This window comes from Desmodus rotundus, chromosome 9 (genome assembly GCF_022682495.2).
Source record: "Desmodus rotundus isolate HL8 chromosome 9, HLdesRot8A.1, whole genome shotgun sequence".
NCBI classification, from domain to species: domain Eukaryota; kingdom Metazoa; phylum Chordata; class Mammalia; order Chiroptera; family Phyllostomidae; genus Desmodus; species Desmodus rotundus.
In genome coordinates, this window is record NC_071395.1 from 25,814,575 (window position 1) to 26,067,093 (window position 252,519).

The 252,519-nt window shown below is 38.1% G+C and overlaps 5 protein-coding genes, 1 long non-coding RNA gene, 1 other non-coding gene and 1 pseudogene across 7 annotated transcripts; 2 read left to right on the plus strand and 6 right to left on the minus strand.

The window, feature by feature from the left end:
• Positions 1-1,430: 1,430 nt before the first annotated feature.
• On the plus strand, positions 1,431-13,212 carry PPID (peptidylprolyl isomerase D). The gene is made up of 10 exons (XM_053910400.2): positions 1,431-1,609; positions 2,881-3,021; positions 4,835-4,941; positions 6,801-6,989; positions 7,930-8,052; positions 8,204-8,310; positions 10,126-10,267; positions 11,945-12,031; positions 12,126-12,168; positions 12,943-13,212. Exons 1-10 carry the CDS (start codon positions 1,528-1,530, stop codon positions 13,029-13,031), a joined length of 1,110 nt encoding a protein of 369 aa, XP_053766375.1. The 5' UTR covers positions 1,431-1,527; the 3' UTR covers positions 13,032-13,212.
• Positions 13,213-13,676: 464 nt separating this feature from the next.
• On the minus strand, positions 13,677-38,429 carry ETFDH (electron transfer flavoprotein dehydrogenase). Its single transcript, XM_024568736.4, has 13 exons — positions 38,089-38,429; positions 32,668-32,808; positions 31,962-32,191; positions 30,608-30,689; positions 29,556-29,674; positions 26,569-26,646; positions 25,089-25,235; positions 23,779-23,919; positions 22,439-22,582; positions 19,579-19,747; positions 15,333-15,515; positions 14,863-15,084; positions 13,677-14,096 (listed from the first exon to the last, which is right to left on the minus strand). Exons 1-13 carry the CDS (start codon positions 38,120-38,122, stop codon positions 13,933-13,935), a joined length of 1,854 nt encoding a protein of 617 aa, XP_024424504.2. The 5' UTR covers positions 38,123-38,429; the 3' UTR covers positions 13,677-13,932.
• A 224-nt stretch (positions 38,430-38,653) lies between these two features.
• On the plus strand, positions 38,654-42,257 carry C9H4orf46 (chromosome 9 C4orf46 homolog). The gene is made up of 2 exons (XM_024568962.3): positions 38,654-38,948; positions 40,381-42,257. The coding sequence occupies exons 1-2, from the start codon at positions 38,763-38,765 to the stop codon at positions 40,534-40,536; spliced, it is 342 nt and encodes a 113-aa protein (XP_024424730.2). The 5' UTR covers positions 38,654-38,762; the 3' UTR covers positions 40,537-42,257.
• A 4,173-nt stretch (positions 42,258-46,430) lies between these two features.
• On the minus strand, positions 46,431-160,724 carry RXFP1 (relaxin family peptide receptor 1). The gene is made up of 19 exons (XM_053911205.1): positions 160,605-160,724; positions 121,642-121,708; positions 95,957-96,094; positions 84,273-84,371; positions 80,391-80,496; positions 75,784-75,855; positions 72,588-72,659; positions 69,161-69,232; positions 69,000-69,071; positions 68,363-68,437; positions 61,517-61,588; positions 59,584-59,655; positions 57,997-58,068; positions 54,486-54,557; positions 53,547-53,618; positions 51,583-51,812; positions 50,004-50,414; positions 49,079-49,297; positions 46,431-47,488 (listed from the first exon to the last, which is right to left on the minus strand). Exons 1-19 carry the CDS (start codon positions 160,722-160,724, stop codon positions 47,187-47,189), a joined length of 2,415 nt encoding a protein of 804 aa, XP_053767180.1. The 3' UTR covers positions 46,431-47,186.
• Positions 160,725-184,808: 24,084 nt separating this feature from the next.
• LOC139440269 (ADP-ribosylation factor-like protein 3 pseudogene) lies at positions 184,809-185,189 on the minus strand (annotated as a pseudogene).
• An 8,066-nt stretch (positions 185,190-193,255) lies between these two features.
• On the minus strand, positions 193,256-228,705 carry TMEM144 (transmembrane protein 144). Its single transcript, XM_024568633.3, has 12 exons — positions 228,473-228,705; positions 225,641-225,812; positions 223,277-223,399; positions 221,320-221,419; positions 219,406-219,486; positions 215,645-215,726; positions 213,705-213,781; positions 212,548-212,666; positions 209,362-209,481; positions 208,179-208,276; positions 204,024-204,077; positions 193,256-198,868 (listed from the first exon to the last, which is right to left on the minus strand). The coding sequence occupies exons 2-12, from the start codon at positions 225,747-225,749 to the stop codon at positions 198,785-198,787; spliced, it is 1,047 nt and encodes a 348-aa protein (XP_024424401.2). The 5' UTR covers positions 225,750-225,812; positions 228,473-228,705; the 3' UTR covers positions 193,256-198,784.
• LOC112312710 (U4 spliceosomal RNA) lies at positions 217,598-217,736 on the minus strand. Its single transcript, XR_011650434.1, has one exon. It is a non-coding gene; the product is annotated as a U4 spliceosomal RNA (small nuclear RNA).
• A 10,860-nt stretch (positions 228,706-239,565) lies between the features above and the next one.
• On the minus strand, positions 239,566-248,763 carry LOC123480610 (uncharacterized). The gene is made up of 3 exons (XR_006656692.2): positions 248,520-248,763; positions 244,462-244,579; positions 239,566-239,858 (listed from the first exon to the last, which is right to left on the minus strand). It is a non-coding gene; the product is annotated as an uncharacterized lncRNA (long non-coding RNA).
• Between the last annotated feature and the right edge of the window lie 3,756 nt (positions 248,764-252,519).

Consider the following 252,519-nt stretch of genomic DNA (forward strand, 5'->3'; position numbering starts at 1 on the left):
TTTATAATTATTACTTATACTTTTCTAGTATTTACAAGGTATCAGATACTAAAACATCTAAATTCATTTAATCCTTATAAAAACTTTAAGATACATATAATATCCTGATTTACATATGCAAAAACAGAGGCACAGAGGCTAAGTCCAAAGTCACAAGTTAGTATCTATAGAGATTGTATCAGAAACACAGAAGTCTGACGGTGGAGTAGAACTGTTTCACTGTGCTGCCTAGTTATCATGATGATATCATGATAATGGTTAGGGGATCATGGCATAAAAACAATTCTTTGAATAATAATCTAAAGGCTGCTTTTAAGATAGTAAAGCAAAATAAAAATGTTAATGTGAATTTATCATTTGATATTTGTGAGACCAGCCTGTAACCTGTAAATGAGACTGGGTCAGAGAAAAACTTATTTTGACTCCTGTTTATTAAGAGACACAGAGATTATGTGCTCAGCTATCCTTGATTTTCAGGAAACCACAACGAATAAACACAATGGAAATGAAGGACATCAACTCATAAGAAATTAACATTTTATATTAATTTTAATGTGCTGGATTTTGAAAGGATCAGCATGAAGAGCTAATAATCTCAAATTATACATGAAACAGACAAGGAAATGAAATTTGTTAACATTCTCTTATAAACATTTTCAAGGCCACTAGCATACTGTAACTCATTCATTCATTCAAAAATATTTATCGAGCACGTTATGTGCCAAACACTGTTAGAAGTGCTGGGGATAGAGCAATGAAAAGAACAAAAATTTTGTACTCATGTAGTTCAATTTTAACGAGAGGAGAAAGATGAAATAAACGAATAAACAATTGGAATATTACAAAATACTAAGGAACATACTACTTTTCTCCAAAATTAGGCTTTAAATAAGGGAAAGGGGGACTACAATGCAGTTTTATCAGGAATCAAAACTCTTCTGGACTCTCAGCTCCAGCTGTCTGGACCCTTTGGCTTAACCTCTATCACTTATACTGTTAACGTGAAGATCAAATTAAAACAAGGCAACAATAATGCGCAACTACTGATTAGCTACCACCAAGATGTGTCAAGCATTGTGTTCATTTACTTCTTTAATCCTTAAAACGAATTTCCGAGATAAGCATTTTCATTCCTACTTTCCAGACAAGCACACTGAGTACAGAGAAGCAGCCAAACACCAGTTAGAGGCTGAAATGGGATCCAAAGCTCTTCCACGCCACGATGGTAGGAAAAGCGATGAATCACAAGCAAGAGCAGAAAAATAACTGAGCCTGCAACTACAGTGAAACAGAAAAGAGGTAGAACAGGCGGGTACAAAACATAGAAACGGACGCGCCCCACCTCAAGCGCGTGGCAACGCCGCGGTAGGCGGTACCGGAAGTCTGGCTGCAGCTTCCGGGCCGCACGCCGGAAGTGGCTCGCCAGCGCCCCGCAAGGTCTTCGCTGGAAGAGTTGTTCTCGAATTTCAGCTAGCAGGCGGCCACGAGGTACTCCGAACCTGCTTCCAAGCGCGTCTGCAGGTCAAAATGTACCCATCCCCCAAAACCAAGCCCTCCAACCCCAGTAATCCCCGAGTCTTCTTTGACGTGGACATTGGAGGCGAGCGAGGTGAGCGGAGTCTGATACTCGGGAGAATGGCTCCGAGGAGGCTGGGCTTCCCGGGATTCGGGGAGCTCCGAGGGTGGGGTGCGTTCGGGTTGGGGGCTGCTCTTTGGAGTGGAGGGCATGGTCACCCAGATTGGACCATCTGATGAACACACCTAAGCATTTGGGGTTGGGTCGAGCCCAGCGACTTTGTAGAATGCCACCTATCGTGCAGAAGTTTCTGGAAATTTCTGGTTCGGGCATTGTGGCAGCTTTTACGTTTGTCTCTCCAGATTTGTTTTCACCTCCCCGCCACCGTGCACCATCGAGTTGGCATAAAATAAGATTATTTTATGTTTTCAGTGGGACATTTAGGAGACCATGGGATGTGCTTGTGCGTCAGTGGGGTCTAGCCACGCCTTCAGTTTTGCCACGGGAGCTATATCAGTAATTTTCATGTTATTTACAAATTAAAGCGACTTTTGCTTGTACCTTATTATTGGTTCTTAACTTAATGGTCCAGTCAGATTGGTGACTATTTTCTCTGTGTTGGCATCGGGAAAAAGAATACGATGTAAAGATGTGGTTGCCTAGGCTACGTTAGCCTCTTAAGCGCCCTAAACTCCTGGATTAGCATACTGCCTCGTAACTGAATTGCTCTTGTTCTGGAATATGTTAGAATTGCTGGCCAGGCAGTGTGTTTGAATGTTATACAAACGTACACATTAGGATTGAGGAACCCTGTGGATCGTTTGGTTACACACACACACACACACACACACTTTTAATGTGCATTTCAGTTTTGAAACCAGTGCCAGGTTTATTTTTACCTCCTTTAGGAGCTATCTAGGACGGGAACTTTACCAGCTTTTGTTTCCGAAGCCGCAGCAGGCAGGCTTCACAGAGCGCAAAGGCTACAGCTATCCTTAAAATTCAGCCAACCTGACCACACAAAGAATTGTTAATTTTTTTCCTTTTGGTTAGTTGGTGACTGAAAATGAGTACATGTTGAAGACATTACTCAGAATTTAGAACCATTTATACTTCATGGTGTCCCTTATATGGTGCTAATCTTTTGGCTACTGTATTTATTATCTATTGTAGGATGTAGAAAAATAATTGTTTCAGATTTAACTGGGTGCTTGGCATCTAACATTAGATAGACTCAATTTGAGTACTAGAAAAATGACAAAGAGAACTTGCAATCTTAGTGGCCATAATTTAACCAGTTGTCTTTTTTATCACTTGCTTATTTGATTGCTTGTTTTGCATACTGACACTATTTATTTTTTCAGTTGGTCGAATTGTCTTAGAATTGTTTGCGGATATTGTACCCAAAACTGCAGAAAATTTTCGTGCATTGTGTACAGGAGAAAAAGGCATTGGACCCACCACTGGGAAACCTCTCCATTTCAAAGGATGTCCATTCCATCGAAGTATGTAAATTTCCTGAAACTGATTATTTTTGTAGATGAGCGATTTTCAACCTTTCCATCTCATCAAGTACTAAAATTCCGTGGCACACTCCAAAATATATTTTTTCCCGATCTGTCAACAAATGCAGGGATAATTTGGATTCATTCACATTGGACGGCTATTGTTGTGTTGGCTGTCGTCATTAATTTGACAATCTAAGGGAAAAGAAGTCAATGCCCCTGACTAAGTAGTCAGGTATTCCGTGTTTTAAACGTTCTTGTGGCACAGTTTGAAAATTACTGTTAGAGATAATCAAATCCTGTCTTACAGGAGTTAAGGGGAAAAAACACAGTGAGGTGAAGATTAAAAATTACTATTGGTTTCCAAGAGGATGCTTGACACCTGAGCCAATAGCTCAGTTTCATTAAGGTTGGTCTGTGAAAGGCAGAATTAATTATAGAAGAGTACTAAGGTTGGTTTGTAGAGAAATGGACCACCCTAGCTTCAGCAGTCCTCTTAGATTAGATTGAGAAGAAAGGGAGTGACTATGATAAAAAAGCAGACCCTTGATAACTTAACTGCCTGGTGATAAAAAAGTTTTAACCTATTTCTTGGGCAGGATTGCTTGGGAAGACTTTAGACGATTTAAAGATTCAGTGTCTTGGATATGTGATTAAAAGATGCCATTTCACACAGCTTATCACACTTTCTAATCACACTTTTGTTTAGTGATTGTTTGATGCTTCCCCCAATAGATGGAAGGTTCCCTGAGTTCAGGAATTACGTCTTATTTTGTCCTCAGCATGTAGTATAGTGATTGAGCAGGTGCTCAATAAATATTTAATGAATAAACAAAAAAGCTAAACTATAATCATTTGAGTAGTTTCATTTAATGTGCTAATGAAGTATATGTGGCAAAGAGTAAACATAGCAGGCCCCGGACTGCCTGCCTTAGAAAGGTCTGCTCGCAAGGGCGGCCATTGGCTGAAACCTGGGAACTCAGAACTTGAACCGTTCCTGAAATCATAAAGGTGGTTTACTATACCTAGACTTGATTTCCTTTTGGGAGGCTGGAATTTGGTACCTGCTAGGCAGAGGGTGCCTATGTGATCATCCCCAGTGAAAACCTTGGCTGCTGAGTCTCTAGTGGGCTTTCCTGTGCGGAAACGTTGTACACGTGTTACTGCACTGTCTCTGCTGGGTGGAGAGTGTGAACTCTGACTGGTTCCGCGATGGTGAGAGCACAAGGAAGCAGGTGGATTCCTCTAGACTCTCCCTGTAACCTTTTCCTTTGTATCCTTACTGTGTTGCTGTAATATAACCAAATGCTGAGTCCATGAACTACGGGGAATCTCTGAAAATGGGGGTGCTCTTGGGAACCCATGACACCAAGAGATGATTTTTGCCAAGAAATACTTCCATTATGGTATAATAGATGTAGAAGTTGTTGGTCTTTATTTAGAACTAGTATGTGCCCAGCCATGCAGTTACAAGGATGAAAACCAGGTATACTTAGGGAGTTGTTTGCTGGAAGGGAGAGATCATTATGATTTATGTTAAAATGGAGGTAGAGTCAGGCTACTGAGGGAGAAGAATTAGGGGATCCAACTTTGGGACGCCAGTGACAACTGTACTGCAGTGGTGCCATCTGAACTAATATTCTGAGATTAGCAAGGTACCAGGCAGTAAAGGCAGTTTGGACTCAGATTGTAAAGTCTTGGAGACATGACTAGAGCATCGTGTTTTAGGAAATTGTCTTTATCATCACACATTCACTAGTTAATATTACTAAGTCCTCTCTTAGTTTCTAAAAGCTATTTTCCTGTTTTGTAGTTATTAAGAAATTTATGATTCAGGGTGGAGACTTCTCAAATCAGAACGGGACAGGTGGAGAAAGTATTTATGGTGAAAAGTTTGAAGATGAGAATTTCTATTATAAGGTAAAGTAGACAAAGTGCATGTTATGATAATAAAGGGTAATGAATATGTGCAGACACTTGTTGGGTTACGACACAATAAATGTCTCAAGTGGGCTTAGATTCTCTTTTTTAAAAGGCATATTTGTAAATATGCATCTTTGATATGGAAAACTTTCGTCCGGTACTTGAGTTAGCAGAAATGCTACAGCTATTCTAGTGTGATCCAAGTCTACACACTTCAGTAAAGCTAATGAGTTTTTAAGTGGCCACAATACGGCAAAATTGCTTCCAGGAAAAATGTTCTTATTATCAGAAGAATGGCAACTCGTGCATCTTTATGCTTGGATTTGAAGAGCAACAAAACCATTGCTAATACTCAGGATGTCAGGGGCTTTGCATACTAGAGGATATGGTTAATGTACAAACTCCTAAAGGACGTTAGTGGTGCCTGTGCCTTCTTATCTTCATTGCCCCAAGACGTAATCGGGTTATATTGCATCATTCAAGTTACAAGAATGGACACGTAAGTACAAAAGTAAAGTGATGTCTTTGGAAATGAGGAGTATGAACAAGGTAATCAGGATAAGTTGAAAAGAAAATCTCATTGATCTTATAAAGCAGTGTTCATTGACTGCAACTGTGTGTGTTTAATACTGTCACTGGCACCAAAGGGTTTGCAAAAATGAAAGGACTTGATGGCAAGGGATTTGTAAGTTTATTGGAAGACAATATTAAAACATGGGACAACAGGATAATACTTCTAATCCGAAAATAAATGCTAAATTGATGGACACTTTCTGTAGGCACTATGACAGAAAGGTAGGATTTATATGGTCAAAATCATTAGGGAAGACATGGAGGAAGAGTGGGTGTACGTAAGTTGGGCAGACTGGGCCTTGCAAGGTGGCTGAGATTTGGGGAAGGGAAACTAAAACAGGATGCCAGTGTGCAGGAGGGATGTGAGTGAGGAAAGACAAAGGCAGTAGGAGGCTGAGGAAATAAAGTTAATACTCCATTTACTTTCATGGGAAAAGTACCCAAATTTTGGAAGGAAAAAAGGCAAGCTAGCAGAAGGATGAAAACGAAGGCTACGTTGATGTACCGAAAGGAGGCCTGAGAGAGGACACAACACTCCTCCCTTCTGCAGTGCTGTAACCTTAAAGCCGAGGTAGATTAGGTTGGAGGGGCGAAAGGCCTGTTAGTGTTTGGCCCAGTAAGGAATAAACTTACAAACGTGAGGATAAGTGGAAAGATAAAATTGTCTCAACAGAACCTTTGGTACCAGGCTGGTGCCAGGAAGAACTTTGATTCCCATATGTACATATGCAGTAGTTTCTTTTGGGCGTTCTCTGAAGAAATGATTTACCTGGGATGAAAGCCATAGATTTTGGATTCTTTTGAAATTAGGGAAGTACCTAATTAAATGTTAAGTCTAAATTGAATAACCTGTCACTGTTCCCAGTTTATCAAAGTGTAAAGGAAGAATCATAATGTAGGCCCATAAAGTGGGAAGGCTGTTTTAGTGCTTCTCAGAAGAATAAAGCATCCACCATAAAATAAAAAGGCAAAGTCTAATTACTCTATTTCCTTAGTGCAGCATCTTCATCTTAAGGATGAAATATAAGCATTTTCTTAATATAGCCAGTTTAGAAGTACACCTTCCTCTGTTGTTTCTGTTACTGATTTCATAAGTTTTTTCAAGTTTAAAAAGCGATTAAGTAACCCTACATTTTATTAAAGGTTGCAGTTTGTACAAAGTAAAATTACACAGTGTTGTTTGATCTAAATGGTATTACAGTCTACCATAGTTTCACGTGAATGACCAGTTCAGACTGGAACCGCTAACCTTGGCTTTCGTCTAATGATTTGTATTCCTACAGCATGACCGGGAGGGTTTACTGAGCATGGCAAACGCAGGCAGCAACACAAATGGTTCTCAGTTCTTTATCACAACAGTTCCGACTCCTCATTTGGATGGGAAACATGTGGTATTTGGCCAATTAATTAAAGGAATGGGTGTGGCAAGAATTCTGGAAAATGTAGAAGTGAAAGGTGAAAAACCTGCCAAAGTAAGTACAAAGTTTATCTTAGTTGCTGATTTAAAGAAATGTAAGTAAAAGGACCCGATGAGGTTAGTATTTTTGGTATAGAAAATGTTAGTATTTAAGTATTTGGTATTTAAAAATGTTAGTATTTTTGGTATAGAAACCTGTATCTGCCACTTCTTCTTTTAAATTCCAGAAAAGGTTAGGGACTTAAAATTTTTTTTTTATAATTTTAATTTCAATCTCGGTGATTTAAGTCTCCCTATGTGGACTACTTAGGACAAGAGGACAGGAAACGAAGAATCTGTCTGGAATCCGGGATTTAATTGGTGGTTTGGCTTTGATCTTATTAAACTTTTCTTGGCCTGTGATTCCTCATCCTACATAAATTGAGGGTTTAGACTAGGTTATGTAACTTAAAGGTCCTTTTGTTCCAAATATTTGCAAATCAAAATGAAAATACTATTGCCCAGCCCGATTGGCAGGGTTGTGAGAATTGGAAGGTCAGGTACCTGCAGAAGATAGGCGGTTACTCAGTGTGTGGAGGAAACGGCACATCGAAAGTTATGCCCCACCTGAAGAAAATTACACAGAAAATAAGATTTCAACTTATTTTGTGTGTACTGAGATGCTGAATAGCAGTAAAGTGCTTTTTCAAAACAGCTGAAACAGTGACGTTGTTCTGTCACCTGGAATGTTTAGAAAGGGCATTCTTGTAATTGGAGCCGATACAGATGTGCCTCCCAAAATCAGCCTGTCGTTTCAGGAGGGACTTGGACCATCTTGCACATGACTTGAACCTGTGTACCTTTTAAACCCAGATTTTTTTTTTTAATTTTTATTGTTATTCAATTACAGTTGTATGCATTTTCTCCCCATCCCTCCACCCCACCCCAGCAGATTTTTTTTTTAATGTATCATTAATATAGTAGTGGACTTCTACAATTTAGGGTTATTTTTACAGTTGTGCGTTATTGCAGAATGCGGAGAACTGAAGGAAGGGGATGATTGGGGAATATTCCCAGAAGATGGCTCTGGTGACAGGCATCCAGATTTCCCCGAAGATGCAGATACAGATTTAAAAGATGTGAGTACTTTCAGTCAATCTTTAATATATCACTAAAAACATTTTGTACTAAAACTCTGAGATTTTTGTGTTAATCTGTGTTAAGTGATAGAAGCTAGCATTAAACCACATTACTCACTAAAACCCAACATGTTTGGATTCTTTTATACAGGTAGATAAAATATTATTAATAACGGAAGACTTAAAAAACATTGGAAATACTTTTTTCAAATCCCAGAACTGGGAGATGGCTATTAAAAAATACTCGAAGGTCTTAAGGTAATAAAGCATTTTTAATAAATTACTTTTAAGAACTTGTAAATTGAATTATAAACTGGAATTCAGGAGATGCTTCTGTATTTTTGGTAAATTACTTGCAAAGTTACCAGATGTGTCAAAATAACTGCATTTTTTTGTTTCCTCTAGCTTATTTTGAAAATTTTCCAAATACAGAAAAGTTGAAAGAATTGCACATGAATGATTGCTTGTGTACCTTAACCTACATTCAGTGGTTCACTCTTGCTGTATTAGTTTTTGCAGAATCAGTTTAGAAAGAAAGTTGCAGATACCATGGCACCTTACTCCTAAATATTTTAGCCATTATTTCCTAACATACGGACATTCTTCTACATAAACTTACTGCCATGAAAACACCCCCAAATACCATTGATACAATGTTATCTAATATGTAATCCACATCAAATTTCTCCAATTGTTTGTTTTTTTATTCCAGGTTTTTTTGTATCATTTGCTTTTATGACTCTAGTTTAATCTTTAATAGACCCTGTTTTACAAGTTTTTTTAGTCATTTGCAATATGGGGAGTCTTAGGTAGGATGTCCTAGAATACCACCTGTGTTTGATTGCTTCCTCAAGACTAGGGTAAGGAGAAATGTTTTGGCAAGAGGACTTAAGTAGGTGATGTGTATTTTCTGTGATGCCACATCTTGACGGCACATGTCAGTTTGGCCTAATTGGAGTTTCAGTTCTTGATTAAAGTGTTGTCATCCAGATGTCTGTGTTACAAAAGTGCCTTTATTCAGCTTCTTACCTTTCATCCAGTGGTTTTATATTACCGAAGATGCTTGCCTAAGTCAGTTATTACATTGATGGTTGCAGAACTGTGATTTTCTAATTTTATCACTCATTTTACAGTTATTAGCTGGCATTCTTCTGTTTGAAAGAGTCTCCCCTCTATCCCCGTTTTTAGCATCCTATAGACCTGGGGATTTTCTTTCCAGTTCAGGCTCTTACGCTATTACCATCATTCTTTTTGGACTTCAGAGGGTTCCAGGTTTTTCTAGTGGAAGCCCCTTTTTCTACATCCTTTTCACATGTTCCTTTAGACTGTGGTCACTTGGCTTACTTTCTGGCAGGAGATGTTCCAGGCTTATGTCATACTTAACCTGTTTCCAGATCTGGTATCAGCGGCCTCTCCAAGGAGCCCTGATTATTTTCAGTGGGGGATAGACTTTAGAAAACAAGTTCTGGGGACCAGGTACGCTCATTGTTTCCGAGCCCTTTTCAATGGACTGAGCTCTAGGAACTGTGTTAAATGACAACTCAAAAACACAGTTCTTCACCTTTCCCATTTTATATTCCTGGTCAGACAATGAGAACCTTACTTTTAACAGAGACCTGGTTTTTAAAAATAGAAAGTGTTAATAGTGTATAATTATCTTTAAATTTGGGCATTATTCTTAATTTGGCCTGTTGGAGCACTTTGGTAAAAAGGTTGGAACAAATAAAAAAGTATTGAGCCCTGGCCAGGCGGCTCAGTGGCTTGGAGCATCATCCGAACACCAAAAGGTTGCCAGTTTCATCCCCTATCAGGGCTCATGTCTAGGTTGTGGGTTTGATCCCTGGTCGGGGCCCTTATGGGAGGCAACCTATGGATGTTTCTCTCTATCCTTACAACCTCAGGTGAGAATAAAAAAAAAATAAAAAGCAATTAACGAAAAGATAGTGAATATTATCAATATCAGCATTTGATGAACTTTTTATATCAGAAATGGCATAACATTTTTTGGCATCATTGAAGCAGAGTAAGTCTCAAAGTAGCATTACATGTTACTTTTACTAATGTGTTCTCCAGATATGTGGAAGGTTCAAAGGCTGTAACTGAGGAAGTAGATAGATTGAAGCTGCAACCTGTAGCTTTAAGCTGCATGCTGAATATTGGTGCTTGCAAACTGAAGATGTCAAACTGGCAGGGAGCAATTGACAGTTGTTTGGAGGTAAGTCTGTGGATATTGAACTTTTTGACAGGGTTAGGTCGTTACTTAGAACTTCAAGGGAAGCAGTTTTATTTACATTTATATATCATGGCATAAGACCTAATGAGACTCTGTAAAACATGTTATTTTATCTCTAAATATTTTGATCATTCAGTTTTCCTCTCAATCCATTTACTTAGCGTATGTTGCTTAATATCTATGACAATACTTCTCCTTTTTTTTCCCTCAAAGCTCACTCATTTAACATGTTGAATACCTAGTATGTACTGGGCATTGGAAGACAAGGCTAGGAATGATGATGAATGTGGGTGTGGAGTCAGTCATGTATGTTTTTTTTTTTTTTGTTAGACCTCTGTCACTTACTAACTTTGTGATCTTGGGTAAGTTCCTAATTTTAGAAAGTCTTACATTGTTAATGGAAGTAATACCTGCCTCATGGGGTGGTTATGAGGACTTAAACATGTAAAGCATTTAGCACAGTATGGGGCCCTTGTTAAGCACCCAACAGGTATTTTAATTAAAAGACAAAACCATACCCTCAAGGAACATTTTATTTGGCTCTCTTTATGGAGACATCCAGGAATACTAACTGTAAAAGCTAGAAAGGTGCCAGAATTACTTTCCTTAAATAGAGCAATAATGACTCCCAGTTGTAGAGTTGAAAGTTTTCCAAACTAAACCATGAATTTAAAAGGCTACCTCCAGTAATTGTAATTGCACATTGAGCTATGTACATAGACCAGCGATGTCCAGAGCAAGTAGAAAAATGAGATCCTAATTTGGTGGGGTAGGTGGAGTAGGGGTAAGAATATATTTAGAAAGAAGCATACAGCAGAGGAAAAAACGTTATCAGAGGAAATGATTAGTCTTCAACAATATCCTACATCTCTTTTTGACCTTTTTAGGCAGATAATCACGTTTTTCAGTAAAATCTGAGTATTGACCTTTAAAAGATTAAGTAAACAAAATACATTATTTTTAAAATATTTGTTTCAGAGGAGAGATCTATTAGTTATTCATGCTCCTAAAAAAATAGCTTAGATTTCAAGTAAAAGAATGTGTACCGGTTTTAATTCAAAATGGCTTTATTAGGTAGGGCTGAATCAGGAAATAGAAACTACACAGTAATTCTGAACAGAGAAAGTTTAAAGCAAAAGAAAATATAAGAGGGAACTGGAATAATAAGGGATTGGCTAATAAAGAGAATTCTAAAGTTATGGGAATGGTAGATAATATACGCAAAATATAGGAGCTGTTGTTTCCCTTAGGCTGGGATGGAGCCTCTAGGAAGAAGCACCTCGGGAGATCCCTGAGACCCACACCTCCTTGGAGAGGGGATGGCTGTGGCTCACTGGGTGGCAGAGGTTTTCAGTGAGCACCACTTGTGGGATTCACTAGAGTGCTTGCAGCATTTGCCTATGGGGAGTTGCTGTATGCTATTGACCAAGCTGTGCTGGAACCTAATGAGAGGAGCATCCTGGAACCTGCAAGAGAAACGGCTTCCTCTTCCATGTCCATGTAGCTCCCTCTACTGACAAAACTGAACATTGTGCCAGCTGGCAGAGGACAGATTTATAGGGTCCAGCTCCACACACAGCAGAGAAGGCTTGATTTGCAACTGACAGGCAATAAATTGAAATCTAGCACATATATTTAATATTTGCTGTATTTTTGTAGGCTCTTGAAATAGACCCGTCAAATACCAAAGCACTGTACCGTAGAGCTCAAGGATGGCAAGGATTAAAAGAATACGACCAAGCATTGGTAAATTTTGTTCTCAATTTCAATTTTTAAAAAGACAACCATCTTCATAAATCATACACCTAATATTTCTTAACTTTTTTTTTTCCAATTAAAGGCTGATCTTAAGAAAGCTCAGGAGATAGCACCGAAAGATAAAGGTAAGTTGGCAGTTTTTGTAGTGAAAGTTTACTTCGTCCTTTAAGAATTTATCCTCATGAAACATTGAAACATTGTACCCTTTGCCACTTAGATGCAGATACTTTTATTTGTTCAATAGATGTTACAGAATGCCTGTCATTGGGCCAGGCACTGTCATACTGCATTGAACAAGTCAGGGTCCCTGTCCTCAGAGAGCTTACATTCTAGACCCTCTCCAGAGTACTGATTTTCACATACCTGAATACTCTCTGTTCTACTGCATCACTTGAGATTTAGTTTAGTTCTAGTCAGAAGTACAGTACTAAAAGAACATTGATGTTTAGGATAATTTCTGAAGCTGAATGTAACCATAACCTAAATATTCTAGCTAACAGATTTATGTTTTAGGAAAGCTTTGGGACACTGTCAAAAACGTTTGTCTTTCAATACACCAACTAATAATAGTGCTATTAGAACCAGATACTAAGATACATCTTTGGTTTCTTTAGTACTAAAGTAAGACAGAGGAGGCACTTAAGGGCCCTCTCTAATGAAGGAGGAAAAGGCAAATGTGTAGGTCAATTCACATTCTCTCAATTGACAGTCTTCTAAAATTAGGCTTTGTGATTTTTATATTTGTGATTACTTTCCCAGTGTAAAATATTCTGTTCATAGGGCAAGAAGAGTTTTATCAAGAGGGAATTAACCATCATACTAAAACATCACTTTGTTAGTTGACCTCATTTTTTGGATGTTTGAAAAATAACTCATGACATACTTGTTTTGTTTTGCAGCTATCCAGGCAGAATTGCTGAAAGTCAAACAAAAGATAAAGGTACAGAAAGAGAAAGAGAAGGCAGCATATGCAAAAATGTTTGCTTAATAAGGAATTTGGTTACACTTAAATATTACACATTGATGTATAAAGGCAGTAAGAAAATTGAAAGGTTTTTGTCTAATATATATGTTGTTTAATGTGTTTGCTTTGATAGTTCAGTTCCCATTGTTTACAGTTTAGAAATACTGGTATCTGTTCGCTCTTAATAAAAGTGTTACAAACTACAGTGAAGTCAATTCTTTTCATGGTTATCTACATTATTCACAAATAATAACGGTGTTCAACCTATTTTTAAACTAAAGAGTACATCTTTGTTGAATAAGCTTTTAAACAGACAAAAGCTTAAGTTTTTATATGATTTCCCTCAATTTTCTAATGTAGCGCTCTCTAAACTGCAGTTGGTTTGTGCTGTTTGGTGTTTGATACTTATGGGTAATACAGACACATATGTAATTGTTCAGGGGTCAGCAAGCTTTCTCTAAAGGGCCAGATTACTAAATTTTGGGGACCATGGTGTTCTGTAACAACTCATTTTTGCAGTTGTAGCCATTGATAACTTGTAAATCAATGGGCATGCCGTGCCTACATTCCAATAAAACTTAAGAAAAGTGGTGGGCTGGATGCCAACCTCTGGTCTACAATATGCATTTATTTTTATACTTGAAGAGTTGTATTTGATGAGTCCAAATGTACATTAAAGATCAACAGTTTATTCTGCTGTTGGTAGATGCCACATCACTTACAAAGTTTTACTTAAGATAAATATTCGTAATTTTTTATGGGACAATTTTTAGGTATAATATGAAATTTCTATTTCCCTGGTATTTTATGAACATTGTGATCAATAATATGCTGTAAGATATTTTGACACTTGTTAACTTCTCAACATTTTATAGTTACCTTACTATACATTTTAGAGAAAGTGGTTATCAGACTTGCCTGCAAATTACATTCCATTGTAAGCAGGTCCTCCACCACCTTCGGGTACCACCCAGTTAATATTCTGACTTGGATCTTTAATATCACACGTTTTACAATGCACACAGTTCTGAGCATTTATCTGTAACCGAGATCCATCACCTTGTTCCAAAGGTACAAATTCATAAACTCCTATAAGAAGAAATAAACAATATTGTGAAGTACCTTTTTTAACTTTAAAAATTCAAAAGTGGAAATTGGAGTCCAGGAAACAGTAACTATAGAAACTGGGAAGGTTCATTTTTTAAATGTTTATCCATAGAACATTATTACAAAGATCTTCACTGCTTCTGAGTTACAATTTTATACATATGTGTGTGTGTATAAACAAAATGTGCTACATGATGCTATAGCTGGAACGACAAAACAGATCCAGTCCTTACCCTCACCGGGTATAATGACAGAAATGATTAAAATACAGTCAAAAGACAGTGAAAGTCGTTGCCTTTAAGACTTTTGTAGTACTTCTCCACAGTGCACTAAATTTTACGTATCTGACTATTATTTTACTTTATCATTTGAGATCCAGTTACTGTTTTATAATTCTTGTTGAAAACTCAGCACTAAGAGAGTATTCATGGTGAACTTGAAGTTTGGGACCACTCGACTGGGGTGTGGCTATCAGTATTTAAGCGTCTGTACGCACATACTGTGGTGTTTGGAGTGAGCAGCCATGGCGAATGCAGCTGGTGCTCCGTAATCCTTATTTTGGTCCAGGGGTAGACAGGCAAGGGCTTTTTTTGAGAAGTACCTGCATTAGGCTTCACAAAAAATCCCTATTTTAACATTGCTAGAGTAAGAGCCATAAAACAGTATTTCCTAAGAAATGGGACTGTATTTCTCACATGTTTAAAGCAAATACTTGTATTTTAGGACTGACAGAAATCTCAGCACTGACCTGCAGGGCAGAATCGCTGCTCGGGTCCATCGTATATTGCCAAATTTCTATTGACAGGTACGCTGTCATCCTTTAAGGTTAAATGTGCTGGCTGATCATGTTCATGATTAGTACCACTCAGAGCCACAGATGACAAAAGATCAAAACTAATCTGCCCATCAGGTTTTGGGTATTCAATAGGGGTGCAGTCCTTGGCTGGCTTGAGCTGATCAGAGTCAGAACCTTCAAAAGTTTTGTGGAAAGATTTTAAATAAAAATACAACAATTTTAAAGTACTGAAAAGAACAGTAAAAACTTGAAAACATACCAAAGAAACAAAACTTTTATAGTAATGATTACTGTTGTCTTAAAGATACTGAATTGGTCATTAATAAAGCAAGTTTAAAACATTAAAAAAATTCACTAAATGCATCCCATTCATGAGTTTTTAATGATTATAGCATTCATATTCCCAAATATGTTGGAATTACCTTTATGTTTTAGAGTCCATGGCTCCATTCCTCTAAGTATCCAGTAGAAGATGCCAGTGTAAATCATCCCTCCATATACACCCAGGATTCCATGGCAGGAGGGTCTTATATTTCGAACACTATATAGCTCTTTCCACACCCATGATTTCTTCAAATTGTCTTCATACGCAGTTACATGAAGTCCTTTTATTAAAAACATGAAATATTAAATGTGAAGTTGGTTCAAGGAGTATAAAACACTTTATCAAGGTATTTTGCTACTGAAATACCTGATGAGTGAATCTTAAAAAAACAGGTCATCTAAGACCACACAAAGAATGTTTCATATATAAATGTTGGCATCTTCCAAAAAGATAACTTTTAATATATTTTGTTAACAAACAGGCATTTGGTTTCTCATAGTGGTCACATGGAAAATTAAGTTTCAAAATTTAGTGAACCAGAAAAAGAAGCATAAGAATTTATGCTACCTATAAAAGTAAAAAAAAAAAAAAAATCAATGAAACATATTGATCAACATATTATGGGTTGAACTGTGTCCCCCCAAAAAGATACTCTGTAGTCCTAAGCCCCCAGTATTTATGAATGGGTCAGAATAGCATTGTTGAAGATGCAATAGTTAAGATGAGGTCATACTGGAGTAGAATGGGCCCTGGACCCAATGACTGGTGTCCTTATGGGACACACATACACAGAAGACAGGTAAAGGTGGAGGCAGAGATTGGAGCTCATTCTGCCACAAACCAAGGAATGCCTGTGGCTTTCAGAAGCTGGGGAGAGGCAACAAGATTCATCCAGAGACTTACTGAGAGTATGGTCCTCCCAATACCTTAATTTCAAACTGCTTGCCTGCAGAACTCAAATTTATGTTGTTTTAAGTCGCCGAGTTTGTGGTGCTTTGTTGTGGCAGCCCTAGGAAATTATAACAATACCTAAAACTTGGTGCATGCATTTAATATTTAACGGGACAAAACTGTTCTTAATAACTTGTGAACTACATAGTGACTATACTCTTTCCAGTCATTGTTTACTGTTCTGGCTCCCCTTTCCTTCACCCAACCCCTAGATTAATCCCTAATCTGGTCTTCAGTGATCTACTTGCTCCAGTACTTCCTTTGTGTGGTACTACGTGTACACGATAAGGTGGTCCAAAAAGGAAAGATACTGGGCAGGAAAATCAGAAAAAGCATTCCACAACTCAACCATCACACTCCACCTTGACTTTTCTGTTCTACCTTATGTCCTTTCTCCCACACCCTAGGCCCCCTACCTACAAAGATATTTGAAGGCATAAATACGCCGGAAACTTCTAAATGGAGTAACATTTGTTAATCTGGGTAACTCCTCTCAGAGTTTTCCATCCAACAAGCAGAAGACAAAGTTGATAAATTACATAGTGTGCCAAAAGTAGAAAAAATTATAGAAAAAAAGGTGTGTGTGTGTGTGGTGGGGGGAGTGCTTTGTGTGTGTTGTGAGTCAGGTGGATCCCCTGTGAGAGTGGTGGTTGAGCAAAGATGAAGGGAGTGAGGGAGTTGGCCGTGAGCAAGGGCCATGAAAGGGAGCATGCTCGGCGTGTTCCAGGATGAGTGAGGATGCCTGTGTGCCCTGAATGCAAGTCGAAAGAGACGGAGTCGGGGTGAGGGAACTTTGGCTATTCCTCTGAGGAAAGTGGAGAACCATTAGAGGGTCTTGTTAGACACAGGGTTTACCGAGGTCTAGTGCTAGCTGTTCCTGTCTACTACAGCAGAAGGGTCACGTTCATATATGCCTGTGCTTGCCAGGCCTGCCAGGAAATAGTGTTGCTGGATTCCGCAGTTTCCACAGCTCTCCTGTTTCCAGACACGACCCTTCGGTATATTACATGTATGTAATGTAATGCAGTAAGTCCATCTGGAAATCACTTCTAAGTGGGTGGGGCACCACTGGCAGTATTTCACTTTTGATGTCAATAAACAGAACATTGCTATAAAAATCTGACTAATTATGAGACTAGGTCATTTAGTTTTCTTTGCACTGCACATATATTAATGCTTTGTGTAAAGGGACATATACTATATGTCTATCTTTTAGCACCAATTGAAATATACATTAATAACATCTCAAGACTTCTGGTCAAGATGGAGGCATAGGTAAACATGGCTTCCCTCATTGCACAACCACAGCAAAAATTACTACTAAACTACAAAACAACTATCACCCAGAATTGTCAGAAAATTGAGCTCTGTGAGGTCTGACAACAAAGGAATTAAAGAGGTCACATTCATCCAAACGGGCAGGAGGGGTGGAGACACAGAATGGGCATTCCCAAACCCATGTGTAGTGGATAAAAATCAGGAGGGATATCTCAGGAGCAAGGGATTCCAGCCCCACACCAGACCACCCAGCCCAGGGTTCAGGGAAGATAAGTCCCTGTAACTTCTGGCTGTAAAAACCAGTTGGGGGTAGAACGGTAGAAGAAACTGCTGGATTCTCAGGCATCTCCTCTTAAAGGGCCTGCAATGGACTAAGGACTTACCCAGACTCACTCCCTCTGGGCTCCATCACTGGGGCAGCTGGAAGAATACCAGTGGCACACAGGGAGAAACTGAAATTTCTGGCATCAGGGCAAGTGCTGAGGGACAGCTTCCTCCCAGACAAAACTCCAGAGGCCAGACCGTGGCCACAGACCCCTTTCTGAGCCCTTTACACACAGAGCCACAGAACAGAGACTCCATCAACCTGGTAAACACGGGCTGCCCTGCCCTGGTGATTACCTAAGGCTCTGCGACATCCAACTTACCAGTGCATTTTTTTTTTTACAATAGGCCATGCTACTAAGACAGGGAGTCAAAGCAGCTCTACCTAATACACAGAAACAAACAATGAGAGGCTACCAAATGAAAGAATAAAACTCCAGAAAAATAACTAAACAAAATGGAGATAAGCAATCCATCAGATGCAGAGTTCAAAACACTGGTTATTAGGATGCTCAAGGATATCCTAATGGGTACTCATTGGGTACTTCAACAGCATAAAAAAGACCCAGGCAGAAATGAAGGTTACACTAAGTGAAATAAAGAAAAATTTACAGGGAACCAAAAGTGGAGTAGATGAAGCCGAGAATCAAATCAATGATCTCTAACATAAGGAAGAAAAAACCATTCAATCAGAAGAGCAAGAAGACAAAAGAATTCCCCCAAAATGAGGATAGGCTAAGGAGCCTCTGGGAGAATTTCAAACATACCAACTTTCAAAACCTTGGGGTACCAGAAGGAGAAGAGAAAGCAAGAAACTGAAAACTTATTTGAGAAAATAATGAAAGAAAACTTCCCTACTTGGTGAAGGAAATAGACATACAAGTCCAGGAAGCCCAGAGTCCCAAACAAGATGGACACAAAGAGGACCACACCAAGACACATCATAATTAAAATGCCAAAGATTAAAGATAAAGAGAGAATCTTAAAAGCAACAAGAGAAGAGCAGCTAGTTACCTATGAAGGAGTTCCCATAAAACTTTCAGCTGATTTCTCAAAAGAAACTTCGCAGGCTAGAAGAGACTGGCAAGAAGTATTCAAAGTGATGAAAAAAGCAAGGACCTACAACCTAGATTACTCTATCCAGCAAAGCTATCAATTAGAATCAAAGTAGAGATAAAGTGCTTCCCAGACAAGGTAAAGCTAAAGGAGTTCATCACCAAGCCATTATTATATGACATGTTAAAGGGACTTATTTAAGAAAATGAAGATCAAAACTATGAACATTAAAATGTCAATAAATTTACAACTCTTAACAACTGAATCTGAAAAACGAACTAAAGCAAACTAGCAGAACAGGAACAGAATCAGGTATGGAGATCACCTGGAAGGTTATCAGCTGGGAGGGGGAAGGGAGAGAATGGGGGAAAAGGTGCAGGGATTAAGAAGTACAAATTGGTAGGTACAGAATAGACAGGGGGCTGTTAAGAACAGTATAGGAAATGGAGTAGCCAAAGGACTTACATGCATGACCCATGAGCAAGAACTAAGTGGGGGGTGGGGCGGATTGTCAGAAGGAATAGAGAGGTCCAGGTGGAGGGGGCAGAGGAGGAAAAATTGGAACAACTGTAATAGCATAATCAATAAAATATATGAAAAAAAAACCTCAAGATTTTTAACTGTATTTATTTTCATGTTCTAGCTATATACTGACTGTATGTTTAAGTAATTTCTTTTTAATGTCTCAATACAAAACCTGACAATTTTCTATAGTTTAAGTAGAAAGTACTTACCTATTGTCTTTGATTGTAGATTTTCATTAGTTAGTTGATTAAAAATAGATTCTGCTGCCAAAGCTCCACTTTTCATTGCTGTGTGGGTACCTTTGATCTTGGGAACGTTCATAAAACCAGGGCTACAACCAATTAGTAAGCCACCAGGAAAGGTGAGTTTTGGTATAGACTGAGGAAAGAAACATTTAGAGTGTATTGTTAGTCAAATTAAACATGCAAAATTGACCATTCCCAATTACAGCCTCTTAAATAAGTCTTCAAATGATGTAGGGAAACATTTTTGAAAAAATACAAGAAAATGGATATACTGAAAAAAAAAATCAGAGCAAGGGCAGTTTTTCCCCTCTTCTATGAATGAGGATTAGAACTCTTACTATTTTTGTATTAAGAACTTTTCCTTTTCCCTCCCCATCACGAACCTACATGAGGCAGATTTAAGACCAGAGGATCAACATATTTAAATAAAGTTTGTATGTATACTTACCATGTCATAGCAAAATATATTCTCTAAACCTAAATAACTATTACTCTAAATTGTGATTTGCTTTTACATGCATTCTGTGTAATGCATGATACAAAAAGGATGTTATCTTACATCTATATATGCTTTTTATTTTACTTCGATATCTAGGGATGGAAAACTTAGGTTCTAATCATGGCATCACTACAATTAGCTATTACCTTAAGTAACATTTTAATTAACATGAGATTAAGTTGAATTTCCAAAATAAATTTTAAAAGAGTTGTTTGGGCCTCAATATACATTTCTGATATAAAACCATGTAATAAAGGCTGGTGATTTTTTGTGTTAGCTAACAAAAGCCTATATATACCCCACAATGAGGCAGCCACATCAGAGGTTGTTTGCAAGGGACAATGTACTCTAATCTACAGTTTGTGAAGGAAGGAAGAGAGCCCTGCAGAGCTGCTCATTTCTCCTGCATTTTTTCTTCTCGAAGGGCTTCCTAAGGTAAGCTGTGGTCTTTGTTGAGAAAGTGGTAGGTGGCAGAAGTTTGGCTGATGGTGCTGAAAGTGACTCAGAGGAAAGGGGACTCACAGGGACACTACTGCCCTCAGCTGCAAGAGACATGGTGAGGAATCTGTGGCCACAACTCCTTTCAATAAGGAAATACTGTGAGAAAGAGGTGCTGAAAAGCTAAATGGGGCAGAAGAAAGCTGGTGAAAGAAGGATCAGGCTCCCAATTCTTTCACAATACACGTAGGGGATATATTTATGACTGTGGTTCCCAGACCACACTCAACGTCAGAACAGCCTAGATAAAAGCGCACGACATCAGGATCACTGAGTAGGCAGTATGGGTAAAGACTTCCTGGAATGCCTCTAGCTGAAAACAGGTAATGGTTAGGAACTTGAATAATGATGATGCTTTTCTCAAATAAGGCTGTGGCCTTGCTAACACTGTCTGATTCACCAATCAGAAGACAGGATGTGGACTGTTAGTACAAATTCTTCCAAACTGGTGCTTAAGTCCTAAGGATAAAAATTTCATGGCCCAGCGAAAATGTGTGTTTTTTAGTTCTGGGAGGACTGTAGCCTGTGTTACTGGCACTGGGCATTTTGTTCAGGAACTAGGGAATGAGGAAACGTTGCACTCAGAAATGTTGTGTTCTGGGACTACAAATAATTAAGAAACCTACCAGGAAAAGGTGAGTTATGGGTATAGACTGAAGAAAAAGAGAAATAAAAACCTATGTAATATTTGTTAGCTCAAAAAAAAAAAAAGTGAATGTTCCAAATTATTGCTTCTTATGGGTCTTCAAAACGTACTGAAAATAAGTTTCTGAATTGACTAATTATATCAGAAAATTTAAGTAAAAAAGGTGGGCATCTGTGTTCATCTCTTCCTGCTAATCTGAAAACCATTTGAGATGTTAAAGCACATAAAGCGAATGTTTTTAAATGAAAATCTGTATGTACCACTAATATACCAAAACTTTTATGCTATAAATTACAAAGAATAGAATTAGACTGATACTAGGTATTATGGATATCATTCAAAAGAGTTTAATGCGCTTTAATAGTTATGCAATTTAATCAATGTTTGTTGCAAACAAATTATTACACTAGAAACAAAGTCAACTACCTCACCCCCCAATTTTCTATTATCTATTGGTTATTTTTACAACAATTTTTTAAAAGATACCCAATTTCTAAAATAGTTCTAGATTCCTAGAATATTAGAGACAGAAGGGATTATCTTTACAAATGATCCCTTAAGGCCAGAGAAGTTAAGTAACTTGCTCCAAATCATTTGGTAAGAGTTTTAGATTTTTTAAAAGATCATCTTACTCATCTAATACTATTTTTTACAACCGTACCAACAGCTTTTATTACAGTTAGCTATCTAGGTCTTATTTCATTGTTCCAGTAGTTTATATTTAATACATGAATTGTATTTGATAAAATTTACTTTGAACATATACTAAAATCATACAAGTAAGAGTAAAAGCTTAACAGAGCTCACCTAAAAGGCATGGATGTTACTACGTAGTTGGGATGTATTAATTACCTTTGCTGAAAACTAAATTTGCCTTTGAGTTTCCTGGAAGCTAAGGAATAAAGGGAAAGATCTTGGGTCACATAGTTTTAATTTTCTGGTTAAAAACAAACAACAAAAAGCTGTGAATTTACCTCTAGAAATCAATATATTCTTAAAACTAATTTCATTGTGTAATTTATTTAACTACAGTGTGACACAGTCTTAAAAACACTAAGTGCTTTGCTTACTTACCTAAATTTTTTCCTATGAGATGATTTGCTATTCTTTATTTAAACTTGTAACATAATGTTATGTTAAATTTATAACACATAAACAAGGAACACAAACTTCAGAGTTACCTGAAAGCCACCTTCGTTGAGAGCCCTGGCTCCATATGCAATCCTTTTCCCACCTTCCAGTGTCGGCTGAACGCTGGGGTGGTGTTTCCACCTCTGGAACTCTCTAAATGGACTCAGGTACGGATTTTGATAGTCCAGACCAACCTTAAAGTTTTTATATTTAAATTTGATATACTTATGCAATTAGACATTTTTATTTCAAATTTTATCAAGCTAAAACTATGAGAAATTTTTTATCAGAAAACATGTATATTAAATTTCTTGTAATCAAAGTAGAGAAATATATCCAATAACTCAAATTTAATTAACAAAATAAAATTTGTTTCAAAAGGGTAAAACGAAAGGATACCTTGTGTTTACAATCAGAAAAACTTTTAAAATTTGGAACATATTAATAAATCACTGAGCTCTACATACCAAAGTCCACATTAGAAAAATATTTGTAGGTAAGTGTCTCTCACATTGTGTTTCTACAAAAGTTGTTGTAATTATTTATTATTCATTTATCAATACCAACTCTACAAATAAACGAACTATATGCAGTTCTACTGAAGCAAAAATGAAGAAACAGGATGTAATCACACTTAGAAAAAAAAGGACAAGAAATATTAGGTATTAGCATAGTGCTGAACTTAATAACCAAGCCTTTTTTGCTTTGAAAAGATTAAGTCACTTGAAAAACTACAAAAAGGTGATGTGCTAAATACTTGTCTGGATTTCAAAAAACACCAAAAACACATAAGTTTAACAGTGGTTAATATGTAGGCTTAATCATGACATTAAACAATAAAGCTGCCACCAATTCTAAGGTGCAGAAATTCATATTTTTTCCATTTCTTGTGATGTTCAAAATGTAATTTACTATAAAGATATAAGTGGCCAAAAAATTACAGGCTCAAAACCAGTGCTGATTAAATTTTCAGTGGCAGCATGCCACAGTGGAAATGAGCTTTGAAGTCGGGGAGGTTCAGGTGTGGAACTGCCTCTGTCATTTAGTGGGTGTACTTGGGAAAGTTGTTCAGCTTGTTTGGACTTCAGTTTTCTCATCAGTAAAATAAGGCTATCCTGAATTCACAGAATTTTTATAAGATTTAAAAGAGTCCTCACTGAAATATCTAGCACAGTGCCTAGCCTGCAGTGGCTACTGTTACTAAAGCTATGTGTGTGTAAGTAGACCAATGTCTAGAACAATTATAAACACTTTGTCTATTGAGAAAATTAGAATATAAGCTTTCAATAAAAAAAGTTTTACATTCTCCAGATTCAAACCCGTTGTTTCATAACAGTGATGACCTAGTGACTCTAACAGTAGAACTTTCCACAATGGGCACAGAACTTACCACAAAACCGAGAGCCACAAGAGGTTCCCCTTCATTTAAATGATAGAGGAAAGAGCCTCCGTAAGTGTGTCTGTCCAAGGGCCAGCCAACCGTGTGATCTACTCTCCCAGGTTTCCACTTCTTCTCATCAATAATCCATAGCTTAAAAACAAAAGTCCTAGAGTATTATTTAAATTTTTTATGTCACTACGATGTATAAAACTTGCTAAGTTTATGTCTTACTTATGAAAATTACAAGTAAAAAGTTATACAAAAGACACACAAAAAGGTACTTGAAATATCAAAGAATATTATACCAAACTGCAGCCTAATGAATCAGAGAGTAAAGAAAAAGGTCAGGAATGTTATGAACACTTTAAGACATTACTTGGATGTTTAAATCAGTAAGACTTTCATGCGATTATAGGACACACCACAGAAGAGATGAGGGAAACATCTGGGGAGTTGGTGATATTCCATGTCTTGATCTGGGTGGTGGTTACATGGGAGTGGTTTGCCTGATAAAAATTCACTGAACTGTACACTTAAGATCTAGGACCTTAAAGTACACTGTTATTCTTCAATGAAATACTTCACTCTTTCTTGCACAGTCCCCTCCTCAACGGAAGCAAATTATTTATCCTATTTTTACAATGGTAAGTTTTAAATTTTAAACGTTGTCTAAAAATCAGGTAATATTATGTGCAATCTACCAAAACAATTAAGTCCTTATTCATAATCTATTTAATCTAGTTACATATAGAATTTAAACCTTTCTGAGCTTTACTCTAAAAATAAAATCAAACAAAAGGATATAATGAAACTTTTACATTCTAATAAGCGTAAAGTTTGAAAAGGTATGTAGAGATTGGACAAATTGAGAAAATATACAACGCTTAACCTATCTAAATTTTAGGTTCCATGTCAATATATCGTAACTGAGTATATGTTTCATAAACTAAATTATCTTCACATTACAATTTTGAATAAAAAATTCTTGTATGATGTGCTCATCCTACAACCAGCACATGAATAACAGTGTATGAAAAAAAATCAATATTACAAATATTTTCAAGTTTAAGTCTTCTTTCAGAAATATCTGATCAACCAATTATAACATGTAGATATAATTTATATACTAATAAATTTTGGTTAGTATATATTTTCTAGCCCTTTGAAAACGATCTCAAATATTTTTAGTCATAATGAACATTTCAAGTCAATGGAAAGTAAAACTGTAAAACTAAATCAACATTATAATTACATTATAATACAAATGAATTTAAAGCTCTACCTTTCAACATTCAAATGACAAAAACAAACCAGGATACCTCCTTCAGTCCAATTCCATAGGTTTGGGGATCACAACTGGCCCTCAAATCAAACTTCTTATACAGCTGCTTGGCTAGATGTCCATGGCAACCCTCTGCAAAAATTGTAACTTTGGCATGTAGTTCTAGTCCTCTCTCAAATGTTGTCTAAAAAATAAAAATGTTGAACTGCAACATTAGACAATTTAAAAAGTATTCACATTCTGGTCAGTTTTGAATTGCACTGTAATTCAGGTGTAGAAAAGACAGTGAAAATATATTAGAAATAAAGCTAAGTACTGTTATGAGTGAAATCTAATTTAAGTTTAATAATGTATCTTGTGTGTTTGTTATATTTTTATTTTTTACTTCAAAAGTACTTGATTGAATAAGTTTCTAAGAATTGAAACAGCGAATAAAGCATGCATATGCTAAAAAAGATTATCTACAAATAAACAGAAAGTGAAAAATGAAAGGCCATTTCCCCCCTGTTCCTGATTTTCCGGTCTATTCATTTAAAGCAAAAAACACTATTAATGGCTTTGTTGTAAAATTTTCAGGTTAGAAAATTTCCATGAATAAAAAACAGAGTCTACTTATATCATCTAACACAATAGGATCTTACTAAATATATTCTTCAGCTACTTGCTATTTTACTTTAATTTTGCTTGTTCTCTATTCCTGAATGTATATAGTAAAACCGAAATGTTTTTTCTGAGGGGGGGAAAAGCTACAATTAAAGTCTTATTTCTCTCTTCTGCTCTCTGTATTTTGCATTTGTGTCTGGCATATGATAGGAACTCAGTAAAGTTACTGAATAAAGAAATACAGAATAATCAGAAAAGTCTCATGAAATATGTCTTTCCTGATATTTCTCTATTCACGTATTTTCATGTATTGTATGTGTGTATGAGTCATTCATTACATTACTTTTATGATTGTTTTCGTATTACATCATAAAGTGATTTGCCTAAGGCACTATATACCAAACAAAGCATTCATTTGTAATGCTTGAATAGATTCCCCTATTTTTTCAATCAATTCTCAATAGCTGCACATTTAGGTTGTTCCACTGTTTTGCTATTATAAGCACTGCTCAGATAAATATCCTTGGAGTTAAATAGTTTCAGTCTAAATAGTGAGAATTATTTCATTATAATTATTTTAATATCTTTGTGTGTGTTTCTTTCTTCTTTTCTGTACAGCTTCTGGTCCCTATCCCTCCCAACTCTCCTTAATTTAATATCTTCGGTTATTAGAGAATTTGAACATCTTTCATATGTTAAGTGGGAACTTCTGTTTTGTATGGTACAGTGATTATTCATGTCATACATGTACATACACGTATGAGTATTTTCCTGATGAGAGAAAAATTCCAAATTAATAATTATATTCTAACATATACTTAACACGCAGCTTGTAGGCAGACTAAATTATTAAGTTTAAATCAGTTTATTTAAATCTGTCAGTTTGTGAAGCACATAATTATTAAAACACTCACCTTCGGGGCGCCGTCCTTTTGTATCCCTACATCGTTAGTGGCAATCCCTTTCACACTGCCGTCTTCATGGAAAAGGATCTAAGATAAAAACATTTCCTTATCACCTTAGGATTCATAATAACTTTGCAAGTAAACAACAAATACCCTTAGATTTTTTAGAAAATGAACATGTTCTTTAGATTATAGACATACAGGCTTTAAAATACTCAGGCAAAAGGGAACTTGTTTCTGAGCTACCCACTTTTAGAGTATAAAATGGTTGGAAATCAAAGAAATGCCCCAACCGTGATTAGGAAGAAAATGGGGATGCTACTTAAGAGTCACTAAAACACCGGCAAGATTAAACGAAACCTGTGTGAAGAGTTCAGGTGTCACGAACATACGTACAGAACCTGAATTCAAAGCCTCTAACAAATGGAGACCATCAGTGTGGATGGGAAGAGAATGGTGTCAGGAAAGCCTCTGTCCCAAGTGACCTATGACCACCCCCAAAAATGAACCAGCATACAAAACGTAACAAGAAAACAGAGGTTGAAGACAGTCCAGAGGTGATTGAAGTTTATTTCTGAAGCAAGAAAAAAGGGAAAGAAAGTGGAAAAACAGGTCAAAAGTATACTTCTGAGGATGAGAAATGTTACTGTATTTGTCTCCTCTCTGGAGAAAAATGCTCTTTGGCTAGGAAAGTACAAAATGTACACTACAATGACCCAACAGAAAGTACAGGAGTAGAAAGGTACAACAAGGATTAACAGCAATGGATATGAAAAAAAAAAGGATATAAATGATTTATTTGATACTTTGAAAACAGAATGTACCTATGAACTAGAACTGAAGTCTGACTCAGAGCGTACCAACAAACTGCCATCATTAATCTACTGATAACGATTTCTAAGGAAATGAGGAAAAGAGGAGGTACAAGAGTGTGTAAGTAAGTGTGTGTGTACTCCAAAAGTGAAAATCACTGATTCTACAAACCACCTACTTATAGCTTTGACTCTGATCCCAAGATCATTTTAACCAGGAGAAATGTAAAGGCCCAGACTTGGGCCCAAAACACCACATGCATATGTATGGGTTGGGAATACAAATTAGTAGCAAGTATAATGCAGAAACCTAAGTGGTTTTTGTTTTATCTTTTTCAAACTTTTAAATTCTCACCTGAGGACATATTTTCACTGCTTTTTGAGAGAGAGAAACATTGATGCAAGAGAGACACATTGATCAGTTACCTCCCTTATGTGCCTGGACTGAGGATTGAACCCACAACCCAGGTATGTGCCCTGAGGATCGAACCTACAACCTTTCTTTCGGTTAAGGGATGGCGCTGCTACCAATTGAGTGACAATGGCCACAGCCCTAAGTGTTTTTATTTGACTTACATACTGTAAGGGTAAAAACAAATACAAAGTTATCTTAAATTTTCTCTGGTACTAAAATAAAAAAAACCTTCTCTTCCAATCAAGATTCTTTTAGCAAAGCCTTTAGAAAACTTAACTGTAAACTCTTTCACTGTCTGAGATATATGTGAATCTTTTTAAAAGCTAGATAAGATCCCTGCCAGATGTGCATCTCACAAATTCGTTTCTCGGGAGCCTAGGAGACATGTTTGCATGTGAATATCAAAGAGGATGGTGTTCTGTCTTCCTGTCTCTGTGGAAGTCTGAGATAGGTGCTTGGCTCCAGGTTGTAACTTCCTGCTTGTCCCAAGAAGTTTATTTTTCCTTTGGATACAGACAACATGTATGTAATAGATTGTATCTACGTGGCTATATAAAAGGATGAGATTTCTTTCTGTCTTGGCAATCTCCCTAGCAGGCTGCCAGTGACATGCACTGCAATCTTGGGTTAATACTTACTCAAGAATAAAACTGACGATTATGCTAAGGGAAATAAGCAGTCAGTGAAAGACAAATACCATATGATCCCACTTATAAGTGGTAATTTAATGAACAAAATAAATGAATGAGCAAAACAGAATCAGAGGCCTAAAAACATGGAAGAGACTGGCAGCTGTAAGAGAGGAGTGGGGAGGTGGGGACTGAATGAAAGAAGGGGAAGGGATTAGTCAAAGAACATATGTGCATTATCTGTGGACGTGGACAACAGTGTGGGGGTTACCTGTGGGAGTTGGGGCAGGCTGGGTGGAGGGGGGAGCAAAGGGAGAAAAAATTGGGACAAAAGTAAGAATATAAACAATAAAATATTTTAAAAAATAAAAAAATTCTTAACAACATAAAAAAGAATAAAATTGTTTTTATAATTTGTAGAGGTGACTTTTCTGAGTTGGCAGACTTTATTTTTAATAATTTCCTCAATAATACTTAGTGAAAATCAACAGTAGGCTATGGCTGCCAAAAGAGTTATTTTGAGTGAATTAACAGAAGGACATTTTCTTGAATGAAGATAATTGCCTTCCTCTACACTAGGCTTGAAGCAGAGTTTTCCTTCTGGGTGCCTCCTTATAGGTGATAAAAGGGAAATGCATTCAGAGGAGGGCAATTAGAATACTGAAGGAACTCAAACTATGTAACACAATGTCTGAAAGGACGGAGAATATTTAACTTGGGAAAGAAAAAAACACAAGATTAAAGGTAAGGAAGAAGAGAGAGCAGGGCATAATTATAAATGAAAGGTTTCTTTCCAATTGGAAGAGGGCATAGATTTGTTCTACATAAAACATTAAATAACTTTCTGATCAACGTAAGAGAGCATTACCAACAATTCATTACCAAATGAAAAGACAGAGATCTTTTCATCCCCAATGGAATTCAATCATAAGTTGGACCATCACTTGACATGGGTACAATATAAGGAATTAAGTATTCTGGGTTATGTAGATCTTTTTAAGATTCCTTCTAATCTTGCAATTCTAAAATCCTGTGGCCTTTCTAAAATATTTACTTCTTTACCTCATACCGTTCTTGGTTCATATTCAAAAGTAGAACAGATTACTTTCTATGATTAAAACTAAACAACACTATACAAACCTCAGCAGCAGCATAACCAGGGTATACTTCAACACCAAGGGCTTCTGCTTGCTCTCCCATCCAGCTTACCAAATGTCCCAAGCGTACAATGTAATTGCCATGATTATTCATTGGAAGACCTACAAACAAATGCTTAATTTATAAATCTGACTTTTTATTGATAAAGAATCTCAAAAACATAAGTACTTAATTTAAAGCATAAATTAATAACAAATCTCAGAAACATAAATACTTAATTAAAAAATTCATAAATACTTAAAAACATAAATACTTAATTCAAAAATTCTAATCAATGTATAATTTCTTTTTTTTTAAAGATTTTTATTTATTTAGTTTTAGACAGAGGGGAAGGGAGGGAGTAAGATAGGGAGAGAAACATCAATATGTGGTTGCCTCTTGAGCGATCCCCACCAGGGACCTGGCCCGCAACCCAGGCATGTGTCATGACTGGGAATCAAACTGGTGACCCTTTGGTTTGCAGGCCAGCACTCAATCCACTGAGCCACACCAGCCAGGACCAATGTATAATTTCTGAATAAATATACCCATTTTCTTATGGACACAATTTCAATTTATGTTCTATAATTTTGGTCTAGAGTTCTAATTATTAAATTAAAAACATTACAGCATTAAATCAAAAATTCCTAGTTGGGCCCTGGCCAGGTGGCTCAGTTGGTGGGAGCATCGCGTCCTGTGCACCAAAAGGTTGCAGGTTTGATCCCCCATCGGCGTGCATATAGGAAGCAGCTGATCCATGTTTCTCTCTTTCTCTCCCCCTTCCCCACACTATAAAGTCAATAAACATATTCTTGGGTGAGGAAAAAAAAGTTCCGAGTTGGTTTACAAGGCTATCTCAGTTTTTCTAGTGGAAGATTAAAGAACTGGATTCTAGTCCTGCTTTCCCATAAGCTAGCTATATAACTCTAGGTACGTCCTACAAACATCTGGGCTTCAGCTTTCTCATCTGTAAAAAGAAGGGATTTCACCAGATGAAATGTAGTTCCTTCCAGCTGTAGAATTCTATGATTCTATGATTATGTATCATATCTTACCTGGAAGAATTGGCACAGGAATTCTATATTTCTCTGTTAAAATCCCAAACCTATCTTCTGTTACAGGAGTGTTAAGTGGAGCCTAGAAACAAAATAAGAAAAGAAAAGGAGGTTCATATTTGTAAAGGTAAATACAAATTATTAAAAAAAATTGTATCAAAGAGTAAATTTTCAATTTTCTTTGGAAATATTAGACTGTAAATCCTTTCTTTGTCTCTTTGAAATGTATGGTAATCTTTTTAAAACCTAATAAGCCAGTTCTGCATCCCAGGAATGCCTTTTTTGGGGACTTTGGAGTTATCTTTGAAAAGTCAATGTCAAGGAGGATGGCTCCCTGTCTCCCCGTCTGCGGGAGTTTAGCTGAGGAGCACGCTCCAAGCTGTAACTTCCTGCTTGATGAAAAGAGAAGACAAGTTTTATTCTTCCCTTGGATAAGGATGGTTAACATGTATGTAATGAATTGTTTCTGCCTAGCTATATAGGGTTTTGCTGAAAAAAAATTTTCTTTCTATTAGAATTGATAGTATATCAATAATCATTTAATTATATCTAATATAATTAATTAGATATTAAAAAGAGAAAGTTAATTAGGCATAATTTAAGTATTTCAAGTTTAAAGGAGCTTGATATTTTAGAAAGAACAGCAGAGATAAAATTTTTGGAATTTACTCCATATGAAAAAAATACAGAAACATTTATACAATGTTTTACCTTTACAAAGTATAGTCACAGATACTAAATATTCTAATCTTAATGGTAGAATAGCTATAATATAACCCACCTTACATAAGAAAAAACTGAAATACATAGAGTGTAAAATTTTAACCAAGGTCACATAAATTACGAGAACAGTAAAACTGGCACTTAATTCTCTGCATATCATACCAGCGCCTTTTCTGCTTAGGTTATGGGTGACCATGATTTACTGCTTTAGAAAATTAGATTAGATTACCCTCCTTGGGTGTAGATATTGCAATGTCCCAGGAAATTTAGATAACATTTTATTAAGAACAGTGATATAAACACCTATGGAGAAAGTTAGGAAATAACCTTAAAACCAAAATGCTATATTTTATTTGGTACAAATATTCAAATATCTTCTCAAGATAATGCCTTCTTATAAATCCAGTATGTAAAAGCAACACATACAAGGCATTATATAAAAATGAGTTAATATCTTAAAATTATAACTACATTTGATATGATTTAATATATTTTTGTCCCTTATAAATAAAAAAATCAGTAATTATCCTTTAAAAGACAGAATTACATAAAAACATTTCTCATATTCCAGTAATTTAGAAATAGAGACACAATAAAAATTAGACTTTTCATGAAAAACAATTTTTCATACTCCTTTCTCCTTCCAGTCTGGGAACAGTTCTTCAAAAGCACGTGGGTCAAGGCAAGCCCCTGAGAGAGTATGAGCTCCTATTTGCGCAGCTTTCTCCACCAGACACACACGGACGTCCTTTTCATGTTTAGCAGCCAACTGCTTTAGCCGAACAGCAGCAGAGAGCCCTGCAGGGCCTGCACCAACTATTACTACATCTGCTTCTTCTGCAAACCTCTCCATGCTCACTCCTGGGAGGAAAAAACAAAATTTAAAAAAATACACAAAAGTCTGAGATGAATATGACCTGTTAAAATCACATGCTGGCTTATATACCCACTATGTGTTAGAACACCATTGATAGAAATTGCCCCTCTGCTTTGACTGAGAACTGCACTAGGTGTATCATTGTATTAGTTGGATGTTTCCAGTGCATGTCTTATTTTAGCTTCTATAAACCAACTTTTGACCTTGAGATTTATTACTGTATTACAAATTTAGCAAATATTTCTTCTTATAAATGTTAATATGTATTATAATAGATTTTATAAATCTATATTAGATGATTTTATACTATTATGAAAATTTTTCCCTTTGGAAAATGATATTATCTTTATAGATACTATCATCTTTATAGAAATACTATCTATATAGATACTATCATTTTCCCCTTATAAAATGGGAGTATCTGTAGAGTCTCAACAATTTTACACAAATTATGGCTTACCTTCCCATCGTTTGTCCTTATCCCGGGGATAAATGGTGTAGTGGGTAGTGATTCGAGGTACAACAGAGGTTGAAGCCCATCTTCTAGCATGCAGAGGTAGATAATGTTTCCTAATTTTTAAGGCATGAAAGCACTGATATGCTACACAAAAAATATGAAGATTATTATTATTTTTTAATTCATTTTCCTCAGAGTTGACTGAACAAATATTAAAAAAAAACCACAGACTGGGGATCAGAGCTGGTTTCAGATTAGTTGTCTGTTAATTAGCCCTAAGACCTAAACAAATCACTTAATGTGTTTCCTCATTAAAAGTGAAGAAGCACAGATGATCTCGAAGGTACCTTCATGACCTGAAATTGTATTACACAGGATGTCTTATATTTGGAAAGTTGTTTATGGTCTGATCATATCAAACCTGCAGACACTCAGTGAATAGTTAGGCCTACGCTGTAGAGTTGTTAGCTCCGACATGGACTGAAATAGACTATACTCTTTTCTTGATGAACAGTTCAGTTAGCTTTTTCTCATAAGGCAGTGTTTTCAAATTACAACATTTTAAAAGTATCTAATAAACTAATTTATTCAGTTTAGCTCATGTCAAGCTTAACTGATAAATAGGATGACCATATAATTTACAATTCAAACTAGATACTTTTGAGAGTAATAAGGGGTAGTATTAATGATTAAGTTGGGACGATACGGGCAAACTGAGTTTTAGGATCAACACTTCTTATTAGGTTGACACTCATATATGGCAATATTTTTTGAGACCATATGTAGGTATATATCTGTATCTATCTATCTAATCTGAGTTGGCAAATACAATTTTATGGAAATAAATAGAAGTGTGAAAAGATCGATCTGCAAGAATGTTCATTAAACTTCTGCTATCTTTAAACCTTCAACTCCATCTCCTTCCTCTCTTATCTGGGGCAGATACCCTAGCACATCAAACTTCATAAAAAGACAGAAGCGATTACTGCATGTAGGTGGGAACTGTCTCAATTTGTTGGCAACAACGTCTAACGCAATCTGCATTTGCGTCCACCCTGTGCTCACTCTCTCAGGTTATAATACAAGAGATGCCTTTTCTGCTCTCTTAGATTAATCCTGCCACTTGGATATGAAGGCTTATCCCTCCCATCTTCCTAGGGGCATTCTTCCCACCTGATACCCTCCCCTTGTTGGTGTTTCCAATTTCTGACTCCCTTCTCTGGCATACTTCTCCTCGATAATCCTTTCCATCATTAAAAAAAAAGGACAAAAACTCCTCCTTTGGAACTAGCCCTGAAAGATATAAAAACCTACATTTGGAACTAAATAATTAAAAGTCTGTTATGGGACAAGGAACAGAATAATCAAAGAAACAATAAAGAGTTTAGAAACAGGATAACATAAGCTTTTGGTGTATGGCAAAAATGTCATTTCAAATCAGGGAGAAGAGATGGTTACTCATTAAGTGGTGCAGACATAGGTAGAAAGTCATTTCAAAAAAAGCATATTTCTTTCCTTATATCAAAAATGAATTCCATTTGGCCAATGATTTTAACAGAGAAAGTCAAGGTATAAAAGATAATGGTGACATACTGACAAATTATTTGACTTCTCCTTCTTTTGAGTGTGGGCTACACTTAGTGACTCACTTCCAACTAGTGGAGTATGGGAAAAGAAGAATATTAACTTTACAGTGGAGAAATACGGCAGACACTTTAAACACGCGATGGAGTTTAATACTGCCAGCAATAAGACATACTGGTGTCACATGCTCCTGATATGGTTGGATGAGAAGGGCTCTTCACGTCTGTGGTATACTTCCACCAAATACATAACCTCAGTCTAATCATGAGAAATCATGGCAAACTCAGACTGAGAGTCATTCCACAAAATGCCGGGCCAGTCCATATGGAAAGTGTCAAGGCCAAGAGAGACAAGAAAAGATGAGAAACTGTCACACTGAAGTAGACTGAGGAGGAGACATGACAACTAGAAGCAATGTGGTGCCCTGGATTGGATCCTGGAACAGAAAAGGGAAATCTGAATAAAGTCTGCGGTTTAGTTAATAGGATTGTATCAATGTTAATTTCTTAGTTTTGATAATTACACTATAGTTATCTAAGAAGTTAATCTGAGCATGGGGTATATGGAAACTCTGTACTATCTTTTCAACTCCCCTGCAAATGTAAAATTATTTCAAAATAAAAAATGAAAAAATAAAGATTTGATACAAAGTTAACTCAAAAAGGATCAAAGGCCCAAATATAAGAGCTAAAACTATAAAACTTAAAAAAACACAGGGATGTAAATTTTTGTGACCTTACAACAATGGTTTCTTAGCTATGCTACCAAAAGCAGAATCAACAAGAGAGAAAATAAATAAGCTGTACTTCATCAAAACAAAAACTTTTTGTGCTTCAAAGGATACTACCAAGAAAGTAAAAAGATAACCTGTGAAATGGGAGAAAATATTTGCAAACCGTATATATGATGAAGAATTTATATCTAGCATATCTAAAGAACTCATTTCTAATAATAATAATAATAAACAATTAAATCAGCCAAAGATTCTAAATAGACATTGCTCCAAAGGAGATACATAAGTAGTCAATAAATACATGAAAAGATGTTCAACATCACTAACCATCAGGGAAATACAAATAAAAACCATAATAAGATACCACTTTATATCCACTCGGGTAGTTATAGTCAGTAAGGTAGACAGTAACAAGTGATAATGAGCATGTGGAAAAACTGGAAGCCTCACATACTGCTGGGAATGTTACATGGTCAGCCAGTTTGGAAAACAGCCTGGCAGTTCCTCAAAATGTGAAACACAGAGTTCCTATATGACTCACTCCTAAGTATATACCTAAAATAAATAAAAACACATGTCTACACAAAAACTTTATCCAAATGTTGATAGTTGCATTATTCATAAGTCAAAAAGTAAAAACAACTCAAATGTCCATCAGTGAGTTGATAAATAAAAAGTGATACATCCATACAATGGAGTATCATTCAGCAATAAAAAGAAATTAAGAGGTGATATATGCTACAACATGGATGAATCTTGAAGACATTATGCTAAGTGAGGGAAGCCAGCCACAAAAAAACATATACTATATGAGTCCATGCATATGAAATATCCAGAATAGACTCATTTACAGAGACAGGAAGTTGATTAGTTGTTGTACTGGAGGGGTTGGGAGGGACTGCTCATGGGTATGGAGTTTCCATTCCGGGTGATGAAAATGTTCTAAAATGGACTGTGGTAGTGGTCACACAACTCTGTGAATACACTAAAAGCCACTGAATTGCACACTTTAGATGGTGTGAACTGTATGATATGTAATATATCTCAATAAAACCATTATAAAAAAGAACATTTGGAGTCACATACAAAAGATTATAGGGAAACCACTGGTAATTTTTTTAGAGTCTTAGATTTGGAAAGGTTATGGTAAAAATTTCAAAAATCATTAAATCATTTAACTAAAAATTTAAAACATCTATATGATCAAAAATGGTATAAACATAAATGTCTTGCTTAGTTGTCTATATGCTATCAATAGATAGTACAGTCCTTAAGTATTTGTCTTTTCCTTGTTGTGGGATAAATCCCAGTCTTGGCCTATACTTACAGGTGTAAATACTTGTTGATTGAATATCAGACCGTCCTTTTTACACTTTCCTTCATTAGCATACTCATTTATCATTCACTCACGGTATTACAAAATAGGTTAATGCTTTTTTTTTTAACTGTCATTCTCTGTGTAAAGGCAAGCTGAGTTATAAATCAGAAGCATTAAAAGGCGAACATGAGGGAAAGAAAAGATAATTCATAGAATGGAAGAAAATATCTGCAAAGCACATAGCTGATAAAGGGCTGGCATCCAAAATATACAAAGAACTCATAAAATTAAAAAAGAAAACAACTGAAAAAATGGGCAAAAGATCTGTACTGACAACTCACCAAAGAAATACAGATCTACAGACAGAAAATAAGCATAGGAAAAAACACTGAACATCTTATGTTATCAAGGGGTAAAAAAAAAATTCATGACTTTTACTCCTTTTCTGAAAACAAATCTGATATATCACTTTAAAGATGTGTACACTTAAGACACCTTGGCTGAATTTTGCTAGAGAAGTGAAGTCAAAAGTCCACGGAACTCATAACATCACCCTGTCAAAGTCGCACTGAGTGCATTTTCACCCTTCTCAGTCTCCAGCAGTACTGACACTAGGCTATGAAAATGGCAATGGTTTAAGCATCCAAAGAAACTGGAAATGGCAATTTTGGTGGAATTTTGTTAGCACTTGGCTCAGGAATTACTTCAGCTAAATTAGGCAGTAGGACAGACAGCATCTGACTACTTTGATATTCCCCCCAAATATATATATATATGTGTGTATATAGATAGATAGATAGATAGGTGATACATCTACACATTAGGTGCTGTAATACATGCAGGAGAAACAGGAACTTTAAACAGAATGCTACTTATCTAATGTATGATGGCCAAATTTGACAAAGTCCACTTTAATGAAATTTACATAAGAACGTCCTTGAACTTGCAATACATATATATACTTATTACATAACCAAAAATTAACTTAATAAACTAAGATAAAATTAAACCAGTTGTAAGAGAATTCAAGATTCTGTTGTGAAATTTTTATAATTTAATTTTTCTTTGTTTTTAAGTAAAACAAAAGTAACCACCATCCACACCGTCCAACTGTATCATTTTTTTTTTTTTTTTTTAACGTGAAAGGAGAGGTAATATGGTATTTTCACGAGTCATCGTGATGGTTCTAGGAGCACCCATAACACGATAAGCTGCTAGAGTTAATGTTAGACAATGTAGAAAAATTCCTGGCTCTAGATATAATTTTGTGACTTAGAATATGAATGTTAATCATGATGTGACAAATGAGACTTCAAACAAAATATGAATGTTAATCATGATGTGACAGATCAGACTTCAGTTCTTGAAAATAGTCTAGGATGGAGACAAAGACGCAACTCAGGTCAAGACGAAGGGGAAAAGCCTGTGCAAATATTTCATCTATTTCCAATAATGCAACAGATAACACCCGAGCTTTGGGATAGGGTCAGGACCAGAATTTGGGAAGATTCAGATCAGGAGTACTCAGAGGGGCCATGTTGATAAGTTTCCTCCGCTCATGACCTTTACCCTAGTTGTCAATTCTTCGGGTTCGGACAACAGCAGGAAGAACCCAGGTCCACCACCTGGCGCAGACAGCGTGACCTTTGCCCTAGTTTAGCCTGCGAAAGCCGACCAAAGGAAGCTTGGGAGGAGAGAGGTGACTACTGTCCCCAGGTGTGACCCTGTCCATTCTTCCCTAACCACTCGACCTTTCTCCACTTATTCCCTTCCCAAAATTCCCTCTCACCCGGGCAGGACAGCTTGGCTAGCGGCAGCAACATGTTCACTGTAATCAGGACTCTTGTCGGACACAGCGGAAGGAGGACTGCCAGTGGCTCGCTGCAGGCGCTGGACCTCTAGGCCTCAGGGGGCGCCATTACCTGCCGGGAAACACCAACCCCCTGCTGAAGTTTGTCTCTCCGCTCCGCGGACGGCTTTAATTTCTCGGCGTTCCCGCCTCTTTCTCGTTCTGCGCCGGCGCCACGCATGACGCAATGGCCAGCCGAGTCTTCCAGGCCCAGTATTCAAAAAGGAATAGAAAAGGGACTCCAAGTTCCAGCGTGGCCCGCGGCTTCAGGCTGTCAATTGAGTCTGCGCTTTGGTCTCAGAGGTCCCACAGTTCAACGCGCAGCGACGCGTTCAGCATCCTGGAAGTCGTAGTCTTCTGTAAGAGTCTTCTAAGTCTGTACGGGGCTTTGCGCAGGAGCAGTGAGCTGCCCTGCGAAGGGTGAATTTACTCAAATCTGATTGGCTGTCCCGAAGAAATTCACCGTCTGTGCGGTATCGGTAAACACTCACAGGGAGACTGGGCGGGGTTTCGGGTGGGAGGAGGCGGGGCCTCTGGATTAAGAGCGCGGGCGGTTGGAAGACAGTTGGTGTCGGTTCTGCCAAGTTCGGGTTCGGCAGTCTCTGCCCTTCTCCATGGCAGATAATGAAGATGTGCGGGTTTCTTCGCAGTCCCCGCCGCCTTCCTTCTCTCCCTCGTCTTCAGACCCCTCTTCCACATCGTCCCCCGGCGTCCCAGTGAGTTTGGACTGGCCTGTTCCGAGCGTGGGTAGCGGCCGAACCGTGGACCCGCTGGAGGAAGTGGAGTTGCAGATCGGAGACGTGAGTGTCGCCCTACAGGTCCCGGGGCCGGGTCCCCACTGGCGCCTGTTGAAAGACGGACCGCGGCGGGGCCAGGGAGGGAGGGACTGGGAATCCTTACACCCAGCCTGGAGCATCTTTTCCTTCTGCCCCCTGAGGATTCTGCCTTTAGATTTAGTGTTGAGGAATGAGGGGGTTTTCCTCCACCCGCCCCCTGACTCAGTCTTTTTGCTTCTCCTTCTGGTTTCAATCATCCCTGTAACCCGAAACCGCGCAGCTCTGCTGCAAGGATTTGTGCTGCCTCTGTCCGCCCTGTTATCTTCCCTTCTTGCTGTCTGTGGGCGCTTGGGATCAGGCTGTGATTTTTCTCTCCGTGGGACTTAAGAGCTCGCTGTTCTAGTTGGCCACCTGCCCAGAGCCAGCTGACAATGCTAATGTCTATCTCAGGCTTTCTTTTCGCTGGACCGAGTTTGGAGGGGTTAGTCCCCGCCCCTGTAGCCCAGATTGCTTTCTTTAACGGTTTAGACAAAGATCCCTCCCTGTGATTGCTAGAATGCATGGTCCCTTGGTTTCTGCTGAATCTCGAATTTCCAGAAAATAACACGCGCACGCGCGCGCACACAAGCTGCAACCCTAACACTGACACCATCAGAGGAGGCGGGGGTGGAGGGGCGCAGTTTCAGTATTTAAAGACCCTTGAGTGGGTCAAGTGAATGAAGTATTTAGGGTGTAATCTTCCTGGGAGAACTTTGTGGAGTAAATTGGAAACTGGGGAATGAAGTCGATCATCTCATGGATCAAATATTTGTTTTTTTCAAAAATGTACAAAGTGCTGATACAGCTATTTTTGCTGAACAAGACTGGTTTCAAGTGAACATGTAGAATGAGTGCACATGTGTTATCTGGGAACGGTGTTATTTTATATTGTAGAAGAAAACATTTAATTCAAGAAGTGACTTTCCCCCCAAAAGTTCGGTATTTTCTGCATGTGTTTCGATTATGTTGACTTGTTTGTCAGCTAAGAGTATCTGTTCTTCCATCTATACATTTTAATGGTCTAAAGGGTTCACAGGTAAAAAGACTGAACAATGTCCTTGTTACCCAAATATCAGGAAGAGTTATTTATGGGGAAGTCCTTCAGATACTTCTGGTACTTAGTGTCAAGGGGTCCATGTCACCTTGTTGAGCCAAAAGAGATCCAGTGTATTTTCAAATAAAAAAAAATACTAACTTGTCGTGTCTCATACATAATGGGTATTTTTCTAGCTTACTTCACGTGAAAGAATTTTTTAGTTTCCCCGAAAAAACTGGTGTTTCAGTTTGCAGATTTTCTTACTTTTAAAGAAAACAAATTCAGCATTGGAGTTAAGGTTTTAAGTTATTTTTAGACTATAAAATAAGATGAGGATTTAATGAGTAAACTTCTATTGTTTGACTTTTTTTAAAATTTCAGGCAGCATTTTCATTAACCAAACTTCTCGAAGCCACATCTGCAGTATCAGCTCAAGTGGAAGAGCTTGCCTTCAAATGTACAGAAAATGCACGTTTCCTTAAAAGATGGCGGGACCTCTTGAAAGAAGGCTATGATTCTTTGAAGCCTGACAACTGATTTGGCTGTGAAATAACTCCTGCTTCCTCATTTATGATATTTGCACATGTACCATAGGTATAGTAAAATCTCCAGTAGTTCTGTGTATTCAAAATGAAATTTTTCTTGGTTTTATTTACTTTTTTGAAAGCAGATTACTGATGTTGTTTTTGATGCTGGCTATTATTTGTTTACCTTAAATACAGTCTGTCTAAACTTTTCTAGAATCTTTTTATGAAAGGTAATTTCATCAGTAGATAATAATACCACAGTGTTCCTAATAGCAAACTAGGCAGAACATTATTCTATTTGATTTGCAAGAAGATGTCAAGAATGAGCGAGTTTGAAGTTGAGCTTCATTTTATGGACCAAGGAAGATAACTTTTTACAATGTTAGATCCAGCTCCATTAGGCTCAGTTCTCTAGAACCAATCACTATATCTTACTTCCATATCCCCAGCACCTAGAACAGTGTAACATAATCACTCTAAGTTAGTTGGATAAAAGAGTTGACAACATAATTAAAATCTATTTTTTCTTCCTGTTTTTTAGTAAGAAGGTTATAATTGTTTCTCCAAAAAATATTTGAGTCAAATATTTACCGGGATTTGAACTTTAACTGATGACAGCTTTTTAAAATGTATAAGAAGTATTTTTTGCCCTTCTATGATGCTTTTTAAAAAGGCTTTTTCCCTCAGAAAATACAGGCAGGTACAGAAAGGATGCATATTTTTTCCCTTTTTATTTCTAAGGTTAACTGCTTCTACAGATAATATTTCTTGCATTCCATGTTGTTAGGTCTTTGATTTCTCTCTGTAAAGTGCCTTATCACAATTATGGCTCTGTACTGTTGTTTTTGGAGCTTTGTAAGTAATAATTCTAAATTCTAAACATAATAATTTTAAAGAAGTTACTTTCTTTTTAATGCAAAAATTTAAATGATGTCATTATTTTCATATTTGACTTTATTGACAATGCTGTTTTACCTGTTCTGTATGTTATGTTACTTTCTGTCTCTAGTGGTTTGTGTCATGTGTCAATGATTAAGCCAATTAATTTTCTACTATATAACTCTGGACATCTTTGATATAGCATCTTAATTCTTTGTAGATATGGAGATGGGTACAGAACTATATTGTAAAGCTCCACAATGGGGCTATGAAAGGGGACAAATGGATGGGCAAAGAGTAGTTTTGTGTAGTATATTAGGTCTTAGTTCTTGATTAATTTTTTAAGTTAAAGATAACACATATAGCCTAGGCTGATGTGGCTTGGTGGATTGAGTGCCACCCTGAGAACCGAAAAGTCGCTTGTCCAATTCCCAGTCAGGGCACATGCCTGGGTTGTGGGCCATGTCCCCAGCTGGGTCATGAAGAAGCAACTGATCAATGTATCTCTTGCACATTGATATTTCTCAACCTTTCTTTCCCCTTCCCTTCCCCTCTCTCTAAAAGTAAATAAATAAAGTCTTAAAAAAGAAAGATAACATATAGTATGTACCTGTACCACAGAGTTGCATATTTTGATATTAGAAAAATATTTTTCTAATGTGTCATGAAAATTGAAATTTTAAAATGTACAAAAATAAACTTGTTAAAAGCAAATTTTATTTCCATTTCTTTGGGTCCATTACTCTAAAATGTTTTATTGAAGTATTTCAACCATAACAGGATAGGTGAGTGATTTAAAGGACACCAATGCATTTCTACTATACAGATTTAAAAAATGTGTGGTTGTCTCTCATGCACCCCATACTGGGGACCTGGCCCAGAACCCAGGCATGTGCCCTGACTGGGAATTGAACTGCTGCCTTTGGTTCACAGGCCTGTGCTCAATCCACTGAGCTACACCAGCCAGGGCTTCTTTTATAAGCTTTTTAAAAATTATAAGCCTAATTAGTTAGAGCATTGATTATTACAAGCAGAATTGTAAGCTTTTTAAAAATTAAAAGTCTAGTTAGAGAATTGAATATTACAAGCAGAATTGTAGCTTTTTGCCCTGGCTGGTGTGCTCAGTGGACTGAGTGCTGGCCTGTGAACCAGAGGACTGCGGGTGCTATTCCCAGTCAGGGCACATGCCTGGGTTCCAGGCCAGGTCCCTGGTGGGGGGCATGTGGAAGGCAACCAAAAGATGTTTCTTTTTCTCTTCCTTCCCTCTCTCTAAAAATAAATAAAACCTTAAGAAAATAGCTTTCTACTCCTGGCTGGTGTAGCTCAGTGGATTGAGTGCAGGCTGTGAACCAAAGGGTTGCCAGTTCAATTCCCAATCAGGGCACATGCCTGGGTAGTGGGCCAGGTCCCCAGTGGGGGACGTGCAAGAGGTAACCACACATTGATGTTTCTCTCCCTCTCTCCTTCCCTTCCCCTTTCTTTAAAAAGTGAATAAACAAAATTTCAAAAAAAAAAAAAGAAAGTAGCTTTCTAGAGAACCAAGATGGCGGCGTAGGTAGACACACTGCGCCTCCTCGCACAACCAGAACTGACAGAGAATCGAACAGCAAGGGGGACCAACACCAAGGAAACAGAAAGTGATCATTCATCCAGACTGGTAGGAGGGGCGGAGATGGCACTGGGGTGGAGAGGACTCGCGTGGCTGTGGCGGGACTGAGACTGGCGGAGTGTGGGACAAATGGCGCAGGCAGTCCGAGCACTAGCAGACCCTGCGGCCCCACATTTGCACAGATAAACCCAGAGGGCCGGACTCAGAGTGGTGGAGAGTGGGGCAGGCAGAGTGGCGGATAGCACATTGCGGCACCACATTCACCCACAGATAAACCGGACGAACGGCGGGCAGAGAAGCAGACCGCTGCGCAACCCAGGGCTCCAGCTCCGGGAAATAAAGCCTCAAACCTCTGATTGAAAGCGCCTCTGGGGGTTGGGGCGGCAGGAGAGACTCCCAGCCTCACAGGAGAGGTTGTTGGAGAGACCCACAGGGGCCTAGAGTGTGCACAGGCCCACTTACTTGGGAACCAGCACCAGAGGGGCCCAGTTTGATTGTGGGTAGCGGAGTGAAAGACTGAAATCCGGAGGAGAGTGAAGCGGGCGCCATTGCTCCCTCTCGGCCCCGCCCCCACGTACAGCATCACAGCGCAGGGACCAGCATTACCCCGCCCCGGTGAACACCTAAGGCTCCGCCCCTTAAAGTAACAGACGCGCCAAGACAGACAAACAAAAAAAATGGCCCAAATGACAGAACACTTCAAAGCTCCAGAAAAAATACAACTAAGCGACGAAGAGATAGCCAACCTATCGGATGCACAGTTCAAAGCACTGGTTATCAATATGCTCACAGACTTGGTTGAATCTATTCGAAAAACAGATGAAAAAATGAAGCCTATGCTAACAGAAACAAAGGAAAATGTACAGGGAACCAATAGTGATGAGAAGGAAACTGGGACTCAAATCAATGGTATGGACCAGAAGGAAGAAACAAACATTCAACCAGAAAAGAATGAAGAAACAAGAACTTGGAAAAATGAGGAGAGGCTTAGGAACCTCCAGGACACCTTGAAACGTTCCCACATCCGAATTATAGGGGTGCCAGAAGGAGAAGAGGAAGAACAAAAAATTGAAAACTTATTTGAACAAATAATGGAGAACTTCCCCAATCTGGCAAAGGAAATAGACTTCCGGGAAGTCCAGGAAGCTCAGAGAGTCCCAAAGAAGCTGGACCCAAGGAGGAACACAACAAGACACATCATAATTACATTACCCAAGATTAAACGCAAGGACCTACGTCCAAGATTACTATATCCAGCAAAGCTATCATTTAGAATGGAAGGGAGGATAAAGTGCTTCTCAGATAAGGTCAAGTTGAAAAGGCTCATCATCACCAAGCCCTTATTATATGAAATGTTAAAGGGAGTTACCTAAGAAAAAGATCAAAAATAGGAACAGTAAAAATGACACCAAACTCACAGTTATTAACGACCACACATAAAACAAAAACGAGAGCAAACTAGGCAAACAACTAGAACATGAGGGTTGTCAATAAGGGAGTGGGAGGGGGAGAGGGGGGTAAAGGTACAGAGAATAAGTAGCATAGATGATAGGTGGAAAATAGACAGGGGGAGGGTAAAAATAGTGTAGGAAATGTAGAAGCCAAAGAACTTACAAGTATGACCCATGGACATGAACTATGGGGGGGGAATGTGGGAGGGAGGGGGGTGGGCAGGATGGAGTGGAGTGGGGGGGGAAATGGGACAACTGTAATAGCATAATCAATAAATATATTAAAAAAAAAAAAAAAAAAAGAAAGTAGCTTTCTATTCTGATTTTTATTGAAAGTATATCACATTTCTTGTGTAGAAGACTAATTGGAACCATTCCAAGTAGGAACAGCAAGGACTCAAAGCAATCCATATTTTTAATAGGATTATATTGCGAGTAATTTATTTTCAAAAGAAATCTATACAATTATATAGTCGATAAATATTTTTTGATTCCATTGTTTTTACGTTTTGAACATTGGTGCATTTAAAACCACTTGAAAACATTTTGTTTTTTAAAGTTTTCAAATTATGAAAGCATGAAATTCCTGTAGCTCAGAGACCAGAAGAATAACTAGCAAAAAAGTATGATCTGTTTGTGCAAAAGAGAAGGTAAATCCATCTCTTGATAACAACTGTTTTCTCTTTAGAGCAAACGTGTATAAAGACCTTTCCTTCCTGAAGTTCAATTCCTGACTGTGTGCTTCTAGCTCTTCTTTTTCCTTGTAACTGCTTTATTGAGATACAATTTCTGTGCCATAAAATTCATCAGTCTGAAGTGTATGGCTTTTATTATAATTGCAGAGTTGTTTATACATCACCATCTAACAATTTTAGAACTTTTTCTTTTGCCCAAAAAGATACTTTCCACTTCCTAGGCATCACCCTTCCAACCTTCTCTCCCCCAGCAAACTCTAATATTCCTGTCTCTGTGAATTTGCTTAAACTAGGGATTTCATGCAAGGAGAATCTTACAGTGTTTGTCCTTTGTTTTCTGGTTTATTTCACATTCGTCATGTAGCATGGGTCAGCATCTAATTCCCTTTTATGGCTGAATAATATTCCATTGTATGTATATGCTAAATTTTATCTATTTATCAGTTGATAGGCACTTGGGTTACCTCCATCTTTTGGCTACTGTGAATATTGCCGCAATGAGTGTTTCCATGCAAGTGTCTGTCTGAGGCCTATTTTCAACTCCTGGGTTCATGCCCAGTCCTGAAATAGCTGGATCACATTGTAATTCTGTGATAAGCTTTGGAGGAACCACTAACCTGTTTTCTACAGTGGCTGCATCATTTCACCTTCAAACCAGCAATGTGGAAGGGGTTTCAATCTCCATATCCTTGCCAACATGTTATTTTTTAAGTTACAGCCCTCTTAGTAAGTGTGATGTGTTATCTCGGTGTGGTTTTGATTCGCATTTTCCTAGTTCTTTGTGATGTTGAGCAACTTTTCATGTGCTTATTGGCCATTTGTATATCTTTGGAGAAATGTCCAAGTCCTTCGCCCATTTTTTAATTGGGCTTCTTGCCTTTTTTGTTGAGTGGTAGGAGTTCTGTAAAGAAGCCCTCTCAAATATGATTTCTAAGTATTTTCTTTCATTCTGTAGGTACTTTTTCCCACTTTTTTTTGATAATGACCTATGATACATGAAAGTTTTTCATTTAGATGAAATTTATTTTTTCCTTTTGTTTCTTATGCTTTTATTGTCTGTCATATCTAAGGATCAGTGGCTAAGTCCAGGGTCTTGAAGACTTGGCCATGTTTTCTTCTAAGAGTTTTATGTCTTATATTTAGGTTGTTAATTTATGCTGAGTTAATTTTTACATACACTATAAGGTAGGGGTCAAACTTCATTCTTTTACATGTGACTTGCCCCAGCATCGTGTGCTGAAAAGACTGTTTTTTCTTCATTTGATTGTCTTGGCATTTTGTTGAAAATTAATTGACTGTAAATGTGAAGGTTTTGTTTTTGGACTCTCAAATTCTGTTCCATTGATCCAAATGTCTATCCTCATCCTAGCTTTTCTGATTCATTCCTTACTATCACTTTCACTCTCCTTTTCCAACCCCAGATGATGTTCTCAAAGAAAAAAGAAGACTGGGCAGGAAGTAGCAGAGAAATGCTGTTTTGAGTTTATATTGAGTTCATAGCAATAAATACATTATATTGGCTCTCAAGTATATGAAGACTTGAGACAGTTAAGATGAATTCTTAAAACAGAGTATCTGTATTTTGCAAACAATCAGACATTTTCTCTGACGCTTTTATAGAGTGTTCCAAAACCTTAACCCCTTATTTCAAACTGTCCGTGATTCTTATGTTTGCTGACACGCATAGCAGACAAAGCTCTATTTGAACCCAAGAGCCACAGATGAACTTTGTATATTTTGTAAACACAGTTTAACATCGAACATTGAGAATGTTCTATACTACTTCCAGGAGTTTACCGCAGTGCCATGCACATAGAGGGTACTCAAGAAGTGCAAAAGGAATGAATGAACCTTTCTGAAGTGGACTTCTCTTAAATTTCCTATGCAAAATATGTGCTCGTGTATACACATTATCAATATAATTTATTTCCCTAATTTATTTTAGCCATTAATAGAAATTATTAATTTTGTGGCATTCATTTTAGGCTAATCCATTTTGAAGCACCCTAATGGAGTTCAGAGTCAGCTATGAACAGGAATTGAGTCTGGTTGACTGAGAAATTAGTGACAATTCATAGGAGTCTCTGAAAAGGGCTGGCTTCATTAACTTAGGTGGCATGTCCTGCAGTGGCCACATTTCTACCCAGATGAATGATGGAGCATATGTTTTCCGACTTCTTTTCCTGCCAATAGATCTTCTTTGTCTGTAGTTATTCCAAAACTGGTGGATCATTTCTTTGAATGGTCTTGTGGTCAGAGTGTAGAGAATTGGGTTCAAAGCACTGTTGATAGGCAAAATAAAAATCACTACCCAAGAGGTTATAGTACCTGGAAGGGAAAAATGAAACAGATTTCGTATTTATGGATGTTTGCAAGTTATAGAAACCCCTTTTCCTTGTTTCTACCCCAGCTCCCTTTGGAGGCTTTATTTTCTTCCATTTGATGTCACATAATTAAATACTAAGTCATGTGTCTTTCCAGGGTGCCAGTATTCGAGAGGAGTGCTGGTGCTGCAGAAAATCAGGGTGTGTTGCTAAATAGCTTTTCTAGAATACATCAGAAAAGTATTCCCTCAGGTGGAAATATTTTCCCTCGAGTGATTACATATTATTATAATATAATTCCATTTTAGGAATAACTGTGGTTTAGTATTAAATCATACCTTTGAAATGTTTTAATTACTAGATAGCACATATAGTATTGTTCAGGATGTATACTTTAATAAATTTCTTCTCAACTATTTATTTTTAAAACATAGGTATGTATTTTTAGGCTTTTCACTAGCTTTAATATTTATTTCAATAAAAACATCTTTGACTAACCTTATCTTAGAAAATCACCATAGTATGTATGCAACTACTCAGATTTTTATTAAAATTTAATTAATGCTATCTTCATTGCTTATAAAATGTAAGATACTATCACCACCAACCATGGGATACGACAAAATTAAAAATGTATGCTTATAAATTTTTAAAGCTATGAATGCATACTGCACTACACATACAATTAACAGGATTTTGCATGTTTCTAAAATTGTGGTAAAGTACATGTAACAAAATTTACCACTTTAATCAGTCTTAAGTGTATTAAGTACATCTGACACATTGTGCAGCCATCACCACCACACATCTCCAGAACCTTCTCATCTTGACAGAATGAAACTCCACACCTAATAACTCCCTATTCCCTTTTCCTTCCAACCCTTAACCACACCATTTACAGCCTCTGTCTCTGTGAATTCGCCTCCTCTAGTTACTCCTAGAAGTGGAATCATACAATATTTATCCTCTCGTGACTGGCTTATTTCACTTAGCATGTTTTCGAGGTCCATCCATGTTGTGGCATGTATCGGAATTTCCTTCCTTATAAGTCCGAATGATCGTACATTTTGTGTGTGTGACACATTTTGTTCATCCTTTCCTCCGTGGATGAAGCCTGGGTTTTTTGCACCTTTTGGCTATTGTGAATGATGCTGCTATGAACGCAGGTGTATGAATGTCTGAGTTTCTGTGTTTTCTTCTATCATCTCACATACTCTGGGCCAATGTTCTTTGAATTGCTGTGTATGTCAGGAGGAAAAATTTCTTACCTTCTGAAATAAATAATTATTTAATAATCATTTTGACCTAGGTTCCTTGCGGTCATCTTAAGCATGGGATTACCAGAATTTCAACACATTGAGTGTAATTTACTTGCGTCATTGTTCCTTGTTCCAATAGTAGTTACGGTTTTAGGCATTTATGGAAAGAACCGAACAGCTTCCAGTACGCATTTTATTGATGAAGGGAACCTGAAGTACATATGACTTACAATTCTTGAAACGAGTTAGTGTTAAGGATCTTAACTTTCTTTCTTAGAGGAACACTGTAGAAACGGATACATTATTTCTTTATGGAAAGAAGAAAAAAGTTGTACCTGGTATTTCTACCTGAAGCAATGAAAGGAATTTCAGTACAAAAATGGGTATCCAGCATAATGCATCAGTAAACACAATAAAGAAAAACCGTTTGGCAAGGGTCATCTCTTTTTTAACTTGCTTCCCTATTTCAGTTGCTCTTATGGTGCTTTGATGAATGCTGTAAAACATGCCTCCATAGGAAAAAACTATGATGATAAATGCCGCCAAGTTAATACCTATTTAGAACACAAAGGTTATTACTAATGTATATAAACATTCTTTCACAACAATCAAACAAACATACCCTTAGCCGACATTATTAAAGCAAAGATACAAAAACCATGACATGGTTTTTGTTCATAAGAATTAGTAGGGTACACAGAAATCATGAATTTTTAAAAATTTGAAGTATTGTTTAAGTAAAGAGGAATGATGACATGTTTAATCTTCAAATGGCATATTAATGAGATCATAGTGATTCAGTGAATATTCTTGGGTCTAATAAATTAATCTTTCTAGTATTTTAAAAAATAATTTAATTATATTGTTATATTTTGAAAAAAAATTTATAAGAGAAAACACTTGTATGTCTACTCAAGCCAAAGACTTGTCTGGCTAGTTTGGATTTGTTCATATTATAAAGGCAAAGACTTAAAATATATTTTTCTTAGTGTTACTAGGGTGAATGCATGAAATACAAGTGTTTAGTGTCTTGTCTTTTTTTTTTTTAAGGTGTATCCTGTTGGAATTTATATGATAAAAGGAAGTTTTTTTCCAAAATCTTTTAGGGGATTCTGATAGAATTCATCCCCAATGTCAATGAGAAAAACTGGCTAGAAGGCCTGAAATAAAAATTTGTAAACATTATAAGGTAAACTGAGGTCCATGTTGGGATTTATTGTAACATTTGTATGAAAGCGCTCATAATACAGAATTTCTTACCAAGAAAAATTGCCACGGAGTAAATCTGCGCTCCAATACTTTCTGTATCTTCTGAATGAAGAGGAAAACATACTCCATTGGTGCCATAGTAGTTTTTGAAAAATTCCTTATTGCTCAATGGAACAAAAGCCACTATAATCCCAATAATCCAAATGAGAATCAGCACTGTAATTGTTCTGCATTTTCTAGGTCTTAAATATCTAAAAGGATACACGATATATATATATTTTTCCAGTGTTAGAAATGTTAAAAGTAATACTGATACTTCTGTAGACAGAATGGCCAAAGACCCCGTGAGCTGACAATGAAAACTCTCTGTCCACAGTTGTGCATGCTTGTTGTATTCTCCACGAAACTTTAGGTCAAAGGCTCCAATCACAAGTAAATATATTCCCATTAGGCAGTCGGCACCTATAGGGATCAGTAAATTTCACAAGTTTAGAGAAATAAATAGGTATAATGGAATTTTCAACAAGATTATCAATTAACTATCAAGATATTATCGATTGATTTATTGATTAATTGATTAATCACCAATAAGAATGGTTGATTGGTTATTGATTTATTGATTATTGATGAAATATCAATCGTCAATTTATTGATATGTGCCAATAATTAACATTTGGGTACATATAATTTGTATACATATATCTAATGTTTTAGCAAAAATAACCAAGTTTCTTCTGTCTTGGGGGGGCTACTTTTTATTCTAAGAATTCATTTATGGGTAAGGACTTCATCAACTCTCTGATAACCACCCTTACAGAGTCCGTTACAGCTAAAAAGTAATCATTTCTCTGTTTTCCATAAACACATAAGTTTGTAAGAGAAGGGATCTTGCCTCTTTTGTTTTTGTTCTAGCCCATCACCTAGAAGTGTTGAATAAATGAATAAAATGCAATTATGTTGAGCATTGTATTAGGGACCAAGATGGTGATGTTATTATTTGGTTCACCTCTCCCACTGAAATTCTCTCGGCTTAACAAGCTAAAGATATCACCCAAAATCTCGGAGAAAATGATTCAGAAGTTGCTGTAATAGAGCACTAATTTAGAAGACATGAATCATGTGACATGCTTTGCAGTCAGTATAATTTTAGGGGTCTTAAATTATTTATGCAGAGCTGTCCTAAGAAAGCTTGTTCTCTCTGATGCTCAGTTGTCATTTTTACATCTTTGTCTCCTTTTAGGCTCTCCCATTCCCCACATCAGCTGTGGATGTAAAAATGTGACCAAGAAGGGTTTTACTCATAGTGAAAGGTTTTACAGCTTTAATAATATATTATGCCTGCAGAGGAGGAAACTTGAATGAATAAGACACTCTCTTTATGAGACAAAAGTAATGAATGAGAGCTTCATTAATCTGTGTAAGGTGATTGAGTTTGCTTGTTTTAAAACTTATTTTCTTTCTCATCACTAAAGTAATTTTATTCTAATTGAAGTGAATGTGAAAGCAACATATAAGCAAAAAGGAGAACATTAAAAAATCTCCTAATTCTGCCCTTGTTTACTTATTTTCTAATAACTATGCTTTTGTATATTTTGAAACTACAATTCCTCTTCAGTCCGGAAATACTCACAGCAGAGAGAGATGATTGACAGGGCATGCAGCTTGTTCTCAGACCGGATCCAAGGTCGCATACAAATGACAAAGATGTTTCCCAAGCATGTAAGTATAGACACGACCCAGACGAACACTCTCTGAATGATGCTTGCCAAGAGGTTCTCCAGAGACGAGATTCCATCAGTGTTCGGTTTACAGCTGCGAACGTGTGGCGCGTATCCACAGTACTGGAATTTCTTAAAATATCTGACGTGCAAAGAGAAGGTAAAAATAAGGTTCTGAATTAATTCAGTCTCACTATCCATTAATATTTATTTTCTACATTTTCTCAGTAGAAAGAAAATGTCTTAATATGATACTCAGAGGAATGTAAAACATTAAGAATACTGAAGCTTTAAACCTAAGTTTAATTCTCAATAACTTGTCTTTATTCTACAAGAACATGTGGGTGAGAACGGCAAATAGGCGTAATGAATATCCAAGTCTTACACACATCTCAGACTATAAACTGTTGGCATGTGATCAGGGACTCCATCAAGGAAAGCTTTATTTGTGTGTGTGTGTGTTCAGTGTAAATGCACTGTTACATGGCTCCTGTTGTTGCTACAACTGATCTTGCTTTCTAACCCTCAGTGGAAGAGAGAGTTAGGTGCGTTCTGCTCTGTGTTTCCATGGCTTTTCTATTACAGGAGTTATGTGCTACTTGCCAGCATGCCTATCTCACACTCGATTTTGGTACATATTCATTGACTGAGTTCTTTCATCAATAGAAAGACCTCCCTTGTTGATAAAAACATTACCTGGATAACCAGGAGTTATTACTGTGTTACCACCAACACCAACACTATTTGGTAAGCATCTTCTAGGTTTCAAGAACAAATTCTGTAACTCCATGAGGTAGGTATTAGTATCACCAGGAGGAGATGAATCTAATGGAAGCACATTATTTGCTAGGAAATTTTCTAATAAATGCAGACATTGGGATGCAATGATATCTTTTTGTCTCTAAAGCCATGTACACCGGCAAAAATATAAATGATCTTTACAGTATAAAGAGTTGCAGTAACACAGGACGAAAGCTTGATAGTTACAGGGAGTTGTTTAACTCTTGCTGCCTGTATCCCCAGAACCGCCATAGTTTCTGCTTAATTCAGGTCTATTCTTTGAGTCATCGTTTCTTGGGTTTTGTGAGCTGCACCATTTTCTTCCAATACACTCTGGTTTGCTTATGTTAGTCAAAGTGTTTTATGTTGTGTGTAACCAATGAAACTTTTACAGACATTGTATCTGAAGAATTATGAAAAACGGAAAGTGTCCTATGCTAGATTTAAAACGTAAGCAAGATTATAGAGTGGTGGTGGCCTCCATGACAATTTCTAAGTTACTGAGAATTCATTGTCCTGGCAAGGTAATCATTTTAATTCCTGTTACAAGGCTGCATTCGATTAAAGGAAGTGTTTCTAAAGCGTGTAATGAATGGTACAATGAGACACTCTGTTTGAATAAAAGATTTTCTTAAGTTTACCATTGTATCCACACATACTTAATTCAGTCACACCTTGACATTGTGGGCAATTTTAGCTTCCTTCATGTACAGCAGTTGTGTATTTGTGATCACTCGGTGTTGCTTATGTAAATCCCCACTTCTTCGTTTGGTAGCACTCTGAGTGTGCTCACTGGGCGAACATCCATATTTATGAGTGGTGTCAGAGCCGAGGAGAACTTACCAAGACTGAGTGGGTTCCCTCCACACTCCAGGTCTCTGACATTCAGAAGTCGCCTTTGATTTTATCAAACCATGAAAAACTAAATGTCACCCTGTTCAATTATTAACACTTAAGAGTTAATTATGTTTAGGCAAATTAGTCACTAGAAAATGTTAATAGATTGGATGCATTGGGTGTGGATGTATTAGCACAATACATGTGGAAACATAAACGATGAAAATCAAGGTGAAGAACAAGAAAAACATCTGCTTACATGTGAGAGAGATTCATAAGAGGTCTGAACATCCTTTGTTGGATATTTGAAATTTCAATTCCTTCTAGGCTGCTAAAAATATCAAATTAATTATCAAAATTACATGTTATACAGGGTATAATAAAATGAGTTTTTGTGAAGGACAATTTAATAAAATGCTGTTAGTTATCATATACTCTGAACCAAACATTCATACTCAGCCTATCCTCGGCCCTTTCCCAACCCCTTTTCAATTCTGTTAGTCATACACATTTTTCCCTATCTGTCTCCCTCATCTGAAGTTTTTGGATGCTCATAGATCATGGCATAATGCTTTTTGCATAATAACTACTCAATAAGTGTTTGTGGAATAAATGAACAAGCATTATCTTTTAGACAATATTAAAATAGAAGAGGAGTATTACATTTTTGAAAATTTTCTAATAACTTTTAAGTAATAGTTTTTTTCTAATAAAATGCCATTTTACTGAGGGAACACAAATTAACTGAAGCAAAGCTTATCTTTTAAGGCACTTCTCAGATCCTAACAATATTTTTTTGTGGTGCAAGTAATGATTTATATTATCCACAATATTCTATCTTGTAATAGAGATGGATATATAAATTCCCAGAAATCCAGTGCCAGTGGAGAAATGTGTATGCAAAGATGCCTTCAGAGGATGGAAGCAACCCACCCAATATAAGCTCAGGGTGATTATAGAAAAATACAAAATGATTCATCATTATCTAATTTTTAGTTTACAAATACATAAGATAAAGCTAATAGTTACCTGTTTATAGTCCAACAAACACTCATCTTACATGTTTTTGTGGAGCTTAACTAATATCCAGGGAATAAAGCTGATTTAAAAGATTCTATCAATATTTTAGATAATTTATTAGCTATTAGTATACAAATAACAATTTCATCATAAAACATCCCCGTAAGCATCTACTTACAGAGACTTGAGATTGACAAGAGAATCAAATTGGTTTGCTTGAAGTTTCTGGATTGGGTTATAGGAAAGATTCCTGTTTTATTTAAAAAAGGCAGCAATAAGTCATTTCTAGAAACTGCTTGAATAGAGAGAAAGTATATCTGTTGACTTTGGGTCACTTTTAAACATAAACAGTAAAAGCACAGTAATAGCACATGCCTCTTAGGAGACATTAAACTTTTACATAAATTAATGGAAATAACACACTTAGAATAGTCACTGGCTTTTAGTAAGTACTCTATGTGTGCATGTGAGTGTGAGAGAGAGAGAGAGAAAAGGAGGAGAGAGTGAGTGAGCGCTAAGACATAAGCATGTAGGTGCAGTTGTCAAGAGAGAAACCACACCTACTTCACATTTTGCTTAGGATCAGGTGTGATATGAATAATAGAAAAATATCATCTTATTTAGTCAAAATTTGAATGAATGGAGTTATATTGAACATTTTTTGACATAAAGTATACGTCAGTGGTATATTGTACCAGCAATTTGTGAGGCACAAAGTGAAAAGTAAAAGGCTCTGGCTAGAAACAAAAAGGTAGATCAGAGTGATAGTACAGCCGAATTTAAATGTGGGAAACTTCAGAATCTTTGTAAAACAACACCTTGAAACGAGAAAAATTGATTAAAGGGAGCTTCTCAGGGCAAGTTCTCTTTTTAAGAAATTTTTTCTAGATTAGACCATTAGTTACGTGGGGGGGGGGGATGCTGCTGGGGGTTGGTGATTACAGAAAGAGGGGACGAATGACAATGAAGAATGAGTCCTATAAAAGAAACAAAAGTGAACTCAACAGTTTAGGAATAGAGGACACTATCTTAACATAATGAAGGCCATATATGAAAGCCCCAGTCATCATTATCCTCAGGGGTGAAAGGTTGAAAGCATTTTCTCTAAAAACAGTGAGACAAGGATGTTCGCTTTTACCACTTCTATTCAACACAGTGCTGTAAGTCCTAGCTAGAGCAATTAGGCAAGACGAAGAAATAAAAGGCATCCAAATTGGAAAGAGAAAAGTAAAATCTCTGTTCACAGATGGCATGATCTTATGTGTAGAAAACCCTAAAGATTTCACACCTACACATATGCACACACATGAACTGTTATAACTAATAAACAAATTCAGCAAAATTTCTGAATATAAAATCAATGCACAAAAATCAAATACATTTCTATATAGTAACAATGAACAATGCAGAAATGAAATTATGAAAACAATTCCATTTGTAATAGTATCAAAAGGATAAAATACTTAGAAAAAACTTAACATAGCTCATGAAAGACTTATACTTTGAAAACAAGATATTGCTGAAAGAAATTAAGGAGAACACCAATAAATTCTGTGCTGATGAATTGGAAGACTTAATATTGTTAAGATGTCACTACTACCCAAAGTAATCTACAGATTCAGTGGAATTTCTAGCAAAATACCAATGTATATTGCAGAAATAGAAAAATTAATCCTAAAATTCATGTAAAATCTCAAGGGAGCCTGAATAGCTAGAATAATCTTGAAAAAGAACCAAGTTGGAGGTCTCATACTTCCTAATTTCAAAACTTACTGCAAAGGTACAGTAAACAAACCATGTGGTATTGTCATAAAGGTGGATATATAGGGGTGGGCAAAAGAAGGTTTACAGTTGTAATACAAATGAGTAATACAATAATTAACAAATAATAATAAGAGAATAAACTGTGTTTGGCATGCTCACAACTGTAAACCTACTTTTGCCCACCTCTGTATAGACAATGGAGTAGAATAGATTGCCTAGAAATAAAGTCTTCTGTACATAGTCAAATGATTTTCAACAAGGACGCTAAGACTGTCTAAAGGGGAAAGGGAAGTCTTTTCAACACATGGTGCTGGGAAAACTAGATAGATATCCAAATGCAAAAGAAAAAAAAAAAAAGAACTTTCTTTAACCAGTGTGCCACAAGATTTTTTAAAACCTACAATACCTGACTATTTAGTCAGGGGCACTGACCTCTTTTCCCTTAGATTGTCAATTAAACAAATGACAACAGCCAACACAACAATGGCTGTTCAGTGTGAATAAATCAAAATTATACCTAATTTTTGTCAGATCAGCAAAAGATATATTTTTTTGGTGTGCTACAGAATTTTAGCAATTAGTTTATATATGTGATGAGATGAAAATGGTTGACAATTGTTGGCTTACATCATTTACAAAATTAACTCAAAATGGATCAGAGACCTAAATATAAAAGCTAAAACTATAAACTATTACAAGAATATCTTTGGGAAAACACTCATGATATTGGGTTAGGCAATGATTTCTTGCATACGACACCAAAGCACAGGCAACGAAAGAAGAGATGAAAAAACTGGACTACATCTAAATTAAAAACTTTTGAGCATCAAAGGGTGCTACCAACTGAGTGAAAAAGCAAGCTACAGAATGGGAGCAAATATCTGCATACTGTATATGAAGAGAGTTTAATATGTAAAATATATAAAGAACTACTACAACTCAACAACAACAAAAACAATTAAAAATGAATAAAAGACTTGAATAAATGTTCTCCAAAAAAGATAAACAAATGAATAAGCAAATTAAAAGATAATATCATTAAGCATTAAGGAAAAGCAAACCAAAACCACAATGAGCTACCATTTCATATCCATTAGTTTAGTTATAATCAACAAAATAGAAAATAAAAAGTATTGTTGAAGTTGTGGAGAAATCGGAACCATTGTACACTGCTAGTGAGAATGGAAAATGGTGTAGCTGTTACGGAAAACTATGGAGTTTCCTCAAAAAATTAAAAATAGAATTACCATGTAATCCAACAACTCTACTTCTGAGGTTATATACAGAAAAGAATTGAGAGCGAGGTCTTGACTTGAAATTTGTACACCCATAGCAGCATAAATCACAACAGCTAAAAGATGGAAACAATCTAAATGTCCATCAATGGAAAAATGGATAAACACATGGTATATACACACGGTAGATTATTATTGTAAAAAATAATCTGAAATCATTAATTAAAAGTGAAATAAAATAATTAATGAACTGATATTATTATTTACAATAATAATATTCAGACATTCTGACACATGCTACAACATAGATGGATTTTGAAAACATTCTGCTAAGTGAAATAAGCCAGTTACGAAAGGACAAATATTGTACGATTCCACCCACGTGAGGTCACTAGGGTGGTCAAATTAGTAGAGGCAGTACATAGAGTGGTGGATGTTGGTGTGTGTGTGTGGGGGGTGATGGGCAAGTACTGTTTAACCGGTGTGGAGTTTCAGTGTGGGAAGATAAAAAAGTTCTAGAGAGAGATGATGGTGATGGCTGCACAATAACGTAAATGTAGTTAATGCCACTAAACTATACACTTAAAAATAGTTAAAACAGTAACTTTTATCTTGTACACATTGTCATCACAATTTAAAACAGAAAAGAAATTAGAAATAAAGAAGTGACAAAATCAATATCGGTCTTACAATTTTGAGAGCTCCTTCAGATTCTTAAATAAATGTGGTGGAAAACTTTCGATCTTATTATTTCCTAAATCCCTAGGGAAATAATTGCAAAAGTTATGTTATTTCCTTGAGACTTTATTTATTGTTCTAGAATTGACTAGTAAACCATTAGACCACTTTTAACAATGCTATTGAGTTATACTAATTACAAGAGGTCTGAAAGTTTTAAAAAAGGGAGTGAAATGGGAAAAGATAAAAATATTTTATCTCATTTCATCACTCCCTCAGAGACAAATACGTGATGGTATTTGACCTGGTCCTAATAAGTACAGTTTTGTAATTCAATTAATGTATGTGTTGTGCCTCTTCTTTTTCCTTCCTTCTTACCCTCCTTCCTTCTTTCCATGTTAGAGTAGCAATACAGTTTGGAGCTTTAATTTTAAATTTTGCTTGGGTTTATTATGATTTTGAAAGTGAAGTGGATTTTCAAGAGCACGTCTCTTTCACAGTTGATACACACTGGATCCTGTATACTCCTTCGGCAGGATATAGGTGTTCTCTCCTCTGTTCTCCCATATACTACCAGTGCACACTTCTTTCGTAGTGCATATAGCATGTATAATACTTGCAGCATATGTAACATTGTACTAAAACTGTTTCTACATATGTGCTCCTCTTCTGAAAGATGTGAGTTCTTTGAGTACAAGAACTGCACTTGTTCATCTTGGGTTATCTGGTGTCTAGCTTAATTTTCAAGTAGCTCTTCTTTTTTAAAAATTTATTAATGTATAGTTGGCATACAATATTGTATTACTTTCAGGTGTACAACACATTGAGGCCAGCTATTCTTTCTACCCTCAATTAGAAGACTACTAATAAAATGAATCTGCCTGCTTTATATTTAAGCAAAAGTGGTGACACAATTCCAGGTCCTTGTGTGGGAAGCCAAGTAAAATATGGGTCATATTAGTGGGGCAATGTGGAAAACAGATTTAGAGTAGTCCACTAGAATATTAAAACCCCATACATCATGTTCCACAGTCTCAGGTGGGAGTGCTGGCTATCAGAGCAAATTCTGACATACAGTTCTTACATCATAAATCATGTAATGGGATACTGTTGGCCTAGATCCTAAGTGACATATAAAAGGACCACTTAATTTATCTCTCTCTTTCATTATTGTAGGTTGGGATGTTACCCACAGCAGTGTCCAATTTCCCCATGAATCAAAGATTATCCTTTGGTTTCAGAATCAGCCAAGTAAAGTCTTTTTATTTTAATGACCTTTGAGTCCTAACTCTTTAGGAAATTTAAAAACAAATTTGCTGTCCCTCTAGCAGTAGAGTAGAGTGGTATAGGATGTATTTTATTTATTAAATTTACCCTAACTTTTTTCTTTCTCTGCATGTATGTTTCCTTTACCTCACTTTCCTCAAATATCTATCTTACATTTTTCTTTAATGCACATTTCGATGAGCTATCAGAATTCCTTCATGGAAAGAAAAGAGATAATAAATACTTCTTAATGTATAAAAACATATAAGTGTAACAAATATGAATTAAAACAGTAGAAAGAAAAGTTTCATCAATATGTTTAATCAAACTTACAATTCATCTAGGTTGTGGAGGGGTGCAAAAATGTTTTCCTTAAGATAATTAATTTTGTTTTTTCTCATTACCCTGAAAGTAAAAAGAAACATACATTATAGCTTCTTCAGGGAGCTGATAAATGAGTTATTAGGAGATTAACAGTCTGCAAAACCAAAAGCAATTATACAAAAATCTTAAATTTCCAAATCTATTCATAATGATAAAAATAAAACATTCAAACTTTAAAGTGAAATAGGGAAGAACTTTGCAAGGGAAATAGTGAAAATCTCAGCTCTTGAGAACAGACTAAATATCATACGACCTAGAGCACAGGGAGCCTCTTCAGTACATGTAGCATGTCTGCCCAACAAAATACCCGCTGCACGATGTCACTCATATGCATTGGGTAGTGGATGTAACTTAGGGTGCAGTCGTCTAAGGAAGTCTAATCTAAGCTGGACCAAGTTAGATCTCTAGTGTGGAATGTGGGATGACTGTAACTCTTGACAGTTCGTTTCTACACGGATCTCATGTGTATGAGCTAACAAAGGACTAACTCACAGACAAGTCAAAGGATTTCCAGTTCTTTAAACACTGGGTGACATGCCTGGAAATTGGCCTCATCCTATCCTTTAGTATTTATTTCCTCCCAGCACTTGAAACCATTACCACCTCCTCCCATTATCTCTGGACCAGAAAAGCACAAGCACTGGCCAAGAGGAAACTCATAAATAATTTCTTCATGCAGAGGTTTCTTGAAAAACAAACACAAGTAGAATGAAAGAGAAGTTCTAAGGTTTTTTTTTTTTTTTTTTTGATATATATTTGGTGTATATTCTTTAGGTGAATTTGGTTTCCTTTGGGAAATGGACATGGACTGTTTTGCATGATTGACATGGAACATCCTGCCTCTGAAGACTGCTGACTTCACTATAGAAGCGGTCAAATAGTTCAGTGCCTTGGATCCATTGTAATGGGAGGCATAACTAGAGAAAAATTATTGCTGTTTCAGTTGCTGCTATTCCATTGCCTATGTACAGGGCCCTGTGTGTTCTAGTATGATGGTTTTCAAACTTTTCTATGGTAACCTATAGTAAAAAAAGCATTTTACTTAGGGACATAAAATACAACCAAATAATCCAAGATTCTTGAAACAATACATTTAATGACCTGAATTGTACTCTGATATTTTTATTCAATTCAATTCAACTCAACTTTATTTTTAAGGAAATAATGGTAAGGACATACTGCATTGTTTTCATCACTCACTGTGAGTTGCGACTCACAGTTTGGAAAGAAACACTGTCCTGGAAAAGTAAACTGAAAATTAGGCAGTTTAAATAAACTGAAAATAATATAAAATGTATTTTTTTATTAAAGGAAGCTCCAGAACCCTTTACGTTCATGGAAGAGGAATGTGATTTTAAAATAGGCCAGAGAGGCATAAAGATAAATAATAACATTCTAAGCTTTGTCCTGGTGTTCACAATTACACACTCAGGGGGTTGAATATTCTGCAGTGCTCTTTAAAAATTTTGATTGTAATTAATTTTGTGCCCACAGTCTTTACAGTAATAATGTATGAAGAGCAAATGTTCTTATAGATTAAGACTTAAACTTAGTGTTTTTCTCAAAGTGAGGTCCAAGGACAGATTCTAGGTGGTCTATGAGAATTTCTTTCCGTTTAAACGGGTAATCCTTACGTGTGAGAAAAACAGACCTCAAACACATACTGCCTTTGTGCTGATTTATGTGTATTGTGACTGCGGTTACCCTTAATTTGAACTTGAGTAATTCTGCCCCCGTGCTCCAGTTTCAAAAAACTTCAAGTTGAGAGAGAACATTTGCCATAATTACCATGCATGTTTATGCTAGCTTCCGTTCACATGAGTGATTCATTTTATTTGTAAAGAGATATAACATTTCTTGAAAAGGATAAAACATTACTTACAAAACAGTTAAATTACTGCAGGACATAAAAGTCATATTTCTTAAATTGTGGATATGGTTGCCTTCAAAGTCCCTGAAACATAAAAGTAAAAGATAATAAAGCTAAATTGCAATCACAGGCAGAAATGAGTTGGTTGACAATTATTTGCTTTCTAATAAAATCTTTTTTCAGATGCTGTTTATTTCACATCGATCCTTACATGTAGCCACTTACATAATAGCTAAAATTATGTTTATACAGGTTTAATGTTTCTTTTTCTGTGTTAATAGTAACAGTGGTTTGAGTCATCACACCTGTATCACGTATTCATATGGGCACATGCGTTATCTGAGAAATGTGGAGAAAAGAAATCAAATTGAAAATTTTTGTCATGGTGAGCGCTATTAACAGAGATTTATTCGTCGACTGTATTAATCATCTGTGCAGAGTTACCGATGGCATTGCTCTGTGTGGTGTGACCTTATTTTGCTGGAGCCTGCCGAAGCTGCTGCTGCCAAAACAATATTTAGCCTTTATCTGCCTTGTCTAGGCACTTCCAGAAAAAATTGTCAGTAGCCTTTACCACTGCTTGCTTGTAAATAACCTTGCTTGCTTTCTTATATCGCCTCACAGGCCAGTCCACAGGGAGACCCGAAGGCTCCCTTTGGCCATCCACGCCCAGTTCAAGGAGCTGCATATACCAGGGGGACTCTAAAAAACCCAGAATTTACTTAGAAAAATTACGTATTCATTCTTATATGTTTAAAGTTCAGCCAACTTCAAAGCACTCACCATTTGATGCGATACACCTATAGAAACATTTTTTCCACTGCTCAAAACAGTTTTTAAACTTGTCAATTTTGATGTCTTTTAATGCTTCTGCCATTTTTTTGTTTCACTCTTCCACCTCGGCAAAATGCTTCCCTTCGAGGACGTTTTTCATCCAGGGAAACAACAAAAAAAATGTTGCTTGGGGCAAGATCGAGTAGGGAGGGTGGGGCATGGGGTCATGCCATTTTCTGTCAAAAACTGCTGAACACTCCTCATGGTGTGGGCAGGTGTGCTCATAAGTCCCTATTCATGAAATGGGCAAATGCATTGAAAGAGCCTTAAAAAAAATTCCCTGAAGCCAAATGCAGCATCTCACAACAATACCAGCTGCTATACTGACACAGATGGGTTCCTAGAACACACACCTAGCGGTGGAAGCCTGTGCTAGAAGGGGTCCACCCTCCAGAACATAATTATGAGTTTTTGAACTCTCCTGTTATGTGACTCTGTCGCCAACAGGAGTCTGGTCTGAGCAGCAAAATTTGTCAAGAAGTTTGTGCTTTATCATTCTCTTCTAGTTATCATGAAGGTATTCTTTTCTTTGCCCCTCTTTTATTGTTAGGTTTATGGTGAAAATTTGTAGAACAGAGTTAGCTGAGGTTAGGGATACATTTTCACAAGTAAATGCTGGTCCTTAAATCTACTCAGTGTATACCAACCCTTAGTTTAGTGGTCACCATATAACATAGAGCTGTAGGAATAATTGCGGCTCAAATACATCAGCTAAAGTGTGACACGGCTACTAAAATCTGTAAGGGAAATATGGAGAGCAGTAAAAGAAGGGCCGATACTCTGCTGCTTAGGCTACATCTGAGAGTCAGGTTTATTTTGGGCACCTCAATGAAAAATAGACATTGACAAGTCAAAGTACATCTGGCAGGTCTGGGTGCAGGGGGTCTAGAGATCCACTCGATTGGAGAAAAGGGTGTATTTATAGCAGAGAAGAACAAAACCAGAGAGATATGTCTGAAGTCAGGCTATGGAATACATCACAGCGTTTTTCTATGTTGCAAAGTTAGACTTACTGGTTAAAGGACATAAAACGTTTTAAATTTAAGCTCACAATCTATGGTCCAGAGAAGAAGATTCTCGTCACTATAGATTTTTAGCAGAGGCAACATACCATAACTCAAGGATTCTGTAGAAAGGATTTCTGTGCTACATAGAATATTGTATTAAAATCTCGAATCTTGAGTCGAGAACATTCTTTTAAAGAAAATTTTCTATTATTCTATTAAATTTGAAACTAAGCCCTTGCTGTTTTCGGTCATTAGTTTTCGCCGAGGGTTTTGTTTCTCTGACAGTGTATGTCAGTGACCGAGACCGCCAGTTTCCTTTTCCTATTTTACTGCTGTTACCATCAATCCACCACCAGGTGGTGATGCTCTCTTAAGCCTCACAAAATACCCTTAGGTGATCTTTTCTTGCTAGTTCCTCATGAAGCTTTTTTTTTTTTTCCTATTAAGCTAGTGTTTATATTTAAGTTAGTATTATATTTATTAACTTGAAAAATTAGTAGTAGATACACATAAAGGCATAAACTAGGGACTTTTGATTACATTGTTAGTTTTATTTAAGTTTATTTTAGCCTTGAGTTGTAAGCTCGCTCTTTCTTCCTAAAATGAGAGGTGTTAGTCCTTGATGTGCAGGGATCTGGTTTGCAGCATATGTATTAACTGAGACATACAAATCTGCTTCTTGCTTCCCAGCTCCCAGCTCTTAAAGAGCTGAAAAGGGTGTTGGTTTGTTTGTTTACTTCATGTCTAGACCAATTTTGCAACTTGTGAGCCTCTGAATCTAACCATTTTCTTTTTCTCTTTATACATGGCAGAGCTTGCCAAAAACAAAAATTTGGTTCTTAAACCTATAGAACAATGATAACAAAACAAAAACACCAATAATCTTGCCTATTCCTTTTCAACTTTCTCTCTTATCCCCTAGTGGCATTCTAACCATACAAATCTCCTTAACCGCCAGTTCCTCCCAATCTTTTAAACGTTTCTGGCTCCTATTTCACAGAAAAAATCAAGGTGATCAAGGAGGGAAAAGCCCTTGACTTTCTGCCCGACATCTATAGACTTACCTGTGAATGCACCTGGTCTCCTTCTAGTCTCAGATGGCCCTTCTCCTGCTTTAGGCTAATCCCTCCATCTGTTTCCTTGAGTTTGGTTTGTGTATGTGTATGTCCTAAAATATATGGTCAATTTTGGTGAATGTTCTTTGGGCATTCTTAGTTTCCAGTCTTATCTCTATTAGGGTTAGGTGCAGATACATAGAACAGAGACCCAATTATAACAACACAACTACATAAGGAATTTTTTTCAAGGAAAAATCCACCTAGAATTAGGCAGTCCAGGGCAGTGTGGTAGTTTGACAAAGTTGTGAGAAGCTCAGATCTTTCACATTCACCGTTCACATGTCCTAGTTTCATGGGCCCAGATAATGCTAAAGCTCAGCCACAACACCCCTTTGTTCTGGATAAGGAAGGAAGAGAAGGGCCTGCCTTTTCTTTCTAAGGAGATGCCCCAGAAGTGCCACCCTGTACTTCTTCAACCTCATTAGTTAGAGCTTAGTCACATGGCTGGATCGAGATGTAGGGAAGTTTCGGAAGGTAGTGTTTTAGCAGGGCACATTGTGGTCCCAAATAAATCAGTTCTGTTATTGAGAAGGGACACCACAGTTTGATATATATCAGTTAGGGGTAACTTATTAAGTATGTTATTTAGTTCTCCATATCCTTTTATAGTTTTACTTGGACTATTATCTCCTACTGCTTATGTAGCTATATTTTTGTTTTGGTTGTTATGTGAATCTATTTGGGGCATATATACTCATAACATAATATCATTTATTACATGATAATATTAGAAATTGCAAACAATCACACTTAAGTATCCTTGTTAGTATAGTTTAATGCAAATTGGCCAGAAATCTACTTAGATAAAAAATATGATGCCTGCTCTGTTTTTGGTTGCATCTACATGCACACTTGATCAGGCTCTTGGTTTTAATATTTCTTAATCACTCAGTTATATTTGTATTTTCTTTTTGTAAATAGTGGTAGGTTGGGTTTTTTTATGAGTCAATTAGAAAACCTGTTTTTCTTTTAATAGTTTAAGTTTAGACCACCTATTAGACATTATTGATAATGTCTAATATATCTGATCTTCGTCTGCTATTTGAAAACATGGTTAAAAACATCCCACAAATGGTTTGATTTAAAAAATATACATTTCTTCTAAATTAGAAAGATTTGCATATTTTATTGATTACCAGAATAATTAAAACTTTACCCAATACACTGTATTTTCTCATTCTTGGAGAATAACAATACTTATTAATTTACTATTATAAAAATGATGAAATTAGTATATACTACCTTCCTTTATGTTCTTCTACATCTCTTCCACCATATGATTTAGATAAATTATATGTTTTTAATTAATGTTCATCTTAGAAATGTCAAATATCCATACATTGGTGGGTTTGTTGGTTTTAAATGTCAATGTCTTGACTGCTAGTTATTTTTCTTTATAGTTCTATGGTTTTTACTTTTTCATTTTGAAACTGCCTACTCATTTAAAATTATTATATCTTCTTGCTGAATTGACCCTTTTATCTTTATGTGATATCCCTCTTTATTCCTGGTGATAGTCCTTGTTCTGAAGTCTTATTTTTTTCCAATATTAACCTAGCCACTTCAGCGTTTTAAAAAACTAGTGTGACATTTCTTATCTTTATTTTACAGTATGTAATATCTCAATTTTCTCTTGTTGCTTTAAGGCTGTTTTTTTTTTTTTAAATCTTTGGCTTTCAGCATTTTGAGTATAATTTATCTAGGTTTTTCCCTACTTCTGTTTGGGTGTTCCTGAGATTCTGAGGTTTCTGGTTTGTTATATTATATTAATTTTGGAAAATTCTTGGCCATTATCTTTTCAGATATTTCTTCTATTCTCCTTCTCTCCTTTTTCTGTGACTTTGCACATTTTTCAGGCGATTTTACATCATCCTGCAACTTTTGGATTCTCTGTCCATTTTTATTTTACTCTCTTTCCTCTTTTAGATTCAAATTGAAAGCTTTCTATTGGCCCATCTTCAAGGTCCTAGATTCTCTCTTCAGCTGTGTCCAGTCTGCTGCTAACCCTGCAGAAGTAATTATTTGATTCTCTTCAATAGCTTCCATCTCTTTGTCCCAGGTGTTCATGGATCTTGCCCACCTTTTTCACTATATCATTTAACTATTAGTTATAATTATTTCAGTTTCCCTGTTTGGAGGTTGTAACATCTGAGTTATTTCTGAGTCTGGTAACGTAACGGGATGACGCTCAAAACAGCTTAGCTATGTGGCCAGGGTGTCAAGTTCTTTATATTAGCTTCCTCTACCCATATATAAACTTGCGTAGTCTTATCTCATATTGAAAGTTTACTTTATCCTCTTGATCTTCAGTTTACCTTTGACTATTGCCCATCTGTTCATATACTTATTTACTACTTGTTTCTTCCTTTTTAAATTTTTCTACTTTTATTGTAGTTTTTTAAAATCACTTTGAAGGAACTCTACTAAAGGTTTTAATCTGTTTTCTGTCATATATTTCACAAGCATATTATCCTGGGCTATCATATTTTTTATTTTATATGTATTTTTCTACTAAATCAGAGTTATATATATATTTTTTGGCCAATATATCTATCAGACTTTCTAGTTCATACTTGCTAAATAAAAGTTCATGGGCAAGGTAAAGATATTGTAATTTGTTTTCAAAGAAATAAAGCAAAAATTATTATTACCAGCATTAAAGTTGGGATAACAGTTACTACTAGGACTACATATGGAATGAATTGTTTTAAGTAAATAAAACTTAAAGATGGTAATTTTAGTAATAAAATTTTAAAAAGTCCACTTCTTTAGCAATAAATCTTAATCATTTTTATATGAAATGTATATACGGCTGCCTTTTTAAAAGCGAGGAGAAAATTTATTATTATATGTGCATAATAGCTCCCACATTTGTTTCTGGTCTCAATGAATGCATTTTTAATTCTAATTTGCTTGTGTAAATATTAATTTTGCTTTATGACTAAATTTGGATTACTGAGTAACTATGAATGTACTCATCTGGACCAAAATTTAATTACAACAGAGGGTATATAACTTAATTTGCTATTTCCTTAATGGCGTCGACTCGTCATCAGTGAGGATACTGTGACAATACCAAGATGCCCTCTGTACTAAATAATGATTTCTGGGGTGTTGGCCTTCCTCCAATAGTTCCAAACTAGGATTTTTTAAATCATTATGTCTGGTTTTTATAGCGTTTCTCACTCCTGTCTTATTATCAGGTTGATAGTTGTCCCTTCTTACAACAATCAGTGTTTCTTACCCTAATTTCCTCCACTACTTTTACCTGGCATTTTAAATCTACTGTGTGCTTAAACATTTTGAGAATTTCCTACACAATTAGAAACAGAGGTAGTTTTCATAGGACAGTGCCTATGCCATTTACTGGTCGAACGTTTTAATAGTTATTTAGTTTATTTATTTCTTCATTTGCCTGTTTTTTAAATCGTCAGATGTATGGGGTAATTGATTTCTGAATAGGTGGTGTGATACTTAACTACCATAAGCAAAGCTATTCTGTAACAAATTCCATGGAACATACATATTCTATTATGATTAGATTTCAAAAATAAATTGTATCATATTCTCATTATGCAGAATTTAGGAACTTCAGTCTTTTCATACCAAATTAATAGGTGAACAGGTCAAAATGGGGGTGAGATGCTGTATAGACACCATGACATTCCTTCTGTCTTCTTTCTGCTTCCAAGTTTGTTTTTTTTTTTTTTGAGATATTTTATTCTGGTGAGAGTTTAGAGGAGTTAGTTTAGATAATGGGGATGTTTAATAACAAAGTCATGCTAAAGTAATTAGAGAAAATGTGATATAATATTAACAACATATCATTTTATAAAATAAAATATCCAAAAGAACTGAGTAAAACTAGAAAAGTTAGTTGGAAAGATACAGCAACTTACAGCCAATTCAGTCTCGGCATGTGCTGACAAAGAGGTTTATCAGGCAGATGGGTGAGGACGTTATTCATCAGCTCCCTGGAAAGAAAAGAAATTTAAAAGGTGACATTTTCTTAGTTCTTTTTTTTAACCTAAGTCAAACATGGTATTATCATTATTCTTATGAAACCATCGAAGTCTATTAATTATCTTTAATTTTTTCTGTGGTGTATTTAAGTGCTTGTTAGTGATAAAATTCGACAAATATCTCTCATACAGAGGAAGCAGTAATATTAGTCACTGAACAAAAGCTTGTGCCTTTCAATAACGGGCAGAGAAAAGGAGGTGATTTTAAACAAATGGTATTTTCCTTTAAAAAAAGACTTATATAGGGTAGTAATGGTGTGCTTAAGAATATTTTAATAAAATATCACCATGAGGCTGTATTCAGTTTCGATGGGCTGATATTGTAGAAGACAGAAAATCTAATAAAAATTGTTAGAACCACAAAATAATCTCATAAACTATAATTAATAAGTGGATTTTAGTTGAAAAGCCTTTCAGTGTTTTAACAATTCCAAATTTAATACTGTTAAACTTAAAGCAGTAATTTTTTTTCAGGTCTTTTAATTAAAATATTCGCTTTAATTTTAGTACTTACAAGAACATAAGAGAATTTAGTCCAGAAAATGTTAGTGGGGAAACTCGACTAAGGCGATTATCCTCAATTACCCTGCCAGCCAGAAGAAAAACATTGATTCACTTATATATATTTAGAACATAGAAACTAATACTATAAAATGCCCAATAAATGAAACATACAGCCATTCTAGTTTGTGGAGATCTTCAAAAATACCTGGCTTCAAGAAGGTTATTCTGTTATGACTAAGAAACCTGAAAAAGGAGAAATGACCACAATAAATTTGATATTCCTGATATCTTACAATAAGGAAATGAAAAACAATAATCATCCACTTTCAATTTTCTTATACACTCTTCTCATCACGCTACTGTCCTGCCTTTGGATCCCTAAAAGTTCTTTATCATTTATGTTTTTATGTCTTGTTTTTAATTCTCTCATAATCAGCCAATAAATCAATCAGTCACGTATCCATTCATCTGTTCATTTATTCATCAGATTGTTCTGGGCACCTACTCTATGGCATCATGTTAGGTATGCCATTTGCTTCTTTGAAGGGCTTGAGTCTAAAATGAAGACAGCATGTAAACAGGTTATTACAGCAAAGGGGAGAAGAGAGGAGTGTACGATGTGTGGCTGCTCTGACATTGCGGGGAGAAAGCTTCTGGCTTTGCTGGGGTGGGGGCTGCAGAGCATGAAAGAGTGAGGAAACAGGAAGGCTTTACTGAAGGAGGAACAACCGGGAAGCGTCTTGGATGAAGACTTGTCATTTACAAAACCGAGAATGGACAGGAGTTACTGCAGGCAGAGGAGATGGAGAATGACAAGTTAAGGGATCACAAGGTAATTCAGTGTGGCCTCGCCATAGGCCTGTGAGAAACAAGAGCTGAACCTGGGAGGAGGCAAGGGCCTCTGTTTTGGACAGAAGACATTGTATGCTTTGTTAAAGAGTTTGACCCCACCCTACCTACCCAACTTCTCCCTGTTTTACAGAGTAACCCCCCTCTCTTCATTGTTGATGTTCTCCTCTTGCCGTGTTTCTTTCTAGCTCAATTTCTTTAGTGCAGCAATTCACTGCTCTGAATGTGCTGCCAGGCAGGGCGATTCCTAGCTCTTTCTTCTTTATAGTGCAACCTTAAGCAAGCAATTAACTTCTGAAAGACTCCGTTTCTCCGACTCCCAAATGGAGATACTATTAGTTCCTACTTTTCGGGTTGGTGCAACATTTGAGGCAACGCATGTCATCGGCACTGGCAAGTCATACATATTCAGTACAATATTATTTGTTATTATACAATACAACGATGTTCTGATTCATGCCTCCCACTTCAATTTCTTTCCCCTTCCTTTTCTTCTCTGCCTATGATTCATGTACAAGTATTCACATCTCACTTGCACTTACCCACGGACCACACTGATTTTTCTCTTTTCGCTACTCTGACAGATCTTAAATTGACATCCTGTAAAAGTTTCTCCTGTCAGGAATCTCCCCTTCCCTCACCAAGTCTGATTTTCCTTAGGGGTAGTAAGGGATAATGCCCCATATTAGAACCACTTCCTTCCCTCCCTTGCAAACCTGGGGCCTCAGGTGGGCACAGGAGGAGGTAAAGAACAGCTTCTACACTTCCCTGGAATACCTCAGGGGGCTCCCTTAACAGTCAGCCGAGACCCCCCAGGTAAAGACATTTGATCCGCCCATGCACGTAGTGTTCATCTGCTTAGCCCAGTCCTCTTCAGAGCCATTCCTCACTGCTCTGGACCCCAAATGGTCACTCCACTCACTGAATCCTACTAGCAGTATTGGTCTGAACTACACAGGTTTAGGACTTCATTAAGTAACGACTTTTATCGTTTTTGTGTTGTTGGGTGTAGGTTGGTATTGTTTGTCCACCCAAGACTACGAGCTTCTGGAGAGCGAGAGGTGCGCCTCTCCCCAGTGAGCACAATGCTGTGCCTGGACGCAGATGTATGAGCTGCTGGAAGGAAGCTTGTCTGACTCACATTTCTATGCCTCCCCCACATGCTGTGTAGCCGAAGTACTTGTGCACCATCAGGATTGATGAATGCTTATGGATGAACGAAGACCAGGTATCTAATGATTATCTGTGAAAAACTAGAAGTCCGTGACATCTTTAGTACCAAACAATATTCCACTTCTATGGAAAGCAACCAGGGAAAGAGATGGAGAGTAAATTAATTTATTCTCCAGGCCTGTATCTCCACATTCATGGAACATTAAACCAAGAAGCTGCTGTTTAGTAAGTTTGAAATGGTCATAATGGGGTTGGAGAGAAAGATAGTGATGAGCCTGATGAGAATGAGTCCAATATTGACTTTGGCTAATTTGTTAAGTCATAAAAGAGCAGGGATGGGATCGAAGGGAAGAGAACATGGCTAAATGTGATTACAGTTAACGCTTTGAGTCTCCAGTGGCTTCTTTAACTTGGCTTGTAAAATGATTAGGTAGCCTTCAGTCCCAAACTCTAATGACTCAAGCTAGGAATCTGCCTGGAAAGAGCTTCTTGGGTTTGGACAGAAAGCAAGGGGACAGAAATGGAAATGCGGGGAGTGGTTTATTCATGTGGGGATGTCAGGTTCAGCAGCTGGGTAAAACTCAATGAAATGGAACTTTGAGAAAGCCTAGTTTTAAAAGCTTTGCTTTTAACCGTGAGATACCAGTTCATACCCATTAGGATAGTGGCTATAAAAGAACTGACCCAAACACCAACAAAAACCCAGAAACAAACCAAAATGATAACGAGTTGGAGGAATTGAAATCCTTGTGCTTTGCTGGTGGGAATGTCAATGATGCAGATGCTGTGGAAAACCGTGTGGAAGTTCCACTTCTGGGTATGGGTTCAATGGAGTTGAAAGCAAGGACTCAAACAGATATTTGTGTACCCATGTTCACGGCAGCATTATTCACAATAGACAAAAAGTGGCAACACCCCAAATGCCTATTGATGGTTGAGTGGATGGTGGTGAAGGTTGCAAAACAGTGTGAATGTAGTTAATGCCACCGAACTGTACCACTTAAAGTGGTTAAAGAGGTACATTTTATGTTAGTGTATTGATCACAATTTTACAAAAAAGCTTTACTCTTTTAACTTTACAGTGCCTTTTTATATATTCATAAAGGCAGGATTAGTAGAAAAAAAATAACTGGGGAAGTCTTTGGGTTTTTACCTTCATAGATTTTAATTATCCTCAGGTTTTCTTGTTTTGATTAAGTTCATTCAATCATTATTCCTGTCACCATGACTAACGTGTGATGCACAGATAGTCTTTATTATGTGCCAGGCATGGTGTGGCTCATTCTTCCAACAAACGTTCTTGTTTATTCCTCACAACAACCCTGAGGTGAGTACTGTCATAATTTGTATGGAACTGATGCTCAGAAAGGAAAATAAATTGCTCAAGTTCACACACCTAAGTGGGCGATGAAGTCAGGCCTTGCAAACCCGTGTGACTCGGAATCCCCTGCTCTTAGCCACACCACCTCAGCTCTGGGAGCACCCCCTGCACTGCTGTGGGCAGGAGAGCGGGAGTGGCGTGGGAGGGGCCAGGCTGACGCACCACTGTGGGAGGGGCAAACCAATTGATACTTACAGTTTAGTAAGGTTGTACAGTCCTCTGAAAGAATAGGTGGATATCGATCTGATCTTATTGTTTTGCAGGCACCTGTGAAAATGATTGTTAAAAGGAAAACATAATGAAACAGACTTTCAGTTTTGCAGGGTGGAGAGAGTTCTGTGGCTGGTTGGTGGGGACAGTAACACAATGATGGGAATGTACTTAATGCCTCTGAATGTACACTTAACAGTGGTTCAGATGGCACATTTAGGTCACGTTTTTTTTGCCACAATTAAAATTTTTAAAAAGTAAAATTGGTAGACATAATGAAATGATGTTGTGAAGCTGGCTGCCATGTAATTTTGTTTTGCTATTAAATGCATGCGTGATTAGCCCAGTTTTTATTTAGAAATGCTAGTTATAAAGGTAAACGGGTAATGGCTAAAATTTAATATTTGAATTTCCCGTGAATAAAACTTTAATGCACAGTAAGGCACTCACTAATAAAACAGGCCCAGAAGTCACACTTCTTTTCTTTTCTTTTTCTGTTTTTTTTTTAAAGCATTTTCTGCTAGAATTCTTCAGACTTGTCGGTGTTCAACATGGTGCTGGCAGAAGCGCAAGTGTGTGACATTGTCAGGGCCCCCAAACATATTTCATGTTAATCACAAAAATTCCAAGCAAGTCATCTTTAATTTTGTTAATTTGACACCCAAAGAAAGTCTTGTCCCCTAAAATTGTTGGAGAAACTTATGAGGCATATACATGACAAAGAAAAAATGAAAATGAAAAGAATCAGGTCTAGAAGAATATACATTAGATAGGATTATCGAGACAAGAATGTAGGCTTGCATATTTAACTAAAGTCGCACTGGAAATTTGGCCCTGAGTCAGCTGGAGGTCAAAGGAAATAGGTGCCAGAGCACAAGCAATTGCACCATATTCACCCAGTGAAGCTTTGCACGTCCATGGCTCCAGGTGACGGGGAGTGACCAAGTAAGGGCTCCGAGCCTGATTTCTTGCTCTGAGCACTGGTCACGATTATCCTTTAGGGTATTCTGAGTTTATACAGGAGAGAGGACCCCCCCAAAAATCAGAATTATCCTCTGGAGGGCAGGCCCCTTGTAATACAGGCTTTGCCCAGTAGGTGAGTGTTCTAGAAACCCATCTGTGTCAGTGTGCTAGCTGGCATTGTTGTGAGAGGCTGCACTCAGCTTCAGTGAATTTATTTTTGAAGACTATTTTAGAGCATGTGCCCATTTCATGATGGGTGATTTAGGAGCAAACCTGCCCATAGCGCACTGAGTGTTCAGCAGTTTCTGACAAAAAACGGCATCACCCCGTGCCCCATTCTCCCTTTTCACCCAATTTCACCCCGGTGACTCTTTTTTGTTTCCCTGGATGAAAAAAGTCCCCAAAGGGAAATGTTTTGCCAATGTGGAAGAGGTGAAACAAAAATCAGCTGAAGCACTAAAAGGCATCAAAATCAATGAGTTCAAAAACTGTTTTGAGCAGTGGAAGCATCGTCTGGATAGGTGATTGCATCAAATGGAGAGTACTTTGAAGACAACTGAAGTTTAAACATGTAAGAATAAATACACAAATTTTTAATAAATAAATTCTGTTTCGTTGGGTCCCCCATGGAATATATTTAAATTTATAAATTTTAGGAACAATAAGGGAGAAACCAATATGAATGTACTCTCAGTTAACTAGAAATTTTGACTAAAAGAGATTCCCTATTTCTCCAACATACAAGAAAACCTACCTTTCATTGTAAAATGTTATTACTAAATTTATCATGCATTCAGCAATTTCACAGAACATATTGTGGCCCAATCACATAGTAGGTAATCCATTTTTCTCACTAATACGTAGAAAGACTTTAACATGCGTTTATTTATTTGTCTCTAAGTACTGTAATGAGCAAGCAATAGACTGTATTTCTTGGGGGCTGAGCCAAGCTACACATCTAATAACCAATTTTTTTAAATTAGGCCATTTTGATCTTTTATTACTTGGAAAACATTGGCTATTCACACATTAATGTGCACTGTTTAAAAATCCTAAACTATTGTGTTATTTAAACTTGAGTTTTGATATTTAAGTTTGAAGTTCTAACTTCTTTTAAACATGCGGACATAAGGTGGTGCTGCAGATCAGAAAAATTCTCCACATGACAGAAACCAGAAGAGGGAGTAAGGAAGTACCATCTTGAAGTTTTTCTATCAGGCGTAATTTGGTAAAGCTCTTTCCTATAAATATCCACAGTAAAATTCCAGAAAGTCATTTTTATTGAAACTTTCATTTTCAAATATGAAATATACTTTCTGCAGATTATCTAGGTTTTAAGAACATTTCATTGAAATGGATTAATTTTGCTTCTGATTCTGCTTTATTTCTATGTTATTTTAAAGAAAAATGTACTGATATATCTTTATGTACTAGGTTTCTCTCATGTAAAACCCAAAGTAAAAGCAATACAGGTTTGAAAATGAAACTAGAAATTCTGAGGTGATTTCTAGATAGTGTGATTTAGGCGCCAAATACTTAAACCCAATGGTTCAAGCAAATGACAATAGGGTTGAGTTACATGTTGACCTCAATAATAGGTAAACATCACCTGGGCCACTATGGGTTTTGAAAGTACATACATCACCTGCACTAAGTCCACCTATACGAAAGAGAAACTAGCATGTCTGGTACTACCTGAGGCCAAATGAAACTCAATCTGCAAGGCAGATGTGAAGATGGAATTAAGTCCCTGAGCAACATGCTCAGTGGTTTCATGGTTTGGTCTAGAGCATCTTAGGTCTAGACTGAGACTGCAAACCAACGTGAGAAAACTCTTCTCTACCTAATCTTGACTGCAGATCTGGTAGAAGTTCTTCACATCTTTCTTTAAGATGTGTACTAAGGTGATCCGTTGTGAAACAGTGCCGAGAGTACAACCTTCTGATGATCCTTGTTTTGGCAGAGTGTGGCAGGAACACTTATAGCACACACTCTCTCGTTTTTTGGGGGATAGGTATCTAAGATTTTTCTAGAATGACTTCTAGAACTACTTTTTAAAAAAGTTACCTGGTGGTCTACATGTAACAGCTAAATAAGTCCCCAAAGAAGAACTAGATTTAAGCAGTGGTACAGTGTTGGTGTCCATACAAGTGGGAAGAAATAGATACGCTAAAACATGTTAATTAATTTTAATACCAGGAATTAAATTTTTTCTTACAGTCTCCGAAGATCATGGTACTTCTTGAAGCCATTAGGAGGAAGTTTTTTAATTAAGTTCTTCTGAAGTGACCTGAAATGAAGGTACATTTTGAATTCTTACTTGAAGTTTTTTTTCTTTATCTTTAAACTACAGGAGGGAAAATTACAAACTTTACTTCAACAGCAGCTTTCAGGAAATGTTTTGTTTCATGACGTTATGTTCATATGCGTGGTATCATTTAAACTAGGTCTAACCGTGATTTTGTATTCATTAAAGATATTCTCTTAAATTAGTTTACGGCACTGTAATTCTGACAAAAACCTTAAAAATAATTCAACTGAGAAAATAATCTGTAGTTATGTTCTTTTCTACTTATATTTAACAAATGTTAGGAAGCATCTCATTTTTTTGAGTGACAATAAAAATAGTGTTTCTGTTTAAAACACATTTAAGAACACAACTTTATATTCTTTAACATTTTATAGCTCAGTTTCCACTATCTTTACTTCCTTTTAAAATTAGTTATAAAGGAAACTGTCAGTTGGGACAAAGAATTGAACCATCTTTATTCAATGAATATACATTTTAATCTAATAAATTATATAGAAAGATTTTCTTTTATATCACAACTTGAAAAGCAGCTTGACACAGACCGGGTCCACCTAATTGTGGTTGTACTGAAAAGTACTTAAACCTTTAATTTTTTTTTAAACAGTGTAATGTAGTAGTAACAAAAGAAAACAAGCAAAAAATCCTGAAATTTTTGCAGCTGGGATCCTTTGCATGAATCATACATAATCTTTCCATGTCGACCTCTTCCTTTAATTGTAAAAGAATGGATTTAGACTAGATTACCTGTCATTGTATAATGCTATTATTAGCAGTAACATTATATAAGATGATGGGACAGATGCTCATTGATAAACTGTCTGGAGGTTGACGGCTGTGGGATGGACACTTGGACACACGGGTGGACATGAAAGACTCAGGTGAAGACAGTGCAATACAATGGGCGCTGACAACGTTGTGAGGTTGTTTTGGACCAGTGTTGCCTAAACTTGGTAATGAGTGCTTCTGAAAGAAAAACAATTTCTCAGACTCCCTAGGACACAGTTTTGGAACCTAACCTGAGAAACACTGCTCTAGATTCTAGAAGACCATGCATTTTCCACACGGGTATTAATGTTCGAAGGGAGTAAAAATTGGTTTGTAGGGAATGAAAAAAATGTTTTACTTTTTTAGTGGATAAAAACCAGGTATACATAAACAGAAATATAGTACATATATAGTATTAAAATTTCACGGAGGGAACACATAGGGAAAATGCTTAAAAAGGCTTTGAGGGGGGACAATATTTGAGAAAAGTGTTAAACACTGTTCCAGATTAATCATACCAGTCACTTAATAATTTTTTTAAATGAATAAATACTAAAAGTTGATAAAATCACTCTTAGCTGCTGGTGAAACAGATTAGGACCCCAATCCCAATATTATAAGAAGAATGTTTGAGACCCTAAAAGAGACACAAGTGAGGTCCTGTGAGAGACCCCGAGAGCAGGAGGTGAATTTGCACCTGAGTGGCAGAGTCAGTCTAGAGGGAAGGAAGGTCCATCTAAGATCTCTTAAGTAATTTGAGGTTTTAGCCCTGGCTGGTGTGGCTCAGTGGATTTGAGTGCCAGACTGTGAACCACAGGGTCCCTGGTTCTGTTCCCATTCAGGGCATATGCCTGGGTTGCAGGCTAGGTCCCCAGTGGGAGGGTGCTTGAGAGGCAACCATACACTGATGTTTAAAAAAAAAGAAAAAGAAATTTGAGGTTTTATTAATTGTGATTTATAGGTGTTTTCTCTATGATTTATAGGTTTTTTTCTCTAAATGATGCCAAATATTTTCACTAATATCACTCTCTATATTTTCACAGTGCCCCATGAAATGGAAAAAGGTAGGTGTTACTATTCACACTTAATAGAACAAACAAATATACTTTTTAACATAATAGATCCTTTTATTTTAAAATTTAGTATTCCAAGTTTGAGAAGAGTCACACAAAGTGAAGTGTGTGAGGGACTGAGAGAAACTGCTGGTTTTACTATTACTGTCAAAGCTAGCTCCAGTTTTTATAAAGAAAGCTCTTATTATTGGATTATGCAGTTTTGATGATTACATTCCATAATCTTAAAGTCAGCCTTCATACAAAGTTAATGTTTAGCAAGTTAGAACAATGTATAAATAACCATGTTTATCTGTTGTCTCTTTTGTTCATTAGCATTTATGTGAAACATCTTCAAAAATGCCAACTTCTGTAAGTACTATTTGGGTTATTGGGTTCTTTAATGCCACTTTTATGTGATTCAGTCCACTTCTGGCATTTCCCGATAATAGTTCCAACTCAAAATATGGAATGAGCCCAGTAATAAAATTTGACATTTTCTCCTCTAATGTATTTGCTCTGAAGCCTAGAGCCCCTTTTCTCTGTGGAAGTGAACCAGCACTGGGATAAGACGTGATGATGAGTCACTCTCCTGCAGAGGACAGTAGAAAGGGACTACTTGCATCAAGCTGCTCAACCCAAAGTGCAAGAAAATACTTTTCTTTTAAAACACAAAATAAAATAAAGTGGCACAGACATAAACTCCTGGGGTTCTTTCTCATCTCCAAATTCCTGTTGGGAATTTCCACCGAGGGACCTGTTCAGCTCAAATTGAAAGAAACATCTGAAATTGGAGCCCTAATCTTCCCCACGCACTGTCACCGTCTCTCCCCCTCGTTGGAGCACTTCATTACTCAGAGTAGCAGCCTGGCAGTCGTCTGGGACCCCTCCTTCTCCCCGTCTTTCTGTGGCCAACCACTCATGACCCCAGCTTTTTTCCTTGTACCAAAGGTTGGAAACTGGTGGCTAACTTGTCTGCACACATCTCTTCATGTGTGTATGTATGACTGGATGTACATATGTACATATATGTGTATGTATGTACGCATGTATGGAGCCAGAAGAGTGCTTGTTTAGTTGAATCAGAAAGCCTTTAGGTGAGACAAGCACTTTGTAGTTAGTCATTGCCTTACCCTCCCCCATTCCCCAGCTCTCTTCTGTTTCTCCTTACAAGGGTTAGTCAAAGTGTTTAAGAATGAAATGGAATTTTATTCGTTGAGAAATAAAAAATGAGATTGGTAGCATCAAGGTATTCTTTGGTTTGGATTTTCTGGTAATTTTAGTAAACAGTATGGGTAATAATTTTTTTCTTTGACAATAGAATGAAATCATCATATATTTTTACACCCAGCAGTTCCAGCCAGAATTTTCAGGGGTGTCCAACCTGTGACCTGTGGGCTGCATGCAGCCTAGGATGGCTGTGAATGTGGCCCACTACAAAATTGTACATTTACTTAAAACATCATGAGATTTTTTTTATGATTACAACGTCATAATGTATTTAATATGTGGCCCAAGACAACTCTTCTTCTTCCAGTGTGGCCCAGAGATGCCAAAAGTTTGGACACCCCTGAATGGCAACTCTCCATGGGTCCTCAGATTATTTTGGGGGGGATTTCTATTATTTTTTCTAGTAAGTCTAATTGCTATAAAAAGAGCTTTGGTGAGTGGAGGGTAGGATAGAATTATTCTCAGGTTAGGTGGGAATGCTGCCTTTGGCAAAGCGCTATGGCTTACCCTGCCCGATGCTCTCTGCTAGGGATCAGCTTGGACAAACTCTGCAGGTGACTGTCCATGGAGGAAGTCCCCAGACTCTGTTAATTGGGAGGCACCAATATCCCCCCAGCTACCCCCCACCCCTCATACACACCAAGCATATGAGTTTCTGGGTTATGTGAAAAGGCAGGGCTTGCCAACATTTATATATTTAAGAATTACTCCTATTTTGTCCTCATATGCCCAAAAGTTAGAGCCAAAAGTCACTAAAGTATCGGGATGAAAACAAAGAACCTCAGCAAAAATATTAGATTAAAATATCTATTTTTCACTGATTTCCTTTGAAAGTTTCAGTCCAATGTATGTATTTGTGTTGCTGAAGTTTGCTGAATTCAAATTAGTACTGGATCAACAAGGCACTAATGATGAGGATTTTTTTTTCATATATAAGTTTGAGTTACTTAGACAAGAAAACAATATCCACATCTCCAAGTCAAAGGTGATGCAGAATAGTTAGATTTTAAATGTGAAATTCTGGGAATAGTTTATCTAATTTATTTCACTTGGTTTTATTTTTGTTTATACATAAGTGTATATTAAAATTATGTTCAATAAAGTCTAAAAGATCTCTTTCAATATGTGTCAAGTAAAAACTCAATAACATATGAAAGCTTTACATAATAGTTTAATTGGCAGCTTTTTTACTCAGTAGCTCATACAATTGATGGAATCTTTTGTTTAGATGAAATACGGTGATGCTGCTTCACAGTATTATTATGAGGGACTAAATAAGAATATACGGAATAATTTAGACTGGGGGAAGCATTTAACAAATGCAAAAGAAATATCACAATCAACCACAGAACCATGATATACTCTTTGAATACAAATGCATTATTAATAATGGCAAGGCCTTCATTATGATACAGTTTTACAGGTGTTACTCTGGCTGTCAGGCTGAAGCCATTCTTTTCTACTTACATTGAAGTCACATTTGAAGACACTGATGGAACAGCTCGTAATTTGGTCTCATCACAGTCAAGCTCTAAACCTTGGCAAACACATTGCGTGGGCACAGAACCGACCACTAAATGAAGAAGGGGTAGTAGGGCATGAGGACAGTGAGGGACCAGGAAGAGGAGGGTAATGAAAAGAAAGAAATAAAGAGCTGTGAAAATTATTTAGTACAAAAGTACATCCTGCCTTATCTAAGCTATTTGGGCAGTGCTTTAAATTAAGGTTCTAAAGTTTGCTTTTAATTTACCATTCAAATGGTGCAAACATTAAGATATGAAAATATACAGATTTAAATAGCAGACTGTAATTTTCCATCTATTGCAAATGAATGAAGTCATTTGCTCCTACTCACCTTGGGAGAGAAGCTATGTGTGAGGGTCATATGATAGGATGTGATGGGCTTCCATGTCCATATTGAAGCTGCTACTTAAGAAGAAAGTATTTACTGATAGCATAATGAAACCTTTAAGGGAGAACTAAATCATTTTTAACTATCATGAAAGGGGAGAACTAAACACTGAGCTACAGTGCTAGTAGATTTTTTTTTTCTGAAAAATTCAGGAGTTTTTCACAGGATTTTTAAGTGATCTTTTGGCTTTTGTAAGGATGTAAGATACCTAAAACTTAATTTATGGGAGTGAACTTTTTTTTTTTACATAAAGCTATTCTATTCGTATTAATGGGTGTGGAAAGCGGGAGAATGGGATATATGCCTTTGGCCATTATGTGGGGCTAGACGCTGGAGTGATAGTCTTAAAGATGTGATCCATTATTTCTATCGTCTCTGAGAGACTTGCAATGATGTGTTCACACAGCTAAACAGTAAAATGGGATTAGTATTAGGCACAATAAATATAGTCTGATTCCTGCCTGGATGAGGAATACATGATTACTGAGGGCGATTAGGAGTGCTTCCCCTCCACATTTACTTTGAAGCCCTGAACTGCCCAGCAGAGATCACAGGCCCAGATGTCTAGAGAGAGCAGGCAAAGCAGGTGTGGGCTGTGTCTGGATGTCCCAGTGGAACAGCTTCCTTCTTCTCATTGTTGCCATATTAGGATAGGACCATGTATAGTTAAGTCAACTAACTTCTCCAAAGATGCCAGAAATACAATGTTTTTTCTATAATTACCTATTTTAAAAATGATAAAAGCTAACAACATTTAAAAAGATCATAGGGCAAACAAAGCTTTTTATGGGCCTTTCCTGCTTGCAGGATCCCAATTTTGACTGTTACAGTAAAGCTTCCAGAGCATAGAAATGTGTCTTCCTGGCAAAGCAGAGATGCCCGTGACAAAGCTGGTGGATGACCGCTCGTGAGCACAACTGACTGCAGCCTCTGAAGTAGTAATGTCTCTCTTCTGCTCAGATACGGGACGACAGGTGTTCTTCCTCTTCTTCCAAATAACTCTGCAGACATTTTTACAAGATCACGAGAGATCAAGATAATAACTTAGGTTTTGTGTTTTTTGTAAACAGAGTCTCCGCCAAGAACTTTTAAACAGTTTTATAGCGGTAAGTCACTCTTTTGGTTATGGACCTCTGAAAACTGATTCTGACTCTCTACATAAAAGCCATTCTAACGTGGGTGTGTTTATGTTGTGTGGAAGGAATGGCGAGGGTTTGGCAGGAAGACGGGGGTCCTGAGAGAGTAAGAAGGGCAGTGAGACTAGTGTTAATTCCAGTGTGTTTTTCTATTTATCGAAGGAGAGTTAAGGTAATCCATACATGTTGATTACAGGGTTACCTATAACAGGGGAAAAACCTAAATATCCAACAACAAAAGAATCATTAAATAAATTCTGTCAACTTAAAAATATGTTATAGTGTATTTTTAAAACATTTGTAATAGTAATATATATGTTTATAATAATATAAGCATAGTGTATACTTTTAGATTATGCTAACATGCCAATTGAAAACATGATAAAAATGATTTATACAGGAGATTTTAACTATGTTAAGATAAAAAAGGATGAGTAATGCACCAGCTGCTAGTTAATGAATTATGGTTGAGTAAAGAATTCTTTTCAAATCTCTGTACATTCCAATTCCTCCAATTTAAACTTTATTAATATATTAGTTATTGGTAAACGTATTTTCCATGACACTGACCTTGAGAGGTGACTTTATAAATGTGATGTCCTCAAATTCCTTCATTCAGGCAAAAAATGATTATGGCCATCCTCAGCTTAATTTCCAATAAATCCTTATAATAATCTGATTCAGATAAGGTGGCACAATAGGAACCTTAATTCAAGTATCACTCCCAAATTTACACTACACTTTCTATACCATTTTGCATTGCTTTTGAGTTTCAACAAGATATTTAGTTATTACCATTTTCCCTTGAATTGTCTTTTCAAAAACTAGTTAAAAATTATAGATTTGTTCTTTACTAAATACCAATACAAATTACCTCTGTATTTTTGATACATCATTTATTGTGTAGCTCTATTCCTGTTGTATAATTATATTTGTGACAAATTTCCCTCAGAATTCAGGATCAAGCAAAAATTTATTTCTCTTGCTTAATGATCTGCTTTCCTCCCATTTGTTTATTTTACTTTACAAACCAGACTCAGAAAGTTATGTAGTTCACTTGCCCCCCTTCTTTGACCTACTGACTACAAAATTCAGAACCAAGCTTTAGATGCAGCTACCGAAGTTTCCTCCGTGAGGATTTCCTTATTTTTCTTTGCCATTTCCTTTCCCATTCACCATGGAGTTTTTGTCTTTTATGTTATGTTAATGGTTTAAGTCTGTGAGTAGCCATATTTTTATTGTGAACTGACTAAAATCCTTTTGGGAATAAGCTGAGACACAAAAAGATTCCATTACAATTTAAGAAGGGAAAAGTATACGGAAAAAAACAAAAAGAAAAGAAAAACTATGTTTTGAGATAACGTGGCTTCATCTATTAACTTTTTTCATTACATTAGCAGTTAAATTATACCTGTTAATGTTTTTCTTTCCCTACAGCTTTTAGCTTTTCAATGATCAAGTAACTGGTCTTCACATTCGGGGAAACAACACGAGCCTGAGACAACTACTGAGTAACCTGGGAGACTTGCAGAATTGTTAGTGGTTTTTGTTAATCGCATCTGAGTAGTAAAGACGAAGATATTGAAAATAAAAACAAAAGGTATAATTTATAATCTGTGGTAGAAAATAAGGGAAACAGTGTAAAGGATTCTCCCACCTCGACCCCACTTTTTAACTAAGGTTCGAAAAGCTAGGATGAAAATTATTGTATAATTCCAAGGATGAAAATTATTGTGTAATTCCAAGGCACCAATTTAAATTTGCACAATTTATTAGAATACACTAAATTTATTTAAAAGATCTTCCTGATCTAAAATATTATCAAATTAATCCTCAAATTTATACCCTCCCTTATCACTCCAGTGTTTTTGCAAGTTCTTGATATACCACTAAACATAGCAGGTTATAATTAATGTCTTTTTATTGTAGCTCTAAAGAACAGTTTCGACCTCAGGAGATTTTTCACTTACAAGGCTTAAAATCCAAACAACTTTTATGCTCTTCTATTTTCACAGTTTCCTTTACATCAGAGTTTATAGTGATTGTAAAAAGAGGACATATAAAAGGGCAACTCGACTGACAGGGTTTTTGTTTACAACAATACCTAGCATGATTGATTACATTTACACGAAGATCCCTGAGCTATTTTCAAATAAGATTCTCAAATTAAGACTGCATGTCTAATGGAGTTTGCAACAGGAAATCTCTAACTTTTTTTTTAAATGTTGGATCCAACTTTTAAGACATGGTGTCTTCTTATGAACTCATGGAAAAGGAGACTCCACCCCTCTGATTACTTACAGCATTTCGGTGTTTCTAGCTCAAAGAGATATGGAAAGGCCGTTCTGTTGTAAGTGAGAAAGTGCTCCCCAAATAGCAAAGGCCATCCACTGTCATCTCCTAAAATAAAAACCAGAGAGCAGAAAAGTTCAAGAAACCAGAAATATTCCAGTGTGTTCGAAAAATAGGTTCTCACTTTAAAACAAAATGAGAGATTCTGTTGTCTGACAGCTGTCGTAGGGGAGGGGGAAGGTGAGGACTGGATGAAAGAAGGTGAAGGGATTAGCAAAAGAACTTACGTGCGTAACCACAGACAGACAACAGGGTGGCCATGGCCAGAGAGAAGGAGGGCAGGGGCTGGGTGGGGGTGGGCAAAGGGGGGTAAAAATAAGTGAGTGATTCTCAAATTTAGTGAGATAAACATTATCTGGGAGCTTGTTTCAAGTGTGAATTTCTGGCCTCGCTTCTACAGATCCTGATTTTATATGTCTGAGATGGGTCTCCCAACAGGCACTCTTGGTGATACTTTGGCAAGTAGTGTTTGGACCACACTTTAAGAAACAGTACTTTACTGAAACCTAACACATTGTTCTTGGCATATGTATTATGATTCCCTCTGTCTTTATATATATATTTTATCCTTACTGGATGCCTTTTTTTTTTTTCATTGCTTTTTTAGAGAAAGAGGAAGGGAGAGAGGAAGGAAGAGAGAGAATCATCAATGAGAGCGAGAAGCATCTAGTGGATGCTTCCTGTAAGTGCCTGGACTAGGGATGAACTGCAGCCTGGGTATGAGTCCTAACAATTGAAACTTTTGGTTACAGGAGATGCTCCAATCAACTGAGCAACACCAGCCAGGGCTCTCGTCTTCAATATTAAAACTGATGTTGGAGATATAGTAACATGGATAGAAGGTCAAGATAGTTATATTAAAAAAGAAAGAAAGTGGGCCTTGTTGACTCCTACTCTTCTAGCCCTTTTGAAAATTTTGTAATTATTTAATTTCTGGTTCACATACCTAATGTGGGTTCTGTCTTTTACATTAAACCCTGATAGGTACAGATACTGGCTAAATTAGTCAATTAAAATAAGGTTTAAATGTGACTGGGCATTTAGTTAACATGGGGAGCTCGAGTGGACTCTCATGAATGAGAACAAAGTGGTGCATTTTTTCTGAACCTACGAGTTTCAGTGCAGTTTAGTGTTGTGGTCTCACTGCAGGAATGTTGGTGACACTTTTCAGCTTGTTTCTGCTTTGCCCACAAGTGTTCTGGAGATAGAGTTAAGAGACTTCCAAAGCGTTCTGTTCTACTGGGCTCCAGAATCATCTATGTGTTTCCTTGGCTGTGGTTCAGCTGAGTTGAGTTTTTGGCAAGTTTTTACTTTTAAAAACTTGGTTCATATGTTTAGATATAAAAAAGAAAAATTCTGTGAGATTTAAATTTTCCCATTTTAACAGAGAGAATGAATATTAGTGCTTAGCACTGACAGAACCAATATTTAGCAAGTACCTACTCTACTGTACGGGGTACTTTACTTTATCCTTACAATTACTCTATTTGGTCAATGTTGTCATCTGCATTTACAGATGAAAAAACTGATTCTAAAAAGTTTAAGTGATTCACTAAGACACAGAATTATTTAAAATAACTAAAGAATTAAAACAATTATATTTTTAAAATATTTTTCTAGGCCAAAGAAAATTAATCAGTTTATATTCTACTTGTAGAAGTCCAATTTTTATGTGACATCAGGTTTAAACATTTAATTCTTGCTACTTGTTTTCTATTTTTCTGTTGTCTGTTGCATTTCCATTATTGAGGCTCTTCCATGGGAACTATGTGAATTATACAAAATTTGTAAATAACCAACAGGTAGTTATTCACTGGAATTTAAATTCATTATTATTGTTACTGAAAATCATTAAGGTACTACTAAAACCCAATTTAAAAAATAAATTAATTCTCATATTAATGTTATAAATTTTTGTATATTGATAAATGTTATAAATAAAATATGTGAGTCAGATAAATCATTTGGCTCTGGCTATGTTTGGGTATGTGGAGGCATTGATTATAAATGATTTTTTGGTGTGTACACAGAGTAAGGCTGAAAAGCGGGCTTGCAGGCATACGGAGGCCTTCACCTTGCAGGCTGTTGGTGCCTGTGGCACTTTGTGGGAGAAGGAGATGCACACACGTGTTCATGTTCACGTTCTGACACACCTACGTAGACCTCAGAAAACAGGCGGGAATGAGGTGAGGTGACAGCATCCCAGAACACAGGGCTCTTTCGCTGGGTGGCGCTGCACTGCTGCTGTGAAATTCATGGGACGAGGAGGCCGGGTGACTGGCACGAGATGCTGATTTTTCTCGCACTCTGGTTATTTATTTATTTACTTATTTGTGTTATCCTCACCCAAGGACATGCTTATGATTTTAGAGAGAGGAGGAGGGAGGAGGAAGAGAGAGAAGAAGAGAAACACTGATGTGAGACAGAGACATGGATTGGTCCTGCAACCCAGGCATGTGCCCTGACCGGGAATCCAACCCTTGACTTTTCCATTGGCCGGACAGCCCCCAACCAACAGAGCCACACCAGTCAGGAGGGATTCTCAGTCCGTTTTCTTTTGAAGCAGGCCCTGGATCTAACTGAAATTTACAAATAAACGATTTCAATTCGTTGCATTTTTTAAAACCATTAACAGATACTGTAATGCTTAAAATCATGGGCTTTGTGCTCTTTCCTAATCCTTTGTCTCCTGCCATCAACTCTCTTGCCCTTCTTCTATTTTAAGGGTTTTGCTCTGTGTGGTATTCATCGAAACACATTAGTCCAACAAATCCAAATGAGGTATTTATTTGTGTTGCTTTTCTTCTCTCTCTTTCTTAATCCTCCTGCTTTGTTCTTCTTTTGTACCTCATTGTATCTCCTCCCACCCCCACACAGTTGTAAAGAAAGAGGGAAAGAGAACAGAGGTGATGTCAGAAAGGAAGTGGGGAATTGTAGAATGCAGAAAAAGACAGGACAAACCTGCTTATGTTTCCCCTCGTCATAGCATATATTATGTGTGGACAGCAACATCTCAAACAAGTTTTTAGTTGTTAGGTTTTACCTTCCCCTCTGCCTTTCCAAAGCCTTTTCCTTCTCCCACAAGAAGCCAGGAATAGAGAACACAGGACATGTAACCAAAATGACAAAGTTGGAAAATTATCATTTTTAAAAAACAGCTTTTGGTATTTATATGTGTGTCTATATTTTAAATCCTGTATCCTATTTTAAGAATGTATTGGGCAATGAGCAGAATGGTTTTTCACACTTTAGCAATTATCCTACTGAAATTTGATTCCTGATTTTTTTTTTTTGAGACAACATAGGTCAGTATAAAGAGCGCTGTACTAAGAGCATATTGTTAGATTTGCTTTCCACAGCATTGTTACAAAATGTATACATTCACTAAACAAGATCTTTTTAGCTAAAAATGAATGTAATATTGCCATGAATAAAAATTAATGACATAAATAAAAAAATCTGCTCTTGCATACTACGTGAACTCAATAGATATTTATGTATTGAGTGAATGAATGAATGGATGGATGGATGAATGATGAAGCTCTGTCCTCAAAGATACTTAGAGAAAACCCAGTTTCCCTTCTGCTACAATAACATTTGGGAACCTAAGGTACTTATCAAAAACACAGGTTTTCCGGCTCTGGTACCAGAGATTCTGATTTACTTGGTGAATATGGGGCCCTGAGCATCTCTTTTCCATAAGCGCCCTTCGTGAGTCTTAGTACCAGTTTTGGAGGAACTGCATTGTGAGATTCATCCCATCAGTGTTCTTACATTGCAGGGGAGGACAGCTAGCACTAGTAATGGAAAAGCCTGTCAACCCGACGGAGCATATTTCTTTACTTTAGCAGAGTTAACAATTGGGTGGGCCAAAACACTCAAATACGATTAATGCAAGTGGCCCCATTAGATTAATGGAATTTAAGGGCACTTTGCTTATAGCTCTCTTATTACACTGATTGTAATTGTTTTACACTATGCTTATTTATATATGTACTTTATTTCCTTATGAGAATATGGTTGGAAAAAACTTCTTAACCTATGTATTTTTTATATGCCTCAGTGACTACTAAGGTGCTTTTCATATAGTTAAAATGTGGCTATTACTAGTTCTCATGAGGTGTATAAAGTATATAAACTATAAAACATTATTACTCCAAGTATTAGTTATAGTTTAACTTTTATTTTTTAAAAAAAGGGCTAGACCCACCAATTTGAATTCTGGACTATGCCTCTCCCTCTCCCAAGTTCTCAGATTCCCGTAGCATTGTCATGGGGGGGAAAGGCAGGTTTTAAGGGACGAGGTCTGGATGGACATTGTGGGAAAAAGTCCAAGTTTGCTGAATGCACTAATTTGTCATGGTTCTGGATTAGGCTGTTCTCAGATAGTTCCCCAGGATTCTCCTTAAGAAGAGAGCTCTGCAGTGAAATATATTTGAGAAATACTGCATTTTATCTCCCCACTTGGAATTAATAATACATGCTCGTATGATGAAAGGAGAACTCAGGCAGTATAGAAATATCTTTGATTTTGTTCAACAACTTTAATAAGATTCCATAGTTTGGAAAGTGTCTGCTTTTGCATTTGCACGAGAGTATGTCTAGATCAGCAGTTTTCCAAGTGTAGGTCCAGGACCAGCAGCATCAGCATTTCCTGCGAATTTCAAAGAAAAACAGTCTCTTGGGCTCTCCACTAGAGGCACTGAATCAGAAATTCTGAAAATGGGACTTGGCAACGGTATTTTAACAAGCCCTCCAGCTGATGCGATGCCCCTTGAAGTTTGAAAACCATTGCTCTAGACTAATTAATCAACTTTCTAGGTATTCTGAATTGGGTGATAAAATTGTTTGCATTGGGAAGTGAAGCATTTCATAACTTTTTTTCTTTTAAAGATTTTTATTTATTTATTTTTAGAGAGAGGGGAAAGAAAGGAGAGAAGAATGTGTGGTTGCTTCTCTCATGCCCCCTACTGGTGACCTGGTCTGCAACCCAGGCATGTGCCCTAACTGGGAATCAAACTAGCGACACTTTGGTTCACAGTCTGGCATTCAGTCCACTGAGCCACACCAGCCAGAGCTCATCTCCTAACTTTAACAGGTGTGATATTCACCTGCAGTGTTTATTAAAGTGCAGATTTCTGGACTCCACTCCTACCTACTATATCAGTGGTTCTGAGGATGGGGCTCAGGACTCCGCACCTTTCACCAGCCCCCAGGGAACCCTGCTGCCCCTTGTGCTCAGAGCAAGCCATCCCCCAGGCTCCTGTAAATATGTATAAGCCACTCCCACATTCCCTTACATAGATTTTGATAACCAAAAGTTGAGGGACTTGTGACTGTGTTGGAGAGGGGGACAGAACAAAGGAGGGTGGGATGATACTGTGTGTTAAATGGTCTCTTTTACTTAAATAAAGACATAAATCCTATTGGTTATAAAGTACTCATATACATGCTTAGAAATGTATGTATGAACAGCTGGTTAATCTCCAAAGTTCAGGTTTATGCAAAGCAGAGCATTCCTGATTCTAAGATATTTATTCTCAGCACTCATTCTTGGGGCACAGTGGAACATCTTTTTCTCAGAAAGTAATGATCCCCAGAGGCGAGGTGCCCTGGGCCATTAGAATAAACCTCCAGATGCAGCCTGACCGGGCAGAGCAATTCATCAGACCAGCTGTGTGAAATGTCCTTGAATTGGAATGACAACAGCAGTTGCTGGCCAGAGTGTATTTGCCTCTTTTGGGGCTTTCAGCAACTTTGGAAACAACTCTTTGAAGAAATTAAGGGGTGCGACATTATCCTGAGCAATTTTCAAGAAAATTGAGGCAAGTGTCCTGAGATGGAATATCTTTATGGAGTTAACCCAAACGTCATTTAAGCATCATAGGATAAACAGATAAACATATCTGAGGTCGAAACATGGCTTATGTTATAGAAAAGTCAAGGGTTCAGTTACTTAGGTATTTCCAAAGTTAGTTTGAGAATAATAAATAGAAAACCAATCATTTTTCAACATATAATGCATGGTTGTGTACTAACACACATATTTATGGCCCATGTCACATTTCCTCCTGTGTTTTTTAACCTTAAAAAAGACAAACCACCACATTTAATGGGCTTTTCTAATGAGAATGTCTGAATTCTACACCAGACTGCCTGGCATTGCCATCACTCTTCCACTGTATAAAAAGCTGTATTTAGGACATGAAGGAATATTTAGTCTTCCAGAATTTCCAATGCAGGCCCAATTAAAAACTAAAAGCTTCCTTGAATACACTTCAAACATTCTTATAATTCCATTAAATATATACATATATATAACCATCACACTTATAAATATAAATACTGTTTATCTAATCTTGATAGCTTAGTAAGTGTGAATCCAGGGACAGGAAAGTATTTTGGGGTATTAAAGTTTTTCTTTCCTTGAATTCCTTGCACTCTTTGCCCTTCTTCCTACAGTAGGCAGCTAACGTCTTCCACTTTAGTTACTTTGGGGAATGGATGATGTAGAAGTTTGCAGATAACAAAGGGTCAAATTCTTAGTATGTGATTGTCAAAGGCCTATGTTTGGGCATTGATGACAGACTTGGAAAAACAAAAAAGGAAAGTGTGCTTTGCTATTCCTAAGCTGGACAAGAGATGTGGACCAGGGAGGGAGAGCGGATGGGTCTTCTTTCCCTTCCTTTTCCCTGGGATGAATTTGGGTAAAACCAGAAATTCTTACCTCATTACCTCTACAAGACCCTATTTTCATATAAGGTCACATTCTGAGGTCCTGGGTGGACATTAACGTTTAGCGAATATAACCTACTATACCATCCAAAATGTATTAGGAGAAGTTTCCATTTCCCCTGTGGATTATAGAAACACAAACATGGACACAGAGCAACCAAGGCCTTCTTCCTTTTCCTGTAGACAAGACTGCCAAAGTGCCGAGCAGGTGAGGGATGTGCAAAGAGAGCCTACAGAGCTGAGGCACCGGAGCTCGCATCTTTACGGTGGAGTAAGTAACACGACCTGCCACCAGCCCGAGAATGAGGTGGGCGTGTTCTACTGCAACAGGGAACCCTTTTTGTACAGCCATCTTGTTATAATGTAGAAGGAGGAATGCTAGCAAATTTTAATCTGGAAATGCAAAGACTTCCTTTTAAACATAAATTCAGGTATAGCGAATACATTCCACAGCATTTGATGCTACATTAATAATTTATTTTTACTACTAAGTTAGCACTCAGTTTAAAATGGACATAAATGATTCCTGAATGAGAGTCCTCACCTTTCTCTAATCAGGTTCCTTTGCTATTTACTCAGATGTGTTCCCCGAAGTATCTGAAAAAGGAAAAGGTCCCTCTTTTTTTGATTTGTCCTTGTCTCACCAAACACTGCTCTAAGGACTCTGAGACGTGTTTTTGGCCTCTACTCTGCATCTGTGACAGTTCTGAGCAGAGATGAAAAATCAATTAGTGACATGACAAAAACATGAAAGTTACATGGGAAGTATTCACATATCAAATGGTATAACTTAGGGGAAATTTGTACACTTCCACATTGACGTTTATCAGTCATGATCAAAGTTATTACAAAAATGGTGCAATCGACTTTGACATATATATGTCTATATATACATAATTTGTATTACCCACATATTTTAGAAAGAAAGGGATGCCTGTGAATTTAGCTGAAAACTTTTAAATCTATTGTTTTTGCTTACATTGTATTCATGAAAAAGTTCATTGATTTGATGTCTTATGCTTTTTGAAATGACAATTTTTTACATTCAGTAAAGTGTTTTGTTATAATGAAATTATGGGTTTTCTAAGAAAAGTAGAAGCTTAATACTAAAAGTACTTGTTTAAGATGCCTGTGATAATAAAAAAGTAACGGTTCTTTAAAAATATAATTAGTTTATATTATCGTTCAATATATGGGGAGTCAATTTAATTATTTGATGGTGTTTCACTTTTTAAAAATTTCCTGCAATTTTATTAGCATTATTTCCTTTGACTTATTTCTCCATTTTAATGAATATTATTGGTGTCAATGTTTAAATACTTTAAGAGAATAAAGGACAGCTTTTTGAGGCTATGTTTTAAGATGTATTTTAAAAGATTCATTTAAAGAAAAAGTCTTCCTATCCATTAAGAAAAGATTTTTTTGATTTGACAATATACCATTAAGTTATAAGTGATCACTCTAAAAGTGATTTTAGCTGTGTTTTTTAAATTTATATGTCAAGATATTGCATTTTATGGGATTGTAACTATATTTAATGCTGCTTGTTCAAATAAGCCTGAGGTTTCCATAATCTGAAAAGAACTACCTTTCTGACAATTTAATTAGCATTAAGCAGAATTTAAATATGGATGTCTTAAAAACGAACAGCCTGGAGAACATAAATTACCCAAATACTATAAAATAAAGGAGAAAACCTCACAACTGGTGAAGAAAATTAAAGTAATAAGAAACAAGAAGAAATAACTACATCTCATAATTTTTAGTCACTTGGACTCTACAGACGGTGGTGACCTTCTGCCCGTCTTCCTGCGAAGTTCCAGCAGACTCCTGCTCGGAGAACAGCGGCAGCATGCCAACTGGTCGTCTTGGAGATTTTGAGTGGAGTTCAATTTTTTTTTTTTTTTTGTATTTTCAGTTGCCTATAACTAGCAGAGTGTCTATTTTTCTTATAGAGACTAAAACATTTTAGATAATTGATAATAATTTAGTTGGTAAGTTAAAATGCTTGTATATCATCTTGAAAATGTGATTCAACCCCTGGCTGGTGTGGCTTAGTGGATTGAGCACCAGCCTGCGAACCAAAATGTCACTGGTTCGATTCCCAGTCAGGGCGTATGCCCAGGTTGCAGACCAGGTTGGGAGTATACGAGAGGCAGCCAATAGATGTTTCTCTTGCACATTAGCATTTCTCTTCCTTTCTTTAAGAAAAAAAATAAATTAAAACACGATTCTAGTTTATTTCTGCTATTGGTACCATTTCACATCCTGATTTTCTGCTCACTTGGGTTTAGGTCGGTGGTTCTCAGAATCCACTGTGCATCGGGATGACAGGAAGATCTCACTGAAACATCGCTGAGCCACCAGCAGAGTTTCTGATTCAGTGGGTCTCTCGGCAGCAGGAGGGGTCCATCTTACTTCTGGAAACAGGTCTGGCCTTGAGACTTGCCTCAGTAAGGATTGTGGTGGAAGTGCCCTGTGGCTTCAAAAGGCCTTGCAGACTTCCACTGCACTCCTGGGTGCCGTGTGTCTACCATGAGAACAAGCCCGGCTTAACCTGCTGGAAGACCAGAGCTCAGTCTCAGCCCAGGTCTCAGGTACGATGACAAAGCTGATATGCAGAAAACTATGTGGCTCATCTCAGACAAACCAGGCCTGAGCTGCTGACCCAGAGAACTGCTGGCTAAGTAAGTGGTTACTAGTTCTTAACTCACTAAGTTTGTGATATAGTTATAGCTGACTCACACACAAGCTAACACCTACTGAGTGAGCACTAATTATATGTCAGACACTCTGCTAAACATCGTAAGTACATTAGATCGTATTGAGATCGTATTGAATCCTCTTAACAACCCATGAATACAAATACTCGTATTATCCCCATTTTGCATGAAGAAAACAGCCGTGTTTACCCTCCTCATAGGAAGAATTTATGCTCAGGCCTTGCACACCTGATCATTACACTCCAACGCCCTCCTGCCTTCTGTATTGGGAATTTGCTGGTCCGTGAACCCTGAACAATTTATATAACTTTAAAGGATACAACTTTATGGATTGTTACTTTTGTTACTTGGTCTCTTTAAATTTAACACTAAGGTAAGAGTTTCTAAATGTTTTCCATGGAGAAACTACTTGGGAGGTGAATTTGCTGCTCACACCAGGTTCCCATTCCTGCCTCTTGCCAACATTTCAATGGGGGATTAGGGAGGACTCTCTGATCACACCCCCTCTCTGAATTGCTAGCAGGCTGAGGGGGAAGTGGCTGGTAGGGAGCAGAACACTTTGACCTTAGTTAACAATTTTTTTGTGTGTAGCATTCAGTTATTTTAACGGGATGATGAATCTACACATATATTTAAAGAACACATCGACAGGCATTTAAATCAAAGGCATTTGTAGTTTAGGCTCAACAGTTTAGTTGCTTCTCTTGAGTTCCTGCCATCACCCAGAGACAGTGTTCCAAGAAGTTTCATATCTTCAAGGCGGTGCATTAAAAAGTCTGTAACACTTGAAGGGGTGGCAACGGCAAGGCTTCAGTGTAACAGTAACTTATGCAGCATTTAAAATTGTCTCACATGTCTTTGTCTTCCAAAAATAGGACCTTATTTTTTCATGAGTAAGAAATCTCTTAATTTACATTAGAAACCAAAGCTCATATTTTCCCTCTGACTCAGATCTAGCCAATTCAAGTTCTTTTCTAAATTTGTGTTTTTGAGGCTTCATTTGAAAAAATCCCAACCGACAGCCTACTTTTCCCAAATATAATAATTGGCGAAAAGCTTTATAGGGTCATAAATATGGTTGTTAGTTAAACAGTAGGTAAGCTGGACTTAGTGTTTTTCCTTTTTTAAGAGGTCTAATTTGTTCCTTCATCACTGCAGTAAGCAAGAGATAAGACTGAGCCCTAGTAGAAACACTTAAATAGTATCTGCTGTACGCATGCGCTCTTCCAGTCCTTGACGTTTAATCTTCCCAGATTTTTTAGCGTAGGTACAATTTTTGAACCCTTTCACCACACGAGGAAACTGAGGCAAAGAGAGGGTAAAGAACATTCTCAAGTACACGTAATTGGTTATTGTTGTATTTGGGTTCACACCAGGCAGTCTGGTCCAGAGCCCTTCTTCTCAATTTCGGTACCATTCTCCCTCTATGACATTGACTGGCTTTCACATTAAAAATTCACTATGTCCCTGGCTGGCGTGTGTCAGTTCATGGGATGTCATACTGCAAACCAAAGTGTTGCGGGTTCAATTCCCGGTCACGCACATGCCTAGGTTGTGGGTTAGGTCCCTGGTTGGGGCGTGTATGAAAGGCAACCGATTGATGTCTCTCTCTCTGTCACATTGCTGTTTCTCTCCCTCTCTTTCTCCCTCCCTTCCCCACTCTCTAAAATCAATAAACATGCCAAAGGTGAGAAAATAAATAAATAAATAAATAAATAAATAGTTTACTACCTATTACAAAGTAGTAGTGATTTACAATCACTACTTTCCTGAAATATTGGCTGTGATACCAACACATAGAAAAGAGCAGGTATTTTAAGGTAACAAAATAAATGTTAAGATTTCCTTAGTGACATATACAGGGTCTGGCAGAAGTAATGCCTGCATGAGTGTGATCGGTAGGCTAATAATATGGGTGTAATATTTTATAGTTTTTATTTGAACATTTCACTTAAAATGTCATATGGTGTGCTTGAGTGTGATATTGTCATGGTACAGAATTGCACACTTATGATTTGGTAATAAAAAGAGGCGTTACTTCTGCCGGACCCGGTATTTTTGTACTTCAGGGTTGCTTTCCCTTTTCCCATTTCTGTTTGTTACACGAGGTCTCAGTGACCACACCATCAGTCCTTTTCCTCCTGGTTCTTGCTGGGACTGCAGCGCCTCACTCACCGCAGTTGTCCTCATCGGCCCTGTTCCCGCAGTCATCCACGCCATTGCAATGCAGATGCTGAGGCAGGCACTTGGTGACGTTCCCACAGGTAAAATGGCCCAGGGAGCACTGGACATCCTGTCCACTCCCATAAGCAACTGAGATGAGGAAAGGGGAGAAAAGGTTAGTATGAAGGCATTGCAAAAGGGGGGCCCCCAATATTTTATAACTACTTGGTCTTCCCTTCCTGGCATGCACCTCCATAGGGTCATCTCACCTTGCCTGTGAGCCTGACAGCAACAGTTTTCCAAGACCTTCCACTCCAATGACACGTTCTGTGCCACGACCTCAGAAGATGCCAGGGTTCCCCTCCCTCGGTCTTTTCACTTGCTGTTTCCCACCTGGAATGCCCTTCCCATCTGTCTTTTTCTATGAAAACCCTACCTATAGTTTACAGTTTAGCTCAGTCCCCCTCTTCTCTTCAAAATTGTTTAGCCAATCATTTTCAAATCAGGACTTTATTGCATTCTTACTGCTAGCTCAGAATCAAGGCTGGTCTGGGGCCAGAGGAGGAGAAAGACATTAGGGATGTCAGGGACGCACACGCCAGGTGCTCACTCACACACTGGAGAGTTCCTGAGTGTGACGCCCTTTGCACACAGCGTGGAATGAAACCAGGAGAGGCCCTGCTCTTTTGCGATTGGCTGCTTTCACTGAGCAGCGTATATCGAAGGTTCCTCCATTTCTTTCACGGCTTAGTAGCTCACTTGTTTTTAGAGTGGAAAAATAATCCATTGTCTGAATGTACCATAGTTTATTTATCTATTTACCTACGGAGGGACATCTTGGTTGTGTCCAAGTTTTGGCAGTTATGAATAAAGCCGCTGTAAACATCCTTGTGAAGGTTTTTAGTTGGACGGAAGTTAATCACGCCCTTTAAAAATTATACATTTTCAAAGCTCACTGTAGACTCCAGTATAATTCTGTTGCTTATTCTCCTTACCAAGTTTGTGCATCTTTGACAGTTTCTACAATAATTGTTCATTATAAAGAAATAAAAGCAGAATAGTTTGAACAGAAAATAATGCTTCTTATGTAAAAATGTATTTGTGGTCTACCATTAACTCATGAAAAGAATAAAAGTGTCTGTTTCCTTTGTAAGGTACAATGGGACATTTTAATAATGGGGCAAACAGCATTCTTATAGGGAAGCAATTTATGGCAGATTTTGACTGTTCTTAGTTGTTTTATAGTGCATAATTTAATGAGGGAAATAGTGAAATCTATATAATAATGAGTTGTGTTGTAAATAGTTTTCTCACATGTGCAATTATTTTAAAATTATTTTTCAATAATTTTTCAACAAATTGACCAAAACAAAGTCAAAACGAAGAATTTTTATATCACAGGATGTCACTGGTAGAACATTGTACATTTCAGAGACCTCAAGTATAAATAAATTGATCTGCATTGAGACTGACTTTTTCATATATTCATTAAGATATAAAGATATAAATTATTGGGAAAATTCTTTGATGAATTGTCAACATTCAGCCACATTTACTGTTTTAATTAGACATTACTGCCTGAGTTATCATGTTGGCGTTTTGAAAATTTTTCTCTGAGTAATTTCCTTTCATGTACATTATGTTTTATGACCTGTCTTTTAAATTTATATTTAGGAGCAGGTATAGCCTTCAATGTGTCATGAAAGCAGTCCTATTTTCACAGCATTATGATTCAACAAGTGTTGACGAAATCTTAAATAGTAAGTGATACTATAATTTAAATAGTAAGTGATTAAATTAAATAGTAAGTGATACTATAATAAGTGATACTAGTATCACTATATAGTGATACTATAAAAATCACTATAAGTGATTTTAAATAATTTTTTAATTTTCTGATGATCTCAAACTTACAAAGAAGATGTATAAAGAATGTTTTCCCCTTCACTCATTATGAAAAGGAATTTAGTTTATTCAACTTGAGTTAAATATCAATAAAGTAAAAAGTGAAGGTGATCGTTTTTATTTTATAAGATTTATAAATAGAATAATGTTTGTAAATTGAAGTCAAAGGCTTCCGAAAACAAGGTTGTTGAATTTGCTATAATGAATTGGTGTTAATGTAAAACCCAAATATGGTAGAGATAGTTGCTTTGCTGATTCAATAGTAATTTCCAAACTCTGCTCTCTTGCTACCCTCCCGTTATAGAGGTTGAAAAAACAAACTACATTCTTTCCTAACTCCCTTGCTTCTGGGTGGCTAAGATGCACATTTCTGGCTATGCCACGTGGATTGTAGCCTGCTGAGGGTGTGTTAGCTTTCCTGATACAAAAGATCGATGGAGCTTTGTACATAAATATTTGTCTTCATCCTGAATACACAAATTCTGCTGAGGCTAATATTACTGCAGCTATAATATTACACTCATAACTACTAGTTTGAAATTTTTGTATTCATCAGCTTGACCTCATTATTCTTATTAATTTCTAGAGTAAATATATTTTATTTTATTTTTATTTAAAAAAAATTTAAGGGATAGTTCTTTTCTTTTTCAAAGATTTTATTCATTTATTTTCAGAGAGGGGGAGGGAGAGAGAGAGAGGGAGAGAAACATCAATGTGTGGTTGCCTCTTACACACCCCTCACTGGGGTCCTGGCCCACAACTCAGACATGTGACCTAGACTGGGAATTGAACCAGTGACCCTTTGGTTCGCAGGCCAGCACTCAATCCACTGAGCCACACCAGCTAGGGCTTATAAAGTGTATTAAGAAGTTTTAAAATCACTGATCACTTAGTTTGCTTCTTCAGTTACATTCATATATCTTTGGCCTTTCTATACTTCAAAACTCATTTTTCTTTCCCAGGTAAGGTCAACTTAAAGGAGTTCATCATCACCATGCCCTTATTATATGAAATGTTAAAGGGACTTATCTAAGAAAAGGAAGAAGATCAGAAATATGAACACTAAAATGACAACAAACTCACAACTATCAACAACTGAACCTAAAACTAAAACAAAAACAAAAATAAACTAAGCAAACAAGTAGAACAGGAACAGAATCACAGAAATAGAGATCATATGGAGGATTATCAGCAGGGAGGTGAGGGGAGAGAAAGGGAGAAAAGGTACAGGGACTAAGAAGCATAAATGGTAGGTAGAAAATAGACAGGGGGAGGTTAAGAATAGTATAGGAAATTTAGAAGACAAAGAACTTATATGTATGACCCACGGATGTGAACTAAGGGGGAGGATGGGGGTGGGAGGGGGGTCCAGGGCAGAGGGGAATAAAGGGGGAAAAATGGGACAACTATAATAGCATAATCAATGAAATATATTTTAAAAAATGTTAAAAAAACAACTCATTTTTCTATACGTGCCCCAAAGCAGCCTACTGTAGAATTCACAAAAATTCAAAATTTCTCGAAGTTTAAAAATTTATGCCTAGTTTGATGATAAAATGTATTTTATACCCTTTCTGAGATTTTGATATTTCTCAGGGGTAAATATATACCTTGCTTAAGATGACATATGTTTTGTGGCTCCCTACTAATGAACAACATTTGGTCCAGCTCTATATTTTTATAGTTATTAAAAAGTAACAACATTTTTCCAAATATAAATGTATATGAAAATATGCTACGGAAAGCCATACATACCTTACTCCACCCATTTTGCAATTCTGATATACTACTGCTCACTGAGAACCTCCCGCTAGCTGGTTCTATGCAGTTTGGCTCTATGTGATGGGGGTTCAGTGGTTTCTGGATGTGAGGCTTATTGGAGGAAGCGATACTTTTTAATCTCTGTGTATGTTCCTCTTGGGTGTGTGTGTGTGTGTGTTTTGTAATTGCAAACACAAATAGCAAGCATTAAATAAAAGGATGAGGATAGCAGCAGGAAGAAAATGGCTTCATTTGAATCACTTTTTGTTTATTTTTAAATTAAATTTTTTTAGTCCTAAAGGCGGGAGCATAAGGAGTGAACAGATGAGAGAAACGTTTGAGAAAGTTGGATTTAGTGCAGACATTGCTAGGCTTGTGTCACGGGGAAATCGGGGAGCTTAGAAGTAGATGCATGTCTAAATACAGTTTAAAGGCTTTCTGACCACAGCGAATGAAACATTAAATATATCTGAATGTCTTTATGCACTGGGAATGAAAAAGTCTCTGAGATGAGGAAATTAATAATTTAAACAAACAAACAATCCAATTAAAAAATGGGCAGAAGACCTGAATAGACACATCTTCAAAGAAGACATACAGATGGTCAATAGACACATGAAAAAGATGCTCAATGTGAATAATCATCAGAGAAATGTGAATTAAAATCACAAGATATCACCTCACTGCTGTCAGAATGGCTATCATCAACAAATCAACACATAACAAGCATCGATGAGGATGTGGAGGAAAGGGAGCCCTTGGGCAGTGTTGCTGCAGGTTGGTGCAGCCGCTATGGCAAATATTATGAAGATTCCTCAAAAAATGAAAAACGGAACTGACTTATGACCCAGGAGTTCCACTTCTGGGCATTTACTTGAAGAAACACCAAACGTGAATTTGAAAGACTATATGCACCCTTATGTTCATTGCAGCATTATTTACAATAGCTAAAACTTGTTAACAACCCAAATGCTCATCAATGGATGAGTGGATAAAAAAGCTGTGGAAGATGTATACAATGGAATATTACTCAGCCGTGAACAAGAAAGAAACCTTACCATTTATGAGAGCATGGATGGACCTAGAGGATATTACGATAAGTCAGTCAGAGAAAGACAAATACCATATGATTTCACTGATCTGTGGCATCTAAAGAACAGAATAAACAAACAAAATTAAAATAGTCTCATAGATACAGAGAACAGATTGATAGTTGCCAGAGGGGAGGGGTTGGGGGGCTGGGTGAAAAAGGTGAAGGGATTAAGAGGTAACATGATAGTCATGGACGGGGATGTAAAGTACAGCAAAGGGAATATAATCGATAATACTATAATAACTATGCCTGGTGCCAGGTGGGTACTGGAAGTATTGTGGGGGAACATTTTGTAAAGTATATGATTGCTTAAACACTATCCTGTGTCCCTGAAACTAACTCAAAACTATATTGAATGTAAACTCTAACTGAAAAAATATATATAATTTCAACTGAGACTTGGTAGCAACACAGACTCAGAACTGAATTAAAACCCTTAGCAGAGCTGTAGGGATGTGGCAGATGGTTAATGATGGTGACAACATGTCAGTGATGGGGCGTGTGGCCCTATTAGCATGGTGTGAGCTAACACTTAATGTTGATATAAATGCTTCTTGCTTTTTGTGGTACTTGAAATTAAATTGTTGTGATTACAATTTTTAAATCGAATATTCTCATCTCATACAAACATCATTCATGACTTGAGAAATGTATTAATTAATTTTTAAAAAAAGAGCCCTAACTGAAAACTTGCTCCAATGCACAAGAACTCAAATAAATATTACAGTCATATCTGAAGCAACTTGGAAAAAGATACTTAATAATTTTAATGGCAACAGCAGCAACATTTTTGATGAACCACTTAAATCTCTTCCTTCTCCTGAAAAGCCTTTGAGATTACATGGATGGAAAAACAGAGGGGCAGTCACGTATGCTGACTGTCACGTGAGACACAAGTAGTGAGTGATTATCAGTGACTCTCTTTTTTCCTGCCAGAGAATGAGTTATTGTCATTCTCCTATGACTGAAAAAATGTGTATGTGTTCTGTATGTGCTTCAGAGGGTCTGTGTGAGCTGCAGTACCCAGAGAAGGAGAAAGCGGTCCAGACTTTGGGCATTTATTGTAGCTTTCTTCGACTTAATGGGGTCTAGTGTAACTCAAGGGCCAAAGACATAGAGCAAGTACAGTGAAGTTTCTTTTATAATGTGGTTTTGAGGAAAGTGCACCATTTTCCATTATAGGAAGGTGATTATACGTGGCTGGCTATCATTTTGAGGGGAGACATGATCTGACCTGGATTACATCCAAATCTTGAATCCTTCTCTGAGAAATAAAATCTAAAGGGTTTCAGTAAACATTTCTTAGAAGCTAAATTCCTAGTGATTTATCATTAATGAAATAAATCTTATCTTTTATTGTTGACAGATCTTGACAGAAATGCACAAACACTTATAACTGTGCCCAGGGAATGCATGAAAAGACCCACTCAGTGAAACGATAAACCTTGTTCTGTAACAACATTAATGCTCAAATGGAAAGTTTCAGCACGATTGCTCTGAAATCACTGCAGTCACTGGATTAAAGGCAGTTCTGCCCACTCGAATTTAAAAGAAAGTAGGTGAGTACATTTAATTAAAATGTTTATAGTATTTCTGCACAGCTACGGCTTGTGGAAGCACTAAGAGTTTCACTGGATTCTGTAACTTATTTCCAGTGTTTTTACATTCTATGGAAAATGTGTGATATTCTTATTTTCTTAGATAATGACCCATGTCATCAAAAATATAGAGGTAGTTTACTAAAATGTCTTGTTAGGAAGAAACATAAGCCAACCAAACAGAAAAAAAAAAAACCCAGACAAAAAGACAAACATTTCCTACATTCTTTTAAATATAATTTCTATCTTAAGTAATGACTATCAATAACTATTTCAGATATCTGAAATAAAAACAAATAAAAATATCAGTTGTAAGAGAGGAATGTTAAATCATATGGTATAATTTGATTACATAATTTAAATCACATGGAACTATATAGTTATATGTATATGTAGGTCAATAATTTGAAACACGAGGTAGATATACATCTATACATTCTACACAGGTTAGTCTACACAGTTAAGTCCACATAGTCTACACAGTTAAATCTATACAGTTAATGTACACAGTTAAGTCTACACAGTTAGTCTACACAGTTAAGTCTACACAGGTTAGTCTTATTTATATAAAATAAAGGGTTATACAATATTTGTATTTATAAAGTTCTGATATATGAACAAGAAACTGTTAACAGTGGTGATCTTTGGGAAGTAGAATCAATAATGTCAAGAGAAAAGAGAGATATTACTCTGTAGTTTATGTCCTTAGGAAAATGTGGTCTTTTAAAAAAAAGTGTGTATATGTGTAATAATAAAAAATAATCTGAAGTTATTTATAATTCTCAAATGTGTGAAAGTTTGATTTCTTAGCTATAAATATAAAAAAACCCTGTATTCTTGGTTAGTTTTCTTTTGACCTGTTGAAACAAGATAGGATGAGGTCAGTAGCTCTAAATCAGGATAAATTTGCAACCCAGGGGACATTTGGCAGAATCTAGAGACATCTTCTATTGTCACAACTTTGGGGATGCTACTGGCATCTAATAGGTAGAGTCTAGGGATGCTGCTGAACATCCCACAATGCTCAGGATAGCTCCTCAACACAAAGATTTATCCGTCCTAAAATGTCAACAGTGCCACGTTGGAGAGACCCAGGGCTAAGGCACTGGTGAAGAATCCATACTGGCAGGCTGCTAACCCAGGAGCTTACTTGGGGAACAGGCAATCACTGACTTCAGTAGCTATTTATCACTTAGTGGAGATTTTCAAATGGATTTCAAAAGATTTTACAAGTTAATAGACATCACCGGAGGGACCAGTGCAGCTGCGGAATCTCTTGAAGGTTGTGACTGTTGTTGGTTTTGACAAGTCACTTGGGAAGAAGTTTACGTTTTGTAACGTCCACTGATGCCAGGGAGGATGTTTGTGTTATTTACAAGGAATAATTTCTTAGCCACAAGGATTATTAAACAATGTTTGGGTTACTAAGACAATCTCTGGAGGTTTCAAAACGTTGGGTAGAAAATTTAAGTACATTTTGCCAAAAGGAATAAGAAACAGAATATTTTCAGATGCTTAAACTAGTTCCTTGAGTCTATGAATAACATAAGCAGATATTTAAAATAAGCTATCATTAAAGTTCAATAAACGATCATCATTTAAATAAGCTATCATTGCAGACTTTAAGTTTGAAATTTTGAGATGTGTGTGTTCTGTATAAACAAAATACCTTGAAAAAAATTCAATCATCTATACCTCAATAAAGTTGCAAAAAGGAGCAGAGAAATTCAATTGTCCTGGAAAAATCCAGATACTCAATATCTCTTCATAATGCTGCTTCAGTCATTTCTCATTTTCAAGCCTCTGTCACGCTCTTTCTCATAACTTTCAGTATCAGCTCCAGATAAATCAGATTCTGCGTGCATCCGGAGTCATGCCTTTCTTACCGTCTGTCCCCATCCAGTCTGACACACAGAGCTGACCCAGGGACAGGCCTGCGTGCCACCCCCACCTGTGCCAGGTGGAGTGCTGCCTCCTACCGATAAAATGGCAGGGGCGGGGAAAGAGTGGTTTCCCTATTTACCTGCCCACATCCTATGCGTTTTGCAGGATTAGGTATCACCTCCTCCTGAAAGCTTCTATTTCATCTTCAGACTGAAATACACGCCTCTTTTCTGTTTTTAGAGCATCCTGTGCTAATATTTTAGCCCCTTGTTGCACTGTGTTGTAATTCTGTCCACATGGGTCACTTCAGTCAGCTTTCTGAGGGCAGAGGCCGTGCCTCAGATCATGCTTGTGTCGCTTGTGTTTAGCATGGCAGTTTAGGGGGGCAGTACCCATTTCTGACTAATGAATGAGAAGTAAAGACACGTGCTGGATTGAATTGAATAGAAACGGACTGATTGTTTATTAGTGCTCTCTACTCATTGTTACCAGCTTAACAGTCCATGCCATATTCCACTCATATTCTCCCTATATCATTAGCCTAGGAAAACATAAGGACATGCTTGTTACAAATGACTTCCCATGGAAATCAGGCCAAAAGATCTACAAAAACTGGGCAGAACACGTTAAAAATTTTAGCAAGTTATATCTTTCCATTAAATTTGATCTGATTTTTTAAAACCTCTTGACTCATTTATGGATGCCTGATACGTTAGTGGGGTAACATTTGAAGATAATGGCTGAAGTTTTTCTTTCCCTAAATTTGTTTTGTTGCCCTTCACTCATTTATTCAGTGATATTCACTGCTTCATAGGGAGGATTTATAGCTGAGAACCAAGCAATATATTATCACTCGAGTTACTTTATAAACTTTTCTCTGAAGCAGTATTGAAAGCCCAGGTTTCCATGGCAAGAACAAAGCTTTTGGGGAGATAATGTTTCTTTTTCTTTCAGCTCAAAAAGGTTGACTTACCTGGAGGTCTTAGAAGATAGAGTTTATATATAAATCACAGATTGAGAAAAATGCATGTGTGATGGTTAATTTGTTTTGAGTTTTCAATATTTATTTATTTATGTATTATAGTTTTATAGTTTTATAATTTATAGTTTTTTTATAGTTTTTCTCCACAATTCTTCACCAGCTGTCACTCCAGCTATCATTCATTCACCCTCCTCTGTGGTCTCAGTACTCTGATTACCACTTCTAATTCACTATTTGAATCTGCTGTAGTTAAAAATGCAGACACTCACACATGTTAGATGCCTGTGTGAAGAGTGAGCAAATAAGCTATGAATGAGGGCCTGTCTGGGTTTTCAAGAATCCGAGTTTTGAAGTTCTAGGCTAAGTAATATCCAGTTGGGTGAGATGCCATATATATTGCTTAGGGCTTAATATTCTGCCATAATAAACATTCAAACACTTATTTAGTAAGTGTATACATTTCCTAACACATAAAGTAGTATAGTAGCAATTTCTATTTTTTCTATTTCTACATTTCTAGAATATATCTCAAACTATGACAAAATTCTTTTCTTGACTCTGCAACGATCCCAGTTTACGCCTGCTCCCCGATGTGACAGCAGTCGTTTTTATTGATTACACTAGTAGCGCAGTCACGACATCAAGGTCCAGAATCAAGGGCAGTTGTATTTCTCTGTAACAGCTCTTCCGATCGGCATCTCATTTCCATCCCTACTGTCTCAGTGGTGATTTCAATCTGTATTATCTCATGTCTGGGCAATAAATTTTCAGCGGCTTCCTTTTGATTAGACTTTAGACTTCCAGTCAAAGCATCCCCAAGTGACCACAACCTACTTTTTTAAACCTAAGACTCCATGACATTAATCTTTCACTCCACTCAGTTCATTTTTTTCTTTCAGGTTTTTGACATTCACTCTATTTTAGGCACTAGGCGAAGCACTTTATACGCCTTATTTTATTTCATGTCCATGACTCCGTTAAGTAATTACTAATATTATCATGATTTTACAGTTAGAAGGTGTAAGTTACTTGGGGGTTACAGAGCTAGTAAGTGGCAGAACTGAGATACAGACTCAGGTTGTCTGATTCTAGAACATCTGTTCTTTACCATGGCGCCTCCACTAGTCCCCCCGTACTGATCTGCTTATGAGTCCCTGGAAAATCTTTTGTACTTTTGCTTCTCCTTTTTAAGGCTTATGACAGTGTCCCTGCACCCCTTCTTTTTCATCTAAGTATTCCCTTTCATAATCAAGCTCAATTCTACAGGTGAACCGACGTCTTCTTCTGTTCTGGGTAATCCGTCCCTTTTGAAATTTCTGAGTGTGAGGATAAGATGCTGCTTTGTTGGGGCACTTACATTTGTGTTGCCCTGAGTGTTTCAAGATATTTCCTTGCAAGGTCAAAGATAAACACGATGCATCTAAATAGACATTTTCCTATTGTTTCTTGATGAATGTATTGGAGACAGCAGCTTTAAAAATTCAGATGCATGGTTCACATGGAGCATTGATTTCCAATGAAGACAGCGGTTTATTACCCTAGCTTTTCCTTCCTTAATATTGAGAAAGTAAATTTTTAAAATGAAAAAGGGGTAGATACAATTCTCTCATTATTTTCTTCTTTAGAGAAGGAAGTTTCCAGAAGTAAACAACTGAATAGATGAAGCCTCATGGAGAACTTGATGTTTAAATGCCCAAGGTATGGGCAGGAGGGACCGAACAGAACAGAGTGAAATCATATGTACCATGTATTCTGAGTGGCAGATACTGTGACACTGATTCAGTTGAGTTATGTTCTATTCTCAGGTATGCCTGTAAGTTGATGGGCAAATTTGGGCAAGTTACTTCATCTTCCTGGATTTCAGATTTCTTCACATGTCCAAGAAGGAGATAGTACCAGTTAATGTAATATTATTTGGTTCTAGGTGGGAGATGAAGTGTTAACAAGCAAAGTTCATTTTTAAGGGGAGGTACAGGAAGAGAAAGAAGATCAGTGAAGAAAAATTGAGAAGAAATATAGAATGGAATTGAGAAGGAGGGAATGAATAGATTTAACTAGTAACTGGAAGAGTCAGAGAAACTCTTAGTTGACTACCCATTACCCATTTTCCCCTTTCCCTGTAACAATGGGATCCCCGTTTTGTCCGTGGTGACAATGTGCTCAGCAGCGGAAGGTGAGATGACTGACCTCAAAAATAATGGCATTCCTGTTTCACACCTGCCCTGCTGTCTTGGCAGTTATGCTTGTGGGACCAAGTTCTGACCAATGAGGCCTAAGAAGTAGAAGTCTTCTTAGAAGAATTTCTGGAAAAGCTATTGCTCTCCTGGTAAAAAGGGAGAGATGAAGCTTCGTGCCACTTTTCCCTTTCTTCCTGCTTTGACTGTGGACTTCATCTCTGGGGCTAACGGTAGCCATCTTTCCACGCACTGGGAGGCAAGTGTTTAATGTAATCACCAGTGCACAAAGGATGGTGGAGTGGGGGGACAGAAAGAGCCTAGGACCTCCACGGCATGGCTGAATGGCTGCTCCAAGACCAGCAAGCATTTGCTCTGGCCTATGTTTATATGAGCACAATAAATTCTTGTGTTTTTGGTGCATTTGGGTAAGTCTTTCTCTTTGGTGCATCTAGAATGCATTTCTGATACAGAGGGGATTGATGAAAATAGCAATCCAGACTCTATGCTGGAGGGAATCATGAGAACTGTGAGTGTATGTAGGTGAGGGGACCCTGAAAATGACCACCAATGGGTTGAGGCAAGGTGTGGGTTGAGGCTTGAGGCTTCAGAAATGACTGAGAGTTGACAGATAAACGTGATGTCTTTGAAGACTGGTTGAGAACAATTAAAAGAATGAGAGATGTGAAAACAGGAGGTCCTGTGAGTCATAATTTTAAAGAAAAATTGATGCAAATGTAAAGATCATCCTCCAAAACAGCACGTAGTTGGTATATTTCTGTGACAACATTTCTAACAGTCTTGTGTTCACAAAAACTGTACTTTCAGATATATAAAAAAAGAGTAGTCAGATCAGACAGGCCCAAATTGAGAAATGTCCTACAGAACAAATGCCCCACATTCTTCAAAACTCAACGTCATTGCCTTCAGATTAAAGGAGACTACATAGCTGTGGCTGCCGAATGCAAGGTGTGATCCTGGAGTGGAGCCTAGATTAGAAAAAAAATTTTTCTATAAAGGTTATAATTAGCACAAATTGATGAAATAAGAATATAGACTTTATAGTAGGTAGTCTTGTTTTATCAATGTTAAATTTCCTGAATTTAGTAATTGTATGGGGGCTTACAGAATGTAATTCTTAGGATGTACAGGCTGAAGTATTTAGGAGTGAAGGGGCATAATGTTTGCAACCCACTCTTACACCATTCACAAAGAAAAATATGTATGTATGTATGTATGTATGTGTGTATGTATGTTTGGTGAGAGATAGAAAACAGATGTGGGAAAATGTTAACAATGGGTGTCTCCAGTTGAAAAATATATGGGTCTTTATTGTACTAGTTTTGTAAAGTTTTTGTAGGTTTAAAATTTTTTCAAAGTAAAATTTTTAAATTTGGAAAATATTTTAATATTTTAACTTGTAGTTGAAACAGTTTATAAAGTTTCTAGGTTTAAAAACTGTTATTATTTGAAAAATGTTTCACTTCCCTTTGCCTGGCCTTTGGGTTTCTACCCACACAGTTTTTGAGCAAATCTGAAATTACCTGGACACCATATACATGTGTGTGTGTGATGTACGGGTGCATTAAGCTTTCTGAATAGCACTGGTGTGAGACACAAAGAATTTTAATGCCAGGAATATAATTTATATGATATACTATTCCTTATCATCTCTGTGTTTCTGACTTGGAGTTTATGATTTTTCTACCCTGTTTTTAACACAAAGAAAAATTTCAAAGGCATTTACAGGCTGTGGGGGTTGAATAGATTTTATTGATATAGATGTTTATGATGTGTAGTGAGGAGGATATTAACTTTTCTGGGGGAAATGCAATGAGCAGGATTCTGCATGTCATTAAGAGGCAGCTCAGAGCAGGTCTGCAGCCTACAGGTTAAGTGGACACTGTTCCCATGGTAGCTATTATTTTGTGAATAACATTTATGATGGGCTTAACTTTAATGCTTTTCCATACAACTACTTATTATTCAGTAAAATCAGAGCAGCTTATTTGAATCTGAATGCTGATATCCTGCTTTTGCCTTTTCTTGAAATTTCTACAGCTTCAGACAATGGAAGTCCCCAAGGTTTGCTCCCCACACCTGTCCTGCACATTCACAGACCAGCTCCGTGTGGCTGCCATCCGGCAGGAAGAGTTGCTCTTAGAACTGCCATTGTGGCCTCTGTGCAGTTTTGTAACTTCTCATTTTCCTCTTCTAGAACATAGGGATTAATATATTTCTCTCCCAGGTTTTTCAGTATGATTAGATAAAGCTAATGGGAGGCCCCTCATTGCCTTTCATGGAAGTCCCATGTACCAAATGGGAATTTCTATTCTTTCTAAGTCCATAGGTCTTACCTTCTGAGTTATTTCTATTTGTGCTAAAATATATATTTAATAGAACCTATACTATTCAATCAGTCATCAATTCATGAAATGGTAAGCACTATGGGCAAAATATTGACTGAGCTGCCAAGAGTCACATGTGGTCGACTTTGAGGCTGGGACCCTCTCTGATACCAAGTAGGTATTGCTTGCTTATGTCTTTCTTTTCTTATAATGTCTATTGGGAACAATACTCTTCTTAATGTTTTCTAGAGCGCCCTCATTCTCAAACCTTTCATGATTGAGTTCTAATGAATACAAGCCACCTGTGGGTGCTTAGCTTGTGTTGCTGATTCCCTTGCTTCCTTTGCTGTCCGCACTGCCATCTCAAATTAAAAGTGAAGCCTGTGAGGGGAACTGGTTGCTAATTGGGTCACCAGGTTAAGCAGTGAGGAAGGATTCATCTTCTCTTCTTCGGTCCTCCTCTGTTATCGTGGTTGCCAGCGGGGCTGACTTTGAGAGGCTGTCTGCTCACCTGCCCATCTGCACCCAGCTCACTAGACAAATAAACAGGTTGGAAGCTCGCCTGTGGCAGCACCATTTCTCTACAATTGAATCCTTAAGCAGAGAAGCCATAGATTCTATGACCGTTTCTCTATATTTTTTCTACTTTAAAGGGAAATTCCTTTAGCTGCTCTCTGACCCTTACAATTCTGTTTGCATTCTCTCATCTTCTAGGTACAAAGGATTTTCTTTCTCTCTGCCCTTCACCTCCCTCCTGTGATCCATCAGCAAAGGCTGGAGATTTTATCTCCACAACTACCCCAAGTGTGTCCACCTCTCATCTCTGCTTCTTTCCCCCATAGTGTCAGCCGCTGTCCTTTTCCTAGCTGCATTTGTCTCTCACTTGGACCTTCTGCTTTCATTCTTGCCCCTTGGCAACCTGTTCTCTATACAGCATCCAGAGGGAGCTTTGAAAAATGTTAGATCACAAAAATGTCCTCTTTCAGACCTTCGACTTTTATCCTATTGTCCTTAGAATAAAATAAACTCTTCATCCTCACCTTTCAATTGGATGAGCCCCTCCTTCCTACTCTCTGATTTGGTTTCTTTCCACTTAGTTTGAGCCACATCGACTGTGCTCTCAGTGGGCTAAGTTGGTCTCATGTTAGGGCCTTTGAATGAGCTGTTCCACTGACCTGGATGGCTGGATTGTTCTTCCCCCGAGGCCATGGCTGGTTATTCCTCCTTATACAGGTCTCTCTCCCTTAGACTGCTTGGGATCACTCTACCTAAAGCCCCTCCACGCTCCTTGCTAGTTACTCTCTTATTACGCCATTCTTTTTTTTCTCTTCTTCACAATACTTCTTTTACTGCCTGAGACATTTTATTTGTTAGTTTGCACTTTTGTTATTTGACTGTTGCCACTAGAGTGTAAACTCCTATAGGCAAGGATCTTTATGTTTTGTCTACCATTGACTTCTGATGCCTGTGTTGGTTCTACACATATTGTAGGAACTAAAAAAAAAGTTGATGCAAAGGAGGATGAATAATTGTTTATGTATTTGAAACATGTAGAACAGTATTTTTATACGGTGGTGCTGTGAAGGTCTCTTTAATGGGTGTGGTATGTGGCCCTTCTCCTTAGGCCATGGTGGCAGCTAATTAGGGACCAATTTCTATAAATATCAACCAAAGGCATCTTGTGCCTAATCCTAGCTTAGTCAGCTACCAACTATTTGTTTCCTCAAAGGACATGAGCTTTATATCATTCTGTGCAAAACCTCCATTCCAATTACTTATTTTCTATAGTCCGAAGTACATTCTTGAGTGTGGCTTACAAAGCCATCATGATTTAGTTCCAATGAACATCTCTAACTTTATCTCCAATCACCTGCTTCAGCTCTACTCCCTGAGCTTCTCATTATTTCCTTAACCTGCCAGGCCCTTTACGTCTCTGTAGCCTTGCCCACACTTGACCTGTTCCCACAATACCTTCTTCTCTTTCCCTGGGAAGAAATAAGTGGTGGATCTGAATTCAGTTTAACTTGTTTGGGTAGTTTGCTGATCTGTAAATGGATATAAGAAAACTTAAATTATACAATGGGAGATAATATACATAATTCTGTATCATGATTTGGTGTTTGTATGGTGAATGGAAAGAAGTTAGACCTGAGTGTTAGATGAACCTGAGTTCAAGTTCTGATCAAGCACTTACATTCCTGTGGTCTTGGCAAATTCCCACATCTGACACTTAGTTCCTCATCCTGACAAATGAGGATACCTTACTCTTCAGGGTCTATAGCAATATAAGTAATTTATGTTAATAATCAAAATATGGTAACTGTGGAATAGCACATTTTATGTATCTAAGGATACAGAATAAAGCATATTATAATATATACTAAAAATCTGTAGCGATCCCCCCAGGATAAATTTAACAGTAGTATAGGTTTCTGGGGGCTAACTAGTGGAGACTGTGATAGTGCAGCTTCTAGGGAGAATGAGTGCATCATGTCATACTATTTATCACAAACTTTTATTTTGTTTTTACTTTCCATCAGAAAGGATTTATGGAAGAAAGTTAATAGGTAAACACAATGATCTGGTTTTTTCCACAAATATAAAGTCACTTTTATATTTGGATGTTTTTGTCTATAATGTTGTAATTAGTGCTAGTTAGAACAATAGGAAAAGAAAGCATGTAGTAAAATGTAGGGGAGAGAAATTAAAACTAAAAATAACACAAAAAGTGTTTTTAAGTAGAATAAGAGGAATCAGTTTGGGCAACAGAATGGAAGAGTGGGAGGAAATACATGATTTTGAGTCATGATATTTGAGTTAGAATCCGTACTGGGTGGGCACATTTTTGTATCTTAAAAAATTAAGATATTACTTTGATAAAGTGAATAATGTTATCCACCATTACATAAGTTTTAAAAATTCTTATTTTCCTGTAGAAGACTTTTGAAAGTGAGGGCAAATAGGTATATTCACTTGTGTCCACTTACGGGGAAATGCAGCCAAATATTTACTATCTAACATTTTGCAAATTCTCAAGTTCATATTTTACTAGGGCATTTCATTATTGTTATTATTTCAAATTACTTTTATATAATTCTTGCTTCATATTTATAATTCTTGCCTACGAATGCTCTGAGGGGGAGCAGCATATACCACCCCAAAATGTGCCACTTAGGCAAGTGGATGGTTTGGGGTTGAAAGCATTAAAACCCAGCAGACTCAGAAAAAGCATTCTGTCTCTCCTTCAACTAACTAAAAGAATTTAGTTAGGGGGCCTGTAGCAGGAAAAGAGCTACTATCAGAGATAACTTTTTATATCAGAAGGACCTGCATGGCAGGGCAAACATCTGTTTCACAAACATTTGGTCTTCTCATCTTCCTCCCTTTTGAAGAAGCACCACCCCCCTACCTGTGCTCCTTAGGTCAGGACGGTCTACAAGCCTTAATTACCTGATGGCTGGTCGGGGGGGGGGGGGGGGGTGAGGGAGATGTTTCATGTCTTTGGGGCTCCTGTACATATGAGATTTGTTTTTTTTCCTGTTAATCTGTCTTATGTCAATTTAATTATTAGACCAGAACCTAGAAGGGAAGAAAGGAAGAGTTTCCTGCCCCTGCAGGTTCATGCTTTTATCATATACCCACATATGCTTCCTTCTTGGTTATTCCTTTTCACCCTCCACCACCGCAACCAGGCAATTAGGTTGTACTTCACTGCCCAGGGAAGGTGGAGCATAAAAGACCCCTTCTAGAAAAGTCAAGTTCTTGCCTGAGTTCCAAAGCTTAGAAGCCATGGTTTGCAACCGTAAAAACAAAAACAAAAACAGGTGCTTGAGAGAGAAGATGTTTTCTTCCTATTTATTTTTTGAATTCTACCATCTTAGCTTTGAATATAAAAAGCCAAATACTAAAGGACACAGAGAATTGAGTCTTTCCATGACCTGTAGAGAGGTTTAAGCGCTGACCTTGGTAAGAGTTAAAGGTGAGAATGAACTATTCTGTCCCTTTGGAATCTCAAACCCCTAGGGGAAGGGAGGGGGTAAAAGTCACCAGGCAAGTTTAGGGGATTTCCCACATAGAGTGATTCTTATCTCCAATTCTAACACACAGCCTGAGGAAAGGGCAAGTCGCTAGCAGCACAGTGCCCTGTCTGATGGGAGGGGGTTGGGGAGCTGTGGTGGAAGGGTAAGCTAGAGAGCGGGTCTGAGTCAGCCCCAAATCTCCCTTGACTCCCGACGGATGAGGAAGGATATTTGGGGAAGGACATTTGAGGGTGTCCTATGCTTTCCCGAGAAGGCTGGCTCTGGGCAGTCAATATAAAGCAGTGTTGTTTGGGTGAGAAGCGCCTGGATTAGCTGGCCCTGGTCCTGGAGAATATGGATGTGTCTGCATGCTTTGGTAGGTGCTGATGCCAGCACCTGGTGGAATGAGGGAACTCTCACAAGAAACTGATGAAATTACTGTAAATGTTCATCTCTCTTCCTACCCTCCACCTTGACGTCTCAGAAGCTGCCCCTGAACCTAGATTCTGTTGGGCAGAAGGGGAAGAGAGTGGAATGGGTAAGAGTTCTTAAATTGATTTAGATTGTATTTTTTTTTTTAAAGCACCTGATTTTTTAAGCCTAGCTACTTTGAATTAGCAAATTTAAATGCCTGTTATTTTATGGAGGAGTCATGAGCTCTGAGTTAAGTCATACAAACATAAAATTTAATTTCTGTACACCTGAGATTTGTTTCCTAAAAATATAAAACCATTTTACTGTATACTATACCTGGTTTTCATCTACTTAATTTAATGATGGGGCAAACCTACTGAAGTGTGTGTAATAGTTCATAGCATTTCCCTCCACCCTCAAATTTCATGACAGAAATGTGGGCATTGCCTTTCAGACTTCCTCTCGGAAATCCTCTCCCACTCTGCTCTTTGATGAAAGAAATAAAAAGATAAAAACTGAGAGGTGAATTCTCCTGACAAAATCAGTGAGAATAGAACACAAACTTTGTGCCCAACAAGGCCGTGCAGCAGAGGGGCGTGTGGAGTCCAAAGTGCGTCAGCAGTGGGGGCTGCGTGATGGGGAAACAGGGGGCAGACAGGGTGACCACACAGCCCTGGGTCACAGAGAGAGATCTTGTGTGTGGCAAGTGTCAGAGGCTCTTGGGGACTGGAGAATGACAGAGAGGAGGAGAAGGCATGGAGCTTTAATAAGACTTGTGTAGATCAGTTATAATGGGCTATTATTTAAATCTTTTCAGAGGCATGAGCACTTTCTAGAGGAGTTTCTTTAAGTGTGAACCCCTTCTGGGACTGGATCGCATATACTGGCTTTGTAAGGGTTACACTAACATCATCACCGACACTGTATGTCTTCATTGGTCCCTTACCCTGCCTCTAGATTGTGGGCCGCTGGTGAGCTCACTGAAGTTTTCTGTTATCTCTGAAGCCTCGTTCTCTGTCAGCAAACATCAATTTTACTCAACACCAGTCAGCACAATTCTTTCTTTGATTCCTCCATACCACACTGCCTTGGTAAGTTCCATTCTTCTTGGTCAGTACCACATTCATTCTTCCTTCTTCATGTATCTATTTAGGCGTTCATTATAATTCTGTCACAGGCAAAATGTTGAGGGGATATAATAATGCTAAAGTGTTTGGCTTTGATCTATCTGTTCACATTTTAATTTAATAATTATACCAGTGTCTATTCATATCTAACCATCTTAGATTGTGAAAACCTGGAGGGAAGGGAATAAATCTATTTAATTTTTTTGTGCAGCTCCTCCTAGGTAATGACTATAACAGACCATAAAGATAATATTGAACCTGACATATATACTTGCATAGAAACTTTGAAAAAAAAAATGCCTAAGACTTAGCAGCACTACAAAAAGATTTGTATAGTTTTTTTTTCTTCATTAAAACTGATTTGATGGACACATGATTTGCAACATTATTTCAGGTCAACACTGGGGGTAAATGCTCAATTGCTGAGAAAAGTTATTGAATATCAACAAACAAACATAATCCTTCTTTCCAGGGAGCATAACTTGTGCTGTGAGCTAAAAGATCAGGGGGAAGGACTGCAATCAGAGGAGCAGAAAGAAACATCTAAATTTGCTTTAGCCAGACCAGCCACCTCTCTTGATCTCCACACAGAGGAGGTTAAATGGAGGTTAAGAAAACTTACCAGAAAGTTTGACTGATCACGTCCCCTTGTCTAAGTTTGAAATGTGTAAGAAAGCAGAAACATTTATAAACCAAGAAGCAGTTTTTGCAGTTTCCAACAAAGCAGGCACAATTAGGAATGTAAAAATGACAAGTCTTCTGGGCTATTGAAAATGAGTCAAACATTTCTAGCCTGCTCCAGGAAAAACCTATTAAAGTATCAAATGGCTGCAATGAGCAGAGGAATATGAGAGAAGAGGATGAAAAAAAGAGATAAGAATCAGAGGTTTTGTGAGTGAACATAACAGCAGCCTGAGTTGTGTTCTGTCTCAAGAAGCCAGTGCCTCATGCAGCTGGGAACTTAATCAGTTATTTTCATTAACTTATACTTGCAATATGGGGCCTGGATAAGAGCTTCCAAAAAAGCTTTATGGGATGGCTTATCTGATTTCTCTCAGTAGATCCAGGCACATACATTTATAGATTGTCTTCAAAATTTATCAATTCATTTGCATATCTTAACATGCAGCATTTCAATTTCTGTAAAGTAAGATTTAAATGGCCACAGCTACAGACACATGCAGGGTCATAATTTCCTTATTCTGTGAGGATCTGATGTTGGAACCATCTTACTAGATACTACAAAAATTAGCCAAAAGGTCTAGGATCCAGGGAACCACACAATGGGTGCGTAAGTGTGATCTGCATGTAGCATGCTTAATAGGCAACTATCCTCTATGAAAGCCCCAATTCATGAGGAGGTGAATATTGGGGACAAGAGGTAGGTAGAAGTAAGAATGCTGGTTGCAGGCTTTGGGACCAGGAGAGGAGAGTTTCTCTTTGGGTGCATTTTGTCAGGAGGTATAGTGAGACTAAGGGATGGGAGAGAGTGAGTGCTGGGGAGAAAGAGAAACTGGTTGATTAGAGTTGGAAGTCAATATCTGGGCCACTGGAGGTCCGGGAAGGATGTTCTCCTGGGAAAAGGAAAGGAGGCCTCACTTGGGACTGAACCGTCTGTGTGGGAGGGATGGAAAGGAGGGGAACTAAGCACAAAGCAGGATTAAAGCTTGAAGGAGGCGGGACAGTGGTCAGGGAGACTTTATAATGTCCACAAACCGACTTCATTTCAATGCCTGGAACAGAAGAGCAAAGAGAGTCTTATCTCACATGACAAATAAGAAATCAGGCTGGCGTCGTAATGGATAGTTTACTACCAGTGTGGGATTCATTCACTACCAAATCAGGAATTGTTAATACCTTGGCTTTACCCAGCAGCACAGATACCTTGCATTGCTTCTCTGAGCGTCCTGTCCATCCCCTTGAAGTTGGAAAACATGTTCATCCACCTGAGGAAACTGTGTGTGTGCTGAGGTGGGGAGAGCGGGAGGCGGGGAAAGAGCAAGTTTAGGGTGACTCTATTCCTTGTGAACAGTCTCAGCTGGGCCTCACCTCTGGCACCAGCCTCAGCATAGGCAGAGAGATGACGTGGTATTCTTTTTTGGGGGGAGGAATGGTTTGTGGATGAGGTTAAGTACCTAGGTATTTGGTGCCCAAGGTATTTTGGGGGTACCAAGAGAAAAGAAAGTATTTGTCTTGAAACTAGAAGCAGAGAGTTTCTGAGAGTCTACACATTACTCCTGAAAAATTGGCAAAGTTCATTCCACCGTCGCTTCATGGCATGCGATGGAAAGGGCTGTATCTTTAAAGATGGTTTAGTTGTCTGGGCAACAGCAAAGGAGCCTGGGCAGGTGAGGGAGAGGGACGGGAGAGAGTGAAACATCCACTGGGCCTTAGTCTACTTTGAGAGGTTTAAAAGCCCCTTTCATTGAAGTTCCTCTGGGCCTGACTGTAAGCACGGACTTGGGAAGGTGTAAGCAGAAACCCTTCCTCCCCGGACTGTTCTGTCCTGGATTGTGAGGATGAGATAAATGTGACCTACCAGGCACGTGGGAAGGGATTATACCAGTTTGGTGTGCTGGCAAAGCCTTTATCTTTGAGCCTAGGATTTTGGTAGGTAATATATTTATTTTTATAACCTCATTCTAGGTCCTTTCTATTTTAAGATGATGTTTTACCCTTCTGATATTTCCTGCCCTTCCCATCCTACATATGAAATGTGGAGACCACTTTTAAACGCGAGTAAAGGAGAGTAGAGCTGCAAATGAAAGGGAACCCAGGTAACCACCTCGTTTCTTCTCTGTACAAATAATGGCACTCCACTCTATAAGCTTCAAGTTTTCTCTGGACTCAGGAAAGTCTAATTTTGTGAAACCTAAATTTAAAAAGTGCTTGCTAGAAGATATGTCAGTGCCAGGACTGAAGGCAAAGACCAGGCGGTCTTGTGAGTATCCACTTGGAATCCAAGAGTGAGGACCTCATCAGCTGGGTCAGCCCTGCGCATAATGCTAAAGTGGACAGAGTTAGTATTTGAGCTCCTTCCTTTTCCTGTTTCCTCACTTGTTACTTTCCTATCCAAGGTGTTCATTGAAATGATTGTTTTTGCTTAATGGTACTATTTAATAATAAGTAAAGCAATTGCTGATAAGGATTTATGATATAACTCTTCCTGGGGAATGTTTTGTAACTTTTAACTTTGCAGTAATTCCAGACTACCAAAAAGTTGCAAAAATAGTGGAGAGGTTCCATATACCCTTTACCCAGCTTTTCCTAATGGAAACCTTACACAACCATGGTACATTTTCAAAACTAGGAAGTTAGTATTGGCATAATACAGCTAACTAGACTACAGACAGAGGAAGTTTTTTAAAATTCTGACCCAAGGATATATTTATTGATTCGAAAGAGACAGGAAGGGAGACAGAGAAAGAAACATCGATGTGAGAGAGAAACATTGATCAGCTGCCTCTTGCCCACACCCCGACTGGGGATTGAACCAGCAACCTAGGTATGTGCCCTGCCCAGGGATCGAAACCACAAACTTTTGGTGCATGAGATGACCCTCCAAACAGCTGAGTCACCCAGCCAGGGAGAGGAATTTTTTAAGAACGAATATTCCTCCAGGTTAAAAGGAAACCGTTTCTGATCTTACAGCGTCCCTCTCTGGTACGCCTGCCTCACTATTTGGTAATCCTAGATTTACTCCTGTCTGCCACTCTGCCCCTTCAGAGCAGGACGCACGCCATAGTCGCCCCTAAGTCCTATTGCTTGTCAGACTAACTGGAATGCCATGAGTATCTTTGGTTAAAAGGGCAACTAATAATTGCTTAAGTCTATTATGCACGGTATGTGTTTAAAGTCCTTTTATACACATTACTTCTACTGAGTATTTTCATGGTCTAGAGGAAAAAGCATAGACTTTGAAAGCATTCAGATCCTGGCATTTATTAGCTTGAGTCTTATGACAAGTTACTGAATGTCCTTGAACTTGCTTTCCTTCTGTGCTTATTGTATCTGCATCATAGCGCTGCTTTGAAGATTCAGGGAGGTAATTTATGTAATAAAAAAAGCAAACATGGGGATCTGGGAGGAAGATAGGGCAAAAGATTTTGTTGCTATTTTACAAAATAAGGCTCAGAGTGGATAAGTCATTGTCCAAAATCATAGAGCTAGTACATGATACTGCTGCTAAGCATCTTAGGTCAGCTGTCTTCCATGACAACTGTTCCCAGGCAACAGGAACGTGAGTTAACAAACAGTTACAAAAACAACAACCACCATGGGGCTACAGAGATTTAAGACTTTGTCCCCATGTCACGGTTGACTTCTGCCGTTTGTATAGGAAATCCTCTCTTAGGTGGGGTTGGGTAAACTAAAAGGTGAGTCATGCGTGTGGGTTACTATTTTGGGGGTCCCTGTCAAATGCCCCTCCATGCCACCCACCCAGCTGACACCAATAGAGCCAGGAGTCTTTCTTGCCAGCTCAGAATCAGCTGTTTATGTACTCATGCTCTGTACAAGGCATAGAAGGAAGGCTTAGAAGGGCTTGGAGCTCTCAACTATTCACATTGCAAAAAAAATCTTATTTATTTGTTTATTTTTAAGATTTTATTTAGTTATTTTTAGAGAGACGGAAAGAAAGGGAGAAAGAGAGGGAGAGAAACATCAATAGGTTGCTTTTCTCATTGGTTGCTTCTTGTACACGCTGTAACTGGGGATTGAACCCACAACCCAGGCATGTTCTCTGAACTTGGAATCGAACCTGCCACCTTTCATTTTGTGGGACAATGCCCAACCAATTGAACCACACTGGTCTTCGGGGATTAGAAAAACATTTCAAATCACAAGTACTTAAATTAAAAAAAGTTGGAGGGCTTTGACGTTATCATCACCATCATTATTAACTATTTTCTATTTCTGGTCATAAAAATAATTTTTACTAACAAAAGAGAACATGTAAGCCTGGAACTTTTTTACTTACCTGAAATGACTGGTAGCTCATTAGCCTAAGTTGCTTCTTAAACTTCCCTGAACATATTTTACATACATAACCTTGAATTTCTCATGCTGGTATGCCTATTTTGGAAGCATTCCTTTGGTTTATGTGATGTATTCATTTTATTGAAATGGAATAGGAGATGACAGAATATGTTATTGATTTATGAGAATGTTGGTGGCAAATCACAAAGACTCTGATAGCTTAAACACTGGGTTTATAATTAGAAACATTCAGTTTCTGTGGGGGGCTTCCAATTTGATCCCTCTTTCCTCAGTCACAAAATGGGAATGCCTGTAGTCAATATTAGAGGTGGAGAAAGATAGGAAAGAGAGTGTTTCTCTGGAATTCTGAGTAACTTTTTATTTGGATGCTCCCACCTTTGGCCATTAAAGTGAGAGGCACTAGAGGTCAGGAAGAGACAGAGAGAGACAGGATAAAAAGCCATTTGGTGTAGCACATGCCGTCAGAATTGGGAGAGTTTAGAATGAAATGTCCTCTGAGCTATTCCTCAATAGAATAGCTCATGTAAACAAACTTTTAAGAGATAGGGGAATAGAAACATGCTTATGAATTCTAAGTTTGTTAAACTGTAGCCATTTCTAGCATCATGAGGTATTAAAGCTACCCAGAAAGTTTTCTTTCTTGATTCACTTTGACTTTATCATCATTTATTACCCAAGAAACAAAAGCATTTTATTTCTATTTACATAATATAATATAACTAGGTTTTACTGAAGAATGACTCTTTCTTTGATTAAAAATATTCTGAAAAATAAACTATGGCACATACAGAGAAAGCAAAAATTGTCAATATACCAAAGGTAAAATGTCCATTGGGGCTCCTTGCATGTCTGAGTTTTTCATTGCTTTGTGCTTTCCCTTATTTTTCTTTTCAGGAGAAGTGAGAAACCTTGCAAATTAAAAAAGGAGTTTTAAGATTCTATACCCTCCCGGGGAGGCACACCTATGCAAGTCACAAAGGACTAGGGCACCAAGCATTACAATTACACAAAAACTGGAAAAAAATGTAAAGATTGCCCAGGATATTTCAGTGGGCATATTCTTTGAACCAAATATCTTTAAAGACTACTCCTCTTGAAATATTATTAAATTACTTATAAAATCCTCGTTAATATCAGTTAAACAAATTGGTTGTTATGAAGCATAGATTTATATAGCATGTTAATCCTGCCTGACTATTGACTCTGACAATATTTTCCAGTTTATAATAGAAATATCAGAAATGTATTAAGCATAATAATTCTGAAGCAAATTACAGTTTTGTCAGAAAAAGCGTTTTTATCTTAAAGGCATCAATGTCAGTAATGAACACCTGTACTTGTGATAATTTCATAAAGTACTAAGGTATAAGAAAGTAAATACTGAGCATACTTACAATATTTTCCAAAAATCAAGAGGTAGAAGAAGACAGGACCAGATGTCATCTCTTTCTTTCTGAGCAACTGATCAAGAAAAGTGGACACAATTTAATCTTAGTTTCTGCGCTGCTCTCATACAGCTCACAGTGGTAGTGTGCTATTTCTGTCTGCAATCTTAGCAGCTATAAAGCAGTCCTCTCTCCTTTCTTTCTCATTTCCTCTCCCTCTCGCCTTTTCTTTCTTCTCTTCTCCCTCCCTCTCTCTCACAGAATCTCTCTTCTTCCCACCCTCTTTCTCTAAAAGTCCTAATATCCTTCTTACCCCCGCCCCCTCCAGCCCGTACAACACACACACCCATCTGAACACAACGCTGAACAAGAAGGAAAAGTTTCACACAGGACATACAGGCTCTTCTTGACACTAAACATCTTGTTTCTATGTCCTGCGACGTCTACAAATGAGGGTGTGTTCAGACACTGACAAATGTTGGAAGTAATCAAAGTCACGCTACTGGAAAGAAATTGAGCTAGAGATATATTACAAACAAAAAATATATTTTTTCCCTCTATGACTTGAGACTAGAAAAAGAACAGAACAAAAAAAAACACGGCAAAATGTCTTTGTGAAATTAACTATAAGGCAAGAATTAAAGTGTAACTACATCAATGTTTTATGGTCTGTCTGAGTTTAGGCATTTGAATGATAAGATATTGTTTGAATAAATACAAGGGAATAAAAAGCAAATCTTAATTTTCTTGAGCTCATGAATTTTACCACTGTGCAGACCATGACCTGTCACTGGTTGAGAAGGAAAGCCTTACTGCTTTCAATCATAGTCTATTACTTTGGAGTTGTTAGTTGCTTACTCTTGGCTGAGCTTTGGCTTTCTGGAGTGAAATAGCCATCCAGCCACGTACCTGTGACCATCAGCGTAATGCATACTGAATGTCTGGCGTAGGACCTAGCATATAACAGGTGATTACTAAATGGCAGCCTTTCTATGATGATGATTTTTATTATTTTTCTCAGTGGGTAAAAGAGCATGCAGATGCAAACAGCATTTCCATGAAATGCATTTTCTTTTAACTAGGGTACATCATTCTTATTTTGAGAAATTTGTGAGGTTAATGGCTTCTCACCACTCTACATGTAGGATCTATTTAAAATACATGTCCTTATATCATTGATTTCAACATAAGAAGCCTATTTCTAAATGGTGGCTGAAAGGTTATATTAACACCGCTTTTCTTTTTTCCTGTGGAAGTAATTAATAGCGTGAAAAGAGAAATGATATAGAGGAATCTTCCCAAGTTCTTATTCATTTATCAGTAGATTTATCTCATGAAGATGCCATTCTTTTGGCAGAAATGTTTATGGTTAGCTGAATTTGAATGCTCATTTGATGTTTATAACAAGCATTCATTAAGTATTTTTATAATAATACTTGAAATGTTTTGAGTGGCTACTTTTTATTTATTTTAGAAATAGGGTTTCCTGGAAGGACACCTGTGGGACATGTTAAGGATGATATCTGAAGGGAAATGATTAAGAAGTTTCTCAGTAGCAAAGCTGAAAAACTTGCTTTGTGAATTTTATGTCATAAAGCAAACTATTGCTACAGAGTTTTAAAAGTAACCCTAATGCTATTTTGTTAGTTTTGAACATTTTTCCTGAACTGGTATCACAGATATATACAATTAGTGGACAAGTAGACAGGAAGTACTGTTTAACAATATCCGAAATCTGTCTGGAAAAAGTCCAGCCATTGTTAATATAACAAGAATGGTTTGCATGACATTGATGTAACCTGGCAGCCAAGGAGAGTGGACTGGAGTGTACATGTGTGAACAATGACAACTTGACTGTACTAGTCAGTGGGGGTGGTAGACACCAGTTGGGTGAGCATGTGTACTGTGTGGCACCCACATTCAAAATGACTGAGCGAGTAGAGCAATAAATCTGCATCAAATGGTGTGTTAAGGTTGAATATTCCTCTGGGGAAACTGGATGATTCAAAAGGCTGTAGCTCTGGTAGCTCGTGACTGGCAGCTTTATCACAGCAATGTGCCCTCTCATTCATCATGTCCTTGTGTAGAGATTTTTGGCAAAATATCAAATTACCCAGGTGACTCAGTTAGGCACCCTGTGACTTCTGGCTTTTCCCAAGACTAAAATCACATTTTAGGGAAGAGATTTCAGGCTGTTGATGAGATTCAGGAAAATATGATGGGGCACCTGATGGCAATTGGGAGAACTGCATGTGGTCCCAAGGTGCCTACTCTGAAGGGGACTGAGGCGTCATTGTTCTATGTACAATGTTTCTTATATCTTGTATCTTGTTCAATAAATATCTCTATTTTTCATAGCGCATGGTTGGATAATTTCTGAACGTGAAATTATTTTTAATCTCAAATTGTCAGTGCAAAACTTCAAAATAATTTCTCATTTCACTAAGACCAAATTAGATTTGCTAAAATATTTGTTTATTTAAAGAACAATTTTAGACTTTTTCTTAAGGATACCACTTCTTCCTTATTTTCAGCAAATACAGTCAACCTGGAATATTATTTTTATATAGGTATATTGGTGGAAGAAACCAAGGAGTGAATATAGAGTACTCCTACCTCAAGGAAGGGAGAAAGGGAGAGAAACATCAATGTGTGGTTGCCTCTTGCACGCCCCCTACTGGAGATCTGGTCTGCAACCCAGGCATGTGCCCTGACTGGGAATCAAACCAGCAACTCTTTGATTTGCAGGCCAGCACTCAATCCACTGAGCCACACCAGCCAGAGCAGACAAGAAGGTTTTTTAATAAATGATTTTTATTTTAAAATTATAGTTGACATACAATATTGCATTAGTTTCAGATGTACAACACAGTGATTAGACATTTATATATTAATAACTTCTGAAGTGACCATCCTGATAAATCAAGCACCTACCTGACACCAAAAACTGTTGTAAGAAAATTGTGTTGATTGTGAGGTGCGATCCTTTGCATTGCAGGATATTTAGCAGCACCGCTGGCCCCTACCCACTAGATGTCAATAGCACTCCCTAGTTGCGGTGATTGAAAAAATGTCTCCAGATTTTGGTAAATGACCCCTGGGGGGCAAACTTACTCCTGATTGAGAACAATGGCATTCTAACAAAAGACTTCCCAGAACAAGGTTAAAGTATTGATTTTTAACAAATAAGTAAAATAGAATCCTCCTAAGCCCTAACTGGGAAGCTCAGTTGGATGAAGCATCATCCCTATATTCCAAGGTTGCAGGTTTGATCCCCAGTCAAGTCACAAACAAGTGTCAACCTATGAGTGCATGATGGGTAGAATAATAAGTTAATTTTTTTTATCTCTTTCCCTTCCTCTGTCTCTAAAATCGACTAAAAAAAAAGAGTTAATTCTTCTCACCTAAAATTTGAATTAAAGTGTTTTCTCATTTTCTGGTCCTGCAGTTTAAAGACATATATTAAAGAGTTTAAAACACAAACAGATGCAGAAAACTGTAACTGAACAGCAATAAAAAAATGTTTAATAATAAAAAAATTAAAAAAAACCCAGATGGTACATGTTTCCAGCCTTCTCTCCCTCCTCACATTGTTCAATTGTAAACTTGCACTCTGGGCCTGATAGAATCTGTGATGTCATTGCTTCTGTTTGGCTGAGTACCTTGGGATTCCTACCCTAGATTTGGTGCTGACTCTGGCTAATAGAGCTCGACACCTTTTCTTATCTTGGAACCTCTTTTAAAAAACCTTGTTGAGGCTCTCTGAATAACAACAAAACCTTGTATTTGAAAATTATTTCTTCAGATAATCTAGTGAGTCAAGCCAGACAAGCATTAATAACCAGTCTGCACTATCTAGATTCAAGTTTGTAATCTTGTGATTTTTCCTTCCCACTACCACTGAAACACACTACTATGTTCTTCAGTATCATATTTTAAAATTAGATAATGGCACTTAAGGGCTCATGTTCATGCTTCTGAACCTACTTGCTACCATCATTTTCAACAGTAGACATAGCTGTTTTATTATATGTTTGTTTGTTTACAGACCTGGGAAAATCTCAGCAAAAGAGGTTGGTAAAACCTTTGTCAGAGTCTCATGATGTAGAGATATACATAAATTAAACTAGTTCATAAATTAAGAATCAGGGCAATTTAAGAGCTAAAATGCAGGCTGTCAAATGATTCATCCTATGGATTCATTTCTAATTGGCAGCTGTCAGTCAGGCAACAGTCTGGAGATACTCATCATCTCTAAGTCACACCAGGTGACGATGTTGGTTGTCTCAATTTAGCACTAATTAAACAATTCTTAAGTGAAATGACTCCTTGGGAATATCAAGAAAATATGCAACTAGAACATAGCAATAAATAAGTACAGGTATTTCATAAGCAATTTTATATAAAATCTAAACAATTTCATCCTAGGTAGATGTGATCAGAAGCTATTATATTATTTTTAGCAGAAAATCACCATTAAATGGTCAACCGAGTCCCTTGGGGATTCATATGTTGCCTTTGAGGGGTATAACAGAGAAAACAGAATTGTGATTCTCTGCAAAATTCATGGTGTGAAGATGAAGACAGGGTTAACAAGCTTAATTCTACTTATATGTCTGTCTGTCTGTCTGTCTATCTATCTATCTATCTATCTATCTATCTATCATCTATCTCTCTAATCATGTTATGCAGTAAAACCAGTTGACTGTATTTGTTAAGTGCAAGCTATAAGCTTAGTATTATTAACTTCGCTGTACTTAGTTTTCTCACACTACTGTAATGGAACACATTCAAGTTTCAGGCTCACCCTATGTAGATTGAGTCTACCTAGTTCCAGGCTGGCACTCTACAAAGAGTAATATAGTCAGTAGATGGAACAAGTGGATGGGATCTGGAAACTAAATTTGCTGCTGCGTGTCTGTCAACCTGTGAGCTCTCTGAGGGGCCATCTTCCCTCCTTCTTTCCCCACAAGCTGCATGCTCAGTCACTACAGTTAGGCCTCAGCTCCTTCAGATTGCACTTCAGCTCCCCTGCTGCACTAGCAGCCTTGCCTCCCCAGCCCACTGGCCTATGATTTAATGTGCTAGTCACTCCATGGGGTCAACCCTACAGGAGATTTAGTGCTCTTAACCTTAGCCTCACAAACCTAGTGTTCTCCCCTTAGGCACTATGGATCTGCTGATGATGCCTCCACACAGCTCACTTGAGACCACCTGATTTATGCAAGGGACATCTACATATTGGAAGGAAGAATAAACTAGAAAAGTAAATGTGTCTTTTTCTGGTAGTACCAGTAGACAATGGGGAGTTCCAGTCCCAGTTTTGCCACTGATTACACATGCAAGCTCTGATAAGTCACTTACACATTCCAGTCCTCAGCTGCCTCATTGTAAAACAAATAGTTGATCTTCCAGACGCATTATAACTCTATCATTGTATGAAATATAATACTCTGCTTCAAAGTAATTTAAAAATTAGTATGGAGAGAGAATGGATGCATATGAATTACTTAAACGAACTCTCTCAGTGAATACAAATCCATGCCGTGAACAAAATGTAGTAAAAGAGATAGGAGAGGCCATCGAAGAGACGGGTATAGAATACTGGGCTGGGATCCACCACGGGAGGTATTTTTAGGGAAGAAAATCTGTGTGGAGAGTGTGAAAGACAGAGGAGGTCATGGATTGACAGAGAGTAACAGAAACAACGTGGCACAAGTGAGTGCCAAAGGTAAGCACGTGCCCTAGCAGGTCGGGAATAGCGTAGGCCAGGAAATAAAAATCAATGGTAATGGAGAGCGATGGGATCATCAGTTGTTGGGGAATGTCAGACATTAGCTTGATTAGTTTTTATAAAATTGATAATAATTTCTGAGCGATGAGTTGATATAATCAAAAGGACGCTAATGCAAAAAGCCCCATCTCATGACCACGTGCTGTACAAGATGAGAAAGAGCAGAGACTGGGGAGAGGAGGAGTTGTGTAACCGCTATAAGTCAGCGATAGGGGTCTGGTATTACTACAAAGGCTTGCCAGCACCAGCCATTGCCAGAGGAACAGGATCTTAATCATGGCTAATCATGAACACACTTCGACTTTAATACAGGGATGCCTAAAAGAAAGACAATGCAAGCCACACAGGCAATTTAAACTTTTCTAGTGGCCACATTTAAAAATTAAAAAGAAACAGGCAAGATTAATTTTAAGAATACATTTTACTTAATATACCCGAAATCTAAAAATTATTAATGAGATATCTAATCCTTTACTGTCCTTGCAATCTGGCATGTATAATATTTTGCCCATGCGCAGCGCATCTCAGTTCGGACCTAGCCACATTTCAAGTGCCCGGTAGCCAGAATACGCGACAGTGCAGCTGGAGAATGGTGCGAGAGGCTTCTTTAAGATCCTGTCAGGTTGCATTTTACTATACTGAAATCGATAATAGGAGAGGAAACATATAAAGATTTATAGTTCTTTAGTAATTTTTAGATCTGTTGATCAAACAAAAGGGATTCTTTCATAATTAAGTAGGATTTTAATGAACAACAATGGTCACAACATGAGGTTACCAAACTCAATTTTGTTGAGTAAAAAAATGCCACTCATGCAGGAAAAAGGTAACGTGGCCAACTGCACACTGGCTCTTAAAGATGCTATTTGCAGCTATGCACATGCTGTCTGCTCATACCTCATGGACTCACTTCAACGTGGTAAGGGAAGTGCAAACCACCCCCTGGCTGGAAGGAGGGGAGCAGAACTATGTTGATGAACAGCTCTAGTGACAACTTCAATGTGCCTTTCTGATCACCTGTAGGAATAACATGCTACTATCTTTTCCAAGGGAGACATTTCAGAAGTTATATCTCTTACTATGACAATCCACTTCCCATTTTTGCATTAGTCAGGACTCACTGGGGTGCTAGTGACAGAAATCCGGCACAGCTGAGGTCAAGTCTCTCGGTCCCTTTGTTTTGGTCTCTGTCCCAGTTTCTGTCTCTCTCTGCCGTTCTATTTTGTTTCTCCTTCTCTGCTTTATTACTTTAGGCAGACTGTCTCTATATGGTTGACATAATGGCTGTTATTAATCTCTGGTTCTTATCTTTTCACTTCCATGACACTCAAAGCAAGGAAACATCTCCTAGTCTAATTAAAGAACTATTGGTGCAGGTGTCTGATTTCACGTTACACATTTGGCCCTGAACTAAGCATTGTGCCTAGGGGAACAGGGTCTAATAATTATCTGAGACTAGATTATGTATTTGTCATGATGATTAGAAGTTCATACAGGATACATTGTCAGCAAACGGAGAAGGGGCAGGATTGGTAAGATAGTCAGTCCACAGTCTATCACAATCCAGAAGTTCACTGTGACAGTAAGTACAAAAGGAAATAGTAGCAAGGCTGAAAATGCCTAGGCGATGCACAGCACTGGTGAGCATTTGTAGGAGGAGAATGGGGTAGTGAACAGGGGTGAGACTGAGGAAAGGACAGATTGGCAAAGGGAGAGACAGCTGGTGACTAAATGGATCATTAACTAATGGAAGTTGAATGAGAATATTGTTGGGCTTCATACATTGGTGTACAGTGAACTTATGAAAAGCATGAAAAGTAATTGCTATTATCACAATAGACAAAATAAATGCAGATATTAAAAAGCAAAAATACAGGGTCTGGCACAAATAATGCCTCTTTATTATTACAAAATCTTTTATTACAAAATCATCAGCATGGAATTCTGTAACATAGCAATATCACACTCAAGCACACCCTATAGCATTTTAGGTGAAATGTTCAAATTAAAACTCTAAGTTACTACATCCATATTATTACCCTCCCAACCACACTGCAGCAGGCCTTACTTCTGCCAGACCCTGCATAATCACGAAATTATTGTTTTGCCATGTGGGGACAGATCGATTTTGTCATGTTACTCCCCTGCTGGTGGGATAACACTCTTCAGCCTGTGCTATGGAAAAGAGAAGGTGTTGGAACAAGAAATCCTAGTTGTGAAAACAAAAATATGTTTCTGTCTCTCACTTAATCTTCTTTTCGAAATGCTAGACTCCAAACCTGAGTTCCTGGGATTTCTAAATCGTGTCCCCAAATTACTGGCTATTGCTTATGTTAGCATTTGATGAAATGGCTATGGGAAATTTCTCATCTATTATATTTCCCACAGACTCATCAAACATAATTGGGTCCGGGGATAAAAATCTTAATGAAGGCAGATTCAGGCATCTCCTCATTCCCATCATGTTTATTGGTTGCTATTCCCCTTTTGAAAAGTGAAGCTGGGTTTTCTCTACAACTCGTCAATCTGTAAACATGCCATACAGTTGTATATTTTAAGGGGTCAACTACCTTGCCAGATTTGCTATTCGGGGACAAGTAATCTGTGTGGGATATTGTGAGGCATGTGTAAGTGTTGGAATCAAGGAGAGGTGGAGGGGGGGCGCTAGAGAAACTTCAGCTTCAGTCGTGACACAAATGGGCAAATTATGGAATTAAGCCACGCAGAATCATGGGAATTCAAACTGGAAACACCAAAAATCAAACAGGCACTTAACAAAAGCTTAGCAGATTATTGGGCACTAACTACCAATCAATAAAAAGAAACAAAGGGCAGGTGGGAAGAGGATGAGGCTCTGGAAGTGTATCCTAAACCAGCCAACCCAGAGGGCTGGACCTGCTAACTCTGAGACTGTTATTATGGGACACCTTAGACTTCAGTACCTGACACCTGCTGATTTCCTGGAAAAGGGAAGCCTGGAAAAGTAGGAATTCATTAAAGTATTATAAAGATTCAGGTTGGAAAGGTAATGAATCTGGGTGCATTGTGTCAAATTATTCAATTAATACCAAACTTTATCTACTTGCATATTCTTGATGATGGTGATGATTGGATTCAACTTCTTTTTCCCTCCAGGATCAGTAGAGATTAAGTCCAGTGATTTACTTATCTCTGTTCATTTTGCCCAAATTAACTTTGTAAATTACTTTAGAATTTACACTTTATAGGCCCTCTACTTCATAATAGTAATTTATGTCCATTTGAAAGGCTGAGAAAATTGGTGTTCTCAGCCTCATTGAAATGAGTTTCTGAGTAGGGTTGTTAAGTCCATGCTTAATTATTAAATAACACAATACAAAAAAGCAATTAAAAGTCCTGAAAAGTAGGCCTCTCTGAAGGTATCCCTGTCATTTACAAAATTCTCTCTACCGGAACTAGTCAATGCATAGCAAAGAAGTTAGTTTCAGAGAACTGAAGAGTAAACAACATATTTTGTTAATTTTTCAAAGTGCTTCAAATAAACATAAAAATATATAGGGTCTGAAGTTAATTAAAATTAAGTTTTTAGGAACATATATTGAATAATTTGAAGTTTCAAATCTTTTATGAATGAAAAATATTTCCTTTGGACATTAATTTCCATGGTAAGGTTTAGGAAACTAATGTGGGCACTGGTTTATTACAAGAGCTGATCTCGCATATTCTATGTGTGTACATTTACAACACTAAAGTAAATTTACTTTTCTTTTGAATGATATTTCTTATTATTGATGAAATAATAATAAATGGTGTGAACTGGAAATTTAAACAATATGGCTTAGGTTTTTTTTTACTTTCATGAATACTTTAATGTGATGATCTCTATTATTTTCTATCCTAGTCTATTGTAGTTCTTTAAAAATATTATAATTAATTTTTATTGAGTTTTGGGGGCTGACACTGGTTAATAAAACCACACAGGTTTCACGTGCACAGCTCTACAGCTCATCATCTGCATCCTGCATCATGCGCCCACCGCCCAAAGTCATGTGTCTTTCCATCACCGTTCGTCCCTGCTTTGTCCTCTTCTGCCTCTCTTCACTCTCCTTTCCCTCTGGCCATCACCATACTGTGGTCGGTGTCTATGTCTGTACGTGTGCTGTAAAATATGGCCTAGTTTTAATGAGAGGTACGAATATTGGTAGCAAACAATGCCCATATAATAATGTACAATTTAGAAAAATTTAACTTTATATGTAGTAAGAGTTTGCTTTGCAACTTTTAGGAAATCTATACATATATGTGAAGTCAATTTTAATTTAGTTGTGTTTTAAAGGTAATACAGTTCTTCAGTTTTGTGTTATTCTGAAATGGGAGACATATTTTTTGGAACACCATGTACAAATTAAAATAAAATAAATAGCTGTGCTGAAACTTCTAACTATAAAGGCAATATATATATTTACATATTTACATATTTTTGATGATTGGAAAAATGGGTATTTATAATATTATTACTTATTGACTTTCTTTTAAGAAATACTGTGAGGTCATGATAAGAAAATTTTAGAGTCCGAAGTATGGATGCTTTAATTTTCTTTAGTAGTATTTTAAAAGTTAGTTTTTGTAACAGCTTTTGTTTCCTATTGGACCTATATGGCAATCTGTTACAGTGGCTGTTATCGTGTAGGCTTGGGAACTGGTTAGAAACACAAATTCTTAGGCTCCAGCCCCATGTACTGAAGCAGAAACTTGGGTGTGGAGCCCAGAAATCGATTGTTTAACAAGACTTCCAGGATCTGACACATGCCAGTGTGAGAACAGCTGGTCTAGAACAGGTGAGGTGAGGTTTGCGTCACCTGACACATGAAAAACAACGAGTAGTTTGTTCTCAGGTACAGGTCCTGCTCTTTCTTTGAGTGGTAACACGAGTTGCTAAAGAATACCCATCGTACTGATCATTAGACAAAAACAAGGAGACTTTCTTTCCTTGTGGCTTTTCAGGCTGGCAGATGGAAAACAAATCCCAGGAATAATCAAGAGCACTGCAGGAAAAAGAATGTTTATTTAACTTCTAGAAAAATGAATTTTTGAAAGTACTTAAAAATTGTCCCTGGATCATGTGCCAGGTGCTTAAAAGAAATGAAGGTGGTCTACAGTGAAATAAAAACTATTTCATCTTTTTTAACTATTTATTTTGAGGAAACATGTCTTAGAAATCTGTAATAAAATTTAAGAATGTTAAATGTCTTTTTAAAATGTCACATAGGGAACAATGGGGTAAACATGTATATATACAAGAGACCAGCTTTACACTTCTTTTTTTTTGTGGGAATAAGAAAATCTTGTATGTTTTGAAGCCCAGTGATTTTAGGAAGTTGTGCCAGGAGACTGAAAGCCAAGCTGTATTGGTGGAATCAAACCGGGGCCTGTTGTTTCTTTTGTTCTAAGTTAAACACCTGTTCTTAGGTCACCTTGACATTTTAATGCAGTGAAGCAAACGTAATTGGGATCTCATAGATTTTTATAGTTAGGAATATTGAATAGTTAGGAGTAAAGACTATTGCCAAATGTCATATTGCATCCTGTTGAAATATTTACTGAACTAATTTACATAAGCTAATTTACTTTATTAAAAAAATACACAACAGTTCTTAAAGAATCTTCAGGTTAATATATGGCTTCTCCCACAGAACTCAGGAATTGGTTGCACAAATAGGTGGTATTTACCAGATGAACAGATACTTGATTAGAGTCAAATGATGTAGATAAGTTTATTTGTACCATTTGAGTATCTAGTGTACGAGGTTTGTTTTTGCTGAGTTCTGAACTTTAGATACCTACCTACACTATTTAAAAGAGGTTTCAGAATTTTGCTGTTGAAAGAAATTGCATGACTTGGGATTCCAGTTGAAACTGACTGGCTTGAAAAGGTCGGAACAAATAGACAAAGTAAGCGTGTCACACCTGTAATTGAGGACGTGTGGTGCTGGCAGCTGGAGAAGAATCCTTCCCATTCCAACCAGAACTTGCTTCTCAAGTGACAATGGCTCCAGAGAAACACCCAGGGCTTAGGTAGGGGCCCTGTCCTACCCTTTCTTACCTCTGTGACTTGCATATACTGCTAACCATTGACCCTGAAAATCATGGTAGAAGGAAAGAGGAAAGTAGGATGGCTCATACTCCTTTTCTTTTCAGCCCTTCCTTAGTTTTCATTAAGACTAAGGTAGTGGGTATTGGTGGAATGTGCTGTATCGAGAAATGAAATTGAAAAGAAGTTAACTTAGCTTTGTGCAGTATTTTCACTGTTCTGCTAAGTACTAATTAGTGTACAAGCTACAAAATGCAAATCATCTAATTTTGGTGATTTTGCATAGGAGTTAAATGTTCTTACATTTGCATTTAAAACAAGCATTATGCAATATAAAGATGGATATCCAAAAGTAATGTTAATAATTAAAAATTTTAATTTTCTTTAGTTAGAACAATGTTAGCAAATGGAAAACACTGTGGCAGGGGGTGGACAGAATGGGGGGGGGGAGAGAGAGAGAGACAGAGAGACAGAGAGACAGAGAGACAGAGAAACAGAGAGAGAGAGAGAGAGATACCATGGAAGAAAGGAAAGGCCTTTATATGCATACCTTTAATGGCCCCTTTCCCCTGCTTTTTTAAAAAAGGAGTCTTGCATTTTCATTTTGCACCGAGCCTTGTAATTTATGCAGCGGGTCCTGTGCCTGTATCAACATTAAACTATGCACAGGTGTCAAATTTTCTTTTTCCTTTATTCTCTCTCATAAGTCTGCACCTGAATGAGGGCATGGAAGCCACCTTGAAAATACTGCTGTCCTCCATGGTGTACATTTAAGATGAATCTTTTTAAAAATGCATCAGTTTATGAGCTATTTGACTGCACAGACCATCATCTATCTATGCTGCTTAATACCAATTCTCTCCTTATGGCAGATCAATGTAGTATTTGTTACTGTCCATCTCTAATGTTGCTATCTATGCCTGATGGAGGAAGCAAAATACATGGTCCGAGGTGGGATTTCTTCTTGTCTTACAGTTTATTTACAGCAAGTATGAGGATGACTTCGATAGGAAAACTAAGGAAACATGCTTATAATTCAATAATGTAATTTTCTACAGTTCTGAGAAATAATATCTTTTATTGGAGATGAGTGTGTGGCATTATGCTATAGTTGTTGGAATGGGTTTCTATGTTGTTTAATGACTTTCCGGTTATTGTAACTCAAATTGGCTAGAAAGCAGACTTTATTCTTGCTCAGTGAACATTTATAGCCTAAATGCCTTAGGACATTATGTTCTACAACATTTGGCTTCTAAGACACACCTTTGGAATTGTCCAGTTTGGTTGGCTTTTGGCAGTTTTTCACACGTGCTGCATTTATTCCTATCCTGCATTATAGGTTATAGAATAAAATAAAAGGTGTATATCACCTAAATAAGAATTATTTTTACTAGTGAAAAATAAAACTGACTAGAGAGTATAAATTGTAGTGACTAATTAGTCCTTTTAGTTACTTTATTATTTATTTAACTGCTTTATTTTTCTCTTCATTTTTATCTGTATTCTATGATGGCACTCTGCTTGTATTATTATTTGTCTTGTTAGAAAATAAATGAAAATATATTTGCTCACATGTTCATTATTTAGTCGATCAAAAATGCTTATGAACCACCTGAATCTAATCTACCTTTCAACCAAAGAAAGGTAAAAATTAAATAAAAAAATGCAGATGTTCTCTAATAACAGTCAGTCAAATGAGTCCTCAGTAACCATATTGTGTTTCTTATATTCCAGGCACTGGAGACTCAGGGCTGCTGGCTACAGGGAGCTTGCTCTTCAGTGGTGCAGATGAGCAATACACGTGTGTCGAGGTAAGTGGTCAGAGAAGGCCCCGCTGAGGGCGGACCTTGGAGCTGAACCCTCAGTGACAGGACGTGCGTTCTCGTACTTGAAACCTTTCCGTTTCTTGGAACCAGCCCTGCATCCTGCTGCTTCTCTGACTCACTGGCCTCCAGCTCCTTCTGGGCTCCTCATTCTCTTTATGTGTATGAACATTATATTTTTCAAGGCATGCTTTGAAATGCCATCATTTCTCAACCTAGACCTCTGGTTCTATAGCTTTTTGGGTACTACTTTTCTGAGAATTCAAAGAAAGATGGAGACATTGTTCCCAGATAAAATGAACACACTCACAAAATCTTATACTTTTAGGGGATTAAAAGAACCCACTGAAGACTTCTCATGGAACTACAGGGGTGCATGGACCCCAAGTTGAAGACCCCTCCCTTACCTGCTCTTCCTGCCCAATTTCAACCACTCTTATGCCCCTATGGCATTAGCCACACCAAGAACTCTGAGATCTGCATTCTCTGCTTAAGCTTCAACTCTGTGTATCTGACTGCCTTCTGGACATTTCCACCGCATGTCCCCAGGTCACCCTGGTTCAATATGTTCCGCAGGGAAGTAACCCACTCCCCCATTTATAACCATTTCTCCGTACCTTTCCACCTTCTGCCACCTCCCACACGCCGTCTTGGTGTACAGCGACAGCAGTCACTAAGCTATGCATCAACCACCCTTTCCTTTTCTAAGAAGTGCCACATTGGCCATTTTTTCCTCATTCCCAGTGCCACAGCTGCTCTGTAATGCTACTCCCATGGCCTTTATTTATGCCTTTTTATTTCTCCCTTGGATATTTTCAGAGTGGAATGACATAGAAATCTTGAAGAATGTGGCAAATGTTTGGCCAAACCATTCAGAAAAATGGTGAATTTGCTGATTCTGGACTACCAAGTAGCACTAGGGAGGCCAGTCAGTTCTCATTAAGAAGAAATTTCCTCCCTCTTTCCTGACACAAATCCCTCATGAAAATGCAAGGGTTAAAAGGTTACTGATGAATAATATTTTTTGCCTAACCCAAGGACAGTTATTTTCTCATTGTTTTTTCATTGACCAGTTAAACAGGTTCACATCCTTTAATTTCCACATATTTTCATCTGTATTTTTGAATCCTTTCGAGATTTTCTTCATTCATATTAATGTTTAATTTAGAACTGGATGTTGGATCCTGGTCAATTCAACAATTATATATACTTTGTCCTAAAAAAATTGGTTACCTTATGGTAGAACATGGTAAAGAAATGTTGATTATATTTACAGTGATATACTTAGGCAAAGCAATTTAAGGCCATACAATACAGAATGTGTAATAAAAATGATAAAAAAATATGATCAAGCTTCAACATGTCTGTCATTGAGATGGGGTGGAAAAAAATGAGCCCAATCATGGACTATTGATTAATGGTTGACTATAAGCAGATCAGCGAATTTTGGCTTCAGGGAGGTCTTAATGGGAAATTATTGTGGCAGTTTAAAGAATGGCTGCTGAGGAGATTCCCTTCCTGTGTTCCTTCCACCTGTGATTTTACCTCCAGCTGTGCTCTGAGAGCCCCCTTAGGAAGGAGCTGAGTTCTGTGTTTTTCCCCCAAGTGGGATGAAATCTCGGCTCCTACCTTTCACTTCCACAGGGAGCAGTTCTGGTCTCCTTTGTTTTATATTCTTGTTTTTTTTTTCTGTAAGATTACATTTCAACACAGGGTTCTAGGGAAGAAAAAGAAGGAAAATCATTGTTATGGATAATGAATAAAGTTACTCTCTACATAAAATATTCCTTTGGATTGTTTGGATTTTCTATCAGAAGTCAGAATGTTAAAATTTTATCGTGAACTGCATTATTTATGTCTGCTATATGAATATATGATGAGCTGTGTTGGCAGTTCTAAGGTTTACAAGATTTTACTGTCTGGGTCTCAAGTGAAAATTTTCTTTCATTTTTCCAATTGTAAATATGTAGAATTATTGACTAGCTGTGAAAGAAAGCCCAAGGTGATGTCTGGGCCACCTTTCTGATTTTGGTGGGTAAGTTATAATCATTAACATTGTATAGATGTCATATCCAAGGCTCAAAAAAGTGACTTGTTCAAGACATGGTATGACAATGAGTGCCAGTGAAAATTAGATCTTTTGTGTAAATTTGTATAAATTTTGCATTAAATATGCTTGAGTGTTCACATCTTGAACACTTTGCTGACTACAATCCAGCAAAAATATTTTAAAAAAATCAGTGGATTAAATTTGTACAATTTCAACATGGAAATAATATATTACTTAATTGGCATTGATTTTTAAATTTCTTTAATGAATATTTTTCTTTTCTCTTTTGGTAATAGAAGCTGGTGCCCTTAGCCACATAAAAGAAGCTTATATACTCTCTTACTTCAGGGAGACATTGGATGTCGATCTTGCATCTTCCGTTTTTTCTAGTGCCGCTTGCTGACCTCCTGATTAAATCTTCATTGCCCTTCTGAAGCTTGTCCTGCTAGCTTCCCCCCTCTGTTGCTGTCATTTACCTCTCTTCCAGTTACTTCCTCTCTTTCATAAAAGATGAACGAACCAGCTAATTGTCTTCCTCTCTACCCTAAGCTACCATTATCGTGGGTGACTCCAGGTCCACATGAGCAACCCATACCATTTTCTAGAAGTTTCTTGACTTTTCACCTCCACTGACCTTCCTTTCCACTTCACTTTAGCAGGCCTTCTGTGGATATATTGGAGACATGACTAAGAATTGTTCCACCTCTAACTGAAAAAGAAACATCCCACTTCAGACCAGTCTACCAATCCTAAATAGCTTACGGACATGGTCCTAGTCTATAGTAGTCAACCTTATGGAAAATTTGTATCTGTAACAGCTAGCTATGTACATAAGATTCATGTTCTCCCTTGATTCAGAGTTTTTGTTAGGAGTGGCTGCTCAGCCAAGTTATTATATTTCTTAGCTTATCTTGCATTTGGGGGGGTTGTCACTAATTCTTGCCAAGAATCTGAGTTTAAGCAATGTGTGGTACTGTATTTTTCAGACTATAAGATGCACTTCTACCCCCCAAATTTGGGAGGAAAATGGGAGTGCATCTTATAGTCTGAAGTATCCTTACCTGGCTCACTACAGGATTTCTGCTTTAAAGGATGTTATTAAATATTTTACCACATTTTTTGCTTCAAATTTTTTTCCCTATTTTCCTCCTCTAAAACCTAGGTGCATCTTATGGTCCAAAAAATATGGTAATTCTAAGTCTAGGTGGTTAGAAGCAAATATACTTTCTCCAGTTTGTTGGCTGAATATCATGCCCAGGGGTGACCTTGGAAAGCATATGTGGAAGACATTAGGTCATCTGTTAACTTATGTCCCTGAATGTTGGAGCAGAACCCCTCTCTCTCCTAATCAAGAACACTCAAATGGGTGAATTACTGGATTAAACCACTGGAATAGGGTTTTTGTTACAGAGCTGGTATTGCTCTGATTATTATTAATAAATGAATACCTATACCTTTCATATTCCCCAGACAACCCTCTTGACTTTTTTCTCTATTCAATTCATATTCCTTGGTTAACACTTTCTTGTTAATCTTGAATGAGGTAAAACTTTGTCCTAATCTCCCTCCTGGTGGGAAAAGTAAAAAACTTGGGTAAGTCTAACTGGGAACCATTTTATTGATGCGTCTGCTACTCTGTGCTGCTGGAGAATATCACGTAACTATACAGAGTTGTACTGATACAAAGTCATGGTATCCAACCTCACATGGATACTCAGTGTTCCTCAATTATTTTTATTTTCCCATTCACCTTGCTCTCAAATTCTCCGTAGTGGTTATTTCAAACATCCACCCTGAAGTCATCCTTCGGCCCACTTCTATTGGCCTTCGTAACCCTCTAAACCTTTGAGCAGCACTGACTGTGTTGACCCCTTCCCTCTCTCATCGCACCTTTCCCTCAGATTCTGTGACACCCACGACCCCAGTCTCTCTGTTTCAAAGTCCCTCCGAGGATTTCTCTTTTTCCAACTATTCCTTGAAAGGTGGTGTTCCTTCAGATTCTATACAAGGCTCTTCTTAATGTAATACAATCCTCATCTCTTCCCATGGATAAAATCTTGTTGCAGATGTACATGACTCCCAAAATTATATCTTCAAGTCCTGTACTCCTCTTAGAGCTTCAGAGACTTATTTCCAAAAGCCAGCTAAACATGTACATTTCTATACCCACAGCACCTAAAAGCCAATCATGTCCTGAAATGAGAACATTGCCTCCTGTGCCAGACTGACTCGTCTGTGAAATATTGGAAATGGAACCATCTCCCACCTACTACCTCTGCTGGAGATTGGTTATTTGGTTCCTCCTTCCTTTTTTCAAGTTGTCAGTTTCATATCCTAACATTATGTTGACTATCAATTTCTGTTTACCCCACTGTCCCTTGTTGTTGAAAGTACCTCATCCATTGTGTGCATTACTGTGATAGCCTCCAAGTTGGTCCCTGCCTGCAGTCTTGGGTGGGTGTTCTTAAATGTTAATTTTTTCATATCACCCTCTTGCTTAAAGTTCTTTAAGGTGGTATGACCCCAAATAGTCAAAAAAATCTTGAGAAAGAAGAACAAAAGCTTGAGTTGTTGTGCTTCCTAATTTCAAATTATGTTATAAAACTACAATAATTAAAACACTATGATACTGGCACTAAAACAGACACAAAGATCAATGGAACAGAACAGAGAGCTCAGAAACAAACCCATGCACATGTGGTCAATTAATTTATGACAAAGGAAACAAGAATGTACAATGGAGAAAGGACAGTCTCTTCAATAAATGGTACTGAGACAACTGGACAGCCACATGCAAAAGAAGTAAACTGGACCACTATCTTACACCACACATGAAAACAAACTCAAAATGAATGAAAAACTTGCATGTAAGCTCTGAAACAATAAAACTTATTGAAGAAAAATAAACAATGAGCTCCTTGACATTGGTTTTGGTAATAATTTTTTGGATTTGACCACAGAATTAAAGGCAACAGAAGCAAAAATAAACAAGTGAAACCATATTGAACTACAAAGGTTCTGCCCAGCAAAGGAAACCATCAACCAAATAAAAAGGCTACCTACTGAATGGGAGAAAATATTTGCAAATTATATATCTGATAAGGGGTTAATATCTGAAATATATAAAGAACTCATACAACTCAACAGGAAAAAGAAACCCCAAACACTCCCATTAATAAATGGTTAAAAGATCTGAATAGACACTTTTTTCCAAAGACATACTCATGGCCAAGAGGTCCCTACTGAAAAGGTTACTCAGCATTGCTAATCATCAGGAAATGCAAATCAAAGCCAGAATGAGATATCTCCTCACATCTATTAGAATGGTTATGAAGAAGATAGGAGATAAATAAGTGTTGGCAATGATGTGGAGAATAGGAAGCCCTTGTGCACTGTTGATGGGAACGTAAATTGGTACATCCACTACAGAAAACAGTATGGAGGTTCTTAAAAAATTAGAAATATAACTACCCTGTGGTCCATAAGTCCACTTCTGGTTATTTATCTGAAGAAAATGAAAACACTAACTTAAAAATATATATGCACCCAATGTTCATTGCAGCATTATTTACAATAGTCAAGATATGAAAGCAACATGTATCCATTGATGAGTGAATGGATAAAGAAAATATAATATATTTATACAATGGAATATTATTTAGACATAAAAAGTTGGAAATCTTGCCACTTGGATACCATGATTGAAATTTGAGTGCATTGTGCTAAAGAAATAAGTCATAGAAAGACAAATACTGTATGATTTCACTTACATGTGAATCTAACACAAAACAAGACAAACCACACACAAACGCCAAGCTCATAGATAAAGAGAACAGATGGGTGGCTGCCATAGGTGGGGGCAGGGGTGGGTGGAATGGGTGGAGGGGGTTAAAAGGTATAAAATTCCAGTTATAAAATAAATAAGCCATGGGGATGCAAGGTACAGCATGTTGACTATAGTTAATAATACTATGCTATATGCTTGAAAGTTGCTAAGAGACTAAACCTTAAAATATCACAAGAAAAAATTTTATAACTATGTATGGTGACAGATATTAACCAGTCTTACTGTGGTAATTATGTTGAAATATACACAAATATCAAATCATTATTTTGTACACCTAAAACAAATGTTACTTGTCAATTATGTCTCCATTTAAAAATCTTGAATGATTATTGCTTTAACAATAAAACAGCAGTAATTAAACACCAATGCACTGATATTATAAGGCTAAAAACCCAAGTATACACATTTGTTGACCCATTTTTAGCTGATGCCATCATCTGAATTATTCCAACAGTTTCCCAATTAGTCTCTCTGAGTCTCTTTATTTCTGCCTGGGACACATTTCCATCTCCACTTGCTCTATCTGATATTTATTTATCTTTTAGGCAGTTTTCCTTTAGGCAGATAGGAAAGAACCCTGTGTATGAGGTTAGATACTCTTGCTAACAATATTTCCACATTACCTCAAGCTTCTTTACATGTAACAGTATCTCAGTTTGTAGTGTAATTTTCCTCTGTTAGCCTGTTCTATTGGATGATTAAAATTGTGTCCATCTTACACAATATTATGTTTCTTGTGCTTTGCACAACGTCTGGAACATAGCAGAGACTTAAGCCACGTTTTTCAGTGTTGAACAAATGAATGAATGTTGTGTTTAGTATTCCTTTGGAAGGTCTCTTCCCATTTTGATCTTTTTTAGTGTCTGAATATCCAATTAGGTTAATCATATGCCAAGAAACAGCTCTTGACTAAAAATACATGTCTCACTCAGTTATCAAACCCATTTTCTTGAATTTCCCTCATGAATGGGATTTCTTCTTTCATTGCCTGCAAAAGCATTTCTCACTTTCAAGTTTATTTTACTTTCTACTTATCAGGACAATGAATATGTATCACTTGCTGTTCTCTGGGGCCTTCTGGTTTCTCAGTACTCTTTTGTAATAATTAAATCATTTTTAAAATCTATGAAGATAAGCTTTCGATTAGAAATGTAGTAAAGGGTTCTATCTACAAAGGCAAAATACAATTGAATAGAGGAAAAACCCTGGAAATACACTGGAAAGATTAAGATTTATTATATATTATGCATATAATAAACCTTTAAAACTTTGAGTTATTATCTTAAATATATTTTAAGTATCCACCATTTGAATTCTAAAATTAGAAACGGCCTCCACCATGAGTTTAATGCACCGAATGACAAATATGTGATGGCGTGGTGGCCACATTACTTAACAATACTTTATATGGGTAAGAGAAGTTATATCCTGGTGCACTCTGAAAACTATTTCGTTCAGAGTGGGAATATGGGCAATCGACACAGTATATAAAGTCACTTTTTACTAAATCAAATATGTGGAAACTAGATGGGGTCAGGGTATGCCACCCTAAAATATGCTACTATGGTATAAGGCCTATTTTGAGCTGAAGGCAATTAAGAATCAACAGATGTGGGAATAGATGTCTTTCCTCCCCTCTTCTGCCTAAAAGCAGGACATAAATTTCCCTTTGTGGAGGTGTCCCTTTCTCCTGTATGAGAAAGTGGAGAGCAAGCCTTGTCACCGGAGATGGACAGTTGGCAACAGGGTGAGTCTGAATAAACAAACCTTACCAAAATAACCCTCATCTTTACTAGTTACCTCATACATTTCCTGTTCACTTTGCTGCAATTTATTGTCACTCAAAGTTTTAATCTTCTTTCTTTTGTTAAAATGGTATATAAATCCCTGAGTTTAAGCACTTATTTAAGTTTCATTTATTTTCTGGGAATTCTTATGCATGTAAAATATTGATAAAATGTGTATTGCTTTTCTTCTGTTAATCTGTCTTTTTTCTCTGCAGTTAAATCTGCAGGCCCCCAGGCAGTGAACCTGAGAACAACACTGCTTAGAAGCAACTACTTAGTGAGGCTTATTTCTGGTTAGTTTCTGATTTATTCAGAGGGCCCTCAATATGAATTTTTCACAATGGAAAAAAATCTTGTAACATGTAAGTGGGTTTTCAGACCCCTTAATAGTTGGGGAAGTTTGGAATCAAGGACATGGGAGGGATTCACTTTGGATAAGGATAGAAAGACAAAGAATACATAATTATATGTAAGAGGTGCAGAATATGACAATTGATGGAACTTCCATGGAATGAGCCTTGGTTTTACAATGAAGTAGGAGGCAAAGAAAGGCCTTTGGTTAGATTGGAGTCTTTTATCCTCAGTGTTTATCACTGCACCTGGATATTACAGATTAAATTGCCTCCCTCTCCTCTTACCCAAATCCATATGTTGAAGTCCTAATCCCCAATACCGCAGAATGTAACTTTGTAGATGGGGTCTTCGTAGACATAATTAGCTAAGATGCGGACATACTGCAGTAGGTCTGTCCTCATCTTAACTAATTACATCAATCTGATTGGTGTCTTCGTAAAAAGGGAGAAATTTGTACACAAACACACACAGAAAGAAGACAATGTGAAGAAACCTAGGGAAAAGATGGTCATCTATAAGCCAAAGACAGGTGTCTAGAACAGACCCTTCCTTCATGGCCTTCTGAAGGAATCAACTCTACTGAGACCTGGATTTTGGACTTCCAGCATTTACAAGCATGACAAAATAAATTTCTGTTTTTTTTAAACTACTCAGTCTGGGGCACATTACCATGGTGACTCTAGCAAGCAAATATATTGGCCATGATAGCAGGAAGTCAATGGGTGGTAAATTGAGTAGGCGAGTGAATAAATAAATGCATAAGAGGAGAGATGATTCTCAGGTTGAAGAGAACAGGAGAGATTTCAATTAGTTTTTAGGTTATCCTGAAGATCAAAATTGTACTCCAAGTTCTGTTGATGATGTGGAGAAAATTGTAAATTCAAAATTCAGATGAAGACAACTAGAAAGGAGGAAATAAATTAATGGCTTGTAAATAATGAGATGGAGCAAGGTGAGAATAAATACTTTTTCCTATCCCACTGAATTCAAGGGGAATTGGAAAAAGTGAAAGTTTAACACAGTGAGGAGCTGGGGATGTGGTATAAAAAATACTCATTGTCTTTCCTGTACTAGATCACATCTTCATTAATATGTCATTGAAGTACTCCAGAGATCGCTTTTAGGCTACTAGCGTCCACAAAGCATGAGGGTGTCAAGCCAGGTGCCCAAAGATGTACATCCACACTAATGTTTCCTACTTTGATAATTGATAATTTTGGTATTCTGTTTGAATAAGCCCTTTGAATATTTTTTTATTATCTACCTTGATAAAATTGTGAGTGATTTCAGATGTCCTTCCCATCTCCTTAAGTACTTTGAACACAAGGTGATCTGCTGTAGAAACCAAGAGGGAAACACAAATGCTTTCTAGGTAATAAATGTCAAAATTTAGCCATTAAGTTGCAACGATGTGGTTTATAGGCAACATCTATAAAAGTGAATAACAGATGATGACAAGCACCGTGTTTGTTATTGAAATAGTAGAATATTAAGAAATGACATTAGGTTATAAATGTAATTTATGGTATTTACATTTTGGTCTCTATAGTGAAATATTTACAAGATAGAGTTGGAGGGACAGAAGAGTGGCTGCCATGGATAGGAAGTTGCCGAAAGGATCCTCTGGTCGTTGCACAGTCTCAGGGACGTCAACGGACCTGCAGCATGTTGTTAGCAGAGCTTTGGAGAGACCCCAGGCTAGATTCTTCACGACCTGGAGGTGTTGCCCTTTACTGGGCTTGGGTCCTTCCCATTGGAAAGGCTTCCTGTTTCTCATTTCTGTTTTTCACTGCAATGTTATAGAGCTACTTAAACAAAATTCTCTCTTGAAGTCACACAATTGACTTCCATCCAGAAGGATCATACAGAAAATGTGTGTTAGTGGCTACTTTCATGGTGGACTAATTAGTTGGGGAAGTAGGTAAACTATAAGAAAATTTTAGAGTTAATATCCCATTTTCTCATGTTGGTACAGGTAATTAAGTGATTTTCCTGCCTTGGGTGTTACTTATCCTATTTCCTCTTCTGTAGAGCTTGGAGAGCTACCAAACTGCATCTTTTAACATAGGGTATAGGGGAAAATATGCTACATTTTGGTGCTAGTCAAGATTCTTCATGTGTGTGTGTGTGTGTATAGAAAATATATATGTATTATTATGTTATATATAAATAGAGAAAATATATATGTATTTATATTTATAAACATATACATAAATATAAATATGTATTTATATTTATAAACATACATACATATATATACATATATATAAAGAAGTTTATTATAAGGTATTGGCTCAAGTGATTTGGGGAGCTGAGAAGTCACATGACTTGCCATCTGCAAGCTGGAGACCCAAGAAAGCTTGTGTAGTTCAAAGGCCTGAGAGCTTGGAGGCTGATGGTGTAGATTTCAAACTGCATTGGAGGCCCGAGAACCAGGCGTGCCAATGTTCCAGATCAATCAGTCAGACAGAGAGTAGATTCAATCTTCCTCTACCTTTTTGTTCTCTTTGGGCCCTCAGAAAAATGGTCAATGCTCACCCACATTGGGGAGAGCCATCTGCTTTACACAGTTCACCAATTCAAATGTCAATCTTTTCTGGAAACACCTTCACAGACACTCCAGAAATAATGTTTACCCAGCTCTCTGGGCATCTCTTGGCCCAGTCAAGTTGACACAGAAAATTAACCATCACAACTACCCAACCCATGATGTTGCCTTCTTTCTAGAACTGGATTTCAGTTCCATGTTGCTGTTCAACCAGTCACTAGGTCATGTTGTGTAGTTAACTTTTTATAGCTTTCCTAACCTAACCATGTCCTGCTTTGTAGCCTCTTGTCCTGGAGTAGATTTATGTTTATTTTTCACTACTATCTCCCCTTCTAGGTAGGGTTATGGCACTTATTTTAGCCTGTCCCATGAATCTCTTAGGTAAGGTCGTTTTGTCACTCCCTAAGGACTTACCAAACTGTTAGACACACAGCAGACATTGTGGACATTGCAGAAATATAGAGTGTGAAGAAATATAAAGTGTTTGCATAATTAATTTCCAGAACTCAGATTGTATTCAAAGTTTGACAATCACATCGAGGTCGCCCAGGAAGTTTGCAGATCAGTGGGTACCCTCCCAGCCTACCTACAAATGCCTGGGGTAGTCAGGTCATTTGAGAACCAAAGGGAACCTGGTGAGAAACAAATAAAATGCTTTTAAATATTAGTTTATTCTTCATGTTTATTATTTTAGCTAAGATTTGTTGAGCACTTACTACCATATTTTGCTGTGTATAATGTGCACCCGTGTATAAGGCACACCCACGTTTTTGGCCCAAACTTTCAGGAAAAAAATTTTTCATTTTAATTTTTTAATTCAATTATTTATTTATTTATATTTAGAAACAAACCTGATTATCATATTCCATGGTATTATTTTGCATATGGATATCACTATTGTTTTCTAGAGTTACACTTTTAATGCATAAGCACAAATAAAACAATTCTGTGTATATATATATACACAGAATTAGTACTACCCATGTATAATGCACATCCTTATTTTTCCCTCAAAAATTTGGGTAAAAAAGTATGCAGTATACACAGAAAAATATGGTACATGCTAAACACCAGGGCAAAGTCTTTATGTTTAACAGTCATTATGGGGAAGGTATTATTATCTATTTTTCAAATATGGAAATGAAGGCTTAGAGTATTAAGCAACTTGCTCAAAGTCATGGAGCTTACTTGGCCTTTGAATGAACAGAATTTGAACCTAGATCTGTCTAAATTTTCAGCACATCGTGACGACCAGGAAGATAGCCTTTGTTACTAAGTCATGTTTGAGAAATGCTGGCCCCAGCCGCTGCCCGAGAGCAAACACCTTAGCGGCCTTGCTCAGAGGGTTGTCAGTACTACCTCTGACAACTCAGCCCCTTCTCCAGCTTGTTCTTGAGCATTTACTGAACTCTGCCTCACATTCTCAGGCATGTATTTCCTAAAAACACTTCCAGGTTTTGGTTGGCTGTCCTTGTACTATGTTCCCTGCAAAGGTGTAATTCCAGTTGATTTGAAGGAGTGATTTTTGCCTGAACACCCCTGCTACATAAGAATAAAGGGATGTCTCAAGTTCCCTTATGCAATTACTGTGTAACGTACCCTGACTCCTGGCCTCACAAAGGGTATAAACTTACATGACCCTGGTTATTACTCCCAGGGCGATTTTAGGGTTTATGTGTGCATGTGTGTGTGTGTGCATACACACTGGGAGAACAAAGATAAAACAGGATAAATCATTGTTAACCTTAAGATCTCTTCATTTTCTTTAGTAATTGCACAACAGTCACATGTGAAATTAATTACAGAGGGTCACACTGAATACAGCACCAGTTAAAATGCTTTGGGTTTATGTTATTTGTTAAAAGACTGAGCATGGGGAGAAATTCAATTTTTGTAATTTCCAAAAGGAGTCCAATAACTATGTTAAATCACTCACTATATGTCAAGTATCTTTTTAGTCTCATGAAATGATTCTCTCTGAAAAATGCACATCGCGTTTTGTTTACAAAGATCTCTAGTGCATTTTGTTTTTTTGCCTTTTCTACTGCACTCAGCAAATTGGTTGTTACCCAGACCTCTCATATGTGCTGTATTATTTGACCATCTGTTGTTTTTCCCTCTAGGTTTTATTTATTTACTATTTTTAAAGTTGTCCATCAGTAAGTTGCCCATTTGATAATTTCAGAGATATCTTGTTTGCATGTGAAGTAATGTCAGTCTTTTTGATGCCAGATACCAGCTAAATTGTTTAGGATCAAGAGTTTCAGCTACACATATTTGCCTATTTTTATATAGTATTGTCGGGATTTGCTTTTCACAGTCTTAAAATATATCTCTGTAGTAAATAAGGAGGGAACCATGACATTACTCTAGAAACTCCAATTTGAGGCTAGTATTGTCACAAAACTAAGCAGTCCCTTTTCCCTACAAAATCCATTTCTAATAAATGAATTCAATAAAGTAGCAGGATACAGTTGCATTTATATACATCAAAAATAAACTATCAGAAAGGGAAACTAAGAAAACAATCCTATTTACAATTGCATAAAAAATAGTTTAGAAGGTATTTAACCAAGGATGTAAAAGCCCTGCACTCAGAAAATTATAAGACATTAGAGAATGAAATTGAAGAAGCTACAAATAATTGGAAGCATATACCATGTCCATAGATAGGGAGGATTAACATCATTAAAATGTCCATGCTACCCAAAGCAATCTATAGATTCAATGCAATTCCTATCAAGATACCAATGGTGTATTTCAAAGAACTAGAACAATATTGCAAAAATTTATATGGAACCACAAAATATCCACAGTAGCCACAGCAATGCTGAGAAAGAAGAACAAAGTTGAGGAATCATGCTACCTGATATTAAACTATACTAAATGGTAGTAACCAAAACAGCCTGGTACTGGCGTAAAAACAGACACATAGCTCAATGGACCAGAATAGAGAGCCCAGAAATAAACCCACATCTTTATGGTCAATTAATATTTGACAAAGGAGGCAAGAACATACAATGGGATAAAGATAGTCTATTCAATAAATGACATTGGAAAAATCAGACAGATAGGGACAAAACATGGAACTAGACCACCTTCTTATCCCCCACACAAGAATACATTTAAAATGGATTAAAGACTTAAATGCTAGATGCAAAATCATTAAAAATTCTAGAAGAAAACATAGACTGTAAAAACTCAGACATTTCTCATAGCTATATTTTTCTGCTATATCTGCTTGGGCAAGGGAAACAAAAGAAAAAATAAACAAATGGGACTACATCAAACTAACAAGTGCTTGTACAGCAAAAGAAACCACCATCAAAATGAAAAGGCAACCCACTGAATGGGAGAACATATTAACCAATAATACATCTGATAAGGGGTTAATATCCAAATTTTATAATGAACTTGTGAAACTCAACACCCCCCCCAAACACAATCCAATTAAAAAATGGGCAAAGGACCCAAATAGCAACTTCTCCAAAGAGGAGATACAGGTGGCCAATACACATGTGAAATGATGCTCAATGTCACAAATCATCTGTTAAATTCAAGTTCAAATCACAATGAGATATCACCTCACACCTGCCAGAATGGCTATCATTAATAAATCAACAAAGGGACTGTGAAAGGGACCCAGTCTACGGTGTCAGGATATAGGTGGGGTGACACAAGCAGTTGTATGTCCTCTTGGGTGTGCTTTACCTTTCGAACAAGCAGTTCTGGGTAAGACTCAAGGCGACACGGTGGGAAGGTGTTGACACTGGGTTCAGCTCTGTTATTTTAGGGGCGTTTTGCATTTTTCTCATTTCAGTGTAACCACTGGTACCTAAGACCTTTAAACAAATCCTGGCTCCTTCAGGTGTACATCGATCCTTCTCCTAAGCCGTTTGATGTAATCATTTCTCTTCAGGACTAACTGCTTTGAGTAGTCTTATCTGTATAAATAGACATGGTCACTAACCCTTATCCTTGTTGTCTAATGTTTTTTGACTCTTGGAACAAGCCCAAATTCCTGGACAAGTCCAACATAATACTTAATACATTTTATTCTAATGTCTCCACTTTGCTAATTTTCTGGCAGGATACATTTAAATTTCAGCTAGAATTAATGTCAGACACAAGCAATATGCATATCCAACTGAAGTTTGCAGATAAATTTCCATCATTTTTCTCTTTGAAAATTCCTGCCTTCTCTCTACTCCTTCCCCTGAAGTTAGGAAGTAACTGTGTTCTGTGTAAAATATTAGTTTACGTTGCTATTGTATGACTTTAAACCAAATCTAGTTTCAGCCTTTTACTCTCTGTGTAAGATTACAAAAGTTGTATTACATTTTTTTAAAGTTTTCCAAGTTCTATTCAGATAAGACACATTTTCCTTTGTCATGGGCTAATGAAGCCAAGTTTCCCATTTGGTTTGTGAATTTTATTTAAGATTGTATTAAGAGGAACATACAAACAAATCTCTTAATTTTGTTACTGACCCAGAAAATAAAATGATCTTGTTAATTTATAAAAAAAAAACCCTTTGGGGACTGTTTCTACAAAATAAGAAGCTTTGCTGCTTCAAAGAAATAATAAACTGTCTCCCAGTAAGCTGCAAACGTGCATAAACAAATCTCGTGAGGAATCCTCTTGGCAGGGTTCAGTCATATTTTTTCTCTAGACAATTTTCTTTTATTTCCACATGACAAACTTGCATTCCAGTGAAGCTGAACAAATGCTTGAGGTGGAATGAATTGAGGGAACCCCTGGGCGCACAGCTCTTCTCTGCCTTCCCTTGAGACCTCACAGCTGCACGAAAATATCCCTCAATGGCTTACTTGTTATGTGAGGACACCCCATGGACGTCCAAGCCCAATTATAGGAACCACACGTCTTAGAACTGATTCACTGCAGACAAGGGCAACTGAATCTCTTACAAACAAATGCTGGTTAGAATGGCCTTCCAACTTCGTTTCTGAGGAAGCATACTTCACTTCCCTCTCCTTCCTGCAATCTGCTCCCCAGACACTGCCTTGGTGACCGTGTGCCAAAAAGCCACTTCACCAGTGGGCAGATATTTTTTCTGCCGAAGTCTTCAGATGTTTTCAGATAAAATGATTTGTTGCCATTAAATTTATGAGTCTGACTTGTCCAAGGAACATATCTTAGATACAGAGAACCAGGTTTCTTACCAGAAGCATTTACGTAGTTAAATGCATTTAGATATGGTTTCTGAAGAAGGGTTTTACAATGAGGCAGCACTAGCCAGCTCCGGCTCCAACTGGGCCCCAGCCTCGTGCACTGTCCTCCAGCTGCCCCCTCCTCACTGGGTAAAGAGTCTCAGTTCTCCTCCCTCCCCCACTTCTGTACCCTCTCCAGGTTCCCCAGGAACAAGGAATTCCCTGTGCAAATGCATGGGTGTGTTTTAAAGTCCCAAGTCTGCTTTTGACAAATGCTCAGACATCTTCCCCAAATGGGTCACTATGGCCCAACTGAATTCTGATTGTTCACCCTTGCGGCTACAGGGCCAAGAGGCACTGCTGGCGCCGTGTGATCAGGGCCTGGAGAGATGAACTGACCCTCCCAGATGTGGTACCAAGTGGATTTGGGTGGTGGTGGGTGGGAGCTGTGGAGGCAAATGGACCTTGGACTGCATTCTTCCTGGTCTGTAAATGATAGGGGAGGGTCTTGGGTGGGGAAGGAAGAAGTCATGAAAAACTGAAAATTATATGTTTTTTCCCTAAGACAGTTTATATACAATATATAAAGGATATGAATAGGACTGAGTTTAAATAAAAAAGTACAGTGAGAAGACGGCAAGTCAACTGTCAAAGACAAGGGGTCTTTAAATTATACATACTAAGTCTGCTCTGATACCTGCTCCTTTCACCTGTGTCCCTTTCTCCAAGGCCTTGGAGACTCTACCCAGAGAACGTTCTGTCTACCCTAGGTGGGGTCAGGGAGAGCAGGAGGCATGCTGAAGGGCTATTTCTAGATGAAGGTCACCATCCAGTGGAGCAGAAGTGAGACTGGCCATTAACAGTGTTGGGAAGCAGTGTGGAATTAGCCAAAGACAGCAAGGGTTCCTTGTCCATCAACTGGGAGGGAACAAAAAGGGCTTTACCAGGGCTCATTTTCATCTTCCTGCTAGGAATCAAGGTTGGCGGCCTTTGTAGTACCAGGTAACTGAGTTTACCCTCTTGCTTGTACCACAAAAACCGGACAAAATACATAAAACAATGGTTTATCAAGACAGGAGACATCAAATGACCAAGGACAGGAGTCCCTGAGAGAGAAGAAACGAATGAGGTGAGCCCTACAATTGCCCCGCATACTGCCCGAGAGTTTGAGGGCCATGGCAGAGGGAGGAAGAACCTGGGTGGAAGTTGATGGTGCCTGAGTTGAGGAGATGGAGCTGAGAAATTGGGTAGGCTAAGGTGGCAAAAGTTCATATGGCATGATGCTAAGTGAGATAGGTCAGACAGAGAAAGACAAATACTGTGTACAATGTCACCTATATGTGAAATGAAGTGTTTTTAAAAAGCCAAACTCATAAAAGCAGAAAGTAGACTGGTGGTTGCCAGGGGGTGAAGAATGGGGGAACTGGGGAGATGTGCTTCAGGGCACACACTTGCACCCAGTAGATAAGTCCATAGATAAGTTCCTGTGCTCTAATGCACAGCATCATGAGCATACTTAACAATACTGATTATAACTTCAAAATTGTAAGAGATTAGATCTGAATTGTTCCTACCACTAAAGAAAGTGATAATGATGTGACGTGATAGAGGCGTTAGCTAAATGCTACGATGGTAACCATATTGCAGTTATATAAATGTATTAAATTAACATGTTGTACACCTTAAACTCACACAATGTTATGTGACTATTACATCACAACAAAAAATGTTTTTAGGGCAGAACACTCAAGAGGAGGGAGCTTCAGAGACCTTCGGTGATCTGCTAAGGACCCCCTGGAGTTCCCGCTGAGTGTGGGTCTCTGTGGTATGTGAGGGAATTACTGAGGCCAAGGAGGAAAGGAACACTGAAGATGTTCAGAAGGAACAATCCCCAGATAGTCCAAGTCCCACTTTACAAAGACAGACCTACCCAGACTGAATACAAAAATCAGCGTGGTTGGAATGTAAAATGGCCCTTGACAGGACAATTAAACACTTTAATATTAAATCAAAGCTTATTTGTCTTAATTTTTTTAAAAAGTTACTTTAAATATGTAATGAAAACTGGCTCCTGACCACTGGAAATGTTTCTATAGTTTATAAAACTTGTATCAAAATTATCTGTTTCAATTATTTCTGTATCCTCACAAAATTAATCACATGTGAGCATTAAGTGTTTTTTTTCCTAAATTTCTTCAACTGTCATCCAAAATTGTAGGTGAATAAAATATATGCTACAAAAAAATTCTTCACATGATATGATGCCATGAAACTTAAGCGTTTCCATGGCATGCAGGTCATTTCCACTGGTGAAAGGCCTGGTGACTTTTCGGTAGGGGCTGAATGAAAAATGATTCGTGAAATTTTTCTGGATTCTATGCTTAGTTTGCTAGATGCATGTTAGTTCATGAAATGAATTTAATATGCAGATAAGCCAGGGCATGAAACATTAGTTGAACGTTTGCCATAAGCCAGGTACTTTTCTAAAATTTTCACAATTCAATGATGCAGGTACTATTATTCTCATGCACATTTTTACCCTTGAGGACACTGAAGCCCAGAGAGGGTAGGAATTAATCGAAGGTGCTCAGTAAGTGGCCCAGCACACAGTCTCAGGCTTTCTCATTAGAAAGGCCATTATTCAGACTACCCGGTTTTATCACGTGGTGGGGTATTTTTGTTTTATTCTTTCATGGAAATGAGAAACGTATACACTTCTTATATTTGAATTGAAATTATTTGTCAACCAGTATGACAAGTGAATTCTGAATTAATCTCTTAGATTAGGGTTCCTCTTGCCCTCTTCGCTGCGTGCGAAGTTTGAAAATGCACTAGACTCGTGTGCTTCAGCAAAGGAGCCAGGAGAATGTGACCATTTCTTTTTAGTTAGAGCTACATAAATTATTCCAGAATTGTTTTTTCATCTTCTGACATATTTTTAAATGTCTGTGGATTCCACCAAAGTAATATACCTTTCTTTCTGTAACAATGCACACATTTGTTTCAATATACTCACGAACTTTTACTGATAATAAAAGTATGAATAGGGCAGTTTAAGTCAGCGTGGGCTGCCATCATAAAATACTGTATCCTGTGTGGCTTAAACAGCAGAAATTTTTCTCAGAGTCAGGAGGCTAGAGGCTCAAGGTCAATTTGCCATCACAATCAGTTTCTGGTAAGGACTCTTCCCGGCTTGCAGATGGCTGCCTTTTCTCCATGTCCTCACGTGGCAGGGCTTGGGGGTGGAGAGATAGAGAATGCAAGCTCTCTGATGTCTCTTCTTATCAGGGCACTAATCCCCTCATGAAGACCCCATTCTTGTGACCTCATCTAAACCTGATAGTCTCTCATGGGTCTCATCTCTAAATTGCATCACACTGGGGATTAAGGCTGCAACATATAAATCATGGGCGAATCCAATTCAGTCCACAGCAAGTGACTGACTGCATTACTTCCTTAGGGTTGCCTTTTTGTGGAAAATAACTTCAATTCAAAGACTTTTGCCATCTTAAGAGGAATATGAACATCAAATAAATTTCATTATTTCTTAAATTTTTGAAAAGATGGTTTTGCTCCTCCATTGTTATTTCAGTGAAAAAAATTTCCCTGTAGTCTAGTGCCAGTAACCACAGTGGGCTGGAGGCACAAACATTTAGAGGAGGCCTGTCTTAGTATTAAATTTGTTTTTATGTAAAGTTTTATCATTTGAATCCTTTTTGATTTTATCATGTATAGCACATCACACAACAAGATATGCATCTCCAAGAACAATGGGTCTCAGCAGTTCCTTTTGACAAAGCCACCTGGATAAATGTCATGTGGCAATGTGACTTTACAAAAAGGAATAAATATATCAAAAACGATGCGGGGCCTGAAAGTAAAGTCACATTGGGAAGGACCGTCTGGGAGTGGAGGACAGAGTCATCAGAGGGTGGGAGTGTGCACAGTAAATGGTAAAGTTAGCGATGACAACTGGTGTGTTAAATATGTCCTTAAAACTCATCCTTAGTTATTGGCTGGCCTCATCTCAAAAACCTTCTGCAGGTTTTCCTTGTAATGACTTGGAAACTGTTCTGGAACCTACCTCCAAACGACTAAAAAATCTTTACTGTGGTAGGATGGAAAATTTAAGGCATAAATTTCAGGTTGATTTTAAGATCTATTGCAAGAGTAACAGAATGTGGAATATGGCTTTCCTGTCATCTCATAATTGTGGATGAAACCCAGAGCTGAAGACACAAGGCACTGAGTATTCCTAAGCCATTAGTAGCTGCCAGGGCTCGTAACGTGGCATTTGTGCCCACCTCCACCACCAGTCACCATTTCTCTCCCACCCCAAACACCCTGTTTCCTCTTGTTGTCCAAAAACTTGAGGGAAGAATATTCACAATTTATGGCTGGAGGTTCTTCCCTCACTTTCCTTTGGAGGAGACGACAGTGGTACTTTTACATCCATGGAGCCAAGTCAACTTACATAACATCCTCATGGAGATTGGGGCTGTCTCAGAAAAGGGCAGAATGACACCCCTGTCTCTGGTTATTTGCTTAATGCAGAATCTGGAGACTTATTCTGCCACTAAAAGCACACTTTGGAAGGGTATCAGAATATGTCACTCCAAAACATGCCACTTTGGCAAAAGGATTACTTTGATCTAAAGCAAATCAACAGATTTTAGAATAAACAGATGTTGGGAGAACTTTCTGCCCTCTCCTTCTCTGCCTAGGAACGGGGCATAAATTTCCCTTTGGTTCCCACCCCCAACCAGGGTGAGAAGAACAATTCTCGTCACTGCAGAGGGAGAGTGGACACCAAGATGAGTTCCCATAAATAGAGCTTACTAAAGAGCCCTTATTTTCCATTGGTTCCTCCATATATCTGTCAATCATTTTCTCACAAATTTATCATCTCTTGAAGTTTAAAACCATTTCCTCCATGAGCCTAACTACTTCTTCAAGTTTCACTACTCTTCTGTGAACTCCTGTTATGTAAATACTAATAAAAATTGGATGTCTTTTCTCCTGTTAAATCTGTCTTTTGTTAGCCCCCAGGTAGTTAATCTAAGCGGGTCGAAGAAAAGTTTTTCCTCCCTGAGGATTTTCTTTTTAGTTGTCCCTCATTATGGGAAAGAAAGGGAAGTACTTGACTGCGTCTCCTGATGTTTGAAGAGGAGATTAATGTCCAGAGGAGATTATCTGGACAGTAATACCATTATTTTCTCGGTGCCCACCGCAGGCAAACCGGCCACTTGCTATACCAAAGCCACACAGCTGTGCTCCAGAGCCTCAGGGGATTTCTCTAGATGGAGGGGGGGGTGTCAAACTCATTTTCACTGGGGGCCACATCAGCCTCTCAGTTGCCTTCAAAGGGCTGGATGTAATTTTAGGACTGTATAAATGTGGGTTAACTAGGGGTGAAGAGCTCGGGACACTGCCTCTGGGTAGAAACAAGGTGCTGGGCTAGATAAAACAAGGTGAAGGGCCGGATTTGGCCCACGGGCCTTGTGTTTGCCACCTGTGCTCTATATCAACGGCTCTTACAAGGGGGTATTTTTGTCTCCCAGAGGATTTTTGGCAACATCTGAAGATATTTGTGATTATCATACTGTACATGTGTGTAAGGTACTACTGCCAAATAGTTGCTAGAGGCCAGGGATGCTGCCAACCATTCTAAATTGCACAGGACAACTCCCCCCAACAAAGGAGCATCTGGTCCCAAACGTCAGTGGTGCTAGGTTGAGAAACTGCTCTGGACTCTCTCTTGCTCTCCTATCTGAATCTACTTCGTCTCTTTTGGCATTGCTATTTTCTGTCCCATGTCCTTTTCTTGCTTTCTCTTTCTGTCTCCCTCCTTCAGATTGCTACTTCAGGGACTGTCGATATTGGCTTGATTATAGCTTCGAAAGATTTGGGTGCTTCTGGCCGTGTGTAATAGAGTTGGTAGCTCCAGTGCACTGGAATAAGTAGGCAATTTATCACACATAGCCGTGATTCTATAGGTAAGGCAGGAATGATATGATCAGAGGTGAGGTAAGATGTGTTTACCCTGTGACAAACTCTGCTTTTCCCTTGTGCATTGCCAACTTGGCCCTTAGGCTGGCTTCTTTCATGGTTGCAAGATACAATCAGCAGCAAAAGGGGCATTCCCTTCATGACTCATATCAAGTAGGGAAAAAGAGAAAACTCTCCTTTTCCCAAATGATGGGATATGTCCTTTCCTTCATTCTGATTAGGCTTGATACACACCCAAACCTGGATCAAGAATATTTGAAGTGGAATGCCATGCCCAGATTGGCTTACTGTTCAGAATCTATCGCTAGAACTCAGCATAGGGCAGGCAACTAAAATAAGGGTGAGGAAAGGGGAAAGACAAGAATGGATGTTGGACAGGTCACCAACTAAACCCACCATACCCCTGCTTACTATCTCGAAGACATTTCTCTGTTCCATTCCTTGCAGCCAATGGGCCAGTCTCATCCTTCCCTCCCTGTTTTTATTCCTAGCTTCTGGAATCATAACTGAGACATCTCATCTCATTTTTTAATAAGCCCAGATGAAATCACTGGGAATGAAATTAATATGAAATTCTCAGAGGATGAGAAACTTGAAATAGGCCTTGAAGCATGTCAAAGATTTAGATGGGCAGTTTTCTTTTCCATGCAACAGTTTATGAAACAAAATGATTAGAAAGAGGAGAACTGTTTTGGTTTTTTTTTGAAAGAATTATAGCACAGTACATAAAATACTTTTAGGAAAAAAGATTTTTATTTTCTTTTATAAGTCAGGGCAACAGATTTATTGTAAAAAATAACCTAATTTTTTAATAGTTGTACCAAATCCAGTCAATTCTGCGAAGAACATTTTATGGTGCTATAGCCTGTTTTACAATCAATCATGTGACCCAAACACAACCCCCATGTGGCCTGTCTTGAAGAGAACTTGAACTTCCAAGAGTGGAAATCTGACAAGGTGCCAAGAAAGTAGAGAAAAAGCTGTATTTTAAAAGCACAGTCTTTTTTTCAGTTGCCGATTTTAATTTTACTAATGTAATTAGGTTAGCTTCCATTTGACTTCTGCTTCTAGAGGCTAATCTTTTAAAAATATATAAATGACACTCAATGATATATCCCTGAGGCATTATGACTTACACCAAGTTGCTCTAATCTATGAACTTTTGAAAGGTGACAGACAAACACTGCCGGGCGAAGTCTTCAATTTTATCACTTTGGCTAGACAGACCGCAGTTCAGCTCCTGAGTATAGGTAATGGATGCATCTCACTCCCGGAAGTGTGAATTCTGCAAAGAATTTCCTGTTATTATTACGTTAAGCATAACTTTGGTCTTTCATGTGTTCATATGCATTTTTATATATTACATGAAGTAGAAATCCACTGACAATGCAAAACCTACAGCGCATATCAATACTTTTTGTCCTTTTTTAAAATCCCTATTCTTCATTTTATTTTGCCATTGGTTATTACTTACATCAGAAGGTGGGCAAAGACAAAAGGTTAAACCAAAATGACCCTACTTGTCTCTTTCATACTGCTCTGCTAAATTATACATTTCTCTAAGCTGAAATATTTGTGAAAAATGAAATTTTGGGATTTACTTTAGATTAGATCTTAATTTTTTTCATTGCAACAAAATATGAGTTTCAGAATTTGAAAAGTAGACATTGGACTGCCATGATTATATAACTGTACATTTATAGTTACAGTCAACTAAAATTATTTGAAGAATATTTTCATAAGAAAGGAAAAATGTAAACATCTACCTTAATTTTATTTTTGTAAAAATACTCAAATAATTACTAAATTATTTTTATATAGTTCTTAATAAACACCAGTTAGGAACATGATATATTATATACACACACATATGAGTGTGTTTATATGTACACACAGACATATAATTTAGTTTTTAGGAAGCCAAGTGTTATGAATCGTGGGTTTTCTTAAAATACCATAAAACTTAACTTTAAGAGGAAAAATTACTGAACAAACTAGAAATCATTGTACTTTTGGCACAAGGGTTCCTGCTTCTGAAAAGACAAAATCAAGGGAAGTTATTTAAACAAAATAGCAAAACCTCACATAGTTTCTGGGGCGCTAGCTGCAATGAAGCCATATTTTATGGATAAAGTCAGGTCCCTTTTCCTGCTACCAAAAGAAATTCAAGAACTGAGACACTTTTTACAAGGTCCCATGAAAGAGATTAAAAAAATCTGCATGTGTCAGGTGTACATTTTTATTATATTCAATCATAGGTGTTTGTTTCTCTCTAACTGTTTTACCGGGTCAGCCAAGCATATTGGATACACTAAAAACAAAAGCAAAGAAATAGCAACAAAAGCCCATGCAATAAAAGAGACAAGAAGATAGATTCCCTGCTGGAGGAGGCATTGGCTTAATCTGTTTGTACTGCGGTGGCAAAACCCCACACAGCGAGGGCCTCAAACAACACACGTTTATTTGTTGTAGTCCCGGAGGGTGGAAGCTCCCAGATCAAGCCTTGCTGAGTGGTGAGCACTCCCTTCCTGGTTCGTAGCTGGCCGTCTTCTCCCAGTGCCCTTACAGGTGGAAGGAGCAAGGAGCCCTCTGCGGTCTCTTCCAGGAGGGCACTGATCCCCTTCATGAGGATCCACCCTCAGGACCTAACCGCCTCCCAGAGGCCTCACCTCCAGGTACATCACATAGAGCTTCAGACCTGATGGGACAGAGACACTCAGTCCACAGCGGCATGTTTTCCGACCTGGCACAGGGAAGGGCCAGGCGGAGATAAAAATATCCTCCCAGGCTCTCTCTGTCTTTGTATCGGGACTTAACCCCCCAAACCGCATCCGGACAACAGAGCCAAGTGTCTACAGCGATGTCGGCGAAGCTTGTGTGGGAAACGTAAGACGCTGGTGCACGGGCCCTTCACCCAGTTACTGGAATATGTCTTATGTGGGGTGGGGTCTGGGGATCCATATTTAAAAACATCCCCCTAGGTGATCTAGTGCTCAGTCCTATCAGGCCCCTGGTCTGGAGCTGGGGAGATAATGCAATGAAGGCCCAGCCAGGAGTGACTGGTGCGGAGCCTTAGACAAGGAGGCAGAGAGGAAACGTGGACCGAGCGGGCAGGTGTGCTGGGAGGCAGCCAGCCAGGCAGCTCTGACCAGTCCCCCCAGCAGCCGACCCCCATGCTTGACTGAGTCATGAAGGCCTGTGATCTCTTACTGGGTAGTAGGAGTTACGTAGAAAACATAAAATTGCTAGATCTTTAAAAAGGGATGAGAGCACATTGATTTATTTAAAATGTACTTCACTATTATGACGTACAACATCAGTTCTGGATTATTTTTTTGTAGATAATACAGTATTGTTTCCCTAAGTGTCAACACTTTAAAAGGAATGCATGTTCACCCTTATAATAAAGGTTTACATTGAAAATGGGCATGTCCCTTGGCCTATCCTGCTCTGTTCTTCATTTCAGGTGTCCAAAGGCAGCCGTTTTTAATTCCTTTAGCGGTTTCTTGCAGTGCTTACGTCCACATTTCTCAATGACGTGTGCCTACGGTTGCTTTCGTTGACCAGTTTTACGCTTCTCTTCGGCTTCCAGTTCTGGTAGATGAGATTCGGCCATGCGAGCACAGCCCTGCTGCCCATCCCGACGTAGCCAGCAAATGTGCATCAGCACATTTTTACTCCCACTGCTCAGGGCTCAGCTCCTCAGCTGGGGTGCCATCGGGACCCCAGGCGCTCAGGGGGCTGGTCAGGACCGACTGCAGCACCTGCCTCTCAGGAATCCATCAACAACCCCCTTTCCCACACCCACAGGGGCCGATAAGAGACAAGCAGCTTATTCTCATAAGCACTTAAGACAGAAAATGTTTAAATAAACACCATCTACTGTCTAATGGAACTATTAAATACTGTTTTAAAAGATACTTTCCTCAAGCATTTCATTTTTGAATACCTGCCCCCCCCCCATTCTGAAGGGGTCTACCTTCTATGCCTCAGAAAGGATTTACTGTTCTTGCCATCAGCCTCCAATTGCTCCAAGATGCCCACTACCCTTCCGCTTGGGGCCACCTGCAGTGACTCCTAGGAGAACATCTGACACAGCACAGAAGAGGAAAACAGAAACCCAAGTTTCATTCATCGTTGGACATCTTATCATAACCGTACACAACTTTCCTGGGTGACTACGAAAACAGAACCCTTTATTTAAAGCTGTGGGTTCAGCGGGTTTGATTAAAAACTAGTCTCATTGCTTTATAGAAATGCCTCTACATGCTTTCCACACAGGTTATGTACATGCAGATTAACAGTTAACTAAGGTGCTCAAATAAACAATTCAGTGCATTTGGCATTAAGAAATGGGAATGTTTTATTTTAGGATCTCTAGAGTGATAAGCTTGATTTTTTTTTCTCTTCTTGCACTAGAGATGCCTCCTCCTGTTCTCTTCCAGAACATTTTCTTCTTTAGTAATATAAGGCTATGTGTCATATTCTGGGTATGAGGCCTCAGGCTTTCCTTAGGAATATAGCCAACAGCACTTGGGCTCTACAGAGTGGCCACCTAAACCAAGAGGAATAGCAAAAAGACACAGAGACAACACAAAGCATGTACGAACTTTTAACGTGAGCTTAACTGGTAAATAACATGGAGCTCACCCACAAAGAGATCAAGCACAAAATCACGAAGACAGAGTGGGTCCTGGTGGTTTGAGGGGTGTCCAGCTGATCCCTGTTACTTCAGGGTAGCATCACTGTGGGTCAGTTCTCCACCAGTTCACCTCACTTCTTATTGTGGAAGTATAGAAAATACGGTTGGAGCCGAGGGAAACAAAGCAGTTCTGGGAGCCAAGCTGGATAGTTTAATCATCATGAGTCTTTTGGTAAATCAGTCTAATGTCTTCGGTTTGGAGAAAAGGGAGGGAGGGAGTGGGTGTGGGTTTGTGTGTCCTCCTTGTGGTTTACGACAGTTTGTGTTGGGAGGCAAGCGTGCCTGGAAAGGGTGCTGGTGGATATTTTCTTTTACCTGCTTGCCGGGTGCTGGCAGTCACGTAACTGAGGCAGATTAGGGGTGTGCATGCTGCAAAGTCAAGATTCCCTTGTGAGTCTCCGCAGGCTCCTGAGAGCTAGTGAGCTTCCACCAGAAGGAAGGTGTCTACCTGTGCATGTGTGTGCATGAGGTGTAACGCTAGTCCAGTGCTGTTGCACAGAACTTTCTTCGATGATGCAAATTTGCTGTATCTGCACTGTCCAGTGCACTAGCTACTGACCATACTGTGGCTACTGAACACTTGAAAAGTGGGGAGTATGAGCAAAAATCAATACTTTAATTTTTTAATAGCCACATATGAACAGTGGCTACTGTATTGGATATGGTGCCTCTTATCAATTTAAGCACAAATTCTGGGTATCTGACCTTCCCATGGTTCCTACTTGAGAAATAGCCCCTTGCGGTTAAGGGATGTACTTGGGATGCAAATGTGTCTTTACCTGGGATGGGGGAGCACATGCCCTTGGTGGAGTTATGTTTACTATTCTTTAGTGCCAGTTGTGAAAAAAAGTAGGAATAATTAAGGTGTCCCACCAGCCACATGATGATTAGGTAGAGAAGAGGTGACAAGCACCATCCTGGGATGTACTGGTCACTTTTTTTGAGGGTAACTAGTTGGTGACATACTCAAACCTAGAATAGAAATTTCAGAGGGGAGGGAAAACTATGTGTGCGGATTCCAGGACCCCCAAATAAACTTCAGTTTGTCGAACTCTGAATTTCTCAAACTTCACTGGCTCCCGAACTCGTCCCTGTGTGCACACGTGGGACAGCTACCAGCAGTCACGAAGAAGATGGCGCTCCGTGGGAAGACTGCTCCGCAAAACGCCTGGCGCCTGCTGTAGATCATGCTCCCAGTCACGCATTAGTGAATTTTCCTGCTTCTTTCCTTTGTGCCTTCTTCCTTTCTATGTAGTTGGGACTATGTCAAGAGCATCCTGGGGCCTTGGTGAGCAGGTTGTTGCCATAGGAGTTAGGGTATTGCTCATACCACTCACTTGTGACTTCAGCATCTGTTGGAGCCCCGTCTAATGTGTATGCCCTCTCTACTTGGGGATGAGTGGCTGCTGGGAGTACCCAGTGTCGTGGCTCAGGGAGTCACACAGCATCTGGTTTCACGATGGACATCTCAGGTAACTTGGTGTCTTAATACCAGCTGGTTTTTGAAGGTCAAGTGTCTAATGCTAATTCATTTCACTTAAAAACTAAATGGGAAAAGGGCAAGTGATGCTTTTTAAACACACATCACCAAGGATGCCTGCAAAGTCAATTTCTCCATTTTGTAACCACTTATTATTTCACAGCATATTTAGCTAAATGGAGCATAGCTTTTCATATTCAGCTTTTCTATTAACATGCACTGTACCTTCCTATTAGTCTGTGCACTTAGTTTATCTTCATACATGCAGAGTGGTTTCTTTTCCACACTTGCTCAGCTAGGCAAGATGAGGGACTATAATTATAGAGAAATGTATCCTTGTTAGAGTCTACACGTGCTTACCATATTTTTTCATTGTTGTTGTTCAGAGAATAATAACGACTACAAAATAAGTCAAATTTACTTCTGCCAATTTTTAAATTAAATTTCACAGACCATGCTGGGCTAAAGAAATGTGAAAATGAATTCAGTCTCTTGTTAACAGAATGCAGCTTATCCCTAAAATAAAAATAAATTTATTAAATTGGAGAAATTTTAGTATAAGGAAAATATATTTTTTGTTTAGTTAAAGTTGAGATTATAGCAGAATGCTTACATATTTTTATATCCCATTTTACTTATTGCCAGGACTCCCAGAACAGATTAAACATTTGTTTTTCCTTTTTTATTCCTTTCTGGTTCCAACTCCACCTCTGTGCAGATTCAGATGTCTTTTATTCTTTTAAGTTGTCTTTTTTACTTTGTTTCTTACATATTCTTAAGATGTCAATATCATAGATAAGAATTCATGCTTGTCATAACAACTATAAAATATTTTTGGATTGCCTTATTACCAGAGATCCTATTTTTGATTTACTACCAACCTTGAACCTAGACGCATTGTGATTTAGAATTTTTCTGAAAAGTTAATCTAAATATGTTTTATCTTGTGTTATTTTATGGGATTTTAGGCATGTAAATTGACCAAGTAACATAAAATATTAATATTCTTTATGAAAATGTAAAATAATGTGTGTTATCTATAGCATATAAAAAACGAGTAATTTCAACGCTAGTCTAGCAAGTGACTTGCAAATTGTGTTTACCCTACTGCCACATGGTGGCGCCACTACAGTTGATAGATAGAAATGCCCATCATTACGTCATCATTCTGGGAACAGTTTTTGTTTATGGGAACTGGGACTTTGTTCTGGGGACTGTGGTTCCTGCAGGGCAGCTATTTAACACTCACTGTTATCATAATTTAAAATATTCTTAGATCACATAACAAAACAAACAAATATTTAAGTTTGCTTAATACTACTCTTATTGCTGAAAACAAGCCTTAAACTCAGTCTGACGGCTATCAGAGGAGAGGGGAGGACCAAATGAAAGAAGGTGAAGGGATTAGCCCAAGAACAAATATACGTAACCCACAGACACAGACAGCACTGTGGGGATGGACTGAGGGCGAGGCAGGGGCTGGGTGGAAGTGGGCAAAGGGGAGTGTAAGGGGGCCAACTGTAATAGTGTCAACAATAGAAATAAAATTTAAAAAATCAGTAATTTTGGAATGGAAGACAGAAGTGATGATGAAATGCTGTGAGGAACTTCTCATAATTGCCATTATATACTATTCATGCTTTTGGAGAACTCTGAAAAATATCAGATAATATTGTAAAAATTTAAATCAGATATTAAAGCAAAAAAAAAGCACATGTTTGCTATAAATTATTCATTCTAAGTAGGCATTTCTCACCATATTCTCAAATTGGGAAATGAGGCCTGAATTATCAAAGTTTTGAAATATGCCAAGTCTTAAGCATTTGGTGCTTGTATAAAATGCTACTTTCCAATACTAAGAGAGTTTTATTTTTAGTTAAAACTAAGGGAATTGCTTTAAATGTGGAAATTTGGGGATAGGACAGTGAGGAGGGAAAAATGATAGTTTGATCACATCAGTACCATATTCTTCTGCCTTCATGACTATTCTGAGTTTTTATTTTTCCATTTCTAATATTCATGCTGATTTAAAAAACAATTGATTCATAGAATAGGTCAGTGGATAAAAGTAAGAGAGAGCAACTGAAGAAAAGAAGTAAGAAAACTACCAACCCGGAGTGCTTTTGCATTGGAGAGAGAGATAGAGAATCTTGAAGAAACTAATAAGATAGATCTCCCTACATTTTTTTCATCCTTTTAACTTTCCACTCTAGGCCCTAACTATTCCTTTAGCATACCTCTTTACAACCTAAGCCCACATCTAGCAAGATTTTAAATGTCAATCTCCCTAAGTACATTTTTTACTGGCATGCTTCTTTGTGGATATTTTAACTATCAAAGATGGCAAGCATTTTCTCTCAAAGTATTCTAGACCAGGGGTGTCAAACTCATTTTCACCAGGGGCCACACCAGCCTTGTGGTTGCCTGCAAAGGGCCGAATGTAATTTCAACTCCTTAACAGGTAAGGAATAGTTACATTTATACAGTCCTAAAATTATTTCGGCCCTTTGAAGGCAACCGTGAGGCTGATGTGGCCCCTGGTGAAAATGAGTTTGACACCCCTGTTCTGGACCATATTCATTAGGGACTTACACCTAGGTCCTGTCTGACTACTGTAGTACTTGCAGAACATATGTATAGGATCACTAATAAATTTCTGGAGGTGATTAATAAACACGACAATTTCATTTCCTGGATAACAATATGCTCTATGAATGGTAAAGGACTGTTGAAATAAATGATCGCTCATATGCTAGATATCCTTGGAGAGCTGATTTAATTTAATTCTTCAACGGGATTTCTTGGAGATATTTTCTATAAACATCTCTCATTTAATATTATTACATTGTTTAATTTGGGTTCTGCCCAAGAGATAAACCCTTAGGGGAAACCCAAACTAATGAAGTGGGAAAGAGAAAAAGGGAAGAAAGAAAAGCCAAAAAAAGTGTGTTAATGCGTGAGCTGTTGCTGGGTTCAACTTGAGTTCAACCCTGTGGGGACACATTGGGAAACTGAAGGGAACACCCCTGGGCCTGTCCCTCCAGAGGACAGGAAGGTTGGGTGTTTGTCCACCCACTCTCAGCCTCTGTTTGTTTGAAGATGGCCCTTGTGGTCTTAACTCTTCAGCACCTGTACTTCCCAGTCCTGTAGAATCAAACAAAACAAAACAAAAGAATACAAAAGCCTTCAAGCATAGAGGAGAGACATAGCTTTCAGGTGGGAAGTTGGCTTGCCTAGTGCTCTGTACCTCAGCTTCTGGTGCACTCAGGTGAGCTGAAGGAAGGGGGAATCACCTGCTAATATGGAGTAAACAAAAAAGGTTAAAGCCTTGATGGTAAGTGGAGTTTGTTCTCATGCACATCCCCTTGGTAGATTTTGTTTTGGATGGATTGCTTCCCCAGTCAGCTTCGCCTCAAGTGCATGTATGATTTCCCAAGGCAATTATCTCAATATTTTCTACGTGTTCAGTCTTAGAATTCCTCTCCAAGAGAAGAGTTTCCAAAATATATGCAACATCAGGTCCCAAGGATAAACAACAGGAAGAGTTATTAGTACAATGACAACAGGGTGAATTTGTAAAGAATCTTCCAGGAAAAGATGGGTGACCGAGTCAGTTTTATGAAGTCAACAGCTCCTTTAGACATGCAAGTATGTGCAAAATGGAATCTTTCAGGATGTTTATTTTTAACATCCAATTACTAAAGATTGACTAAGTTTTTATTTTATCTGTTATGTGACAATTTAACAAATCAAAATGTGTATTGGTAGGGAAAGAGCAGAATATGGCTGTGAATAGAAATTGTTGTCTTTATTACCTTAATGCAATGCCATCTTTATCCAGAAAAGACTTTTCTTGAGCCTGATTTGTTTAATGGAAGAGTAACCTTTGTGAAATCATTTGGCTACTAAATACCTGGAGTTATTTATTATGGATAACAATAGAAATTGACTTTTCACATATTTTTATTTTCCTTCCCATTGAAACGAAAATAAAAGTGCGTTCTTGACTATCTTCTCTGGTATAAGGAATAATCGGTGGAGACAGTCAAAAAATTTTCTCTCATATTTAATCCATCTTTATAGCAGGGCCCTAAAACAACTTGTAACACCAAGCCTAGAACTGTTTTTTCCCCCCATGGTGCATTATTGCTGATGCTGTTACTTGGCCAGACTACTTGCCTGTTTTCTTCTATGACTAACTCATATATATATGTGTGTGTGATGTGCATGTATGTATATATACATACACCTTTATGTAAACAATTGCCAGTTTAAATTAATTAAACTGGTTTTTAACACATTATCATCAATTTAATAAGATGAATGCTGCATCAAGACTAACCCCTTGCTAACCTCTACTTGATCTATATGATTTTATCTCACCTGTCCAATACCAATCACCACTACCCCTCCCCTATGTGTTAATAAGAGTCTGGCCATTCTCTTTTCAGACTTTCCACATAACAGGCTTATCTCTTCTTTTCTTTGCCTTCTATCATTCTGCTTCTAAAATCTAGAAGCTCTCTTACCTTCAGTAAGATAGCTAAAACTAATGGAAGGAAAACAATAAAATTTAAGAGCAAAACCTTTAAAATTCCAACAACAGGAAGACAGAATGAAATTCTTTATAAATTTAGGCTTATTTTCCAAATTTGCTTAACAGCTTGTTCTTGTCTATTTAGTTCTGCTTTTTATTATGAAATCTTGGTTAAAATATATAGCAGCATATTTCTTTAAAATATTTCAGATAATTTGCTCTTCAGGCATATATTTTAACCCTAACTTTAATCCTTCTGGTCAGCAAGTGATGAGAAGCATTTGACAACCCTATAGTATTTTTTCTATTTGATTCTTAATTCAGAACTCACAGCTTAAGTTTTTGTAGTAAATTTTAAAATATTTTGATGTAAACATTTCCAACATCCTCTCTTGTCTACTAGTAAAAAGTAATACCATAGCTTAATGCCTTAAGTTTTACTTTTTTTCATTTCTCTTATTAGATGGTTATTCCTACTAAGCTGTTTAAAAAATTAACTTTTACAGATATATTATTTCTATACAGATGAGAGAAAGGAATCAGTGATCCATTTTAAGACAATTTATTTTAGGAAAGAAAAACACCATAGTCTGAATCACTTAAAATATGCATAAACCTGCTACATGTATAGTTTCGGAGTGAGGGAAGAGAAACAAGAATTAATAATGTTTGTTCCAGGTATTGAATGCACAGTGCAGCACTGGAGAAATAGGTTCACTTCTATGATTCATGAATATTGGGTATGCAAAATAGAACAGTCTGATAATATATACCTACTGAGTCATTTATTCACGAAGTAGAAACTATATGGGGGGCTAGAGGGAAAGGAATGGGCGAGAACGTGACTATTGGTTTTCAGAATACATAAAAGGAGAATTAATAATAAAATTTATACAAAGGAAGGCTCACTTTATACCTGCCTCTCCAGAGAAAGAGAAATTAAGATAGAAAATGAAACAAGATCAAAATGGAATTAAAAATGTAGACCTATTGAGAAACTTTGCCAAAGACCAAAGGAATATTGATTTAGAATTTGCCAAGATCATCTAAGTAGATGCTATCTAATCAGTAGCAAGTTGTATACAATTCTAACTGGCATCGCTGTTAACATGACTTCGCAGGGCTATTGTACATTGCATTCTTCTATTTAAAGTTGAAGATAAGGCTTCATTTCTCTCCTTATAGGTTTATATCAGTTTAGTCCAACAAAGGGTGACAGAATTAATGTAGGGTTCCGAGTACTGCAGTGACATTAGAAACACAAAACTTTGCTGGGGGAAATCAAGGAAGCCCGAATAAATGGGAAGATGTATCATATTCAAGGGTTAGAGAGTCATCATTGTTAAGATATCAGTACCCACCCCAACCTCAAATGACATATTGATTCCAGGCAATTTTCATCAAAATCCCAGCAGACATTTTTGTAGAAATCAACAAGCTAATTCTAAAACTTGTATTGCAATGCAAAGGACTAGAATAGGTCACACCATGTTGGAAAGAATAATAAAGTTGGAAGTCATACACTCACTGACTTCAAGACTTGTTATAAATCTATAGTAATTGATACATTGTAGTAATGGTATAAAAACAGATGAAGAAAAATGTCAATGGAACATAATAAAGAATCTATCTATCTATCTATCTATCTATCTATCTATCTATCTATCGAACTATCTACATTTGAGTTTTGACAAAGGTGCCAAGGCAATTTCAGGGGAGAAAAGTCTTTTCAACAAATGGTGTTGGAACAATGGGATATTCATGTACAAGTGAATAAACTTTGATTCGTAGGTACAATATACAAAAATTAACAGAAAATGGATTGTAGACCTAAATACAAAACCTAAACCTTTGACATTTTTTGAAGAAAATTTTATGATCTTGGATTTCCTAAATATGACATCAAGTATGGTGACTACATATTTTTCTTTTTGATACCCACCAAAAGCACCATCCATAAAAGAACAAATTGATAAATTGGATTTAATTTAAAGCAAGAACTTTTGCTATTCAAAAAACACTGTTAAGAGAATAAAAAATGAGCCACAGACTGGAAAAAATATTTGTAACACACATATCTAATAAAGTACTTCCACCAAGAATATATAAAAATGCTTAACAAGAATACAAGCACTTGAATACAAATAGTAACAAGATTTAATAGACACATCACCTAAGATTTATGGATGGCAAGTCAGCATATGAGAAGATGCTTAATATCATGTACATTAAAACCACATTGAAATATTTGTTGTATTTGTCCCACAAGAAAAAGTATACCTGTTACAAGAGCAATACCCTCAGGGAAGCCCCAAAGCCATTGGCTTCCCACTAAGTACTTATGGCTCACTCCTTTCCTGCCCAGCATTCTCTTAGAACAGCAAAGCTAAGTCATAGTGTCACACTCAGATTTGCTGTGGCATCTCAATCTGCAGACCCAGTATTCTCTAATTTAAACATAACAGACCAAAAATGAGAAATGGAATGTCAGTAAGGATGCTCTAAAATAATTAGCTTGAAAGATTGGAAGGACAAATCCAATGTGAAGGTTTTGGGCATTCTAGCCAAAGGAGAAGGAGCCCCAGGCTGACATTTATGGATGATTAATATCCTTAAATATTAGCAGGGTCCCTGAGTGAAAACAAACACAGCACCACTCAATACTGAACTAATCTGTTGTGGAGATAAGCCGGGTTAGCTCACATTATGCTCATGGTGAAGTAGTTTCTTTACTTTTATGATGGGTAGATCGCTGCTGTCTTCCAGGGGGCGATGCTGACTCTCCCCTAGCCTTCTGACATATTATGATTTAGGGTGAGGTGCAAGAGAGTATGTATGTACAGAATACTAGAGAAGAATCAAAGAGAAAAATAAAGAAGAGAGAGAGATTAATAACACACAGACAACAACTCAGTTAAAACCGCTGGTCTGTGTAATAGACTGACTCAGTAGGTTCTTAAAGCAGCTTGCAAAGGGTCCCCAAAAGAATAATCTGGTAATCTAGAAAGAGGATACATAAATTTCCCCACACATGTATGTTTTGCTTTATTTAAAAAAATGTTTTCATTTGCTCCTTGTTGTTTTTATTTTGACCTATTTGCAGTAAGAAATTATAATACTTCAAATATTTATGTTCTGTAATATTCTTAACCTAGTTAGAAACTGGTCTTGCAGAAACTAAGAAGAGGGGAGAAGAGAAAAAAAATGAACATAAAGCAATAAAGTTAAAGTTGTTTCACAGGGGTGGTGGAAAGGAGGGGAAGAAAAAGTTAATACGTTTGATAGAACCTAAAGCAATAAATTTAATGGTGGTAGAAATCACTGGGACTTTTTGGCTCAAGGGTAGCTGATGATCTCAATATTTTCAGCCCCATTAAGATCTTATGCTTGATTTTAATTTAGTTAATTGAACCTGATTTATATTTTATCAAACAGCATTTTCCCTTTACAAGGGAAAATGTGCACAATGAGCACAGCGGGAATAATCCAGTTAAACATGGAGCCTCAGCGATTTCTAGACCCTCAGCTCCCCGCTCCTCAGGCGAGCTCCGGAAGCTCTTTGCACAGCCGGTAAGATTCACCTTTTCATGCTTGAATCGAAAGACTGCGGTAAGAAGCAGGTTTCCCTTTGATGGTTTTCCTAAAGAATGGAAATCAAATCCCTGGTCATGGTGACCGTGCACCGACAGTTACGCACACCTTGCTCTCTGTTTCACAACAACGGGGTGGGGACGATAAAAACTGAGCTGGGTAATGTGTTTTGTGTTGAATGAACAGTCCGTTTTTATGTGGCCCACATCCTGCCACGAATGCAAGCATTCTAGAATGAGGGCTAATTTTTTGCTGTGAGGCAAATGGAGAAAAAATACTTTCCAAGACCTGTGGTCAGCGTGAAGCCCTGCAGATCTGAAGCTGCCTTTTGTTTGCTGACAAAAAGCAAAGACCATTCTCGTCCTCACATTTTCTAATAGAGCCCCTCGTGCCCCTCATCTACTTCACTGCGCAGCACGCAACTCTTCAGAAAAACTAAAGCCTAAAAGAGTTGTAAATCCATTTAAATTTTTACACTCAATTAAATCAAGCTATTACTAAGTATCGGGGCCCAGTCCTTGGCTCCAAATACCATCCATAGCGGGCACAACATCTCTGCTTAGGTGCCTAATGGACACTTTAAAACTAGCATATCCAAAAGGGTCTCTCAATTTCACCCCTCAAGTTCCTCTTCCAATGTTTCCCACTTACATTTGTGCCAGCCTATCCATTTGGATGCTTAAACCACAAGCCTTCAATCAATGTTGACTCCACTTTCTTTCTTCTCGAGTCAAAGTCAATCCAGGAACAAAACCGAGCCTTGGGAACATCTCGAATCTGAGCACTTTTTACTACTTGTGGTGCTGTATTCCAGTTGTGTCCCCCTTATGAATTATTGCAGTAATTTAACTGGTTTCTCTACTTGCATCTTGGATCCCCCAGTCTCTTCATCCAGCAGCCCGGGTCATACTCGCTGCTTAAAGCCTGCAAGGCCTCCCATCCGTCCCCAGGAGACTACAGGGTGCTGTGAAATGTGACCTGCAACAGCCTCTGGTCTTATTTCTCCATCTCTTTGCTCCTCTGCACCAGCTGCTTCCAGAACACACTAAGCATGTTTCTGCTAAGGTCCATGGCACTTGCTGTTTCCTCTGCCTGGAAACTTCTCCCAGATATATAACGACATGGATTGCTGCCTCACATCTTTGAAATCTCTGCTCAAATGTTATTTTGTCACAGAGCCCTCCCCAAACACTTGATATAAAATGTCAACTTCTCCTCACTTTATCTCCCACAAACATGCTGCTTGATTTTCAACAGAGCATTTACCACCTGACATGATTTTAAACCTGTTTGTTGTCTGCCTCCCTTTTCCAGGATGGAAGATAACCGAGCCGGAAGCAGCGTCTTTACTTTGGTCACCCATCTTTCCATATGCAATGTGTTGGAGCCTAAATCACTCATCTGCTTGATCAGCAGCAGTGGTCTTGGGTTCAACTAGCCACACATACCCGTGGAACCCAATGAGCCATTGTGCCAGCAGATTCATTCAGGTTTGCCAGACACAGGGGGAGCCGGTGAGCAGACAGCATCAAGTGCGCCACCAGCAGGAGTCTCCTCCAGCTCTCCTGGTGACAGCACAGGTCAGGGCAAGAGGCCCCATTGAGAGGTGCAGGCACCACCCTTCCTTAGAAGGTCCACGCCCATGATATTGGTCGTAGTTGTCCCACGAGAAAGCCACAAGAGACAGGACACTCATTACGAGAGCAATGCCCTCAAGGAAGCCGCAGAGCCACGAGATAGTTACGGTTTCCTCCTGTCCTCCCAGGCATCACTTTTGTCACAATGTTGACTAGGCACATAGCTGGCATTTCACACTTTCAGGCTGACAGTGTTAGTTGGTTAACCCAAGGTGATTTTACCATGGAAAGGGAGAAAGGCTTATTTAAAAAATTTTTAATGCCGTGATGCATAACAGGCACCCAACATGCATTTGCTGAATGAATGAATGAATCAATGAATTAATGGGCATGATGCCAGAGGAAACTTGAAGACATGCTCAATAAAATTAAAAGCCAAACTACATCCTGAAAAAAAATGTGCAAAACAGATATCCAACAAAGGACTTACATCTGGAATATATAAACTTCTACAACTCAATAATAAGGGGTCAAAAAAAAATCCCAGTTAAAAAAATCAGTAACAGATTTGAACAAATACTTAATGAAAGTGGATATACAAATGACAAATAAGCACATAAAAAGACTGTTAGTCATGCAAGTTTAAACTACAATGAGATAATTCCACACACTCATTAAAAGAGCAAAATTTGCAAAGCCCGATAATTCCAAGTTTTGTCAAGTACTGTGTAAAGAAACTAGAACACTCACATACTGCTGATAGGAGCGCAAAATAGTACAGCCACTCTGCAATACATTTTGGCAGTTTCTAATAAAATTAAAGATATACCATATGATCCAATAAACTTACTCCCAGTATTTCCTTAAGAATATAAAAATACTTGTCCATACAAACACTTATGTGCAAATTTTCAGAGCAGCTTTTTATATAATATTCTTAGTAGCTTCAAACTAAAAACTACCCAGTGTCTACCCACTGGTAACCGGATGAACAAACGTGATGAATCCATACAATGGAATATTGCTCAGCAATGAAGAGAAACAAACTATGGGTGGAGTTTAACAACCTGCATAAATCTCAGAAATACTATGCTATGTGAAAGAAGCCAGACGAGATAAGGCTACATACTCTATTATTTCATTTTTATGACATTTTGGAAAAGGTGCCATTGTAGTGATGGATTGGAGAGCAGATTAATAGCTGGCAGGATTCTGGGATGGTGAGAGGGGGCTGATATGAAGAAGCTCCAGGGAACTCTCTACGGTGATAGAAATTCATTATATATTCATTTACTACTATAAAGCAGACTCTAAGAAAGTATGGGAGAAAAGATGATAAAAAAGCATGTTTCCTTGGGAGGTTATAACTTATGTATCAAATAATATAAAGTAAACTGTAGTAAACTTTATATAAATTCTTTAACATTCTGGTCATAGGAATTTTGCTATAATGAATAGCTTTGTCCAATAATTGTTTTCACTGTTTACTGTTCAACTAATTTTCATTCACTTAAGATATGGACTTTCGTATGGTATAAAGAACGAGAATCTGGATTATTTTCTCTTCAGTTTTCTGAAGATCAAAAGATAGCCTAATTACTTCAAAGAGGAAACACTCATTTTTCCCCATGCATTATGAACTAAGGAATGTACTCTCACACAATTCTCCTTAATTTTTAAATATTTCTGAGTACACTTTATGTTACTTGTTAGTCCTAAAGGTGTATAAGTAATTTTAATCTAGTGATTCATACTTTAGAAAGGGAGGCATCAAAATATGCATTCAACAGTCACAGTGGAACTAAGATTTTCCCCATCCATAAATTTTAATTGTATTTAATTTATTCTTCCTGACATCTGGTTTCTCAGAAAGGAGATGCAATAAAAAGTTTTATTTTTTCCATCTTGAGCATATTGTTGCCTTACTTGTAATCAAATATTTACGGTACAATAATATAGTAAAAGAAAGGTGTCAGAAATGGGGGAGAGGCTTTGTCAGGTATAAGCATTTGCACTGATAACTATGTACTCTGTACACTAAGTATGCCAGTTTGCCTCAGAGAAAAGTAAAATTCAATGTATAGTAAAAACACATTTTAAATTTTTGTCTAAATGATCACCTACTTCTTAATTACTAAATCTAGAAGTGTACTCTTAATCAAACTCCATAAAAAATTTTAAAATTATTGAAGAATACCATAATAGAGAAAAGTACACCAGTCACATGTACATACGGTGGATGAATTTTCGTAAACTAACTGTACTTGTAACCAGCACTAAGATCAAGACACATTACAGTACTGGGACCCAGAGATGCCTTCTAAACCCCACCCCAATCACTATCCCCCTCCAGGAGGAAATCACTTTCCTGACTTCTTGCAATGTAGATTGGTTTGGCCTGGTTTTGAACTTTATACAAATGGAATCACCTGGTATGCATTCTTTTGTAAACAGCCTTTTCCATTCAGTATTATGTTTTTAATATTCATTCTGTGTGCCGCTGTAGTTTGCTTCTTTTTATTGCGCTTATAGTCCACTATGGAAAAAGAGCACAATTTATTTCTTCATTCTGCTGTTGACAGCCATTTGAGTAGTTTTGAGTAGTTTTTTCTTTTGTACAATAACAGCACCACTAAGAACATTCTTTTCTATGTCTTTTGGTAAAAATGTGCATGAAGTACTGTTGGGTGTGCATAGAATTGCTAGGTCACACGGTAGGTATGTGTTCCGTTTCAGCAAATCCACCAGAGTTCTCCAAGTGACTGTATCAATTTGCATTCCTAGCAACAGTGTATAAGAATTCTGGTTGCTCTATAGCCTGCTAATTGTTACTTCTGCCTAAAAAATGTAGACATTCTAGTAGATGAGCTTTACTGGATTGTGGTTTTAATGTGTACGTTTCAGATTTCTAATAAATTTGAGTACATATTTTATGTGTTTATTGGCCATTTGGGCCAATCCTTATCCACGAAATACAAGTCCATTTTTTTTGTTCATTTTATTTTGGGGTTGATTTCCTTATCTTCTTTTTCTAACACTGATTTTAGGAGTTCTGAATAGGAGTCTTTTGTTGTATATACGTACTAAAATATCTGATCCTTTCCGTTAGATTTTATGTATCAAAGAATTCTCAGAAAATTCCATTTCTCACATGTAAGAATACCACTCCATGGTTAGACAGCTCCTTACTTAACAGCTAGTAGTTTAGCTCTGACATTACAGTACAACAGCGCCCATGAACAAACGCTCTGTAGGCAAATGTGTGTGGCTAGGTTTGTCCTGTAGCTGGGCCAGGTTTAGTCAATAGAACAAGGCCAGATAAGGGGAAAGATAAAATCTCAGCTATTTCCGGATACATTCACTACACATGGACCAAATTCTCCAGTTATAATTCTTTCTCTCTTCTAGGGAAAACACACCAGGACCTGGACTGTTGGATTGTATTAAAAAGAAACAAACAAGTAATATACTTTAAATATAAGGCCCAGAAAAGTTGAAAGGAAAAGGATGGAAAATTATTCCATGCAAACACCCACAAAAAGAAAGCTTGCACAACTATACTAATAACAGACAAGGTAGACTTCGAGGCAAAAATTATTACTAAAAATAAAGAGGGGCATTTCAAAGGGCAAAAGGCACAATCCACCAGGACATATAACACTCCTAGATTTGTATGCATAGTCTCCAAACATGTGAAACAAAACTGACCTACCTCAGTATGTTGTAACTGATACAACATACAAAGTAACCAACAGACATACAGAAATCTAGGGCAACTGTTGAACTTTACTGTATGTGGATACAACACGTTGCTAGGACATAGCACTCTCCACCTGTGTTGTACACACTCTATTCACTTTCAAATGGAACACTTAGTAATCATACATGTCTCTGGACTGTAAAGGAAGTCACAACTTTTCCAAGTGTTAAATCAAAGTATATTCTCTGATCACAGTGGAATTAAGTTAGAAATGAATGACAAAAATATAATGAGAAATCCCTAAATAATCAGAAAATGTGTAATGCATTTCTTTTTTTCCCTTTAGAAACCGTTTTTACCCATCACATTTATTTCTATTTTCTGTTTAAGAAGAACAGTTTAAGACCACTCAGTGGCTGTTCCTACCCGTTAGCTGTGCACCAGGCTTCAGCGGCGCTGCCTACTCGTTTCCAGGGGGAACTGCTGACCAGGCCCCAGGGCACCCGTGTACCTGCAGACCAGTCTGCAACCCCCGGTTGAACAGCAGTACGTTTGCAATCCGGAGACAATTCCTCCTGGGTCACGGCCTTTCAGCAGGGCCCACCCTTCCTTTCCAGTTCCTCCAGGACCTCCGCAGTGGGGAGGAGGCGTTACTTTCCATGCGCGTTCCTGCGAGATCGTGGCGTGCGTGAGCGGAACTTCCGGGGCTGCAGCCACGGCTCAGCCCCACTGAGCGAGCTCCCTTGCTGTTGCAAGGCCTGGCCCTGTCCGGGTAGCACAGAGGAGAGCCTGTGTTAACGCAGAGCAATGATAGGCAGGTTAACATAAGATGCCTCTGTGGGAGGCTGCGGTGTGCCTGGGATCCCTGACCACGCATGTCGCAGTGTCTAGCGGCTGCCGGGACTGGTTAGAGGCGGTTCCAGGGGTGAAGTGACCACCAACCGCAGTGGCTCCCGTGGGGCCAGCAAACTTCACACAGCTCGCTGGCTAGCCTTCCTGACGGATGTGACGCTGACATCAGCCAGGTGTTCAAGAGCAATGATGGCAGGAGCTGCCAGCAGAGGTGGCTCCCAGGTTCTCTTGGACTTGGGAGATAGATGCTATCACTTCTCCTTTTGTGAATATACTGTTCCATTTGACAGTCAAGGTCACCGCCACTGAAGTGGGTTTTTCTGCAAGGAATTAGAGAGTGTTACCGTTTTAGTTAGGAAGAAAACCCAGAACAATGTCATATGAACTTCTCTCTGGGAAGAGAAGAAAAAGAAGTATTACATCTCTAAATATCCCATGTGTCAAAGGTGGAATCATAAATGAAATCATAAAAGTGAAAAATATTTCAAAATAAACAATAATAAAAATGTGACATCAAAACTTGTGAAATTCAGCCAAAGCAGTGGTCAGAGGGAAATTTATAATGTTAAATGCATATATCAAAAGAAAAAGAAGTTTCAAATTGTATTATGTAGGCGGCCATTACAAAAATTAGAAAAAACCCCCAGCAAATTAAACTCAAAGAACTAAAAGAAGGAAATATATTAAGAATAGAAATTAGTGAAACTGTAAACAAATATGTACCAGAGAAGATCAGTACCGCTAATACGGATAAATAAGTAGCAAAGCTAATCAAGAAGAAAGATGAACTTTCTAGTTTCATCTCTTGCCACTTTCTCTGTTGAATTTAATGTTCATCTCTACAAACCAACCTATATTTCTGAATTCACCAGGTGCTGCCGCACTCCTGTGCCTTTAGGAAGGCTCTTCTCTGCCAAGAACTCCCTCTCTCTGTGAGCATCCTGCCTACCTGGCAGTGCCCTATCGATGCTTCAAGTCTCAATCCAAGTACCATCTTCTGTGTGCAGCTGGTTGTTAGCGTTATTTCCTTTACACCAATTATCATATTTACCCAACATTCAACACATGTTTATTGGGCAGAGACTGTGTGCCTCACAGCATTTTAGATACTAGGGAGAGAGAATTACATAAAAATATCAGAAGTGCCTGCTTTTGAGGAGATGAATTATACTGCAATTGTTAATTTGCCCTCTGTCTCCCCAGTTGTCAGTATAAAATGAGAGGGGGGCGTTGGTCTTAATTATCTTTGTATCTTCTGCCCCAAGCACGGGTCCAGCCTGTAGCAGGAACCGAACAACTATTTATGACTAATCAATCACCTTACACTAGTTTCCAACGGATACATTGAATCAGGGAGAAATGTAGTCAGTGTCAGGGGACAGATTCCTTTTCAAAGTTGTTTCAAGTTTTCCTTTGAACATGAACATAATGAACAATCCAATGACCTTGTGCCCTAAAGCGATCTCTGCAGGGTATTTTTTCTCTGCACTTATATTATTTTATCTCCTCTCCTGAGGCATTCTGGTATCATGATGCTATTTCTAGGAAGAAGTGTAACTTCTAAGCAGAGACAATCCCAGGAAAATTGTGAGGGAAGGCTCTGACATTATGATAACAGATGATCATTTATATCTGAGAGTATGTGAATATATGAAAGTGTATTACCTTTTCCACTGAATTTATGGTGATTCTAGTGGACAAAGGAAAAGCTGGGATTCTAAGAGAATGCTAAATAATGAGATATATTCTTGATAATTAGAATTCTCCCTACCTCCCTGGGACCATAAAAGATAAATGCTTATGTGCATATTCTCCTATTTGTTTTAGTGGTCTCCCCTGGCAAATTCAAACATGAGCTGGTGGCTGGTGGCACTTAAAAATAAGGTACTGAGAAAGCATGCCCCGTCCCAGCTCCAAAACACCCAGACACACTGACACGTAGATTGGAGGTTTGGATGGAGCCGGCATGCGGCCCTGTGAGGGAGAGGCTGGGCCCTGGTGGTGAAAATGGTTACTGTGATGCCCTCCTTCTAGGAGCACACGCACAGGTTTGAGTTGCTGCAATGATTCCAGATATCTTCAGAGTTGCTTGACGGAGAGTCTCTCCTTGAACAAAGCTACTGTGGGTTTTATTGTTTTGACATTTTAGGCTGTAATGGTTTTGTTCAGGGCGGACTCACCCAGAGGAAATGGCCGTGAAATCCTCTCAGTTCTTTTCCTTACTGATGTAGTTTTAGTCTGTTCAATCCACTGAACTGCAGCTTATAAAAAAACAAAACATTATAGAGCTCCTGCCACGTAAAACAAAAGCTATTAAAATCCTACCTGTGGAGTTTCTGATACAGCTTTATTTTCTTTCTCTGTTAGAAATATGTTTTTTTTTATTCTTTGGGCTCTCTCTGTCTTATTAGAAACAGGCACACCGATTTCAAAGATGGAAAAGTACATAAAAATGTGTCTTGATTCACCTGGTGCCACAATCTCATAGTCGTTACATGGAGAGGATCATTTCGGTGTCCTGTGACCTTAAAAAGCATTGTAAATCACCGTTTAATTCAGTCGTGTACTGACCAACACACACGTACATTGAGCATCCAAGATGTGTGTGCTAGACTCTCTCTCAGTTAGCTTCTGGATATTCAGCAGGAAACAAAATAGTCCCTTTCATGCTCTCTTGGAGCTCACAGGGAGAAGGCAGATGGATGTAAGAGACACAAAAACAAAGCCTCTCAATAAACAAACCCACGTTATGGTAAATGCTATGAACAAGATAAAAAGTGAAAGGATTATAGTTGATTCTCATTTGTGTTGGGATCATATAAATGCAATCGAGGAGCCTTCACTTAAAACCCCCAAGTGACCTTCTGTCACATTTAAGATCAAGTTCAAAGTGCTTCCTGACATGTACCAAGCCCTGGGTGGTTTTGTCTCCCACCTGTCCAGACTCCGTCTGCAGCCCCTTCCTCCCTCCCTCATGTCCTTTATTCACACGGTCTTCTTGCTCTCGCTCACTCTTCCAAGCTTCGTTCTGCCTCAGGGCCCGTGCTCTCGTGCTCGCCTTGCTTGGAGTTCTCTTCCCCGATTTTCTCAGGACTGGCTTCTTGATGGTCAGACCTCAGCACAATAGAACGTCTGCAGAAAGTCTTTCCCGGATTATCTGATTTAAATAGCCCCTCACTTCTACCTATCTTTTCACCATTGCATTCCCTGCTTGATCTTCTTCAGTGATCTCAGAGCTATTTGACATTCCCGGGTAGGATGTGAGGGTTCCTTCACTCACTGGCTTTTTTGCATCTCTCTCACTGGAAGGGAGGTTGCATGTGACCCAGAGTGAGACCGTGGCCCTGACCCCAGAACGCAGAACATGGCTGGGTGTGTGAAAGTTTTTATTTCTCTGTCTAGCACCAAACCAGTGTCAACATGCTAAGTGTAGCCCAGCCCAACCCAGGGCTTTCTTGAGGTTTACCATCCAGCTTGAATCAATAACCATGTAGGAGATTGAGCTCTGATTGGTATCTATTGAGTATTTCTTGGCCAATCACATACACATGTTTCAAGAAGATAAAAATCAAGTAGAGTTACAAGACAGTTAAATCCCCTTAGAGGGCCAAAATCTCCAAAATAATCAACAGAATTATACCTTGGTTGAGACATATATTCAAATTGTTTTTCAAAGAGAACACATATTTTCACTCTAAAACACCTGCAAATGGCCCATTTTCAAGTTCTAGTGTATTATTCCCAGAATAGAGAAAGGAGTGAAATAAAAGCTTAACCTTAAAATACAGGATGCTACTTTATTAAAAAATTCCTGGTGTTCAACTCTCAATTAGGCCAAAGTTCTTCTTCTGAAAAGTTACTTCATTTCTCATGTAATGGTTGATATTAAAAGGAACAACAACAAAACGATGATGCATTTTAATTCCAAAGGCATTTGTGTTAGTGGTGGTTTCCTTAATATCATATAAAAGACGCCAACGTACTTTCGCTAACATTTCTCTGGAATGTCAGCACACCTGCATTGGCCCTGCAACTCACTGAAATCAAAACAAAGGGACCAGTTTTGGAGTAGTAATCTCCAGTTCTCTCTTACACCTTTACTGTTCTACCTGAGCCTGGCATTGCATTGTTAGAAGATCGAATGAGAGAGAGTGAGTTAACCTCTACAAATGAAAACAACAGTATCAAAATCACGTCAGAACAGGAAATGAAGGAGGCGGGTGAACATGTAACTTGCTGCACATGTGTGACTAACTGCTAGGAGGGACTTTTGGGTCTATGAAGGTTCAAACTCACTGGCTCTCCCCTGTTTTTAAAGGGGAACTAGAAATGCTCATTTGATGTCAGGTGGAGGAAGAGCTCCCTGGGTCCCTGTGCTGAGTCTTCTGCACCACAGGGAAGTCTGCCCAGCCGGCAGCATGCCAGGGCAGGCCAGTGGCCCCTGCACAGACCCCGCCCCCTTACTGGTTGCACGGTGTGGCTGCCGGCTTTGTCTTGGTCAGTTGTCATCTTAGGGCAGACGAGGCTCCGGCTGAAGCACTCTGGCATGAGCTCACTTTTGTGTTGACGGGGGAGCAGGTAGAGGCGGCTACAAGGTGAAGTTTTGAAGCAGGACAAAGTGCTGAACGGATTCCCCATGTGGCAAATGTATTTGCACACGATTAGGAATTTCAACAACTGGGCTTCATCTCATTAACTTTTTGTTTATCAAAGACCTTGGTTATATAATGAAAAGAAATACTTTTTTCTTACCACGCGATAGTGTGACATCTGCATTCTACTTGCAAATGTGTTTGACATAGACAGATATTTGATTCTTCTTCCAAAATAAGATTTTCCCAGTTACAGCCGGGAGAGAATTCAGGGGAGATAAGGTGTAAGGACGATCTCTCTCCTGTTTCTCCATGTAGCACCCATCTCCTATCTGTGAACTGACTGGTGAAATCATCTGAAGAAAGAGTCTTATTACTAACAGCTGTGGTTCACCAAATTCCAGAGGGATGCTGACACTGTCTTTTTCTTCTTCAGCGCACGTATGGAAGACAACATGTCATTGACATAATACTTTTAGTTGCTATGACAGCTGAAGCAGATACGGGAAGTCGTTCTCGAGTTTCAATACATAAAAATTACAAATAGAACAACCCCTCCTCAAACCCTTAAATATATACTTGAGCTCCAAAGAAAGTGGAGTCATCAGGTAAATTAACATAAACTCAGGTCAGTGAATTAGACGCAGCCTGAAGGCCTGACTAGGACCCTGGTCTGCAGAGGCTGGAGCTGGACGCCCCTGCTGACCAAGACAAAAATTCACACAACGTCAGTGCTAGATTGGCAAAACGCACAGGGCTCTGGGAAGAAGAAAACTCAAAATTGCCTGTAGCATTGTCTGACGACCCAGAGGACATTGGATGCCCTTGGAAAATAGGCTTCTCCCCCATATATGGCTGAAAATGACTAATGGGCAGAAACAAGAGACATGAACGGGAGTCAGAGAGTGCAGTCATAGGAGAGTTTGCATGCATATTGTAGACATACACAAAAGAAAAAGCAGCTTCAAAAACTAACCCCAAAAGAATAATATTAATAAAACTTGTAGAAACTGATATTTCAAAAATGCAACTAAAAGAGTAAACAACATAATCTTTGAATTGAAAAATAATGATTTGAAAGTTTGATGAAAAAACAATAAAATTGAACATAGAGATAAAGATATGAAAAATATAAAAGAGCTGCTAAGTTCTATAGGGGATAAATTTAAAACTCCATCGACCTATGCTGATAAAATTCCAGGGAAAAAAAGAATAAGAGAACAGGGCAAAGGGTAATATTAAAAAAAATAATGGGTCAGAACTTCCTAGAATTGAAGGCAGTTCTCAGGTTGAGGGAGCACACCGAGATCCCTTAAGAAAGAGAAAAATAAATTATGGCCAGAAAAACCACAGCAAAATTGCAGAATATCAAATAAGAAGAGAAAAACTTAGCTCACCAGAGAGAAACGTCAGATGAGTTATGAAGGAGGGGTGATTCGATTGGCAACAGATTTCTTAGTGGCTGCAATCGAAGCTACAGAAGAGTGAAATAATAGTTTCCATGTTCTAATGTAAATCGTCATCAACCTAGAATTCTGTAACAGCCAAACTATAACCTGAGAAGGAAGGCGGAATTAAAATGTTTCCTAGGGGTAAGTTGGATTATTTTAGGCATCAGCCTGCTTTTGGTACTAACGTTCTTATATGGAAGATCAAGTATTGGGAGAGAGATCCTGAATAGCAAGAGTGGACTGATGGATTTGGTGGACTGATGTTGATCATCTATTGCTGCCTCCTTTTTGTCTGCCTCCCAGAAAGAGGCTGAAGGACCACAAGACTGTATTTCCTAGGTTCCTTACAGTTAGATTCCAGCAGCGATTTAGGCTCAATCGGATGCACTCACACGGCATTTGAGTTGCTGTTTTTGCCAATTCCGTTGGCAAGCAGAACGGTGCACATTTTGTCCCCTCTCTGAAGTCTTCGCAGAGTCCCCAAGGGGCCATGAGCTACCTTTGTGTCCATATCGAGAAGAGTGTGGAAGGCATCTGCTTTTTGGGTGCAGATTGGAGCAGTTGGTTTGGATGTTGAGAAAATAGTAGCCGCAGGATTACAGGGATTTCTGTTTGTGACGTCTTCTTGCGTGTGGTGACAGATTGTAGCTGTGAAAAGAGGGTTCTGCAGAGTGACTTCTTGAGTGCCATAGAGGCAGCAACTCCTAGTAGAGCAGAATGAGTCCCGCTCTGAAGCGTGGCCGTGCGTGTGCCGCACTGCCTCATGCAGGGCCAGATCCTCGGCCAGATCCTCTTTTTTTTAAAAAAAAAATATATATATGATTTCAACCTTTTTTTTTCTTGGAGAAAATACTGTAAATCCTTTATTTGAAAAATGAAACTGAACCTCAGAGATCAGTGAAATCAACAGCTAGAATGGAGGTTCTTTTAAAAATGTGTTGTTGCCTTTCTTCAAACAGCTGTGGCTATATACACAGATGGAAACACATTTGGTCAGAAAGCAGCCAATCAGTGTTTCTCAGGACAGAATTCAGCTCCTGAAGCTCCTGCATCTCCATTTGCCTAACTTTTATTTCTTCTGTGTGGTGACATTTTGCAGACCCATGTCCTGCCGTCCTGAGCCCCGTCTCCTTGGAGGGCTAGCAGGGCTGGATCTGCCAGGAGCGGCCACCGGTGGGTGTGCAGGTTCACTCCTTCTGGCAATTTCAGAGGCCGGCGCTGCCGAGAGCACATCTTGCTTATTAGCAAAGATGCCTGTGCACTGGAGCACAACTTAGCTTTTCTTCCTCCAATAATTCTGCTAGTTCCCGGCCCATCTCTTCAAATCTTTTTCTGTCTGCTCTGTCGATTACATGTATAAGAATATCAGTGTTTTCCAAATAATTCCTCCACTGTGGTCCGATTTTCCTCTGTCTGCCAATGCCCCACACATTCAGTTTAAAACCTTGTGATTGTACACTTTTGGTGTTAAAACCCTGTGTCGGTGTGATGTGGCTGACGTCTTCAGGTGCCAGCTGCTTCCAAAGAGGAGAATTGTCAGCCTTGTCCAAGGCCAGGGGAAGGAGCCACGCCTCCTGGTTTGGAGCACTTTTCAATTTACGAAAGATTGAGAGTAAGCCCATCCCCTCCTCTTCACTTACTCTGAAATAGTTTACATGCCTGAGTTTAAAACCAGAATAAATTTAGCATCTATGTGACCCAGCAAATACAAGGCAATTTGAATGTAAGAGAATGTTCCATATTCCCATGCAAAGATGCCCAGAATTTTTTCTAATTTTTAAAAATATTTTTAGTTACAGTTTACATTCAGCATTATTTTGTATTAGTTTCAGGTGTGCAGCATAGTGGTTAGAAATCATATACTTTACAAAGTGTTCCCTCTGATATTTCCAGTATCTACCTGGCACCCTACATAATTATTATAATGTTATTGATTATGTTTTCTATGCTGTACTTTACCAGAGCCTCTTTATTTGACTGACATATCCACTACCTAAACTTTTTTCAAAGAAATTAAAATTTTTCTCAAAAATTATTATACTTTTACCATTTTAGGAAATCACAGTGGTAACTCATTGCTATTGTTTATTCTAATTCATTGAATTACACAAATGTAACTGAATAGCCTTTAGCTTAGATATTTGACTTTATATCTCAAGAAAAACAAATTGCTCAATTCTTAAACTTAAGATCTCACCCTAGTTTAGCCAAATCTATCTTGTCCTGTCTTTTTATAAGTATCAGTGAAGTGTCATCTTTGGAAAGAAAAATTTCCCCCAAGTTTCAAACACATAAACCCCTAATCCTTCCAAGGCATTTTCTTAATGATCCATAAGGAAACTACCTTTCATAATACTGTTAGGAGAATTCTGTTAGCGGACCAATTCCAGGAGAACTTGTCCCTTTCTCAGGAAATTCTCAGGAGTATATTTGGGACACTTGGTGCAGTAATGCACTACTTTTTTTTTAAGGTAATGAAATGAGCAAGCAAAAAAGTGATTTGACCTGGTACACAGTTAAGTATTAGGGCAGCAGGGAGACACTGCTTGGCTCAGATTACCACTTAGCTGCTGAGACACACTGTTGCTTCTCGTGTAGGCACAAGGTGTAGTTGTTTCCCGTAATAGCTGATACAGTGCCCTTCCCAGAGTAAGGAGACAACACTTGTGCTTTCTCTCTAATGCAGAGGAATGTTCAGGAGCAACACTCATCTCTAGGTCAATGTGGTTGACCGTTTATGTTTGGGGCTTTATTTCATTTTATGCCAGGAATGCAGTAATGTGAAAATAAAAAAAAATATTTGTGGTATCTGGCTTCATCTTTGTATTTTAATCACTTTTTAAAGCCATTGCCTTTTTTGTGTATGGATAAGGTTGCAGAGTGTGCTGTGCACACAGATTCCTCTAAAAGCTGGACATTCTCTTAGACTGTAAGAATTTTAACATATGGAAATAAATTAGGTATCTTTAATATATTTGTGAAACCTAATTAAATTCCTGTCTAACTTGGTACAGTGTTTTGACATCTTTCTCCTCCTTGATTAAATTAAAGCTATTTTAAAAATAAACCTAAAAAAAAAAACCCCAAGGAGAATGGAAATAGTGAGTTTGTACAATGGCTACAAACTCACTATTTTTATAAAAATAGATTTATAAAGTGCTTTATCATTTAAAAGTTATCTTAAAATATAGTAATAAAGCCATCTGGGTTATATGATAGAATATAAAAAATTTCACCAAAATATTTATGTTTGCTGTTACAATTACTCCAAGTAAATACTGCATTGAACACCATAAGAGTCCTTTTTTCCCTGAAAAACCACACCACCCCCAGCACTGCCACGGCCAAGGTAACAGAATACAGCCCTCTTCTTTGCTGCTTCCACTGCACCAGAAGAACCTGGAAGCAAAATATACTGTACACTACCTTCCTCGAGCTGCTGGTTCCTGTAAATACCAGGTTGCTTGTTTTTGTGGATTGTGTTTCATAAATCTTCAGGATCTGTGGAACAAGAATTGACTTTCTTTTTTATTTTATTTTTTTATTGTTGATACTATTACAGATATCCCCCATTTCCTCCCCTTTGCGGTCCTTCAGCCAGCCCCTGCCTCGCCCCCCCAGCCCCCCGCCTCCCCCCCCCCCCCCCCCCCCCCCCGCTCCCGTTGCCTTCACCACACTGCTGTCTGTGCCCATGGGCTGTGCATGCATGCTCTTTGGCTAATCTCTTCCAGTCCCCTGAAGGATTATTTCACATGGAATCCTCAACCTGCAATATATTTCTTTAAATTCTACTCTAGAATAAAAACGTAACTATCCTTCCCTTAAAAACAGGCCACAAACACCATACCAAAGGGAAGGCCTTAAATGTTTCAGTTTTATGAAATTTGTGACATTCAATCTTTTTAAATTAAAATAGTTTATTTTCATAGCACCTGTCGAAGCTGTGAAAGGTATAAATTTACGGTGACTGTGGTACTGGCCCCAGGTAGGTTTACCGATTAGCCTTCAGTGACAGTTTTGTGAGTCCTGGTCTTGCCATTAGGAAGTTGGGCTCTGACTCCAGCTGTACTAACAATAGTTAATTATGAAGCTGGACACCGAATCCCTTTGAACTGCAGTTTCCTAACTGCGGGATGAGAGGTTCAGACTAGACTAGATTATCTCCAAAACTGCTTCTTGCTCTGTTAGTCTCATCTTCTTACTTCACAGCGGCAGCCAACTGTAATGCATGAGTCTGCATTGGGCACATTCCTACTTCCCGTTCTTTCTTCCATATAAACTCCATGGTCCCAAACTTCCCTGGTTTTCCTTGATGCCTCTATTCCTTCTCTATCACATTTGCACACCTTCCCCCGCCCTCCCCCGCCCTCTAAATCTTGATATTTCCCACAATTCATGCTGTTATTCTTCGGTTTCACTTTTTATATACTCTCCTTTTGTGGTCTCATAAGCTTCAGGCCTCCTCTAACTTTAGAAGTGTTTATCTGACTGCACTTCTTAGTTATGGCAGCCTGAGTCAGTATGGACAAAATGAATTTACCACCTTCCACTCTTAATTTCCTCCCATTTGTTAATGTCCCCGTCATTCACTGGCCATGCCTGCATTTAGCTTAGCGCCCCTCTTCATTCACCATTCCCACCCAATCTACTCTTGACAGTTGTCCTTTTTTCCTGCCCTCTTGCAGGATCCCTCAAATAAATCCCCCCCTCCTTCTGCTCCCCTTGGCCAGGGTCTTGCTCTAGCAGGCAATTCTGCCCATCTCTCCCTTGGGTTTGAAAACCTTCCTTGACTTCTCATGGACTACAGTGTGGTGCTGTGTGTAGCCTGTAGAACCTTCGTGATATTCTAAAATCTTGGTGGATGTCCCCAGAGGACATTATGCTGTATTTAAAGACCCAAGAAGAGTTATGACATCTCATTTTCAAGCTTCTTATCATAATGCACAAAAACCGCTTCAATAAATTTTAATGAATAAAAAGAATGTAGATGACATTAGTTATATGAAAATAGAAATTATAAAAATAAGATTTAAAAAATGTAACCATCTGGAAATTTTAAAATGTATCTTAAATTATCCTTGTGTAAAATATGATATTTAAACTGAGACTGACAAATATCTAGATAATGAAAATAAAAATTCTAGACATCAAAACTTATGTGACTGATCTAAAACCATGTTCACAGAAAAATTAATAGACCTAGTCACTTCTACCACTAAAAGACATAGAATAAAATATTTAATTAAGCACTTAATCATATTCAAAATAAAGAGGATTACAGCGATTGAAGTAAATGTGAAAGTTAGATGGATAATAGAGTTGACAAATAGAACCGAAAGCTGGTGCTGCAAAATAACAACAGTAACAAGATAGAAAACCACACAGCAACATGGCCATACTACTGAAACCACCTGCAAAGTTACAGTAGGAAGAGTCGGTATTTGAAAGATGCCATTTGTCCCGGGATTAAATGTACAAATTCAGGTGCTGGCCAATGCAAATACCAACAGATGTGCTGTTGCTGCGGTTTGTTTATTTGCTTGGACCTCGATAGACTCATTCTGAATTCATCCTGAAATGCAAACGTAAGAATCGGAATAACCTAAACTAGAAGACTAACAATGGTGAACAAGCTAAACAATTTTGAGATAGATAAGACATAGTAATTACAGCTCTATGGTCCTACCACAACAATATAATTCCATGATTCTGAGACGGAGTTGAGGACCCGTTGAACTTTGGCATATATTAACAACATGTCAGAACACCGAAGAAAAGCAGAATTATTCAACAACTGCTGCTGAAATAATTTATGAGGTGTTTGGAAAACTAACCTAGCTAAATCTTCATCCCTTACTCTAAAATTGAGTGCATATGGAGTAAAAATTCAAATATAAAACATAAAAACAAAAGTGCTAGAAAAAATCATACAGATTAAAAAATAATTATCTTGAGAATGTGACCAAAATCTATCTGTTAAAATGGAGTGTTTAATACCTGTTGTAAGAATTAAATGTATGGTAGCCATCAACAGAAACAAAATAAAGAGTAAACTAGGAAAAATATTTAGCAATAATTATACCACAGGCAAAGGGCTTAATTCCTTTAGTATACAAAGGAATCCTACAGTTTATAATTTTAAGTCCCAAAACTTTCTAGAATAATTGTGAAGAGTGATCAAGAAGGTCACAAGAAAGTCAATATGAGGAGTCAATATACATAGAAATAATCTATCAATTCTGCCCAAAAATTAATGCAAATTTAGATGCACTTAGATGCTTAGACGTTATTTTAATCGCATAACATGGGGAAATAATTAAGACACTGATAAAAATCATTTTGGCAACTGTATGGAAAATTTGACAGCAGGGTTACAATTTAGTTACAACATTTTCCAGAGCATTATGGCAGTATCTTTCAAAATTTAAAATGTGTATCTCGTGATACAATAATTCTACTATGGATAGGCCTGGTAAACATATACATATAAGTTCACAAAATGTATGTGTAAAGATATTCATGGCACCATTTTCTTTTAGTAACAAATACCAGAAATCTCTAAGCCTGTGTGTGCATGTGTGTGTAAGACAGAAAGAAATTAGGATTGGAAGAACAAGAGAATGAATGAGCCACGGTACTATTTAATGTAATTTGCTCCTCTGCCTTTTGAACAAGTAAACTGCATAAGAATGGACCCTTTTGGCCTTGCTGGATTGCACAGAGAATTTTCTGAGTTCACCTGAGTGAATAGTAAGCCAGTCATTCAGCTGGGGCTGCAGAATCAGTAAAATCACACAAACGCCAAGGAAAGTTGTATTTTTTTGTTTTGATTTATGATCTTGAAACACCTTTTTAGGGGGAGAAATCCATCCCACAAAGCATTGAAGTGAAGCAGTGATCAGGCATTTAGAATTTTTGCAACAACCAAGGAAAAGAGGTCCATGTTTATGTAAAAAGGTACAGTGTAGAGGGAGCCTGGACAAATCCCCTCTGCAAAAAGTGTCCAACACCAAGGTGCCTTCAATCCTGCCCCATAATAAAATGCACAAATATTTACTGGAACATTTTGTGAGATTTAGTTTTATATACATCTCCTTACCACACATTTAAGAAATATATCACATTCCCATATTAAAGTTGACGGCCTTATGATGAAGACAACCTGTATATGTGATTCTGAGTTTCAGATCTGAGGTCCTCCATAGGAAGCATCACGAGATGGTACACTTGAAGGAACAGAATTCTAGAGGGCTTTTGTTGTGTCCATAAAGAGAAAGGAGGAAGATTTTGGACAGTATCTTAGCTGACAATTGGAGCGTTTTGGACATGCCCAACTTTCCTAGCTCCATGGAATCTGGTAATTTCCACCAGGCATTTCAGGGCTGCTTCAGGCTCATCTGCTGCCTCACTTTATGCCAGACATTTACCTTCGGAACTAAACTGCGGACCCACTCTCCTCGGGCCGGTCTACGAGTCATGGGGAAACCCATGTGAATCCATATTCAGAGTGCTGCAAATGATTACTTAACAGCCTATTGGGAAACATTTTAGCCTCTTGGTTGCAAAAAAGGTCTTCAAAAGTAACAGGGCAAATAGTTCTAGGTCTCTGTGACCTAAACTGTCGAATGAAGTCGAAGAATTATTAGAGTGTCTTCGAGCAACCTGAGGCCACTCAGCCTAATGATTTAGTAATGGAGTCTCTGTCACTGGGCTAGAGAAACATGGGGCTTCTAGCTTAGTACTTATTCAGTGACATTCACTAATGTTGGTAGTGCTGGCTGTCAGACTTCTTCTGTGTCCCGCATGTTCTAAGGCAACTGTTTAAATGACTCAAAAAATAGATTTATTTTGTAATGTGTTCAACTTTTAGAAAATTAAATGATAAGGTCCAAACAATAAAGTAAAAAGGTAATGAAAACCCAGTAACTGAAAAACAGACATCACACTGAGCATTCACTGGTACCTATGAGGTATAAGATAAATAGTGATTTTCTTTCCTATTTCAGACTTTAAAAATCCATAACTGACAAAGGATAGTCATTTCAGAGGAAAATGCAAAGGGGAAAAGAAGAGGAACCCGCAATTTTTTTTAATTACATTTTTTTAACATGAAGACAATTACAATTAAACCTATACTGACCTCTGGTGGTCAAATTTAAAAATGTATTTATACAAGAGAATTAAGGGGGTAAGGCAACCAAATGTCTTACTTTGTGTGACTGTTAATGAGTAGTAGTTCATTGCATTTTATGAATATACCACAATTTGCTTATCTTTTCCCCTGTTCATGAACATGGGATTATTTCTGGTTTTCAGCTACTATGGACAATTTTGTACAAGGCTTTCTATGGGTGTATGCGTTCATTCCTTTTAGGTATATTCCGTGGAGCTGTTACAAAGTGATCCAGGAATGGGGTTAAGTGATCATGCCTTTTTATGAACAAAGTTGAAAACTTCCCCAATTCCTTTTTCTATTTATAATAAACATTTTTATTATAGCCTCAGACACATAAAACAATCTCCAAAAATAGCACAGTTGACCCTTGAATGACAGGGGCCCACTTACACACCTCTGCTTTTTCAGTCAGTGCCTGCACTGGTTTTGATCTGAGGTTGGGACTACATGAATGCACAGGGCTGACTGTGTGCCTCCACCCAGGGGTGTGCAACCCGCAGCCCAGGATGGCCGTGAATGAGGCCCAACACAAAATCGTAAATTTACTTACGTTTTTTTTTTTTTGCTCATCAGTTTTCGTTAGTGTTCATGTGTTTAATGCGTGGTCGAAGACAACTCCTCTTCTTTCAGTGTGTCCCAGAGATGCCAAAAGGTTGGACACCCCATCATTTCATATGGAGACCTGAGCATTCACAGAGTTTGGTATCCACAGGGGGTCCTAGAGTCAATCAATCCCCCACAAATACAGAATGACAAGTAACTGTGTAGTTAGGTTTTGGGGAGTTAGATTTTTGACTGTGTATGACCTCAAACCCCTGCATTGTTTAAGGGTCACTGTATTACCAAATCGTGTAACCAAGAGTTTAAACTCAAAATCTTTCTATGGTTGAAGAACGAAATATCATAAAATAAATGACTTACTGTGTGTGGGATGGCTAAGTTTACGTGTCAAATTGCCTGGGCCACCTTGCATGCAGATACCCGGTTACACATTATTTTGGGTGTGTCTGTGAGGGTGTTCCTGGAGGAGATTAACATTTGAATAGGTAGACTGAGTAAAACAGTAGCCTTCCCCAATGTGGGTGGGCCCCACCTAATCCCCTGAAGGCCTGAAGGGAAGGAAAAGGCTGAGTAGGAGAGAATTCACTCTCTCTCTGCCTGTCTGTGAGTTGGACAAGGGTCTTTTCCGGCCCTCGCAGGACCTGGACTTGGACTAAAACTTGGAGCATCGGCTCTCCTGGTTCTTGGGCCTTCGAACTCAGACTGGAATTCCTACCATCAACCTTTCTGCTCCTCAGGCTTTTGGACTCAGGCTACAACTACCCCATGGCGCTCTCCCAGGTCTCCAGCCGGCCAGCTGCAGACCTTGGGACTTCTTAGCCTCCACAGTCACGTGAGTCAATGATCTATAATAAATCTCTCTATAAATATATAAATATAAAGGTCACTCCAACATCGATATAAATAAATGACAAGGAAGTCACAGCACACATACTAAAATTCTGTGTTTTATTTTATTTTTCACTTTTCTCAGGATCTTTAAAAAGAGAGAAGTATAATCCTTTTCCAGAGAGACAGTTTGTCTTTATTATGGGAAAAAATGACATCAGTTCCCCAGTGAGGACTTCAGCAGCTAGAAAGCAGCTGAATTCACTCTGATGTCCTCTGTTTGCTAGAAGAATCTTACTGTCAATAACAAGACAGTTCAAAAATGCTATGAATTTTCTTACCTAATTTGTCAGACCTTTTCCTACATAGAGATGCCTTCCTGGAATGCTTTACAGAACATTCCAGGTGTTCAGTTCTTTTCCTCCTTAAAACAAAAATCAGAGGACACACTGTAGTTTATTCAGAGAGGAAGAGAAGTAAGCCTCACCCCATGTTCTCTAAGGATGAAACGCTCAATTCTGTTCCGGCAAGAAAGCTACTTTCTAAAACCTTCACAACATGCACTTTCTACTTGTGTTGCTCCGTGCTTTCACCACATCTTTATCTTAGCAGCAGCACTGCCAACGCTAATGGTCGTGGGGGGCATGCATGGATCTTACTCTGCTCCGTGTCTCAAATGCACAGGGAATTAGAAATGCCTGTATTTGTTTCCTAGGGATGTCACAGTAAGTTACACAAATTTGATGGCTTACAACAGAAAGTTATTTTCTCACAGTGACGCAGCAAAGAGCCTGAAATGAGCAGCGTTGGTTCTTTCTGGAGGGTCTGAGGGAGAGTCCCTTTCCGAGCCTGGCTCCTAGGTCACAGTGGCTTACAGCAATCCTTGGCCTTGACTTGTAGTTACAGTGCTCAGGTCTCTGCCTCTGTTTTCCTGTGGCCCTCTTCTCTGCGTCTCTGAGCGTGTCAACTGTCCCTCTCCTTTCTCTTGTAAGGAAAGCGGTCATAGGATTTAGAGATCATCTTTCACCCAGGATGGTCGCATCTTGAGATCGTTAATTTAATTCTATCCATAAGGACCCAAATAAAGACACATCCACAGGAACTGGAAATGAGGACTTGAACATATTTCTTAGGGGCTATATTCAGTTGATTATAAAACCCAATTATTTTTTGAGGTTTCTGTTCATGAAAATGTGACAAACGTTAGAATTAAAATGTAACAATGCTAATCAGAGGACTTGTGCTTTTGAAACAGTCAGTTCTGCCACATTAGAGAAAGTAAACATGGGTAGAATATATGAAACACTGGTGTGCAGGCAGGCCAGCACTGTGATCTCTGGTGGAGTGAAAAGAAGTGAGTGGAGCAGGACAATTTTCCGTTTTATTGCCCGGATACAGTTTGCAGGCCTGCAGTGCAGGAAGGGAGAACATAAACAGAACCAGAACCCAGCAGTTTTCCTTAGCTGAACAGACAGATGAAGTAAATTTAGGGAAGTTCAGGCAGGTAGAATGCACAGTACAAAATACCAAAGTGGAGGAAGAGAGGCAGATACAACGGGTTTCTGAAATGTTTAGTGGACTCGTTATCAGCACACGTGTGGGAGAAAAATACGGAGACTGGGCAAAGAACCTTGGGAAAGGAAAGGAGCAGGTGGGGGAAAATAATCCCCCACACGACCTGGGGTTTGGAGGATTTCATATTCCTCTAGGTCAATTGAACAACAACAAACACCTCATTTTATAAAGGCACCTGAGTAGTACTCAGAAGGTACTAATTATACATATATTAGATGGCTTGAATTCACGGCATGAATTTGTACTAGACTAAAGATTGCGATGATTCTACCTAACAAAGCTTAAGAGCAAGCCTCGAAAGCCTCAAACACTTTGCAAGTAGCAAGTAACTCTACTGGCTCCTAGAACAACACTCAGAAATACACACAGAAGAAAATTGGGCATTCAACAGCATAAAATTCACTATATTTGGTATCCAAACAAAAATAATTCGGTATACAAAGAAACAAGGAAATCAACTTATAGTGAGAAAAATCAATGTATAGAAACTCACCCAGATATGACATAGAATAGACAATGACATTAACACAGTAATCATAAGTACACTCCATATGTTCAAGAATGTAGAAGAAAGCATGCACATATTAAGAAGAGACATGGAAGACATAAAAGTGACCCAAACAAAACTTTCAGTGATGAACATGTCTAATATAAAAAGTGTACAGAATGGTATTAATAGTAGATTTGGCACTGAAGAAGGAAAGTGAACTTGCAGACAAAACATAGACACCACTGAAAATGAAACAGAGACCAGAACTGAATAAATGAACAGAGAATCTACAAGATGTAGGAAAAATTAAAGCAGTCTAATATATGTATAACAGAGTTCCAGAAGAAGGGGAAGGGGGTGGAAAATAAGAGCATGTTAAGGAACTAAATGAAACAGAATAAATAATGTAGAAGAGCACAAATCAATAAATAAAAGAAAAACACAGTGGAGGAAACAAGGAAACCTAGAGCTAGTTTGTAGAATAGATCAACAAAACTGATAGACTTTTAGCTACAATGTTCAGACAAAGAAAGAGAAGAACAAATCACCTATGTCAGAAGTGAGAAAGTGGCCATCACTACAAATTCTGCAGGTATGAAAGAGAGAATAAAGAAATATTATAAACAAGGTTAAGCCAAAAATTTCTACAATGTACACAACCTTAGCAGATTCCCTGAATGACATAAATTAAGAAAGCTCATTCAGCCCTGGCTGGTGTGGCTCAGTGGACTGAGTGTAGGCCTGTGAACCAAAGGGTTGCTGGTTCGATTCCCAGTTGGGCACATGCCTGGGTTGTGGGTGGGTCCCCAGTGGGGGGCACGTGAGAGGCAACCACACATTGATGTTTCTCTTCCTCTTTCTCCTTCCCTTCTCCTCTCTCTAAAAATAAAAAAATAAAATCTTAAAAAAAAAGATAGTTCATTCAAAAAGAAACAGATAACCTGAATCACTTTGTTTAAAAAAAAAAAAAAATTGAGGCTTACATAGCTTCAGTTTTGAATTCTACCAAACATTTAAGGAAGAATAATATCAAGTTTTAGGAAACTTTTTGGAGCCAGTACTACCCTGATATTATAATCCAATATCACTTATGAAATCAAAAGCAAAATTTTTTAGTTAAATTTTAGGAAATTAAATCTAACAATACAGGCTAATTATATATTATAACCAAGTGGAAAGAAACCATTTAATATTTTATGTGTGATTCAGTGAATTCCTAAGGACCAGTTTTTAAAGAATCAATGGCTGATTAATTTTGGACTGTAACTTTCAGATATTCTTCAAAGTATATGAAACAAAAGTCTGTTTTTTTAAAAAAAATTACATGCCATGTGCTGTGCTAGCTTCTTGAGATATCAAGATGAATAAAACACCTGCTCTCAAGGAGCTCACAATAAATTTAATTGTCACATGCATATAAAGCCAATATAATTCTCAAATAAGTTTGGAAGAGAGGCAATATAGCCTTTTCTGTTGGAAAAAATTATTTGAGGTGAGTTTTATAAATCAACATTTATGGAACATGTGAAAGACAGATTTATAAACTTTTTAATTATGTAAGGTATGAATGAGTTAGAAACAGTGTTTATAAGTACCTTGTTGGTTAAGAGAAATGAAAAAATGCAGGTGGCACCTCAGGAAGACCTATGAGGTGTCAGTACTTCGGAAAACCACGCGGAATGCTTTAGGAAATTAGGTTCTGATTTACAGCCCACTGTCTCGTCTTTCTCTCCAGCTCATTCCCAGCGATTTATTTCATTAGGTCTTGGAAAAATCTCCATTTAGAAATTGGAATGTTTGTTTGTTTTCATGGGTCCTTCTCAAGATGAACTGTGTTAGAGATTTTATTACTGGAGAAGGAGTAATTATTCTGCAGGGTCTGAAGTAACAACAGCCCTGGCCACTGACCTCTTGGAGATGTTTCAACATGTGCAAGTTAGGTCGTCTGAGCCAAAAGAGAGAGTATGATCCACAGCTATTATTATTTTGTCCCCCAAAATTCCATGTAAAAGATTGGTTGTAAGTATTTCATTTTTTCTCTTAAAAATTCTTCATAAAATTAAATGGATATAGAAATAAGAGGACATTTGATATCTCAAGGGAAATGCTGTATTAATTTCTTAAAACTCATTAGGAACTAGAGATGTGTGTTCTGATAGGAGAAAATTCCCATAATGAGGACGAGAGCCTCATTGGGCTACTACTTCCCTCTGCAAGGTATCACCATCTCTGTGCACAGAGGCAGAAAGCCAAGCCACAGAAAGTTAAAATAAACACAAGAATTTAATCATATTAGACAAGGGAAAATAAAACCTCAACACTTCAAAAGAGACAGACATTAACTTCCTAAGGTAAGCAAAAAGCAGAGGTTTGGCAATTGCCTGTTCAGACAGACTTCCCCGAGGAATCTGATACCCAGACTCAGAAACTTGGCCGAAGCCAGCTAAGTACAATGAAGCGGAGGGGGGATGTAAACCCCACAGGTTACCTCCACAGTGCATGCACTTCAGCAGAATGCTGTGCTGTCTCTCCTGCACAGTGAAGTGATGCACTGTCGGGGGTGGGGGGGTGGGGTGAAACCCACACTGCACCAGGGGTCATATTATTTTGGAAGTTTGGGAACCATTGTGATGAACATTGTACTAGCGGTTCCAAGTCAGTTTTCTTAAAGAAATAAAAGCAGCATGTCCGTCATTTTCCATTGCTTAGTAGAAACCACCAGTGAAAGCAGGAAGAAAACCTCAGGTTAAAAGAAAGATTTTAGAAAAATTTTTTTCCAGGAAGTACATACACATATCTCCAAAAGAGTGTTTGGTCTCTTTGAGCTCTCTCTGATAAGCTACAACCTCATTTTCAGTAACGTCAGAATTTCTCCCATATTCGGAATAGTACATACATAGTGTATGTGTGTATATGTACTTGCACATTATGTATAGTTATTATACTCTCGGCGGTGAGAAATTTTCATTCTGTGAAGATGAATTTTTATCTGGAGATAATAAAGAGCATTTTGAGCTAAGTAAGATGGGTGATGTAGAGTGGGGCGATATTAATTTGAAGTAAAAATAAGTTTGGGCTAAAAATAATGAAATGGCCTTTTTAACATTCAGCTACCAATGCTGACATTTACTTTTTCTAGCAAAGGATGCAGGTATCTTTGGAATCTAATTCCATTGTGAGCTAACTCTTCTTCCCTCACCCCTGCCACCCCCACCTCTCTCTGCCTCTGTTCTGCTGCCCTTTGTTAAAGAGTATAATATCCTGGAGATTTGGACACACGCAGAATTCTTTCTGTATGAACTCTGCACTGTTTTCTAGACCGTGCAACACTATAAAGACACATCGCGGTGAAAGAAGCACCCTTAGATGCAATGCTGTAAGAATGGAGACATTTTAGTCACCCTGTACTTGACTGAAAATCAGTTTTCCTTCATTCTCACGTTTGTGGGAACTATAATTTACGCACTCCAAGATGAGATGAGATCCATTGGCTGTATGAAAATGAGCTCTGCTCTCAGAATAATGTGACTGGTGTCCAGTAGAGGCGTTGCCTTAACCACTGCTGCCACCTGCTGCTCATGTGATTCTTAGATTTTAGAAAAAGCAGTGCATAATGCTCCCGTCAAGATGATGCAAAATGCAAATACCATTAATAGGTAGTTTTGCTGACCCTGAATAATAAAAAAAGAATAACTGTAATTAAAAACTTCTAAATCAAACATGCAAAAAGGACATACTCTCGAGATTACCAGGGACCTTACTAATCATCTTTTATATATATATTTCTCTATTATATATATGTAATATATATATACATATATATGTATATATATATTTTATATATATACATGCTATTTCTCTAATATATATACACATACACACACACACACATGCTATTTCTCTAAGTAGTCATCCAGATTCCTTTGAAAACCTACAAGAGCTCTACCAATTCACCCATTCAGTAAACACAGGTGGGCTCCTACTGTGCATCAATGTGTGTTGGGGTTAAAATATACACAAGTGAGGACACACTGTGCCCTTATTCAGCTAATCATATAGTATGGGAGTCGATAGTTGATAAAATAATCACAGAAAAGAATGTTACAAGTGAGAGGGGTGCTAGTAAACAAGTAATTCCGAGTGTATTATAAAAGAATCTTAACAAGGTGGTTTGGAGGGTGGGAAGTTGAGCTCTGATTATGAGCATCAATGAACTGGGTGGGGCAAGAGGGCAGCACGTGCAAATCTCTGTTGTGAGAGAAAGCAGGATACTTCCAGGAGAGGAAAGAAGGTCAGTGTGACTACAGCAATGAGAGGTAGGTAGAGCAAGGTGAGTTTGGTTGGAAGGCAGGGATCTAATAGGGTATGCTCTGCTTTGGGGTTTTATGTTTCCAAGCAATGGAAAGACTTTAAAGGAACAGACACAGCTAGAAGTGAAAAGACTGGATTTGCATTTGAAGAAGCCACACTTTTTGACAGTGGTGAAGAGATTGGAGGGGACCAGATGTGCGGATGGAGACCAATAAGAAGGTGACACAGGCCTCCTGGGGAGAGATGAACGATTCAGATAAATAAATAGGGTTCAGTCTGCAGGGTGAGGAAGAAAACAGAGACAAGGTCGGGCTTGCCCAGCTGTGTAGGGCACCCTGGCACAGAGATGGGAAACTGAGAACCGCTTTCCAGTGGGGACAGTCCATCTTTAAAGAAACAAAGAATATCTCCCTGTATTAACTAAAAATATTTTATTTCCTTCAAGTTCTATCTCTAGGGGTACAGACAGATCAATTTCTAATCTCTTGTGTGTCCTACAAGAAAAACTCTTAAACGTGGAAAAAGAACTGTCTCATATCCCTGAAGCATCTTTTTCCTGGTCAATATTTTAGCTCCTTTGACCATTTTCTCATGCAGAACCATCTCAAGCTCCCTCATTCTTCTGGCTGTTTCTCTCTGAGTGACTGATTGCCAGGTTGTCTTGTCCCCAATAGGGAACTAGACATTGAACATCACAATGTAAGAGAGGATTAGCTCCTCTCTAATTTTAGATATATGATCTAAAATTACATTGAGATCTCCTGACAGTCAAATTATATAATATTATTATTAGCTCTTATCAAGGTTAAGATCTCTTAGTCTAACTTACTGCCAGTTAATAAGTAGCCCATACACAATACAGTGCATATTTCCTTTTTCCAACTTAATAAAAAAATTGGGTTAGAGTGGATTAATTTGTCTTTTTGATGACCAGAGAGAGGTCTTTGTAAATTGGGTTGGAGTCAGTTGTGCTGTCGGACTCAACGTGAGCATCGACACTGTCCGAAGTCACTGTAATACAAGTTGTACAAGTGAAGGACAGCACCAGGAGGCCTTGCCGAGTACAGACCAACCCACACTCACACTCGAGTCCTGCATTAAAGCACTAAGGTTCTCTGACATCTTTTTCTCAGTTGTAAAGCAGTACCTTTACCTAGATACAAGTACTGAAGCAGAATAGGCACTCAATAAATACTGTTCAAAGAATGAATACACTCAGGTGATTGCTAAATGTACTGTAAATGAGACAATTGATGTGATTACTTAAAAAAGAAAAAACAGTGTATGGGGCCTCAATTCTCAGCATTTTACAGCCTAGTTATGTGAATATTTTGGTAAGCTCTCTGTTTAATTGTCTATATAGACAGAAGAATAGTGTTCTCAGGGAATAAAATATATATTTTTTCCCTTTAAGGTTAAGAATCTGCCTAAATTGCCTAGTCTCCTAGGGAAAAAAAATTTGTTTTATTTGGGTAATAGTTTTCCATGGTCAAAGATGAATGTTAGCTCTTAGAAGGATCACACTTACATTCTCCTCAAAGCAAAAAGGTTTTAACTTGGATCTCTGAAACAGCTATTGAGATAAAAAACCAACCCATTCTTCATCTGGGGGTAGCTACTGACCCCAAAATTGTTGCGGTAATAATCCCATGCATGCATTAGGGTTACTGTAGACACACTGGCTAAAAAAAAGTATTGCTAAAAATATAGTGAATACCTGGCTTAACATAGCTAAACATTAAATTCTAAAACAAACTTCCGAAAGAGGAGCAGACACAAAAGATATGAAAGACTATATCAGGTGTGCAAAGCACCCAAGTGGAGCACTGGTGGCATCAAAACTAAGTAAAATCATTAAATTCTTTCACTCAAAAGTGCTCGGGTCTCTGATTCAGCCCTTACTGCTGTAGGTCGTAGGGTTTCAACTATGTGTCCTCAGGGATTGCTCCCAGACAAAACTGATAAGGACTGGAAGTCATAATGTTTTGCTTTTGTTTTACCTAGGGTTTTGTGTAGTTCCTAAGAAAAATACATTTTTAAATTCTGATAGGATCCTGGACTCAGTGTTTAGCTGATACGTTTTTCTTAAACTCATTGGCACGGGAAGTATTTATAACTGCCTTTAGCTTAGTTGTCAAGAGGCAGTTAGGCACCCGCCCTGAATGGTAAGTGTCACTGGACACCCTTTTGGCTTTGTTTGTAGACAGATGAGATGCGTAAGGTTTTTGGACTTTAGGAAGGTAAACAAAACTCACTCTCTGCTTTCAGCTTGGCCCTCCCTCTCTCTGTTTTTACATACCACACTTTAACACTCATTCCTAAATTCCAGAAGCAATTCCATTGGGATTTTATAGGAATCTCAATGACTATACCTGGAGAGAACTGCTTAGTAACAATAGCGAGTTTTCCCATCAGGCATATGGTGCGTCTTCCCATTTGTTCTGATTTCCTTTTATGTCCTTTTGTAAACTTTTGTAATAAAATAAAAGGTTTTATAAATCTAGCATACTTCTTGTTAGTATAGTATATTATATTTTTATATAATTTTTATAAAAATATAAAAACTTCATATATTTTTATAATCACCGTAGGTATTAATAGTATCTATTTTCTACTTTGTAACTGATAATTAGTGGCATGTTAGAAAGATATTGATTTTGTATTTATGCTATATATAAGCACCTTAGTAAATGATCTTATTGGATCATAAGATTTTCAGCTGATTTTCTTAAAATTTTAAAGAATATAACATAACATTGAGATGACAATGATCTCATTTCCTTTTTATATCTTTTCCTCTTATTCTTAATTTTATCTTACCACACTGGATAGGATCTCCAGAAATACTGAATAATGGCAACGATGGAAAAGTCTTTAACTTCCAGCTAATGAGAACCCTTTATATCAGTTTTGTTGAGGAATAATTGATAGAGAACTCTAGTGCTGTCACCTTAGTTATGTATTTGTTATTGTTTTTCATAGAAATCTTGTACCTGCAGCTTCCTCCTATTTATAGCTTTGCTAAGAGGTTATTTTCTTACTTAAACACTGGTTTTTATTTTTAGTGAATGCCTTTTGAATATATATTATCACATAGTTTCCCCCTGTTTAATATTATAATAAATTAGATTAATTAATTTGCATATCATCAACTACCCTTGCATTCCTGAATTAAGCCCTACTTGGTCATGGCTTATCATTCTTACAAGTTCCTCCTCTGTTTGGTCTGTCTTTTTCAAGATATCTTTTAAAAAAACTCTTTTTGAATGTCTTTTAGTATCTTTTTAGAGGACTCTGAGGATTTAACACTAATCTTAATGGTTAGAGGTTTCCTCTCTTAAGGGAGTTCTTACATCTAGAAAAAAGGATTTTTAATTCAGTATCATTATTACTGTAGTAGTAAGCAAAATAATTTTTAAATGCTTAAAATAAATCTATTCTTAGTTTGTGCTTCTTTACCCCTTAATTGCAACTAAGCTCTGATCATTAACTTGTGATTTCCTAAGGCTTCAGAATGTTATACTGACTAATAATTGTTAAATAGAAATCATTATCCTTTTAAGGCAGATGAAATATTTGCAAAGAGATTTAGAGTGTGTTAGGGGGATAGAATTATTTTTGTGGAAAGCAACCCTAACTAATATGAATGAGAAGCATAAAAGTAACTTATGAGTCTATAAATTTTTAAAGTTGTCTTGTGTATTTAAAAAATATTAAGATCATGGTCCAAGTATCTTCTAAACCTGTTTATTTCATCTGAGAATCCTACTCATATTGTCAAATTATGCCTTTCTAAGTCAAAATATGTCATTTAGAATGAATGAAATGATTTCTTAAATCTAAAATTGAATGATCATTTTAAGGATTAGCCAGGGACATAGTTCGCTTCATGGTTCCCAGGGATTAGCAACATCAGATCTTCTTAGAACCAGGAATTATTTGCTATTACAGCTGCATTTTAAGACAGAAAATATTATGCCTGTGATGCCTTGAGAGAGTGTCAAAGACACTGGAGAAGGGAGAGGTGTGAGTAACTGGTTGTCCTGTAAAGATGCTGGTTTGATATGGAGGCCACTGGGAGGCAGAAGAACCCACAGAAACATCTCTCCCCAAATTCCATTTGCCTCCAGGATATTTTAATTTTGGGAATAAAAAATCTTTTATTTGTTGATCTACCATGTTTTATACAAAATAAAATTTCCCTGTATAATAATTTATTGGATTATTTAACCAAATCTCTCATGGAAATACAAGGTCAGCTAGGGTTGCTTTCCCCCTGGGGGCTGGGGTGGAGAGAATCATGTTTTATAATAATTATCATATTTTTATTATTTTCTTTACTAGTTAGGGATGAAAAAACATTTTCACCATCTGACCTGTCACCTCTATTCCTGAGTTTTCTGCACTGGGTCCAGTGGTTACATGCAGTTCTCAGAAAATAACACAGACAGTATCAAACCCCCTTCGTACATGGGCCTACACCTGCTTTACGACTCTGCCCTTTCTTGTACTTACCTGTATCTCCTTAAACATGAAGATACCCCACATTGCAGCTACAAATCCTGGGCCCTTGAAAAAAAAGAACTTTAATTAAATCAGTTATTTTTCTGTGGCTGTACTCTGAATTGGAGAGCTGCACTGATACTTTAACCGCATAACTTTCTATTGTAAAAGCAATATAACAATATTGTCAGGGAAATAATCTCGACCCTAACTTAACATTAAATGAACCTAAGTAACATTAGGGAAAATATGGAGGCTTTTATTTACATTTTTTATGGTTCTCTTTATTATTCTGATGATGCTATATTTAGTGCTATAGAATGCTTTTTTAATGTGTTCTATTTACAATAAAATATTTTCATAAGTAGTTTGTTTTTTCTAGTGAACTAGTTACTTATGATACTGGAAATAGGATTAATAGGAAAAAGTGCCTGAAGAAATTTATAACTTTTTCTGGGATGAGATAATCTTATAATTGAAGAAATTTTAGTATGTTCTTTTGTAGCTGACAAATAATGTGCATATGGAAGCAGCATGTATTTTAAAATTAAAAAAAGATGATACTACTTCACAGTGATCAACTATATCTGACCTTAAACTCTAATAAATGTTCAAACTAGTACTATGGGAATAGAGAAAAACCATGTAAGGAAAGATAAATAATGGGTCATGAACAGGACATAAGGACTGAAATAAAATAATATAAAGGACATGAGAAGAAAGGAGATGGGGAAAAAAGGATGATGGCGCAATTTGAAAACTTAAGCTATTGAAGTTTTACTGTTATTTTTTTAGCTGAGAAGGAAAAAAATAGGAATTTGAAATAGTCACGGTTTTTGTAGAGAAGGTGTATTGCATTAGCATTTTTATGATTCCTTTTGAAGCCTGCACAAACCCTGGAAGCTTTAAACAAACAGCTCCAGTATGTTTTTCCCTCCCCCGCTTCTCCAACTGTCTACACGCCTGGGTCAGCAAAGTCGGACTCCACTCCTGCCACGCAGGCAAAGTAATAAAAATACAGTGCTCTCCATCTGTCAGCATCTGGAAAAGTCTCCTTCAAAAGAGCAGGAGAAATAGGTCAAAGGAACCGTCTGTTATCAATGATGTAAGGTCCTAAGCCTCAAAATCCAAACCAGACAAAAAGCATCTGGGTCCATACTGACTTTGGACAGGATGGGAGAAAACAACAGACCAGGGGATATAATATTAATGTGTTGTGCCATTTGCTTAAAAATTTTATCCTCTTCAATCAGGAAATTCATTTCCCTTCAGAGTACTTGGTAGAAGATAATACCAAAAGGGTATCATTGACCTTTGAGACGTTTTGGCTGATGATTTTCTAAATATTTGCTGAGACAGCGCCTAAAGGTTATTGCGATGAGTAATGTGGTCATAGGAAGTGGTACTTTGCTGAGTGGTATTATAAGTGAAAGTGTGTGCAGGCTCTTTGATTTAGGCAAAGGAGAGCCAAAGAGGAAGGGCATCCTAGGTAAGAGATACACTTGTTTTGACAATTGGAATTGTATATTTTCCTTTTGTAAATTTATACAAATTGCATTTGTAAATCAGTCTGTGAAAACAAGGTGACCCTGAGCCATCTTTAAGGGTGGATTCAGCTTTTAGACTTACAGGGAAGACTTGGAGCAGAGGTAACAAGTCCTTCCTCATGCTCTGTGGGTTTTTTTTTTTCTTTGTTTCTTCTTCTTCTTTTTTTTTTTTTTGCTTTTTAAGTCAGTGTTATTTGCCAATAAACAATACAAATGCGATATCAAGGAACTCATAATCTACTCACCAATAGATAAGTAACAGTGGAAATATATGTACCTGGGAAAAACAGAGCTACTGGGATTAAAAAAATGTGCTTTTTGGAAAAAATAAGAATGACCATATTTATAATTATTAAAGCTGGTGATGGGTATATTTGAAATTTTCCATTAGAAAATATTAAATCTGTTCTGCTAGGAAAATAAAATTAAAAAGAATGTAAGATCTTTGAGGGTAGAGACTGAATCTTTTCTGCATGTTGATAAGGTAGACAACCTGACATAGAGCAACAGAAAAGTAAGCCAAGAAAGAACATAGTGGCAGTAAGGACCTATTGCTCATCTCCCAGCAATACCTGTCCCTCCCAGGTAATAATCCTCAAGCACCAGGAAGCTGTACCTGCTGGGTGGGATGACTGTGCTTAGATCCAGCGGTTGGAGAATAATCCTTTTGACAGGCAAGTCTCCAAAGGCCCCTCCTATTGACCCCTCTGCCCACATTCTTAGCTCAGCAGTTTATTTCCATTGAATGAGGTTTCGATGTTTTGCTGTAAGTCTTTCCCAAAATTTTGATATAAGAAACAGTGGTTGGAAAACTATCTCTCTGTCTACTGTAAAATTTTTTTTGTAAAAAATATTTATTTATTGTTGTTCAATGTCCCTTATAAAAGGCCCCATATATAAATTCTGTTTAAAATTTAATGCTAGAAAATAATTGTCTTTTATGAGAAAATAATATATTGTCAGTCAAAAATAATTAGCTACCCCATTGGATTACCCCCTTTTACATGTGCAAAACAATTTTTAATCACGTAACTATTTACTTTTTGTGCTATTTGCTTTCTTTCTCATTTTTACTATAGTCTTGATGTTCTGTGTTTATATTTCTATTTTCCTTGTGTGACTTGATTGCATCTGAATATTTTATATAAAATCATTTCAAACCCTTTTTGGAGAACCCAGTGTTGTTCAAGAATATAACATTTGTATCCTACTTGAGGAGAATATCATACTGTATACTTCTGTATGCAAATAGACTTTTAAGCATTTAACTGGAAAGCTTTATACCCCATTGTCCATTATATTGCCCTGTGTTATGTGGTTACTTCTAGCATTAAATAACCCCGGAATGATGAGAAACAAACTCCTCTGTGGGAAAAATTTGGGTCCTTTGCCATTCCAGCGATGAGGACTTAAACCTAAAAAAATCCCTTTAACATGCTTGATTTCAGTAACATTTTCCCCTAGTGGAGATTAAACATGTCAAAATGTGAGTTCTTTATATTAAAAAAAACTAATTTATTTGAATTTAGTTGTTCTTTAAAGCTACCTATTTTATGAACACAATAAAACTGTCAAAAATATACTGTTTGAAACCCAGAATTTATATTAAAATTTATTTTTCAAACTTTAATGCAATATGTTTTAGATTAGATAATATGGTTTTTAAAAACCCATTTTCTAGGTTTGCACAGATGGTTTGATAAAATGTTTCAGGCAAATTTTGTTTATGATGATGATTTAAGAAGCAAGGGATACAGGTGAACAACTGGTCAGCAATTGTACATACCTATAGTAGACATAAGAGCCCAACATTAAAACAATTCATTCCTGGGTGTCTATGTCAGCTTGTTACCATCATGAACCTGGAACAAACTCTCAGCGGGATTCTTTACTGATGGCAAAATGGAGCACTGTGCACTGGAAACCCTGCCTTGAGATTTCCACTGGCTTTCTCACTCCGACAGGGCTGGTAGCGATAGCCTCAATTTTCTCATCTTCAAAATGGGGACAATCCTATTGATACTTGCCCTGCCTATGTCAAAAGAATTTTTTTTGTTTTTCTGTTACCTATGTGCTACATAATTGGCACCTAAAAAAACAGCCTGATGAAGCATATTGTATTATGTATGCCACAATAAATGGCATTATACAGAGACAATACTTCGCTTTAGCACTTTCTGAAAGCCCTCCTTAAAAATATTGAAGTTCCATGTGAAGAGGAGTAGGAAGTACTTTCTGTCTCACAGGTTGTTAGGTCATTCAAGGGTGATAATATAAACAAGAGCATTTTTATATTTATAAACCATCATATAGAGATGAATATTGTTATAAATAGCAAGTTGCAATACATCTAAAATGACACTAGGTAAAATGACCAAACAAACACTGCAAGGATATCAAAGATGAAGAAACCTAAAATGAAGTTAGCAATGTTCTCTTGGCAACCAAGGACATGAGATAAGAAGGCATCTTTCAGTTTATTCACACGAATCTGTTATCCTAATTGTCCTCCTAGAAAATAAAACTCTATCACAGTCTTCAGTGATCACTAAGAATGCTTCAGAAAAATTAGATTTACATTTAAAAGGCAAAAAATTGGAAAAACAACTCAGCTACTTACAGCAGTGATTATCGGGAAACTGACCACAGCACTGAGGGAGTGATTAGCTATGAACCAACAGCAGGAAGCCATCGCCCAAAGCAGCCCCGACAGAAATCCTGAAATACGCACAAACACCACGCATTTACAAACCACGCTCCCCTCCTGAAAAAGTCGCACGCTAGATTTAGCAGGAATAGGAAAGCACACAGGTTAATGCATTCCTATCAATGTTACTGGCCAACATGGAGTTTTGATCATTGTGGAAACCACTGATTGCTGTTGGCTGCTGGGGGTATAATTATCAATCCTTCCGCTTTATTGACATTAAATAAAGTATCCAAAGTAATAATTAATTAAAGATTGAGTAGCAGAGGGGGGCCTAGTGAAGATACTGGACCTGAACATGCTCTGCAAACACCATTTACTCTAAACCATGAACACAAACACAAGTGAAATTCAGAATGATGCTTATAACTAAGGAAAAAAGCTCCTAGAATTTGAATGAAAATAGCAGCTAAAGGTTTCATGATAATTTAACTAAGCCTCCAACAAATATTCTACCACTTTCTATAATGGTATAGTGGCATACTTTGGCTTAAATCAATCAGGCACTCAAAAATGAGTCTCTGAAATATGCTTTATTTTGTTCTACAAAAATTTTATTTACATACCTCGATTGCAAATTGAATTGCAGCAAAATCATAAATGAGAAGTTATATATATTTTATCATCAATGGTTAATAGATTAAATCCAAAAGCATGTATATTTGACACATACTTTTTTGACCTCTAAAACAATTTCTCTTTAATTTTTGGAAAAAATGCTTTCCCAGGTGACTGCAGATTTCTGTTTGTTGATACTTGGAAAAAAAAAAAAGTCACAGGACTCTGACTTCTAACAGAAATCCTTAGACAGTAAAAAAGAAACAATAAAGTGTGATGGTCAATATACACTATGTTTTGGCATAGGAAATGATCTTAGGTTCATTGTTCAAGTTTTAGGTTTTATAATAATGATGAGCAATTTATATTTAGTTTCATGGTTTTTAAATTCTTCGTATTTATTGGTATACTGGGCCAAAGCAACGAAGGGAGTGAAAACACACACACAGGATGGCTTGGTTTCCAGAAGATGATTATTTAAGTTAAATAAATAAAGAATGATACTGTCACAGAGTAAGAAGATTTCCTGTATTCTTACCTGGCAAGACTGCTTCAGGATACAGTCTGGGATTATTTTTCATGGTTACACAGTAAGCCAGAAAGTAGACCGTACTTGTTAGGAAGATGCCACTAGCATGTGCAAAAACGTAGTCTAAATCTGAAAATACAGATTACAAAACTCTCAAGTGTACCATTTTAGTCATTTCAAATATAATTAGAGTTCTAAAACAAAACAAACTCACCAAAATTAACCTTAAACATAAAGGAACCATTAATCTTATCACTCTAGTTTTCTACATGCTCTTTATATAGAATTTTAATTAACATATTTAAAACCTGGAAATATTAAGTAGTAAATTAGTTACTATAATCAAATCTAAAAGACTCATCTTCATGATTATTTTGGAAAGCTAAACAACAAACAATATCTTCTTTTTTAAGAATAAGTATTCAGACCTAATTTCACTAATGGCTACAGCAATTGTAGCACATTTCCAGTAGATTGTAGTGGCAGGTGTGAGAAATTGGGGGGACTGCTAATTTTACATGATCTATCGATTAAGTTGGAGACTAGTCTCTCTGTTGCAGATGACACCTATATAGAATATTATGAAGTTATTACCCCAAAGTGAGTTTTACTCAATTGTTTACTATAACCCTCATTACGTGAGGGACATAATGACATGTGATGGTTTCCCAATGTCTGGGAAACCCCAAGTCCACTGAGGGTTGAAGCAGGTAGGACTTTGGCCGTAAAGATGAGTAGGTTCCAGCTGGGAAAGCCACATTGGACGCAATATTTCTCTCAACTAAAACTTTGATTAAGTAAATGGCCATATTTAGGGAGGAAAGTTTAAAAGATCAAAGAGTTTATCTATTCTTCAAAAATGTTAAGTCCTGCTTCTGTAACACACCCATCTAAGCAGTAGCACAAAGACAGCACAACAAACAATTCAAAGCACAGACCAGCCCTAGCCGGCGGGCTCAGTTGGTGGAGCGGCCGTCATCCGGTACCAAAGGGTTGCAGGTTTGATCCCTGGTCTGGGTGGCTAAGGAGGCAACTGATCCGTGTTTCTCTCATATTGATGTTTCTCTTTCTCCCTTCCTCTCTCTAAAACCAATGAACATACCTTCAGGTGAAGATTAAAAAAAAATTTAAAAAGCACGAATCAGCTGCATAGCAATCCTCAATCTACTACTTGCTATCTTTGAGACTTGGTTAACTTTTCTATTTCTGTCTAAATTCTGAAAACCGTGTGTTTAGATTTTTTCAATTATAAAACAAGAATAATAGTGCAGTTCAATCAGGAACATTGCTACAAATGAGTTATTATTGTAATGTGCTTAGAACAGTGTCTGTCCGAGCATGTACTACTAATGTGTTTGTTAAATAAATGAATTTAAAAAGTACGCCCCTCTAGAATTATTCTTTAATGAAGTGTGTTCCTTTCAGACTACATTAGAGTTGTCATAAGGAAGACCTCTGAGAGCCGACTGTACTACTTACGTAAAGAAATTGTTAAGGACATTGTTTGTCATATCCCAGGACTCAGGACAACTGTTCTCCTGAACAATTAGTTGTTCTTCTCTTGTGCTCACTAAATGGTGGTACTGGCCTGACTTCTCTGGTGGCCATAGAAACCTTAGAGCCAGATTTAGGGCTCATTTCTGTCCAGGGTACACATGTGGTACAGTTCTTAGACTAATTTCTAGTTACGTTTTATTTTTTCCCTCTTGTTTTTTGTTCTCTTTTAATTTATCCTATGTTGTTCTATTTTGACTAGTTTTTACTCTTTAAATACAAAAAGAATAAAAATATAAGAAGAATGTTTAGGAAATCTAAAAGAAAAGAGAATAAAAGGATTTGACTACTTTCTATGGAGCTTAATATAAAAAGGGAGAAAGCAACTGTGGTACCTATTCAAAGTTTATCTAGTCATTTAAAGTTGAGTTAAAATGCCAGCCTTTTCATCAATCTTACCCCAGACTTTGGTGCTCCACACTTTCCTCTTACCTGAACACAGATCACGTTAATTTTATGTACCATCCAATTTAGAACTTTATTACCCATGGTCTCATCCTTTTACCATTTCATGAATATAAGCCATGTTTTAACATAATTATAGGACCTCTGAAGTAGACACTTTCCATCCCCTTCTGAGCCTCCACAAGGCTGTTATTGCACGTGGTGTTGAATGCACGCCTAAGAAATTAATTCTGTCACCAGAAACAGATTATTAAGGAGCACTGTGTAGGCATTTCAAAGTACCACTCTGTGCTTAAAAAATAATATCCTCTGACTACACAGGCTATATTTTGACCTTTAGGAAGCCTATACCTTGACTTTTACTTGATTTTAAAGTACTATGTACTCAAGTTTAGCTTTTTTTTTAAAGAGGAGAAGAATATATATTTTCCCAGAAAACATGCAACCAGAAAATAATCACCAGATCTTAGTGGAAATCTGAAAACCGTGTGTTTAGATCCAGTAGGAAATGAATGCTGCTGAAGTTGATTATATTCGTATGTTAGATATTATATTTGTATGAAAATACTCATAGTCCTTTATTACTTTTAGTCTTCAGTGCCTTTCTAATTCACCTCTTACAATGAAAAAGTAAGATCAAATCTATGTAGCAATATTTACTATGATCACACTCTTTTAATGATTTTATTGGGGTGACATTGGTTAATAAAATGATATAGGTTTCAGGTGTGCAATTCTATATACATCATCTGTATATTGTATTGTGTGCTCACCACCCCAAATCAAGCCTCTTTCCATCACCATTTATCCTCTTTACCCACTTCTACCTCCCCCCCCTTTCCCAACAGTATGATAATCACCATACTGTTGTTTCTGTCTATGAGTTTTTGTTTGTTTCTTTTTCACTTAATCCCTTCACCTTTCTTTTTTTAAACATCATTTATTAAAGATTTTATTTATTTTAGAAAGATGGGAAGGGAGGGAAAAAGAGAGGGAGAAAAACACCTATATGTGACAGATACAGCGAATGGTTGACTCTCACACGCCCCCAACTGGGGACCTGGCCTGCTACCCAGGCATGTGCCTTGACCAGGAATTGAACCTGTGATGTTTAGGTTTGCAGGCCAGTGCTCAATCCACTGAGCTGCACCAGCCAGGGCTAATCCCTTCATCTTTCTTAAGTAGAAAATGAGGTATTGAGTTTATTGATAAAATAAAATAACTTTTTACTCTCACCATTCTGGCTCGCCCCTGAATACACACTGTCGTTTCTTTTGCTGTGGTCCTTGATATAAATGATCGGTATGAACGTCGATCCATAGAGTATCCCAGATATCACTGCAAGACTGCAGCCCCTTAGAACACAAGGACATCATTATTAACCCTGGCCAAAAGCACTGTTTCCAACAAACACACGGACGGAATCATAACGAAAGCATGCTTCAAAATGTAAATCACAAGCCGGGATGCCCAAATTGCCCCTCTATCTCGAGCTCTATGGCTGGCAGAAGTCAAAGAAACACTCCACAGGGTCAAAGTGGCAACAGGACTGAGCACAGCCTGGATCCTCCCCTGTCTAATTTTGGAAACACATGATTTATAGAAGTTATATACAGACTTATTATAAATTGTCATTACACAGATGAGAATGTTGCTATCATATTATACAGCCTCCATAAATAACCCTGGCTCTCTAATTAAATTTTGAAGTATCTGTGGACTGACACTATGCCCTATGCTGTTTTAAGAGACCCTGCATGACATCTAGCACAGGGCTAGGCCACAGTGAGTTCTAAACACAGGCTGTTCAAAACAACCGTGGAGATGCACAGATTTGCCTGTGTCTTATCTGACTATGACAAGGTCAAGAGGAAGTCCTGATTTAATAAAATAATGTAGACATTTAAGGTAAAACATTACTTCGTATAAGAAGGACGTGTTTCATTTTAAACACTGGAATCGTGGTGTTACTCCTCGGACTTTGTATCTGCAGTGAAGCAAGCGTTTCCGTTGATTTTGAGGGGAGGTGACTAGTGTTTTGGATCGGTCCCTTCAACTTAGTACAAAAGGACAATGGTAGGAAACAGGAAAGAGTTTTAGGCAAAACCATTCCTCTCTGAACTTAAAAACAAATTTTTAAAGTCTATTTTAATAGAGCTTTAAGGAATATACTGTTGTAGAAATAACTGCAGTAGCTTAGGAATTCCTTGAAGCTCTGAGACGAAGGACTCTGTATTTGAAAATTCAGCAGGGCACAAGAAAGGCTCTTCACCAAGGAGCTAAAAACATCAGAACTTGTGTCAGCAGTTTCTTCTTGAACTCGGATGAATATCACTTCACTCTGGTGATGCTTGCCTTAAGCAAATGTAAAACAGGATCATAGAGCCTCTTACACTATGCGCGATTGCGCTGTGGAAAGGTTATCCACCCAGGAGCAACCAGGACAAGGGTCTTGAGTTTTGTCAGTCACCTGTTGAAAATATCAGCACAACAAAACAAAAACAGCCTTCAGTTATTAATCACATTGGTCACAAAAAGATTTTCAGTGTTTTTCTCCACCCTCAAACAAACATACTTTAAAGTGTGAACATTTTCTGCTAAGTGTTCTGATTCTGTGGCATCTCTTATCCAATTGTTTCTAATTCTCATCCTCTTTAATTCAGAATGGTTCGGTAGTTGGTAAGTGTCCATGTAAATTTTTTTACAGTTTTGACATGCGGTTATTTTGATATACCTATCAAAATTAACAGAAGTTGCTAATGCTTATTTCATTTGCGTATTTTGATAATCTGTAAAGACATGAAAACTCAGACTCTTCTTCTATGGACTGCCTTAGGTCAATAGGCAATTTTTATACAGAAACTTTTTTTTTACTGAAATCTGTAAAAAACATTCTAACCATGTTTCAAGATTAGGCTAATATTCTAAATCAGGACAAATTATGAAAAGTATTGTTACAAAAGTATTTCTACTATTATATGTAATCGTCTTTGTCTCTTAGCTGAAGTTTCTTGCTGTTACAATCCTCCTGCTTTCGTAAGAGATAAGAAACTCGATTTGAATTCTTTGTCATGTGCTAGGTCACGTTTTCCTTTGGCAATAACTGAGGAGGTCAGGCTGAATGGTTGCATACTAACCGATCATGCTGTTCATGCATCTTAAAACTTGGTTTACTTGTACCCTTCCATTTTGCCTAGAAAAATCTAACCTACTACGTGTCTATCACCAAGTTGCATTTATGTTATTTTATTTTTTGTTCCTTTGTTTGAAGGGTGTTTGGTTAGGAGGTATATCTGGATCCTTAAAACAGGCAAGGAACACCAGACAACTTCTCTGAACCCCGACTCCTCCATCCCCATGAAAACATTTTCCTGATTAGAGATGCTTCTGGATTCATAAATCTCTTTTCTCTTATACTTAACTAATTTTATTTAACTTTAGTGTCAATTTCCTGGAGGGTTCAGTCATTTTAGCTGATAAGAGTTTTGATAGGAGAAGAGAGAAGAAAAGATTAATTTGGAAGTGAGGAGTAGAGAGGCAGCATCTTCCAGGAAGGCAACACTTCCTTGCGGGTGTGAAATGTCAGATTCAGTGGCAACCAGAGACCACGGAGGCCTCTGCAGGTGGAAGAGATGCTTCAAAGAGGAAGGACTAGAGAGTCTGGGCTCGCAGCAATGGGGGTTTGCCTTAAAGTCACTTTATCTAAGAGCCATGCACTTCTGCGGTGTCAGGTCTCCTTTAAAGGTTGTTCCCATCTAATCTAGATTTGCTATTCCAGATTTATTTTGGCTCATCAAAGTCAACACAGTCACTGCTCACCTATTTCATATCTTTACCTTTGACTGGAACAGGATGTGGCAGAAAAGAGAAATAGGAAGAAAATAAAATGCAATTCCTACTTTTGTATGACACGACTTACACTTTCATTGGCTTTCTGTGATCTACTTCCCCCTGCCCTCCCTGGGCCTACTTTAACACTCCTTCCTCCTTCTTCCTAAAGTAACTTTTATAGTTCTCTACAATATTCAGGGCTCTCCTGTTGTAGAAGCCCTTCTGGAATGTAGAATCATTCCAGAATATGGGCTTACGTATACAGTTTCTAGTAGGACTCTACTGTTAGTAAAAATAAATAGACTTCTGCGTTTGCTGAGAAGCTTTCCTGGGGAAGTATTGATTGCTACATAGCCCTAGTTGTAATAAATATTTTAGATAGCCCTGGCTGGAAAAATAAAAAACACAGAAAGCATCATCTCATTTTTGTTTCAAATCCATGCATTTTCCGTTTACCTTAATTTTATGTTTCAAAGCACGTTGTCTCCCATACTATACTCACATGCTCTACCATTAATGGGGTGGTGTCCACAGAATATGCATTCTTCGGTATTTCACTTTTGATGAAGAAAAATATGAAGGCACTGTAAAGAAAATAAATGTCAGTGATGCTTATCATGCACCCTGGTTCATATCAAGTTGCTTGAATTCTAAGGAAAAACACAGCTTAAGTCAAGTTCTACTGACAGGACGATGATTTCCAGACTGCCTCTCCAGGCCCGCCCTCTCTCCAGGTCTGCCAGGCTCTTCCGCACCTCTCATTGTCCTTAGCCGCAGCAGGTTAAAAGCTAATCTCATAAGCTTTCCCCCTCAGTCAGATCTGTCTCCTGATTTTCTTGTTTCAGTCAATGTCTCCATCTTTCTTTTTATTCCTGCTTAACCCTGGAATTACATGGTAAAATAATACAGATAAAAACTACCTTGAAATAATAGTTTTTACCTATTATATTGAAAAAAAATCCCAAAGTTTAATGACATCTTCAGATGGACAACTATAGGAGACGGGTACTCCTCATGGGCGTGCGGAACTGTGCAACTCCCACAGAGGAGACTGTGGGGCCATCTACCAAAGCCACAGGTGTGTCCACTCCTGACCTTACCAATACATTCCAGGGCCTGTAACACAGGCACAGCCACGCTCAGGCAGGGGGACCTTCATGGTCACACAATGGCATACGATGCAGCTATAAAAAGGATGCCTTCTATGCTCTGATAAACAGAGACCTCTAGAATTATTTTAAGAGATAAAAGCACATGCATAGCCTAATGACTTTTCCCCCTTCAACATCTCTCATAATGCACTGTCTATTCATGTCCAAAATCTTTGTGACAAATGTCTCACTTCCTCTTGACTTTTGCACCATGCAAACATGTTAAAATATTAAATTGATGTAAGAAAACTCATGAATTTGATATACTTTTAACATTCATTTTTAATACATTTGCATGGTTCAAAAGTTACAACAATATGTAATATTTCCAGAGTACATATTTTGCTGAAACAGTGTAGGTGGCTAAGTATGAAAAAGTGCATATGATGTGCTATTTTTCCCATAAAAAGTAAATGTTTTCAGATAGCTTCCTTAGTTCAATCTTTTATTTGCTTTAAAAACCCCGAATGGCTCCATAATCATTTCCATTGGAAATTTAACTTTCCTTTTTGATTTTCATTGCTGTCTGCATGTCACCCAACTCATCACATAATTCCCCACATGGACTTCTATCTCTGACCATCCCCGAACTAGCAGGACCCCCATCCACAGGTTGTATCTCCTTAGACTGAGTGGGAGATGCCTGGGAGGCATCTCGGCAGAGATGTCTGGCCTGGTCTGCAGTTAGACGTAAGGACTGTGGCTCTGAAGAAAGGTAATGGCTAGAAACAAAGGTCTGGGTTTGCTCACAACACAAGTCTCCAGAGAATGCCAGTTAAGTGAGAAGAGAATGGAGAGTAAACTCAAGGATAATCCAGAACATTTCTTTTGTAATAGAAAAGAAAATCTGTCTTTTTATGAACTCTTACTGCTGGATCTTCCTGAAAACAGGTCCAGAGTGTCCTGGACATTGTTTCTCGGTGTCAGCTCCACTTCCCCCTTGGATATTGTCTCCTGAATACGGGGTCTAGAGGACTGAACTCTACATTTTCTCAGACTGCATTGGCAGCTAGCTTTTGTCAATGGGAGGGATATGCATGGGATTAAAAGGTGGGAGATACTATTTTGTTTTGGCGATGGCTCCAGAAATTTCTTCAGTAGACATCAGTCAGAGCAGAGGCAATTTCTTCAGTGGTGTCGGCCAGACTGTGCCCTCCAGGGTGCACAGTGGCACCACCTTCCTCCTGCTCCTCTGGGCCTCACAAAACTTTTATAAACGATCCCCTATGCTAAATCTTCAGCTATTTAAAATACCCAGAGCAGTTTTGGTTGTAGAGACTGACTAATAGTTACCTTAGGTATCATACAGGGAAAATGGAAGGCTAGGAATGATCTACCCAATCCTTTAAAAACTGAATTGTACAGAAGCAATAATTTCAATTTTAGCAATAATTGCACCTCGGATAAACCTCATTGGCTACAATACTGCCACTGTGCAAAGCTAATTTCAATTTTAAAAAGAAAAGCAACATCTTAAGCTACAGTAATCATATTCCAAGTTTCCTTATACTAACCATGAAGCTCTTAGCTTATTCAATGGATGCTCTTCAGAACGAACTAATTTAACTGGGTTAAGATAATGAAATAAAAGGTTCCAGAAACTCCTTTCAGTGAAGAAGCATAGAAGGGAGCCAGGACGCAGTAGAAAAAGAGATCATTGCATTTTCCTGCCACAGACAAGGCTCCAGACCAAGCTGCATGAGTCCCGGGTGCACTGATTAGTTTACCATGGAGTTGGACAATGCACATCCAAAGGGGAAACTAATTGCACAGGAAATAGTTACTAATTAAAGTAATGACTATCATGATAAAAATTACCCAACATACAGAGCAATAGCACTATACAAAGAGCTTAACATATTTCATTTCATTTCATCCACAAAATGTCTTATGAGGCTGATGCAATTATTATGCCAAATTTATCCTCTGATAGAGAAACCAAAGCTTGGAGAAATTAAGTGATGTGCCCAAGGTCACACAGATAGAGGTGGTAGAACATGAATAATCTGTAATTTTAGAGAAAATACATTTTCTAAAGAAAAAGAATATGGAGAAAAACCATGCCTGATGAGTGGGTAAATTGGTCTTAAATCACCATTAAGTCAAAACTAAAGCACGGTAACATTACAATTTTTAGGTGTAAAGAAATTGTTTTTGAGAGAGCTACTCAAAGCTAGAATGCTGTGTGAATTGTACAAAATATATAATATTGCCTCTAACCAAAAATGTCAGGAATCTGCTATTTTAGAATAATCTGTTATTTCTTCTCCAATTGGCCTGAAAACACTCTCTAAGGCAACATTTCAATGACAAAGATCCTCTTCCTGAGTGTGGCTGGGGAAAAGTCATCAGTGCAGGGGGAAGGGAAATAGAGTGCTCTTTTCCTGAAGAGTAAAAAAAGTACTAAAGTCTTTCCAGGCAGAGCTATCCATTATGTGAAGGACTGACGGGGAATACAAATGCAGTCTAGGGAGGAAAGGGGACGGAATGTAAGGTGACCTAATTTCTGATAGATTTTCATTGACTGGGCACTGCCATACGGAGATGCAGAGTCATTTCATCCTCATTCATATAGAGTGTACAACTAGACACAGATATATCTAAAAGTCCTTAACTGGGGGTGTGTTAGCATCTGGTTACCTAACTGGGTTAGGAAGAGTTGGGTGAGGTGACAGGGAATTGGAAGCGGGGTGGCACAGACGGAGTGAGAACAAGAGGAGAGAAACAGTGGGTACTCTGGGGGCCTCAGGAAGCCGGCACAGCATTACTTACATGGCATTTTTCAGTTTGCAAAATACTTTAATGTGCTATTTAATTCTATTTTTTGATCCACGTATTATGATTTTCTAAATATTACAGATAATGAAAGTGAGCTTAAAAAGGGCATTTTCCTAGGATTTCAGAGCTTTTAAAAGCCAATGCTTGGACTCTTGATCCCAGAGTTAGTGCTTTCTGTCCTCCCAAGGCAAGTCTATCACTGTAAATGAAGAATCCGAGGAAAATCGTGTCAATTTATGAAATGCAGATTTACAAAATGTAAACATGTCAGGATGCTTTAAAAGTACTCTACATGTTTCGAAGAGCAACAAAGTCATTAGAAATAGTCGTGCACCTTACTATTGAGAGCCCAGCTCCAAAGTAATTGAGCAGTGGTTTTGCTACTTCTTCTGCATCCATTCCAAACCAGCCGAACCTGGAAATTAAGAAAGTCACACCAGTAGATACTGTTGAAAAAGTGTTCATCATAGTGTTTAAGGGCATGAATTCAGGTTCAAATCCTGGGTCCTCATTTACTGTGGCTTGGATACGTTATCTTCACTGTGCCTCAATTTCCCATCTTTAAATGGGGATAATTATACCTACCTTACAGGTTTCTTATGAAGATTAAATGAGCTAGTACATGTTAGTACATGTAAAAAGTACCAGTGTCCCCTTCTTACTAAGACGAAGGAAGAAGGAAGAAAAAAAATAGATTAAGTGGGTAATTGAATGTTAATTGGTTGGTTGCAGTTTTGTACAGTATTTCAAATAGACTTGTAAATAACTGCTTGTTAAAGACTCCCATTCTTCAGCATCACCTTAAATTCCTTTTATTTCACACCTCTACATTGTAGTGATCATTACCAACAATCTCTGTGAGACACCCAGGAGCAAGAGAAAAGGAGGAAAGAAGGAAAAAAGAAAATAGTAAACATAAAAAGCAGGGTGGGGAATGGGGAAAGGACAGGAAGGAAGGAATTGGAGGTTAGTTTGTTTGGTTATTAGTGAAGTGGTTGTAGTGATTAATTGGGAAGACTCGATCAAAACGTAAGGTAAGAGTGATATCTTCCTTTGTATTCATTTTCCCATCCCCTTCTTGAATGTTAATCTTAGTGCTGACCGAGAGCCATGCAGCGCAGGCCAGCAGAACTCCCTGTGATAGGGGGCTGCTCTACGGCTGCACTGGACGGCAGCCTCCCCTTTAGGCAGATATGGCTGTTGAGCCCTTGCAGTGTGTTTACAACTGAGGAACTGAATGTTTAATTTTATCACATTTTAATTAATTTAATTTTTTGGCTTTTAATTTTTTATTTATTTTTAAAGTTAAACACAATCTCAACATTAAAAATTTTGGGGTGACATCGGTTCGTAAAATGATACCGGTTTCAAGTGTGCAGTTCTACGATACATCATCTGTGTATTGCATTGTGTTTGCCACCCAAAGTCAAACCTGCTGTCACCATGTACTTGACTTTCCTTACCCTTTCCAACACCCTCCCATTGGTAGCCACCATACTGTTGTAAATTTAAATATAAATGGCCACAAGAGGCTTGTGGTGACTATATTGGATAGCCCAGCTCTAGAACTGGGGTTGGCAAACTCTTCCTTAAAGGACCAGAGAGTGAATATTTTAGGCTTTGTGAGCTGGATGGTGTCTTGCAACTACTCAGCTCTGACACTGTAGTCTAACAGCGGCCATAGACAATACTTAGATGGAGCAGTGCGGCTGTGTTCCAATGACACTTTCTTTACAATCAAGTCTGGGAAGCTGGGCCCAGGTCTGCTGTCCCTGGCCCAGATTGTAGAGGGAAGAATATATATTTCAGAACTAGAAGACATGGGCTTGAATCCTGGCTTATTAGCTCTGTGACCTTCAGCAAGTTATTCAACCTCTTTGAGTATCAGTGCTCTTATAAGATAGTGCTTACCTCATATATTTGTGAAAATAAGATAAGAATGATGCATACAATGTGTCCAACAAATTGTCACGCAATGGAAAGAAAAGATAAACATTCCCTTTCTCCCTACTTTTTTTCCATAGAGATAATTCTTTACTATATCTTGATCAAATGTCTAGATTGTTTCTTTAGAACTTAGGGTAAATAATAATTAAAGGTGCCATATTTTATGCATGTATCTTAGCTGCAATCTCTGAAAGGATGAGAACCATATGTTATTCCTCTCAGCTAGACCAATCCCTAACGGTAGCCTTACATACAGTATGAAATCAGAGAATCTTAGCTGAAATAGTTAGCTTTGCATTACCTTGAGCTTGCCCAACCAGTTAAGGCATTAAATGATCCCCAGATTAAGAGTCCAAGGCTTAAACCAATGGTTTTGATAATTGGGACAACAGCAATGTTCCCTGTAGATGTAACATACAGAAGAAAGGTATTATTTTCAATGCAGAAAATACATTTGTAAATTGAATTAATTTTTATTTTAACTTCAACTGAAACTAATGGGGTTTGACCAAATTTAGTAAGCACAATTCCTCATTTCTAGATAAAATAAACACACTTTTCCATTAAACTGATAATTATGATTGCTAGAAGAACTAGGCTCAGAGCAAAATCACGCCAAAGAAAAAAGTTGAACAGCTCCTTGCCTGACTGCACCAATATTTTTCAACCTTAACATTGGTCTCTGTTCTCTGAGTTTTTGCAGTAGTCATCAATGATTAAATTAGTAGTGACCATCCTCTTAGACTTGAACCAGAGCCAACCACTGTCTTTGGCCCACTATGACCCCAGATTTTGCTCTTCTACCCTCACTGACTTGTGTTCTGTATTTCAGCATTCATTGCTTTGTTCTTTTGAGGGTCACTCAGGCCAAAACTGTGATCTTTTTTTATAGTTCTTAGCCCCTCAGCAGTCTGGCTTCCTTACAGGAATCTTTTCTGGAAAGCTTTCCTCTCTTGACTTCCAAGATGACCTCATCTTCTGATTCCCTCCTGTTCCTCTCTTTAGTTCTCTCTCTTTGGATTTAGGTGCCTACTAAACATTTTCCCTAAAACAGGTTCCCCCTCTTGCTATGCTCCTGGGAGCATGCTCCTTCTCCACAATTTTATGCTTCAGACTGTCAATAAGAGATCTCCAGCCACATGTTCCCCACTGTGGAACCATCAGGGACTTCAAACTCAGATGGTCCCAAGCTGAACTCATCATTATCCCTATCAAACAGGTTCTTTCCCCCATTTTCCTCATCTTGTCATTGATACCACCAGCCTCCGAAACACCCACAATGAAATCCCTACATCATGATAGGCTCCTCTTGGGTCTGCTGTCCACATCCAATCAGTTACAATTACCTATAGCATCCACATCTGCAACATACTTAAAATTAGACCCTTCCTCAATTGACTTCCAGTGGAACCTGCGGGGTGAATATAAATGCTATGGGGTGGTGATCGAGATCTACAAGATGAATGAACGCTTCCTCTGTGCCTCTATCTCAGGTACACGTGACAGACATAATCACACTAAGGTATAAATGACGGATGATAATTTAAATGCTAGGGGAAAATTAAAAGTTAACTTTTTTGTCCTCCAACTTATGAACTTTACTAAATCATTTATTCAAATTGAGTGCCCAATATATTTTTGACATTTTAAAATTTATTTGCTTTTAATCACATTACCTTTAAAGAGCCTTGATACTTCTTTTTGCTAAGGAGAAGAAAGTTCACTAGGGGGGTACTTATATAAATTCTTGATTAGTTAAGCAAAAGCATAAATTCTAGTTGCATAATTTCAGGTATTGATAAGGCAACAGAGGAAGTTTTCTGTTTGCTTTTGTTTTTTTGTCAGTGCTTTTGAAATAACGTATCTGCTCTTGCCCACTTTAAATCACAAGTCCTAAAAACAATATATGCAGAGTATTAATTATAAAATATTTCTGATAAACATGCTAGAGGAAGAAAGGCCAGAGCACTTAAACTCATATGTGAGTTACGTTTGAACCGATAGAGAGCAACTGTAATATTTTTGCTATAATTTTCTGTCAGGGAGCAAGAAAACTATCACTAAGGGGAGTCAGAAAGTGCACCAAAAGTATTTATGGACCACTGAAATGAAAGAAACTAAATTGTCAATTTCTAGTATCTATGACTATGGACTATTCAGAAGTGCTCTTTGTGCCATTTCCTTTTATTATGAACCAGAGTTATTTTTTAATCACAGAATAAATCAATTAAAGTATTAAAAGATAAGTTATACTTTACCTGTTGCCCAAATACAGCCCCCAACCATTGCAAAAGGCCAAAACTTAGGGCAACGTAATATCAGGTTGGCCACCAAGGCAACCAACCACACGGCAGCGCAAAGTACCCACTGGAGAAACATTCCTGGAATAAAGGAAATTGGTGTCAGCGGCTCAAACTGATTTGAGTGGATTAATGTTTAGGAATACCAATGAGATATTATTATAGGAATGGCCACAATTTATTGAATGCCTGTATGCCAGGAACTTTGCACATTTAATTTAATTCTGACAATTACTGTCCATCACAATTAACCCTAGTTCAAAGACAGAAAATGAATCTGAGATGAAGCAACTTCTCCAAACAGCTAGCAGTTTGCAGAACTGGAATTTAAACCGAGGTTGTTTGATTCTAAAGCTTACTAAGTAGTGCATTCCTGCCTAACACCTTTTCCCATGTATTAGACAAATCAAAGATTTTCTACCAAAGAGTACTGGCAAGACCGAGTCTCTGTATTTTCATTCAGATGCCACACCCTGTGCTGTCCATCACCAAAAACGTGGCATTAAGAACTTCAGAACTGCACAACAGTGATTTAAACCTTTGGGGATCATTTCTGCCACCTCTGGGGAAAAAATACAGTCATTTAGGGTCACACGTAGACCTCACACATTAGAGTTGAAGGCCTGTGATGAGCCAGACACTACAAACCTGAGAATTAGCCTTCTAGGTCAGGGCTACTCTCCTTCCTGTGCTCTGGGTTGCCATTTGCCAGTTATCTGAACATCACATGTTGATGCGCGATATATCTGTCCCTTTGTCAGTACCTTCTGCACCATCTGTACCATATCTGTACCTTCTGCACCATCAAGGGTTGGGGGTGGAGGGCGAAAGGAAAAAGGACTCATGGACATGGACAACAGTGTGGTGATTGCAGGGGGCTGAGGGATGTAAGGGGGTTAAACACTAATGGAAAAAATACAATTAAAAAATAAAAGGATAAAGAAAATGTCGACGTTCAAAGAAATACTAAGGCAGTGATAACTCAGTGTAGCACTTCTGACGCTCACTTTGGAAGATGTTTGCCTGTCTCTGTGGAGCAAAATAAAAACGGCTGTTAACCTCTCAGATGAAAAAATGTAGGGCCATAAAGATGAAAGGGAACATCATTTTCCAAGTTCTTCATTGTATAAATGGGAACTGAGAACAAAAGAGCTTATGAGGCTTGCCCGGGGTCACACAGTTGAGAAACACTTAAAAGCAGGGTTCTCCATCCCGAAGTGCGTATTATGTTCCTCTTTTAGTAGTTTCCATTCCTTTTCTAACTTCAGAGGAAAGGAAAGGCTCTGGAGGAAAAAGAGTTGTAATTCTTCGGTTTACGTTGTATCAAGACATGAGGAACTGGGAAGACAACGCATCTGTTTCCTAACAGGTGTTCACCATACCATGTCCAATGCCTTCTCCTACCTTTAATATAAAAGGCAGGTAGAAAACAAGAACCGTTGCTTTTTCCCTAAAGTTCACATTATAGTCAGTTCCACTATAATGCGACGTTACAGTCCTAAAAATCACTGCACTACGTAAAGTCCTGCAGTAAAAACCACAGCTTATGGGGCAAATGGGGCCAGGGTACGACACAGAAACTTCATCACCAACATGGTAGAAAAAAAGATAAGAACCTAATACAAATGATAGTAGTTTTATTGCACTGGTTAAGTAGTTAAGAAATTCACACATGCTACAATAAAGATGGCTCTGTAACATGAAAAGACCTAAGTTTGCCATGGGAGCGGGCATGGGAAGTGTTGCAGCTTGTAAGCTCCTGTGAAGGTGGTGGACGGAAGGTTCGAACACCTCCAGACGAGGAAGGCCACGGTGCGGCGGGAGCTCGGGGACGTTTAAGGGGTGTGTGTGTGAGTGCACCTTATGGATTACTACGTGTCTTTGTCCATCTGGATGCAGTTTTCTGTGTTCGCCCAGTGTTTGGTCAGAGTTGGAACTGCACTTAAGCAAACACGAAATTCGTGTTATACTCAAATTGTCCTCCGTTCTATCAATTGTTTTGGAAATTGGTGCTTTTCAAAACAAGTGTTATTAGTAGAATGGACTGACTTCCTTTTTTTGTAAACATCACAGATATGGCCAAAAATCTTTCCAGACTATCTATCCTAGCTTTACCATGAAGCACAGTCTTAAGGTTGTCCTATAATGAGTACCTCTCAGATAGATTGGCTTGGCATTATCAAATGACTTATTTTAAGCTTGATTCATTTGGCACCAGGTTCAACAAAATTTACTTTTGTAGCCATCAATTTTAAAAGACCCAAATAGAGAACCTCGTATTTAAAAACAATTTAAGGTTAACAATGAAGAAAAAGTAATTACCATCACCAGTATTATATTTCTTAAGTGGCACATAGTTTGAGCCAAACAAAAGGATGGCCACAGAAGAGGAGATGAACCCAGTGGTGAGGTCTGTCCCGTTGGTGCTCATGGTCCCAGTTCTGCCTGAGAGTGAGCTGCTTCACTTCAGACCTGGTGTAATTTTCAAGAGTTTCTGAAATAAAAGAAATAAAGATGAAAAAACGAACAAGTTATGAATCTGTGAACAAATTATGATCAGTACGTGGTACTTATTGAGTTTTTCAAAAGTATACTAAGATTATTTCTTCCAGATAAAGCATTAGGACATCACAAAATGGTGGTATGTTCATATTCCATGTTCATTTATTATTATTATTATTTTTTTTTACCAAAGCCTTTGTGATCTCTAATCTACAATTACAAAAAAAACTTTGCCTTCAGAGCTGGAAAGCCTCACTGCTTCTAATGCCTAGAAACAGTTTTATTATACTATAAAAATTCTGTGTATGTAGACAGGTGTAATGAAAAGCTCTGTGGACTAGAAGTCAGTTGGTTTAAGTTGGCTCTTGTGACAATCAAATGAAACCACGTGTGTGAAGACTTCCAGAACTATCAGAGCCGAAAGGAGCAAAACCTTTTGTTGTACTTGCACCGTGAGCTCCTGGGCACACTTAGGGTGAATTGCTGCTGCATGCTCGGGATCCCCTAGAGGTTAATGCGCTTTTCTTCATCATTAGTACCACAGTGTGTGTTATTTTAAATACTTCACAAACTCCTTTCTCTTTATGACTTTTTAAAAAATTGAGCAGATAGAAGAATTTCCCAAAGATCTCTTCAAGAATCTCCTAAGTCTGTTCAAAATTTAGATTCTTGAAAACTCCCTGCAGGAATATCCTCAGGTAGAAGTTCAGCTCTGTACTATCAGCCAGCCCGCAGCAGAGTGAGAGGCAGCTACTAGCTCGTCAGCCCCGTGTCACCTGGCAGCCACTAGCCACAGATGGTTAACAAAATTTCATTTAAATTAATTAAAATGAAGTAAAAGAAAAAAAATTCAGTTCTTCAGCCATGCTAAACACATTTTAAGTGCTCAATGGCCACATTTAGCCAGCAGCTACTGTACTGGACTGGAGAACCTTTCCCTCACTGCAGAAAGTTCTATTGGACAACACTGACAAGCTTATTAAAAAGTTCTGGCTCCCCTATGAAGAAAAGACCTAAAACCACAAGTAGCCAGGAATCAGGTATTTTTCATAAGATAACATTTGGAAAAGGCTACTAAACATAACTCATTTTTTATTTGTGCAAACTACAAAAGAAAAAAATAACCCAAAAGAATCATTTAAGCACAGGAAGAAACCGGAGTCTTCCCACAATACCATCTTGAATTTATATTTTTCAAGTGAACTGACCTTTTCGTTCACTTCTCCACGTAAACCGTTTGAAACGGAATTGAGGATAATCCAGTCTTTTTAAAATTTTCCCTCCAAATTTAATGTCATAGTGGTAAGTTCATTTGGATATGTACTGAGTAACGTAGGTACATCTGAAATCACATTTCTTTGTTATTCTACAATGATAAGCACTTACTTTAAAGGCGTTTCATTTTTGCAGGTGTTGTTCCTTATGTGTTCATACAGAGAATGTTAAATATAAAACTGCTTACAATACATGTTCTCTGGCATTGTTAGGGATAATTGGACTGAAAACAAGGATAACTTCAAAAGTGCTGAATTCATTTCAGTAAGAAAAATATCTATTTGAAATAGTATGTACTTTCTTAGAAAAACAAAACAACCAAACTGCTGGTGAGACAGCATCCTCCGTGGGGCTGGAGTTGAGCAAGAGACACGGAGGCTTGTAAACACAGACACATTCACACTCTTTCAACAAGAATAAGTTAGGCAAAAAGAAAGTTCTAGTCCTGCAATGGCTTGCATAAGCAGGCAGGTGCAATTTGCTAAGATACAGCAATAGGTCCCAGGGGTACGAGGTGCCCGGGAAGGAGATCATGGAATTAAGTGTTAGCTAAGAAACCAGCTTTAAAAAAATTAATAAAAATAGGCAAAATGAAACAAAACCTTCATAAGCACATTGATAAGAGAATGTCAAAACTTCAAAAGTAGCAAATCATTTTAGTGAAAAGATGGCTCTATAAAGAACATTGACAGCCCTGAACTTCCCTGAAAGAGTAACTTGAGTGCTCATCAAATTACTGACCTTCATGTCGACTGCTGAGTGAACAGGAATCGGTGTTACTTCACTTAAAGTTGTTTCCTGCAGATAAGTGAAGTCTATTGCATACAGCTCGGGCACGTTTCAGAGAGCGTGTGATGTAATTTCAGTGTGGGCTGTGAATAATGCTCTAAGAGTACCTCTTTCTAAATCCATGACATTTTTGTGGAAAAAGAAAAGCGGTATCATTTTGTAAATAAACTTTAATTTAATATACTCTAAAGTAGTTTTTTAATGTTTACTTTTAAATGCCCACTGGCATTTTATTGAACTATATTTATACATTTTTTTCTAGTACTTTACAACAATTTTATTAGTAAATACTTTTCCTCTAAATTTCTCCTGCTATTTAAACTTCTGTGCAGAATTTTGTGTGTGTGTGTTTGCTGTGTTCTTATCAATACTGTTTGTTCCCCTTCAGGGATTTCGGTTTTAGTTTCATGTTAATTTCCTTAAATCTTCTGGCAACCTCTGCCAGTGTCTTGGCTAAAATTAGCAGTGCTTTCACGTACTTATTCTGAGCCTTTATTTTTTTTCTTTTTAATCATTATCATGTTTTGAAAAATCATAAGATGCTCCCCTGCAAAGTTACGTGGGTTTACTTTCAGTTGCTGTACTCACTGTGCTCACACCCTGAGATCCGCCTCCACCGCGCTGCTGTGCGGAGCCTGCTCTGTTCTTCCTTCTGCCGTCCAGGCACCGTGCCAGCCTCAGCCTCCACTTCCTTCTCCGACAGTTACCTATGGTGGAAGACCGGGGAGGGGGCGGAGAAGGACTCTTGCATCCAAGACCCTGAGCCCTTGCTCCCTGGGCTCTCCTGGCTGCCAGGCCAGCCTTTACTTCCTGCAGGAACAATGACCTACACACCTGGCTGGAGGAGGGGCAGGCTCTATCTCAGGAGCTCCAAAGGCCTTGCCCGAGAGTGGTGGGATGGGGAACATCTTCGCTCATCTTCTGGGCGGGAGTGCGTGGTCATGTGACTCCCGTGACTCTGAGGAGGGGTCGTCAGGCCCTTTGTTTATCTACCAGCAAATTACAAAGGCTTTTATTCATTTGGAGAGATGATTTTTCAGGGAACTCTGACCATGTCACTTTCTCTAAACATCACAGAACTGGGTATTATTTGTACTATTTATGGATAAAACCAAAGACCAAGGAATTTCACACATTGTTGTGAAAGATTATCTAAAGCTGAATTTTTTTTCAGAGTATTAAGAAATTTATCTGAATCACTAATGTCACATCTCTTGTGACATCACAAGGTTTTACTTGTAATCACCAGGCCTTTATAAATTCACCAGAACAAATATCCTCACATTTATCTAATTTGTACTGAGTGCCACATGAGAACTATACAGGCTTCTCATGCTTGGCTGCACATTACAATGCCGGGGGAGGTTTTTTTGTTTTATTTATTTGTTTGTTTGTTTTTAAAATACTGATACCTGTACCTCACACCAGAATCTTGAGGGGGTATGGCTCAAGAATCATTTTCTTTTAAGTCTCCTCCATGAGAATCACATCAATAGCTGTCCAATTGTATTGATGGTAAGAATCAATCTGTTGGGGGAATGAGGGGGACCTGAGGGGGAATGAGTTAAAATGCAGATTTCTGACATTTTGGTTTAGATTTTAAGAAACATTGCTCTAGTTTCTCACTCTCTGCTATGTAGCCACAGACTGCATATGACTACTAAATTTATATGAGAATTAAAAATTCAGTAGTTCACTTGTACTGGACACTTTTCGAGCACCCCATAGCCATGTCGCAGACTTTAGAGTACTTCAGTCATCACAGAGAGTTAACAGCAGTGTTCTAGACTGTTCTAGCTCTGGGACTGCATCTGTGGCCTGTACAGGGTGCTACCCTTCATGTAGGTTCCAGACTGGCAAGGGACACAGGTATGAACAAGTTCAGAAAGGGGAAGTGCTGGGTTCTCTCCTTGTCTGAGAGTTCAAAGAGGGTCTCTCTGGGGAAGTGGCCTTGAACTGAGACAATCCAGTGGTTAGTAATGGTTGTGGAGTTACAAGTAGCAGAAAATAGAGATAAGGAGTGTCCAAAAAGGAGGTATCCTGGAAGAGAGTCCTGCTTTAAACATTATTCACATTTATAATATAGTGTATGATAAATAAAAGAAGAGGAAGAGTACCATGCCCTTTAAAGAATTAAAGAAGCTAAGGCTTTTCATGTAAGGGAGAGGATTAATTAAGCAGCTCAGAGAAATTTGAAGTTCCCCTTTCCACACATACATATTTACAGATATACTCATACGCAAACTCTCTCTTCTGAAAAATATAGGGCCTAGATTCAACTGTTTATCTTTGTGATTAAAAAAGACCTCAGTGATCATGTGATTTGTTCTTGCTTCAGATTCACATTAAGAAACTGAGATTCCCATTGTTGTGAATTTCCTAAAATCTAAAAATGAGTTCCGGGCTAAGTCAGGCTTGAGGATATTTATAACAGAATATTTCAGTTCAGTACTTTTCACATCATGCCCACAGAGCCAGACCAAATATGGGTTATCTGCTGCTTAAGCTGAAATTTTTCTTTCAAATTGTTCATTTGCACTAATGACTAAACATAGAAGTCTGTATTGGAAGACTCTTTGCAAGTAGATGAAGGTTAGTTTCACCTCAGTTTTCTTGTATATAAAATATCAATATAAAGATCTGTGTATCTCTCAGCATTTTCTGTGGTCAAAAGATATATGTAGAATATTGTTAGGACTTCTGGTTTCTGCACTAATGTTTGGAGATCTTTAAAGTCAGCACTGCTGTCATCACAATAAGAAAAAACCAAACAAACTGAAAATCAACAATTCTTATCATCACTACCAGAGAATCGAGGTCACGGGACAAATTATTGCCCTGAACACTGAAGACACAGGTGAATGCACAAAATCACAACTTACTAGGAGCAGAAGCCACTGGAGCCAGCAACGATGGGTGGAGAGCATGTAAACAGTCATCGGGGAGCTGCTAGAGACTGATGGGGACTAAATGAAGCACTGAAAGCCTGGGAAGGCAGGACCAGTGTTAGGGGAGTATTCAGACTTCAGTAGGTTTTACCTTCAGGAGCCACTTGAGGTTCTCTCGGTGAAGATCAGACAAAAATTCCCTCCTGCTTCTGGCAAGGGCAGGGAAAGAACAATCATTTTGAAATACACCCAGTGCCTTCAGTTCCCTGAAAGAAAGTCCAGCCCTCAAGGGGAACTTCTTTATGAAAGTGTTTTCTGACCAAGAAGAGCAATTAGACAACTTGAGCCCCTTTCTGCTTCTCTAGCTGGCACGGTTAAGAAACTCTTCTGAAGGTCAGAGCCCACTAATTCTAGCTCAGTAAAAATGGAGATTTAATCACAAAATTCCCTAGTACTTTACGACCATCATAAAGATACTCCAGCGTAATAAGTGTGGATTACAAAGGAGAGATCTGCAAGACACACTGTTTAAGGAGTTTCTAAGAAAACCCTAAGACAAGAGAAGAGACAAAAGGACTTGAAAGGAAACTGAAGAAGCCTCTGCCGCCTACAGCCAGAGCAAACATTTCGACACAGCCGAGCTCCTCACCAGATAAACATAAAACCTCACACTAGAGGCCTGTTTATCTCAGCTCCTATTATCCAATATATCACCTCTGGCTTTCAACAAAAAATTACTAAGTGTGCTAAAAGACAAGAAAAAAATTCAGTCTGAATAGATAAAGCAAGATTAAAACCAGACTCAGATATGGTAGATATTTTATAATTATTAAACTGGGATTTTAAGTATTTATAACATGCTAAGAGCTCTGTTGGAAAATGGGGAAAATATGCAAGAACAGATGTGAAATATTAACAGAGAGATGAAAATTCTCAGAATCAAAAGAAAATGCTGGAACCCCCAAAACACTGCACCAGAAATGAATACCTTTCACAGCTGAGAAATAATCAGTGAGCTTAAAGATATGTCAATAAGAACTTCTAAATTTACATGTAAAGAGACAGCAATTTAAATTAGAAGAAATGGAGTATTCAAGAATTATGGAAAAATACAAAAAGTGTAACATATAGGTATACTGCAAAAAAAAAAAAAAAAGAGAAGAAATATTTGAACTAATAATGGCTGAGAATTTTTGAAAGTTGATGACATACCAAACCAGTTACAGAAAGTCAGAGAACACCAAACAGGATAAAAAAAAATCTCTTGAAGGCCTGTCGTACTCAAATGGTGAGCACACAGCACAATGTACAGATTAAGTGCCATAGAAACATAACACTTGAGACCTATGTGATCTTGTTGGCCTATGTCACTTCAATAAGTTTAATTTAAAAATTAAAAAAATCAAACAATGACAAAATATTAAAAGAAGCCAGAGGGGAAAAGACGCATTACCTATAGGAGAGCAGGAAGAATTACATCAGACTTCACTTTGGGAACCATGCAAGCAAGGGAGAATGCGGAGAAATTAATTCAGAGTGTTGAAAGAAAAGCCACCAAGTTAGAATTCTACATCCAGTACAATTAACTTTTGAAAGTGGAGGGGAAATAAAAACTCAAACAAACAAAGCGGAGGAAACTTTTTACCAGTAGACCTTCCTCGGAAGGAAGAACAGGTTCTTTACGGAGAACTAAAATGATACAGGCCAGAAATGGATCTGCACGAAGAACAGAACAGTAGAAAAGAATAAATGAAGATGGAACAACATTTGTTTGGTTTTCATTGACCTAACAGATAACTTGAAAATAATAACAGAGCAGTGTGCTGGGTGGTTATAGCTGGTAGATAGTGAAATAAGTGACAGCCATTTATAAGGGAGAAAAGGCAGGAATTGGGAGTAGTCTATTATAAATGACCTGAACTATCTATGAAAGGTATCTTGTTATTGAAAGTGGATTTAGATTAGCGCTAAATGTATACTGCAGACTTTAGGCCAATCTCAAAACAAAAAGAAAAGAATTTAAAAGAAGTATAATTGATATGATAAGAGAAGAGAGAAAATATTATTATATTAAATATTAACTGAAACCAGAGAAAGCAGAAAAAGAAAAGACAAATGCTCAGACCAGGGACCAAACTGCAACCCAGGCTTGTGCCCTGACCAGGAGTTGAACTGGCAGCCTTTCACTTTGTGGGACAACGCCCAGCCAACTTAGCCACAATGGTAAGGGCTCACTTTAATTTTAAAGACAGATTAAAAGAGATGAAGAAAGATACACCATGCTAACATTAATCAAAAGAAAGCTGGCTATTTTAATTTCAGGCAAAGCTGACTTTGTCTCGGAACAAAGAAATCATCAGGGATAAAGATGGGTATTGCAAAATGATAATGTCAACTCTCCAAGAAAACATTACAATCCAGTGTATATACCTCATAACGCAGTGTTAAAATAGGAGGCAAAACAGGTAAAACTACAAGAAGAAAGAAAGACAAATCCCCTATTATAGTTGGATCTTCAGTACTCTTCTGTTAATAACTGACAGATGCAGCAGGCAGAAAATCAGTAGGGATCTAGCGAAACTGACTAGCGCCATCATCATCTGGATGTAATTGACAGTTATATAATATTTCATCCAACCATAGGTGACTAAACATTCTCCTCAAGCTTACATAGAACATTAGCCAAGATAGACTACATTCTGGGCTATAAAGCACATCTTTAAACATTTAAAAGAATAGACATCATACAAAAGTATGCTTCAGACCAGAAATAACAGATGAAAAATCCCAAAATGTTAGAAATTTTAAAAACATACCGCTAAATAACTCATAGATGAAAGAAGAGTTCTTAAAAAATATATTTCAAAGTGAATGAAAATGCTATTTATCAAATTTATGAGATGCAGTGAAATTAGTGCTTAGAGAAAAATTTACAGCATAGGATGCACATATTAGAAAAGAAAGCTTTGAAATCAATAATCTAAGTTTCCATATAAGAAACTAGAAACAGAAAAGCAAATTAAATCCAAAGTAAGCAGGAGAACAAAATAACATAAGTTAGAGTAGAAATCAAGGAAATGGAAAACAAGAAATCAATAGAGAAAATCAATGAAAACAAAAAGCTGTTTACTTGAAAGATCGATAAAATTGATAAACCTCTAGACAGGCTAACTAAAAAAAAAAAAGAAGAAGAAAGATGACACAAATGCTATTATTAGAAATCTCGGAATTCTAGTCAAGATGGATGCGTAGGTAAACACAGCTCACCCCCTTGCACAACCACAGCAAAAATTACAACTAAACTGCAAGACAACTGTCACCCAGAATCGTCAGAAAATTGAGCTGTGTGGAAGTCCAACAACCAAGGAATTAAAGCAATCACATTCATCCAGATGGGTAGGTGGGGTGGCGGGGTGGAGATGTGGAGATGTGGAATAGGCAGTCCTGTACCCACAGGTGGTAGATAAAAATCAGGAGGGATATCTCAGGAGTGAAGGGTCCCAGCCCCAAACCAGACCACCTAGCCCAGGGTTCCAGTGCCAGGAAGATAAGTCCCCATAACTTCTGTCTGTAAACACCAGTGGAGGTTGGGGTGGTGGAAGAAATTGTGGGATTCTCAGGTGTCTCCTTTTAAAGGTCCCTCAGTGGACTTAGGACTTACACAGACTCACTCCCTCTGGGCTGCAGCACCCAGGCAGCAGCTGGATGGGTACCAGTGGCATACAGAGAGAAACTGAAGTGCCTGGCATCAGCGTGAGTGCTGCGGGACAGCTTCCTCCTGGCCAGAGGCCAGTCAGCAGCCATAGTCCCCTTTCTGAGCCCTCCCTGACTCAGAGCCACAGAGTGGTGACACCATATCAGAGACCCCCTCATCCTGGGTCACGTGGGTTGCCCTGCCCTGGCAATTACCTAAGGCTCTGTGCCATCCAATTTACAGGCACGCTTTTCTACAATAGACCACGCTGCTAAGACAGGGAGTCAGAGCAGCTGTACCTACTACATAGAAACAAACACAGAGAGGCTGGCAAAATGAGGAGACAAAGAAATTTGGCCCAAATGAAAGAAGAGACAAAACTCCAGAGAAAGAGCTAAAGAAAGTAGAGATAAGCAATCTATCAGACGCAGAGTTTAAAATACTGGTTATTAGGATGCTCAAGGAACTCATTGGGTACTTCAACAGCATAGAAAAGACCCAGGCACAAATGAAGTTTACACTATGTGAAATAAAGAAAACTTTACAGGGAATCAACAGTGGAGTAGATGAAGCCGAGAATCAAATCAATGATTTGGAATGTAAAGAAGAAAAAAGCATTCAATCAGAACAGCAAGAAGAAAAAAGAATCTAAGAAACAAGGACAGGCTAAGGAGCCTCTGGGAGAACTTCAAATGTACCAACATTCAAATTGTAGGGATGCTGGAAGGAGAAGCAAATGATCAAGAAATTGAAGTTATTTGAAAAAAATAGTGAAAGAAAACTTCCCTAATTTGGTGAAGAAAATAGACATACAAGTCTAGGAAGCACAGAGTCCCAAACAAGATGGACATCAAGAGGACCACACCAAGACACATCATAATTAAAATACCAAAGCTTAAAGATAAATAGAATCTTAAAAGCAGCAAGAGAAAAGTAGAGAGTTACCTACAAAGGAGTTTCCATGAGACTATCAGCTGATTTCTCAAAAGAAACCTTGCAGGCAAGAAGGGGCTGGCAAGAAGTATTCCAAGTCATGAAAAGCAAGATCTGTAACAAGATTACTGTATCCAGCAAAGCTATCATTTAGAATGGAAGGGCAGATAAAGTGCTTCCCAGACAAGGTAAAGCTAAAGGAAATCACCCTCACTAAGCCATTGTTATATGAAATGTTAAAGGGACTTATTTAACAAAAAGAAGATGATCAAAACTATGAATATTAAAGTGCAATACATTCACAACTATCAATAACCGAATCTAAAAAGCAAACTAATGAAACAAGCAAAACAGAAAAAGAATCATAGATTTGGAGATTATTTAGAGGGTTAGCAGTTGGGAGGGGAAGGACGAGAATGGGGGTAAAGGTGCAGGGATTAAGGACTACAAATTGGTAGGTACAAAATAGATAGAAGGGATATTAAAAACAGTATAGGAAATGGAGTAAACAAAGAACTTACATGCATTACCCATGAGCATGAACTAAGTGTGGGGGGGGAATGCCAGAGGGAATGGGGGGTACCAGGTGGATGGGGCAAAGGGGGAAAAATTGGGACAACTGTAATAGCATAATCAGTAAAATATATATTTTTAAAAATCAAAGGGCTACTGATACCATGGATATTAAAAGAATGAAAAAGGAATGTTGAAAATAACTCTATGCACACAGATATGATAACGTAGGTAAAATGGAGCAGTCCCTTGGAAAAAATAGTAAGCCAAGACTCTCCCAATAAGAAACAGAAAATTCATGTGCCAAACAGATGAAGCTCATTGCAGACCTTACACTTTTCACATAAATTAACTCAGTACATATCATACGCCTAAACATAAAACACAAAACTTTAAAACGTGTAGAAGAGAGCATGGAAGGAAATCTACGTGACATCGAGTTTGGTGATAAGCTTTTATATACAATACTCAAAGCTCAATCAATGAGAGAAATAATTGATTAGGAACCAAAGATAGTTTTAATCATCTATTCTGAGTTTTATAAAGCCATATTATTTATTAACTTTATAAAGTCTTTGAAGCAGCATCAAATGACAACATATAATAAAATAACAGGAATAAAGGATAATAATAGATTATAAATAAGAAAAATAATAAAGACAAAACAAATCAAAAGATGCAGATTCTAAGGACCCCCATAGATACTATAAATACTAGCACTAAATTTTAGAAGCAGCTTTGTCAAGTGGGGATGATCCACAAAAGGTCTACATTTGAGGCATTTTTAAAGGTACTATTCACTGGTGTTATTAAAGGTACTGTTATCCTTAAGATTTGTGTATTCATTTGACAAATCTTTGTGGAGTATGAACTATGAACCAGACCCTGTTGTAGAATATTAAAAATAGATAAAAATTTCTGCCCCAACTCAGCCCACAACTAGTAAAATAAGCCAGATAATAATATATGTGGTATGTAAAATAGGAAGATGTGCTAAAGGAAAAATAAAGGAGGGAGGAAAAATGGAGAACGTGTGTGTAGGGGGTGCTGTATGGAGGGAAGCTGCATTTTTGGGAGGGAGATCAGCAAGGCCTCACTGGGAGAGGGAGATATTTGAGTAAAGGTCTGAGAGAGGTGGGGGAGGAGGGAAGGGAAGGCGTGAGCACAGAGGCCTGAAGCATATCCGAGGAATGGTGAAGAGATCACGATGGCTGGACCTGGGGTGGCAAAGGAGGGTGGCAGAAGATGAAGCTAGAGAAGTAATAGATAATGAAGAGAGTGTGAGGGGTCTTGTGAGACATAAGAGGACTTGGGCTTTTCCTCTGAGGAAATGGGGAGCCACTGGAGTATTTAGATCACAGGAGATGTGTTAGTTATCTAGTGCTGTGTAACAAATGATCCTAAAATGCAGTGGCTTAAAGAACACTAAACATTTATTCTCTCTCTCAGTTTCTGTAGGTCAAGAATTGGGGAGCAACTGGGGAAGGGCTCTCAGAGTCTCTCAGAAGGTTGGCCGAGGCTCCAGTCATCTGCAGGAAGGATGCGGCTGGGCCTGGCAGCTGCACACCCACAGTGGCTTACTCACATGGCTGGCAGGTTGGCTGGAGCTGCTGGTAGGAGACCTCGGTTCCTCTCCGTACAGGCCTCCTCAGAGGACTGCTTGAGTGTTCTCGTGACATAGTGTGGCTTTCTCCAGAGTGAGAGATCCGAGAAAGTGGAAGTGTCATTATCTTTTATGACTTAACATCTGAGATCACACACCATCACTTCTGCAATATTCTGTTGGCCACACAGTTCACCCCTGACTCAGTGTGAGAAGGGAAACATAGCAGCCTGGCTCCCAGAGCTGAGGTCAGTGTGGGCTGTCTTGGAGGCTGACTACCAGGGAGAAGAAAGAGAGTTACTGGACGGATGTCCTTGCGTGGTGTGAACAGATGGGATCTAGGGCAACAGCAGAGAGAACAGCCCTGTGAGATGCAGAGAGGTCACCCATAGTAACAGTACATGAGTGCAGTTGCGGGAAGGGGGGAAGATGTGGTGGTGGGAGCTTGTGCACGTCCTTTTCTGATTTCTTTCCTGCTTCTCCGTGAAACAGAAACCAAGGTCATAGGTCAAGAATGAGGACCTGGAAGGAGGATTGGGAGCTTCATGAGTATTTCAAGACAGGGTCTCATTGTTATATTACTTCTGGGTCGTATTACTAAAGAGAAAACAAAAGCAGTCCTTTTTTTAAAAAAAAAGACTTTATGTATTTATTTTTAGAGAGGGGAATGGAGGGGGAAAAAGAGGAAGAGAAATATCAATGTGTGGTGTCTCTCGCTTGCCCCCCACTGGAGACCTGGCCCGCAACCCAGGCATGCACCCTAAACTGGGGATCGAACCAGTGACCCTTTGGCTTGCAGGACTGTGCTCAATCCACTGAGCCTCAACAGCCAGAAAAAAAGCCCCCTTTTGATCACTGTTGTACTATAAGCCATACAGCCTGAGTCCTAGTTAAGTGAAAGAAATCCAACTCTGTGGTTTTTTTCATTTTAAAGAGTGTTTTTTTCCTCTTTGGTCTCAAGAACTTTGTTTGTTTGTAGCATGGAAACATTTATGCTATAAACATCCTCTGGTTTGTAATTAGATTAGTTTGTTACTTCTGCTTATGGGACAAAATGTAATACACATAATTAAGTGTGCTTAAAGGGGCATTTAAAACATAAGGCCTGACCTTTTCTTAGCCAAATTAGCCTAAGATCACGAGGGATGAAAATGTAGACAAACTAAGTCAGGTTCACTGACTCATTTAAATATTAAAATATCAAAGGAACTGTGGGATGTTTCAGCAAAGAAAGGAAAAGAGAGTGGTTATAGGACATCACAAAAGACCGGAGTTTAGGTACAGTGTAAATGAAACAGTGCTTTGAGGGCACAACGCAAAATGGGGTTGTGTATAACGGGGTCGATATTGGTTCTAGACTGTGAAATGGACCTCTGGTTCTGTTTTCTGGGAAAGAAAATTAAGATGTCAAATGTTATGTTCAGAAACCTGCTGCCCGAAGCTCTGTACATGGAGTATAAATCAGGCTGCTTCTCTCTCTCTGTCACACAACCTAACTCCTTCAGACAAGAATGGGATGTTTTATTATTACTGAAATAAGTTCAAAGAGATGTTCTGATAGTCTATAATTTTAGAGAAGATGGTGTCTTAGTAAGAAATAAGTAGTCACTCCAAGAGTTGGGCTTTTACAGCAGTGCTTGTATTTGTAAGAAATACTATTTTCTGATAAATCTGTGCCTAGCTTTATCTGAAGTTCTGATTTTGGAGTGATGAATGGTAAGGAAGGCATTTATTTTCTTACTGCAAGCAAATTTTTACTTTTCCAGCCTGTATCATTTAACTTACTATATAGTTCAAAGTATTGATGCATAAGTCACTTGCCCTGAAGAATCTTGACCAAGATACCTAAAGAGTTTGCATCACATATTTTTAATTTATAATATAAGAAGGCTGGAAGAAGTCCTCACCAGTCTGTTTATATAAAATTAGAGCTCTTTTATTGGAACCTGAATCACAGTGCCCCCTGCCTGTGTTTGCAGGACCTCAGCATCCACATGCACCATTATGGCTGCTGATTTCTGAAGGGAGGCCTCACGCTCCCAGTGTGACACCTTCATACTCTGACTTCCTTGTGCTAGCTTCCCTGGCTCACAACTACTACCCTCGAAGTTGTCTGAGAAAGGCCCCCTGTTGCTGTGACGGATGGCCTGGGGCATGATACTGTGGTCCCACTGCTGCAGTTCCCAAAGCGGGGGCAGAGCATCGCTGAGTTCTGTAAGAACCGCAGAGGAAGTCTCTCTCCACTGTGATGTCTCCTGGGCCTTGAAGCCATCCTGCTCATGCTCAGTCTTTCCATAAAGCAGCCTGTCTTTGTGCCTCATCTTCTGCAAGCAATCTTCAAAACTGAAAATGAGTAAAACAAAAACAAACAAACAAGTCAACCGGTAAAGCAATGAAGTCGATATTCTCAGAGACCTAGCTCCGAGTCTACCTTATGATGAGGATGGACCAAACCACAACACTTACCTTCAGCCTGCGGGACCCCACAGCTTTGTCAAGAACAAAGAACTTGCTGCAAGTGTGTGCAATTAAAGGGTGCACCTGCTGTTTTTCTAAAAACAAAGGAACGGCCCATCCAGCTATATTAAAGTCTCCATGATCAGAAACCAAAAAACTTCTCAGGGCACCACATTTAGTTCAGAGTTTTTACTTGATTTTACTCATGAAAAAATTTACATCTTTTGAGTCCAATCTTAGCCAGATATTCTACGGCTTAAGTACTCATTAAAATGCCCTCCGGTGAATACACGTGGACTCTCATACTTTACCTGTTGACATGACCCTGTGATTTTTCTTCAACAGTATTTCTAGTCAATGAATCCATGGGATGAGAGTCGACATAATACCTCTGGGTGGGAGGACAGAGGAGAAAGGGCACTGAGGACGCTGATGAGAAGTATCCTTGATGAGACCTAGTGAGGGCACTAGGTGGGGTGGGAAATGACTGAGGAAAGAAAGACACTGATGAGGCTCTAAAGGGAAGCCTTCCAGATGGCATATAATAGCAACTAATAATTACTGAGCATTTGCCTGGGCATTCACCTCACAGAGACCCTCATCTCCATTGTCTTGTTCAACTCCTAGAACAATTTGGTGAGTTAATGCTAATCTGATCTTCATTTTATGGGTGAGGATACAAAGCAAGGTTCAAAGAGTAACTTGCTCAGATTCACACAGCTGATAGGCGGTAGTGCTAGTTCTCAAGCCAAAATCTCTCTGATTTCAGTACTTGGGCTATTAACAATATACTTTCCAAAGTATTATGAGATATGAACCTCATTCTGCTCTCCTTAAAGAGGTGGGGAAAAGTTTATTACTTACAGGTTCTGGAAATTACATGGCCCAAGTGGGGCCACACAGTAAGGTCATGGGAGAGAGAGAAAGAACCAGGCCTGGGGTTCTGCTTTTATTGGGAAAAGCGTGGGACGTAGGGTATTGAGGCCTCACTCTGCATGAGTGAATTCAAAACATAAGAGCGGGAAATTTAAAGTGCTGGAGGAGAAGAAAAAGTGTGGTCCAAATGGTCAGTATTAAAAGCAACCAATACCGCTAAAGAAAAGGGCCTCAGGGTGGGGAGGTGGCCTGGCTCTTTATCTGGCCGTGGTTATTTGAGGTAGCTGTGACGGAAGTGGATGCTGCTTTGAGGTGGATGCCTAGGCAATCAAAGCTTAAGTCAGGCACTTGCATTACAAAAAGGAACACCAGCTATCAGGGCCTGCACTGCTGTAACTGTGGACCTCCTCATACTGGAATGCCAGATTGCGCTTTTGAAATTCAGTCCCACATTTCTAACAGATTACTTGCTGTCTTCACTTAAATGTCTGAGAGAAAATCCGATTTACCCCAAACATGACTAATTTATAACCTTCCCCTCCTTAGTCAGTGGCAACCCCATTATGTCAGCTGCTCAGAGCACAAATCTTGGGGTCCTTAGCTCTGCTAGCCCATGGTCTTACCTCCTGCCCAATGGGGGAGAAACGTAGATCAGAATTTTTTGTTCCTAAGGTCCTGCCTCTGTGACTCACAACCCCTTTCTCTTGTCTTACTTCACAATGTCCACTCTACTATAGGACAAACCTTTTAAAGTGGGCAAAATTATTTTAAAAACTAGAGTTCTAGGTAATCTTGGGGTAAAATCATAGACAATTTACAGTTTAAATTTCAAGTTTATAGTCTGAGATGTCGCGTTTCATCAGAACCAACTACGTGCATCAATTGTCTCTTCCAGGCCAGTAATGATTTGAACTGACCACGTTTCCTTGGCCTCATTTGTCCTTGTCACAGGGTCTCAAATTCAACATGTTTAAAACATTATCCTTCCAGGAAGGGATACCTATAGTCACATTTGCCCTTCTTCTGGGAACAAAGCTTCTATTCTCTTGGAACTATTTCTCTCCCGCCTCTAACTTTATTTTCTCACAGGAGTCCACCCCGCTGGCCTTGTTTGATTAGTTCAGGGATGTTACCTTGGCCCAAGCTCAACCAATTAATTACATTTCAAAACCCAGCTCACAGTTGATTGATCTATTATATGATACAAGGTGGGTTGATTAGAAGCCTTCCTTAGCATTTTGAACTTGGAAGCACAATGAGTAAAAAGCATGGAGTTCATCTCTGTGCTTCCAAGTGTAAAAATATAGAACTAAGTTCAAATACAGAACCTATGGAGATATAAACCAAGGAAGTCATTGGTAGTCACATTTCCAACTGAGTAAAAGAAAGTCAGCTGTGGTGAGAGAGAATAAAACAAGTATTCAGGGACAGGCACAGATAAAAAGTGGAGGACTAGATTCTGGTGATATTCCAGTCTCTGGATTGAGTTTTTCTCAAGGTCCAGTTACATCTCTAGACTTTCAGCAGGTATTACTGAGAATCTTATACTTTATATTACAGAGACCTATTGCTAACTGGCCTAAGGGGGGAAATGAAGTTTATTTTCTTAAATGGTTAGGGAGGATATTGAAGAAGCTAATATGATCAAAGAAATAGCTGTATTGACTAGTCCTCTATTAATGTCTGGAACTGCCACTTCAGTACTGCTGGGTCGCTCTTTTTATCCATCTCTCATCTCTGCTTGTCTCAGTTTTAACTTGGTCTCAATTGAGCTTCATGCAGTTAGACTTTTTCTAGAGGGCTGAGAAAGCGGGTTGCAAGCTGTTTCAGCCTTTCATCCTTCTTACACAGTGGCAACGAAGACAAAGATCTAGGAGAAAAGTCTCTGCTGGCTTTAATGGAAAAGTCTCATAAAGGCTCCTGATTGCCACAGCTCGGGTGTGCTCTCTGATCTAATCACTCTGGTCAAATGCGTAGGTTCTCTCATTGGCCAGACCCAGTTCATAGCTAGTTTTATGTCTGTGGGTAGGTCAGACATAACTGTACTCAAAACATAAAAATTGCTACTAGAAGGGATTTTAAAATACATTCTGAGAAGAGAACGCTGTAGCTACCGTAGTCCACTACACCATTGTTGGTTTAATCTTCTCTTAGATTTCATGCAGCAAGAAAAGCCTTTTTTTCCCTCCCAAGCCAGTCAAGTTATATTCTCAAATTTGCAATCAAGATCCTAATGAATATATATTTTCTCATCTCCTTGTTTTTTTTCCTTAGATGCTTATGCCACTGAAGGACACTCTTTACTGAATCACCCTAGTTGGATGTGAAGGAATCCTCTTTTAATTTCTCCCCATTCCTTCTTCTTTATATGTAGGAATGTGGGAATTATCCTCAATTTCTGCCCATCCGTCCTCCTCCATATACCCACTCATATATGCTATGTCAGTTCTAACTGTAAAATACCTCCCAAACCAACCTCATTATCCATCCCCACTGTCACAGTCATTGCTCATGCCTTCATCGTCCTTTGCTTGATTTGCCCTCTTAGTATTCTTCCAGTCATGTTTCTTTGCATTCATTTTCTACCCAACTGTGCAAGTAAAATAATTATGCTATTCCCCTGAATAAAATTTTCTCTTCGCTCCCATTGCCAAGTTCTTGAGAATGTGTATTGGACACTTTGTGAACTTTTGCTTAAGGATGCCTAACGTGTCTTTGGTGTTTAGGTCCCAGCATCTGTTCTGACCTATGTATTTATTTGGCTGCCATGTTAACTTTACCCTATTCCTTTCAGGCATTACTGCTCTGGCCCTAAACTTTAATCTCATATTTAGGCGGCTTTTATTTGTTCTTGGGACTCCTGGAAATCCTGATTCTTTCTGACTTTGATATTTACCAGACCCCCAAACCTGGCATTATATGTAAATCGCTTATGGAGCTTTTAAGAAGCACATATTTCCTTGACCCAACCCAGACACACTGCATCAGAAATATTTAAAAAAATAACTGCCAGAGATTCGAAGCATAAGGTTTAGAGAAGCAGTCATTTAGTAAAACACTACGCTTGACTGTCTTTGCTATTGGCAGCTATCGCAGTTCGCCGATGCCTCTTTCCTCCACGGGCTGGATTTCTTCCTGTACCCATTCCCAACACTTTTGATTAGCTGACCTGACTGTGAAGTCCTTTCAGGTTTGTATCCTAGACTTCTCTGCACTGGCCCCTTGTGCCATCAACCGAGAATCACTGTTTCAGCCACTTCACTCTCCTATAGTTATGTAGCCTCTTTGATAGTCCATATCTTTGGACTTATTGTCTACTTTTGCTTTATCATCTACATTTCAATCTCTAGTTCCAGTCTAAATTATTTTGCCCAACTGCTTGGGTTACATCTCCAACCGTAAATTCTCCTTCTCATTTGGGAGCCGTGAAGTACCACTGCTAGATGTTCACCAGCACTGTAGAATTGTCATACAGGTTCCACCTAGTGGTGTACTACAGCTGAGGGCAGACTGTAGGTGTGGATCTCCTCAAACTCCATAGTCAGCAAAATCGTGTTGTTGGAAATTGACCCTGGTAGGAATATATGCACCACAGAAATCCCCAAATACTCACCAAGTACTACTTTTTATTTTTTCCCCGAGGGACTGGTAAACATTTCACATCATCCTGCTGTTTGCAGAACACCAGCTGTGGGGGTCCTGGTGGCGTCCTGGAGTACTTCATATAACCCCTGTAGGTAAGAAGTTGTAGGGGTCCAGAACAAGTCACTCCAAGATGTGGCTCTGGGGTATGCAAATTATTTTGAGCTAAATGCGAATGAGACCCTGGAAGCTCATGAGAAACTTTCACCTCTTCCTTAAAGTTGGGGCCTTGCCCATAAAAAGTTATCGCCAAAAACAACTCTTTATGACCTAGCTATAGGGCAGGCCGAGCTTCAAATTATTCAACATTTTCTCACATTGTCCTGTGAAGGACCGTCCTTCCTTCTAGATCCCCAAGGCATCTTCCTTCATCCTTAGCTCACAATGCCCTATGTGTCTTATTTTACCTTTCTGCCCCAGAACTTCTCATATATGTGAAGTCCTGGACTCTCCCATGTATGTGGGGCTCCCATATGTATGTGATTAAATTTGGTTATGTCGTCTTGTTAGTCTGTCTCATGGGGATTTAGTTATGAGCCAGCAGAAAGAACCTTGAGGGTAAAGGAAGTGTCTTCCTGCCCGGCCGAGGGTATACCATAGACTAATACCAGCCAAAAGAAAAGGCTGACTGAGTCTGGACAGGTGGGGAGTTAGTAGTTCCTAGTCCTTAAAAAGTAAAAATGTAAGCTCCACACCCTGCTCCAAATCAGCTCCACTCCTACACTGATCCCTGTGCAAGGTCAGTTAATGGTAACAACATTCACTGGGACCTTCCTTGCACATGTCATTTAAGCAATCTGTGCCAGTGACTCATCTATAAAGTGGGGATTCTAATGACATCTATCTCAGAGCATTGTTATAAAGAAATGAGTCATAATTGGCAAAGTACCTAGAATAAAGCCTGGCACCATAATGGTTTCCTGAAAGAGTATGCAAGTGTTCAAATAATTGCTCAGACCAAAACTCTTCGAATCAGCCTTGACTTCATTCTTTCTGTCATATCCCATGTCCAGTCTGTCAGGAAACCCTTTTCCCTCAATTCAAAAGACAAAACAAAAACAAAAATCTGACTCTGACCTCATCTTTCCACACCTCCTGCAACCATCCTGGATGAAGCCTCCACTATCTCAGTCTGAATTATTCTGATGTCCCGCCGAGGGTTTTCCTGCTTTCCCTCTTTACCCACCGCTGTGAGTCTGTTTCTAAAGTAACAACTGGATCAATCCTTTTCTATTGCTTTTAGACCATGCTCACTCTTCAGCTGACTCTCCATTTTCCTAGGATTAAAAACCAAAGTCTTTACCTTGGCCCACAAGGCCTTTGTCCTGCTATGAGTTCCCCTCTGACACTTTTTATGACACTCCCTCAATCCAGTTTAGCTTTTCTAGCCATTCTATAATGGAGTGACAGAGGGGTGTATTGTAGGATTGTGAAGAGAAGAATGGGTGAGAAAGCACGAAGGAACATAGTGAATGAGTGTGTGTAGGCTTGGAGGGCAGGGTTTAGGTAATACAGAGCAAAACGTAAGAGTCAGAGTAGAAGCAGGTCCTGAATTCTGCCCAGAACAGGTCGAGTAAAAATGATCTGCTCCCAGCCACCTGGAAATGGGCCTAATAAGAAGAAGGCAAGAAAACAGCCCCAACTAGTACCCTGCAGAGAATCTGGCAACCTTGAATGTGCCTGAGTCCTAGCTAGAAATGGGCCAAGGGTGGCTGGGCTTTTTTGCAGAGGTATTCAGTGTCAGGAAGCCTGTGCATGTCTTGACAAAAAGTATTTCCAAACCTGCTGGTATGTAGAACAAACTCCATTAATAATATTGACCCACTCCTATCCTAGAAAATTACTAATGAGAACTTCATGTTCCTTGGAAACAGCTGGAATGGGGCTAAGATGAGGGCAAGGATTAACACAGCAGAGAATGAAACTGTGGTGACTAGAGAACTTGGGAAAATCTGTCTTGATCTAGTATATGGATAATCTTCCTTTTTCTTCAGAGATGGAGAAGGCATAGACCAAGAACAGGTACAATGAGGGTCATCTTTAAAATATCATCTTGGTAGAGCTAGGATTGTAAACCAAACAAGCAGATAATTAAAAGCAAAACACATCCAAAAGCAAATCTTTTGCTTGTCCAGTTTAAAACCATTGCACTAAGAAAAAGATCCCACAACAAAATCAGGGTGTTGCCTTGTAGTCCAGCCTCATCTTCCACCTCTTCTTCTTCTTTTTTTTTTTTTTTTGTTTTTTTGGTGCTGATCTTAGTCTATTGTCCTTATTCTAGTCTGTACAAGTTTCTTTTGGCTTTGTTTCTCATCCACAAGCTCATTGTTATCTGCTTGTGTCTCAGATTCAATACCTTTATGATTACTTGGCTATTACTCATGACCCACTACCAGCTTTGCACTGGTCCCTATGCTTTAGGTGCCTGTTGATAACAGTTGGCTCTACTATTGTAATCTGCCCCTTGCTGCCCCCTTTTCACTTGCATCTACCCCATTCTGGCTTATTCCAGACCTTATCTTTGGGTTAACTCCGATCACCCTCAGAAATAAACCCACAGAGATAGACTCTGTGCAAATAGCTCATGTGACAAGGTAGAAAATTCCATCACAGCACATCAAGCCATCAAATAAAAGATTCTGGAGTGCTAACAAGGTCAAAAGTTGGTTTTACACTATGAAAATTTGTTCCAGCTGAGAGTTTAGCACCTGGTGATGAATCATTTCTACTCATATGCAGATGATGCTGTTGGTTCCTCACACAGTTTCCCACATAGCCAGTATATCCTTCCCCCAGATGCTAAGAGTATAGCAGCTAAGGCTCAGAACTACAGCTTTGTCCAGAGAATTGCCCTTGGTTAACAGGAGCTGTCTCACCTGGAGATATCTGGGAACCTATTCCTCCCTCCCCCTACCAGTGTAGCTGGAGTAGATTTTAAATCTCACTCTTTGTGTAGGTGCAGCTGGGGGGAAGGATGCATCTCCCCACCTAATCACCATGCCTGGTTCTCTGTAAAAGGCTGTAAGTTTGTGACTTTGTCCTGAATGAGTGGTAGCATTTAAAATGATCCTTCCTCCCACCTTTAAATAAAATCTACCTTGTGACTTGGAATCATTAGTTAATCAGGCCATTCAAAACTTTCTCCAACTCTGATTAGAGAATTACTTCTAGGTGAGAGCTCTGATACATCTTCTTGGACAAGCCATCCAACCTGTATTTCATCAAGTATGACTTACCGCAGTAATGACTTGCATCTTTTGAGGTAATAGATCTCCAGACTTCTAAAATAGAGGTAGGAGGTTGTATGCTAGTCCCTCTCATCAAATTGCATTGATGTGAGGCTCTAGAGAGAGGTATTGAATTCTGTTTCCATGGCAACTGCTTCACCGCTCAAGGGGAAAACAGCATAGCAATTGAAGTCTGTGTTAATAGCAGTTCTAAAAATAATCGGTAATGTGTTGAAATCAAGTGAGAGACCCAGGAAAGCAATGGGTAAAAATTATAACCGTGCAGGGTGGCATTAAACAATAAGATATTGTGCAAATATTATTGCAACTATAGTGTGATTTAAGAATTATAGGAATGGTTGGCGACAAACATATTTTTGAGGAAAAACAATTATTTTATTTGTTCATTTATTCAGGTGACTGTTGAATACTGATGCTATGTCAGGTGTGAGGTAGGACTTAAGATGCAGAGATAAGTCGGTACTATCTATCTTTCAGGCTTCGTGGGTTTTGTGGGAGTAGTAGGAGAAAGAAATCTATCACAGTTATAATGGATGTTCAGTTTGTCTTCCCGACACCATTCTAACAGTTTTCCCCTGTGTAGCCGCCGGGAGATCAAGGGTTTGTATGGGACTGATATCACATCCAGCTCTAGAGACAATTCAAAATCATTTACTATAGTAATTGTTTCAGTGGAGAGCATATAACCAAGGTGCAAACCCATGTGACATTCCTTTGATCTGTGGTGATTGGCTTCTGCACGAAGCTTAGAAACCTCATTTAGTGATTGTGAGATGCTTACAGTTTTTTACGTAGACACGAAAGAGGGATCGCGTAGAGTCTGTTGCTTCAGGAAGCCACCTGTGACCAGGAGGAAAGTCAGCCTGAGGATGAGGTCAGCCACTGGACAAGGGCACAGTCGAGAGAACAACAGAGAAACATGGCCTGCTGGGACTGAACAGCACTGAATCCCACTCTACCTCTGGATGTCAGGCTGACAGTAACATTTATTTTTAGTGGAAGTTTGAATTGAGTTTTCAGGGTTTTTGTTGCCTGAAAACCAAAAATAAAAAAAGCATTCAACTAGTTACAAAAAACAATTCCCAGGAATAAGTGAAATATTGGCAATAAGTTGAAGGAATTATGAGTGCGCAGAAAAAAGATAAATCAGAGGGAGAGAAAGGAAGTAATAAGTAACTCTACTTTGGAGAATGGAGTGCAGAAAATATCAAGAAGTTTTCTATATTGTGAGGTAGAGAATTCACCTTTGCTGTCAGCATAGTGCCCAACTGTAGGACTCTCTAGGACTGCAGGCTGCCAGCAAAACTGGCAGCTCTTAATCCAGGCTCTATGCAGAGATGGATGGATCATGAACCTAGAGAAGCTTAAGCTCGAGTGGCCTTCACTTACACTGACCCTTTGGGCTAGTGATGAAAGCAGTAGCCCCAAAAGATGAGCAACTGGGCTGCCCCAGCTTGAAAGTCACTCTCTGAAGCTGGTGGTGTTTCTGGGCTGAGGGCAGAGTGGAGGGACTGACTCCATGATTTCTACATTTTCCTGGCCTCCAGTTAACAATCCCCCAGTGGGCTCCGTGGAGTACCTGGGCCTTATCTGGGACCCCAATGATAAGGATGTGAACTCCTCCCTGCTCTGAGCTCTGCCTTGAACGCCAAGAATTAGGCTTCAAGCTTGTCTAGTATCTCATGTCCTCAGACTGAAATGGTGAATAAAACAGGTGAAATCTGCCCGAGTTAGACCAGCTGCTGTAGGAGTCGTGCGCCTGTTAATCATTTCACAATGCATATCATATAAAATCATCACACTGTGCACTTTGAATACATACAATTTCATTGTACTTTAATACCGGTGAAAAGAGACACTAAAAAAAATTTTTATGAATCACAAAATAATAATTGCTAAGGATAAAGGGGCAGGGGAAAGACCAGGGGCTTTGTGGTCTAGGAGCAGTGCTCGAGCGCCACGAAACACAAACAAACAAACAAACAAACGGAATGTGGAAAACACTCAGCAACTGAAAGTTCGGTAACCTAAGCTTTAGTCGCTGCTCTACCACTACCATTAAGCAATCTTGATCATTTGATGGACCTGACATTGCCTGTTTACACTGTCAGCCTGTTGGGCAATGGAAGTCAGCAAGAAAGATTCAAAAATAGTTTAGTGAAGGAAATCTATCTTTAAAATGATAGAATGATCCATATCACTTGATAATGCTGCTGACATGTAAAACTAAAGAAGAGAACAAGTCATATACACAGCAAGAAGAACACTTACTTTGAATTCAAGAATTCTGATTCTGGCTGTGCCTTGACTGACTTTCGGGAAGTCGTTTACCTGGACGGCTCTCAAGCTGCTTCCTCTATAAAATCCGAGTTTTAGTTTCTCTCTCAGACCTCTTTCAGTTCCAAGATTCTACGCTAAAATGAAACTATACTTCAATTATCCAAGCTTGGTATTGTTTCCTTTATATAAAACGCTTGTATTAATATCCTTCTTGGGTTTCTAGCATTTCTTGAATCTGAGAAATTCTGGGCCATTTTTTTTCTTTAAACTTTGCTTTTGTCACATCCTCCTTTTTTAAAACTTTCACCATGTCTGATAAGTCTCTTATGCTCTTTTTTCCATTTTCCATCTTCTTAACTGTCTGTGCTTTGGTTTGGATGTTTTCTTCCAAACTTTTCAGATTATAAATTCTCTTTTCAGCTGTATCTATTTGGGCTTTTAGTGTATATACTCTAAGGTGTTTATCGATAAGCTTTTTTATATATCCTTTTGTGAGTTAATGAGTTTTTTGAATCTTTGGGTTGAGGTTTTTCACCAGTTCCTCTACTACATAGTCTTAGGATAAACGTTTACACTTTTAACTGTCACGTGGATATGACAAACACTATGGGACACCATAGTCATGTGATCCTACAAGGACTATACTGCACTTGGTGAAATTTCTTGCTTTCCTTCATGATTTCTTTAGGGTTTTTTTTTTTTTTTTACAGTAAACAAATGATTTTCTAAAATGTCTGACTCTTATAAGTACAGGTCATCTCCTGGTTAAAGCTAGAGAGCCTCTGCAGAATTAATAACATGATGATTAGCCATCTTTCTCCTGCCTCCTAATGTACGGCCTGAACAAGACTTATGCCAGTCAGAGAGAGGGACAATTTCAAGTCTTATTTTATAGATCTGTGGGAATGCCAACCAAATTTCTTCTGACACAAATTTTCCTGTTGCTTTTGTGGGAGACGACCACTGGCAGCTCATCACATGGGTCATTTTAGGGGACAGAGGACAGTGTCTGGTGCAGGTGTGCAGGAACGAGACTGGCAGTGGCTGCTGGGTCGTGGCAACCCGAGAGCCCGGAGCTGCACGTGCACAGCATCGAAGAGTCAGGTGGGCAGTCCAGGGCATGGGCAGGCCCAGGAAGTGGCCAGTAGCATTGGTTGGGGCTTTTCCAGGTGACCAGGGTCAAGCGGCACTTTGCCTCCTCAATGGCCCTGTGCATGTCTCCTGGATCACTTCATTTCGTGCCTTTTCTCTTTACAGATTGGTCATTTGCTTTTGTTCTTTTTAGCATATTTTATAATTTTCAGTCAGTTTTCAGATTATGGATGGTAAACTCTAACAGTTCTGTATGATGGTCTTTTCTCCAAAAAGTGTTAATGTTTTTAGACACAAAGAGTTTCAGTGACCTTGATCCAGTCACGACTTGGTTTTAAGCTTAGTTGTCCCCAACCTATTTTGGTTTTGGCTTTCCTCATAGGGGTGACCGTTAACCCTAGGGAGTGCCCCTTGTCAGGTCTCTCTCGTTCAGGAAGACTTCCCTGTCTTGAATGATAATCTTGAACACTCCAGTGCTGTGCAAGCTGCCATCCAGCTCTGCCCTTGCGCGTCCCGTGTGCTGTTCACTGCGTCTCTTCAGGCTTGCCCTGCCCACTCACAGCTCAGAGCTTGACCAGCAATTTGAGGACGATTTGAATGCAGACTTCTGGGGACTTTCTCTGAGGTTCCTTTCTCTCCAATATTTTGCTCCTCAGATCCCATTTCCTTTGGAATCCCTGAACTCTTTATCCTCAGAGCTTTGAGGCTGCTGCATTCTTTTTGGGCATTTTTCACCCTCACCACAATTTGGAAAATGCCCTCAGGAACATTCTGAGGTGAATATGGAGCATACCTCTGTGCTTGGCTCTCCAGCGCCTTTAAAGGATTATTTATATGTTTTCCCAACTTTTAAAGTTATTTTTGGTAGACTTAGTTCAGCATATGATACGCTGTTGAGTCCAGGACCCCAGATTTTATCCCTTGAATTTTAATTTCAACAAATTTTTAAAAATCATTTGAGTGTTTTTTACTTCTTTTTAATATGTAGGCAATAATTAAAAAAAAATCATGTATTGATTTTAGAGAGAGGAAGAAGAAGAAAGAGAGAGAGAGACACACATCCACTTGTTGTTCCACTTACTTATGCATCCATTGGCCGCTTCTTGTGTGTGCCCTGACTGGGGATCAAACCCACAGCCCTGCTGCGTCAGAATGGTCCTCTAGGCAATGGAGCCACCTGGCCAGGGCTTAAGTCCTTCTTGCTGCATGCTCATGTTGCCTCCTTTTAAACATTTTCTGTGTATACTACATTTATATTTGAATTTTGATAATTCTAAAATTTCTTGGTGTTTGTTTTCTTCTTTGTATGCTTGGTGATTTCTTATATTCACCTCATATAAACTGATATTAATTTGTGGATGTTTTAAATTTGGAAATCCTTTCTTTGTAAGAACTGGTAAACAGTGAAT

Coding starts and splice junctions, on each gene's coding strand:
- PPID (XM_053910400.2), top strand. CDS start 1,528: ATGTACCCATCCCCCAAAACCAAGCCCTCCAACCCCAGTAATCCCCGA. Junction 1,610..2,880: donor GGACATTGGAGGCGAGCGAG/GTGAGCGGAGTC, acceptor TTATTTTTTCAG/TTGGTCGAATTGTCTTAGAA. Junction 8,311..10,125: donor AAATACTCGAAGGTCTTAAG/GTAATAAAGCAT, acceptor TGTGTTCTCCAG/ATATGTGGAAGGTTCAAAGG.
- ETFDH (XM_024568736.4), bottom strand. CDS start 38,122: ATGTTGCTGCCGCTAGCCAAGCTGTCCTGCCCGG. Junction 22,583..23,778: donor TTGTGGCTCTCGGTTTTGTG/GTAAGTTCTGTG, acceptor AAAAACTTTAAG/GTTGGTCTGGACTATCAAAA. Junction 15,085..15,332: donor ATGGACTCTAAAACATAAAG/GTAATTCCAACA, acceptor AAACTTTTGAAG/GTTCTGACTCTGATCAGCTC.
- C9H4orf46 (XM_024568962.3), top strand. CDS start 38,763: ATGGCAGATAATGAAGATGTGCGGGTTTCTTCGCAGTCCCCGCCGCCT. Junction 38,949..40,380: donor TGGAGTTGCAGATCGGAGAC/GTGAGTGTCGCC, acceptor TTAAAATTTCAG/GCAGCATTTTCATTAACCAA.
- RXFP1 (XM_053911205.1), bottom strand. CDS start 160,724: ATGGGCAGCAGGGCTGTGCTCGCATGGCCGAATCTCATCTACCAGAAC. Junction 54,558..57,996: donor CTGAAGGAGCTCTCAAAATT/GTAAGACCGATA, acceptor TAAATAAAACAG/GAATCTTTCCTATAACCCAA. Junction 49,298..50,003: donor CTCCGTGGCAATTTTTCTTG/GTAAGAAATTCT, acceptor TGTTCTAAATAG/GTATTAACTTGGCGGCATTT.
- TMEM144 (XM_024568633.3), bottom strand. CDS start 225,749: ATGAGCACCAACGGGACAGACCTCACCACTGGGTTCATCTCCTCTTCT. Junction 213,782..215,644: donor CCCCATTAATGGTAGAGCAT/GTGAGTATAGTA, acceptor TATTTTCAACAG/GTGACTGACAAAACTCAAGA. Junction 204,078..208,178: donor GTTTCCCGATAATCACTGCT/GTAAGTAGCTGA, acceptor TTTTTTTTCAAG/GGCCCAGGATTTGTAGCTGC.